Below are 284,961 nucleotides of genomic sequence, written 5' to 3'. Positions count from 1 at the left end.
AGTTTCTAATCCTACACCCATCTCCCCCACTCCAAACCTGCCACACAACCCACTTCAAGGTCCCATCCATTCCTACTCCTGTGGCCTTTGGATCATCCCATGGGTCACCTTCTGGTAGTGAGCTGAGTGAGGGAGGGGAGGTGGAGGAACTATTTTTGGTCTGACAGGTGGCTAGGGAAAGAGAAATACTAGCTTCTGATCTCCCAGGGCGGCTGGTCACATCAGAAGTTAATTTTTATTGAAAGCTTATTCCACACCAGGCATTTTCTAAACTCTACCTATCAATTCATCTTCCCAACAACACTAAAAGACAAATGCTATTGTTATCCCTTGTTATTAGTGCTGTTATTAGAGATGGGGAAACAAACTCAAAGAGGATAAAAAATTTGCTCAGGGCTAACAATCTCTAAGTGGTTAGGCCAGGATTCAAAACAGGGGTGAGCGAGGCATGGTGGAGCACACCTGTAATCCCAATGGCTCCTGAGGCTGAGGCAGGAGAATCACAAGTTCAAAGCCAGCCTCAGCAACAGCGAGATGCTAAGAAACTCATTAAGGTTCTATCTCCAAATAAAATACAAAATAGGGCTGGGGAGGTGGCTCTTAGTGGTAGAATGCCCCTGAGTTCAATCCCTGGTACTCCACCACCACCAAAACAAAACAAAAAACAACAACAACAGCAAAATAAACAAACAAACAAAAAAGAACAGGAGTGAATATTGCAGGATTCTATGCTCTGAAACACTATGCTGTGATTCCTCTGGGATTCCCACTGAAGTTCACAACACCAGCGTCCTCCCAGTTTCTCCAAATGTGAGCATTGCCTCTGCCCTGCCCACCCATCACCACCCATAATTCAGAGAGCAACCATTTTGTACCTATTCTCCTTCCATCCCAGGTTCCAGCATAAATGCCTTAATTCAGACCTTTGTTACTTCCCACCAGGGTTCTTTCTCTTTTATGGTTAGTATTTGTTGTTATAAAGGTAGCTTGAGTACATTAGAGGAAATCTGAAAAATAAAGAGAAAAAAATCTACCTAGGATTCAAAAATTCTTTTTTTGTTTGGCGGTGGGGGTGGTGGGCAGCTCTGGGGAAGAAGAATCCAGTCATCTTGTTACAAACATCCTTTTTTCCCACCTATTTTTTCTGAGCATAGATTCTTTAACATAATTGCAGTCATTTTACATGATGCTTTTTCTTTCTTTTTTTCCTCCAAATTTCTGTTTTTATTGTTTGTTATTATTATTTCAACTTTGGGTTTTCATTTCCCAGAAGAAAAAGAGGCATAGTGGAAGAAAAAGAGGTTTGATCCTGTGGAAGAGTCTCTGGGGCTCACTCGTTCTATTCTGTTTTTTCCTTGAGGATGGTTTGAGCCCCTCACTGAGGGGACAGACTGACGGATATGTCCTCCAGCAGGTTTGACAGACTTGTCATGTCGTGCCCCCATTGTTTGAAGAAGGAAGGAGGGCCCAATGCCCCTTGTGTGGAGGACTGACTTTCGACAGATCTAACCAGATAGCTGCTCTGCTACGTTTGAAACTCCCACCCAGAAGCAGGTAGTCTATGAATGGTTTAGCGCCAGGTTCCCGGCAAACGTGAGTTGCGTGAGTTGCGGGGTTGGCGAGAGGGCGACCCTCTTTGCAGTCGCACCCGGTTTCCCAGGACCAAGTGCTCTCCGCACCCAACCCCAGTCCGGGTGCGCTGCGGGACAGTTCCGCGTGCGAACTCAGACTGCCAGCTGGTGGGGACAGCGCGGGACCGCCTTGCCAGGGCCAACCGAGGCTCTTACATGATACTTTTTCTCTTATTTTTTTAGTTAATATTTATCATAAGTCCCCCCCCCCCCCCCCCATGTTCTGTTTTTCTCTTTTCCTTTTGTGGTACTGGGTATTGAACCCCAAGGACATTTTATCATTGAGCTACATCCTCAGGGTTTTTGTTTGTTTGCTTGCTTGCTTTGGTGGTTTTTTGTTGTTTTATTGTATTTGTTATTGTTTTTTGCATTTTTTATTTTGAGAAAAGGTCTCTCTAAATTGCCTAAGCAAGGATCGAATTTGAGATATTCCTGCCTCAGCCTCTTGAGTCACTGGAAAGACATGCCTGCACCACTGTGTCTGGCTTCAATATGTATTTATTTTTCCCCATTAATGCCAATTTATCTATTGGCAGCACACAGAACAAATATTAATTAGATCAAAATTACGTCTGTGTATAAGTGGGCATTTGTGCCATTCTATGGGAACTGTGTGCATTTAATCATCATGTTTTAGATGTTTGATCTTCCTATGCGGTTCAATTTCTTTCTGCAGATGTTCAGTCTCCTTATGATGAACCATCTTATCTTCATGGTGTTTCTTCAAGGCTGCTAGTTGTTCTCTAGTCTTCTCTGGAAAGTATCATTCCTCTTCAGCCTGTTCTTTCTTTCTGAAAGCCACACAGGATTCCTGGAGGGAATCCAGATTCTGCAACTGGTCCTAGCCAAGCCTGAAAACCTATGGTTTGCATGACCCTAACTCCCCAGATACTGAGCCCAACACTATGCCTGTCAGTTGTGCTGCCATCCCCCACCTCAGGCTTTCGTAATATTTTCCCCCTGGTACTGGGGATTGAATCCAGGGGCACTCTACAACTGAGCTATATCCCCAGTCCTTTTTCTTTTTCTTTTTCTTTTTTCAGCTGTAGTTAGATGATACCTTTTTTTTTTTTTTTTTTTTTTTTTTTTTAATGTGGTGCTGAGGATGGAACCCAGTGCCTCACAACGTGCTAGGCAAGTGCTCTACCACTGAACCACAACTCTAGCCCCTTTACTTTTTATTTTGAGATAGGGTCTCTCTAAATTGCTGAGGCTGGTCTCCAACTTGTGATCTTCCTGCCTCAGCTGTAATTATAGACGTTCCACCATGCTCTGTTCCATATTCTTTTTTTTAAATTATTTAAAAAACTTTTTTTAGTTGTTGATGGACCTTTATTTTCATTCATTTATATGTGGTTCTGAGAATTGAACCCAGTGCCTCACACATGCTAGACAAATGCTCTACCACTGAGCTACAGCCCCAGCCCCACAACCCCATTTCGATAGCTGGGTAACATTCCATTTTTAGGATATCCTATAGCTTACCAAACCATTCCCCTACTCATCTCTTTGTGGGGTTTCCAAACATTCTATAAGTAATGCTTATAATATGTAATAGTTAAGTAAAGCTGAGATTCCCAGAAATGGAATTACTGGGTCCAAAATTGTATGTATTGCAGGGTACCAAGGCACACACCTGTGTAATCCCAGTGACTTGGGAGGCTGAGTCAGGAGGATTGTGAGTTCAAAGCTAGCCTCAGCAACAGTGAGATGCTAAGCAACTCAGTGAGACCGTGTCTCTAAATAAAATACAAAATAGGTCTGGGGATGTGGCTCAGTGGTTGAGTGCCTCTGAGTTTAATCCCTGGTACCTGCCCCCCAAAAATTGTATGCATTAATATAAATTGTTTTTCTGAGACATTAGTTTATTAAAAATTGATGAAATTCCAATTTCTTTGTATCCTTTCAGCATTGGATAGTATCTACCTGTTTAGTGTGATTCCACTTACATACTTTAAAAACAGGTAAAACTGCTGGCACACCTATAATCCCACCTACTCTGGAAGCTGAGGCAGGAGGGTCACAAATTTGAGGTCAGTCTTGGCAATTTAGCAAGAGCCTGTCTCAAAATAAAAAATGAAAGGGGCTGGGAATGTAGCTCAATGGTAAAGGGACCCTAGGTTTGATATCCAGTAATGAAAAACAAAAACAAAAAACCCACCAGGCAAAACCAATCATGGGCAGGGCATTGTGGCACATGCCTGCCCCAGCACTTGGGAGGCTGATGCAGGAAGATTGCAAGTTTAAGGCCAGCCTCAGCAATTTAGCAAGGCCCTAGGCAACTTAGACCCTGTCTTAAAATAAAAAATTAAAAAATGCTTGGGATGTGTCTCAGTGGTAAACAACTCTGGGATCAATTCACAGTACAAATAAACAAACAAACAAAAAACCCAAAATCAATTATGGTATTAAAAAAAGTGGTTACCCTTGGAGAGGAAAAGTAATGGGGAAGGATCATGAGAAGGATTTCTGGGGTATTGAGAATGTTCTGCTTTGTGATTTGGTGCTGGTTACAGAGTGTGTACAGTGTGAGAAAATTTGTCAAGTAACACATTTATTTAGTTTGTTTTTTTTTTTTCCCCAGTACTTGGAATCAAACCCAGGGACAGGATTGGGACTGTAGCTCAGTGGTAGAGTGCTTGTGAGGCACTGGCTTCCATCCTCAGCACCACATTAAAAAGTAATAATAAAAAATATAAGGGCTGGGGATATAGCTCAGTTTGTAGAGTGCTCCAAAAACTTTTGAAAAAAAAAAAAAAAAAACAATGCAAGGACACTTTACCACTGAGCTACACCCCACACCTTTATATTTTTTATTGAGACACGGTATTGCTAAGTTGCTGAGGCTGGCCTCAAACTTGTGATACTCCTGTCAGCCTCCCAATTACAGGGATTACAGCTGTGCCCTGAAGTACCCAGCAAGTTATACACTTATGACATATATGTACCTTTTGTGTTATATTTCAAGAAAAAGTTTACTAAATACACTAAAAGCACAAGCAACCAAAGAAAAAATAGGGAAATTTAGATCCCATCAATATTAAAAACATTTGTGTTTAAAAGGACCCAATCAAGAGTTGAGCACCATAACCAGGTGTGGTGGCACCCACCTTTGGTTCCTGTGACTCAGGAGGCTGAGGCAGGAGTATCACAAGTTCAAGGACAACCTCAGCAATTTAAGGAGACCCTGTTTCAAAATGGAAAAATAAAAAAATAAAAAGGATTGGGGATGTAGCTCATTGGTAAAGTGCCCTTGGGTTCAATCCCCAGTACCACAATAAATTAAATAAATAAGGGCTGGGTTGTAATTAGTGGTAGAGCATCCCTGGGTTTCATCCCCAGTACCAAAAAAAAAAAAAAAAAAAAAAAAAAAAGCGGGTCTGGGGGACTAATTGGAATAGACATTTCACTAAGAGGATACAGAAATGGCCAGTAAGCTCGAAATATTTAGTCATTAAGGAAATGCAAATCAAAACCACAATGAAATACCACTTCATATACTATTGGACAGCTATAATCAAAAAGATGGACAATAAAAATGTTAGCAAGATATAGATAAATTAGAGCCTTCATACATGGCTGATGGGAATATAAAATGGTGCAGCTGCTTTGGAAAGCAGTCTGCCAGTTTCTCAGAAGGGTAAACATAAAGTTACCATATGACCTAGCAATTCCACAACTAAGTACATACCAGCAGGGTGGGGGATGGGGGTGCAGTGGCCATTGCCTGTAATCCCAGTGTCTCTGGATCCTGAGGCAAGAGGATCACAACCAAGAACTATTTTAGATCCTTCAGTCACAGCCCATTACATTTGGATGAAATTAAAAATCCTTGTTGGTTCTGTGACCATAGACAAGTTGCTTAATTTTTCTGACTCTATGTTTCTTTGTATAAATAAAATGGGAGATAACAGTATCTACAACAGGCTATTAAAAAAAAAAAAAATAGGCAGCTGGGCAGCGGTGTTGCTTGCCTGCAACCACAGTGTCTTAGGAGGCTGAGACAAGAGGATTGCAAGTTCAAGACCAGCCTCAGCAATTTAGTGAGGCCCTAAGCAATTTAGGGAGACTGTCTTAAAACAAAAAAATAAAAAGGAGCTGGGGATGTGACTCAGTTGTTAAGAGCCCCTAGGTTCAATCTCTAGTACCAAAAACTAAGTAAATAGTAATATAGGAAAAAATTGGTCAGCTTTTAGTGAGATAATTGATGTAAAGGGTTCTTATGAACTTAGAACATAATGAATGTTAATTGCTATCATTATCATTATCACCATTAACACAATAGCATTGTCCAATCTGGTCCCAACTTCTCCCTCCTGCCACTATTTGACCTTGTTCTACTTAGGTTCAGAACTCCCCAGGTTTTCTTCAGTTCTTTCAACACCAGGAACTATTTCTGCTCTCTGAAATCCTCTACTCCATACTTTTTCCTGGTTGTGGTCCTCATTCTTCAAGTCTTAGATGAAACATCACTTTCTCAGAGAGACTTTCCTTAATACACCATTTAAGGTCTGCTGGATGTGGTGGTCCATTTCTATAATCTTGGCTCAGGAGACTGAGACAGGAGGATCACAAGTTCAAAACCAGTCTCAGCAACTTAACAACTAGGCCCTAAGCAACTTGGTGAAACCCTGTCTCAAAAAAAAAAAAAAGGGTGGGGATATAGCTCAGTGATAAAGTACCCCTGGATTCAATCCCTTAGTACCAAGAAATAAAATAAAATCTCCTTATTACATGCTTATCCCACACCATTTAGTTATGCCATAAATTGTTTGCACATATGTATATGGGATCATTTAATATGTTTCCCTGCCCAACTGTATTGCAATGGCATTTTGTTCCCTGTCCTGTCTCTAGCTCCGAGCCTATTGTTGTAGAAAGTCATGAATGTGACTTGATTAGTTGAATGAACTAATGGTCCAAGTACAGTCTATGAGGCAGGTACCCAATACATGTTTGCAGTTTAATTAAAGTTAACCCTAGATCTTCTAACCTATAAAGCTCGTGGACATGGACTTCAGAGGTGGGAATGTGAGTTTCCAGAGAACACACCTAAATATATAACCAAGCACAGTTCTTCATGTGTTCAATGGGAAATAGGAAGAAAGTTCATAGAAGTGCTCCTCATAGCTGGGCAGGGTGGCTCAGCACACACCTGTAATCCCAGCAGCTCAGGAGGCTGAGGCAGGAGGATCTCAAGTTCAAAGCCAGCCTCAGCAACTTAGTGAGACCTTGTTTCAAAATGAAAAATAAAAAAGGACTGGGGATGTGGCTCAATGGCTGAGTACTCATGGGTTCAAAACTGGGTACAAAACGAAAGAAAAGTAAAAAGAAAGTACTCCCCATGATGTAAAAATACAAACAACCCAATGTCTAGTGACAAGAGAATGAGTAATAGTGGTAGAGGTACAAAATGAAATATTAAAAAGTCCTCAAGGGCTGGGTTGTGGCTCATAGTAGAGCACTGCCTAGCATGTGTGAGACACTGGGTTCAATTCTCAGCACCACATATAAATAAAGGTCCATCGACAACTAAAAATATGTGTATTAAAAAAAACTGTTAACTTTACCCCCTCACCCTCACTTATATCCCAACCCCTGTATGTCAAATAAATCTGTAAAAGTACAAAAAGTCCTCAAAAAAGAGTGGGTTGCAAGCAATATGTAACAATATGAATCTTAATTATACAATATTAAGCAAAATTAGTAAACCACCAAAAATTACATGCAGCAATATTTCCTTATAAGGTTTAAAATAACTAGAATTGTCCCAGGACTGCAAAAAGAAAAAAAAAAAAAAAAAAACAACTAGAATTTTAAAAATTCTTATAAGTTTTTAGATACAGATAGCTAAGATAAATATATCAAAGGAAAATAAGAGCTGGGTGTGGTGGCATATGCTTGTTATTCCAGCTACTTGGAAGACTGAGGCAGGAGGATTGCAAGTTTGAGGCCAACCTGGATAACTTAGTGAGACTTTGTCTATAAACAAACAAACAAACAAACAAACAACAAAGGCTAGGGATGTAGCTCAGTGGTAGAGTGCCCTTAGGCTCAATCTCCAGTATCACAAAAAAAAAAAAAAAAAAGAAAGAAAGAAAGAAAAAAAAAGAAAGAAAGAAAGAAAAAAAGAAAAAGAAAAACAAGAACGAGAAAATGATGGATATCTTGGGAGCTCTCTTCCCTGAGGGGGGAATGGACCACATTAACAGATTTAGTTATTGCCAAGGTCCTAGCTTTCATAGTAATGATGATGAGTTGTTGTGACAGTATTATAAGTAAACAAATGTGTGCTGTGTGTGGGTGCAATGACAAAAGTGTATCATGAACCGGGGTTATGATTAATGTAGTTCTGTGTACCTGAGGCCAATTAAAGACAGGGAAAGAAATTATGCCTGCCTATAAGTATGCTGCTCCATAAACCTTACTTGAGGGTGATGGGGAAAAGATTCTTCTCTTCATTCCCTCTGGACTCTTTTCCAAGAGAGCCAACTTGGTGACATAGAACTGGGGCAACAGGGAGGGAAGTAATTGAAGATTTAGCTACCTCAGAAAAAGGGTTCTGGAATCTGTGGGAAAATGGCCCCATCCAGAGGCTGGAAAAGGAACATGGTGGTGTGCGTTAGCTTCTATTCCCACTTATCTTCCCCCACTCTTTTAAGAATTGCAGGGTGCAAAATCTCCAACCCATTTCCTGTGCTTGATTCAGGGTGGGGTTGGGAGGAACCTCAGAGGTGTGTCCTGAGAAAATGGAACTGTGGCCACATGGATAACAGTTGTAGACAACTGTAAACAGGGAAACTAGGAAACCAGGGCAAAACAGCAAGGGTAAAACCAACATCTTTGAAATCTGGTCTGGAACTAGGCCCCTGACTCAAAACTCAATTTTTGCATTGTCTTCCTTTCAGCCTGCCCCAGAGTACACCTGGGCCACCCTCAGAATCTCTGCCCCCTGTATCCCTGCCTTTCCCCTCTTCCAGGCTATAGTTCCAAATCCTACCTTCTCATCTACTTCTACCAATCCCCAAGATAAGGCCCTACTTATGTGAAAGAGGGCTAGGGTTTGGGGGAGATCCTGGGAGGCTGCTTAGTTTTTCATCTTAGGAAAAGTAAGTTGAGGAAGGGGCAGACTGGAATCTTTCCTTTGAAGAAGTGTTAGAAGTCGGGTTGGGCTGGGTTAAAACCATCAAGAGCTGGAGGTTATGCTGGACTAGATGAGAATACTAGGAAAGTGGGTGGAGGTCAGGCTGTATGGACTAGACCAGGAAACATAGGAAAGGAGCTGGGGTCAGGCTGAGCTGGACATCCCGTAGAAGCCAGAGAAATTTGGAGTTGGGTTCAGGGCCAAGACTTTTAGGCTTCAGGGGCCCTGGCTGGGGTATACAGTCAGGCTGAGACAAGTTTTTCAGTGGCATGCTGGGGCCTGACTGGGACTGGGCGCAGGCCTGCATCTGGAAATAGAGGGTATGAGGGCGTTGGAGGGTTTCTCCCTTCCTTTACCCCAGCAATTACTCTTCACCAGGGGCCTTCCCCAGAGGCCCCACTGGGAGAAAATGAGGAGGAGCCAGATCTGGAGTTCAGAGGAAGTTGCTGGCCACTGTGTTTCCTGAGTTTAAAAAATAGTGGGTTCCCCTCTGTCTCTGGCCAACTCTCCTCCCTCAAACAAGGCAGGGTCTGGGCTTGGCAATCTACCTTTTCCCATGACCACCCCCCATAAACACACATACAGGATGTGAACCTGGAAATGCCCAGCTAAGTCACACAACTACTGCTCCAGCAGCCAATAACCCAACACAGCCTGACTGCCAAACAATGCGTTAAACAATGCATCCTCTTGTAGTTATGGCCTTCACTCACCACCCAGCAGTCATATTTTCTCTTCCTGTGTTCAATATTATATCCCCAGCATCTAGAATTAGGCCTGGTATATGTACAGAGAGCTTAATGAACACTGATTGAATAAATTCAACAGCTACATAAACATACATAGGCATGCCCATGTATACTTTTTTTTTTTTTTTTTTTTTTTGGTGTTGGGGATTGAACCCACAGCCTTGTGCTTGCAAAGCAAGCATTCTACCAACTGAGTTATATCCCCAGTCCTACATAAACATTTTCACATGCATACCCCTCCCTTACGTGAGAGCAGGCCCTCTCCCAGCTCAGTAGTTATGTACATACATACAGTGGCACACATTCAGGCCAAAAGTCCAGATGTGCTCCCAATGTCAGACATGGACCCACTGCAGTGTTACCTGGCACTCTTGGGGTGAGTTGGTGGTAGCAGTTGGCTGATCAATGTCATTGTCAGGCCAGGTTTACAAAGGAGGATGAATGTAAAAATGTAGTTCTTTGGGTTTGGATGCACTGAGGCTATGAGAAGGTGGGCTAGCTGCTGGATAGGACCAAGTTAACTGTACAGATTAGAGGGTGGAGGGATAGCCAGGCAGTCGTTTCCTCTAGTGTGCTCCCACCAGATGGGGATGTGAGGTGGAGGTGCAGATCTATCAGGATCTACTTCAGATCCAGAGACCTTAGCGATAGAATGGTCTAAAGCCTCAGCCACCTGCCTGGGATGAAAATGAGGGATACTGGATAGGGGACTTAATGGATGCTAGGATACTAAGATTCTATCTCTAACCTACTATAGGGTCCCCCTATCTTGGCAATGCTTTTTTTTTTTTTTTTTTTTCCAGCACTAGGGACCCACATTTTTATTTTCTTGAGATAGTCTACTAAGTTGCCCAGGCAAGTCTAGACATTCCTATCCTCCTACTTTAGCCTCCAGAGTAGCTGGGATTACAGGCATGCACCACCATGCCTAGCCTTAATGGTCTTTAAGGATGGAGAGAGGGGAGTTGGAGAGTAGCCACCTGCTGGAGTCTGAAAAGGGATCTATTTCTCCCACCATCTAGGTATCCTCCTCCCTCAGCACCCCATTCAAAATTAGCGTAGCAAACAATCCTGTCCCTCTTAATCTCCTATCCAGGGACCTCAGCACCAGGGTACTAGTTTAGATCTCAGATTGACTGCTAGGCTGGAGGGTGGGTAGGGATAGAAAAATCTCAGAGAAAATAGGAAGGCAACTTCCAGGCACAATAATCACTCCAAGATCTTCCAACAAGGAAAACAATCTTCTAGGCAAGGATCACTTCCCCCACCCTTCCCTCAACAGTCTAACCCTGGGTTCTATCCCAGGAACTCTGCTTCAGGAAGTCCACCTGTCTGGCAACCTCTTGACGGCTATGGTAAGGGACAACAGTTGGGAGGGCAGGAGTGAAGTTAGCTTCTGAGGAAGATGGGGCCAAGCTGGGATACCTGGGGACAAATTTGGGTTTGGGGTAAAGGATAGGCATGACTCAGGGAAACAACTCCAGAAGATTGAGGGAAAATGTGAGAAGGGAGAGAGGGAAAATGAATCCTGTTCATACCCTTTCTCTCAATAACTGGTCTTAGGAACTGCAAGGATAGGAAAGACTATTTTGAAGTAAGTCATTAATAGGCATCAATGATCAACCAGGACACTCTCAAACCAAAAAGTCTGTTTATTGATTGGTACCATACATGACTCAAATGGCCCAAAAAAAAAAAAAAAAAAAAAAAGAAAAAAAAGAAAAAAAAAAAAAAAAAAAAAGGCATTACAGTTGGGGTGGGACATCCACCTTCCTCACCCCTTCCCCCTCAGCTCCTGACACGGTACCCTCCCCAAAGTGGCAGTTGAAGTGGAGGAAACAGGACATGGGAACTCTACGACTCAGAGGGTAAGAGTGGGGAAGAGAGGTGGTGCTGAAACTTCCTAGACTGGCCACGGGAAAAGGCAGCAAAGCCAGGAGCTGAGCCTAGCTTCTTGGGACTCTTGCCCTTCTCCTCCACATGTCCAAGTGTGAATTGGAGCCGAGGATCCTGGCCACCCCCTCCTTCCTTCTATGAGGAAGGAGGAGGAGGAAGAGAAGGTGTTGGGAGATGAAGACCCTCTACCTCAGCTGGGGAACAGCCGAGGTTCTCCTTGGTGGGTTTTGAGCTGGGATATCCTTAATGGCTCCTTCCCCTCTGAGGGGAGGCTAGAATGAGATATGCAGTTTGAGAGATAAGGGGAAGAGAAGAGGGTTCTGGTGGAGAGTGCATGAAACCCCTATCCCATCCCTGGCTGCCCAACTGAGACAAAACAAAAAATACAGTGACAAACAAGGCTGCTCCCTTCCCTCCATACTCCCTGAGGGAGGGGGCCTCCCCCCTCCCCATCCAAATCAGCTGCTCTAGTGGAATATACACACCATGGGATGGGGGTGGGGTGGGACAGAGGGAGGCATAAGCACTGGAGGGCAGGCTAGAGTCTTGGAGGATGGGGAGACAGATAACAGCAGGGGGTTGTCGCAAATGATGATGTGGCCATCAATGCCCCACCCCCACCCATGGCATGCCTTCCCCAACTCCAGACACCCCAGAGGAAAAGGGATGAGAGATGGCAAAGTGTCTCCTTGGTCTGAAGCTCTTGAACTATATAAAATGGTACGCATACCTCCACTCCCACTCTCACCCCCACCTAGGCCCTAGGGTCTCCCATCTACCAGGAGGGAGGTAGCTGGACTTTAATAAGGGGAAGAGGGGGAAAATGAGTGATTTTTTTTTAAAACTTATTTTTAATAATATTATTTTTTAAAAAACTTGGAGCTGGGATAAGTGGCAGAAGGGACAAGGAGCCCAGAGCTTTACCCCTCTAATACCAGCCACCTAGGGGAAGGGGCATTCAACCAAGCCCCATGACCTTAACCCCTAAGGGCTGTGGGTACGAACAACCCCAGGCTTGAAGGAAATTAAGCCAGGAGAATGGAGAACCCAGAACTTGGGGTGAAGATGGAGGCCAATGCCCTGGGGGGGATGGTCAAGACATTCCTCAGAGGTCCAGGGTCCACGTAGGCATCCACATGAGTAACCCCTTCCCCCAAAAGGCTCTGCAGGGGCCAGGCCCAGCCCAGGGTCACTGCGGGGCACATCTTGGCACCTGCCCCCAGCGAGTCCAGTTCCTCCCTGAAGTGGGTGGATGGAGGCTGCCCATTTTAGATGCTCAGTCTCTTCTGTCTTCTGCTCCCTGGGGCTATGAGGGGTGGGGCAGGCAGGCAGAGCACTGGGTGACCATGGCAGAGCCTTTATTGGGAGGCCTGTGACGTGGGGTTCTCCGATTTGCTTTCTTGGCTGGACGGAGGCTTGCTGTTCCAAGGGCTGTTGGCGCCCAGTGCAGGGGAGTTGTTAAAGCTGTCCTCGTCGTCAATGCCGTTGGCCGCGTCAAACTGGGTGTTCTCCAGCCGGGTGATGAGCCTCTCGTCCTCGTCCCCGAACTCCCCGCCCATCAGGGTGGGCTCCCCCACCACCATCACATCCTGAGAGTGGCGGAGGTCCCCAAACATAATCGGGGCAGGGGCTCGCCCGACCCAGGGCAGCAGATACCCCCAGAACCCCCATGCCCACCCTGGAAGTTCAACACGCCCCACCCCCTCCTCAAACCCAAGTTTAAAATCCCAACTCCTCTGACACCCTCAGCTCCTGGAATCCTTCCCACTGAAGGACACCAGAGCATCAAAGCCTTCAGCCCATATCCATTAGATTCCGGAAGAAACATCAATCCCCTAGCTTCCTAATTCATCTCCCCCAGAATTTAAGGGGGCTTCTAAACTTTTGTCAACATGTAAGAGGAAGCAGATCAAAAACATGAGGGAGGGAAATGTGTGTGTACATGTGCATATGTATTTTAGATCTGCAAACATTCAAGTCTGTGTATCCCTCTATCAGTGTGAGTGTGTGCATTTCTGATGGTATGTGTCCCAAGTTGTCTGCCCTGAATGTCCACATTTTCAAGGCTGTCTCCATTCCTTTATGTTCTATGTGCCTGTCTGTGGCTGAGTCTGTGTGATCACCATCATGCATGTGCCTGCAAGGATTTTCTCATCAGTGAAAGGAGTCAGCTCATGCTGGCAGAATACATGGTAAAAATATCTTTGCCTCTATGCCTGCTAGTGAGCTCAAGCTTGGACAGGGGTCAAGGGTGAGTGGTGGGGCAGCCCAGAAGAGAGAAGAAAGCCGAGATGCTTACAGGTACCTGGCTGGAGAGGGCGAAGGTGCTGGCTGGGCTCTTCTTCTTACTGTTGCTGTTGTTGGTGTTGCCACCCCCCGAACTCATAGTGCTGCCCCCTGACATCTTCCTTTTCCGCCGTTTGCTGGGCTGCTGCCGTGCAGGCTCCGCTGTGTCAGGGAAAGGAGACTCAGGTGGGAGAGGGCTCCTGGGGGGCCTCTGTCCTCTGTTCTGGCTACTCAGGAGACTGAGCCAACACTATTCCCATTCTTGTAGACTCAAGAGCAAGGAAGGACCAGAGGGAACTTCATAAAGAGATAAAGATAGTCTTAGGGACTTGTGTCAGGTCCTGGTAAGAGCAGGTACAAGCTACTCACCAGGGGGTGCTACCATGCGCTGCCACTTCTGGAAAAGGCAGGTCTTGAGGCAGTCTCGGGGGCTGAGGCTGTAAGTCTTGTGGCGGGACATGAGCTCCTGCATGGGCTCAAGTATCACACAGAGCTGGGAGCAGACCAGAAAGTAGCTCATCAGGGAAAAAAAGACATAGAACCCAGATCAAATGGATGAGGCAGAAATAGGATGATCAGAGACTCACTCGGAGGTAGTTGAGAGTGGAATTGGATAACCCACACCGGGTGATATTTTTAGAGAGCTGATCCAACATCTGGGGGTCCTGGGCCTAGAGGGGAGAAAGACAAGAATACTGGTTTTGGGGCTGCATCTGCTCACTGGTTCTATCATCTGGGTATTGTGACACTCCTGAGAGAAAAGAGGGGCTAGTATTAAACACATTTTCTTAAGGTAAAAAAACTCTCACCCTCTAAGGCCACAGCCAGGACATGGCAGACCCTGTTCCACCCTTCCTGTTGCCTACTCTCCCCCTTGCATCTCGTCCTGCCCATAACTCACATGCATGGCAAGGATGCTCCGGGGGATGAGCTCTCGGTGCTGCCGAATGCTGAAGTGCCACGTCTTTATCCGCATCATGTCATCAAACATGAATTCCAGGTACAACCGGCCCTCCACACACACCTGGGGACAGGTTTGTCACAACCTTGTCCCATCCCCATATACAAGAAAATGTGCCTGTTACAGTTCTCCTGTTTGTTCACAACTCTCCCATTATATACACTTCTGTTACCTCCATAAATCTGGGTGCATAACTGTCACAGCACCCCCATCCCATATACATACCACACCTGGCCTTCACGTATACACACACACACAATCACACAGTAAGAAAGCATAACAGATCCTCATCCCACACAGCCAGTGATGTACCCATCTACTACAAGCTCTATGAGGGCAGGCTTTTATTCACTGTTTAACTTTGGGGCCCCCAAAAATGTCATAAGCATAGCAGATAAATGTTTGTTGTTGGATCCTGCAGCATGCCTGCATTCCCTTCTTATTTTTGCCATTTCCATTATGCCTCCCTAGGGAATAGCTGTGAGTACATGTTGGAAAAGAGGAAATCAAACCCAAATACCCCAGTGTCCCACATCCTACTGGTTGCTGACCTGGGTAAACATGGGTTTGCCGTGCTGGGTCACCATGCTGCCCTGGTCACAGTCGAGAGACACAAAGTTGCTGTGGAATGCCTCCTTGGGGTGCTTAAGCACATAATACAGCTCCGTAGCACCCCCCTCAAAAATGCTGCGGAAGTAGCGTGGGATCAAGGTCCGGCCAATGGCTGTAGAGATGGGACAAACTTCAGGACTGAGGGACCTCAAAAAAGATCAGGAAGATGCCTCCCCTGCCAAGATAGACTCCTTGGCATTTCCCGACCTTAGAACTACATAGGAGATAAACATTCTTACAGCAAGACCCCCAGACAACCACTCACTGTATCTCTTTGGTCCATCCTCCAGGCAGAAAGTGATGGTCAACATGGCATCATCCTCAAAGAACTCAGTCGTGAAAGCATCCCACCAGAGATTGTCACACTCCTAGGGAGCACAGGGAGGGGTGTGTGTGTATGTGTCATAAGATATTCCAGGGGTGCCCAGATGGACCTTCCACTCTAAGTCTCTCTTCCCTTTGTCATACCTCTGTCCAGTTCTGAAGCCGTTTGTTAAGCTCAAATATTCTGTAGTCGGTTTGGTTACCATATGGTGTGTGCCTCCTGGGGAAGTGAAGGGAAATCAATAGGAGCAGAGCCATTCTATCCCCCACTGCTCCCTTCCTGTTAAACTCTACTTACCCAATCCCAGGCTCCAGGTATGTAGGTGGGTACATGGGAGTTGGGCTGTGTAAGGGAAGAGGCTATGAGAATGGGGGTGGAAGACAGGAATTACTGAGTGGGGGGTATCCACTCCCTCCCCTTTCTAGGCAGGCTCCCATCTGAAGAAGGGTTAGGAATTTGGCAAGGGACTCACCCCACATCCCGATCCAGCATGGTGCCGGGATGAAAGGGAGGGAAGGCGTTGCCGTTCGGGGGCTCCTTCGGTGAGTACAGCTTGAATGACTTTGAGGAACAACCTAAGAGAGAGAAAAGAAGAGTCCCTTGAACTACTTCTGGGAGATGTCCTGGAAGTCTGCTGGACCATATGGACAGGGACTGTTTTTTGGGGCTCCCCGGCCAGGTTACCACGAATAGTGAACTGGTGTAGGGATTACTCTAGGGAGCATCTATCATGTTAATCTGGCTCCAGCCTTGTTTAATTAAGAAACGGGGAGGCTGGGGTATAGCTCACTGGTAGAGTGTTTGCCTAGCGTACAAGATGACCTGGGTTCAGCCTGGCACCATGGCAGATGTCTGTAGTCCTAGTAACTTAGGAAGCTGAGGGAGGAGGATCCCAAGTTCAAGGCCAGCCTCAGCAACTTAGCAGGTCCTGTCTAAAATAAAAAATAAAAAAAGGCCTGGGGATGTAGATAGTGATAAAGCACCCCTGGGTTTAATCTCAGTACAAAAAGAAAAGGAAAAACAAGAAGGCCCTAAAATAAAGAAACTGGGTGTATTCGGCCCTAATCCCAGCCCATGCTCAGGACACCATTTCTTCATTTGGCTAACACCTGAACAGCAGAAGAGGAACTGAAGCTGGGAAGAAATGTCAATATCAGAATAAGAAAATATCTACATATTAAATTCCAGATTAAATCAAATTTGAGGCAAGCCTATGCAATTTAGTGACACTGTCTTAAAATAAAAAATAAGGGTTAGGGAAGTAGCTCAATAGCAAAGCCCTGAGTTCAATCCTCCACTATTGGGGGGGGGAAAAAAAAAAAAAAACAGTAGAATTTAATTTTGATAACTCCCTTTTTATCTGCATCGTTTCATCCAATCATCACAACACCCTATCGAGGTCGTAGGGATAACAGTAACATTCCCATTCTACAGATGAGGCAACTGAAGGCTCAAAGGTACTTGCCAAGATCATAAGGACAGTAATGAGCTAGGACGTGAGCCCAGACATTCTGATTTCCATATCCTATGCTATTTCTATGATCTGATCCCTTTATTACCCTCTAGAGACCAAGACTGAGGGGAGAATGGACTTTTGGGAACTCTGCCCCTCCTCCACCCCCAGGATCTCAGGAGGGCAGGGAATAGAAAGATAAGGGGGGGAGTGCCTGTTCAGTGCTACCCACCAGATAATCAGTTGGGCCTTCTGCCTCCCCCCAACAGCCACTCCTTATCAGCCCAGCCCCCACACCCACACCCACCATGGGTAGTATACTGTCTACTAAGAAGACACCCAAAGCCTCAACTCCTTTTCTCTTGAGACTTGCAGTCGGGGAGGGAGGCAGATGAGCCTCCACACTACTTAGGAATGGAATACAGGAGACCAGGGAAGGAGCCTGGGTTCCAGAAGGCTCAGTGTAGGAGTAAATGATAACTAGAAAAAAAGAGGTCTCTTGTATATCTGGGCATGTACACATGGTAGCCACTCTTCTACCTCATCTAGCAGCATTAACAGTTCCTGGCATTACTATTTTCTGACTTTAAGTGTTAAATTTGTAGTTGGGCAGGAGCCAGGTAACCATGCAACTCTGTTCTTCCCCTCCTCATTAAAAGTGAAACTGAGGCATAGCCCCAAAGATTCTAGCCCTGGTCATATTCACTATCTTAGGTCCTCAAAACTTGATGACACTTGGAAAGGTAGCTGTATTGACTGAATCTAAGACCCCTCCCCAATTTAAATACAAAACTTTTGTTCCTTAGGGGGAAGAGACAAAGAAAGATCCTGTGCCAACATGTGTCATTTAATTCTTTCCCCAGGGACCCCTCCTCACAATGTGGGCAAAGGAGGGTCCCAGAGGGGCCCAGGATGCACAGTCCCTGAAAGTGCCAAGAGTCAGAACCTGTGTGTGCCTTCACACACATGTGCCTTCATCCTGCCTAGCAGGCTTCCACCCTCAACTCGCCCCAACATGCCTACCAAGGCTGGAACCCAGCAGCCCCAGGGAGGATCAGGGTGCCCACAACAGGCCCTCATCCCATGAGAGCTCTCATGGGCCACATCCACATGATACAAATATAGCACACACTGCCTCTGCATGCCAGTGTTGCACAAAGTCCATGTTTCCAGAAGAGTCCCTACCCAGCCCCCAAGACTTAACTCCACAGCCAGGTAAACTAAGACCACATAGGAAGACTAGGCTCATGAAACCACCAGATACCAGGGCCTGGACAATGAACCCAAGAGTCTAAATTCTCAGGACTGCCCCTCATCTCCTAACTAGGTCATCCTTTCCTCAAAAGCGGAATTACCCCTGCCCCCTTAGTTTCAGTACGACATGAAATGCATCAGTTCAAGAACCTGCAGAGAAGGGGAGCAGAACACCTGGGTTCCACTCAAATTTCAAAAAAACCTCAGAGCCTTAGTTTCTCTCTCTCTAGAGAAAGAACAGGCATTGTCTGGAGTTGGGTAATAGTCTGAGGAGCTAAAGCTCATTACTCTGGAGCCTCTATTTACACCTCCAGTGAATGGACACAACAAATTCAGCACCTCTCCAGAGCCCCAACAACTCCCAGTAGACCCAGCACAAGGGGATGGGAGTGAGAGAAGGGGAGGGACCATCGCCCAGACCATCTGTCTCTGTTGCTGCCTGTCCCCAGCAGCAGGGGTAGAGGGAGAAAGGTGGGGGTGAAGGGAATGTGTCATCCGGCCCTGAACTCTGATACCCAACTCCCAGCAAACTGGGAGCCTTTAGGAAGGAGGAGAGGATAAGAGTCCAGAACTAGCAAAGTTTTCTCAGAATGGAAGTCGCATCCTGGGGCTGTAAGGGTACCTCCAGCGGGGCATTCCCATGGAAACCAGTATGACCCGAGAGCAGGCCCCCTCCCTTTGGGGGCTGACCGCAGGTCAGCAGGCCAGCAGCCCTGGCCTCTCTGAGCTGGGGCACCTCTCCCCCTGCCAGCATACCAGGCCTGGGCCAGACAGAGGGCCTTGCGCCCACCCCCAACAAGCTCGCAGGGTGCCCACACTTACCTGGGAGAACTGAGGGGGCCAGGAGAGGTGCGGGGAGCGTCTGGAAGCCCAGAGGGTCCCAGGCAGGGGTGAGGACTGAGGTGGGACCAACTTCAGCCGCTCATGTCCCGAGTGGGACAGGCGGGCCTGGCTGGGAGCTCCACTCCGCCGGCCGCACAAAGACGCGCACGCACAGCCTTTGCCAGCCCCGTGGCGGCCACAGCCCCGGGGGAAAGTTACAATGGCCACTGGGCCAGGGGCCGGGGGCCAGGGGGCCGGCCTGGGGGGCGGGGGGCCGCAGGGAGTCCGGAGCCTTCTTTGTTTGCAAGGTTTCCCTCAACAATGGCTGCTCCGCTCTTTCCTCTCTCCTCCTCCTCCTCCTCGGCTTTCCCCGCCGCCGCCTCTCGCTGCCTCTGCCTCCAAGCAGCCCGCCCGCCCTCCCCGGGTCACCCAGCCCCTCTGCTGGGGGAAGCAGGAGAGGCAGAGCCCGGCACTCACACTCACTCACACTCGCACACTCAGACACACGCAGCGCCCGCCGGATCCTTCCTTTCTCCCTTTCTCTCTCTCCCTCCTCCTCCCTCCTCCCCGCTCGCTCTCCGAGCCTCTCTCCGAATGAGGCCCCAGGGCGGGCGGAGGGTGGAGCTGCCCCGCCGGCCCCGCCCCCTCCCTGAGAGCGAGGAGGAAGAGAGAGGAGGGAGGGAGGAGGGACTGCTGAGAAAAACAAAAGAGAGACGGAGATCGGGAGACTGGGGACGGAACCGACCCGGCCGGGAAAGACTTGGATGGAGGGGAGGCCTGGGGGGCCAGCAGCAAAATGCACCCCACCAGCCCAGGCGTGGTTCTCAGGAGTGGGCAGGGATGCCAAGGCTTCAGACATGGATGGAGGATGCTGGCCTCTCTACAGACTTTCAATATTTTCAACCTGCCTGCCAAACCTCCCCCAAATCTCTCTTGCTCGCCCCTGTGATCTCTCAGATTGAAGACTGACCTGGGCTTCCACCCTGGGCTCCTAGGGTGAAATCCCCGAGCAGCTGGGGGAGGCCCCAGGGGGTTATTTTTGACAGAGACACATTCTGACTTCAGCCTGTACACACTGATTGGAGGAAGCAGGACACTTCTAGGCTTCCCTGCACCCAACCCAGATAAGTTCCAAGCCCTGGCTTAGATCCCTTAACAGGAAGCCCCCTTCCCCACATGGGTGCTAGAGAAAGAGGCATTGTCAGGAGCTAGGGAAGGCAAATTTGCTCATCTAAGTGTCTCCAGAAGAGGTTGCTGAATCCTCCCCACCATCCCAGATTAAAAAAGGTATGTGTTTAGTGGGGGTAGACCCTGTTTTCTAGTTCTACAGGAGGTATCCTAAGGAAGGAGATACTTCTGAAACTTGGGTAGCCATTTGGCCCTACTACCTAGACAGATAGGATTAGGAAAAAGTCACTCTCTCTCTCTTTCTTTCTCTCTCTCTCTCTCTCTCTCTCTCTCTCTCTCTCACACACACACACACACACACACACACACACACACACACATTCAGTGAGAGAGGGGGAGATCCTACTTTCATACTTTGCAATTTGAATGTCTTCTCTACTTCCCATTTTCCCCAACTACATTCACACATAATCTCAAGGACAGGATTTCTCATGACATACACACTGGTTGACTGCAGTAATATTTTACCTGGCTCTGTGAACATCCTCCACACATAAATAACATTTCCCACTTTCACATAAATCAGTACCTGATACACACTGACAGGTTAAAGTGTGTATGACAGGTTAAATACACCTTAAACCCTAAATATACCAAAACCCTGGACACAGATATGCAGATACATATATAGTCTGACTCCAATATACACACCAAAACTGTGTTATACCCCTTAAACCTGTGACTATCACATACACAGCAGCTGGCACGTGTTGGGGGAGGGGGCTTCAGGGTTGTGTTTTTTTTGTTTTTTTTTTTGTTTTTTTTTTTTTTTGAGGGGCGGGTACTGGGGATTGAATCTAAGGGCACTTAATCACTAAGCCACATCCCCAGCCCTTTTTTTATATTATTTTAGAGATAGGGTCTCACTGAGTTACTTAGGGCCTCACTAAGTTGCTGAGGCTGGCTTTGAACTCCCAATCCTCCTGCCTCAGCCTCCCAAGCTGCTGGGATCACAGGCGTGTAACACTGTACCCATTTTAATGATCATTTGTCATGCAGGCACTTACATCATAAACGGGTTCTCTGAAATCTGCACACCATTCCCTATTGTAGCCTGGTCATATGATATGCTCTAGCTTTCACAAACATAAAATCTATTAACATTTGGTCAGACCCTTTGACATACAGCCTACCACCTGAACTTAAGACATCCCTGCTGACTTCCAATCCTATTCTAGAGTAGCCACATTCCTCCCTTACTGACAGGACAATTCCTGTCATTAGTATCCTGCCTTATTTATTTATTTATTTATTTATTTGGTACCAGAGACTGAACCCAGGGTCTCTTAACCACTGAGCCACATCCACAGCCCTTTTATTTTGTGACAGGGTCTCACTAAGTTGATGAGGCTGGCTTTGAATTTGGGATCCTCCTGCCTAATCCTCCTGAGTGGCTGGGATTTCAGGTGTGTGCCATTGTTTCCTTCCTTTAAACTTCCAAAATGCTCTGACAGGCAGTACCTAGAGCGATCCTTACAGCACACATGCACACACTATCAAAATCCTAACTTGAAGGGCTGGGGAGATAGCTCAGCTGGTAGAGTGCTTACCTGGTAAGCACAAGGCCCTGAGTTCGATCCCCAGTACCGCCAAAAAAAAAAAAAAAAAAATCCTAACTTGAATAAACCACAGTGAGATAGGAAGGCCTAACTTGGAACCCTGGACTTCTAACCCCACTTGAAACAAGCTGAGCCTTGGGGCATTGCAGCCATTCCTACTCCCTTCCCCCTCCAGGCCTCAAATGACTGTCCACATGGGGAAAGGGAAGGGGTAAGTGCTCTAGCTTCTGTGCCCAGTCCATAGATCAGAACCCACACCCAGAATGTCTCCTCAGAAAGCAGCCACTTGGGTCTCCCCTCTCACTGTGGGGAAGGGCCCATAAATGCTAAGACACATCAAGACTATGGCATATCGTTCAAAACAGGCTCTGTCTTAGTTCCCCTTCTCTAGCAAGTCTGCTCCTGTTCTGCCACTACCCCCTACCCTTACCCCCACGCACAGGGCAGAAGAGGTCCAAGAGGTCCAGCTAAAGGGAGCAAGTCTGAGTTAAAAGGCTCTAAAATTGGTGGTGGGGGGAGCAGTAAAGAATGACAAAGGTGATGATGAAGAGAAGCTGGGTAGTATTCCTCTTGGAGGGGGACTCAAAAGGACAGGAGCCAGGCCCCAGCCCACAGGATGAGAGGTACCAGCACTGCCCCCTGCCCAGGCCCCTGACCCAGGCCTCCAATGTGTCTGCCCCCCTTCCTTTGTCTGTGCCCGGCCTCCCGTTGGCCTGGCGCTCTGCCATCCTCCTCTCCTGGCTCCCAGCCGCCACCACTGCTGCCTCCTCCCCTCCCCCTATTCCTCCCTGCCTTAACCCTTCTGAGCCACATGCTGCCCCAGACAGGCCTGGCTGCCTCAGCATCCTGCCCAGGGAGATGCCCTTTAGCAGGGCTTGTCCCTGCTTCTGGCTATTTCAGTCCCAGAAGCTGTTCCCTACTCCAACAGTACTAAGGGAACTGGAGTGTGTATACGTGTGTATCTTGTGGTGTTTCCGCATGTGCATATGTGTGGGTCTGCGTGCTCTGGCTTCCTTCAGTCACATGTGTGGGGCATGTGCTGTCTCTGCTGGGCTGGAGGAGGAGGAGGAGCCCGGAGACAGCAGAGCACAAAGGAGAGACTCAGACAGACAGGGAGGCAGGCAGCAGGAAGCCTGCCAGGGCGCCTGGGCCCTCACCCCAGGGCTGCTTAAGGTGGTGGTGGGGGTCTTTGGGCCTGAACTGCCTCCTGCTGCCAGGATGCTCCTGTGTTGAAGGATGTGCTCTCCCATCCACCCATGCAAGCTTAGTTCCCTCTCTCACCCCAATTCCTACCATTCTCCATCTCCAGGTCACTCTCAAGCCCCTCCCCACATGGTTCTCCTTGAAGTCTAACCTCCATCCACATTCACAAATAGGAAGAAGACTCCCTCCTGTCAGCCATGTTTTGCCCCACTCCATCTACTGTCAGCCATGTTTTGCCCTACTCCATCGGCCAGGCCACCAGACACACAAAAGGAACTTGCCTTTTGGGGCACTGACTGAAGTTGACTTCTCCCTTTGTACCTCCCCCAAACCCCTGCCAGGCATGGGACTTTTCCTGTCCCCCTGCTACTCACAAAGACCAAGGGGGAAACTTTCTCCTTCCACTGGACTCAGGCACTCTTCCCCAACTTCAGGCCTCCTATCTACCTCCTGTCTGACAACCCCACCACACACATTTCCTACCTTACTACTTGTACTAACAAAGAATCAAAATTTAAGACTCAACCCTTTAGCTTGTTTGTTCAGAACCTTAGTTTCTGCTCTGCTTTTGTGTGTTGAAGGAGGGTCACAGCCCTGGGGTGGGCCTGGAGCATGGATGGATCTGAACTGGGGTACCCAGTACAGGGAGAAAACACAAATACAAACATGCACACCAAGCTGGTAGGAGGAAGGATGATGGCTCCAGGCAGGATTCCAGTTTGGCAAGGTCTTCCCTTTCCTCCTCTCCCCCACCCTCTGCAGGAGCCAAGAGTTCCCATAATCAGATATTCCACAATCCTCAGTCTCTCCTAGTTCTTCCAGTGCGTCCCATTCCCCTTAAATGTCAACCTTAGCGGGCACTTTAGGTGTGTACCAAACCCAACTCAGTTTGGCCCGGGTCACATCATTTCCAAGGAAACTTCTGCACTGGCAGCTCCTCTTGTGGGGGGAGTGTGTGTGTGTGTGTGTTTGTGCTTGGGGGTGGGGGTCGTCCAGTTGTAAAGTGTGGATCTCCCAGAGAACAAGGCAAAGGGTCCAAACCATGCTAGATTCAGTGGCACTGACTTCCAGGAAAAAGCTGACTCCAGCTTGAGACAGGAGGGCCAATTTGAAGACCCAGAGTCCTGGGGATGGAGATAGTGTTCTAAGGCCCTGTGTAGACTACTTCTCCAGTCACATGGCTCTTCTTTTTCCTCCTGGCAGTTGAGGCTGTGCCTACCCCTACACCCCCAGGAAAAAACAGACACAGGCTGTCCCTGGCAAGAGCTGACGTGTGTTTTGGGGAGGTAGTGATCTGAGTTGAGCCTTGGTCCTCTATCAAGTTCTCACTTTAGGGGTTAAGAATTACTCCCCCAAACTCAACTCTATGCAAATCACTCTATTTTCCTAGCTTTCCTGGGACTGCCACATTCTCCCTTCCACTAAGGCAAAGATACCAGACCCAAGAGTCTAATTATCCGGCACCCACTAGGAGTACCTCCTGTCCCTCAGGAGCATCAACCTTCCCTGGCAACAGGCAAGAAAAGTTGGAGGGGGGCAAGATAGGCCCCAATCAATCCCTCCCCTCAAACAGCACCCTCAGAAACAGCTAAGGGGTGGGTGTCATAGGATATGTAAAAGGAAATAGGCAGCAAAGAAGGGGGGGGCAACCCAAAACAGCCAATCATAACTCTATGATGACCTGAGGGGGGTCAAAAGTCCAGAGTCACTTCTGATTGGCTAACACCCTGGAATTCTGGGAATTTCAGTCCCCCCCAGCCCCTCCCCAATTAGCTTTCTCCCCCAAAACCCAAAAACCACACACAGAAGCTAACCCCAGCGCCCCCTCCCCGCGCCTCTGGGCTGCTGCGCATTTACACAGCTGAGAAAGCCTTTTCCCGGCCTGAGGCCCCGCTTACCCCTTAACAGCTCCCGACACCCCCATGTCTTCGATGGCCCCCACGCAAGTTCTCCCCAAACAAGGGGTAAGGGGCCCACAGGGAAGGTAAGGAAGGGAGGGGCCAGGCGGCCGCGTAACCCACTCACCAGGACAGGCACAGCCCACTGACATCTTCACATCGCCCGCCGCTGGGGGCCCAGCCGAGTCACGGTGCCCGCCCCTCGCAGGGACAGGCCGGGCATGAGCCGCTGCCGCCGCCCGCGGCCCCCGCTGCCCTCGCAGCCGGCCCGGCCCGGCCTCGGCCCGGCCTCGGCCCGGTGCGGGCGGCCCCTGGCTGCAGCAAGGGGCCTGTCAGGCGCCAAGCAGACAGGAAGGAAGCCAGGCAGGAAGGCGAGCTGCCTCTGCGTGTGTGCGCGCGGGTGTGCGTCCCCGGAGTGTGTGTCGGTGTGTGCGCGTGTGCGTGTGCGTGTCTGTGCGCTCCCGCCGCCGCCGCCGCTCGCCCCCCTCGCCCTCGCGCTCGCGCTCTGCCTCTCGCAGGCGCCGGCTCTCCAGCCCCAGCCTGGCTGGGCCGGGCTTTATTAATATGCTAATTGTCCTGCTAGTGGGAGGGGAGAGCCGTGTCAAAGTGACCTAGGCGAACGCGGAGCGAGCGACGACGTGCGTGCGCCGCGCGGCGGGCGGGCTGCTAAGGCCCGGGAGCGTTCAAGGGATCTTGCATGTGACGCAGCTTTTAAAAAAAGGAGACGGAGGCAGACACCCCAGAAAGGGAGGGCGAGGGGGAGCGGTAGGAGGCGAAGCCTCGCACTTGGTGTCGGTCCTCCGGGTACCGCCGGGTTGGGAGTGGAGCTGAGCCGGAGCGGGAGCCTAGACTGGGGAAGGCGGAGCCAGGGTGGGCTGTGAGGTGTAGCTTTCTTTCCACCCGGGGCCGCGCTCCGAGAGAGGAAAGGGACTGCTGACCCCCGCCGGTGTGAGACCCCTTGTTGCGTGCCCACCCCAACCTGCTTGGGAAAAGTACTATCCTAATTTTTGTAGCAACCTCTCAATTCACCCCCTCTGCAAATTAACCCTCCCTAGCCTGCTAAACCAGTTGGGACTAGAACTGAAAGGGTTAATTAAGTGGGTTCTCCGCCCTTCCTCGCCTGAGGGTCTGGGATTCATGTTTTACTGGGGGAGGGGGCTGCGGGATGACCACTAGGTTGGACCGGGGAGGGGTGACACGCAGGCCATCTTTCCCCTCTTTGGAGGCTCTGACGCACCAGTCAAGACTTCCCTTCCCCCTTTCTCTATCCAGCCTCGGCGCCTTCTCTCCCCGCCCTCCGCCCCCTGCGTGAAAGCTGCTCTCTTTCGAGGGCTTCAGAGACTGGGAACAGGAAGCTGACCCCTCCAGTGCCACCTACCCATAGGGGCAGAGTCTCTGTGTGTTTCAATGTAAAATACTTTTCTAGGGAGGAGTCTCCCAACCTTAAAGGACTCCTCAAGGACTCCCCTACCCAACCCTGCTAGGGGAGGGGTTCCATCTTCATCCCTTCCCCAAAAGCCCAGCCCTAGCTGCCTCATAAACAGGAAATACCTTTTAACCAGGAGAAGAGAGGGGAAAGGAGCTCTCTGGAGGAGAGAGTTCCTGGGGGTCCCTAGCTGCTAGCTTCAGGGTGGGTTCCAAGGGTAGACGCTGGGGACCTGGGCTAGTGTCTCCTCCTTAGGGCATTTGGCCCAGACTGGGGAAGAAGGTCCCCTCTTTTGTTACTTAGAGAGGGATTGTTTGAGAAGGCTGTTTGGTTTCCTTACTCTGGCTCAGAATCTGTACCGCTGACTTGACTGACTTCGGGGAGGGTTACAGATGTGGAGGCTGAAGAGTTTATGATATATTTTCTCTCCACCTTAGATTTTTGCTGAGAGGGCACAAACTGATGGAAGGATGCAGAGGTTAGGGGTTGAAAATAGGGCCTGTTTAGGAATAGGGACACCCTGCTCCTTGTGATTAGGAAGGGGGAAGCTCCACTTTGTGGATTATCTCACCTTCAGCTCCACTCCAACCCCCCAGGGAGGGCATGAAGGGACATTACTGAAGCCATCCACACTCAAAAGTATTTCCTTGGGTCAAGCAGGGTGACACTCAACTGTAATCCCAGGGACTGGGGATCTCTAGCTGAATTGACTTGAGACACCTGACTCTAAGCCCCACTCTAAACTCCAGAGATGCCCTCTGTAATTGGTACCTGCAGCTTGATAAGACTAAAACGAGATGATGTCTACCCAGTCATAGTATGAGAGAACCTCATATAGTCACTACTCAATAGACATTAGTGCCTTTCTGATTTTTTTGAGGTTGTTATTCCAAGAATGTCAGGAAGAGGCTGGATTGGTTTGATGATGTTGGGTGGTACAGAGGAAGACAAATACCTCCCTTGACATTCTTTTCTCTCTTCTGTCCATGAATTTACCTTTTCTCAATTTCTGTAACCACTTAACCCTAAGGTCATTTGTCTCAAACAACTAGCTTGGCCAAATTCCATGGTGATCACTATCTCTTGGGTAGACAGTGAACATTACAGTCTACCCTATAGAGGTCTTGCGTCCTCTGAATCTGAAGTTCCCTTCTAGATTATACATATGGAAGGTGGAAAGCAAGGGAGAAAGAAAAAAAATCACAGTTGAGGATGTACAATGTGCAGTCACTGTACTAGGTGAGTCACACCTGTGGTCTCCTTCATGAAGATCTTTGGAAGAAAGTGGTTTTTTTTTTTTTCTTTTTAATAGTTTTAGTTGTAGATGGACACAATACCTTTATTTTGTTTATTTAGTTTTATGTGGTGCCGAGAATTGAACCCAGTGACTCACATGTGCTAGGCAAGCACTCTACCACTGAGCCACACCCCCAGCCCCAGGAAGGTGATTTTTTTGTTTTGCAGTTTTAGAGATTGAACCCAGACCCTTGCACATAGCTAGGTGAGCACCCTACCATTGAGCTATATCCCCAGTCTTTTTTTTTTTTTTTTTTAATTATTTCAAAACAGGGGCTCTCTGAGTTGCTCAGGCTGGCTTTGAACTTTGGATCCTCCTTCCTCTTGAATAGCTGGGATTACAGGCATGCCCCATTGCACCTGGCTCAGCTTTGGGAATTGTACTGGCAAAAATGGAAAGGGAGGTCACAGATGCCGGGCAGATATACTTGGGTTGTGGAGGCAGAGGGGTTGAGTATAAGTGGAAGGTCTTTAACTTAATGACAATGTCCCCAAGGACAGGAGACTTAGCCGATTTGAATAAATAGATACAAACACCCAGTGTTCTTTTGTATGGGTGAGATGAAATTCACCTAAGATTAATGCTTTAAAAAAAATGGAATCTTGATAGGATTTGTTTTCCCTTGCCTCTACACAATTATTCCTCTCTCCATTTGTCATCATCATCGCTATCACCATTTACCACCAACATTCCTTTCTCTGCCAAAGCAGTCTCAAAATTTAAAAAAAAAATTTTGGGGGAGATACTGGGGATTGAATTTAGGGGCACTCTACCATTGGAGCTATATTCCCGGCTCTTTTTATTTTTCATTTTGAGACGGAGTCTTGCTAGGTTGCTAAGGCTGGCCTTGAATGTGAGATCCTCCCACCTCAGCCTCCTGAGTAGCTGGGATTACAGGTGTGTGCCACCATGCCTTGCCCTTTTTTTTTTTTTTTTTTTTTTTTTGAGACAGTCTATTTATTTTTGGTACTTCCACATCCCCAACCTTCTTTTAAAATTTTTGAGACAGGGTATTGCTAAATTGCTTAGGGCCTTGTTAAATTGCTGAGGCTGGCCTTGAATTTATCCTACTGCCTCATGCCTCCCAAGTCACCACCATGCCAGGCCATTCTCACTATGTTGCCCAGCTGGCCTCTAACTCCTGAGCTCAACTGATCCTCCTGCTTCAGCCTCCTGAGTAGCTGGGACTACAGACACATACCACTGTGTCTTGCAAGAGCATTTTTTAGAGAATGTTTTTCCTCAGAGAATATATTGTGCCCTCTTGTATTGTTTTTACTGGTTTCTCATGAGCAGTTTATTTCCTAGTTTATTGGAACTAAACTTTATTGTTGCCCCTCATCTGACTATAGAGAAAGAAATTCTGAATTTGTGGCTTCTAAAGTTTATTTTGGAACATAAAACTAACTCACCTGAAAGATTAAGAAATAACTAAAAGGAAAAGGAAGTTCTCTCTTCTCATGAACTTTCATTGGGAATATATATTGTTACAACATTCCAAAAAGGCAATTTGGCATTACCCACTGAAATTCAAGTGGCTACATCTTTTAACTCAGCAATTTAAGTATTATTTTGTTTTTTTTCTTCTGAAACTATTATTCTATTTTTTTTTTTTTTTTTGGTACCAGGGATCGAACCCAGGGGCACTCAGACATTGAGTTTTTTTGTATTTCATTTAGAGATAGGGTCTTGCTCAGTTGCTTTGGGCCTTGCTAAATTGCTGAAGCTGGGCTTGAACTCCTGATCCTCCTGCCTCAGCCTCCTGAGCTGCTGGGATTACTGGTATGTGCCACCACACCCAGCTAATTATTATTATTATTATTATTTTGGTACTGGAGATTGAACCCAGGAGCAGTTTGCTACTGAGCTACATTCCTTGATCTTTTTATTTTATTTTGTATTTTGAGACAGGGTCTCACTAAATTGCTGAAGCTGTCTGGTCTTGAACTTGTAGTTCTCTGCCTCAGCCTCCTCAGTCTCTGAGATTATAAGGTGTATGTCACCAGGCACAGCTTCCCCAGGCCTTTTTTTTTTTTTTTTTTAATTGAGGCTGCCATATGCTGTAACAAGCAACCATAAACTTGGTGTGTTTTTTTGCGGGGGAGGGAGGGGGATTGAACTAGGAGGGCACATGACCACTGAGCCACATCCCCAGCCCTTTTTTGTGTTTTATTTATGGACAGGGTTTTGGTTTCACACTGAGTTGCTGCTTAGCGCCTAGCTTTTGCTGAGGCTGGCTTTGAACTCAGGATCCTTTTGTTTCAGCCTCCCCAGTGGCTGGGGTTACAGTGTTTTATTTATTTATTTATTTGGTGCTGAGGATCAAACCCAGTGCCTCACATGTGCCAGGCAAGTGCTCTACCACTAAGCCACAACCCTTGCCCAAACATGGTGATTTTAAGCCCCCCCCCCAAAAAAAAAATTAAATTCAGACAGGGTCTTCTAAGTTGTTGTCCAGGCTGACTTTGAACTTGTGATCCTTCTATATCAGCCTCCCAATATATTTATTTATTTTTAATATTTTTTAGTTGTAGATGGACAAAATACCTTTATTTTTATGTGGTGCTGAGGATTGAACCCAGTGCTTTACATGTGCTAGGCAAGTGTCCTACCACCAAGTCACAACCCCAGTCCCCAATATATTTATATAATGGAACTGTTACTCAGAGCTGAGGAAGTGTTTGGTCAGTAATAATAAACTAACATGAAAGAAGCAAGTTGTAGAACCACACATAGAGAATGATCCTTTTATTTTTATTTATTTATTTCTGTACTAGGGATTGAATGCGAGGCACTGAGCTACATACCCAACTCTTATTTTGAGTCAGGGTCTCCTTATGATGCCCAGATTGGCCTAGAGCTCTCAAGTAGCTGGGAATACTGGCCTGAGTCAACACTCCGGGCTACATCTTTATATCCAAGAAAAGTGTGTACATGAATACACAGTAAAGGTAACAAGGGCTAAATCTGGGAAGAACTGGAATTTGCAGGTCAAGTACACACACACACACACTTATTTATTGTATTGGTGATTGAGCCCAGGGGTGCTTTCTCTATACTGAGGTACACCTCCAGCCTTTTATTTTTTTATTTTGAGACAGGGCCTGCTAAATTGCTGAGACTGTCCTCAAACTTGCCACCCTTCTGCCTCAGCCTCCAGAGCTACTGGGATTACAGGCATGTGTCTGGCTGCCAGCATATATTTTTGTACTATTTGAACCAATTGTTAAGTTTTTGTAAACAAACACACACCCAGGAAAACAATATAAAGAGGTCGATAGGTGGAAAATGAGTGAATAGTAGAGACAGCAATGGACTGTAAAAAGAGAGATAACGTTTTGCTTTTGGGATAATCAAAAAGGCTTTCCTAGATTAAATTGGTATGAAGATGTTTTGAGTTTTGAGTATTCCAGGTGGAAAAACAAAGGTAGGACACTTTTTTTTTGTCTTTGGAGGACAGAAAGCTCTGGAGTAGTGGGAAACAAACCTGGCAATGGGAACCCAACCTAGGTTTCTGAGTAACAGTTGAGAAAGAGCAAAAGAGCGGAGAATGCGGTATTTGAAGAGTAAATTTGCCGTACTGCCTCAGTATGAGATTAGGTGGGGGTTAGTTCCTAGAGGTCGGATGTCCACCAGGAGGTGCTATTTCAAAACAGGCCCAACTTGCACTCAGGTGAAAGGAACCCACAGCAGGTAGAACGACAAAGACGGCGCTCCAACAGTTGGACGAATTAACGAATATAAAGTGATACGCAAGCAAATATTAATTATCTCCCTTATTACTGCGCGCTCCCCAACGTGGTCTCCCCGAGTAACACAAATCTAAGCACTAGAACCCGTGCCAGCCGGCCTTAGTTCAAAGCGACTACTACTCCCAGGAACCCTCGCGCGAGGCCAGGGCCTTCTTCCCGAGTGCGAGTCGGTCTTGCCTAACGGCCTTCTGGGATTCGTAGTCTTGCAGTGTCCTTCGGGACTTGTAGTTCCCTTCCCACAATCGGCTGGGCGAGGCGGCGCCGGCGATCAGAGCAGCGCTGGGTGGTTAGGGGCCAAGATGGCGGCGCGCCGGGGACGGAGAGACGGAGTCGCGCCGTCCCCGACTGGGGGCCCTGGTCCTGACCCCGGCGGTGGAGTCCGCGGCGGCGGTTGGGGGAGTCGGAACCAAGCGCCGTATGGGACCGTGGGCACCATGAGCTGTGGGGAGCAGGTGAGAGGCTGGCGGGCGGCCGGCGCCTGGCAGCAAAGCGGCGTGTGCCGGGCGGTGACACGTGGACGCCACAGGAAAGGGAGGAAGCGCTTGGGAGTCGATGCCGGGTGGCAGAGCCGGGCCGGGCCGAGGGAACCTAAGCTATTGCTGGGGGTCCGCCGGCAGAGGTAGAGTACATACGTCTATTCCTGGGAACGCCGGAGTGGCAGAGCCGGGTGTCGGAAACCTGGCCTGCGGTTGGGGAGGTCAGGGATTCGGAATTGAAGTCCGAATGCTAAGACCTCTTATGAGGATGCCGAGGAGGGCTCCGAGAGCCGGGCGCCGCCGTTCCCTTTTTGGAACACGTGGGGTGGGGGGGGCTATTTTCCCGGGAGAACTTGTCTGTCTCCCCTCCCCCTCTAGGCGGCTCGGGCACCCACGTGGGTTGGTTGGGCTTCGGAGGTGAGGGGGGGGCGCGGGTCCTCGTGGGGGCGGGGAAGGGTTGTCCACGTGGCTCGCGTCCGGGGCTGTCCGGCATCTAGTAACCGCGCTGGAGCCGCACTGCTGGGAACTGGGTGTGTCTTAACTGGTCCCGCCATCCCCGGCCGGGGCTGGGGGCTACTGGCCAGAAAGGAAGGCAGAGGTTGCTAGGTACAACTTTTCAGGAACTTTGGAGTTTTTCCCCTGTTGCATTGGTCTGTAGCGCCTTTCGACAGCGGATGGTGGACTTTCCAGATGTTCGGGTAGTCTTCCCTGCAGATGGCAATGTGATGGGGAGGGTAGAAGATTGTGGAGGAGTGAGCTTGTGGAGGCTTCTGTCTGACCCGCTTGGGGTGGATTGTGAGTCACTGGCACTGGCGTTTTGGTGGCCTTCATTCCTCCCCCATTCGTGACTTGGGACAAACTTTAAAAAAGGGAGAAGGAATCCTCTCCCCCTCACTTTTACCTCTAGCATCTGTTTTGAGGAAGTAGTTAAGGCCTGCCCTGTGAACTGACAAACTGGGGGTGGTTTGTTTATATCCATATTTAACGCTTTCTGGAATTTGGCTGGGATTGGGAAAAATTGGAGGTAGTTTGAGAGCTATTCAGTATTTAACACTAATTGAACATTTATTGGATGAGGGAGAGTTTTTCTGATCAGATTATATTTGACCTTGAGTTCTCCACACTTAAAAAGTGTTATTGTCTAACTTTTAAGTAGAGGGCTTCTTAAAAGTTACCACCTAGAGTGGCAATGGGTGGGAATTAGTTTAAACTGTTATCTCTCTTCTGCAAGGAAGTCAAGTCCTTGACAGAATTTTTCTCCTACTAGGCAGGAGTTGGGCTTCATGGTGCCTGGTAATGCCAGGTCCAGCAGATAAATCCAGGTCCTTCCCTGGGAGAATGGCTTCTGGGTCATGAATTTGGGAGCAGCTCACCCCTTCTCCCTCATCTTTTCAGATCATAGCTTCTGTGGGTGATGGTGCCCACCCTCAGAAGGAGAGAGAAGAGAGATCCAACTGTAATACAAGTTAGATGATTATTTGGGGTTGGCCAGAGTCTCATGGAGAGAGCACCTCCTCTCAACAAAAGAGGTGTATGTGAGGTAGTCAGTCAACCATCTAGTTACTGAGATGCCATTATGTTCAGGCACAGGGGATAGAGATAAACTCCACAAATGTGATCCGTGTTCTCCAGGATCTTTTGTTTAGTCAGGATGGACAGATAATAAATGATGGTGTGTGGGACAAAAGGAAAATGAGGGATGTTTGGAATTATATAATTAGCTATAATAATCTACTTTGTAGGGTCTGGGAAGTGTCATGTTAAACTGAGACCCCAAGATTATATGTGTATACAAAACTTTCATAGAGGGAATAATATGTGAGAGGTCTTGAGAGGAGTGAACATGGTTTATTGGAGGAACTGAGATACCTATATGGTGGAAGAGTGGGTGAGGACAAGCTGAAGGAAAAGAGTGTACTCAGGAAGACTACATCTCTGTAAGCCACATTAAGGAGTTTAAACCTAACACTAAGAGCAGTAAGATGCCATTGAAGATTTACAGGAAGTAATTGTGCATTTTAAAGTTTCTGGCCAACTTTGAACTCTGGAAGAACAAGATTCTCTCAGTCGTAAGGTCATTGAAGTTGAAAGTGCTGGTGACTGGCACACTTTTAGCCTGGGCTTAGTAGCCCTTGGATGATCTTGGTTCAATGGGAACCATGCAGTTTGGGAATCAAGAGATGGGTGAGGTTATGTAAGGGGAGGTGTCTGTGACCAGGTCTCCTGTACCTGGCTAATGGAGGTGGAGATTAATAGTTTGTAGAGCTAGGCATCATCTTGAGATTCTGGCCTGACGACTGGGGCTCTGGTAGGGAGGTGGCAGGGCAAGCAAAGATGCAGGTTCTTTGCTCACCAAGGACTGTTTGCTGAGCCAGCTGCTATTCACAGATGCTGGTTGTAATTACAGTATTGTAAAGGCCTGGGAGGGGTTAGTGCCTAAAACCTGCTACCTCTGAACCTGGCCTCCTAAAGTATCCCTAAGCAGCCCTTCCTTTCCCTGGGCCCTGGAACTCCAGCTTTTTAAAGAGGTTGTGTGTGTGGGAGGGTTATAGTCATACCTGTTGCTTTTTTCTTTTGGAAGTGAAGTGCCCAAGTTTCTCTTTGCTGGAAGGGGAGGGAGGTCTGCCTTGTCTGTGTTTGATCCTGTTCTTAGGCCTTTGCACCGTGTTTCTAATAGTAGAGATAGTTGGGACTCTGTTCTCAGTCCTCACCAGTCCCATTCCACCCACTTTGGCTCTGCCCACACCCACTCTCTTGACAGGTTTGGGCGGGCAGCTTCCTGCCTCCTACCAAGGCAGAAGATGTTGTTAGCTCTCAGAGGACTATGGGGTGGGGCCTCTTCATTTGCAAAATCAAGCTTTCCCCTTTTTGGCTCTCACCTGGAAGAAAGAGGTGGGAAAGAGACTCTGCCCTTGGAACTACCTTGAGAGACTGGATGACACACTTGGGGCTGGGGATGTAACTCAGTAGTAGTGTGTGTGCTCAGCATGTGCAATGCCCTGGGTTCAATCCTGAACATGGTGGGGGCATGTTCAGTGGGGTAGAACATGTATAAGGTATTGTTGGATATCATGGGTAACTAGGAAGTACAAGCACTTTTAATTTCTGGGAGGGAAGAAGAATATAAGGTAATAGAATATGGAGTTATTTGCCTCAAAAGAACTTGGAATCCATTTTGAGATGGGGAGGAATATCATGGAGTTGGGGGCCAGAATGTGATTGTTAGAAAAGTGCATGCCTCAGAAAAATGTGTGAATTGATGTGAGGAGAGATCAGTGTAGGCTGGGAAAGGTATCTTCTTCAAGAAGATAGATTTGAACTTAGCAGAGAACTGAGACCTACGTGGAATCTGAATTGGGCCAGGTTGTTGTAGCTCAACTGTTTCCTTACTACTTTTCCTCTGGTGTACCCTCTCAGACTGACATCCTACCCACTGCTAGCAGATGAATTCTGAACAATATTGATTTTTTTGATATTTTTATTTACCAGTTTAATAATCCTCTGTTGCTCTACTTGTTTGTTGGGAGTCCAGACTCTCTTCTGCCCAGAATACTGTCATCCTGATTAGCGCTTTTGCTCAAGGATTGTGCTTTTCTGCTTAATTAGCCCAAAGGTTAGGTGATGGTGGGTCTGCTGCTGAGTTTGGGTTCATTGATGGGGGACTGGATAGCTGATTTATGGAGCATATCCTTCAGTTGCCCCCAGAGGGCCTATACCCTTGTGACCCTCCCCTCTTTTGCTTCAGGTGCTGCTACACGAAGAGGGGGATGATTCTGGCTTTGTCAATCTGTCTCGGCTGGGCCCATCACTGAGGGACAAAGATCTGGAAATGGAGGAGTTGATGCTACAGGATGAGACACTACTGGGGACCATGCAGAGCTACATGGATGCCTCCCTTATTTCCCTCATTGAGGATTTTGGGAGCCTCGGAGAGGTGAGCTAGAGCTGGACTTAGCTTTGTTTGGGAGGCTCTACCCCAGATCCTTGGAGTTGTTTTAGGCATGGCTCAGCTGTCTCAGGTCCTTGGCTTCTACATGTTAACCTGAGTTCTTGAGGTGTTTTTTGTCTCTAGGTAGGAGTTAGGTTGTAGACTACCATATGAGGATGGGATGTTAGGATGCCCTGGCTAGCTTAGATTATAGTCCAAGGCCTTTCCCTTTATCTGGGCCCTTGATCTCTGTTTTTGTTCCCTTTATCTGGGCCCTTGATCTCTGTTTTTGAGCCCAGATGCTCGTTTGCTGAGCATCCTATATCTTACCTGAAAATGGGGAGTATGTAAAACCCAAGCTTAAGACTCAAGTCTAACAGGTCTCTGTTGGCACCAGGGAGGTGGTGGATTGTAAATGAGATTGGAACCCTTGCCTCCTGGTATTCACATCCTTCTTGCTGGCAGATTGAGCTGCAGTGATCCTAAGAGACTAATTTTCTTGGCATTCAGTCCTTCTAAGTGGTCCGGTAGGTCATTAGAGATGTTGGTGGGAACTTTCTGTTTTCTTTTTGGAGCAGAGCAGGTTATCTCTGGAGGAACAGAATGAAGTGTCGCTGCTCACAGCTCTGACAGAGATCTTGGACAATGCAGATTCTGAGAACCTGTCTCCATTTGACAGCATTCCTGACTCGGAGCTGCTTGTCTCACCTCGGGAGGGCTCTTCTGTGAGTGAGGGACTAGGGAGGGGAATATGTGGCTGTTGAAAAGGTTACAGCTGCATCTATGGGCCTGTTTACATAACTCTGGAGCACTAACTGATCTCAGGTTTTTCTCTTCTCTTAGCTGCACAAGCTGCTCAGTCTCTCTCGGACACCCCCAGAACGTGACCTTATCACCCCAATTGACCCATTGGGGCCCAGCACAGGCAGTAGTAGAGTAAGTGGGGTAAGCCTGGTCTTGGGTCCCTCAGGAACTTGCAGGTGGGTGTGGACAGTATGTGAGGACAAGTCTGGGAAAAAACTGTCCTAAAGAAAACTCCTGCTGAGACTTGTCTTCTCTCCTATAGGTTGAGATGTCTCTTGCAGATCCCTCCTGGGACTTCTCCCCACCTTCTTTCTTGGAGACCTCTTCTCCCAAGCTGCCCAGCTGGAGACCCCCAAGATCAAGGCCACGCTGGGGCCAATCCCCTCCTCCCCAGCAGCGCAGTGATGGAGAAGAAGAGGAAGAGGCAGCCACTTTAAGTGGCCAGATGCTTGCTGGGGAGCTTGACAACTCTGTGAGCACCATCCCAGACTTTCCCATGCACCTGGCTTGCCCTGAGGAAGAAGATAAGACAACAGCAGCAGAGGTGGCAGTGCCAGCAGCTGGTGATGAGAGCATCTCTTCCTTGAGTGAGCTAGTACGGGCCATGCACCCCTACTGCTTGCCCAACCTCACCCACATGGCATCACTTGAGGATGAACTTCAGGAACAGCCAGATGATTTGACACTGCCTGAGGGTTGTGTGGTGCTGGAGATTGTGGGTCAGGCAGCCACAACTGGTGATGACCTGGAGATTCCAGTTGTAGTCCGGCAGATTCCTACTGGACCCCAGTCTGTGCTCCTCAATGACTCACTAGAGGATAGTCCTGCCTTGCACCTGCTCATGCCCACACTTGAATCAGAAACAGAGACTGCCATACCCAGGATAGCCCCCTGCCCTGAGAAAGAGGGGTTGTCATTGGACTCAGCATGCTTATTGGAGCCGAAGGAAGTCTTGGAGCCACTGATGTCCAAGGAGCTAAGGAACTCACCTGTCAATGCAGTGCTGGGTTCCCAGAGAGCTCGAAAGGGCAGGAGAAAGAAGAGCAAGGAGCAGCAAGCAGCCTGTGTGGAAGGTTATGCCAGGAGGCTGAGGTCATCCTCTCGTGGTCAATCTCTTGTGGCTACAGAAATGACCTCTCCAGCAAGCAACTTGCAGAAACTGCCTCAGGAGGAACTTCAGAGAGAGGGTGGGCTTTCCCAGGGTAGGGGGAAGCCACAGGCTTGGGCTCGGGCCTGGGCAACTGCCTTGGAGAAGCCTAGCTCTGGGAACTTAGAGAGAAGTGCTGGACAAGGTAGTCCTACTAAAGAAGGGTCTCTAGATCTGTACTCCAAGCTGGTTGACACTGTCCAAGCCAACCCTGTTTCACCCCATCTCTCATTGGTTAACTCTCCTCAAGCCAACCCCATGCCATTTGACTCTGTTGAAGCTAATACTACTGCAGTTGACCCTGCTCTGACCCACCCTGTTCCTGTTAACCTGGCTTCATTGAGCTCAGAGCTGGTTGACCCTCTCCCAGCTGACCCAGTGTTGACTGAACCAGCCCTGGCTGACTCGGCATTAGTTGACCCTGCAGTAGTTGTACCCATCTCAGATAACTTGTCATCAGTTGATGCTGTCCCAGCTGACCCTGTGCCAGTTGACTCTGTTCCCAGTGACCTGGCTCCAGTTGATTCTGTGCTGGTTAAGTCCAGACCAACAGACCCCAGGCGTGGTGCAACATCATCAGTCCAGGGAAGTTCAGCTTCCCAACTCCTGGATTCAGAGTCCTCAGAGCCCCCAAAGGCCATCATCACCCCTGAAGCCAAGGAGGTTGTAGGTCCTTTGAAGGTGGAAAGTGGTACTAATGCCACGGCCCAGGAAGCCAGACCACGGCCACTCAGCCTTTCGGAATACCGACGACGAAGGCAGCAACGGCAAGCAGAGGCAGAAGAGAAGAGTTCCCAGCCTCCAGCTGGGAAGTGGCCCAGCCTTCCAGAGACCCCCACGGGGCTGGCAGACATCCCTTGTCTTGTCATCCCACCAGCCCCATCCAAGAAGACAACTCCGCAGAGAAGTCCTGAAGCTCCTCCTGAGGCTTACTTTGTGCCTGTGGGTCCCAGCCCTGCTTCTCCTAGTCCTGAGCCATCTGCAAACAAGTCTATGGTCATAACACCCAACGAACAGGTGGTGCCATCCCAAGAGATGCCACTGCCGGCAAGACCTCCCCCTCCTGTGCAGTCCATGTCTCCTGCTGGGCCCATGCCTCACACAGTGCCCACTCCTTTGCCTTTCCCCCCAGGTGGGCTGGCCATGCCCCCCATACTGCCTCCTCCTGCAAATGGACAAAGGGTCCCCAGTCTTCCCCTACCTCCTTTGCCACCTCCTGGTCTTCCAGTGTCTGTGGGACCAGTGCCACCTGATCCCTATACTCACTATGCCCCTGTACCACCCTGGCCTTGCTATCCCCCTGTGTCCCCTTCTGGGTATCCTTGCTTGCCTCCCCCACCAACGGTGCCCCTAGTGTCTGGTACTCCTGGCACCTATGCTGTGCCTCCCGCTTGCAATGTGCCTTGGGTACCTCATCCTGCTCCTGTCTCACCTTACAACTCCAATTGTACTTATGGGCCCATGGGATGGGGCCCAGGGCTACAACACCCTCCATTCTGGTCTGCTGTACCCCCACCTCCTTTGCCTTCAGCCTCTGTTGGGGGAGCTGTTCTCCAACCTAAGGTGGAGCCCAATAGCATTCCAGCTGGTCCTCCTGAAAATGTACTTCCTGCGCCTATGGCTCCTTCCCTTAGTCTTGGGCCAGCTGGCCATGGAACTCCACAAATAGAGACCACCAAGGTGGAGGTTAAGCCAGTGCCTGCATCTCCCCATCTGAAACACAAGGTGTCCTCCCTGGTGCAGAGCCCCAGGATTAAGGCTCCACCATGTCTGTCTCCTGAGGTTGTGGCTATTGAGGAGCCTGCATCAGAGAGGCTAAAACCTGAGACCCAGGAGACCAGGCCTAGGGAGAAGTCCCTGTCTCCTGCTATTAAGGCTGTTCCCTTACCAAGGCAGAGCATTGTCCCCAAGCTGCCTGCTGTCCACCCAGCCCGTCTAAGGAAGCTATCCTTCCTGCCCACCCCACGTACCCAGGGTCCTGAGGATGTGGTACAGGCTTTCATCAGTGAGATTGGTGAGTGGCACGCAGTGCAGTTGGTATGAAAGGGTACAGGGGTTGCCTGGGAGTGTTCTTCATAGAACAGGATAAACCATCTTGATGAGGTAGCTTTGTTGGTTTCTTTGGAGGGTTCTTAAGAAGCAGAGCTCTGGGTTGGTTTGACTTATTCAAGCTTTGTGCTGTTTCCTTGGATCACTTAGTTTGGTGGCCAAGGGGCATGTAAAGGGAGAAGTGAAGTGATTGGGGTCTTCTTGGGACTTGAATTTATAGGAGCTGCTTTTAATTCTTGATTGTGTGCCTCCACAGGAATTGAGGCATCAGACTTGTCCAGTCTATTGGAGCAGTTTGAAAAATCAGAAGGTGAGGGAACCTGGATAGGTTGGTTCTTATCCTTTTTTGTTATTGCTTCCTTTGTGCTCAGCCTTGTAGTTGCTTCAGCTAGGTTGGAGGGGAGTAGTAGTCTCAGCCACTGTGGTTGCCCCCTAATTAGAATGGAGCAATAAGATTCAACTATGATAGTAATCTAAGCCAGGGATAATGGTGGTACAGCATGGCATATACTAGAGTAGATGGAGGGGTTGGGGTGTAGCTCAGTGGTAATAGTCACTTGGCGTGCCCTGAGTTTGCTCCCTAGCACCACAAAACAAGATAAAAAAAGGCCAGATGGGGAGTTCCAGGTTGGTTGGGATTGTTTGGGGATATACTTCTAGAGGGAAGTAGCTCCCGAGCTGAGCCTTGAAAGATAGAATTTCATAGACTACATGTGGTGAATAAAGGCAGGGAGAGGAGATATAAGGATTTCTATATGGTGTGTGTTTGTGTTTTGGTACCAGGAATTGAATCCACAGGCATTTTACCACTGAGCTACACTTCTTTTTATTTTTTATTTTTCAAGACAAGGTTGCTAAGTTGTGTAGGGCCTTGCTAAAATTGTTGAGGCTGGCCTCAAACTTGTGATCCTCCTGCCTGAGGCTCCCAATTCACTATGATTATATGCATGTGCCACCATACCCAGCTGTACGGTGTATTTGGAAGGCAATGAATAGTTTTTTCTAGATAAGGCATGGTCTAGGTGCTGTGGAGCTTCCTGTTTGCAAGGAGGTTATAGTCTGATTAGGGAGAAAGGTCTGCAGATATGACTACTCAGTTAGTATTAGTACCAAATACCTATAGTACAAAGCAAAATAGAAAATACAAGTGTGGGACAAGAGTAGACTATGAGCTAGGGATGTAGTTTAGTTGGAGAACATGTGCTTAGCACACACAAGGCCCTGGGTTTAATCCCCACCACCACCCACACATAAAATACTCTGCTGCTAGGAAGTTAACTAGGCAGGTAATGCAGAACCTTCAGTGGTAAGCTTATAAATTTGGACTCAATTTCTCAGCTTCAATGGGGACTGTGTTTTGTTTTATTTTATTTTAATTTTTTTGTGTGTGTGGTGCTGAGGATTAAACCCAGGTCCTTATGCATGCAAGGTGAGCACTCTATCAACTGAGCTATATCCCCAGCCTGAGACTGTATTTCTTTTCCTTTTTCTTTTTTTTGTTTGTTTGTTTGTTTGTTTGGTACGGGGGTTAAACCCAGGGGCACTTAACCACTGAGCCACATCCCCATCCCTTTTTATTTTTTTATTTTGAGACAGGGTCTTGCTAAGTTGCTTATAGCCTCACTAAGTTGCTGAGGCTGGCTTTGAACTTAACCATCCTCCCTCAGCCTCCTGAGTGAGTTGCTGGGATTATAGGTGTGTGTCACTGCACTGGTGGGAGTGTATATTTCTGAGTGGAGAACAGGTGATTCAACATAATATCTGGGCACCTACTAGAGGAGACTGAATCTCTGCAGAGAGCCCAACAGGGAGTAGACAAAGTGGCTTACTTTCTTTGGGTCTCAGAATAAGCCCTTCTGTGCCACCTCAGTCTGGAACAGCTGGTTGGGCTTTTAACTAGTTTGGTTTCTTTGCAGCCAAAAAGGAGTGTCCTCCTCCAGTTCCTGCTGACAGCTTGGCTGTAGGAAACTCAGGGTAAGTATGGAGACATGTCAATTAACCCTATAGTTGTTGGTCAGCAGCCCCTCCAGGACCGTCGGCTGGATGCCTCTATTGCAGGGACATTCAATCAGCTCTAGCCTCTTCCCTGTTTCTCTACCCACTGCTCTGCCTTTTGTGACCAGCACTATCCTGGGTAGTATTGAGTGGGAGGGTGTGTATGTCCACCAGCTGGTTCAAGTCAGAAATTCCAGGTGCCTTTGTCATCTTCTGGCAAGTTATGCCTTTGGGATTTCTTTCTTTCATATAACAGACTTTTTAAGTGTGCTCAGTGCTGGTGATGGAATGATTTAAAGTAGGGGAAGATGTTAATGACTTGGGCTTCCCTGATACCTTGGAGAATATGGGCACACTGAACTACCTCACTCCCCAGTCTTCCAGCAACGAGAGGCCTTTTTTCATTTTTCATGTACATGGTATACCATCCTGTTTTGCCAAGCATGTTCCCCTCTGTGTTGGTTTTAGGTTGGTTTGAACTGGGTAGGCAAGGCTCCTGATTTGAAGGAGATGGGGGGTATTCAAAGTTATAGTCAGCCTGCATCCTGTAATTGGGCAGAGCTGAGTTGAGATTCAATCTATAGTTCAGTCACTAAGCTCCCTTTTGTGTTGGAAGAGGATGAATGGGGGCAGTTTGTGCATCCTGTTCTTCTCTGCACGCACCCTCTCCCATTGCTTTGTGAGGAAAGCAGATGTACAAAATATTGAGGAGGCAATGAACCAGGCTCTCCCTTTTCCCCCCTGCCAGCAGCGTTGACACTCCCCAGGAGAAGAGACCCCTAGACCGGTTACAAGCCCCAGAACTGGCCAACGTGGCAGGTGGGTTCAGGTTGGGGAACTCTACCTATGATTAGTTTGTGTGGCAAATGTGCAGTGCCCACTCTGCATCAAGTGTATATAGGCATGGAGGATACAGAGATGTGATCTCCATCTTTGAGGTTCTCATAGTCTAGGGGGTAGATTTGTAAGCAAATGAGCATGTTGAGTATCTAAGGTGATATGCGAAAGAAGCTCGTGGTTTTCAGTGAGATCTGAAGAGGGCAGTCAGGGAAGGGTTATATAGAAGGTTATCTCCTAAGCTGATACTTGAGGAAATCATTGCTATCAATCAAGTGGTAGATTTAGGGGACGGGGCTATCTAAGCAAATGTAGTAGCTGGAGTGAATTGAAGAATCAGAACTAGCCTGCCATGCTTTGGGAAATTGAGTAGCTCAGTTTCACTTGAATCATAATGGATGATCAGGGTAGTGGGTAGAGCAAAAGCAGGAGACGAAGCTGAACTGGTAAATAGGAGATTGATTATGGGAATTTTGAATGCCATGTTAAGTTGTTTGGACTTTATCCTGTGTATTGAAGAAATAATTGATATGACATTGGTTTTTGGATGGTATATCTAACAGGATTGTAGAAGTGTGGGCAGGTATGAGGCTGGAAGCAGGAGAATAAGGTTATTTCATGAATCCAAGCAAGATGCAGCCTAGAAGTCAGGCAGTGCTGGGTGGAGGAGGTAGATCTAAGGATGGAGAGGCAGATCAGATAAAACCTGCTCACCAGTTAGATTTGGGTAGATTTGGGTAGGAATTTAATTTAGGAAGACCCTAGCTGGATGGGTTTTTAATTGCCAGTTCCCAAGATGGGGAACATGGGGGAATGAACAGTTGAAATAATGGGAGAAGTTGGGCTGTTGACTATTCCTTGCGTACTTTTGTGAGAAGTGGGGTCTCTGGAGCCTAGAGGTGGTATTTGGAAGTGTAGAATCGGATCTCACCTTGCTATCTCCATCCTCCCTCCCCCCCACAGGGCTCACCCCTCCTGCTACCCCTCCCCATCAGTTATGGAAGCCCTTGGCTGCTGTCTCACTGCTGGCCAAAGCCAAATCTCCTAAGTCCACCGCCCAGGAGGGAACCCTGAAGCCTGAAGGAGTTACAGAGGCCAAACATCCAGCTGCAGCCTGCCTCCAAGATGGGGTCCATGGCCCTAGTCCAGTCCATGTGGGCTCTGGGGACCATGACTATTGTGTCCGGAGTAGGACACCCCCCAAAAAGATGCCTGCCCTAGTCATTCCAGAGGTGGGCTCCCGATGGAATGTCAAACGACATCAGGACATCACCATCAAACCTGTCTTGTCCCTGGGCCCAGTTGCTCCCCTATTCCCATGCATAACCACCTCCCAGGAGCCACTTGATCACAGGACTAGCAATGAGCAGGCAGATCCCTCAGCACCTTGCCTTGCCCCATCTGCTTTGCTGTCTCCTGAGGCCTCACCCTGCCGGAATGACATGAACACTAGGACTCCCCCTGAGCCCGCAACCAAGCAGCGGTCATTGCGCTGTTACCGAAAAGCCTGCAGGTCAGCCAGTCCCCCAAACCGGGGTTGGCAGGGCCGTCGCGGCCGCAGCAGCCGTTCTGTCAGCTCTGGGTCCAACCGGACCAGTGAAGCATCTTCCTCATCGTCGTCTTCCTCATCCCGATCCCGGTCCAGGTCCCTCTCCCCCCCACACAAGAGGTGGCGAAGGTGAGCTCTGATGGCCTGTTAGGTCCTCTCCATTTAGGAAGTTCATGCACTCTCTTCTCTGGTTTACTTTGAAAGCTTTTACACATTGGCTTGGGTACTTTCAGGCACAAAGTCTTCTATTTCTGTCTTTGGCCTTTGTCTTCTCTCCTTTCGTGGGTTGAAAGAGGTAAGCTATGAGACTATAGCTTCTATTCCCTGTTGGAGTTTGGGGTATTCCTCAGTCTCCTATTTCCTTGAGACATGCCTTAGGAGACTTAGGGTTTGATCTTGACTATATCTTTCTTCACATACTGTTATCAGTCCTCATTTATGGTATGTTCTTGGTGGTATGTGGGATAATGGTATAATTGTTAATGGGGAACAGTTCTTCATTTAATCACCTGTTGAGGAAAGTGTCTGGGACAGTTCCTTAGTTTGTCACTGTGGCCTCATTTATTTCCTGGTAGTATCTTTTTTTCCTCAGCAACAGACCCAAGTTTTCTACTTACTCAATTAAGAATTCTTGGGTTTTGACAGTGATCATATCTCCAGAAATGGCCCCTACTGTAAGTCTAACACAGTCATCGCCCTTTATGTCATGGTCACAATATTCTTGAGACATGGTTGGGAAGCACTTATTACCCAGAGATCCTGTACAGGGTCCAACACCACAGATAAAGCTGGTAATGAGAACTAAGGCCCATCCCTTTATCTTTCCTAGTCTCCATTATTTTCCTTGCTCTTTCTGGTTTGCTAAATGTATTTCAGTTTTCAATTGTATTGTTAAGAATAAACATGTCTGCCAGAACACACTCAAACATTCCAGATCATGTAAAATTCCATGAAGGGCCTGTTTTTTCATCTATTATCTAGACTCCTCTGCTATGCTTTATCTTTGTTCCTGAGCTTCCTGACAGAGGCAGGGCTGGGGCCTGGCTGAGGTAAGTGGACTATACTTGTACCACCCCAGCATTTCCATGTGCCTTTTAATTCTCTAGGTCCAGCTGCAGTTCCTCTGGGCGTTCCAGAAGATGCTCTTCCTCTTCTTCTTCATCATCTTCTTCGTCGTCTTCCTCATCCTCATCATCTAGTTCCCGAAGCCGTTCTCGCTCCCCATCCCCCCGCCGGAGAAGTGACAGGAGGCGGCGGTGAGCATGTTTCCTGAGGCAGTGACTCTGGGATGCAGATGCCCAAGAGTTCTGAGTCTTGAGTTGTCTTGTGTTTGGAGGGCTGATGACATCTTCTCTTGTTAGGTACGGCTCTTACCGTTCACATGACCATTACCAAAGGCAGAGAGTGCTGCAGAAGGAGCGTGCAATAGTGAGTAGAGGAGCAGGTCATGGGAGGAGAGGACTTGTCCTGAGCCAGGAGCTCAGAGAACCATCCGTAGCTGCACCTCTGGCTCAGTCTGTTACTTTCCTTGATACCCAATACAGGAAGAGAGAAGGGTAGTCTTCATTGGGAAGATACCTGGCCGCATGACTCGGTCTGAGCTGAAACAGAGGTTTTCTGTTTTTGGAGAGATTGAGGAGTGCACCATCCACTTCCGAGTCCAAGGGTAAGTTTGGGTCTGTGGTCAGGATATCTTTTTTGTCCCATTTGTCTACCTTAATGTTTCTTTCCTTTTTTTTTTTTTTTTTTTTTTTTTGGGTGCTGGGGGATCGAACCCAGGCAAGCACTCTACCAACTGAGCTATCTCCCCAGCCCCCTTAATGTTTCTTTATCTTACTTCTTTGTTCTGGTGTGCTGGGCAGTATGGGGCTCCCTTATTTCTACTGTCAGGACTGGCTACTAGGGAATGAGAACCACCTCTGTACCTTGGGGTACTATGTCTTTTTCATGTGCCTAAATGGCTGTCCCTTCTCACTAGTGATAACTACGGCTTCGTCACTTATCGATATGCTGAGGAGGCATTTGCAGCCATTGAGAGTGGCCATAAGCTGCGGCAAGCAGACGAGCAGCCCTTTGATCTTTGTTTTGGGGGCCGCAGGCAGTTCTGCAAGAGGAGCTATTCTGATCTTGGTGAGTGGAGGAAGGGCCTGAGGTTTTGGCATACTATATCTGTTCCCCAGAAGGGTTCCCAGCCTTGGGAGTGGACCTAGGCAGACTTCTCATCTGACATATAAAGAACCTAAGGGGTGGATGAAGGGAGAAGTGGGGACTCTCCTGTATCTCTTTGATTTAAAATTGGGGCCATTTTAGCTCCATTCACTATGTGGATAGGTGATGGCTGGCCATTGAGAACCCTGTGGTTGGGAAGTATGTTCAGAGACTTTGATCTTCATCTCTGTCTACCTTTGTAGATTCCAATCGGGAAGACTTTGACCCTGCTCCTGTAAAGAGTAAATTTGACTCTCTTGACTTTGACACATTGTTGAAACAGGCCCAGAAGAACCTCCGGAGGTAACCCTGGGCTCTCCCCCACCCCCCTTTCCTTTTTCTCTGGAGGTGTCCAACCTCCTCCACCCACCTCCCCACTCTAGGGGAGAGAGCTGCTAGTGAGGAGATGACTGTTTTATAAAGAAATGGAAAAAAGTGAAATAAAAAAATGTGTTAAATCAGATTTTTTAAAGGGGTATTTTTTTTTATAACAGGTGTTGAAACAAGTTAATTGCATTCCTATGTAAGATGGTTGGAACTGAGGGGTTCCCCAGGTGTTTGGAACATCTAAGTCACTATGCAGACTAATAAACACAAACTACAGAGAACTCCCAAGTGTTATTGTACTTCTTTCTATGGTGCTAGGGTGCCACATGTGTTCACTTTTCCTCTGTGAACACAATCAGATCCGCTTACCTCCATTGAGTTCCTAGGATCTCTGGTGAGGTGCAAAATCCCACTGGATTTGAAACTTGGCTCCTCAGGTGTATTGTCTGAGAAATAAGTCAGGGCAGTGCTTCTCCAACTTGAAAAGACATTTAAAATAAAAAAGGCTGGGGATGTGGCTCAGTGTTTAAGTGCCTCTGGGTCAATCACTGACCATAGTGATCTTTCCTTTTTAAATATTTTTTTTTAGTTATAGGTAAACACAATGCCTTTATTTTATTTATTTATTTTTATGTGGTGCTGAGGATCGAACCCAGGGCCTCATTCTGCTAGGGGAGCGCACTACCACTGAGCCACAACCCCAGCCCACATTGTGATCTTTTTAGAATGCAGATTCTGATTTCTTGGGTGGGTCTTGAGATTCTGCATTTCAGTCAGTTTTCTGGGCACACACCTATATAATCCCAGTTACTCAGGAGGCTGAGGCAGGAAGATTATAAATTCCTGGCCAGCTTGGGCAATTTATTAGAACCCTCTCAAAAAATAAAAAGGGTTGGGAATGTAGTTCAATGGCAAAGTGCCCCTGAGTTCAATCCCTAGTGCACCCACCGCCTCCCCCACCCAAAAAAAAAAAAAAAGATTCTGTGTTCAAACCAGGTATGATAGTAGTCCATGAAGGGATTTTTTTTTTTTCCCTCTCAATCAGGGATTGACCCAGAGGCACTTAACCACTGAGCCACATCCCCAGCCTTTTTTATTTTTTATTTTTAGGGCCTTGTTAAGTTGCTGGGGCTGGCTTTCAACTTGCAATCCTCCTGCCTTAGCCTTCCAAGCTGCTGGGATTACAGGCATGTGCCACTACACCGGGCCACAAAGGGATTTTTTTTTTTTTTTTTTTAATTTTATTGTAAACAAATGGGATACATGTTGCTTCTCTGTTTGTACATGGCGTAAAGGCATACCATTTGTGTAATCATAAATTTACATAGAGTAATGTTGTTTGATTCATTCTGTTATTTTTTCCCTTCCTCCCACCCCTCCCACCCCTCTTTTCCCTCTATACACTGCTTCCTTCCTCCATACTTGCCCCCCTCCCTAACCCTAACACTAACCCTTCCCTCCTCCCATTATGTGTCATCATCCACTTATTAGCGATATCATTCGTCCTTTGGCTTTTTGAGATTGGCTTCTCTCACTTAGCATAATATTCTCCAATTTCATCCATTTGCCTGCAAATGCCATAATTTTATCATTCTTTATGGCTGAGTAATATTCCATTATATACCACAGTTTCTTTATCCACTCATCAATTGAAGGGCATCTAGGTTGGTTCCACAATCTGGCTATTGTGAATTGAGCAGCTATGAACATTGATGTGACTGTATCTCTGTAGTATGCTGATTTTAAGTCCTTTAGGTATAAGCCAAGGAGTGGGATAGCTGGGTCAAATGGAGGGTCCATTCCAAGTTTTCTAAGGAATCTCCACACTGCTTTCCAGAGTGGCTGCTTTCCATTGCAGCCCCACCAGCAATGTATGAGTGTACCTTTCTCCCCACATCCTCGCCAACACCTGTTGTTGCTCATATTCTTGATAATCGCCATTCTAATTGGGGTGAGATGTTATCAGGGTGGTTTTGATTTGCATTTCTCTTATTATTAGAGATGTTGAACATTTTTCCATGTTTGTTGATTGCTTGTAGATCATCTTCTGTGAAGTGTCTATTCATTTCCTTGGCCCATTTGTCAACTGGATTATTTGAATTCTTGGAGTAGAGTTTTTTGAGTTCTTTATAGATTCTGGAGATTAGTGCTCTATCTGAAGTATGATTGGCAAAGATATTCTCCCACTCTGTAGGCTCTTTCTTCGCATTGCTGATAGTTTCCTTTGCTGAGAGAAAGCTTTTTAGTTTGAATCTATCCCAGTGGTCACAAAGGGATTTTGATAGCAAGTATTTAGAGGAAGTTCACACACTAGGTGCAAATAAAGACTTTCTAAATGGGCTTGTGTGGCCATTTCACCATTTCAGTTGAGTTCACAGTAAAGCTTGAGCATAATGCTGGGCACACAGCAGGTACTTGAATGTGTTGTTATTTTTTATGGTACTGGGGCTCAAACCAGGCCTTGTTTGTACTAGGTAAACACTGTTCACTGAGCTATGTTTTCAGTACTTTTTATATTTTTAGTTGTAGATGGACACAGTGCCTTTATTTATGTGGTGCTGAGAATTGAACCCAGTGCTTCACACGGGCCAAGTAAGTGCTCTGCTGGGCATGTCTGAGCCAAGCCCTAAGCAATTTAGCAAGACTCTGTCTCTAAATTCAAAAAGCTTTGGGGATGTAGCTCAGTGGCATGGTGCCTCTGGGTTCAAACCCTGGTACCTGGGCTGGGACTGTATCTCAGTGGTGGAGTGCTTGCCTTACACGAATGAGATATTGGGTTTGATCCTAAGCACCATGTAAAAACAAATAAAGGTATTGTGTCCATATACAGCTAAAAATATTAAAACAACAACAATAAAAAGGGATCAAAAAACAACAAAAGCGACAAGTTCTCATAAAGTTGCCCAGGCTGCCCCAGAATTTGCCATCCTCCTGTCTCAGCTGCTTTAGTAGCTGAAATTGCAGGCATGCACTACTGTGCCCAACCAAAATCACTCATAAATAAAACAGTGAATGTGTTAACTCTGGATTCAAGGGTGTATTTTATTTTGATCATCAACAAGATCACCTTTGGCCCAGGTTTGGTGGCATAGGTCTGTAATCCCAGCAACTCAGGAGACTGAGGCAGGAGGATCACAAGTTCAAAGCCAGTCTTAGCAATTTAGGCCCTAAGCCACTTACTGATACCCTGTCTCAAGAACTGGGGATGTGGCTCAGTGGTTAAATGCACCTGAGTTCAATCTCCAGTACCAAAAAAAACAAAAAGCCTTCAGGGAAATTAGTGTAAGATCATTAAAGTGCTGCTTAGCTTTTTTATTTTTATTTATTTTTTTCTTTTTTAAATTTTATTTTTGATACTGGAGTGGAACCCAGCTCTGCTTTTGCCACTGAATACATCGCCAGTCCTTTTGATTTTTATTTCCAGAAGGGCCTAAATTCCTGTTGACCTCATGAAGTTGTTGAGGCTTGCAATCCTGGTTCAAACCTCCAGAGTGACAGGGATTACAGGCCTGTATCACTATGCCCATCTTGCTTGAATGTGTTTTTTTTTTTTTAATGTGTTGATAGGCTTTAATTTATTGATTTACTTATATGTGGTATTGAGAATTGAATCCAGTGCCTCACGTGCTAGGCAAGTGCTCTACCACTGAGCCATAACCCCAGTCATGTTTGAATGTTTTAAAGAATACATGTGGTTAAAATTTTTGTCAGGGAATTGGGAGATGTAGGAATTCTCTCCTGGAGAGGGGAGGTCCTGTTTGGAGAAAGGCAAAGAAGGGTGTCTCATGAGGAAATGGATCCTTATCCTTCCTGAGGAACATTAATGGGAAGTACAATAAGATTGAACTGGTTGTTGACTGCTGATGTGACCTGAAAAATGGCCGATAATGGACACTTATCCATGAAAGAGAGGTCTGTGAACTCTGATCCACAAGGGAGTTAGACTGAAGGAATTATTATGTAATTAAAGTTTTGTGCGTGACCCCTCTGCCTTCTGGGTTCTGAATTAAGGATGAATAAATGGAGGAGGATAGGGTTGTCTTAAAGGTAAGTCATGACTGAGGGAGGAGCGGTTTTGGCAATCAAACTTTGCCGTAACTTAATGCTCCTCTGCAGCAGAGGTAGGAGTCTGGAAGCCGGGATGGTATCTCAAAAAGGGTCTCCTAGGTGGGAGCGCCAATGAAAGCGGTTAGGCGACATTGTGACCACAGGAGAGGCGAAGGATGGCTGGAGCCCGCGGACCGTTAATTACTGCCAGCCGGTCATGATGGCCCTAGCCTGTAATCCCAGCGACTCAGGTTGAAGCTGGAGGATCGCAAGTTCAAGACCGGCCTGGGTAATCTTGCGAAACTGTCAAAAAAAGGGCTGGAGATGGAGCTCAAGTGATTCAATTCCCAGTATCGGGGAAAAAAAAAAAAAAGTACTTTGAGCAAAGAACGCGCGGGAAGTCCGGAGTTTTCCCGCCACGGCGGGAGCATGATCAGTGACGTCAGAGCTCCGCCTCCACGAAGAGGCGGCCGGTGGGATCCGCCCTTACCAACATGGCGACAGGCTTGGTACCGGAAAAGAGCTTATAGCTTTCGCCGCGACTCTACTTCCGGGGCGGAGGCGGGGCTGCCCTGTGGAGCCCTACCTCTTCCGTAGTGCGTTCGCGCGGCACAGAGAAGTAACTAGTCTCGGTTCCGCCCCTCTTTCCCCTGTCTAGTTCCTGAGTTCCTGAAGCGTGCTGCGTCGGCAACGGTAGTGACGCGCATTGCCGGGAGAATGGCGGACTCCGGCATGCGCCGCGTGATTCCTAGCGACCTGTATCCCTTAGTGCTCGGCTTTTTGCGTGATAACCAACTCTCGGAGGTGGCAAATAAGTTCGCCAAAGCTACAGGCGCTGTGAGTTCTTGGCTTCGGGCGCGGTCTGGGGTGGGATGACCCCAAGACTCCAGGCCCTGACATGCTTTAGGTTTTGGGGGAGGTCGGTGGGATCCGCCAGTCCTTTTCTCTACGAGACTTTTGTGTCGACCTATCCTGAGTCACGGAAGAAAACCGAGAGCTTCGGCGCTTTCTCTTCCAAGAGGTGTCTTTGGACTACGCCGAGTCCTATTGCTTTTTTCTAGTGAGCCAGGAAGCGGCGGCAGCGTGGGACCCGCGTGGCCTAGGTCACATGGCTGGCAGAGTGCGGAGAGTAGCTAGCCCCGCGTCCCATCGCGGGCATTGATGGCGCCTGGTCCCTTGGGGGGACTTTGTGTTGGTCCAAGCAAAACGTGGTTTGACCTTACCTTCGATCTCACTTACCTGGGACTTGGAAGTAAAATGAAATTGCTTCAAAAACGAAGGCTAGGATTTTGGTTCATGAGTAGGGACAACGTTCTGCTTCCAGTTATAGATAGCCCTACCAAACCAGAGTGGCAGTGGGCTTGAACCTTTGGGTAATGGAATCAAATAAATTTAGGTTTGGGACCAGGATCTGTCACTTTTTAGATTATAATCCTGGCAACTCGCTTATCCTTTCTTAGTCCGTTTCTTTTCTACAGCGATGTCATCCACTTTATAATATTTTTGCAAATTTCAGTAAGATAAATATACAAAGTAACAACCCCAACTCTGGGTCACAGGAAGTATGGGATGAGTGACAACTGGTATCATAGTTATGGCAATTTATGGTACTCCAAACACCTGTGAGAACAAGATGATCAGGAATATGAAAGATTTGTAATCTACATGTCAAGAAAATGAGTTATGCCTGCATGGGGAACACACCTTGAGAGAGGAGAGAGTAGAATTCCTTGGATGATAGCATAACTAAAAAAGTAGGTTCAGGGCTGGGGTTGTAACAAAGTAGTAGAGCGCTTGCCTAGCATGTGTGAGGCACTGGGTTTGATCCTCAGCCCCACATAAAAACAAAAGTTATCATGTCCATCTAAAATTAAAAGCAGTTTTTTTTGTTTGTTTGTTTGTTTGTTTTAAAGCAGGCTTGTCCTTTTGTAACAAAACCAGACCCAGAAGTAGAGGATCAAATGAGTGTATAAAGGACTACCTTAACTCGGTGTCCCTGCCATGTAATTTAGCTGTTTTCTTATTGGTACTCTTCTGACTATTAGAGAGTGTGCAAGGAATTGAGCATTTTGGAGTTAGTATCCTTTGGTTGTATCTAATCTAAAAACTAATCTTTATGAAGGGCTTACTAAAAGCCCTATTCTGGATGCTATTTCTGGATGCTGAGTCCTTTCTGTGCATTATTGCTTATTCTCCCAACAATTTAATGGGATGTGTAGTATTATCTCCTTTTTATAGAGAAGAAAACAATCTGAGAGATTAAATAATTTGCTGAGAGTAATACAGTAATAACTACATAGGTGAGTTTACTTATCTGACTCTAAACCTGTACTTTTTCTTTTTTCTTTGTGTGTGTGGTGTTGGGTATTGAATTGAGGCAGTTACACACACTAAACACACTATATACCACTGGCTTATATCCCTAACCTATGAGCTTTTACATATGTGCATACTCTTAAAGCATTGCCATTTTTTACATCAGTTAAAGCTCCAAATCAGTTTAATTAATAGCTGAATAAAATTTTTTGTTTTAGCAGTATTGGGGATTGAATCCAGGGCATCCCACATGCTGCGTAAGCACTCTACCACTAACCTACATCCCCAGACTTTTTAAATTTTATTTTGGGACAGAATCTCGTTAAATTGCATAGACTGACCTCTAGTGATCCTGCTGTCTCAGCCTCCTGAGTAGTTGGAATTATAGGTGTGTGATACCATGACCAGCTTTGAATGCAGTTCTTTACTGAGTATGTCACAGTTATCAGTCTTCTCTGGGAGGCTTGTTTCCAGTGATCTGGTGTAGGTAATCTACATTATACCAGATACCACCTTGTATTAGTGTTTATGCCCTTGTTTCAGTGTAAGATTAAATTCTTAGATGAAAATATACTAGAGTAAAAGAAATGAACTTTTTGAAAAACTTTGATAATGCCAGGTGTGGTGGCACACTCCTTTAATCCCATCAACTTTGGGGGCTGAGACAGGATCAAAAGTTTGAGGCCAGCCTCAGCAATTTAGACTGTCTCAAAACCAAGGCCCCAAAGCGGAAGTTACAGACAAATGGACCAGTGACTAAGAAGGCTAAGAAGAACAGCTCATCCAGTGACAGTAGTGAGGACAGCAGTGAGGAGGAAGAGAAGAAGGTTCAAGGGCCTCCAGCTAAGAGGGCTGGTAAGGGAGTTGCATGGTGGCTCCAGGAAGACAGTTTGCCCCTTGCCTGAACCACATGACTGATTCTTCTGTTTTCTAACAGAAGGGAGTTAAACTCTAAGCCAAGGCAGCCAGAGCTCCTCCTAAGAAGGCCAACAGCTCTGATTCTGATTCTGACTCAAGCTCAGAGAATGAGGCACCGAAGAACCAGGGAATGTAGCTTAGTGGTAAAGCATCCCTGGGTTTAATTTCCAGTACCAAAAAAAAAAAAAAAAAAGACATAAAGATGGATTGGCAGACAGTGGGTAGGTGGTTTCCACAAACTACAGAAATAACCCAAGTTTTTGGTGCCAGAACTTGGGAGATCATAAGTAGAATATTTTTCTCCTAATATGTGCAAGTGGGAAAAGTTTTGTGAAGATTTAATATTTCAAGGTGAATGGATACATAACAGGTCACAAGTAATGAAAGTATAACACAAAATCTGACTTCTCTTGAGTAACTAGGATAATGTTTTCTTACCCAGCTCTCTCTTTTCTACAGACGCAGCAGGATTCCAATGCCTCTTCCCTCTTGGACATCTATAGCTTCTGGCTGAAGTAAGCCTTCCCTGTTCCAGTTGGGCTGTTTTTTCCCCCTGAGGTGGGATGGGCTGTGTTCCTTGGTTTGAGAAGGTCCTGATCCCCCAGAAGTTAGCCTAATCTACCTCAGCAGGTCAACCAAGGCCCCAAAGCGGAAGTTACAGACAAATGGACCAGTGATTAAGAAGGCTAAGAAGAGCTCATCCAGTGACAGTAGTGAGGACAGCAGTGAGGAGGAAGAGAAGAAGGTTCAAGGGCCTCCAGCTAAGAGGGCTGGTAAGGGAGTTGCATGGTGGCTCCAGGAAGACAGTTTGCCCCTTGCCTGAACCACATGACTGATTCTTACTGGGACCTGTACTTTCATCCAGCTGTACCTGGCAGGAGGGCCAGTCTGCCTCAGCATCCTGGAAAGACTGTGGCCAAAGCTTCAGAGAGCAGCAGCAGTGAAGAATCCAGTGATGATGAGGAGGAAGAAGAGGAGAATAAAAAGAAAAAGGCTCCCCAGGTTTGTAGCTTTGAGAAAAGGCAGTTGCTTAAAGGTTTGAAAAGGGAGGAACCTAAAATTGGCCTGTCATTTGTGACTAGCCAAGGGGTGATGATGGCTGTTTAGTAGGTGATTATGGGGAAGAAAACATGAGGGTTTTCATGGAGATTTGAAAGTCTGAAAAGAATGTGTGAAGTTGAAGTAGGACTTTGAATCTAGAGGAAATTCAACTCTGAGTGGTTTGGGTTCTTTTGGGACACTGTTTAGGTTTCCAAGAATAAGAATGTATTTTGTTAGGAGTTGTTAGCAGGCTATAGCATGGACAAAGCCAGTATATCAAATGGCCAAACTTTCTTGTTTCTTTTATTAAGTGTTTATCCTTGCCATATTCTGCCCTGTTTGGACTTCTCTCATCTGTAGTGTTCCATTGGGTCCCTAAAAAATTAAAGGAACCTGGGATGTCCTTAGAGCACCCAGAAACTCTTACTGATTCTTCTGTTTTCTAACAGAAGGGAGTTAAACTCCAAGCCAAGGCAGCCAGAGCTCCTCCTAAGAAGGCCAACAGCTCTGAGTCTGATTCTGACTCAAGCTCAGAGGATGAGGCACCGAAGAACCAGAAGCCAAAGACAACACCTATGGCAGTGAAAGCTCAGGCAAAAGCCCCAGCCAAACCAGGTACTGTTTTTGTTCCTCAAATGGGCCAGGGGCTGGGTGCAGGTAGTAATACCTGTAATAATCCCAGTGACTTAGGAGGCTGAGGCAAGAGGCTCATGAGTTCAAAGCCAGCTTCATTAATTTAGTGAGGCCCTAAGCAACTTGGTAAGACCCTGTCTCAAAATGAAAAATAAAAAGAACTAGAAATGTGGCTCAGTGGTTAAGAACCCCTGGGTTTAATCCCCATTACAAAAAAAAAAAAAGGATAGACTGGGAACCACAGTGCCCTGGGGACTGGTATTAAAATTGCTCTTTAGGCACCAGATTGAAATGGTATTGGATGTTGAATATCACCACAGGTATTGATCATGATTGGTGTTTTGTTTTTGTTTTGTTTTTTAAAGAAAGCTTCTGTAGCGTTCTTTGTGATAAAGGTTGGGTTAGGATTTATAAGAGCTTTTCTGAATAGTGGCTGAAATGAAAGAATTCAGAGGATATATTTAAATGATTCTTCTCAGGTATACCAGCTCGAGCAGCACCTAAAGTAACCAATGGCAAAGCAGCCAGCAGCAGCAGCAGCAGCAGCAGCAGCAGCAGTAGCAGTGATGACTCAGAAGAGGAGAAGGCAGCAGTCATCACCAAGAAGGTCTGGGCTATAACTTCTCTCAGAGAAGAAGTGGCTCTGGGAGGAGGGGGTGTGTTCATTCTCAGAATTGTTTGGGTCAGTATTTTCCTCTGATAATCAGTTTTTCTCTCTGATGCAGACTGTACTTAAAAAGCAAGTTGTAGCCAAAGTCCCAGTGAAAGCAGCTGTCACCCCTACACAAAAGAGCTCTAGCAGTGAAGACACCTCCAGTGAGGAAGAAGAGGAGCAGAAAAAACCCATGAAGAAAAAACCAGGTGATTGAACTTGGGAAGTCAAGCTATATGACTGGCCAGTACTTAGTTGCAGTTACCACATGGACCGTTCCATAGAGCTACTTGAGTGCCTTCATAACATGACAGCTAGCTTCTCCCAGAGCTAGGAATCTAAGAATGCAAGGAAGAAGCCACAGTGCTTTTGTATACCTAGACTCAGGATTGAGCTAAGGTCCTTGTGCATGCTAGGCAAGTGCCGTGCCTCTTGAGTCAGCACTTGTATACATAATTTTTTAAACAGGTCCCTACAGTTCAGTCCCCCCGCCTTCTGCTCCACCACTGAAGAAATCCCTGGGAACCCAACCTCCCAAGAAAGCTGTGGAGATGGTACAGCCTGTGGAAAGCAGTGAAGACAGTAGCGATGAGTCTGGTGAGTCAGAGATGCTGCATCTTCCTTAAAGTGAGTCTGGAGAGGTTATAAGAATTAGGAAAGTAGAAATCTCTTGACCTTTCGGGCTGGAGTGATAGCTCAGTTGGTAAAGTGCTTGCCTTATAAGCAAGCACAGGACCCTGGGTTCGATCCCCAGCACCGCAAAAAAAAAAAAAAAAAAAAAAAAAAAAAAAAAAAAAAAGAAGAAGAAGAAGAAAGAAATCTCTTGACCTTTCATTGTTTTTGACTAAAACAGGACCAAGGCATGGTGTGTTTTCTCATTGTTTCTGTTGCTCTTCTGGTTGGATTGGAACTCTGCGCCCAGCATAATATGTATTTCTTCCCAGATTCAAGTTCTGAAGAAGAGAAGAAACCCCCAGCCAAGGCAGTCATCTCCAAAGCTACCACAAAACCAGACCCAGCAAAGAAGGCAGAAGAGAGCTCTTCAGACAGCTCTGGTAAGGGTACAGAGGCCCTTAGGGCAGCTGCTATAGGGCTCCCCGCATCCAATTTGGGGAGCTCTTCATTCTCTTTTCCTTTGTCTAGACACTGACAGCTCTGAGGATGAAGCTCCTGCCAAGCCAGCTAGTTGCACCAAGAATTCCATAAGTAAGCCAGCTGCCACTCCCAAGCCACCTGTGGCTAAGTCAGCCATAAATACTAAGCAACCTGCATGCAGTGGCCAGAAGCCTCTGACTAGAAAGGCTGATAGTAGCTCCAGTGAGGAGGAAAGCAGTTCCAGTGAGGAGGACAAGAAAAAGAAGACTGTGGCCACCCCTAAGTCCAAGGTGACTGCCAAAACAGCACCATCTCTTCTTGCCAAACAGGCTCCTCAGAGTGGTGGGGACAGCAGCTCTGATTCAGACAGTTCTAGCAGTGAGGAGGAAGAGGAGAAGACATCCAAATCCCCAGTTAAGAAGAAGCCCCAGAAAGCAGCAGGGGCTGTAGCCCCTTTTAAAACAGCCTCTGTAAAGAAGGTAAAGGCCGAGGGTAGCAGCAGCTCCTCCTCTGATGATTCCAGTGAAGAGGAGGAGGGGAAAAAACCCAAGAGCAAGGGCACTCCAAAACCACATGCCCTCAAGGCCAATGGCACCTCAGCATTGACTGCCCAGAATGGAAAAGCAGGCAAGGACAGTGAGGAAGAAGAGGAGGAAGAGAAGAAAAAGGGTGCAGTGGCAGTAACCAAGCAAGGTCTGTATCCAGAGAACCTGTCCATGGTTTTGTTCCCCAAGTCTAATGGGATACACTTTTGGGTGTTGGGCAGTGAGAGAATGCCCAGCAACTTCTTGGTTTGGACCTTCTGTGGGAACCTGAGGGGAAGAATAGGAAACTGCTTGAGTCTGGCTTTTTGTTTTATAGGTTCAGGAAAGAAACGGAAGCAGAATGAGGCAGCGACTCCTCAAGCAAAGAAGATTAAGCTTCAAACTCCTAACACATTTCCAAAAAGGAAGAAAGTAAGTTGTCTTTTTTATTCTCAGAATCCAGTCTTTTAAAACTAAAAGGAAAATCTGCTATCATCTTTACAGTTTGGCCTGACCCTGCACCATTCAGGAGAGCCAGATGTGGTCATCTTTAATTTCCTACTTAATTCTTTAGGGAGAAAAAAGGGCATCTTCCCCATTCCGAAGGGTCAGAGAGGAGGAAATTGAAGTGGATTCACGAGTGGCAGACAACTCCTTTGATGCCAAGGTGAGAGGAGAGGGCGTTCACCATTCTTGGGAAAGGGGGGAGGCTCAAGGAAGCATTTGAAGCCCTCCAGGTTCAGGTTGCCTTGAACAGGGAGTAAAAAGAGAAGACACCAGGGCCCTGGCATTGTCCTGTGTGTGTTAATTGCCTCTCTCTCCTTACCAGCGAGGTGCAGTTGGAGACTGGGGGGAGCGAGCCAATCAGGTTCTGAAGTTCACCAAAGGCAAATCCTTCCGGCATGAGAAAACCAAGAAGAAACGGGGCAGCTACCGGGGAGGCTCTATCTCTGTCCAGGTCAATTCTGTCAAGTTTGACAGTGAGTGACCTGGGGCTACCCTTGGCAAAACAAGGGTGATGATGGGAGGCCGCTCATCTCCAATGGACCTGGAAACCCTCAGCACTGTTAGGGCAGGGTTTTGGTGAGGACAGAAGTTTAGAGTAGGTCCTAAGACATTGCAACATAATGTCCTCTCTGGTCCTTTTCTTTGTTTCTAGTTTTGTACAGATTTGTTTTTGAGTGTTGAGTATCAGGGACAATGCAAGAGGAATGTTGTTTTTTTAAGAAAATCATTTTAGTTGTTCCTGTCTTCCTGTTCTGTGGAAGTCCTCATACTGAAAAATTTGTACATTTTATATTAAATCATTTCTTATTGATTTTTGTTGTGATTTTCAGAGGTGATTTCCCACAGGTAAAATCTTAATTATTGCTCAAGACATGGTAAAGGGTCACATAAATTTTTATAATTGAAGACTTCTGCCCATGTAAGCGCACATGGCCACATTCATCCCCACTTCTCGTGGAGCCCTGGTAAGGGGCATCGAAAGAATGGTTAATGTGTATGTATGTTTGTTAAGCATGCATTCTAGTTCATCCTCATTCATTGTGTCTTGAGACTGAAGCTTTCAACCAGCATGGACCTAACCAACTTTTTGGGATAAAATTCACTGTTCTGTTATAGGCAAAATTCTAGTTAGTGTGGTGTGAATGCCATGGGTCAATTTAAAATATTGTTTTCTGTAATTTTGTCATTATTACATAATGTTTGCAATACATTTAGTTTTAATTTGAAAGCAAACTTTTGTATGGTTGGAAGTATTTTTCAACAACTTGACCTTTACTGGTGTTGTGCAAAGTGGAAGACTACATCTTCTCTTGCTTTTACATTGTTGAGAACAAAATCACATTAATTTTATGTGAAAAGTACATTGTACTTGGTATTTCTGCCTTGGTAGCAGTGGTGACCCAGAATCAATTTTACTATTTTCTACATGGTTGGGAATTACTTACTGATCAAGAATATAATTCTTATAAGAAAAAACAACTGTGATTAAAAATCTCAGTCCTCAGTACAACTAGGTTACATTAGGTGAATCTAGAGGTAACTTTCATTTGTGTGCTCACAGGTAGAAAAGAACCTTTGCAAAACAGATGATCTGATAAAATTTAAGTAGAGTGGGATTGGTAGAGCATCCTAATAGGATTATTGTGTCTTCAGGTTGGTACATTGGAGCAAGTTTCTATTCAGAAACTTAACATTGAGTTAATTTAAAAAAACCAGTGAGCAGAGCTTGGGGTGTACCTCAGTGGTATAGCACTTGCCTAGTATGTGTGAGGTCCTGAGTTCAATCCCCAGCACTACGAAAAATAACTAGTGAACAGAGACATGATTCCTAGACGAAGAAAGCTGATTGTAAGACTGTCTGAGGTGACCTTTGGGGATACTCAGCCAGAGAATGGGGAGGAGAGAATCACTGAGCTTTCTGGAGTCTGGGCTGTCCCTTTGAGAACATGTGCCCCAAGCTTTCACTGATGCAATTTAGGTCTTAAGCGTAGCTTTCCCTTGTTTGAATTTCATACTCACTAAATAACCTGATAAAATCTGGTTTAGCATAACTGCTCTAAGAAGAAACACACTGATCATGCTGACATAGGTATTTCAGTCTGCATGGCAAAAGTTCTACATCTTACTACAATATAATAAACTAACTGGTTTATAATGTGTCTTGGGAGTCCTGTTATTGTGAGCCCGAATCATCCTGCTCAAACCAGAGCAACTTGGGTGCAAAGTGGAGCCAGGGTCCACACCTGTGAGTTCACTGCAGTGGCTCCTTGGCAGCATCTCTCTTGGCTACACCTGGTCTCCTAGGGCTTTTTCTAGGTTTTATTTCAGCTTGCATACAGTCTAAACTAGGGGTTGGTGAAATGACATGGCCAATTTCAGCCATGCCTTTTTTTTTAAAAATAGTACCTAAAAATGTTTTTATATTACCTAGGTTTTTACCTTTTTAAAGGCATTTTTTAAAATGTGGGGCCGGGTGCAGTGACTAGAGGCTGAGGCAGGAGGATTGCAAGTTCAAAGCCAGCTTCAACGTAGACCTTAAGCAACTCTGAGACCCTGTCAAAATAAGATATAAAAAAGACCTGAAGAGTTAAGTGCCCCTGTGTTCAGTTCCCGGTACCAAAGGGAAAAAAATTAAAAAAGCACAGACTTGTGAATGGTCCACAAAACCTAATTTTTTTTTTTTTTTTTTTTTTTTTTTTGTGCCCCTTTCAGTATTGGGCATTGAACCCAGGCCTTTGTGTAAGAGGTGAACTCTCTTATCATTGAGCTACATACTCAGCCCTTTTTAATTATTTTTTTGGGGGGATACCAGGAATTGAACCCAGGGGCACTTAGCTTCTTAGTTCTGTTCTTTGCCTGTTTTATTTCACTGAATTGTTCAGGGCCCTCGACAAGTTGCTGGGGCTGGCTTTGAACTTGGGATCCTCCTGCCTTAGCCACCAGTAGCTGGGATTGTAGGCATATGCCATCATGCCTGGAAGCCTAAAATATTCCAATGTAGCCCATTTCAGAACTGATTTTTCCAACTCCAGGCAGGCCAAAATCTGCTTCATGACACCAACTGAGCATGAGAATTATCTGGGTGCTTAAAAATTAATGATACCCAGGTACCCATCCCCAGATCTGTTGAGTCAGACCCTGGTGCTCCTTTGTGGGGGGAGGGGCATGGTAGCTAGAAATTGATAAATCTCCCTGGTGAGTCCAATAAGCACGCAGAATTGAGAACCACTCATCTAAGAATATTTGAAAATGAATGAGCTGGTTTTGGTGCATTCTTGTAATCTCAGCCACTAGGGAGGCTGCTGAGTCTGAAAGATTACAAATGACAGGCCAGCCTCAGCAACTTGGTGAGACCCTGTCTCAAAAAAAGGATGTAGCTCAGTGGTAAAGTGCTCTTGTGTTCAATTTCTAGTACAAAAGAAAAAAATTTGGAGGGTTGGGGGTGTAGCTCAGTGGTTGAGCACTTGCCTAGCATGCGTGATTCCCTGTGTTCCAGAACAGGAAAAAATAAATCTCCCCAACCCCACATTTATATTTTCAAATATACTTGTTAAAATCTAATATAAAAACGAAGGTGGGCATGATGGTAGCATACCTGTAATCTCAGCAACTTCAGAGGCTAAGGCAGAAAGATGGCAAATTTGAGGCCAACCTCAGCAATTTAGTGAAAGCCTGTCTCAAAAATAATGAGATGTAGCTCAGTGGTAGAGTGCCCCTGGGTTCAATCCCCAATACCACAAAAAAGACTTAAAAAATTTTTCCTGGAACCTGCTTTCTTATGTCTCCTAGAGTATAGCCATCCCCCATTATCTAAGAGAGATGAGTTCCAGGACTCCTAAACTTGATCCTTGCAAATACTAAAATCTGCAATGCTCAAGTTCCATATATAAATGGCTCAGTATTTTTTATATACCTACATAAATACAAATTTAAATAATCTTTACACTATTATAATAACTTGTACATGCCAGTTCAGAGGATATGTGTATTTAACATTGTTTTTTGTTTGCAGCGCTGGCCATTGAACCTAGAGTCTCAGGAATATTTGGCAAGGTTCTACCCTCAAGCTGCACCAGTTCTACATTTAACATGTTAATCAGTATTGCCCATAAAACCATCCTAATTCCAGCAACAATTTATAAAAGTGCCTCTGCTTGCCTTCTAGCCAACACTATTTACCAAATTGATAACTGCTTACTTGGATAAATGAGAATACTATCATGTTATTGGTTTGGTTATAGCTTTTTGTTTTGTGGTAACATTAAATTTATCCTCTTAGCCTTTTTTTTTTTTTTTTTTTTTTTTGTGGTACCAGGGATTGAACCCAGGGACACTTAACCACTGAGTCACATCCAAAGCCCTTTTTGTATATTATTTAAAGATAGGATCTCACTGAGTTATTTAGGGCCTTGCTAAATTGCTGAGGCTTTGAACTCTCATTCCTCCTGCCTCAGCTTCCCAAGCCACTGGGATTACAGGTGTGTGCCACAGAACCTGGCCATCTTAATGGTTTTTAAGTGTTAGAGTTATCAAGTATATTCACATTGTGCAGAAATCTCTAGAACTTTTTCATTTTGTAAAACTGAAACTATATCCATCAAACTCTTAATCCTCCCCCCAACCTTGGTAACCATTCTACTTTGATTTTATGATTTTTGACTACTTTAGATACTTGATATGAGTGGATATTTGTGATATGGGTAGTATTGTCTTTCTTGTGACTGGCTTATTTAACTTAGCCTAATATCCTCTATGTCTATGTTGTAGCAGGTGACAGGACTTCCTTTTTAAAATTGCATAATATTCCATTGTATGTACCTACCACATTTGTTTATTCATGTCATTGCTGTTTGTACATGTACAAATGGACTGGTTGTACATTTCTCATACACATTTAATCATTTGTATTTCTTTTCTGTCTAGTGTAGCCAACCCTGTACCTTATTTCAATGGATTTATTCTTTTTCTTAATGATTTGTGCTTTTGATATATTAAGCAGACTAGCCATCAGTCATAGATTACAATATTTGGTTTTCTGGTATTTGCATTTTAAAATTGAACATAATGTACACCTATCAATTTTCTCCTCAGATGAGTCATTTATGATACTGCTTTTTTAAGTTCATAGCTTACCTTATTTTCCTGTTTTTTTTTTTTTTTTTTTTTTTAAGGTTAGGATTGAACCAGGGGGACATATTACCACTGAACAACATCCCCATCCTTTTTATTTTTCAGTTTGGGAAAGGTCTCACTAAGTTGCTGAGGCTGTCCTCCAACTTGGAATCCTGCCTCAGCCTCCTGAGTTGCTGCAATTACAGGCATGTACCACCATGCCCAGCTCTTAGGTGGTTTTTTTGTTTTGTTTTGTTTTGTTTTTGAGATGGGGTCTGTTATCCAGACTGACCTCAAATTTGTAATCCTCTCAGCCTAATGAGCTGAGATTACAGGTGTAAACCACCATGTCCAGCTACTTGCTTTCCTTTTGCATTTTGTGAACATACCTGGAAACTTCCCATCTTGTTTGCTTTTTTCTTTATTTGCTGCACTGCGGATGGAACCCATCCATGGCTTTGTGCATGCTAGGCAAGCTCTCCACCACTGAGTCACACCGTAGCCCTGTGTGTGTGTTGTGTGTGTGGGTTTGCATGTTTTTTTAGGGCAGACTTTCTTTCCTTTAGACCTTGCAAAACTGAACCTACTCATTGTCTTCAGTTGATGTATTTCACAAATGAGGCAGTTTAGCAAATTTTCTAACAACATTCACTAGGAAGGTAACCCTAACCCTAACCCTAACCTCTCTCTTCTATTTTGTCATATGTAAAATGAGAGTACTCTCTGATTTCAGAGGATGGTTATTGTAAGGACTAAGAATTTGTCTAATGCACTTAGCATAGTCCCTGGCATTGTAAGTCCTGCATCACTGCCACTTGCTCAATAAGCTTTTTTTTTTTTTTTCCCTCTCTTAGTAGCCTTGGGTTCAATTGCCACTGACTGAGATTTCAGTGGCAATGACCTTTTACACTTGTCAGGAATTAGTATTTTATTTTGTCCGCCTATATCAGAGAACTGTCCTACATGTTGTAAGATGTGTACTAAACACCATAGTTTCCCCTAGTTGTCACAACCAAAAGTGACTCTAGACATTGCCTAGTACCCCTTGAAATGCAAAGTTGTCCCTAGTTGAGAACCACTGGGGAAAGCCCAGAGAGTTTCAAAGGATTTGCCTAAGATTGATAAAATTGCAACTAAGCACATGGGATACAATGTCTCTGACAATGGCTGAAAACTGAGCTGTCTAAATTCAATATGTTTTGAGTGTACCAGTCATAGAACTTGAGAGCTGAATGTCTAGTGAGGGAAGGCACGCATGGAACAGTTTCTGTACACCATGCTGAGTCTTATTCCAAACCTAGAACCAGAGTAGTACGTCTAAGGGGATAAGCAAGAAAAGATTTAGCTGACCTTGGCCTAGGATTCTAAAGACAGTAACAGTTTCCTGGGTTGGGAAAAGCACAAACCATGCAAGGAAGATGAAATATTTTTCAGCAGGTAGAGTGCCTGTAGGATGAATCAAGTGGATTATGTGGCAAGGTGGGCCAGGTAATGCCAACTCTGACTGAGGGTTCAACAGCAATAACCCTTTATACCCATATCAAAAGTTAGTGCTTTATTTTACCCCCCTGAGTATGTTAGGAGATTGTAGTCCAATGCTAATATGTCTGCCTGGAAAACAACATTTCTAGCTGATCACTAAATTTTCAGATCCCTCTTGGCACCCTCCAGAGCTTGCTTAAACTGTCTGCAGTTACTGAGGTAGCCAGTAGGTGGGGCTCTTGCCCACTGCATAGGGAGCTCAAGAACACTAGTTGAAGACAGCCCTTAACACAATTTCCATTCAAAAACTCCCCAAGTCACAGCAAGCTATCTACCCTATAACAATTTTACCCACACCCCATACTCCATGACAACATAATGACAAAACCCTGAGGAAGCGGGGAATCTGATTTCCAGAGTTACATTATTAGTTTCGAATGTCCGGGTCTTTTTTTTTTTTTTTTCCCCTGGTACTGGGGATTAAATCCAGTGCTGGAATTAAAACAAAAAGGGTACTGGATTCAATTCCCAATACTGTGAAACAAAAACAAAAACAAACTTCATCCCCAGTTCTAATTTGTAAGTTATTATTATCATTGTCATTGTGGTATTGGGGGAGCTCTACTACTATTTGTTTATTTGTTTTGGTTTGAGATAGACTCACTAAGTCACTGAGGCTGACCTTGAACTTGTGATCCTCCTGCCTCAGTCTTCCAAGTAGCTTAGATTACAGGCAGATGCCCCCATGCCTGGCTTCAAATGTCTAGTTTTCAGCAAAAAGATTATAAGTCAGACAAAGAAACAGGAAAGTAAAGTCTGTTCAAAGGAAAAATAATAAATATCCAGAGACTGTCCCTGAAAAAGACCTGATGGCAGATCTATTTAGACAAAGACTTTAAAATGACTGTTTTAAAGACAACTCAAAGAACTAAAGGAAGATGTAGAGTAAGTCATACTTATGTATGAACAAAGTGGACATATCAACTAAGTAATATAAAACCTAAAAAAACTGATTGTATTGAAAGGAACAATAACTGAACCAAAAATTTCACCAGAGGAATACAAAGACAGATTAAGCAGGCTGAAGAAAGAACAATGGTGTGGGATACCATCCTTATTAAGCAGAATCAGACTAGGTGGAGCCATGGGACACAGAGGCCTGGCTTCTAGGAACTGCCAGGAAGTATGTGGTGCTGCATGGGAGTAGTTTTCTGTCTCCTTCTGGAATATTCCCCCTTAAGGGAATGGCTCCCCTAACTCCACCCTATTCTGTCCATCACAGAAGCTCCTCCTGGTCCTTGCCCCCTTTTTCTGTATATTATAAATAAAAGAGTTGGGTGAGTTGTTGTAAGAGGCCAGAGTTGGTATGACCAGATTCCTCATGCCCCCTCTCATTTAAAAAATGTATTGGCTCTTGTGTGTTTATTGAGCAGGTAAGTGTTTGGGTACTTGAGTTATATACCACCAACATCCTCCTCCTGCTTTTAATCCTTTTCTCATCCATGCGGGATGTGGCAGAAGAACCCCCACACGATGAAATTTATTAGGTCTGAGGAACATAAAGAAAAAGGATTGAAGAAGAGAGAGAAAGTCAGAGTATTTAAAGAAGTAATGGCTGAAAACTACCCATGCTAGGTAATGCTGTACTGCTGGCCTCATCCCTAGCCCACATGCATAATCTCTCATAATCTGTTTTGTTTCTTCCTTTCTTGTGCTTTTTATGTGCTTGTCAAGTCTTACTGTGCAGGCTAGGATCTCCCAATAAAAAACTGATTGGAGGTGGTTAAGCTACTCTCTTTTTTCCTTGTTGATACTGAAGATCTAATCCAGGACCTTATGCATGTTAGGCAAGCCCTCTACCACTGAACTATACCCCAGCCATAGGTACCTATTCTCAAAAGGTAAACTTTGAGAATTTCATCAGTGTAGTGTTGGCATAGTGTTTTTGTATATCTATAAAAACTTTATTGGAGTTCATTCATAGTTTACTGCAAATTCCTTCTCTTTTTCCTTCCTCCTTTTTTTTTTTTTTTTTTTTTTTTTTTGGTGGTACTGACTGGGGAATTGAACCCAGGGGCACTTTATCCATGAGCTACATCCCCAGGCTCTCCCTTTTTTTCTTTTAATTGTGAGACAAGTCCTTGTTAAGTTGCTTAGGGCTGCTGTAAGTTTCTGAGGCTATGCTCAAACTTCTAATCCTCCTGCCTCAGTCTCCTGATTTGCTGGGATAACAGGTATGTGCCACCATTTCTGGCCAAATTGATTTATATTTTGACTGTTATCTCTTCCTTCTGATCATTTATTTTATTTATTTTTCTGGTGGAATCCAAGGCTTTGAGCATGCTGGACAAGTGCTCTATTGATGAGTCACATCCCCAGCCCGAACATGTAGATTTTATTCTTTATCAAATGAATATGGCATATTACATTAGTTTTTTTTTTTTGGTTGCTAAATTTAAATTTATTGCAAAGCAAATAAGTATTATACTAAAGATAATTTAGCACATCTAATTTTGAAGGGAAGTAAACCCAAATTAGAGTCAAGGTAAAGTCCCATCCTTTACATCTTAAATTATTCTTACTTCTCTAATGCTACCATGGTGTTCAGGATATGAGTAATGAGGGTTTTAAAACTCCTTTTAGGAAACTACAACAGGGTATCAGTTCATTAGCCCACATGAACAATAAATTCTCACTTAAGTTAGTAATATATCAGTTCACCTAAAGTCTCTTTTAAACTACACAATTTGGTCTTGCATGAAAATTGCCCCCAAAGAAATTCCAAACATTAGAACCTGAGATAAAAGCTCATACCACATCTAGTGAACTAAAAATTCAACCCAGGCAAAATGCTAGAAGAGTCAGGTACATGGCATGTATATCAGTCACTATTAAGACAGCAAAAGGTTAAGGTATCTTTGGTGTAACATAAAACCTTTAAAGTTTTGAGATATACTTCTAAACAATGAAAGAGGTTGAAATAACTGGTATGACTGTCAGGTTTGATGTAGTGAGTTGTTAGTCCACTCAGTATCATTCATTCCTTCATATTACATAAAGGTGACAATATAATTGTTGTTAGGCAGTTTTCAATCTTGCAGCAATTGCATATAAGATTTATTTTTATCATAGATCTGCTACCATTAAGTAAATCATTCCAGATGCAAAAAGGTAGAGGCATAATTCTCTTCAATTGCTTTAAAACGTTCTTGTTATAAATGGCCTCTTAGGCAGATAGGTGCTTTGCATGTTTTTCTCAATTGGATGATGAAAGATTATTTTCCCAGGCTGAGTAAGAAAGTCAATTCCATCTATGCTCCTTTTTTCCATTCTTCCATCTGGCTGCTTCTTGGCATTAAAAGCACTACCTTTAGCTTCCCAAATGCACTACATTTTTCTTCTGGTAAGTTCCATATGTCAATAATGTATGTGTTGCTAATACGAGATTCAGGCACTGTAGGTCTATTAATTCATGAATTTTGTGTGTTGATCACAGTTGGACCCCAGATGCTAAGACACAGCCTACAACCCAACTTACAAAAAGGGGGCTCCCTCTGTCCATGATTGCTACTCGATGGCCAAGGTGCTGAGCTTTGGAGCTCCAAGGTTCTTTGCTTAGCTACAGAATCTTGGACAAGTTGCTTAAGCTCTGGAGGATTCCCTGAGTGGTGGTGCTGTCTGGAAGATTCAGTGGACGCTCAGTGCGGGGCAGGGAAGAGCATTCCTTCTTCCCCTGGTTCAAAAGGTAAGCCCACATGACAAGACACTTCTAGCCTAATGGCTCCAGCGGAAGTCCATTAGTCAGTTTTTATATGTTAAACTAACCTTGCATTCCTAGGATGAATCCCACTTGATTGTGATTTATAATCCTTTTTAAACATTGCTGGATGCTATTTGCTATCACTTTCTTAGGAATTTTTGCATCTGTATTGATTAAAGTTTATTTGTAATTTTCTTGTGGTATCCTTGGTTTTGGTATCAGGGTGATACTATTTTAATAGAATGAATTGGCAACTTCTCCCTCCTATTTTCTTTTTTAAGTTTGTGAAGGATTGGCCTTAATTCTTATTTAAATATCCGGTGAATTCACCTGTGAAACCATCTGGGTCTGGGCTTTTCTTTGTGGAAAGTTTTAAGATTACCAATTTATTCTCTCTACTTGTAATACTTCCATTCAATTTTTTAAAAATTATTTTTCTTATTTTATATTTACTTTTTTTAATTGTAGGTGGTCACATTCCTTTTATTTTATTTTTATGTGGTTATAAGGATTGATCGAACCCAGGGCTTCATGTGTGCTGGGCGAGCACTCTACCACTGAGCCACAACCCAGTCTCCCATTCTAATTTATATTTAATTTGGAGTCAGTTTCAGTAATGTGAGTCCTTTTAGGATTTATTTTTTTCATCTAAGTTATCTGATTTTTTTTTTTTTTTGGCATACAATTGTTCATAGTATTAAAATTAGTAATGGGTTAAGGGTGGAAGTACATGTCTCTAATCCCAGGGACTCTGTAGGCTGAGGCAGGAACACTGAAAGTTCAAGGCCCGTCTCATCAATTTAGTGAGACCCTATCTCAAAATGAAATATAAAAAGGGGTGGGGATGTAGCTCCATGGTAAAGTGCCCCGTTGTCAATTCCTAGAACCAAAATAATAATGATAGTAGGAGGAGGAGGAAGAAGCAGAAGACTGGTAATGATGTCCCCTATTTTTGCTTTCTTACCCTGTTTACTTATTTATTTATGGTGCTGAGGAATAGCTGGGATTTTGCTGATCACAAACCTTTCCATTTTAGCCATATTCGTGTGTGTATGTGGTGCTGGGGTTTGAACTCAGGGCCCATGCCAGACAATACTCACACTAGTTTTCACCCCCAGGGCCAGCCCTAATTTTTAAGTGCATAATTCAGTGGCATTCATTACATTCACAATGTTCACCATAACTACTAATTCCAAAACTTTTTCTTCTCCCAAAAGGAAACTCTGTATACCTTAATCTACAATTACCCATTGTGCTTTTTCTCCCACTCCTGATAACCTCTAATCCATTTTCTGTGCCTATGAATTTGCCTGTATTAGATATTTCATTATTAGTCTTACAATATTCATCCTTTTATTTCTCTCTTTTTTTCACTTTGCACCTTAATGTTTTCAAGGTTTATCCCTGTTGTGCATGTATCAGAACTTCATTCCTCTGTGAGCCTGATAATATTGTATGTATATACCACATTTTGTTTATCTACTCACAGTTGACAAACGTGTTAGTTATTTCTACTTTTCGGCTCGTGTGAATAATACCACAATGAACATGATGTATAAGTGTCTGTTTGAGTTCGTGTTTTCACTTCTTTTGGCTATATGTCTATGGGTGGACTTATTGAATCATATGGTAATTCTATGCTTAACTTTTTTTAAATTTATTTTCATTGTAAACAAATGGGGTACATGTTGTTTCTGTTTGTACATGGAGTAACAGCATACCATTTGCGTAATCATACATTTACACAGGGTAATGATGTTTGATTCATTCTGTTATTTTTTCCTTCCCCCTCAACCCTCCCACCCCTCTTTTCCCTCTATACAGTACCTCCTTCCTCCATTCCTGCCCCCCCTCTTCCCCCATTGTGTGTCATCATCCGCTTATCAGCGAGATCATTCTTCCTTTGGTTTTTTGAGATTGGCTTATCTCACTTAGCATGATATTCTCCAATTTCATCCATTTGCCTGCAAATGCCTTAATTTCATTATTCTTTATAGCTGAGTAATATTCCATTATATATATATATATCACAGTTTCTTTATCCATTCATCAATTGAAGGACATCTAGGTTGGTTCCTCAGTCTGGCTATTGTGAATTGAGCAGCTATGAACATTGATGTGGCTATATCTCTGTAGTATGCTGATTTTAAGTCCTTTGGGTATAGGCCAAGCAGTGGGATAGCTGGGTCAAATGGTGGGTCCATTCCAAGTTTTCTAAGGAATCTCCACACTGCTTTCCAGAGTGGCTGCACTAATTTGCAGCCCCACCAGCAACGTACAAGTGTACCTTTTTCCCCACATCCTCTCCAACACCTATTGTTGCTTGTATTCTTGATAATCGCCATTCTAATTGGGGTGAGATGGAATCTTAGTGTAGTTTTGATTTGCATTTCTCGTGTTACTAAAGATGGTGAACATTTTTTCATATGTTTGTTGATTGCTTGTAGATCTTCTTCTGTGAAGTGTCTGTTCATATCCTTAGCCCATTTGTTGATTGGGTTATTTGTATTCTGCATGTAGAGTTCTTTGAGTTCTTTATATATTCTGGAAATTAGTGCTCTATCTGAAGTATGAGTGGCAAAGATATTCTCCCACTCTGTAGGCTCTCTCTTCGCATTGCTGATAGTTTCCTTTGTTGAGAGAAAGCTATTTAGTTTGAATCTATCCCAGTTGTTGATTCTTGCTTTTATTTCTTATGCTATGGGAGTCCTGTTAAGGAAGTCTGATCCTAAGCCAACAAGGTGAAGATTTGGACCTACTTTTTCTTCTATAAGATGCAGGGACTCTGGTCTGATTTCAAGGTCCTTGATCCATTGTGAGTTATGTTTTGTGCAGGGTGAGAGATAGGGGTTTAGTTTCATTCTGTTGCATATGGATTTCCAGTTTTCCCAGCACCATTTGTTGAAGAGGCTATCTTTTCTCCATTGCATATTTTTGGCACCTTTGTCTAGTATGAGAAAATTGTATTTATCTGGGTTTGTGTCCGTGTCCTCTATTCTGTACCGTTGATCTACCTGTCTATTTTGGTGCCAGTACCATGCCATTTTTGTTAGTATAACAAACTAACAAAATTAGTATAGTTAAAGATCTGGTATTGCGATACCCCCTGTTTCATTCTTCCTGCTAAGGATTGTTTTAGCTATTCTGTGTTTCTTATTCTTCCAGATGGAATTTCATGATTGCTTGCTCTATTTCTGTAAGGTACATCATTGGGATTTTAATTGGGATTGCATTGAATCTGTATAGCACTTTTGGTAGTATGGCCATTTTGACAATATTAATTCTGCCTATCCAAGAACATGGGAGATCTTGCCAACTTCTAAGGTCTTCCTCAATTTCGTTCTTCAATGTTTTGTAGTTTTCATTGTAGAGATCTTTTACCTCTTTGGTTAGATTGATGCCCAAGTATTTTTTTTTTTTTTTGAGGCTATTGCAAATGGAGTTGTTTTCCTCATTTCCTTTTCAGATGTTTCGTCGCTTGCGTATAAAAATGCTTTAGATTTATGCGTGTTGATTTTATAGTCTGCTGTTTTGCTGAATTCATTGATGAGATCTAAAAGTTTCCTGGAGGAGTTTTTTGGATCCTCTAAATATAGAATCATGTCATCAGCAAATAGTGACAGCTTAAGTTCCTCTTTTCCTATTCGTATCCCTTTAATTTCTTTAGTCTGCCTAATTGCTCTGGCTAGAGTTTCGAGGACAATGTTGGAACATCCCTGTCTTGCTCCCATTTTTAAAGGGAATGGTTTCAGTTTTTCTCCATTAAGAATGATGTTGGCCATGGGCTTAGCATAAATAGCCTTTACAATGTTCAGGTATGTTCCTACTATCCCTATTTTTTCTAGTGTTTTGAGCATGAAGGGGTTTTGTATTTTGTGGAACGCTTTTTCTGCGTCAATTGAAATAACCATATGATTCTTATCCTTAAATCTTTTGACATGATGGATTATGTTTATTGATTTACGGATGTTAAACCATCTTGCATTCCAGGGATGAACCTCACTTGATCGTGGTGCACGATTTTCTTAATATGTTTTCGGATATGGTTTGCCAATATTTTATTAAGGATCGTTGCATCTATATTCATCTAGGATATTGGTCCAAAATTTTCTTTTCTTGATGCATCTTTGCCTGGTTTGGGTATGAGGGTGATATTAGCTTCATAGAATGAGTTTGGTAGGGTACCCTCTTTTTCTATTTCCTGGAATACTTTGAGAAGTATTGAAATGTGATCTTCTTTGAAGGTCTTGTAGAACTCGGCTAAGAATCCGTCTGGTCCTGGGCTTTTCTTGGATGGTAGGTTTTTAATGGCTTCTTCTATTTCATTGCTTGATATTCATCTGTTTAAATTGTGTATGTCCTCCTGGTTCAGTGTGGGAGGAGCGTATGTCTCTAGAAATTTGTCAATGTCTTCAGTAGTTTCTATTTTGTTGGAATACAGATTTTCGAAGTAGCTTCTAATTATGTTATGTATCTTAGTGGTGTCTGTCGTGATATTTCCTTTTTCATCACAAATTTTAGTAATTTGAGTTTTCTCTCTCCTTCTCTTTGTTAGTGTGGCTAAGGGTTTGTCTATTTTGTTTACTTTCTCAAAGAACCAACTTTTTGTTTTGTCAATTTTTTGAATTGTTTCTTTTGTTTCAATTTCATAGATTTCAGCTCTGATTTTAATTATTTCCTGTCTTCTACTACTTTTGCTGTTATTCTGTTCTTCTTTTTCTAGGGCTTTGAGCTGTAATGTTAGGTCATTTAGTTGTTGACTTTTCATTCTTTTCTGGAATGCGCTCCATGCAATGAATTTTCCTCTTAGTACTGCTTTCATAGAGTCCCAGAGATTTTGATATGTTGTATTGTCATTCTCATTGACCTCTAAGAATTTTTTTTATCTCCTCCCTGATGTTTTCTGTTATCCATGTTTCATTCAATAGCATATTATTTGGTCTCCAGGTGTTGGAGTAATTTCTGTTTTTTATTTTGTCATTGATTTCTACTCTCAGTCCATTATGATCTGACAGAACACCAGGCAGTATCTCTATTTTTTTGCATTTCCTAAGGGCCGCTTTGTGGCATAACATATGGTCTATTTTCGAGAAGGTTCCACGTGCTGCTGAGAAGAAAGCGAATCCGCTCGTTGATGGAATATTCTATATATGTCTATTAAGTCTAGGTTATTGATTGTGTTATTGAGTTCTATGGCTTCTTTGGTTGGTTTTTGTTTAGAAGATCTATCTAGTGGTGACAGCGGTGCATTAAAGTCACCCAGAATTATTGTGTTGTGGTCTATGTGATTCCTGAAATTGAGAAGGATTTGTTTGATGTACAGGGATGCACCATTGTTTGGGGCATAAATATTTAGTATCGCTATGTCTTCCTGATTTATGGTTCCCTTAAGCAATATGAAATGTCCTTCCTTATCCCTTCTGACTAACTTTGGCTTGAAGTCCACTTTATCTGACATAAGGCTGGAAACCCCCGCTTTTTTACTGAGTCCACGTGTGTGGTAGGTTTTTTCCCGTCCTTTCACCTGTAGTCTGTGGACGTCTTTTTCTGCAAGAGATGAGTCTCTTGCAGGCAGCATATTATTGGGTCTTTCTTTTTAATCCATTCTGCCAGTCTATGTGTTTTGATTGATGAGTTTAGGCCATTAACGTTCAGGGTTATTATTGAGATATGATTTGCATTCCCAGTCATTTGGCTTATTTTTGGTTTTCAAGTTGGCTTGGTTTCTCCTTTGAGTGGTTTTTCTCTAAGGTAGTTCCTCCCTTTGCTGACCTCCATTGTTGTTTTTCATTTCCTCCTCATGGAATATTTTGTTGAGAACATTCTGTAGCGCAGGCTTTCTATTTGTAAATTCTTTTAACTTTTGTTTATCATGGAAGGATTTTATTTCATCTTCAAATCTGAAGGTTAGTTTTGCTGGGTATAGGATTCTTGGTTGGCAACCATGTGCTTTCAGAGCTTGAAATATGTTGTTCCAGGCCCTTCTATCTTTTAGAGTCTGGGTTGAGAAGTCGGCTGCTATCCATATTGGTTTCCCCCTATATGTAATCTGATGCTTTTCTCTCGCAGCCTTCAAAATCCTATCTTTATTTTGAATGTTAGGCATTTTCATTATAATGTGCCTTGGTGTGGATCTGTTGTGATTCTGTGCATTTGGTGTTCTGTAAGCCTCTTGTATTTGATTTTCCATTTCATTCTTCAGGTTTGGGAAATTTTCTGATATTATTTCATTGAATAGGTAGGTTGTTCATTCCTTTGGTTTGTATCTCTGTGCCTTCCTCAATCCCAATAATTCTTAAATTTGGTCTTTTCGTGATGTCGCATAGTTCATGGAGATTCTGTTCATGATTTCTTACCATCTTCTCTGTTTGGGCAACTTTATTTTCAAGATTAAATATTTTGTCTTCATTGTCTGAGGTTCTGTCTTCCAAGTGGTCTAGTCTTTTGGTGATGCTTTCCATTGAGTTTTTTTTTTTTTTTTTTTTTTTGGTGGTGTTGGGGATTGAACCCAGGGCCTTGTGCTTAAGAGGCAAGCACTGTACCAACTGAGCTATCTCCCCAGCCCTTCCATTGAGTTTTTTATTTGGTTTATTGTTTCCTTCATTTCAAGGATTTCCGTTTGTTTGTTTGTTTGTTTGTTTGTTTTGAGAATCTCTATCTCTTTGTTGAAATGATCTTTTGCTTCCTGCAGGTGCTCTTTCAGCTTAGTGGTATTATCATTCATTGCCTGCATTTGCTCTCTTATCTCATCCTTTGCTTCACGAATCATCTTAATCATGTATAATCTGAAGTCCTTTTCTGACATTTCTTCTAACATACTGTCATTGGATTCTGTTAATATAGAATCTAGATTTGTTTGGATCATTTTCTTCCCTTGTTTTCTCATGTTGTTCATGTATCTTCCCCTCTAGCAGTGCAGATCTGGGATATTGCAGATTTCCCCCTATAGGCTTACAGTGGCCCTATAGGTTTCCAAAACCCTTTCTTTAAGGGGAGATCAATATTAGCAGTGCCCAATTCAGACACTATGCAATCCTACACCAAATAGCCCCTATGAGGACAATAACAAAATTGTCATAATAAACAGAATGAGTTCAAATACTATCTTCAGTAAAAGAAACAGATTTGCAATAAGGTTTGCAGTTTCAAATGGAGGACCAAGAGGATGCAGAGGGATGTAGAATGTGGCTGTTAATGGGATAAGAAAAGAATATACAGAAGTTCTAGATAATAGAAAGGGTGAGAGTGTAATCAAAAGAAATTGAATGTTAGCATGCAAAAAAGGGAGAAAGAGACTCTGAGGGAACAGGTAAACAGAAGGAAAAGAGAGCAAGAAAAGTAAAGAAATAAAAACTTAAAATTTTTCAATAAGGAAAAGAAAGAAAATCTACAGTATAACAGTCATATAGTAATGAAACCTCCCAGTGTTCAGTAGCCTGATACATGAGAGATACCTGACAATGAGTTTCAAGTCTCCAGCAGGCATCTCAGGATGGGATTTGCCCCACATAAAGATTGAAGCTATGGCTTCCAGCATTATGCAAGATGGCCTCTCTGGCTTTGAAATGTGTTGGCAAGTGGGGAGCTGCAGCTCAGGGTGTGGACGTGGTCAGCTGGAGGTCCTGGAGGTAGGGTGCAGTTGGTCATGCAGGGGTCCTGGAAGTCTGGTGTGTTTGGTGTGGTTGTGGGATCCTGGAGGCCGGGTGCAATCAGTCGGTCTGGGGTCCCGGTGATAGGGCACAGTCAGTTGGTCTGGGGGTCCTGGCGGCAGGGTACAGTCAGTCGATGTGAGGTCCCCAGAGGCAGGGAGTGATCGGTCGGGCTGAGGGATCCTGGAGACGGGGCTCAGTCAGTCCGGCCGGGGGTCCTATGGGGCCTGGCTGTTGTCTCAAAATGGCAGCAGCCACATGTAATCAAACCTGCAGGTACTGTGACAGCGAACTTCCAGGCAACAGCAGGTAGCTGGTGCTCCACTGGCGGTCGGCGATCAGTTTGCTGACTGTTGTTGGACGATCGGGGAGGTGAACCTCGTGCGTTGGGTGATGGATAGGTGTAAGGCAGGCGATGGACCGGCCAGAGGCAGGCAAATGGCGGATGATAGGCGCCTGACAGTGAGCAATCTGCACTGAAAAAAGGCGTCGATATGCTGGCAGACTGCAGGTGATCACAGCAGACAAATGGGGTAAACGGCAGGGGATCGATAACCTGCAAAAACTGCCTCACCAAGAAACAGATATCCTCTGCTTGAACCCCTCTAGTCCGCCATCTTGGATCCCCCTATGCTTAACTTTTTGAGGAACTATGCCTTTATTTTTTAATATAATTTTGCCAGGTAAATAATTTTATGTCAACTTTTTTTTTTTTTGCCAGTATTCTAAAGATATTTTTCCTCTCTCTTCTGGTTTGCATAGTTTTTGATAGAGTCTATTGTCATTCTTATATTTATCTTCTCTAAGTAATGTGTCCTTTTAAAACAAATTTAGATGTTGATAGACCTTTATTTTATCATTTATTTAATGTGGTGCTGAGAATTGAACCCAGTGCCTCACACATGCTGGGCAAATGCTCTACCTCTGAGCCACAACCCCAGCCCAGTAATATGTCTTATTTCTCTGATTGCTTTAAATATTTTCTTTTTATCACTGATTTCAGCAATTTCATTCTGAAAAGACTTGGTGTGAGTTTCTTTTGATTTATCTGTTTTGGATTTACTAAGCTTCCCAAATCTGTGGATTTATAACTTTCAGCAAATTTAAACATTTTGACCATTTCTTTTCTTTAAATATTTTTAAAATATATTTTTTCTAAACCTCTTTCCAACCATCTTCTTTTCTTCTAGGATCCTGTTTTACATATATCAGTTTTGCTTTCTGTTCCATCTGTAAATGGTGTGTTGACATTTTTGTTCTATTCATTTTTTTTCTCATCATGCTTCATATTGATCAATTTTTTTTTTCTTTGTAATACTGGTAGTGGAACCCAGGGACACTTTACCACTAAGTTATGTCCCTACACCTTTAATTTTTTTTTTTTTTTTTAATTTTTGAGATAGGGTTTCACTAAGTTGCCAAGGCTAGTCTTGAACTTGTGATCCTCTTGTCTCATTCTCCAGAGTAGGTAGAATTATAGGCATGAATGACCATGCTTGGCTCTATTGTTTACTTTAAAAGTTCACTGATTTTTATCTTTAGCATCTGCTTCTGTCTCATCTAGTGTTCTTTCCATTTCAGCTACTGTATTTTTCATATCTAGAAGTTTCATTTGGTCATTCATACATCTTCCATTTCTCTCATTATCATAGTCATATATTCCTCTACTTTTGTGAATGGCATATTTTTATTAACTTTTGTTGTCTTTGTTAGTTCCATCATAATTATAATTATAGACTTGTTCCTATTAATTAATCCCCCCTTTATTGATAAAAACGATTGAAACCAGGGGTGCTTAACCACTGAGCCACATCCCCAGTCCACTTTATTTTTTATTTTGAGACAGGGTCTCACTAAATTGATTAGGACCTCACTAAGTTGATGAGGCTGACTTTGAACTCATGATCCTCCTAACCCAGGCTTCTGAGCCTCTTGAATTAGAGGTAGACACCACTGTGCCTGACTGTATTGTATACATTGAAATCTCCATATATATAACATTTTATGGATTTTACCATCTGGATTCATGGGAGATAGTAATCCAAAATTTTCTTTGTAATGTCATTATCTGGTTTTGGTCTCAGAGTTATATTGGCTTAATAAAACTGGTTGAGAATTCCTGCCTCCACATTCTGAAAGAACATCTATAAAACTGGCACTTTTTCTTAATAATAAGGAAATTATTAACATTTTTCTTTAATAATAATAATAAATGTTATAATGGGGGGAGGGAGGGGTTAGTGTTAGGGTTAGAGTTAGGATTAGGGAGTGGGGCAAGAATGGAGGAAGGAAGGACTGTATAGAGGGAAAAGAGGGGTGGGGAGGGGTGGAGGGAAGGGAAAAATAACAGAATGAATCAAACAACATTACCCTATGTAAATCTATGATTACACAAATGGTATGCCTTTACACCATGTACAAACAGAGAAACAACATGTATCCCATTTGTTTACAATAAAAAAAAAAAGAAAAAAAATAAATGTTTTATAGAATTCACCTGTGAAACTCCCTGGTGAATTCTTTATAGGAATTTACCCAGGCCTAGTGTGTTCTTTATGGGAAGATTTTTCAGAATGAATTCAATTTCTTCTTTTCTTTTCCCCTGGAACTGGGAAATTGAACCCAGGGGTATTCTACCACTGTGCTATATCCTCAGTCCTTCTTATTTTGAGACAGGTCTCTCTCACTAATTTGCTGAGGCTGACCTTGAACTTGCAGTCCCCCTGCCTCAACCTCTTGAGTTATTGGGATTATAGGTGTGTGCCATTGCTTGTAAGGATTAGAATAACACACACACACACACACACACACACACACACACAGCCAAAAACAAAAAGACAAATTATTATAATGATTCCTTATAATAAAATACCTAGAATAAGCAAATCCAAAAACCAAGTAGAGATTACCAAGGTGATAGCTGGAAGGGTCAGTGGGCAGTTGTTGCTTAATGGGTATTGTTTTTGTTAGGGTGATGAAAAGCTTTTGGAAATAGTAGTGATGGTTACAAAACTCTATGAGTGTGGGCTGGTGATGTAACTCTGTGGTAGAATGCTTGCCTAGCATTCTCGAGGCTCTGGGTTCAATGCCTGCCCTGTAAAACAAATCACTATGAATGTAATTAATGCCACTGAGTTAACCACTTAAAAATGGCTAAAGGGGGAAAAAAAAAAAAGAAGTTTCAGGAAGCATCAAGAAATTAAAGTGGAAAAAAAAAAGTGGCTAAAGGGGAAAATTTTGTTTTGTGTTTTTTATAACATATTTGTTAAAAAAGAGACTAGGTTGGCAGTTATAAATAACCCATTCTATCAGTTAAGTTTACTGAAGTAATGCAGGTTAAACATCATCTTCTGTTTGCTTTCCAGGTGCACTTCTCCACCCTGCACTGTGCACCTGCTGACCTGTATTAACTGACTAACGGACTCCTAGGCCCTGTGACTTCTGGTTGAATTTGGTCAATGTCACAAATAATCAGAGGCTGAGAGAAGAGTGAGATCAGCATATTTCCCTTGCTCCCAATCTTTGTAGGCTGCTGTATCCCTTAACCAAAAGTCACAGCTCCTGTAAGGTAGCCCTCTCCACTAAATTCTTCCTTTCTCTCCCTTTCCCCACTCCTCTCAAGGCAAAGTGGCCCCCTTCTGAATTGCATTTGTTTTCCCCTACACTAATTTATTTGTTTAATAATTAAGGTTTTGAATGTGCTATGAATACCCTGCCTTAGACCACGGTGATCATACTGGAGAGCAGTGAATATCTTTGGTGGTATAGTCTTGAGGTTTAAATAGATTGGATATTGTGGCAGACATGGGCCCTGGATCTGAGAAAAGTTCTTATTTATATCTATATCTCTCTATCGTCTATATTTGTATTTTCAGATGTGTTCTTGCTATATTGTTCAGGCTGGCCTTAAACTACAGGGCTCAAGTGATCCTTCTGCTTCAGCCTCCCAAGTAGCTGAGGCTACAGGTATGCACTACCATGCTGGCTTCAGAAAATTTCTTATAAATTGGGAAAGACAAGACATACAACCCAGAAAAAAAAAATAAAAACAAAAACAAAAAAACACAAGATTGAGACTCATACCAACTAATACGGCTGGGGATATAGCTCAGTTGGTAGAGTGCTTGCCTTGCAAGCACGAGGCCCTGGGTTCAATCCCCAGCACCGCAAAAAAAAAAAAAAAAAAAAAAAAGAACTGGTTTAAACATACCAACTAATAGCAAAGCCCAGCTATAAACTTGAGGTCCAAAAGTGGGAAACAGGAACCAGGTGAAGTGGCATATGCCTGTAATCCCAGGAGCTTGGGAGGCTGAGGCAGGAGGATCACAAGTTCAAAGCCAGCCTCAGCAAAAGCAAGGTGCTAAGCAACTCAGTGAGACCCTGTCTCTAAATAAAACCCAAAAAAGGGTTGTGGGGTGTGGCTCAGTGGTTAAGTGACCATGAGTTCAACAGTTCAACCCCTGGTACAAAAAAAAAAAAAAAAAAAAAAAAAAAAAAAAAGGTTGGAAACAGGTATCTACTCCATGTACAAATCCAACTATTTCCATATCTTGGGGACATAATATACTCTTCTCCAAATTCTCAGACATGCAGGAGGGAGGTTGGAGGGAATTAACTGATTTCTACAGAGCAAACCAGAAAACAGGTATCTCAAGGAAGCAGTAGAAATAGAGGTTCTTGGAAATGATCCCTGAAGACAGGTGTAACTGATTGGGTGAAATATCAGTATCTATACAGTGAGATGCAATGACTCAGCCTCTCAACCAGTGATCCAGAAATAAATGAGAACAGGAGGTCATGCAGGCATTTATGACCTCAGGGTTTATGAAGCAACACCCTGTTACATTATTAGCCGCTGTCCTCCTGTACCCATTGGCTCCCTGAAGCCATATGCAGAGTGAAAAAGGGAAGATTTCTCCATCATGTATCCCCCAACAATTTCCACACTTTCCCTTGTTATCCTGAAGGCTTCTTTCCTTCCCTGGCTTTCCTAGTTGTTAAAAGTCACACATCAAACTTACACCCCTGGCAGGAGGCAGAATATGTGGTGGAGGTATTACCACATTTCCTGGGTCACACTGGAAACCTTTGTGGCCTGCCAGGCTTATTTCCCTTTGTTTCAACCCAGGAAACTGATTAGGATGTAACTCCTACAATGTGATCCTTAGGTCTTGGGTCACTGGATTCTTCTCTGGGGCCTGTTAGTTGCTTCAGTTCAGACTTTCAGACTAAGGCCCCTTGAATGAGTGTGACCAATATAATAGTATATTTTCTCTTGTCACACTGACTTTATTCCCACAAGAGGCACTTATCTGCTCCATCTTATTTTCTTCCATGCTGGAAGGATCCAGGTACGCTTTAGACTGTCACAGCTTCCAGCTAGCTATATGGATAACCAAAATTTTGTGTGCTTTGTTATTATCAAGTTCTTAGACAATGCCAGGCACATATCCAAACTCAGTAAATGTTAAATATTACTATTATTATATTAGATTTTAAAAGTACCAATGTGTGGGGCATGATCCATTTCACCAAATTTAAGTCTAAAAAAATGGTCACATTTCTCTTTTTCTTTTTAACATTCCAAGTAAAAATTCATTTTATTTATTTATTTATTTATTTATTTATTTATTTATTTATTTATTTATTTATTTTAGCAGTGCTGGAGATTGGATCCGTGCATGTTCTACCACTGAGCTAAAGCACCAGTTCTTTTATTTTTTATTTTGAAACAGGATCTTGCTAAGTTCCCCAGAATGGACTTGAACTTGGGATCCTCCTGCCTCAGTATCCTGAGTACCTGGGATTACAGGTGTGTGCCATTGCACCCAGCTTCAGTTTATCTTTATATCAGTTTTATTCTATCTTAGTCATTTAACCTTAAATAGGTGATATGGACACCCATAAAAATTCTAAGAAAATTAAAAGACCCACCATGTTTCTCTCTGCATGGCCAGCCTTCTTCCCAATTACTTTCATGAACTTCAAGAGATAATCTAGGCAAGTATAGATACTGACAGGTTTTTTTTCTTATATAAAAAAATAATTGTAGTAATATATCTTAGAGAGCATTTAAAGTCAGTCCTTTACAGTTGCCTAATTCTTCCATTTATTTATTTATTTATGTTTTTTTTTTTTTTTTTATATTGGGGGTTGAACCTAGGGACCACTGAGCTACATTACCATCCATTTTCATTTTTTATTTTGAGAGAGGGTCTTGCTAAATTGCTGTGGCTGACCTCTTAACTTGTGATCCTCCTGCCTCAGTCTCCCCAGTTCTACTGGGATTATAGGCTTGCACCACCACAGCTGGCAGTTCTTCCTTTATAAAAAAAAGAATTTCCCCTAAATCTATTTAGGTATAATTTTCATAAAATAAAATTCATTCATTTGGTAGTTGTATAATGCCACATAACCCTCACCACATTAAAATATAAAATATTTACGTCATCCTTAAAAGTTTCCTTTTGTCCCATTTTCTCACACTAATTTCCAAAAAAAGTACTTGACTTTAGAAAATATGACATACCATGAATACAGTGAAAAAATAGTGTGTTCAAGGTAACTAAGCACCTTTATCACCTAGCTCTAGGTAACCAATGACCTGCTTTCTGCCACTTTGGTTTTGCTTTTTCTAGAATTTCATATAAATATAATCATATAATATGTTCAATATGTTATCTTTTTTGTTTGACTTCTTTCACTTAACATAATGTTTTTGAGTTTCGTTCATGTTGTTGCAAGAAAAACATCTCATTATTATTTAGTAGTACAGTGTGATAACCCATTGTAAAGGAATTGTTCTTTCATTTTCAGTTGCAGGATATTCTGGTTTATTTACACTTTGGGCTTATAATAAATAATGCTGTCATAAAAATGTCCATATTAGTCTTTGTGTGGGCATATGTTATAATAATGCTGTTATGAAAGTATGCATGTTAGTCCTTGTGTTGGTGTATGTTATAATAATGCTGTCATAAAAAATGTGCATAATTGTCTTTGTGTGGGCATATGATCTCATTTGTTCTTGGGTAAATATGTAAGAGTGAGATTCCTGGGTCATATGCTAAATGTATGTTTACATTGATTTATAAGACATTACCAAAATGTTTCCCGAGTGTTTATACCATATTGTAATCTCACCTACAATGTATTGGTGTTCCAGTTTTCCTTATTCTTTTTCCCCCATTTATTCTCTTCAACAGCTAGAATATAATTACTGGTAAAAAAGAGTAATTAGAGGATCCAAGATGGCGGACTAGAGGGAGGCTGTGTTTCTTGTCGCTCCATAACTCCGGTTTCAAGCAGAGGATATCTGTTTCTTGGTGAGGCAGTTTTTGCAGGTTATCGATCCCCTGCCGTTTACCCCATTTGTCTGCTGTGATCACCTGCAGTCTGCCAGCATATCGACGCCTTTTTTCAGTGCAGATTGCTCACTGTCAGGCGCCTATCATCTGCCATTTGCCTGCCTCTGGCCGGTCCATCGCCTGCCTTACACCTATCCATCACCCAACGCACGAGGTTCACCTCCCCGATCGTCCAACAACAGTCAGCAAACTGATCGCCGACCGCCAGTGGAGCACCAGCTACCTGCTGTTGCCTGGAAGTTCGCTGTCACAGTACCTGCAGGTTTGATTACATGTGGCTGCTGCCATTTTGAGACAACAGCCAGGCCCCATAGGACCCCCGGCCGGACTGACTGAGCCCCGTCTCCAGGATCCCTCAGCCCGACCGATCACTCCCTGCCTCTGGGGACCTCACATCGACTGACTGTACCCTGCCGCCAGGACCCCCAGACCAACTGACTGTGCCCTATCACCGGGACCCCAGACCGACTGATTGCACCCGGCCTCCAGGATCCCACAACCACACCAAACACACCAGACTTCCAGGACCCCTGCATGACCAACTGCACCCTACCTCCAGGACCTCCAGCTGACCACGTCCACACCCTGAGCTGCAGCTCCCCACTTGCCAACACATTTCAAAGCCAGAGAGGCCATCTTGCATAATGCTGGAAGCCATAGCTTCAATCTTTATGTGGGGCAAATCCCATCCTGAGATGCCTGCTGGAGACTTGAAACTCATTGTCAGGTATCTCTCATGTATCAGGCTACTGAACACTGGGAGGTTTCATTACTATATGACTGTTATACTGTAGATTTTCTTTCTTTTCCTTATTGAAAAATTTTAAGTTTTTATTTCTTTACTTTTCTTGCTCTCTTTTCCTTCTGTTTACCTGTTCCCTCAGAGTCTCTTTCTCCCTTTTTTGCATGCTAACATTCAATTTCTTTTGATTACACTCTCACCCTTTCTATTATCTAGAACTTCTGTATATTCTTTTCTTATCCCATTAACAGCCACATTCTACATCCCTCTGCATCCTCTTGGTCCTCCATTTGAAACTGCAAACCTTATTGCAAATCTGTTTCTTTTACTGAAGATAGTATTTGAACTCATTCTGTTTATTATGACAATTTTGTTATTGTCCTCATAGGAGCTATTTGGTGTAGGATTGCATAGTGTCTGAATTGGGCACTGCTAATATTGATCTCCCCTTAAAGAAAGGGTTTTGGAAACCTATAGGGCCACTGTAAGCCTATAGGGGGAAATCTGCAATATCCCAGATCTGCACTGCTAGAGGGGAAGATACATGAACAACATGAGAAAACAAGGGAAGAAAATGATCCAAACAAATCTAGATTCTATATTAACAGAATCCAATGACAGTATGTTAGAAGAAATGTCAGAAAAGGACTTCAGATTATACATGATTAAGATGATTCGTGAAGCAAAGGATGAGATAAGAGAGCAAATGCAGGCAATGAATGATAATACCACTAAGCTGAAAGAGCACCTGCAGGAAGCAAAAGATCATTTCAACAAAGAGATAGAGATTCTCAAAACAAACAAACAAACAAACAAACAAACGGAAATCCTTGAAATGAAGGAAACAATAAACCAAATAAAAAACTCAATGGAAGGGCTGGGGAGATAGCTCAGTTGGTACAGTGCTTGCCTCTTAAGCACAAGGCCCTGGGTTCAATCCCCAACACCACCAAAAAAAAAAAAAAAAAAAAAAAAAACTCAATGGAAAGCATCACCAAAAGACTAGACCACTTGGAAGACAGAACCTCAGACAATGAAGACAAAATATTTAATCTTGAAAATAAAGTTGCCCAAACAGAGAAGATGGTAAGAAATCATGAACAGAATCTCCATGAACTATGCGACATCACGAAAAGACCAAATTTAAGAATTATTGGGATTGAGGAAGGCACAGAGATACAAACCAAAGGAATGAACAACCTACCTATTCAATGAAATAATATCAGAAAATTTCCCAAACCTGAAGAATGAAATGGAAAATCAAATACAAGAGGCTTACAGAACACCAAATGCACAGAATCACAACAGATCCACACCAAGGCACATTATAATGAAAATGCCTAACATTCAAAATAAAGATAGGATTTTGAAGGCTGCGAGAGAAAAGCATCAGATTACATATAGGGGGAAACCAATATGGATAGCAGCCGACTTCTCAACCCAGACTCTAAAAGATAGAAGGGCCTGGAACAACATATTTCAAGCTCTGAAAGCACATGGTTGCCAACCAAGAATCCTATACCCAGCAAAACTAACCTTCAGATTTGAAGATGAAATAAAATCCTTCCATGATAAACAAAAGTTAAAAGAATTTACAAATAGAAAGCCTGCGCTACAGAATGTTCTCAACAAAATATTCCATGAGGAGGAAATGAAAAACAACAATGGAGGTCAGCAAAGGGAGGAACTACCTTAGAGAAAAACCACTCAAAGGAGAAACCAAGCCAACTTGAAAACCAAAAATAAGCCAAATGACTGGGAATGCAAATCATATCTCAATAATAACCCTGAACGTTAATGGCCTAAACTCATCAATCAAAACACATAGACTGGCAGAATGGATTAAAAAGAAAGACCCAATAATATGCTGCCTGCAAGAGACTCATCTCTTGCAGAAAAAGACGTCCACAGACTACAGGTGAAAGGACGGGAAAAAACCTACCACACACGTGGACTCAGTAAAAAAGCGGGGGTTTCCAGCCTTATGTCAGATAAAGTGGACTTCAAGCCAAAGTTAGTCAGAAGGGATAAGGAAGGACATTTCATATTGCTTAAGGGAACCATAAATCAGGAAGACATAGCGATACTAAATATTTATGCCCCAAACAATGGTGCATCCCTGTACATCAAACAAATCCTTCTCAATTTCAGGAATCACATAGACCACAACACAATAATTCTGGGTGACTTTAATGCACCGCTGTCACCACTAGATAGATCTTCTAAACAAAAACCAACCAAAGAAGCCATAGAACTCAATAACACAATCAATAACCTAGACTTAATAGACATATATAGAATATTCCATCAACGAGCGGATTCGCTTTCTTCTCAGCAGCACGTGGAACCTTCTCGAAAATAGACCATATGTTATGCCACAAAGCGGCCCTTAGGAAATGCAAAAAAATAGAGATACTGCCTGGTGTTCTGTCAGATCATAATGGACTGAGAGTAGAAATCAATGACAAAATAAAAAACAGAAATTACTCCAACACCTGGAGACCAAATAATATGCTATTGAATGAAACATGGATAACAGAAAACATCAGGGAGGAGATAAAAAAAATTCTTAGAGGTCAATGAGAATGACAATACAACATATCAAAATCTCTGGGACTCTATGAAAGCAGTACTAAGAGGAAAATTCATTGCATGGAGCGCATTCCAGAAAAGAATGAAAAGTCAACAACTAAATGACCTAACATTACAGCTCAAAGCCCTAGAAAAAGAAGAACAGAATAACAGCAAAAGTAGTAGAAGACAGGAAATAATTAAAATCAGAGCTGAAATCTATGAAATTGAAACAAAAGAAACAATTCAAAAAATTGACAAAACAAAAAGTTGGTTCTTTGAGAAAGTAAACAAAATAGACAAACCCTTAGCCACACTAACAAAGAGAAGGAGAGAGAAAACTCAAATTACTAAAATTTGTGATGAAAAAGGAAATATCACGACAGACACCACTAAGATACATAACATAATTAGAAGCTACTTCGAAAATCTGTATTCCAACAAAATAGAAACTACTGAAGACATTGACAAATTTCTAGAGACATACGCTCCTCCCACACTGAACCAGGAGGACATACACAATTTAAACAGATGAATATCAAGCAATGAAATAGAAGAAGCCATTAAAAACCTACCATCCAAGAAAAGCCCAGGACCAGACGGATTCTTAGCCGAGTTCTACAAGACCTTCAAAGAAGATCACATTTCAATACTTCTCAAAGTATTCCAGGAAATAGAAAAAGAGGGTACCCTACCAAACTCATTCTATGAAGCTAATATCACCCTCATACCCAAACCAGGCAAAGATGCATCAAGAAAAGAAAATTTTGGACCAATATCCTAGATGAATATAGATGCAACGATCCTTAATAAAATATTGGCAAACCATATCCGAAAACATATTAAGAAAATCGTGCACCACGATCAAGTGAGGTTCATCCCTGGAATGCAAGATGGTTTAACATCCGTAAATCAATAAACATAATCCATCATGTCAAAAGATTTAAGGATAAGAATCATATGGTTATTTCAATTGACGCAGAAAAAGCGTTCCACAAAATACAAAACCCCTTCATGCTCAAAACACTAGAAAAAATAGGGATAGTAGGAACATACCTGAACATTGTAAAGGCTATTTATGCTAAGCCCATGGCCAACATCATTCTTAATGGAGAAAAACTGAAACCATTCCCTTTAAAAACGGGAGCAAGACAGGGATGTTCCAACATTGTCCTCGAAACTCTAGCCAGAGCAATTAGGCAGACTAAAGAAATTAAAGGGATACGAATAGGAAAAGAGGAACTTAAGCTGTCACTATTTGCTGATGACATGATTCTATATTTAGAGGATCCAAAAAACTCCTCCAGGAAACTTTTAGATCTCATCAATGAATTCAGCAAAACAGCAGACTATAAAATCAACACGCATAAATCTAAAGCATTTTTATACGCAAGCGACGAAACATCTGAAAAGGAAATGAGGAAAACAACTCCATTTGCAATAGCCTCAAAAAAAAAAAAATACTTGGGCATCAATCTAACCAAAGAGGTAAAAGATCTCTACAATGAAAACTACAAAACATTGAAGAACGAAATTGAGGAAGACCTTAGAAGTTGGCAAGATCTCCCATGTTCTTGGATAGGCAGAATTAATATTGTCAAAATGGCCATACTACCAAAAGTGCTATACAGATTCAATGCAATCCCAATTAAAATCCCAATGATGTACCTTACAGAAATAGAGCAAGCAATCATGAAATTCCATCTGGAAGAATAAGAAACACAGAATAGCTAAAACAATCCTTAGCAGGAAGAATGAAACAGGGGGTATCGCAATACCAGATCTTTAACTATACTAATTTTGTTAGTTTGTTATACTAACAAAAATGGCATGGTACTGGCACCAAAATAGACAGGTAGATCAACGGTACAGAATAGAGGACACGGACACAAACCCAGATAAATACAATTTTCTCATACTAGACAAAGGTGCCAAAAATATGCAATGGAGAAAAGATAGCCTCTTCAACAAATGGTGCTGGGAAAACTGGAAATCCATATGCAACAGAATGAAACTAAACCCCTATCTCTCACCCTGCACAAAACATAACTCACAATGGATCAAGGACCTTGAAATCAGACCAGAGTCCCTGCATCTTATAGAAGAAAAAGTAGGTCCAAATCTTCACCTTGTTGGCTTAGGATCAGACTTCCTTAACAGGACTCCCATAGCATAAGAAATAAAAGCAAGAATCAACAACTGGGATAGATTCAAACTAAATAGCTTTCTCTCAACAAAGGAAACTATCAGCAATGCGAAGAGAGAGCCTACAGAGTGGGAGAATATCTTTGCCACTCATACTTCAGATAGAGCACTAATTTCCAGAATATATAAAGAACTCAAAGAACTCTACATGCAGAATACAAATAACCCAATCAACAAATGGGCTAAGGATATGAACAGACACTTCACAGAAGAAGATCTACAAGCAATCAACAAACATATGAAAAAATGTTCACCATCTTTAGTAACACGAGAAATGCAAATCAAAACTACACTAAGATTCCATCTCACCCCAATTAGAATGGCGATTATCAAGAATACAAGCAACAATAGGTGTTGGAGAGGATGTGGGGAAAAAGGTACACTTGTACGTTGCTGGTGGGGCTGCAAATTAGTGCAGCCACTCTGGAAAGCAGTGTGGAGATTCCTTAGAAAACTTGGAATGGACCCACCATTTGACCCAGCTATCCCACTGCTTGGCCTATACCCAAAGGACTTAAAATCAGCATACTACAGAGATATAGCCACATCAATGTTCATAGCTGCTCAATTCACAATAGCCAGACTGAGGAACCAACCTAGATGTCCTTCAATTGATGAATGGATAAAGAAACCATGATATATATATATCATGGCCATACTACCAGAAGTGCTATACAGATTCAATATATATAATGATATATATATATATATATAATGGAATATTACTCAGCTATAAAGAATAATGAAATTAAGGCATTTGCAGGCAAATGGATGAAATTGGAGAATATCATGCTAAGTGAGATAAGCCATTCTCAAAAAACCAAAGGAAGAATGATCTCGCTTATAAGCAGATGACGACACACAATGGGGGGGAAGGGGAGAAGAATGGAGGAAGGAGGGACTGTATAGTGGGAAAAGAGGGGTGGGAGGGTTTGAGGGGAAGGAAAAATTAACATCATTACCCTATGTAAATGTATGATTATGCAAATGGTATACTGTTACTCCATGTACAAACAGAAAAAACGTGTCACATTTTTTACAATAAAAATAAATTAAAATTAAAAAAAGAGCCATTAAGCAAATATGTCAAATGTTGACAATTGATGATGTGGATAAAGAATAATGATGTTCATTTTACTATTATTTTCATGAACTGGTATGGTAGAGTGTACCCATACTCCAAGGTACTCAGGAGGCTCAAGTCAGGAGTTCAAGGTCAGCCTGGGCAACACTGATAATAACATGTTATACTATTATTTCCCTTTTTGTGTTGTTTGTTTGTTTGTTTGTTTGCAGCACTGGGGATTGAACCCAGGGTCTTGTGCATTTTAGGCAAGCACTTGACCACTGAGCTACAGCCATAGCCCTCCATTTTTCTTTAAGTTAAAACTTTTTCAAAATAAAAGACTGGGAGAAAAACTAAGTAGCGGATTATAGGTTGAATATCCCTTATCCAAAATGCTTGAGACCGGAAGTTGTGGGGAGTCATCCATTTCTAGCAGAATCAGACTTGGTTGAGCCATGGGACACAGAGCCCTGACTCCCAGGAACTGGTAGCCATAGAGACTGTTCCAGATAGCTGCTGGGTAGGTGGCCCTGTGTGGGAGTGGTTTGCTGTCTGGGGATATGCTATTTTCCCTGAGCAAATGGCTCCCCTGACTTAACCCTATCCTGTTCATCACAGAAGCCCCTCCTGGTCTTGGCCCCCTTTACCTGTGCTACTATAAAATAAAGGAGAGGTGGGCTACTCCATCTTGTTAGAGGCCAGAACTGGTATGGTCATGTCCCTTTCCATTTCAGAAATGTATTGGCTCTTGTATGTTTATTGATTAGATATGTTTATGGGTAATTAATTGATTTATTGCCTGCATGCAGTCCTCTGGCAGTTAACCCTTCCCTCATCCACATGGGATGTGGCTGAAACCCCTGAAAGAAGTGTTTTGAGTTTCAGATTTTTTTTTTAAATGGAAATACTTACATATACATCAGATATCTTGTGGATGGGAGGGACCCAAGTCTAAATTTTGTGTTTCATATGTATCTTATACATATAGCCTGAAGGTAATTTTATACAATATAATGATTGTGTGCATGAAACAAAGTCTATGTATAATGAACCATCAGAAAGTAAAGGGGGAAAAAAGAAAGCAAAGGTATGCACCATCTCAGCTATCTATGGGATGGTCTGTGGTGGTTTGACATCATCATCATTCCTGACTCTGAACTTATAAGCTGTCAACAAGCAATCATTTTCTCAAAAAAAGTATTTGACTTTAAAAAATGTGACATACCATGAATATAGTGGAAAAAATAATGTGTTCAGGGTAATGAAGCAGCACAGTCTCATACATAGTGGTTGTAGGACACCTACTACCACACAGTAACATCAAATAATAACAGTATTCATTTTCCATTTATAATGTTGTGTTTTGATAAAAAGGTTGATATACACTGACTGCATTATTTTTAGGTGAAAAGGAACACAAGAAGCCGTTGAGACATCAAGAAGTAGGTTCTCTGGGGATGAGGAGTCTTTTTTCGCATGTGTGTGTGCCAGGATTTAACCCAGGGGTACTTAACCACTGAGCCATATCCCCAGTTCTATTTATTTATTTATTTATTTAATTTTTTGAAAAGCATATAAAATTTTATTGGCAATAGAAACAAGAATCATGCATCTCTTAATTTCAACAATGTCCTAATTTGTGAATAATGAAAATTGTCATATATTCATAAAATATAGACAAAAATAAAACAGGGGCTGGGGAGATAGTTCAGTTTGTAGAGTGCTTGCCTTGCAAGCACAAGGCCCTGGGTTCGATCCCCAGCACCAAAAAATATAAAATACAATAAAATAATAATAATTATAATAATAATAAAACAGTATTATGTGAAGTGAGGAAACCTCTTTTACAACATGAAAAGTACTCTATAAAATGAAAGAATAAAGGAAAGGAAAATTTAACCAATAATTTATATATAACCATAGATATATTATTTACAAATGCTTTCATATAACTACAATTTGCAACTATCACTACATACCATAAAAGAGCATTTATTGCAAATCTTGACTTTCATTTCACAGAAATGTATTTATACATTTTATACAAGTATTTATAAAGAGCACATGTAAGTGAATTTTAATGAATAAATATATGAATAATATTAAACTGCTTTAGGATATTAATTTATTAAAATGTTTTGACCTAAAATTCTCCAAAAATGTTCATATATTACCTGGAGACCCATAAATAACAGAAGGGAGTTTGGATGGTTAATTTAAATGAACTGGGACATCACTGTAGACAAACAGAAGATTTTAAAGAATTTGAAAACATGACAAACATAGGGCAGTACATATTCAATGACAACGGGAGAAATAAACTTAAGCTTCTGAAAAATCTTTTCTGCTAGGTAACTTCTCTATCAACATTTTGAAGTTTGACTTCCTCCTTGAACTTTGAGCCTCTCAACTATGTCTTCTTATATGTGTAGGCCACAATATTTTATATCACTGAATTACTCTCAGTATCACTTTTCTAAATTGAAGGATATATAACATACCAAGAAAGGGAGAGATTGAAGACTAAAAGGAATGTCATTAACATTTTATTTATAACAAAAATGCCCTGTTTTTCTTAAAAGCACAAATCTGAAACACATTCTTACAGAGAAATTCCCAGAAAATATTCATCAAGGGAAGAAAATTAAATAATCATAATTAATTAAAAATTGTGAAGGGAAGTTATGCATAGCCAGGAAGACCAAATTTCTGTAGTTCTCTAACATCACATCTCTATATAAGTCTTGTTGAACTGGTTGAAGGCATTTCCACTCCTCTTCAGTGGAATCTATGGCCACATCCCTGAATGTCAACAGTTCTTGTAAGACAGTGTAGCCATCTTGGATTATTCCAGAAGCAGAAGCTCCCATCTTTAGGTGGGGCAAATCCCATCCTGAGATGCCTGCTGAAGACAGGAATCTCATGCATCTCATTGTCATGTACCTCTCATGCATCAGGCTACTGAAGACTGCGAGCTCTGGAAGCTTTCTGCTTAAAGCTCCCTGCTTTCATTCAGGGCAATGTCTCTCCAGTTTTTTGGACCTGATTGTTTATGGGGCTCCTTTTCTAGGACCTGGGAAAATCTTGGTTCAGTTTATAACAAGGAATGACACCAGCCAGAAGTAATCCGAACTCTCCATTTCTGGGTGTTCAAGAGCAAGTCCTTCTCCCAGGGATCTTCACAGCAGAGCAACCTGGGGCTCCGAAGCAGGAGAGTGAAACCTAGAGCTGAATGTCTTTTTATTTTTTGAGATAGGGTCTCACTAAATTGCCAAGGTTGACCTTGAATTTGTGATCATCCTGCTCAACCTTCTGGGTCTCTGGGATTATAGGTGTGTGTCACTGTACCCAGCTGGATGGCTCTTTTGAATGTTTCCTCTAGAGTCATTGGCTTCATTAAAAATGTTTTTTGTCTTTCAAGTCTCTCTTTGATTTTTATAAACTGACGTGAATGCGTGCTGTTCTAATCATTCCGTAAGCCATCACACATTTTCACCATGAACTGTAGGCATTTTTTCTGTAGTGTTAACAATGTCAGCTTCATTATCACCATTATCAAGATCACCTTGAGTCATAACTATTTGGGCTAATTCACCATTGGTCAATGAATGAATAACAGGATCCTCATTATCATGTGAGAAACTTGTTTGATATCTACTTCTTCTAGCTAACAGATGAACTCTGCAGGTATATTTTTTGCATATGTGAGGTTAGAAATCATTTTTCTCACTTAACATATAGAATCCTTCAAAGTCACCATCTTATTCATCATTATCACTGAATATAGTCACAGGTCAGAGATAGTATCAGGCATGCACAATTGTCTTTACTATCTCAACTATGCTGCCAAAGGTTGACCCCCAACAGGATCAAAGTCACCTGAGGTGCATCAGTGACAAAGTCAGTGCCACCTCTTCTCTGGTCCCCAAGATTGATTCCATTTGTCTGTCTCCAAAGAGGTTGGTGATGACCTTGCCAAGGTAACCAATAACTAGAGGAGTCTGAAGATGACAGTAAAGCTGACCATTCAGAATAAATAGGTTCAGAGGGAGGTGATACCTCTGTGTCTTCCTTGATCTTCAAAGATTGCTAGGAACTATCAAGAGAAAGAAAGAAAAGCATTAGACAGAGTGGAAATGTCATTTTCAATGATATTGTGTACATTGCTGGACAGATGCTGCCCAATCTTTAGCCAGAGAATTATGAAGCCATTAAAGATATCTTGGGGACTGCCCAGACTACAGGTGGCAATGTTTATAGATACCTCCTTATGATATCTTAAATGACATCAACCATGGTGTAGTGTAATATTCAGCTGGTTGAGAAGAACAAAGGAAAGTATTTCAAAAAGGGAACATCTGACAACCAATAAATAAATTAATAAAGCAGATTTCAACACAGCAAACTTATAGCTAGGTGTGCCTGCTGCATTAGCATGTTCCAGCATGGTTATTCTGTCCTTGGCACCCTTAATTTCAGTAGGTGCTGTTTTATCAGCAGTATTCTGTCTTTCTGGGGCAATAATGCAAAAACAGTGATATTTCTTCAGTTATTTAAAAAAAATTTATAGTTGTAGATGGGAAGCATATCATTATTTTATTTGTCTATTTTTATGTGGTGCTATGGATTGAACCCAGTGCCTCACACATGCTAGACAAGTGCTCTGCCACTGAACTACAGCCCCAGCTCCTGTTTCTTCAGTTCTATTGACTTGTTTCAGAATCAGATTTTCATCAGTATTGATCCTGGCAAACTCTTCACTGAATTCCTCTGCTGCTTCATGATCAGCAGATACTTTAATGCCCCAAATATTTTAAAACATGATGTTGTGTCTTAAATTTCTGCAACCTGCCTGTTGAATATTTACCATTTTCAGTTCACAGTGTTAGATCTTTGCTTGTTTTGTGGTCAGTATACCAGTAAGTGATTTACATTCATTGGGATGCTGATGGGTCCACACTTTCAATAGACAACTAAAATCTTCATTTTTAGATTTATGCTTCTTTCTTTTTTTCTGTTTTTTGTTTGTTTTTCATCACTGCTAACTGTAGGACTATCTGCATGCCTTTTGGAATTTTAGTCATATCTTTACAAGGCAGAGCAAAGAATAAGCAAAAATATCACAGTGAATAGTTCATGTAGATATTGGTTGCATGTGGGGCAGCTTAGGAAACCTGTCATTGATGTGTCTATCCTCCGTGTATGCCATTACCCTGCATGTGGGCATGCTTGTGCCGGGGAACCTGGTCGTTCACAGAAAAGATATATTGCAGCTGAAGGTGTAACAGTGGTCCACTTCACCTTTTGAATATAGCCCTCATTGCTCTGAAGCTTATTTTTTAAAGGACATTTTTTTTCTCTCTTCTCTCCTCTCCCCCTTCCTACTAAGATTAGAGAGACAGTGTTATCTTTTCTTCCCTTAGTTTAATTGGCCTTGAAAACACCCACTACAGGAGGAGCTACCTGCCAGAGGATATGAGAAGCGAATATCTAATACATCATCAGGGCTCCCTGGGACTCCCTACCAGAGCACACCTGGAATGCAACCCTTAAAGAGTTTCTTTAAAATCCCCTTATTCCTCCCAATGGGTAGAATCACAACCTCAGGGACAAGAGTCCCCTGTGTTTCTCCTTTGTTAGCAAAGCAATAAAACTGATTTTTTCTTTTTCTCCAAACCATCCCCTCATTATTAAATTGGCATGAATTGGCATTGGGAACAAGGACTAAACTTTCAGTAACAAAATTGGTACCCCAGGTGGGACCCAAGAGGAGTCCCCACTCCAGCTTTCTTGGGCAGGCCTGGCACTCCAAGCAACTGCACTTTGGCACTGAGAACTTTTTGAGAACTGACTGCTGGAAAGTTAGGAGGTGGGCAAGTGTGCCTTGGGTTGAACCTGGGGAGCTATTCCTGTGGGTAAAGGGAGGGACTAAGGGGTTGTCCCAGCAGCTACCGAAGAAGCCCCTTTACTTTGGGGAACTCCCACCTTCCTTCCCTGCACTGTAAGAACTGCTACATCTTGGTCTACTTTGAGAAAAAGGAAACTGAACACAGTAAAGTCTGACACCGTGGCCACCCGGTAAGTTCCTCTGGTGTGCACATTGAGATCTTTGATTCTACACATCTGATTTCCCTTTGTGGGAACATCTGGTCCCTCTTTGTGGGGCTGTCTGTGGCACCACTGGTGTAGAAGTCATGGTTAAGTGGGAGTTGGGAACTTGGGAGGATTTTCCCCCATGTGATCTGTCTGTTTTAAAGGTTCCTGTCTATCAGTCAAGGTTTGGGGAATCCTCTCTGACTATCTCTATGTTTTTTTGTTTGTATCTGTTTTTGGCCTTTTAAGATGGGCAATTCTGGTGTTGATCCTGTAGATTGTTTCTTGGGAAAGATCCTGGCAGAATGGGCCATCTGTGAATATAAGAAAAAAATGATGTTTTATTGTAACAATCTGGTCTTTGAATGGTTTTCTGAATAAGTGTACAATCTTGCAGTTGGAGTTGATCTGTCAGAGATAAAAATAAGTGAAAGATTCTGTATGTACAGGCATGTATGTAGTTACATAATAAGGAGCCTTTTAAAAAAATATTTATTTACTTATTTATTTATTTTTATGTGGTGCTGAGGATCGAGCCCAGTGCCTCACACATGCCAGGCTAGTGCTCTACCACTGGCCCAGCCTCAATAAGGAGTCTTAACAGAGAAAAACTAAGTTGGATGTAAAAAGGTGCTGCCTCTAATGTGTGAGTATAGCAGGACACCAAAAGAGGATTTAAAAAAAAATTTTTTTTTAATTCTTTCAACCCAATGCTGACGGTCCAAGTACTGCAAATCATCCTGCTGTGGATCAGAGATACCAGTCTTGGGATAAAGGAAAAGGAAAAAAAAAAAAATAAATCCCAAGAAAGCTTCCTGGTCTATAGAGAAATGAGCAAAAAGGACCTGGTCTCTAACCTGCTTTCCAGTCACTTTTTGCCCATAGGAAAAAAATTGGAGTTTGAGATCAGAGCTCAATTTGTCGCTTGTGAGGCTATAGGCCTCACTGATTTTCTTTCTGGGTTCTTGTCTCATGAGTTCAAAGAATGAAATTCATGGATGGTGGCAGAAGACAAAAAGTAAAAGAAATAAAATTAGTTTTGAATGAGATGAAATAAGATGGAACTCCCTATGATGTGAAGGGGGAAACTGGCAGAAAGCTTTCCACTTGAGTATACTAGTCTGGGGACTTAAGGCTGCTGGATAAAGGCATTGATCAGAGTCCATGCTGAACAGACATTAAAAAGTGTTGGGGCTAATTGTTGGAATCTATGCTGTATAGATGTTGGGAAGGTACTAAGGCTATTTGATTTATGACTTTCTATTTGGCTGTTTGCTTTTAGTACTTAAGTCTGAATTTTTTGTAACCTCCATTTGAGTTCACCCCTATTTCCATTTCTCACTCCCTGGGACAAAGGAGTGGACTGGAATGCTTAACCTCACAGGGTTGCTTTTTTATTTGAAAAAAACCTTATCTGGGGCCCATTACACTCATTGTCATAGATTAACTAGCCTATTTTAATGGGGGTGGAAGATGAAAGCTGCCAGTCACAAGAAATGGGGCAATGGGTTACTGTACTATTAAATAGTACTGGGGACAAAATAGTCTCACCTTTTAAGATTTGACAGGATCCCCTATTTGTCCAGGGGACACTTTTGGTGCAACCCTGCCTATCGCCCACAGAGCTAAAATACAAGGGTCTCCCCAGTTCCCCCTGTATGCAAACACCTATGTCTTGACCCTGCTGATTTCTGCAGAGAGAGGTCCCTAATAATCTCTGTATGATTGATGTGACTTCCATTGGATAGAGTGCCCTAGCTACATAAGTATAAAAGAGAGAGTCTCTGGATACAATTGGTAGTGGGGAACTCCCTTAAAGTTGATGGCATGATGATGATGGTAAGGGAGACTGGTCATACAATACCCTGTGCTCCAACCCCTCAGGCATAAATTAGGAGGGAAATGACTTAAGGCACCTTTTTAAAAAATATGTCAGATTGTCTGATCCCTCTCCTGGGATAAAATTTGTTGTGTAAATTAAATGTACAGACAACATTCTCACCCAAAAAGCAATGACTTCATTTGCAAGTGCCTCCCAGGAAAAGAAAACAGCCTTCTCTGCTAGAGGTCTACTAGAATTGAGTAAGGCCTTTAGGCCAAAGGGACCCTGAGAAAGGTGATCAAAGTTATCTTAACCAAGACTTGTTTTTTTTTTTGTGGTGCTGGTGCTGGGGATTGAAACCAGGGCCTTGTGCTTGCAAGGCAAGCTCTCTGCCAACTGAGCTATCTCCTAGGAGGAAATAAATAACTTGCTGGAGGGGTGGGAAATAATCCCTTAAGAAAGAGGCATTCATTCTCTTCTGGACACTTGTTTAAAATGTAAATTGAGTCATCCTTGCCAGATATCCTACTCTGCTTATTCTGCCTGTTAAAAAAACTCACACTGATGAGTACCAATTTGTGCAAGACTTTAGAGCTATAAAATATTAAAGTGTGATGACCATTGCTTTTAGGATTTTTCTTTGTCAGAAAAATGGATGACTTAAAAGTTACTTGATTTTAATGAATAACCTAAATATATGTAACTAGAAACATGTATACATCTGAAACTAAATATGTTTGAGCCTTATCTAAATGTTCTGTAAAAGTTTATAAAATAAAACTTCATATAGGTTTAACCAGTAAGTACTATTCTTTTATATGTTGCATCTGGCATAAAAGGGCCACACTGTCATTTGAAAAACTGGCTTATATCTGTCTGCTTTGACTAAGTCTAGTTCTGATAATTAACACTGTTTCCTAAATGTATAAAAGATTTAAGGCTATCCTTGATTTTTTCTAGTACTGCTAAGCTCTGCAAACCTGTAATTATCTGTGGATTCTGGCTTTTACTGTGAAAATGAAACCTAATGAATATAAAGGACATCTGTGTAATTGTGACACTGTTAGTTCTTCTTTGATATTAAATATATGAAAGAAGATGTTCTTCTAATATACATGTTTTAAAATATAAAGCTTAGGAGAGCACTTTACCAATCTGGTGTTCTCCAAACTAAAATTGTCTGAAATGGTAAAATTTTAAACTCATATAAACCACAAATTTAATTGGAGATTTATTTATATCATTTAATATTCTGTAACTGGACCTATTATCCATAAGATCTATGTAAAATTATGTGTTACTATTTACACTGGGGTGGAAATTTAAATATATTTTTGAAAGACAATGAGAGCCTCATATGTTTAAAGGTTAATATTGTGAAACATGAAAACATTTTGCCACTTTCCCACAAAAAGGGATTAAAAGCAATAGCTTTTGTTTGATTCATATTTTAGATGTAATGTTGCATTATGTTAACTAACATTCATATAGACTCAATAAACTGTATCTAAAATTTTTGTAAGATGATATTTAAGAAATAGGCAAGTATCAGCTTCAGAGATAAAACACTTTCCCTAAGATTTGTTGAACCCCACCTCACCTTAAGTTTTAAGACTCTGCCTCTCACCTTACTCCCTGTTAGGATGATTCCAAAGTAGGCTAGACTTAAGCTTATTTAAAGTTATATTTGAAGGATTATGGAAAATAATATTCCTACAAGACAACCCCCAGGAAAGATGGTATGGTTTGGGAGGAGGGAGAGGAAATTAGCCAAACATTAAACTTCTCCCAGTAGTAAATCCTTAACCAGTAATAATGGGCCCTAAGGGAAAAAACAAACTTTCATCCCTTCCTGAGTTTATCCCCAACATCCCCACCAAAAGCAAACATTTACCCCTTCCCAACCACACTGAGTCCTGAAGGGAGGAGGAGGATACTGAATTCTGGGCCTGGATTTTACCCTTTCCCAATGCAGATGAGTCCTAGAAGGAAAAAAGCAAATAGTGAATTTCTGAGTAACAAGGGGTCCCAGAGAAAGAAGATAAGCAGTGAACACCAAGTTGTGAGCTTTTCCCAGTGGCAATGAATTTCAAACTTTTTAATAACTGTCTTCCTGAATTAAAATTTTAACCCACACAAATTGGTCCCTTACTATCTGAACAGGATATCCATAGTCTACAATGATTAATTCACCCTCATTGTAAACTATAAAACCCAGACTCCTGTAACCTGCAGACCATTTCTGTACCCAGAAAATGAGCCCTCCCATACCTAACTGACTGTGCTATGGAATAAAGAAAAGCTTGTTGATCCATTTGAGGTCTTCTTCTGTCCCAGTTATTCATATTTTCATTATGGTGCCAAAACCGTGTTGACTACTTTTGCTGACAGTGTTCAAAGGATACATTTTTGTTGTAAAGATTACGTGATCTCAAAATAAACAGGTGATAAAATATATAATTAAGATTTGAGGGCTGGGGAGATAGCTCAGTTGGTAGAGTGCTTGCCTTGCAAGCACAAGGCCCTAGGTTCAATCCCCAGCGCCTCAAAAAAAAAAAAAAAAAAAAAAAAAAGATTTGGGAGATTTGGGATTATGGAAATTGTATTTCTTGGCTCATAGCTATTATACAAACTCAATATGTTTTTGCTCTTAATTTCATTTGTAGTTTCCTTGTGAACCTGTTATCTGTTAGTGCCTTACAGAGGCACTATAAATATATAACTATATTTACTATATTACTACAAATATATAATAACCTGAGCTGAGATAATTTGAGATATTAAGATATCTGAGATAATAAGCTATCACCTATAGACACAGAGGATGTAAGACTAACTCCCAGTACTAATGCAGACCCAAATTAAATAAAAGGGGTAAATGACTGTAAAGTTATAGACATTAAAGTTAAAATCCAGTACTCTTTGACTGGGGTTGTGGCTCAGTGGTAGAGCACTTGCCTAGCACATGTGAGGCATTTGGTTCGATCCTCAGCACCACATAAAAAATAAATAAATAAAAATAAAGGTATTGAACACCCTGTACTCTTACTTTAAGACTGATAAAACTGGCTTGCTGGATGTTTAAGACCAAAACTTGGAGACTAAAGTTAAGGAAGTAAAAGGGTTAAGAAAGAAAGTAGCCAATATTTGGCACTTGCTCTCTGAGTCATCTTGAACTCATGGAATAAAGGGACTTCTCTAAGGGATTTGCAACTCTAGGTTATATGACCTCCCATCAGGGGGATCATGGAGACCCTGGAGAAAAGAAAACTGACCAGTGCACATGCTGCAAAAACGAGTATCATTGGAAAAGGGAGACATTCCTGATACTTCCAAGGGAAGCCCCATGGTCAGCAAGACTCTGGACCCATCCTGGCAAATGGCACTAAAGGAACTAAGAGGCTGCTCTCAAGTTCTCCAAGAGTGACCCCTGAGGGGTCACTCATAACAATAGATAGGAACAAGGTCAATTTGATCAGCTTGATTAAACACCCAACAAAAACAGTTATAGCCAAAGCACAGTCATTTCTGGACATAAAATAAAGACAATAGTTATTTTAATGTAATTTAAGATGTACACTTGTGTTAGCCCCACCAAGAGTAAGTAAAGTTGGAGGCTGTAAAGGAAGGGTTCTTGTAGGAGTGCCTTTATACTTAACTATCACAAAGGACTCTAGAGACACAAGCTGTCCTGTGTTTCAGAGACTGGCTGAAATAATAATTGCTTTTGCATTAATTGTTTACAAAATGTAATGCTTTGTTGTCTTGTTTATTGTTGTCCTAGCATGAATCTTGCCCTATGTATACCTTGTTCAGTCACATGCCAACTGCCAAAATGGACCTCTGCACTGCTATGATGCTAAATACCCCTAACTGTCCATACCCCACTTAAGAGAAAACAAGGACTTAGAGTCACTTGCCCCCAACTTTGCCCTCTCTCAGCAGGAAGCAGCTCAGAGATATCATCACTCATTTTTCCATAGAAATGGAACATAGAATTGACAATGGGGAAATGTAACAATGGTCTGCTTCACCTTTTGAATATAGCCCTCATTGCTCTGAAGCTTATTTTTTAAAGGACATATTTTTTTCTCTCTTTTCTCTCTCCCCCTTCCTACTAAGATTAGGGAGATAGTGTTATCTCTTCTTCCTTAGTTTAATTGACCTTGAATACACACACCACAGGAAGGAGCTACCTGCCAGAGGATTTAAGAAGTAAATATCTAACACATCATCAGGGCACCCTGGGACACCCTACCAGAGCACACCTGGCATGCAACCCTTAGGTTTCCTCCCTCCCGCCAGCCCCCCTGCTCCGCCGGCCGCTCCGGGCCCTCGGCATAGCCGCCGGGGCTGCTCTAACGGGACCCCGTGGCCGCCACGCGGTGCCGCCCCAGCCTCAGCCTCCGGTGCTCCGGGCCCCGCTGCCACCCTGCTGGCGAGGGCGGCGATGCGGGCGGATTCCCCCTCGGCTGCCCGGCAGCGGCGGCACCTCAGCTCCCAGCAGCGGCGGCGGCCATGTTGGCCATCCATGCAACCCTTAAAGAGTTTCTTTACCCCCTGCTCCTCCTGATGGGTAGAATCACAACCTCAGGGACAGGAGTCCCCTGTGTTTTTCCTTTGTTAGCAAAGCAATAAAACTGATTTTTCCTTTTTCTCCAAACCATCCCCTCATTATTAAATTGGCATGAATTGGGACAAGGACCAAGCTTTCAGTAACAAAATTGGTACCCCAGTGGGACCCAAGAGCAGTCCTCACTCGGGCTTTCTTGGGCAGGCCTGGCACTCCAAGGAACTGCACTTTGGCACTGAAGACTTTTTGAGAGCTGACTGCTGGAAAGTTAGGAAATGGGCTTGCATTTTGACTGTCACCCATCACATGAGATCAGGTGTGGAATTTTCCACTAGTAATATGTTGGTGATCAAAAAATTTTAGCTTTTGGAGCATTTCAAATTTTGGATTTTTGAATTTAGTGTGCTCAACCTGTAAGTGGAAGTGGATTGATTCTAATGTTTATTTGGTAGGGTGAATTTGTAATAATGAAGGAAATTTAAAAAAAAACACACACACACAATGGGAGAAATAGGTATAAAAACAACCTCCAAAGCTATAGTAATTTAAATGTATTTTATTGTCAACACACAAAAATCACCCATGTAAATCATACAGAGTCCAAGAAAAATTCATGTAGCTGTGGATATGTAGTTTACAAAAAAGAGCCAGGCATTATGATGTACACCTGTAATCAGCTACTCAGGAGGCTGAGACAAGAAGATTGTAAACCTGAGGTCATCCTGAACATCCTTAGAAAGACCTTGTCTCAAAATTTAAAAATAAATAAATAAAAAGGGCTACAGAAGTAGCTCAGTGGTAGAGTGGTTGTCTATTACGTGCAAGGTCTAGTACTGAAAAATTAAAAAAATAAATATCAGAATAGGTGATCAAATGATGAAACAATTGACTACTTATAAATTTCTAGAGCCTGTAATCCCAGGGGCTCCTCAGGAGGCTGAAGCAGTTCAAAAGATTGGAAGTTCAAAGCCAGCCTCAGCAACTTAGTGAGGTCCTAAGCAACTCAGCAAGACCCTGTATCTATATAAAAAAATATAAAAAAGGGCTGAGGATGTTGCTTTTAGTGGTTAAGTGCCCCTAGGTTCAATCCCTGATACCAAATAATAATTTGAGTCTTATTCCATCCCATTTACAAATATGAATTCTTAAAATACTAGAAATATAAATATATTAAATAGTTATACATGACTTTTTATAAATCTGGGAGGGTCATGACATTCTCAAGAAGCAAATCCAAAAGCAATAGAAGAAAATACTGATATATTTTTTTTTACATGAAAATTTTAAGATTTGAATTAAAAGTAACAAACAAGCCAGGCATGGTGGTGCAGGCCTGTGATACTAGTCATTCAGGAGGCTAACACAGAAGGATCACAAGTTTGAGGCCAACCTGGGTCACTTTGTAAGACTGACTCAAAAAAATAAAAAAAATTTTAAAAGTAAATAAAAGGTCTGGGAATGTAGCTCAGTGGTAGAGTATGTGCTTAGCATGTGTGAGGCACTGGGTTAAATCCTCAGTACCCACTTCCCACACACACACACACAAAAAAACCCCACCAATATATCATATGTGTGTGTTCTCAGTCATTTGTCTTACAGAGTGTCCTGTAGCATATACTTTACTGATTGCATCCATGGTATTATTTAACATGTTTATCTTTCCCTTGTATTTGCTTTAAATTGATAGTTATGTGTAAAGTCTTCATTCAATTCAGGTTGATCTTTTTTAAAAGCAGAACTACTTTGAGAAATCAAGATGTGAATTAAAGGAAAGATGAATTTTCAGTTACTCTGTGACGCAGAATTTCAGCAGCAGGATTACTGCTTCTCACTGAAATTCAATATTGGACAGTCAGAGTCTCTTAAAGACTCAGAAATTTGGGTACATTGAACAAAGAACAAGTTCATTGGAACCAAATCATTATGGCAGTGGCAGCAGTACTGGTTCACTACACAGGGGAGGGGTAACACAAACAGAAGTACCACCAATAAATTTGGCATGGAAAAACCTGGAGATTACAAAAGCAGCCTGAACTTACCTGATCTAGAGGCTACACAGCAAACTGATATTTAAAAAGTGCTCTGTTTCTCAACTGTCAAGGTGAGAGCTGAGGCAGGTGCCATCTTGAGGAGGCCAAGCTACAGCTTGTTGCTACAAAAGCCTGGGAGGTCACAGCAAATATTGCTATACTGTCCCAGCAAGGGCCTATCATGTGGCCTGGGGTGTACCTCGCAGAACATTAGTGAAACAGACACAGAGAAGATTGCACCCAGAGAGAGTCAAGTCAGAGATATGAAAGGGAGTGCAGCAGGCTTTCTCTTTGAGTCTGGTAGCTCATGTGACTAGATGAAAACAGTCAGGAAACTGAACAGGCAGGTGTGAGTACACTCAGAGATTAAGCCTGGGAGGGCGCGTTCATAGGCAGCAGAGTGTGTGAGACCTACAGAGGATTGCCTCCCCTGCCCCAAGAGTGAAATTCTTGGGAGACTCCTGAGATCCAGACTCCCAGCAGAGATCAGCATCAGCTTAGCCCTATGAGTGTATTGGTCTAATCTCCCCAGAGTAGATACCACCCAACAAAGTCCCTAAGGCCTGATTAGACCTAAGCCCCAGCTGCTGGAACTCCTCTGCAGCAGTCCCACCATGGGAGTGCATCAATCTGGTCTTCCTGGACAAAACTCTGATTGACAGGACTTCCTATTCTGTCCTATCCCACACTGGTGTGAAGGAAAGCTAAGAAGTATTTCAACCAGCTTCAGTTTAAGGTCACTCCAGGTAGCAGCTCAATGAGCAACACAGAAAAAGGAAGTGGTTAACAATCACCAGCCCTTCTCTCTCTCCATAGCCCAAGAAGAAATGGAAAGAAGGATAGTTGGGCACAGGCAGTGATCATCCATCCTCATCAATAGTTTTGAAACAGTTTTGACCACCTTAGTGACAATTCTTTTATTTTTCATTAAGAAACTTTTTTCCTTTTTTTTTTTTTTTTTGCGTGTGTGTTCTTGCTGTGCAGATTGGCTCATGGACACACACAAGCACATACTTGTTTCCTTTTTCTCATTTTTAGCATTTTGTATGATAGTTACTTTTCCTTATCTTTTGAGGGTTAGGAATTTTTAAATTTTGTTTTGTTTTGTTTTTGTGTTTCTTTCCCTTACTTCTTCTTCTCTCCTTTCTCTTCCCAATAACAACCAAATTCTCTTGTTCTCTCTCTTTACTTTGCTTTTTTTCTACTTATTTTTTCTCCTCCTTTATAATCACCACCACTTGCTATAACTCTTCTGAATTCTCTCTGTTCACATTTTGAATATTTTAAACTTCTTTTAGCTTCCTATCACATTTCTTCTCTTTTAATAAATTGCGTTCTTGCCATCTTTTAGAACTGTTTAGTATATAATTCTATTTATATTGTTGCAGTTATTAGTGCTATGGATGGCATAGTTGACACCCACTGTTTACTGCCAGGTCTAGTTAATGACTGTTTATTGCTTTGTAGTTGGCAATTGCAGACCACACCATTCCTGTTTTTGTGATAATTAGTGTTGTAGATGTCATAGTAGGCACAGGGTATTTATTTTAATGCTGCATATTGGCTGTATTGCTTGTTGCTACTGTTTGTTTTTCCCTTTTCTCTGTGGTGCTGACAATCTACAGGAATACTACAGGGTAGAGACCCTGTTGCTGATCTAAACCCAACCAAGTGACAGCTCACTTTGCTCCACACACAAATTAATCACACTCTTTCTCAGCAAAACTTTAATGTAAAGTATAGAAAAGAAAAATCCCATGGCAGGTAAGACTGTGCCCTAAAAAGGGCCACATAGAAGAGTGGAAGAAAAATCTATCCCAATAGATGCACAAAACCCAACACAGGAATACAAGAAATATGAAAAAACAAGATAACATACACCTCCTAAAGTTCATAATTCACCAGTAACTGACTCCAAAAATAATCAAGTGGATGAAATATCAAATAAATAATTTAAAAGAATGATTATAAATCAATTATTTCAGAAGAACACAGAAAAACAGCTAAATGAATTAAGAAAGTCAATACAGGATATGAATGAGAAATTCAATAAGGAAATAGATACTGAAAAAGAACCAAACAGAAATCTTGAAAATGGGAGACAAAAGAATAAAATAAAATGTTCACTGAAATTCTAATAGACCATGGTAAAGACAGAATCTCAGAACCAGAAGACAAAGTGACTGACTTGGAACATTCACACGATATTAAAGAATAGAAAATAAGTAACCATGACCAGAATATACAAGAATTTTGGGACATTAAGAGACATTGGAATTGAAGAGGGCTGAGAGAGGCAGGCTAATGGCATTGATACCTCTTCAGGGAATAATAACAGAAAATTTTCTGTACCGTGAGAATGCAATAGATGGGATGCATTTAGACCCCCAAATAGACAAGATCCAAAAAGATCATCTTCACAACACATTACCATTAAAATGTCTAGCCTGGGCACAGTGGTGCATGCCTGTAATCCCAGAAGCTCAGGAGGCTGAGGCAAGAGGATCACAAGTTCAAAGCCAGTCCCAGCAATGGTAAGGCATTAAGTAACTCAGTGAGACCCTGTCTCTAAATAAAATATAAAATAGGGCTGGGGATGTGGCTCAGTGGTTGAGTGCCCTTGAGTTCAATCCCTGGTACCCACCTCCCTCAAAAAAGAAATTAACAAAAATGGCAGGAGGTAATAAATATCTCTCTATAATATTACATGTAAATGGTCTCCAGCTTCCAGTTAAAAAACACAGGCTGACAGAATGGATTTAAAAAGCAAGACTCAACTGTATGTTGTTTGAAAGAGACTCACCTTACAGGTAAAGATGGCCATAGGCTGAAAGCTAAAGGATGGAAATTGATATTCCATGCAAATTGAGCCTGAAAACAAGCAGGAGTCACTACTCTCAGATCCAACAAAGTGGACTTCAAACCAAAATTAATCAGAAGAGACAAAGAAGGTCACATCATACTGATAAAGGGAACAATTCAACAAGAAAATATAATCATAGTAAATATTTATGCTCCAAACATTGGTGGACCTAATTGCATAAGACAGAAACTACTTTATTTAAAGTCTCAGATAGACCGCCGAACAATAATACTGGGTGATTTAAACACCTCTCTCACCAATAGATAGGTCATCTAGACATAAACTCAGTAAAGACTCTTCAGACCCAAAAATATTGTTAATCAAATGACCTTAACAGACATCTATAAAATATTTCATCCACCAACAGCCAAGTATAATTTCTTCTCTTTTGTTTATGGAACCTTCTCCAAAATGGATCATATTTTAGGCCACCAAGCAACTCTTAGTAAATACAAAAATATTTATATAATTCATTGCATCTTATCTGATCATAATGGAATGAAATTAGAAATTAACAATTAAAAAACCTACAGAAATTACACAAACACATGGGGATTGAACAATACGTTTAAAAAAATTTTTTTAGTTGTCAATGGATATGTATTTATTTATTTATTTATTTAGTTAGTTAGTTAGTTAGTTAGTTTTAGTACCACGAATTGAACTCAGGGTCAACCACTGAGCCACATCCCCAGCCCTATTTTGTAATTTATTTAGAGACAGGGTCTCTCTGAGTTGCTTAGTGCCTCACTGTTGCTGAGGCTGGCTTTGAATTCTTAGACTTCCTGTCTCAGCCTCCCAGGCTCCTGGGATTACAGGAATGTGCTATCATGTCCAGGTTGACATTTACTTTTATTTTAACTTATATGTAATGCTGAGAATTGAACTCAGAGCCTCACACATGCTAGACACCCTACCACTGAGGTACAACCCCAGCCCCATGAACAATTTTTAAATGACAAATGGGTAATAGAAAAATTCAGGGTAGAAATTTTAAATTCTTAAGATTAAAAAAGAACAGTGATACAACCTTCCAGAACCTCTGGAACACTAGGCCATTCTAAGAGGAAAGTTTATATCTATGAGTTCCTCCATAATAAAATTAAATAGATCTCAAATAAACCTAATGATACTTCTCAAGGCCCTTGAAGAACAAAAACAAATTCCAAAACCAGTATAAGGAAATAAATAATTAATATCACAACTGAAATCAGTGAGAGAATAAAAAAATCCAAAGGTTCAATGAAACTAAATAGTTGGTTCTTTGAAAAAAATAAGAAGTTTGATAAGCCCTTAGCCAAACTAATAAAAATAAAAAGAGAGAAGACTCATATTAATAAAATTGAGATGAAGAGGAGAAATCATCACAGACATCACAGAAATCCAGAGAATCATTAGGGACTATTTTGAAAACATGTATTCCAATAAATTGGAAAACCTATAAGAAATAGATCTATTTCTAGATACATATGAACTGCCAAAATTGAACTAAGAGGACATTAAACACCTAAGCAGACAAATAACTAGCGATGAGATGGGAGCATAATAAAAAAATCATCCAACAAGAAAAATCCAGAATCATATGGATTCTAGGCTGATTTTTTTTTTTTTCAGTGTGGGGATTGAACCTAGGGCCTTGGGTTTAGAAAGCAAGCACTCTACCAACTGAGCTATCTCTCTGGCCCCTCTAGGCTGAATTCTACCAGCCCTTTATAGAAGAACTAACACTAATACTCCTCAAAATATTCCATGAAATACAAAGGAATAGAATACATTCAAATTCATTCAATGAAGCCAGTATCACACTCATACCAAAGCCAGATATGAACACATCAAGGAAAGAAAATTGCAGATTCATATCCCTGATGAACTTAGATGCAAAAATCCTTAATAAAATGTTAGCAAATGGTATTCAGCAACATATTAAGAAGAAGTGTACATCGTGACCAAGCTGATTTTATCCCAGGGATGCAAGGATGGCTTAATATATGCAAATTAATAAATGTAATTCACCACATAAGTAGAATTAAGGACAAAAATTACATAGTCACCTCAATAGATGCAGTCAAAGTCTTTACAAAATCCAGTACCCATTAATGATAAAAACACTGAAGAAATTAGGAATAGAAGAAATTTACCACAACATCATGAAGGCTATATATGACAAATCCAAAATCAACCTCATACTAAATGTGGAAAAACTGAAAACATTTTTTTAAAAAATCCTGAACAAGACAAGGAGGTCTACTTTTACCACTCCTATTCAATATGGTACTAGAAGTTCTATCCAGAGCAATTAGGTAAGAGAAAAAAATTAAATGGATAAAAATAGGATAGGAAAGGAAGAAGTCAAATTATCACTGCCATTGATATGATACCATATTTATAAAATCAGAAAAACTCCCCTGGAAGCTGGAAAGCTAATAAATTCAGCAAAATAGCAGGTTACAAAATCAACATAAATATCAATAACTTTCCTATACACCAATAACGAATCTGCTGAGAAAAAATCAGAAAAACGAATCCCATTCACAATAGCCTCAAAAATAAAAATAAAAACAAAAACAAAACTAAGAATAAATCTAACCAAGGAGGTGAAAGACCTCTACAATGAAAACTACAGAAAATTGAAGAAAGAAATTGAAGAAGACACAGATATTAAGATCTCCCATGTTCATGGATAGGCAGAATTAGTATTGTTAAAATGGCGATATAACTAAAAGCAATATGCAGATTCCACGCAATTCCCATCAAAACTCCAATGACATTCTTCACAGAACTATAAAAAACAGTCCTAAAATTCATTTGGAAGTATAAAAAGACCCAAAATAACCAAAGAAATTCTAAACAAAAAAGCAATACTGAAGGCATCAAAATACCTGTCTTCAAAGTATACTATAAAGCTATAGTAGCAAAACCTGTATGGCATTGGCCTAAAAACAGACACATAGACCAATGATAAAAAATAAAATACACAGAAACAAACCCACACAGATAGTCACCTGATCCTTAACAAAGGTGCCAAAAACATAATTGGAGAAAAGACAGCCTTTTTAACAAATGGTACTGGGTAATCTGTGTAGAAGAATGACACTAGACCCTTATTTCTCAGCCTGTACAAGAGTCAACTCAAAATGGATAAACAACCCAGGAATTAGACCAGAAACTATGCAACTTCTAGAAGGAAACACAGCATCAATACTCCAACATATAGGCACAGGCAGTAACTTTCTCCATAGGACCCCTAAAGCTTAAGATATAATGCCAAGAGTTAATAAATAGGATGGCATCAAATTAAAAGCTTCTTCAAAGCAAGGGAAACAATTAAGAATGTGAAGAGAGAACCTATAAAATGGGAGAAATTCTTTGCTACTCTTCCGACAGAGGATTAATATCCAGAATAGATAAAGAACTCAAAAAACTTAAAACACACACACATATACACACACACACATACATAATAATAATAGTAACCCAAAAATAACAAGAGGAGAACTTTCCTGTTCATATCCCACATAGTCGAGGGAGTGGGTACCTGCCAGAGGAATGGGCTGGCTTCAAAATAAAAGCTATGAAAGTAATACAACTGGAAATAAAGACAAAAAGGCAAGAATTGTATATTTCCAAAGCAGGGGTATGACTGGTTAGCTGACCAGAGAGGTCTGACTTCTATCAAAGAAAAAGTCCGGGTTTGCTTTATTTATAGCAATACAGATCAAAGGGGATCAGTAGGTATAAGGTTTCAGTGTAGTAGGGGATCTTGGGTAAACAGGTTGCTTGGTGGTAGGCAAGTTACAACCATCTCTGGGAGGCTGTTTTTGAACTTGGAGCTGGGGGCTAGGTCAGAGTGCCAGCATGATTTGGGCTTTCTCAAACAGGGGAATTTCACTCAGGAATTCCCAAAAGAGCAACTTCCCTGCCTTAATGGCTGGAACATTGCCCAGTTCACATATGGCTCCCAACATAGCTTAATCAGTGGAAAAGCACAGGCTCAGTCTGTGTGAAGTCCTGGGTTCAATCCCCAGCACCAACAACCAAGATTAAACAAAGAAAATACCGTGGGCTGGGGATGTAACTCAGTTGGTAGAGTGCTTGCCGCACATGCACAAGGCCCTGGGTTCAATCCCCCACCCCCCCCCTCCCGCCCCCAGACACACACACACACACACACACACATAAAGGAAATACTGTAAGTTTTCAGAATCCCAGTGAATCAAGAGGCCGAGAGAGAAGAAACACAAGTTCAAGGCCAGCCTCAGCAACTTTGCAATCTCCTGTCTCAAAATAAAAGATAAAAGGGTTGAGGATGTAGTTCAGTAGTACCGTGCCCCTGGGTCTAATCCCCAGTGGGAGGGGGGATAAAAAAGTAACCCAATTAATTAATGGGCAAATGAATTAAACAGACAGTTATCAAAAGAAGAAATACGAATGACCAACAAATAGATGAAAAAAAATGTTCAACATAATTAGTAATTAGAGAAGAAATATGAATGATCAACAAATAGATGAAAAAAATGTTCAACATAATTAGTAATTAGAGAAGAAATACAAATGACCAACAGAGAGATGAAAAAAATGTTCAACATAATTAGTAATTAGGGAAATGTAAATCAAAACTACATTGAGATTTCATCCCACTCTATAGGGGACGCACCCTAATGGCGTCTGCACCCTCGTGGCAACCTCGTGGCAACCTCTTCCTCATACGTGGCACTGCCTGATCCACCAACAGTTTACCTGGACTTCTTTGTACTGCCACTCTCCCCTGGAAACTGAAAAATGTGTTCTTACCCAGCAACTCCCTGATTGGCTGCTCATCTCCACCCCCCTACTGTCAGGGATTGGTTAGTAGAAGTCTTGAACGTGATCAGCTGGTGCTTGCCATTTAGTCCTATGGGACTCTCCCCTGCGTGATTCCCCTGTGCCTTGCTGACCTTTAAGCTAATTGGTTCCCATCTAGCCCCCACCCTACATAAAAGCTGTGTAACTTCCTCAATAAGCGAGTTCCTGCTGTGCTTCCTTCGCTGACAGACCTCCTGGCTCTGGTGGGTTTCTATTGCCGCTGATATTCATCCTGCTGGGCCTGTATTCTCCTCAGGCGGGCCCTGAGGAGATACATCGGACCTTGTTGCTGACAGGGAGCAACACCACTCCTATTAGAATGGTTATCAAAAATACAAACAGTGGGCTGGGGAGTTAGCTCAGTCGGTAGAGTGCTTGCCTTGCAAGCACAAGGCCCTGGGTTCAAAACCCAGCACTGCAGAAAAAAAAAAAAAAAAAAAAAAAAACTGGAGAAGTTGTGGAGGAAAAGGACCACTTTTGCACTGCTGGTGGGACAATATATGAATACAACCACTATGGAAATCAAAACGGAGTTTTCTGTGAAAAGACTAACAATGAACCACCATATGACTTGACTATATCACTCCTCAGTGTCTATCCTAAAGAATTAGTCAGGTATACTACAGCCAATACATACATACCCATGATTAAAGCAACGCAATTCACAATAGGGGAAGGTCTTCACAACAGGCCTAGGTGTCCATTAATGGATAAAGATATATATATATATATATATATATATATACACATACACACACACACACATATATATATACTTTATATATACTTTATATATATATATAAAGTATATATATATATATATACTTTAGTTAACTTTTTGCTCCTCTGACCAAAAGACCTGACCAGAACAATTTTAGAGGAGGAAAAGTTATTTGGTGCTCACAGTTTCAGAGGTCTCAGTCCAATTCCATTGCTCTGGACCCCAGGTGAGGCAGAATATCATATAGAAAAGGTATGGAGGAGGAAAGCAGCAGGAGACATGGCAATCAGGAAGCAGAAAGGGAGTTGTGCTCACCAGGGACAAAATATAAACCCCAAAGGCACGCCCCCAGTGACCTACCTCCTCCAACCACACCCCACCTTCCTACAGTTACCACACAGGTAATACATATCAAGGGATTAATCCCTGATTAGGTAAAGGCTCCCATAACCCAATTATTTCACCTCTTAAAGTTTTTGCATTGCCTAACACATGAGCTTTTGGGGAACACGTTATATCTAAACCAGAACAATGCACAATGGAGTTTTATTCAGTCATAAAAAATGAAATTATGTAATTTTCAGGGGATTAGGTGGAACTTGAGAATATTATGTTAAGCTAAATAAACCAAATTCAGAGTCAAGGATCATAGTTTTCTCTCATATGTGGAAGCTAGAGAGGAAAAAGGAAATGAAAGATGGGGGAATCTTATAAAAATGGAAGATTAGTAGAGGAAAGAGACCAAGGAAAAGGAAAGGAGGAAAAGGGGAAATACAGGGAATGATATTGTCCAAATTATATTGTAATGTATATATGTGCAAATATGTAATAACAAACCTCAGTATTATGTACAGCTATAATGTACCAATAAAAATATGGAAAAAATAAAAGCAGGACTACTTTATCAATGACATTGCATATTGCATACCTTGTTTTCCCAGGCTGGGGAGATAGCTCAGTTGGTAAAGTGCTTGCCTTGCAAGCACAGGGCCCTGTGTTTGATCCCAAGCACTGCAAAAAAAAAAAAAAAAAAAAGGATACCCCATCTCAAAAATAAAAACAAAGTAAAATTAAAAATAGAAGTGTTAGTTCTTGAATGCCTAGTATTTCAAAATGTTATGACATCAACAAAAAAAAACGTCATGAAAGGGGCTGGGGTGGTAGCTCAGTGGTACAATGCTTGCCTAGCACTGTGAGCACATGTGAGGCACTGGGTTTGATACTCAGCACCACATAAATAAATAAAATAAAATTATTGTGTGTCCACCTACAATTCAATATATATATAAAAGAACATCATGAAAGAAAATTTAAAGTACTTTAAAACATCATGAAAGAAAATTTAAAGTACTTTGAAGTTTTGGCATATATCTTACGCACCTCATCAAATCATTTCACATTTTAGAACTTATTTTCAACTTTAATCTTTCAGGACATCATAACTTTTAGAAAATTGAGGTAATATAGTATATACAGTTTTTTTTTTTTTTTGTTTTTTTTTTTTTTTTTGATGCAAACCGCAAGAGGTGTTTATTCCAGCGCGCTGGGACCCAACTCATGACTCACGCAGGAGTCCAGGAGTCGAGTCCCTAGCAGAAAATCTTGCAGGTTTATAAAGGCAGAGACCACACATCGGGAGGGGTCGCACATGAAAGGGAAAAGGGGAACAAAGCTTACAGTTTTGAATATTGGTTTTCTTTCATATTATTTTATAAATATGGTTTCCTCTTTCTATATATTCTGGTGGATATAAAGTATTTTGTGATATTAGTATTAAATAATTTAATCATTCATTAGTGGATTGATTCCAGATCTTTATTATTTTAAGTTCCACTGGCATAGGTATTTTAATACATATAAATTCTCTCTCTCTCTCTCTCTTCTTTTTTTTTTTACTTCACTGAGTTAAAACCAGTTGGGTTCTGCTAAGTATTACTTAAATGTGTTTTCAGAAGGATTGTGTCAATTTACCTGGCCACTAGCCAGGTTTTAATATATCTGTTCCCCAATGCTTTGAACAGCGTTAGGTATTTAACTTTTGTTTCATTTAATAGCTGTTAATCAGGAGCATACTATATGTAGTCTTTAATTTGCATTTCCTTAATTACTAAGGAAGTTAAGTCTTTTTCTCTCTCAATGCTGGGGACATGAAGTTATGTGTTTCAGGTGGATCTTTCTGGCAGCAAATAAGTGGTAGATTTGAAGGCACTGGAGCACATAAAATGAGCCTGTTTGTGTCCTTAGTCATTTATCAAAGGTTATAGATAAGACTATAAATAAGCTTTTTGTGTAATATGCACATTTAACTCATTATCTTTCCTATTTTAAAACTATACACTTATTTTGTGACTCTCCTTTAAAATATTTTTTAAATTGTAGTTGTAGGTATATAACATAACATTTACCATCTTAACATTTTTTTTTTTTCCTGGTACTGGGGATTGAACTCAAGGGCACTCTACCATTGAACTATGACCCCAGCCCTTATTTATTTATTTTGTGGTGCTGGGGATTTGAACCCAGGGCCTTGTGCTCGTGAGGAAAGAACTCTACCAACTGAGCCATATCCCCAGCCCTTATTTGTTATTTTGAAACAGGGTCTCACTTAGTTGCCAAGGCTGTCCTCAAACTTGCCATCTTTCTGCTTCAGCCTCCAGAGTAGTTGGGATTATAGGCTGCACCACCACCCCCAGATGAAATAGAGACATCCTGGTGACTAGACAACTTCTAGAAGAAATGCTAGGACTTTGTGTCATGTGGAAGAATAAAACATAATTTCTAACCTGGGAGTCTAGATAAATGGAAGCTGGGAAGAACAACCTATCTCGAACGGAGGTAATAAGTACAATTTGGCATGTGTTTTGCTGAGAATACTAACAAAATATACTGGTGGAGATGTCAAATTGGCATTTTTCTTTTCTTTTTTGTGGTGCTGGGGATCAAATGGAGGGCCTCACATATGCCAGGCAAGCACTCTACAGCTGAACCACACTCCCAACCCTCAAATAAATACATGTTTGAAAATGGGGAAAGAAGTTGGACTGAAAATGCGTAGACATGGTAGGCAGCTACTTAGTATCACCTAATATAAGTGACTAATATTATGTAAACTTCCAAAGCCCCACCCTGAGTTGTCCATCTTGCTCGCACCATAATATGGTTACCACTTCTTCTTCTTCTCTCCTGAGTCTTTCAGGAGGGCTAACTGTCAGCACAAAAGATGGACTTGGAATTTTTATCCTGGAGAAATAAAGAGTATCACCTAGGTTTTCAGAGTGAGGATTTCATCCACGTAGTCTCTCTTTTTGAGGCAGGGTATCATTAAGTTGCTTAGGGCCTTGCTAAATTGCTGAGGCTGGCCTTGAACTTGAATCCTCCTGTCTCAGCCTCCTGAGTTTCTGGGATTACAGGAGTGAACTACTGCACTTGGCACAACAAATATTTCTTGAGTAAACACTATGTGCCTAGTGTTAGGAGATTGAGTTAAGCAAATACAGAATTCCATTCGTGAATCTCAAGGACTAGTGAAGATAACAGGCATTGATCAAGAAATTACAAAAACAACCATGTAATTGTAAATTCTCATCGAAGGAAAGAAATACCATGCTATGAGAACAGTAATAGAGGTACCAGACCAAAGGTTAGGGAAGGTTTCCCCTAGGAAATACATTCTGGAAATTTTCCTTCTTTCCCACTTCCACACACACCTCCCCCAAGCCTCATCATTAAATTTCACAAGGAAAGGTAAAATAGTTTAATTTGAGAGAAATATAAGATGGAGTACCCTTTTTCTATGCATTCGGAAACTTCCAACTTACATGTGTCTAGTCTATAATATCTTGTCACTGACATTACCTGAATTGGGAACCGATCCCAACCTTGATAGGCAGTCAAGTATAACTATTTGCATTTTGCTGTTGAACAATGTTGAATCTGAGAGGTTAGGTAACTTGCCAAAAATCACATGGCTAGTAGTTAATGGTGGGACTGGGACCTGAACTCGGATTTCATAACAGACTGTTGCTATGGTTTGAATATTGTTTGAGTGTAAAGATACATTTGCTAGGAGCATGGTACTTCATGTAATGGTATTGAAGTGGTAGGGTCTTTAATAGATGATTATATCATGGGGCATCTAATCCTACCCTTGGAAGGAATTAATGTAGTTCTTGTAGAGCTTGGTTAGTTCCCACAAGAGTGAATTGTTATAAAAGAGTAAGCCTGGCCCCTCCCTGTTCTCTTTCTTCTTCTCCCACCATATGATCTCTCTCAGATATGCTCCCGAAATAAGATGCATTCCACCATATCATAGTGCAGCTAGAATAGGCTAAAAAGGGGTATGACTGCCAGATCTTGGATATTTTTCATTTATCCAGTAACCAGCCTCAGGCATTTTGCTATAGCAACACAAAACAACTAAGACAATAGTTTTATTCTTATACTATTTATCCTTTTCATTCATCAAAACCATGTTGATTACCCTGAGTGTCAATCCACATATGAAGCAATCAGGAGCCACTGAAGGATTTTACACAGGAAAGCAGCATGATTTAACTTAGGCTTTATCAACCATTTTCTAGGTAATAGGACAGAAAGTGTTGGTTTTCAAAGTATTGTCTGGGATTATCTATGGAGTCAGAATCTCTTGAGTTGGGGCTCAGGAATCTGGCAATCAGATGGGTCTGTGAACTTTTTTTTTTCTGATTCCAGTGTAATAAAAAGAGAAGCACTGTATTAAAGAAGGCAGTGGTACAGCCAGTTAACATGACTACAATGGTGGTTGCAATAACCAGATGAAAGGTGAGGAGGTGCAGAGAGAAAGGAATGCACATCTGGGTCATTCAGATGGCATGGACAGGATTTTTCTACTCCGCCCTTCCATAGACAGGGGCTAAGGTTAAGGAAGTGGAATTGAATCCTACCTGGATTCCTCTGATTCCAGAGCATTTGGGCTTTTCTGCACCTAGTTTCTTATTTACATATCTTGATTTAAAATATTTTTATTTATTTTTCTTAGCACTTTCCATCTTATCTCTAACTGCCCTCCAGTCTTGTAGTTCTCCTTTGCTTTCATAAAGTGTAGGAGAGAAATAAGGAAGAATTAGGTAAGGTCTTAAAAGTTTTAAAACATTTCTTTTTTTTTTTTTGGACTGAATACACAGGGGGAAAAGAATTAGATTTTATTAACAAGCACAGACTGAAGAGAGAAAACAGCAGGCCTCGGGGAGATGCACTGGATCTCTGGTTCCTTGAACCCTAGGAGGCCTTTGGGAAACCCAAAGACAATAATTTCAGAAGCCCAGGGGGTGACCCCATTTCCTCTGCAAGGTTATTACTGGGTGTCAGACAGGAACAGTTCAGGAATTCAGGAAACTGTAAAGAAACCACAACAGCTTCAACAACAGCCTCCTCAAACATCAACATCAACAACCTCAATAATGAAATTGATTAGAGTCCATCTCCCTCCACCCACAACCACATATCCAAAGCTAGCAGGCGGAAGGGATTACAAGAGCTCTTCGTTGTTCAGTTTGGTTTTTTCTCATCCCACGCCTATTTTTCCCAGAATCTCAAGGATACTGGAAACTGCCGCCCCCATCTCTGGGTGAGGGGACCGAGGCCAAGGACACCTCCACTTTATTCTCACTGCCAAGAAGGTTAGGATTAAAGCAAGCTGAGGCAAAGGTTACGGTCGGCGGAGCCAAGAGAAGACTGGTCGGTCTGGGTTCTCTGCGAGGTCATGGAGGACGAACCAAACAGGTGCTGGTGGAGGTGCTGGTGGAGAAAAGGGTGGGAAAGTGGGCGGGGCCAGGGTCTACTAAGGGATTCGGGGCCCGGCGGGATGGGCGCCTAGGGGCGGTGCCCTTGGGGATGATGGATCAGAGGGAAGGGTGCGGCCCAGAGGCGGGACAAGAGCGTATCTCGGTCAAGATTGGATAACGGCCGAGCGCGGGGAGGGGGCCGAGCGCAGCCAGGCCTGCAGCTCAGCAATTCGCGTTATATACCCCGGTGGCGTCGGCGGCGGCGCGAGCCCCTGGACTGTGGCTCACACCTGTTCCAAGCTCCTCGTGCCTAGCCCAGGAGTTCTTTCTGTCCTGGCTGCGTTCCGTCCCGCCCTGAGGTTCATTCTGCCCTCGGCCCCGCAGCCTCTTTCCAGCCCTCCAAGCTCTGGACCTGGACGCCTGCAGAACGGGATGGTCACAGCTATGAATATTTCACGCGAAGTGGAGCAAATGTTCCAGCCCTATAACTTCGAGATGTTCCCGGACTTAAGGCCCTTTTTAGAGGAATACTGGTGAGACCTGATGGGGAAGGACCATGTGGGGGGCCCCCCGATGTTTGGTGGGGGTGAGGCGTGGGGGATTAGGGGTAGGCAGAAGGCCAGCAATGATTTTCTTGAAGAGCAAAGTTAGAGGATTTCCCATACTAGCTCCAACTCATCATTGTCCAGGCAGGTAGGGTGGCACATTGAAGAGATTAGAACTGGAAGAAAGGATGCAGAAATGAGGATGGGGAGAGGGGTGTGGGAGGAGACAGAAGCCGAAGAAAGAATGTAGAGAGAACCGGTAGCTGAGAAATGAGGTTGACTAGAACCCCTCTTAGATAACTCTCCCGTGTCCTTTGGCTGTGTGCCAGGAACAGCCTGCTCTACTCCTTAATCATGCTCCCTAAACGCCCCAGCGTCTTTGCTGTGGCGAAGGAAGCAAATTCAGGGAGTGTTTCCAAGCTTTCACCTGGCTCGCTGGCTTAGCCCTAAAGCTCCCCGGAGGTGTCTGTGGGCTGACTTTGTGCTCAATTTGTCACAACCCACCAATGCAGAAGCTATTGCCACATTCTTACATCACAACCCTGGGTCATGTCTAAGCATGAGCCAATGGTTATCAGTTCCCAGCTGGAAAAGAAAGCAATAATCACAGAGACTTTAGATATAACCCCTACCCTGTGTTATTATAACATGGTCAGGAGAGGACCCCCACCATCTTTACAAATAAGAAAACCAAAATCTCACATAGCTAGTAAGCAGCAGACAGAGCTGGAACTCTAACCTGGACATTAACCTGGATAGATGAGTGGGCATTCCTCTGACTAACAGCCACCCATGAGCCCATCTCCTCTGCCTTCTGCCTGCCAGGGCAGCCTCATTCCTCATAGTTCTGATCTACCTGCTGCTCATTGTTGTGGGGCAGAACTACATGAAGGCACGGAAAGGCTTCAACCTGCAGGGACCTCTCATCCTCTGGTCCTTCTGCCTTGCAATCTTCAGGTAAGGTAGTCCCTCCTCTCACCTGCTTCTTAGACCTCCATTTCATCCCTTAAAGCTTTCCAGAAACCTTAGTTTCATTGACTCCCAACTTCTACCCTCTTCTGTATTGCCCTCTTTTCCTTCTTTCCTAAACTCCAACCTGGTAATCCCTGTTCCATCCCTTTTGCACTCATGGAGTCTGTACTTCCTCAGCCAGGCATGGTGGCACATGCCTGTAATCCCAATGACTCAGGAGGGGAGGCAAATAATCACAAGTTCAAAACCAGCCTCAGTAACTTAGCTAGGCCCTAAGCAACTTTGCAAGATTCTCTCTCAATGTAAAAAATAAAAAGGTCTGGGGATGTGTCTCAGTGGCTAAGCACCCCTTGGTTCAATTACCTGTTTAAAAAAAGAAAACCCTCCTCTAATATTCTCAGCAACTAACGCTAACACCCTTTTCCAAAACTGTCCCACCTTTCCTTCCCATGCTTCCTTCCCCCAAATCCTTTGATTTTCCCCAGATTGCTACTCACTTCTCAGGCTCCCAATCCTAAAAACACTAAGTCTCAACTCCCTTCACATTCCGTGGTCTTTTCCAATCCTCATTTCCTGTGGAATACTGAATGAATCTACCAAATTGGCTCCAGGATCTCAGAATCTGATCTATCCCCCTGAGAGGGTAAGGAGGTGAAGGAACTTGAGACTTGGTAACCTTGTCAAGCCAGGGGAAAGGGTGGATTGATGCCTTTCTTTCTCTGTTCCATTTCAGTATCCTGGGGACAGTGAGGACATGGAGCTATATGAGTACTGTGCTACTAAAGTGGGGCCTACAGCAAACTGTGTGCTTCAAAAACTACATTGAAAATGACTTAGTCAGATTCTGGTCCTGTGTCTTTCTTCTCAGCAAGATCATTGAACTCGGTGAGTGGCAAGGCTGTGTCTCTCTGGTATTCAGTGAACTGTACCCTTCCTTGGAACCCTCACCTCCCATCATATGGAGAATCCCTTCCCCACTCCTGGGTTCTAACAACACATGTCACCTAAGACCTTCTTCAGATTGTCTGCCACAAAGACTCTCCTCCCCACCTTGAAAATTCCTCCTGGGTCCCCACACCCACTGTAGAGGGTGGTCCTAGCACTGGGTGGTTTGCCAGCTATAACTTCTTATCTCCCAGGAGACACAGCCTTCATCATCCTGCGTAAGCGACCACTCATCTTCATTCACTGGTACCACCACAGCACAGTGCTACTATTCACAAGCTTTGGATACAAGAACAAAGTACCTTCAGGTGGTTGGTTCATGACCATGAACTTCAGTGTGCATGCCATTATGTACACCTACTACACTCTGAAGGCTGCCAAAGTAAAGTGCCCCAGCATGCTTGCAATGCTCATCACCAGCCTGCAGATCCTGCAGATGTTTATGGGAGCTATCCTTGGCATCCTGACTTTCCTCTGGAGGCAGGAACAAGGATGCTACACCACAGTGGGAGACTCCTTCTGGTCCTTTGTCTTGTATGGGTCCTATTTCATCCTCTTTGCCCACTTCTTCCGTCAAACCTACTTCAGGCCCAAGGTCAAAGCCATGACCAAAAGTCAGTGAAGAACTGGAGAGAAAGAGCCTCAGATTCCCTCTTCCAAAAGGGCACTGAGGGTCTGGGCTTAGGTTTGGGAGTGATTAGGGAGCCTTCCCTGGATGATTCCCCCCACTCCGGAAGGTGTACCCCAAGGTGGCGGGAAGTTATAACAGACAAGAGGTGTCACCTCTGGGGTAAGGGTGTGGCCTAGTACTTCGATGAATAAGGGAAGACCACGGAAGCCCTGGGAAGGAGATAGGACTAGGTGGGCTCCCAGAGCTGAGTTATTTGTATTTCTATCCAGAAATCTTTCTTCTTTTTGTTCTGTTTTAAAATTAAACATGCCAAACCAGATGGGAGATGGAGCTCAGGGATTTGGAGGAAGAAGTGGGCTCCTGTGATGGGAGAAGGCTGCTGGCAATATGGTGATCTGCAGGTGGGAGGCTTGAGGGGTGTGAGGAAGGATGAGGCACACACAGACACTCAATAAGAATCCTAGGCCTGTAGGCACTTAGTAAATGTCTGTTACAGACCATAATTTTATTGCTGTTAGAGGCCCAAGCCCCTCATAGGAACAGTGAGAAACAGGTGCAGAAAGGCGGAGTTATCTATAAGTCGTAGGCTTCCTAAGTTGCAGAATTGATCCTTGCAAGCGTTGGAGACCAGACCTACCAGCTGTTCTCCCTGAGACCACAAGGTGGCGAAGCAGCACCAGCTTTGACCGATGCCAGCCAAGTGACTGGTTCACCAATTCCACGCACGCGTGCACCCCTTTGCTCCAGGAGTCCTGGCTTCCCCATTCTTGAGGGGAGTGAATAGGACTGAAGCCCCAGAAGCCTGGACCTTCACCTCCTTCCTCTGCATCCGGATCTCCTTTAGACAATGGGGGAGGTTGAAGGGATGAGGGCTCAACGGCAACTTTGAATCATCAGACCTTTGACAGTCCGCGTACATTTATTTCATTTATCTTTGAAAACGGGGTAGAGGGAGTCTGGAGAAGGCGGGATGGACCAAGGGTGAGTTGGCCCGGGAGGGCTGGTCCCTATTCCAGGACTTAGTCCCGGGGTCGTGATCTGCATGTAGGGCCCAGTCCGCCCTTTAGAGCCGGGAGGGGGAAGGACCGATCCTGAGCTAGCCGCCTCTCAGCTGCCTATGAACCCCTCTCAGACACTGGGGCGGGGGCAAACCAGTCTAGAGGACCCCAGTGCCGGGAAGCTGTGAATTATTGACCCCGCCCTCAGGGATGATCCACCCGCCCGCCGCTCATACGGGTCGTTCCACGGCGTACTGGCATGGACTAAGGTTGGCAGCCGGGGGTGGCCCGGGCACAGCGGGGTAGCTGAAAGAGGCGTGTTGTTTGGCTTTGAGCCGCAGGCTGGCCAGGCTCGAGTTACACGGGTCCCGATATACGTAGGGAGAAGAGGCGGCTGCAGCTGCGGCTGCGGCGGCCGAGGCGTAAGGACAGGACACTGCCCCGGAGGACACGGCGCCCGGAGCCAGCCCGGGAGGGGCCCCGCCCAGGCCCTGTAGGGCCCCGGGGCCTGGTACAGTGCCCGGGGCAGCAGCGGCTGAGGGCACCATGGAGGCGGCGATGGAGCTGGGTGGCGAGAAAACGGGCTGCGATGTCAGAGGCCCCACGTTGACTGAGTTGAAGGCGAACGGGAAGGTCTTGGCGGCGAGCGGCGGGGCGAGCGCCTTGGGTGGCCAGTTGCCATACGAGTAGCCGGGGTACACTTCCTCATAGGGCGGCACCAGACCCCCGAGCGGCGCTGCAAAGCCGCCCTTGCACAGCTCTGCCTGCTGGCTGCGCTCGCGCTTCCTCCACTTGGCGCGCCGGTTCTTGAACCATACCTGCGGGTGTGGGAGAAAAACTATTAGGCTCAGGGTGGGATGGGGCTGGGGGCCAGCTAAGTGGTTGGTAAGTGGGGCACCCAGACGGGGATTGGGGCCCCAGCCCGGGCCGTGCGGAGGATAAATGAAACGAGGTGGCTGGTGTCGGAGGGTGGGGGTGGGGGACAGGTTGAAAGCGCATAGGGCCAGGCGCCTGAGAACCGAAACCGTGAATGGAAGAACAGCGTCAGTAGCCTCAGGGTCTGGGGGGACAGTAGGATGGATTAAAGAAGGGTCAGGAAAGAAACAAGAGACTGGTTCGGGGACGAAGCAACACGCAGTCGCGAGAGGTAGAGAGCCATAAAAGCAGAGACTGAAGATTGGAGCACAGCAGCAGGGAGGTGTCCCGACTCGGGACATGGGGTGTCAGATGTTGGGCCCAAGGTGGGGCAGGCAAGACTTCAGAACCACAAGCTGCAGGGGATACCACAGGAGGGAGGCCCGGGTGGGAGAGGGTTAAGGGTCAGGAAGGCAGTACCCGCACGCGGGCCTCGGTGAGGTTGGTCCACACTGCGATCTCTTCGCGTGTGCTCATGTCAGGGTAGCGGTTCCTCTGGAAGGTCGCTTCCAGCTCCTGCAGCTGCTGGCTGGTGAAGTGCGTGCGCTGCCGTCGCTGCTTCTTCTTCAGTGAGCCGTCTTCGGGGGAGCCACTGGGGAGCGAGACAGAGGCCTTCTCCGAGTCTGGAGATGGCGGGGGAGAGTAAGGTCACAAGGAGTCCAGGCCTGAGTGGATTCTCAGGTTTTGGAACCTCCTCAACCGCCAGCTTGCTTCCACCCAGGCGACCACGCCTGGTCACACCCGATTAGGGGCTGAGTTGTTACGTCCTCCATCCCCAGAAGGGGGCGTGCTCACCGCTGTGCTCTTGGCCCTTGCAGCCGTGCTCTGGGAGCGGAGGGTGGGGAGTGCCGGCGTCTGACAGCGACAGGGCAGGGCTCCGGGCCTCCGCTTCGCTGAGCAGCCCGAACTCCATGGAGCCAGGGCTCTGGAGAGAAGACACACATCAAGTTAATGGGAATAAAATCACGGGATTAGCCGGTTCCTTGCAGGGTTCCCCACAAATTTCCTGGCCCTTTCTCGGTCACTGACAAAGAGCCACCCCTGACTTGGGTGCCTAGGATAAAGCAGGGAAACAGGACCCAAAGAGAAGAGTGCATACTGAGAGGTTTTATGCACACATACACATTGTACTTTGTTAACTGCTGAGCACATATAACTGTGCCTGGTGCACATTTGGCGTTTGTTATTTATATTCAAAATGCAATGCATGCTGTGACACACCACTTCCCCTATACTGCATCCTCCAAAGGTCACTTCCTGACTGTTCCATATCTCCATATGGTCATACGGGTCCCTCAGCCATCCACACTAGGGCACAACCTGAACCTCTGTTATTCACCTTCCTTAGGACAGATGTTATTCTGAACCAGGTCTGATATTTCATCCATAAGAATAATCACTGCTATCATTTATGGGTACTTAACTGTCTCTCCCCTCACAAGAATACATCAAGATTAAGTAGTTAATACAGGTCAAGTATCCCTTATCCGGAATGCTTGGGAACAGAGGTGTTTCAGATTTCACAGTTTTGTTTTTTTGACTTTGGAATATTTGCTTAGCTTTATCAGTTTAACATGTCCTTATCCAAAACTCAGAAATCTGAAATGTACCATAATTTCAGAGCACTCCAGATTTAAAACTTTTAGATTAGGGATGCCCACCCCCTGTCATCCTGATTCCGGATGAGGAAACTGAAACTTGAAGTAACTTAAGGTCAAAGAGCTTGTAAGCAGTGGAACTAGGATCTGAACCAGGTCTTTGGGACTCCTGAACTAACAATTTTTCTTCATTTGCTTTTTAAAATTGTGTTCTTTGGAGCCCTCAGGAATTCAGCTAGAACTCAATCCTGGCCATGCTTGAGTCAGCTTCAACTAGGGAAGCTCTGCCTTTGTCTGTTTCATTTATAATTTCTGAAGAGATTTAATTTGAACAAAGGATTCCAAGATCAAAAATGAGTTTGGAGGGGCTCAGTCGGTAGAGTGCTTGCCTTGTAAGCACAAGGCCCTGGGTTCGATCCCCAGCACGCCCCCCAAAAAATATGAGTTTGGAAACAACAGGACACTTGTGCCGTGTCTGCTCTTTTACATGCTCAAACACATCTCACATAGCACCAGTCATATCTCTGTCTCATGCTTAGCTTTTACTAAGCCCACTCCAAGTAGTGGACATGGTTTCTTTAAGTCTCCTTCCTTTTGGCATTTCCTATCCTAAATCTAGCCTGACATTGCCCAGGAAGCTGTCTCTTTAGGTTTCCCTTGCAGGGTCCCTTTCTTGCGAGTTTTCCTTAGGACCCTTATAGTGGGAAAGGGGTACTAGCGGGGCTCAACACTCTGGATGCTTCTTGGTCAGAGGAGAACAGAGGGAGACTAGGGATAGAAGGAAGGATAGAATAGAGATCTGGGTGGGAGGGGCCTTTCTGTTCCCAACACCATTAACACCTTCATGGGTGGCATTAATGTGATGGATTAGTCCAGATTGAGAAGTGTGTCACTTGCTTCTGAATTTATTAGGAGCCTTTCTCAAGGAGGTGCAGATGGGTAGCAGCCTGTATTTGCACATGGTAATGCCCCTTCAACCAACTCCAAGATCGCAGCTGTGCCCCACCCAAGCTAGTGACAGAGGTCAAAGGAAGAGGTTGAGAAACAGTTCCTGTTCTTTCTACAGTCAGATGGGTCTAGACCTTGGACCTTTCACTGAGGCTGGAGAGGCAGAGCAGAGGGAACCCAGGAAAGAAGAACAGAGTCAGGTCAGGAGTGGAGGCATGTTCAGCTCACTTCCCTTTCCAATTTTGAGGTCAGAAACCAGAGACCTGGAGCTGGAAAACGTGGACCCAACAGTTCTCCACTGGAAGGGAGATGCTCTTGGGAGGGATCTATGGCAATCTTGACCAGTAGCTTTTCCCAAATAGCTGGGAAGATGAGAGAAAAAGGTTTAAAACTGAGAGCTGGAAAGTGGGGGGTGGGGTGGGGGGGTTGTGCTCTGAAGTCTGTTCTTCCTGCAGAGCCAAGATGACCTTGAAATGCAAACATGTCCCTCACTTTTCCAGGAGTTATGGAATAACAGGACTGAGAAAAAAGGGAAAGTGTGTTTTACCTATAGAAAAAACTAAGTTCCACCACTGCCATGTATACTTCCAGTTTGCTTTGGCTCCAGACTTTTAGTTTTCCAAACTCCCCTGCCCCCCAGCATTCCATACCTTGGTCTTGATTTCATTCTCTATTTCAGCAGAGGGAGGCAGGGTGAGGAGGGATAAGGGCCAGAGTAAAAGATGAGGCTGAGAAAGCAGAGTTCAGGCTGTGTGTTCTCAGAGACAGACAGACACATGTGCAGACACACACAGGCCCCCACTCAGACATAATAAGCACTTGAACTTGGAGGGGGGCGCACACACCCTCCCACACGTGCGCTCCCACATTCAGGAAGACAGATACACAAAGTCATACAGTCTCCTCTCTCTGTGACAGGGACAGCTGCCTGGACTGTTTTGGACCTAGTCATTACCCTTCCCCCTCCTCTCCCTGGCCCCTCTGAACCTCAGCTCTGAGTCCTAGGAACTAAGGACTGTGTGGGGGAGGAGGAAGTCAAGGGGGCCAGGGAACATTTTACTTTCAGTGGTTGCTGGGAAAAGCCTGCTTGGCTGAGTGAGGAGAAGGCATGAGAATGTAGGAGCTAGGGGATGGGGTGGTGATGGAGGACAGAAAGTTTCCAGGCCTCTCTTAAGAAGGTAATATGGTATAGGGCAAAGGAATTCGGTTTGGGGTTAAATGTCCTAAGTTCATATCCTTGCTCCCCAACATACTGGGTGTCCTTGGTCCATTACTTTACTTCTCTGGACATACTTCTTAATAATCCCTTCCCCACTGTCTTCAGTATTGTTACAAGGTTCAGATAACATGTAAAAATGGATAGAAATAAAATTCTAACTGAGAATTTTTTTTTCTCATTTTTTGAACAAATATTTATTTAGTACCTTCCAGGAGCTAAACATTGAATTAGGCACTGAGGGTAGAGTGGGGACTAAGAGCTCACCTTTGCCCCTGCCTTCGCTTGCGTGGTTCACCTCCCCAGACTCTGTATCTTCCAGTGAAGAATTTCTCTGGTGAATAAAGGTGAGTATACTGCATTTCAGAGAGGGATGCAACACTGTCCTGAACATAGAGGGCCCAGACAATAATACAACAGCAAAACAGGCACAGTAACCCAAGCTGGAAGTCACTTTGAAGAGCAGGGACTTGAAAAGAATGAAATCTTCAGGCTCTTGAATGGGTTATTAGGAGAGAGAGGGGCCAAGGCTGAGAAGGGCCCTGACTGTGAAACTGCAGAGAGAAGAAAAGAACACTAAAGTCAGGTGGACAGTGGAGAGATGTAAGCGTCAGGGGCATAGCCTCCTGCTGCCTCTTGTCTAGGTGCGCTGGTCGAGCAAAGGCTGGAGGCACCAAACTGTGATCTGAGCTGGAGATAGGTTGGTGTGGGATTAAGTTCCCCAAATTACTGGCAGTCAAGAAGCTGGGGAGTTGGGACTGAGACCAGGAACATTGCCTCACTCAGTGGTTAGGAAGGGACAAATAATAGGTGTGGAAGTTACAGGATTGGTTGATGCTGGTAGGAAATACCAGGCAGGGCCAGAGAGAGTCAAGAGATAACAATGGTGGCAAGTCCTTCTCTGAGAAGAGGCTGTTTCCACCATCCCCAACCTTTCTGATACATACTCCTGGATGCATAGCCCAGGTTCCACTGGTATGATGGTGGCCAACCCAAACCTAGGGAGAATAAAGGTCCTGCAGGTGTGCTCTGATTCTGAAGTACAGGCTGAATTACAGGAAGTCTGTTGTAGGGTAATAAGAAGAAAATATCCAGGATACATTAAGGTGGAGAGCAAATCATAGGCCAGGGAAGCCACTGTAGGGAGGCCAGAGTTTTCAAGAAACACAGTCTCATGGCAAAAACGCATGGGGCCCCCCTGAAGTCCTGAAGCCAAAGAGGTCAACCAAGGTCTCAGTGAATGAGCCCATGATAAACTGCAATAACAACACCTGAGGCAGGAGGTAGAACATGGAACTTAAATGGGAAAAAAAACCCTTCCTTTTGCAGGGACTGAATGGAGAGGAGGATATAAGACTAGTGATGCTGTGGCTCAGCTCAGCCAGCAGCAAAATGGGGAACTTAATGGGGAATCATATTAAGTTGAAACTGAAGTGAGACCCTTAAGTGGATTTAGGCTTCCATTTCTTAGGGAAGCTGAGCATTCAGACTCTACTCAAATGGCAGCATATGGAGACACCTTGGTTCACCGCCCTAGGATGAAACCTCAAGACTCAGATGGAGTCAGCAAGGATTTGATGTACTCATGTTACCAAGGGGTGAAAAGGGGATCAGAGAAATGGTCCTACACTCTTCTCAGGGTCCCTCCCTTTCTTCTTTCCTTTGGAAAGTGATAGATCCTAAGAGGGATCCCCAAGAGTGGTAAGGCACAAATTCTAAATTGCCTACAATCTAGGGAGGCAAATTGTGCATAGAAAAATGGAGTGCACAATTCTTACTCTTATACTGTAGGAGATCAGAAAGGTGAAAGCCCCCATAAGGTGGAATCAAGTGTCAGAGGCTCAGAGAATATAGTGAGATCTGGGCACTTTGGTGCACATATGTAATCCTGGCAGCTCACAAGACTGAGGCAGGAGGATTGCAAGTTCAAAGCCAGCCTCAGCAACTTAGTGAGGCCCTAAGAAACTTAATGAGACCCTGTCTCAAAATAAAAATTAAAAAGGGCTGGGGATGTGGCTCAGTAGTTAAGTGCCCTTGGGTTCAATCTCTGGTACCAAAAATAAAATAAAATAAATATAAAAAATGATCAAGTGAGAGTTGAGGCAGAGAAGGGTCAGGGCCTTCTAAAGAATACAGCAGTGTCAGGAATAAGCTGGTAGATTCAGAGGACAACAGGAAACTTTGCTTGGTCAGAGTCTCAGTGTAGGCACTGAAAGATCAGCAGAGAAAAATTGTTCAGGTTGAGGGGTCCTCTGAAGAGAGACAGGGAGTGCTGATTCATATTTGGTTCTACAGATTGAATCTAGGGGTGCTTTACCACTGAACTACATCTCCAGTCCTTTTTTTCCTTTTTTGAGACAGGGCCTTGTTAAGTTGCTGAGGCTAGCCTTGAACTTCCCATTCTCCTGCCTCAGTCTCCGAGAGGCTGGGATTACCGGCATGTGCAGCCGTGCCTAACTGCTGTTTCATAGTTTATATAGTCTAGACTACAGTATTTCTAACTTTTCCATCAAAAAGTTCCGAAGACTAGTAAAAGAAAACTAGAAGCATGACTGAAATGGCTGTTACTCGTAAGAAATTTCTTTGCAATCTAACTTGGTTTTAAAAATTCAAGCAAATTTTGAGTTCTATTTCATATTTTAGCCATGTCAACTTTAATATAAAAGTAAAGGACATATATCCTCAGTCTTTAAAATTTTTTTTTTTTTTTTTTTTTTTTTTTTTTTTGTAGTTGTAGAGGGACAGCATGCCTTTATTTTACTTGTTTATTTTTATGTGGTGCTAAGGACTGAACCCAGTGCCTCACACATGGAGCCATAGCCCCAGCCCTATATCCTCAGTCTTTAAGTAATATAACCACATCAGGAAGATGGGCCCTGTTCATCCTACTGGGCCATGCCCCTCCCACTCCTGTACTGCTGCCCCCCACCCCAGTAGCATTGATCTAACCTTTGGGAATCTCTTAAGGCTTGTAGGTAGGGAAGTGACATAAAAAATCAGCATCTTTGTGACCCTTATTTGGCAATGATGATCAGAACGAATGGGGCGGGGGAGAGATAGGAAAGCAGAAACTACAAACCGGGAGGTGTAAAGAAGGCCCTGGGGAAGGAAAATGGGAAAGGAGAGAGTTTTGCAAACCATTTCTTTCTGTCTTTATATAGCTCTCGTTCACTCCATTATCTTCTTTTCTCTTTCTCCCATCACTCTTATCATGAGTCCCTGTTGATGACCATGGACACTCCAACCACCCCAAAGCTCAGAACCTAATGGTTCCTTTAGGTTAACTACTATCTCCCCACATTCTGACAGGATCATCGAAAGTGAATAGAGAAGAAAAGAGTCCACCTGGCACCATCCCTCTTTCACCATAACTCAGCTCCAATCTGTCACCCTTCCCTTCCCTTCCTGGATCTGGGTCCTGGACCCATATTCATAATCTTGAGTAGGAGGTGGGCAGAAATAATCAGATTAGAATATTTGACCTGATAGAGAAACTAAACATTTGGGGAGCTTCTCAGGATGTTAGAGAGGGGCAGGGTAATGATTGGTATCTAAAGCTTGGGGGAGGTGACATATTCATCTTTAAGGACCTTCTTGTGACTGAATCAGGGATGTGATGGGGCTTCTCTAACAATCAAGAGTCCACCCTTCCAAACAAAGATTCTGCAATTTATAGGAGACCTGCAGATTGGGCAGAATAATAGCAGTAAGGCTTCTCCTGGTGCTTCTCCATTTGCAAAGGACTTTCCTCCACATGATTTCATTTAACTCTCACAACCACCCCACATGGCAGGAATGCCTGTCCCAGCTTTATCTCCAAGGGCAGGCAGTCATCCATGGTTACATAGAAAGAAGAGATTCAACCCCAGTTCCGCTCTCTGCATGCATCATCCCCTCCACCCTGCAGTCTTTTGTGACCGTAACATACACTGACTCTCCCAAGCCCTGAAGCATTCCATTTCTACTTCCTGCCTCTACCATCTCTCTGGAAATGAACTCTGGAAGTTGGATGCCCACTGTGTGCTAGGGGCTGGGAATCCAGTTCAGCTGGTAAAGTGCTTGCCTAGCATGTATAAGGCCCTGGGTTCAAGCCCCAGCACTACTGCGAAAGAAAGTTTTCTACTCATCCTAAGCTTGCATCACTCCAGTTCTAAGAAGTTCTAAGAAGACCCCCTCATCTTCAGTTTCAGGATTTAGGGAGTAAACAAGTCCTCTGCTTATCTCGGAGTTTCATTATGTTGTAGATTTCCATCCTGTCTCACCTTCCAGAGGCCTCAACTTTGAAATTTTCTCTCTCTAGCAACCCTTGTCTCCCCATTCTGCCAAACATCTTCTGAACCTTAACATTCTCCCTAAGGGCCAGAGTCCAGATATGCACTCAGCTACATGGTTGTATGCAAGACTGGGAGAAGATTCTGTCTTTTGTTTCCCATCGTCTTTGTTACAATGCCTTCTCTTTTTGGCTTTTTTGCCAAAATCAGAAATTTGGGTCGAAGTCTTCATGAAATCATGTGTAGTGCCGTCCCTATTCCTTTCCTGACTCAGAACCCTTCATTTCAGCTAGTTATAATTTCAGTGAGTTTTCAAAAGCAATAATAGGAGCACAAGTCCCTAAAAAGTATATCAGGATGTGATAATGGCAATTAGTGTATGACTCCATATTTATTAAATGAGAGCAAGGGACAAAAAAGGGTTGAGAGACAAAGTGCTAGCTGGTTTCTAAGCAAACTTAAGAACTGAGGAGTGCTAAACAAAAAGCCTTGCACTTGTCCTTATGAAAACACAGTCCCCAGCTGGATTGCCTTCCTTATTCAATAGATTTGGAGAGTTCTTTCTATTCTGTCCTTTCTAGCTTAACTGGACTCTGATTAGAGCCAAGCAAGGTCATTTTATAGGAGTCAGGGCCCACTCCCATCCACAGGGAAAACAAACAGGCTAGTTGAGATGTCCTTCCCAACCAGACTTACAGGCATATATGGGCCCCATGCTGGACCAGAGTCTGGATTCTATGTTTCCTTCTCACTTTCAGCCACCAAATTGGTATTAGGACTGGTGGGGCTGAAGAAGAAAAAGAATAACAGGACCGTAGAGTTTAATCTGTTAAGGGATTGCAGCTTTTCCTTCCGGCATGGGTTTCTGCATCCTTGCAGAGAAGGACTCTTGAGATGGCTAATACCCAGGCAAGGAGTCTGGGGGTGTATGGTCAGCTGTATTGGAATTAGGGGTTGACTCTGAGTTTGTTAGGAAATTGGACTGTTAGAACTTGTGCTGGGCTCCTCACTGTGCTCCTATTGCTCTTGTGGCTCATTCTTTGTTTTTCTGGTCTGGATTCACTAGCAGTTCCATTATCAGCCGTCTCTTCTCAAATTTGAATTCTGGAAGTCCAGGGTGATGCTCTGATCTATTCTGAGATGGAGGGAGGATGCCTCCCAGTTTCACCCTGTCCCAAGGTCAGGCTGCATGCATCCTTTACTCTCTCTGATCCAGGCCCCACTGCCTGGAGGAGCAGAAACAAGTTTGCAAAGTGTAAGCTGGGATTTCAGGTGACCCACCACTGCCGACTCCATCGCACACGTAGCAGCTGGGCAGGCGCTGCCGAGTAGATGGACATGCCACCCGGCCAGGGACATTCTGTCCACCACTGTCCGACAGAGCGCCTGCTCCGGAGAGACCCACTTTGCCACCCTGGACATTCTGTTCGCTTTGAGCTCCACGCGCCACGGACATTCCGTCCGATTCTGAGGAGGCGCGGGGTCTAGGCCCATCTAGACCCCGACACCCCAAGCTCGACCCTCCACTCCTGCCCCTTGATTACTAGGGCTTCCAGCCTCGGTCCTGCGGCTCTAAGAACCGCCACCTGACCCAGTTCCTACCGCGCTCTCATAACACGGCTCCTATTCCAACTGCGGAGCAGCTGGGAAGAGAAGTGTGTGCGACCAGGCGCACCCCTGTTCCCAGTCCCTAGAGTCTGCCTGAGCCTGGGCTGAGGGGTGTAGGGCTCCGCCAACTGCCCGCAGGTTGGGCGGCCGCGGGCGGCTTCTCAACTGGCTAGGGCCTCTGCAACCCGTTTCACTCTCAGGCGATCTGCCCTGTGCTCCCGGATTCTAGGGCGCTTTCTGGGAATGGTTTTGACTCCCTACTCCTTGCTTCGCGGAGCCCCTGTCCTGGCTTCATGTCTCCGGCTCCACACCGGAATCCCCTGAGTCTACCCCTGCAGTTCCCCTGGTCCTTACTCTGAGTTTTCCTATTCCCAAATCCTGGAACCTGTTCTGCACTATTCCCTCCCAGTCCCGACCTGTTCCTCAGGTACTGGAGTTCTACCGCCCAGGTCCCATTTCTGGGGTCCCGGGATCCGCCAAGGCCCCTTAAGCTCCTGTCCCCCATATGGTCAAGAACTCACAGTACGTCCCGCAGCAGGAAGACTCGGGATAGCGGCGGCGGCGGTGACGGTCTGGAGGGCAGGCAGGGGCCAGGGGCCAGGCACCCAGGCGGGGTGGGGGCCGCCCCCCTGCTCCGGGGCGGCCGCTTGGCTCTGGCGCTCCCAGACTCGCGGAGGGAGAGTGAGCCTCACCGCAGACTGCCACCCCCCGCCAAAGCCCATTCACTTTATTGCAGCATAGGGCGCCCCCAGCCCGCGGCGGCGAGCTGTGCGCCTCCGGACCCGCCCCTTTCCAGCTGCGCCGCCCGGGCTCCACCCTTTCCAGCTGTGAATCTTCAGGCCCCGCCTTTGAGGGAGGGGTCCGTTCGGCGGGCCGCCAAGAACCCCACCCCTCGACCAATCAGAAAAGCGACCCAACAACTAGGCCACGCCCCTCCCACGTGGCCGAGACCCATTCCAGCTAGCATGCTTTTGCGGAGAACCTTGCGGGCTAAAGGCGAGGGGTCCGCCTACCCCGGGAAGCTAACCCTCGGCAGGATAGGCCCCACCGCTATCTGGAGCAAAGTGGAATAGTGCCGGGGGAGAGGGCTACTGGGGTGCCAGGTGGAAAGGCGCACGAGGCCGCTTGGTCTCAGCGCTTAGACTTCTCTGCTGCTCAAGTTTCGCCGATTTTCTCCACTTGTTGCTGTCCGTCTCTCCGCCCTTTTGTCTCTGTTCCAGTCCTCCCACGTCTCGCTTATCTTTCCTCTTCTCTACCGCTTCGTTCCTGTTGTTAGACCCTTTCCTTCCTCCTCTGTCACTTGGAAAGTCTAACTTCTTTCTCTGTGACTTTTCTTCACATCTTCTCTCTTCTCAGCTATCCGCCCCGCTCGCCCCATTTTTTAATTTCCTATTCTCCAAGGAAGGTGACTTCATGGAAAACGGAGGGTTTGGAATGAGACAAACCAAAGTGTTTTCCAACCCTACCACTAACAGTACCCTCGTGGAGTTGCATTGGACAAGTAACTTAACTATTATTGCTTCCCTAAAATTAAAAGGGGGCTCCTGTTGGCTCTTTGGGCTCGTGTTGGGTACTCTTCTAATGCATGGACCTTTCGCCTCTATCGTTGCACTTTAGGTTTGCTGGTGTTGTGCTTTCCCAGCTTTTGGAGGACTGGTGTCCCCATGGTGGTACCAGATTCAGTCTTGGACACAAGGTGTGGCCTTGGTACTTGCTGGTTAGGAATTTGGATGTCCAAGGAATATGTGAAGTTAGGCTGGCTTGCTTGTGTGCCTTAAGAATGGGACCAGTGCACACAATATGCTCCTAAGGCAAACATGACCAACCTTCAATGGCTCCTGATTGTCCTCAGGATAAAAATCAAGCTCCATAGTCTGACAGTATATAATACACTTTATAGTACACTTTAGGTCCTCACCTTGTCTTTTTTTCTTTTTTCTTTCTCCCCTGCCCCCCCCCCAGGGTCACTTAAGCCACATCCCCAGTCCTTTTTTATATTTTATTTAGAGATAGTATCTCGCTGAATTGCTTAGGACCTTGCTAAGTCACTGAGGCTGGCTTTGAACTTGTGATCCTCTTGCCCCAGCTTCAGGAGCCCCTGGGATTAGAGATGTGAGCCACCGTGCCTGACTGACCTTGTCTTTATTTCCAATCTCCAAGTGGTTTCCTGCATATCCTGGCCTTTTCTGACAGTAACTAGTCCTTACCTTGCCAACTTTTTTCATTCTAAGCTCCCCTCTGGGAAGCCTTTTTCTGTCTCTTGCTCCCATGACCTTCCTTGTGCATACATTGTTACCTCCACCCACCATATTGAAGGGATTAGTTTATGTGTTGTCCCCTATAAGATAGATTTAGGAAAGCAAGATCTGTGTCTTTTTCATCCTTCTGTTTCCAGGCACAATGTAGAAACTCAATAAACATGTCATACTGAAATCTAAGAGGAAGATGTCTTACCTGAATAGTTAGGAGGGGCTAGGGAATTGTCATCTCTCTCTTCCCCATCTTTAATGCACAATCACATGTTTTATTGATAATGAATTTCTGGAGGTACATGGAAGTAGAGGTGGGACAGTAAGGAATTTGGGCTACTTAGAGAATTTTCAAATTGGTTCTCTAAGACCTCTCAGTCTGAGACAGGTACAGGAAGCCAGCTTCCAGTTTTCAAAAGAAGAGAAAAATAACTCAAAAGAAAGAGGTGCTGGGGAGGTGTATCCTCTTTCCCTGACTCGTTTTGGGTGAGGAAGGCAAGATCTTGAACTGGTCTCAGAGATCAGAATCCTAATGCAGGGAGCTGTTGAGGGATTCTTTAGGTGAGATGTCAGGTACGCAGGGTTCTTCAAATTGGATGATCATAATACATAAATAGTATTTGAATGCCTTGTTTTGAGGCCACATTCCTATAGAGTTAGGTATAGAGCTTCCCTGAACTTGAATTATCTATAAGTGGGAGGTAGTGTGGAGAGAGTTGGCATCTTATTTTCACTGCCTTCCAGAAGCCTCTCCAAGTCTGCAGGAACACCTAAGTTCTATTCAGCAATAGATAGGAATAGGAATTCCACCATTCAATCTGCAAGAAGAAAACCCATCCTCTGTTCTCTTCCCACCCTCACTCACTTCTGGACAATTCTAAATATCTTAGCAACCTCTGTCATCTTTTGTGGAGGGGATGAGGCAGCTAGCCATGACAGCAGAGTGGAAAAATGCATGGACACCCAGCCCTCAGCCCTCTTAGCATTTCCAAGGCAAAGAGGAAAGGTAAACCTGTCAATGGTGATGCGGACTAAACTGTGGGTTTAGCTTTCTACCCTGGTTGGTGAGATATGTCCAATGTTTGATATGACAGAGCTGAAAGTTACAGTCAGACTAAAGCATAAGAGGTAGCAAGGAGCAGTGAAAAAGAGCTGGACTAGTGGGGGTGGTGAAGATACCTGGATTTGTCTCTCTTCTCTGCCATTAACCAGCTATGTGAATATGGGGCCAGCTTTCCACTTTGGGACTTAGTTTCCTGCTCTGTAAAATAAGGAGCTATCCAAGGTTTCTGCCATCTCGTATTTTCTCTTTTTCTGGATGCTAAGTATGGGGCAGAAGACGCAGAAAGAGAGCTGGGACGGGACAGCCACCTATGCGAAGTCAGATCGAGCCGGCAGACGGGGAAGGTTGCGGGGGAGGGGGGCCGAGTGTGGAATAGGTCGCCGGACTAGTCTTAGGATGAAGGGGCCACAGACTGCCTCGAGAAGGAATGATCACTCAAGGAGGATAGTATTGGTTCAGAAGACTTTCTTAGGATGCAGCCGCGGGAGCAAGGAGTGCCCGCTCAAGCTCTCAAAACGGGCCCCGCCTCCTTTCCAGCAAATCGTAACCTTCCTCCCCATAATGCCAAGCGGCCACTGCCAAACTGTGCACTGCAACCGAACTCTACCTAACTCCACCTCTCCAACCGCTCGGAGCAATTCCCTATTTTTACTGGCTTTTATAATTGTCACTCAGAGAATCCTCGTATCCGTTGGTTGTCCCTTACCAACCCTTTTCTTTCCTTTATAATCTCGCCTCTTTAGGCACTACCCGCCTCCTGGAGCCAGTTTCTTTTCTTCGATTGGATAGCTGGAACGCCACTTCTTACTGTGCCAAGCTATGATTGGCTATAAACGGCAGGGATCTCGCAGTTACCAGGCAGCGGGCTAGACTGAGGCTAGTTACCACGTCAGTGAGCTGACAGGGAAGGTAGCCGGCTCCTCCGCTCGTCCCGGCCTACTTGTTCTGGCCAACTGTGCGGTCCCACCTTGACTTCAACCTTAACTTCCCCAGAAAACAGGCGCCCTCCCTTCTACCACCTGCCACCCGAGTCGGGAGAGCTGCTGGGAGCGACGCCTCCGGGACCCAGGCTGGACATGAGCAGCCGCTGCCGGTCCTGGGACTAGGCCCCGCCATTTTGGATCCGCTGACAGGTCAGCAAAGTCTCTTCTTAGAGCTCCAGCGTTATGAAGGCCGCCCTGACAACGCTATAGGGAATAAGGGAGAAGAGTCCTTAAATCGGACGCGCGGGGGTGGATTAAGGACTCAGGGCTCAGGAATTAAACGAGTGAGGGATTGTTGTGGGAGGGAATTGGGAGGCGTGCAGGGGGCAAAGGTCAGGCCTCTACTGCAGGAGGGGAGATTTCAGTTCTGAATTGTGATCTCTGTGGGTTCTTCAGTTCTTCTTCCTGTTTTCCCAGGTTTAATGTAGCCCTCAGCTCCTCTCTTCCAGGGCTTTCTGCATCCTAAAGAGTTCAGTCCTCAAAAGCTCAAAGTAAAAGCTAAGGAGCATTGTTAAATAAGAGTTGGTTTTTTCGGACCTTGGATATAAGCCTCTCTGGATTTTGTAGAGTTTCAACGTCTATGTGATTCCTTCGTCAGTGCAACTGAAATTGCTTCATTAATACTGAATGATGAACCAGTGCGACCCAGACTCAGGTAGCCAGAAGAGTTGAGGCAAGCAGCCTGGAGAATTGGGCTATATCTCGTGTAGGGCAACTCTGCCACCACTCTGAGTCTGTACGTAAACACTGGACTTCTGGGCCTGTGTCTTCCTTTATACAACATTTTACAGGCATTCTCTTCTGGTATGTGTTTTGGGTTGACATTTTCCCCAGGTCTTCTCTTCATTTGGCCTAAGGGGTTAAGATTTAATCACAAGAAAGTCATTCTGACCCATTTAACCGAGAGCAGAGAGGAATTTGAATACTGGTAAAATTTGATATTGTCTTATTATTTCTGTTGGACAAAAAGAGTCATGAGAAATGTTTGACCACTTTGGTAGAGTCAGGACAGCTGTGAATGATTGGGCATAACCCCAAAGAGTGTAGTTTATGGTACAGTGATGACCTTTGATAAACTGCTATGTTGTAAAGCTGTAAAAGTTCACCAAAGTTGAAGAGTACTTTTACAGATGAGGGACGGTGTGGATAATATTTCTTAATGTACAAAATAGAAATTTGTATGCCTTTATATCAGGTATATAAGGCAGTCCTTTAGGTCCTGTGAAAGATAAAGATGGAAAGATCTGCTTTGGGATGCTCATTTATCCACTTAAAAGTAGAAGCATATATGTGCAACACCTCAGCTAGGATCAGCCTAATGCCTTTCAGCAGGTCATGGGCACTTGACTGTTATCTGTACCTGTGATTAGTTTGATTAAAGGCATCAAACTAATCAGGCTGTGATCAGGCTTTGTGGCCTAGTTCTGTCCCTGGCAGACAGGAACACTGCACTTTTGCATGGTAAGGTAGTATCAAGGAGGTTGGGAAGGATATTGTCTAGGATGATAAAGTAATTGAACTCAGTTTCTCCTACCTAATTCCCTTTGCCCTCCTGAAGTGTGTGTGTGTTGGGGAAAGAAGGAATAGTATTTAGAGTTTACATTTATTGATTTGAAAATAAGTGGGATGGAAATAGTACAAAGAACTATTTACATTTTAACTTGCTGGTCAAAGTTGTAGAATTTCCAAAAAGAGTAGTTGAAAAATGGCAAATGAAATGACATAGTCAGTCCAGGAAGTGCCCAGGTTTGATGAGCCTGCTTTACTCATCTGGGCCCTACTGAGTTATATACTTTGCATAATAGGCAATCTGGTCTCTGGGTAATGTGATCAATTCATCATCTTTTCAGTTGGGCCTGAGGGTAACTCTAGAGGTGTCAAAAGTTTTTCTTTTTCTTTCTTTAAAAAGTCATTTTCAGGGCTGGGGTGTAGCTCAGTGGTAGAACATCTGCCTAGCCTGTACAGGGCCCTGAGTTCAATCCATATCACTGAAGAAAATAACAGGGATTTTCTAGATTGAATACTTTTCTATAGAGAAATAATTTCCACGCATCCATGAATCAGAAAATTTGCCTTTCATTCAACACTTGTATTTGAGCTTCTTTTTATTTTTGGGTGCAGTACTGGGGATTGAACCCAGGCTTGCACTTCATAGGCAAGCCTCCTATTTCTTTCTTTCTTTAAAAAAATTTTTTTTTAGCTGTAGATGGACACAGTGCCTTTATTTTAGTTCTTTTTATGTGGTGCTGAGAATTGAACCCAGTGCCTCACACATGCTAGGCAAGCACCCTACCACTAAGCTACAATTGCAGCCCTCAAGTTCCTTTTTATGGTGGCTATAGACAGACAATACACTACAGTTTTATAGTCTTGACAGTTGGCACTGTGGAACTCAGGTTGTAAACACATCAGTATCTGGGCATCAGTCCTAGTTTTTGCTTATATTTGTCAAGAGTTCCACTATTTTACTTTCCTGTGTTCCAGAAGTCAGGATGACAGACACTTCTAAATAATAACCTCACTGATAGAGTGAGTACATTAGACTGGCTACTGTGGGCAGCTTGTGAGGAAGAAGACACAGCTCCTGCTTTTGAGGAGACACAGGGTAATCACTGGAAAGATCATGCTAGCCTTCATATTCCACTTCTAATTGATTGGTCATTCTCTATCCCTGTGGTTCGGTATGACTGATTAGAATGATTCTGTTGAGTTCCTGGAGGAGTTGAGTTGAAAGAAGAAAATATTTATTTACCTTCACCTGGAAGAGCTATATAAATGTGATAGGTTGCTTTTATTATTCCTCTTTTATCTTTTTTTATATTTTGTTTTTCTTTTATATTGTTCCTCTTTTTCTTTATTTCAGTATTGTCAACTACACTCGTTTAATTAAATGGAAATGTAATAGTGTGCTACTTTGGAGTGGTAGAGGAAGTAATCATGGAAGTGATGATTTTTCCCAAAAGTATTGGAAGTGATCATAGTAACAATAGTGGTATAAATAGTTAAGGTAGTATGATGAAAGATCATATAAACAGGTTATAAATCCAAAGGCACAAGTCTCAGGCAGGTGATGTAAGTAAGTAAAGTTAGGTGGGAATGTGTTAGGATGTAGTGGAAACTTTAGTATACTACAGAATTCATGCTCTTATTTAAAGAAAGCATCTGCTATTTATTCATTTAAATGTAAGCAGTGTGACCAATCTTCCTATTTTTCAGGGGAAGCTGGGAATCCTGATCATTGTGTTTTCTAATTGTTAGCAACTGGTTACAAATGTTAAAAACCTTCGGTATAAACAAAATATGTCTGTGGACTAGATTCTACCCAGTGACCACTGGATGATGACCTGTGATAAAGAATATGGGCAGACTTTATAAGACTTAAGTCACTACAGTTCTCTATGCATAATCATAGCAAATAACTTATTCTTTGTCCTTCTCTACTACCTGTCACTCTTGAGTGTTTAAAAGATGAGTGAGAAGCTTTGTTACATTTTTCATGTCCAGGCTGGTAAAAGGGATAGTTTTTGACATATCAGTGGCTTACAGTGCATATAGTTCTGGAGATAGTCAGAGAGAGAGAGAGAGAGAGAGAGAAATGACATAGCAAAGCTGAGGTACACTGTTCACCTGATTAACAGGTTTGGGAGGATTTTCCAGTTGTGCCTTGTCATGGCACCAGCTTTTTTCCTGGTTTGATTCTCTTACCTCTACCCTTTGAGTAAATTTCTTGAGCCCAGTAAATTGTTTACTAATTAGTAATTTCTTAGACACTCTCAGTAATGCACAAAACTACTGAGTATTTTTTGGTCAACTCAAATGTTATAAGTTCTTCATCTTTAGTGTTTCTCTGGACCATTCAAGGGATTGAGTGAAAAAAAATTATTTTTTCATACTGGGGATTGAACTCAGAGGATCTTAACCATTGAGCCACACCCCCAGACCTTTTTTATATTTCATTTAGAGATGGATCTCGCTGAGTTGCTTAGGGCCTCACTAAGTTGTTATAGCCTCCTGAGCTGCTAGGATTACAGGTGTGTGCCACCACACCCTGCAAGACTGAGTGAATTTAAACCTTGGAAGGGCCTATTGAAGGCCAATCAGCTCCCTGGTTCCATCCACTCTCAGAAAATCCATCAGAGCAACTCTGTGCAGCTCTGTACTAGATACCAAAGAATTATGAAAAGGAAAAAAATCTTGGGTCTTTACCTTTGGAGAATCTATTTGCTAATTGGATAAGGACAACTTTTAAGAGTGACTTGGAAAAAAAAAAGGTGTACTAATAACAACCTATTTAGAATGAAAGAAAATAATATGCATAATATGAAGAATTGTCAGTTACATAAAGAATTATATATTTCACAGAATATATGTTAATATTCAAAGAATATTTCAGGAGATAACAAGAAGATGTGAAAATAGAAGCATAATTTGGTTGGTGGATATATAGTTTTTGTTTTGTTTTTTTTTTTGTCTGTATGTTGGCCTGTGTGGAAGGTTTATAACTTCTTTGTAGAGAAACACGTAGGAGATACAGAAAGGTTTGTCTGCCTAGCTCAGAGTTGTTGTTTTCTATGAAGTCATTGTTCTCACTACACCACTGTTGACCAGTCAGTCTTGATGTTAATTCATTTGTGCACTCAATATTTATTAATAATTTTTCTTAGTATGTTTTCAGGTATTGGGAATAAAAAGTGAATGAATCATGGTTTCTTCCCCTGAGATGTTCATATTTTTATGGTAGAGATAGGTTAAATAAATAAATAAAAATCAGTCTAAGATGTGTTTAAATAGAGGTATGTACGAAGTCTTATGGGTTGACAGAAAAGGGGTGCTGATACTGTCTGGGAAAAGGAGTTAGCTAAGGAAGATGTCACAGAGCAAGCATTATCATAAAAATATAGCATTTATTAGGTTTTTAATATCTCAGGTCCTGTGCTAGGCACTTTACAGACTTACTATTATTATTATTATTATTATTATTATTTATTTATTTATTTGTTTTTTTGCAGTGCTGGGGATCGAACCCAGGGCCCTGTGCTTGCAAGGCAAGCACTTTACCAACTGAGCTATCTCCCCAGCCCCAGACTTATTATTTAGACCTCACTGCAAACTGATGAAGAGGTATTACACAATGTAGAACTATAAACTGAGATTAGAGAGGTTAAGAAACTTAGCTCAGGAGGTATACCTCATCAGTAGCTTGGGGGAGGCCCTGGATTCAATCCTCACCTCTCAAAAAAAAAAGAAACAAATAAACTTGTCTAAGATCATAATATAGGTAATCATAGTCAGGACTAGAACTCAAGTATGTTTTTACTCTGAAACCTGTTCTTGTAACCAGTGTGGCATTGTGACTCCCTCATTGACTTCTAGGTGGAATAAGTAAGGATTTACCAGGTGGATAAGAATGGGGAAAAAAAAAAGTCTAGACAGAAAGGGAACAGCACGCACAAAGACAAAGAGACAACAAAAACCATGACTTCAAAATGAAAGAAATACTTATGGTCTGTTTTATACATATAAAGAATATAGGGACTAGGGTTGTGGCTCAGTGGTAGAGTGCTCGCCTACCATGCGAGCACTACCCATGAGGCCCTGGGTTCGATCCTCAGCACCACATAAAAATAAAGGTATTGTGTACACCTACAACCAACAAATATATCTAAAAAAATATATTTTTATAAAATATATTTTATATAAAATATATATATATCATATATGAGGCATCATTGCCTCCCATGAAGCTTAAAAATCAGAATGTCACCAAAACTGATGCTGCATGGACATATGCAGGACCCTATTAGTTCCCCTGCCATTACTAGAGTTTTTATGTGTTTCTCTGGAGTCTAGTTCTAGAGATGGGATTGCTGAGATATAGGATATGAAGTTCTTTAACTTTATAAAACAATGCCAAATTGTTATCCAAATTGGCTGTATCAAATTAGGTACTTGCTAACTACTTGGTCTGCATTTTTACCAACTCTTTAGTATAATCAGTTATAATTTTGTTTCTATTCTGGGGTGTAAAATGATCTCATTATAATCTTTCTGATCATTACTGAAACTAATAATCTTTTTGTGTATTTATTTGCTGTTTATATTTCCTGTTCTGTGAACTGCCTGTTCCTACAAGTCTCATGCTAATTTGGGGGATGGATTATGTATCTATTTCTTTTAGTTTTGTAGCAGTTATTATATATTTGGAGTATTTCTCCTTTATATATGATACAAATCTTTTCTCAGGTTATGACATCATTTTCCTCTTTTTATTTTTAATTTTTTTGGTACTGTGGATTGAACCCAGGGTTATTAATCACAGAGCCACATCTCCAGCTCATTTTATTTTTTTGAGACAGGTTTCACTAAGTTGCATAGGGCCTCAGCAAGTTGCTTGGGCTGACTTTGTACTTGGGATCTTCCTTCCTCAGCCTTCAAAGTTGCTGTGCCCAGCTCATTTTCCTCTTTTCTCTGTTATCTTCTGAATAAATGAGTTTAATTCTAATGTGTTTGAATTTGCTGTTTTCTTAAGGTTGTACTTTTTGTTTCCTGTCTAGGTACTTCTCCCCTGAGCTGGGTTTATAAAAATATATATTATAAAAGTTCTCAACTTTTGCTTTTTCACCTTTAAATCTAATTAATTTGAAGGAAAATTTTTAGTATTCCATAGAGTAAGGATCCAACTTATTTTTGTTTCTACTGCTTTTGGTTTCAGGGATTCCTTCTCTTTGAATTCATTGGGGTAACTGGAATGCCTCAAAGCACTAGGGGATTGCTAGACCCAGCTTTAAGCAGATATTGTTTTCAAAGGATACATTTTGCTCAGAGTATCTGGGCCAGTGGTTTAGGGATATGTATTTGGTTGTTCCTTCTCATATTATTTCTGACATGATATAAACTTTAAATTCTTTTTTACCATACTGATATGAGGTCTCTGCAGGCCTTTTGTGACTTTGTAATGAGGGATTCTCAGCCATTGGCTGCTAGGTAACAAGTCAGCTTCCCATTTGAAGCCTGAAGGAGGCTTCCATTAGGAGATTCCCTGGGTGAGGAGATATTAGGCAAAACTTCATAGTCCTTGAAGATGTTCCTTTCTTACTAAGAAGCTTTAAACAGTGTTTTTTGGGCTAGATCTTTGCTCTCTTAGGAAGTTGACAGCTTTTGGTACCTAATGAATTTTGATCAAATGTTGGGTTGATTACCTTCAGGTGGGTTCCCAGTTCAAAATTTATTCCTCCAGGAAGCCTTCCAAGCAGCACATAGATCCTATTAGATGTCAACTGGACCCACTGACACTTTTGTTAAAATTTGTGGTGTAGTGTTGTTTTGTTGCTTTCAATTGGGAATGTTTTCTCTTCTGTGAAAGAAAAATTATGTTTTCTTATTTAGCTTCTTACTGGTGTCTCTCCTAGGGCCTTCACATTTTTTTTTTTTTTTTTTCACAGTGATGGGTGTTCAGTCTATAGACTATAGACTATATAGACTATAACTATACATTCAAGATGCTTTATGATATGTCCCTTGCTTGCTTTTTTAGCTTTACCTTCCATTACTTCCCTAGGAGTAATGTTCCAAACTATCTGGAATAAGCATGATCCCCTAAATACATATTGAATTTTCCCACTATAAGCCTTCACTTTTACCATTTCTTCCTTACATTTTTGACTGTTTGAATTCTGTTTTTTAGTTGCCTTTCTGTGATCCTCCCCCAGAAGTTATTTTCTTGACTTCACTGCTATAATACTGTATACTATTTTTTTAAAAATCATTTTTAGTTGTAAATGAACACAATACCTTTATTTTATTTTTTAAAAATTTATATATTTTTTTAGTTGTCAATGAACCTTTATTTTACTTATTCATTTATTTATATGTGGTGCTGAGGATTGAACCCAGGACCTCATGCATGCCAAGCAAGTGCTCTACAAATGAGCCACAACCTCAGCCCCCACAATACCTTTATTTCATTAACTTTTTTGTGGTGGAGGATTGAACCCAGGACCTTCACACATACTAGGCAAGTGCTCTATATCTGAGCTACACCTCTAGCCCCTGTATACCACTATTATTGGAGATACATGTGTTTCTGTGCATATGTATATTTTTTTATTACCTAATCCTAACTAGATTATAAATTCCTTTTGGAATATCTAGTGAGTGGATAGGGACAATTCTGTATTATTTTGCCTTCTTCACTTAATGTGTACTAAGTATTATCTGATTGACTGAAGTAAAATTTAGTTTTGATTACTGCTTTAAATCTTTGGCATATGGAATAATACAACTACTTAGCTTATTAATTTAAAAAATCAGTTAATTAAAATTTAAAAATAAGTAATATGTTTGTGGCAAAAAATTCAAAAGATACAAAAGAATATACAGAGAAAAGTCAACCTTCCTCTCACTCTTGTCTTCAGTTAACCAGTCCCCAGTCACTGGATTCATTTCCCTGGAGATAATCCTGTGTTGGTAGATTCTTGCAAATCATTCTAGAGAACTATTCCATATTCACATAATTAGGAAGGAGACACACTGTGAAAGAGTTCTTTCCTCATTCTTTACATTTGTTTCTATTTTATTTCTTGGTTCTTCTCCTCAGAAGAGAACACTGTTGTACATTCTCTTTATGGAGCATTCTTGGAAGAGAACATTATTGAGTTCCTAGCGTTTTTGGAAAGCAAATAGTCTTTAGGGCCTAACCAAGTCCTTTCTTAAAATTGTCATTAACACAAATGTTGTCTGTGTTGGAGTCTCTTGTAGATTGGGGGAGATGTAGGCCTGGAAAAAAATTTATGCCAATTTTTTTTTCTTTATATGGTGGTTTTCATACTTTTCACTTTCTAGAGGCCCCATCTTATAAAAAACATGCAAATTGAGCTGCTTTTAGGGTGCGTTTTTTCCTCAATTTCTTTGGCTATACCTCAGTTTTATTTCAGACTCCACTAAACTCTATAAAATACCTCAAGGATAGAAATAATAATTTATCTCTTATCATTATTAATGTTTAATTATATAGATGATACAGTATTTTCCTTGTAAAATTAAAACATTCCAGATAAAGCTAAAATATTCTACGTTTATATACTCTTATTTCACAGTACCTTCTCTAGAGATAACTGTGATCTATGAGTTTAGGTATATCTGCCCAGACTCTCTATCCTGTATTTATATATCTATATATGTACCTGTGAAATAAATAACTAAACTTATCAAATGGTGACTCAGAAACATAATATTTTAGGGGAAAAGGGCTTATAGAAGAAAAACCCTAGGAACTCAATAATGTTCTCTTCCAAGAATGTTCCATTAGGAGAATGTACAACAGTGTTCTCTTCTGAGGAGAAGAACCAAGAAATAAAATAGAAACAAATTTAAAGAATGAGAAAAGAACTCTTTCATAGTGTGTCTCCTTCCTAATTATGTGAATATGGAATAGTTCTCTGGAATGATTTGTAAGAATCTGCCAACACAGGATTATCTCCAGTTGAATATAAAAGCATACAGAGCTGGGCACAGTGGCTCACGCCTATAATTCCAGTATCTTGGGAGGTTGAGGCAGGAGGATCACTAGTTCAAGGCCAGCCTCAACAATTTAGCAAGGACCTAAACAACTTAGCACAGGACCTTGTCTTGTTGCAAAAAACTAAAAAGGGATTGGGATGTAGCTCAGTGGTGAACTGTCCATGGATTCAATTCTTAGTAACAGAAATAAGAAATAAAAATAAAAGCATTCAGAATAATACTAAATATTATTTAAAGCCTTGTATCTGTGAAGCAAAAGTATAAAACATTGTAAGGATTTAATAACATCAGATTTATGGCAAAAGAGGCTACAATTAGGGAGAATAACAGAAACTTTAGTTGTACAGTTAACCCTGGGTACTGGCTGTTTTATTACCTTTTTTTTTTTTGGTACCAGCAATTGAACCCATCGGTGCTTAACCACTGAGCCACATCCCTAGCCCTTTTTTGATTTTATTTAAAGACAGAGTCTCGCTGATTTGCTTAGTGCCTCACAGTTGCTGAGACTGGCTTTGAACTTGAGATTCTCCTGCCTCAGCCTCCCAGTCCACTGGGATTACAGGTGAGCGCCACTGTGCCCAGCTATATCTTTATCTTATTGTGTATTAAGTATTACATATTTAAAAAAATAAAAATATATTTTGTGTATGGTAGGTTGGTTGGTTTTTACATACAAGGCAACATAGAGTCATATAATTTTTTTTTCACTTTGCAATATGTCTGAACTCTTTCCATGTCTTTTTTGCTTTTTATCTTTACACTCTGAAAGTTGCTTTATGCATAGTAGGTGGACTTTCTTTTTTTCCACACCCAATAAATAGCCTTATTGTTTTTACCTCTTTGAGCTTGTTTGTCTAACTGTATCTCTCCCTATCTTTTTCCCTCTTTTCTGTTTTATTAAGTTTTGTCTTTCTGGGGAGGGTTTCTAAATAATGAAAAGTGGAAAGGTTGGTGTTACATACTCCTAGGATTTTCTCTATGCTAAGAAGAAATTCTGTGTTTTAATATTTGTATCTGGGAAAACAAATATCTTTTCTAAGTATTATTCCAGGCAGCAAAGAAAACCCTTAAGTATTTCACTTGGGAGTACTTAAAATACTGAAATAGTATTTCAGCTTCATTTCAGAGATTGATATAAAGCAGTTTTTAAAAGCATTTACTTTCAGTCTCATTAGAGATTTCCTGCTGTAAGTACGTGAACCTGAGTTCTTAGGACTTTTCAAAGGTCATGTCACTATCACTGTCCAGTTTTCTGGAACTTACTTATCAGAATGGATGCAGTCTTTAAGCTGACATTGTACCTATGCTTCCAGGACTGGCAGTGTTGCTCAGTGGTAGAGTGCTAGCCTAGCATTCATGAGGCCCTGAATTTGATTCCCAATACCACAAAGAAAAAACAGAACAGAACAAACAGCTGTGGTTCCAAATCAAGGTTATCCTTAACAACTTTAATTCTTTTCTTATAACCTGAATCTTCATTGTTACTTTATTGAGTAGATTTTAAAAAGAGAACAAAAGAAAGTTTTGAAATATTATTATTGTTATTGTTATTATTTGGTACTAGGGATTGAATTTAGTGGCACTTGACCACTGAGCCACATCCCTAGCCCTATTTTGTATTTTAGTAAGAGACAGGGTCTCACTGAGTTGTTTAGTGCCTCACTATCACTGAGGCTAGCTTTGAACTTGAGATCCTCCTGCCTCAGCCTCCCGAGTCACTGGGATTACTGGCATGTGTCACCGTGCCTGGCTGAAATATTATTTTTAACAAGTTATTATCACAATTGTACCTGCTTACTTAAAAGACATCATAGAACTTTAGGAACAATTGACTTTGAAGAATCTGATGTGCTTGCTAAAGAGTGTTAAGTTGCCTTTGAGAAATTTTTTAGATTGATGACTTTTTTGGGTTGTTATCTTAAACATCTCTGAACTTACAGAGACCTCTGAGAGAGCCCAGGTAGTAGGATTCAAAACATAAGATAGACTTCATTCATCTTAGTATTACAGGTAGAAAATCTTGGTACTGAAAAGTTAAATCACATTTCTAATAACCTGATATGCTTACTGATTTATATGTAGATATGCTCTGGGTAACCAAAAAATTATTTTTTTTCCTTTGCATAACTGGGACTTGAACCCAGGGCCTCACACATTCTAGACAAGTGCTCTACCACTGAGCTGCCTCCCCAGCCCTTTCTATTTTATTTTTTAATTTATTGTTTTGGGGTACTGGGGATTGAGCTCAGGGGCACTCAACCACTGAGCCACATCTCCAACCCTGTTTTGTATTTTATATAGAGACAGGGTCTCATTGAGTTGTTTAGTGCCTTGCTTTTTGCTGAGGCTGACTTTGAACTCGCAATCCTCCTGCCTCAGCCTCCTGAGCTGCTGGGATTACAGGCATGTGCCACCATGCCCCGCTCTATTTTATTTTATTTTTTGGCACCAGGGATTGAACCCAGGGGTGCTTTACCATTGCCAGCTCTATTTTCTTTTGAGATGCCCAGGCTGTTCTTAGACTTATGAACCTCTTGGCTTTGTCTCCAAAATAGCTGTACACTACCATACCTAGCTGGGTAATCAAATATTAACTAGGCATTTCTCTTAACTATCTTGCTAGGTTTGCCAGGATGGTGGATAAGAATATTTACATCATTCAAGGGGAAATTAACATTGTGGTTGGGGCCATCAAACGAAATGCCCGATGGAGCACCCATACACCACTGGTAAGTGGGGAATGGGCAAGAGAGTCTGGTTACTGATTTGTGGGGAATCTGGCCCTTGGTTAAAAAAAAAGTAATCAAGTTCCTAGTCATAATAAGAGTAATAGAAATTCAGAGTCATTCTTGGTTTAAAGGATATATGTTTTATTCAACCAACATCAAATTTATAGACTCTTTTTTTCTATTGAACTTTAAAGGTAATACCATTCTTCTTCAAGTTATTTTTATAAATGACCTAAGGTGGTACTTGGGACTGCTTTAATATGTCTAAAAATGTCAGAAAGATTCCTATCTTCTAATTCTCAAGGATTATAGTTAGGTATCTTATTCATATAAATTAGTTTAATTATTGATACATAGAGTATGACTTGCTGATGATGCTCTTTACAGGGCATTCAGCAAACATCTGAGTAAAAGCAGGCCATACTTTGCCCATCAGATGAGTAAAAAGTTACCTGTTATAAGGTTCACTATTTGGTTATATATGTATAAAGATTTTTTTTCGTAGTGTTGTGTAAGCAATTTTTGGCACAGTTATAGAAACAAATTTAGAACTTTTCAACTTGGTAAATGTGTATAAACACTTGGTAAGTGTGTTTGAAATTTTCTCATGTTCATTTACAAAAACAAACTGTCTTAGAAGTGAAAATGGAATCAAGAATGTCTTTGAAATGAATATGTGTAATCACATAATGAGTATGCAGGAGAGGAGGCTGGGTGCCTGTAATCCCAGTGACTCTGGAGGCTGAGGCAGGAGGATCTCAAGTTTGAGGCCAGCCTTAGCAACTTAGCAATTTAGCGAGACCCTGTCTTGAAAAATAAAAGGGGCTAGAGATGTGGCTTTGTGGTTAAGCATCCCCGGGTCCAATCCCTGGTCCCTTGATCTATCCTTTATTTTATTTTTCTTCCTTTGGCCCAATAATGATTTTTTTTCTTGATCTTTGTAATCTACAGGATGAAGAACGGGATCCTCTGCTGCATAGTTTTAGTCACCTAAAGGAAGTTTTAAACAATATAATAGGTAAGTCTCAACACCTAGTTAAGATTAATTATACTGGGATAGATAAAACTTTTTCTATAAAGTTTTATACCATATAAAGGATCATATGGTAAGTATTTTAGGCTTTATGGGCCATATGTAACTGTGCATCTACTCAACCTGCCTTTGTACCTCAAAAGCAGCCATAGGTAATACATAAATGAATGAGCGATATATCTTTTTTTTTTTTTTTTAATTGGTAGGCCTTTATTTTATTTATTTATATGTGGTGCTGAGAATCCACCCAGTGCTTTGCACGTGCTAGGAAAGGGCTCTGCCACTGAGCCATAACCCTAGCCCCATAATAAAAAAATCTGCAAGTCAGATTTAGCCCTTGGGTGTAGTTGCCAATCCCTGGTTTATTGCATTACTTTCTTCCTTCATGGTCTTTCAGTCTTCCTATGTTCCCAGAGTCTTTTGCCCTTTTGTTTTCGTCCTCTTTTCCTAATCATAATAAATTTTATGTAATATTCATGTTAAGTGTTTTCAAAGTCACTTTCACATTTATTACCCTTATTGAACTTTTACACAAATCTGTGAGGGAGGCATGGTAGATGCCCCCCTATTATAAAAGAAAGTGAAGCCCAGAGAGGTTTAAAGTGATTTAGTTAATCCTTAGAAGTGGAATTAAAACTAGCATCCAGGCTCTGACACTGATTTAGTGTTCATTCCTGTTCTGCATTGTTTCTGTATTTATAATTAGAGGAAAATGTATACGTGAAGTGTCTTACAGTGTTTGTGTTTGAGTATGGGACGAGACAGAGAGTCTGAATACTTATGCATTTCTCGAGGTGGTAGGGCTCCTGTGATGTAACCCTGGAATGCTGCTATCTAGTGGCACATCTCACCATGGTGTTTAGACTTCTACAAATTAAACAAACAATAAACAAGAATTTTCCTTTCATGAAAAACTTGGGAGAAGATCTGGAGAAAATTTCTTTTTACTTTCCTGAACATGGTCTGAAGTTATCTAAGGTTTCTTTAAATGTTTTCTGTAAAGGAAAAAATTTCACTGACAGCTTGAAAAAGCTTTGGAAGCCAGTCTCAGTAACAGTGAGGCACTAAGCAACTCAGAGACCATGTTTCTAAGTAAAATACAAAAAAGGACTGAGGAGGGCTGGGGCTGGGACTCAGTGGCAGAGGGCTTACCTTGTGTATGTGAAGCACTGGGTTCAATCCTTAGCACAAGATAAAAATAAAGGCATTCTGTCCATTTACAACTACAAAAATTAAAAAAAAAAGTTGGTGGGGGCGCTGAGGATGTGGCTCAGTGGTTGGGTGCCCCTGAGTTCAATCCTCAGTACCCCCCCCAAAAAAGAGAAATCTTTGGAAAGGTTAGTCAAGGACTAAAAGAGAAAATGATTATTAGCTAGTTAGCAGGGTTGATGCTGCTATTGGGGACATGTTCTTATTTTATGATTTGTATTGTAAATGACTTGGCTGCTTTAAAAGTTTGGCTATTTGCATACTTCTAAAAGAATTTTACAGATAAAACTTACATATCCCAATTAGAAAGAAAATATAGTGAGTGGAGACTTGTAATTCTTTTCAGTTGGCTAGAATTAAGAGCGCTATCTTTCTAATAGCTATTAAGAGGGTTAAACAATTTAATGTAATTGGAATCACTTGTAATTATCTTATACATAGTAAAAGGTTCTATTATAAGAGACCATACTTGTGGTGAGTAGACCATCCATGGTCTCTACACCATTTAAAAGCTATTATAGTTGAGTCTGCTGCCTAACTTTCTTATGTCCTTGGGTTAGAAATCCAGATTATCTGCTGCTTGGAACTAATGAATCAGAATGTGTTGATGAGTCAGTTCTGTCAGTGGTACTAGGAGCATAACTGTGTGTTTCGAAGCTTTCCCCTAAAGTGAGAAGGAAGATGGTAGGGGTTGGGCTCGGGAGATAGCTCAGCTGGTAGAGTGCTTGCCTTGCAAGCACAAGGCCCTAAGTTCGATCCCCAGTACTGAAAAAAAAAAAAAAAAGAAGATGGTAGGGTTTTCCAAGGCCAACAGCTGTGACAGATATTGAGCTGGTGTCTGCCAACCTTGCCCCCTAGTTCCTGGGTTTTAGCATATTACCTACTTGAGAAAATGACAGAGTAGACCCAAAATAGAGCATTTCATGGTTTTCAGATTAGGTCTGACCTCACCCCCCCAACACACACAGTTTTGGCTCCCAGGAGCAGGTTCATGGGTCAGCTGTCCCTGTGGTCCACAGTCCATGACCAATTTTTTGTTTCTTTTGCAGAAACAAACAGATTTTTCTGATTGGCAGTGTCAGGAGGATAGCTTTCCTGGAAGCTTGTTAATGGTAGAAGGCTGGGAAATGGTTTTGAACTTGGAGAGAGAAACAGAAGGAATTGGGCCTGTCTTATGTGCCTGGTTATAGTTTACCATTTAGATTGGAGGAGGGATGGCAGGAATTCTAGGACTTCTGCCTAGTTTAACTCATGAAACTGACTTGGACTTGGTCCCTTTTTTGCAAAACCTTTCTAGGCTGTCTGCTGGTAAAAATATTGTTGGAAATAGGTGGTTCATTGGATGTTATCAGATTTGTTTTCCTTATAAACCAGCAGAGAGAATTTGTGTGTGTGTGTGTGTGTGTGTGTGTGTGTGTGTGTGTGTGTGCGCGCGCGCGCGCGCTGGGGATCTAACCCAGGGCCTTGCATATGCTAGGCAAACACTCTATCAATGGTTATACCCCTAAACCCATTGTCAGAGGATCTTTAAGTACATAGCTACTTTCTACTTTTTTTTTTTTTTTTTAAATGGACACAATACCTTTATTTATTTTTATGTGGTGCTAAGGATTGAACCCAATGCCTAACACTCGTGCTAGGCAAGTGCTCCACCACTGAGCTACAATCCCAGCCCCTACTTTCTACTCCTTTAGGTATGTTATTTGATGATTGTGAAGGACATAAGTCCATTGTTTCCAGTAAGGTTGCTAAATCCATATCAATTATTCATTGTCACAGATACGTGTCTTTGGACCGCACTTGCAGTCATTATTTGTCCAAACTCCATGAAGACTTCATGCTTTGTACTATTTAGAGTAGTAGAATAGTCTCATACCAAATCTGAAAAGAAGGTTGGGAGAAAAAAGCTGTCAAAGAGCAAAGTTTGTATATCATTATTTTGGATAAGACCCTAGCTTACCACCAGTGAGAGAGACTGAATTACTCCCCTTTGTTTGGTCTTTAAGTTCTCTTATGAATCCTTTTAGGAGGTTATTCTGAAAGAGTCAAAGCAGATGTGTGGTTGCTAGGGCTGTGAGGGGTACAGAATTCTTTTGGGGTAACGAAATTAGAATCTGGTATTATAGCATTAGATAGTAGTGATGGTGGTACAACTTTGTTAAAATACAAGAAACCATTGCGTTGTATAATTTATAAGGGTAATTTTAAGGTATATGAGTTACAGTTTATTTTTAAAAAATTTTTATTAATTTTTTATACCTTTACTTTTATTTATTTATTTATTTGTTTTTTTATGTTATGCTGAAGGTAAAACCCCGTGCCTCACACGTGCTAGGCAAGTGCTTTACCACTGAGCTACAACCCCAATCTCAGTTTATTTTATTTTATTTTTTTAAAAAGACAGGTCTTTCACTATATTGTCCTCGAATTTTTGGGCTACCATGATCCTCCTGTCTTAGCCCCTTGAGTAGCTGGGATTACAAGCATGCATTACCATACCCCGCTTTATAGTTCAGTGTTTAAAACTACAAATGTAGGCTGCAAAGGCAATGGATTCACAGTTCTTTCTCATGTGTCTGAACTCTGGTGGGAAGGCTTTGAGTGTAGATGCTGCTGTGCTTTGGACCCATTGCCCAGCAAAGGCAGCATAAGGCTCTGTTCAGCCTCCTGGCCCAGTTTGTCCTTTTATGTCTCTCTCATTAACTCAAGGAAGCACATGGCTTTTATATTTAAATTTATTCAAGCTGTAATCTTTGACATTTGAGTTAGCTTTTAGTACAGTTTTGCATTTATAGTAATATATATTATGTATTTTCTCTATCCCCAAAGAATCCGTTTTAATCTTTTCCGGATGCAAATTTCAGACTGTCTTGTCCCATCTCCCCTCTCTTGCTCTCTTTCCCCTCCCCCCACGGAGTGTGTTTGATCAGGTGTGGCAGGAATATCCACTGTCAAGCTGCGCCCTTTATATTAGTCAATATTATCCTTCTCCCCCCTCCCTGTCTGTCTGCCCCTTTGGGCTTTCCCAGTTGATTTATAATTTTGGAATTCTCATCGGAGTCTGTAATACAGTTTGTTCATTATTTAACCAAAACCTGTTTAATGAGCAGAGAGAGGCAATGTAAATGTTAGGCATGTTGCAGTGATGTACCTTTGTGCTTCTCAGAGCGGGTGGGTAGTTAACTCTGTGCTGCCTGTAGGGCTAGGGTGACCTGCACTTAGGGGTGGAAGGGCCACTGCTTCTTTCTTATATCTGCCCAAGCCCTCCTGTGGGTAGATTCCAAAGATACATTTCCTTTTAGTCTTCTAGCAATGTTGTGGAACTCTTGCATATTAGAGTTATGTTCAGTTGTACAGTTAGACCATGTGGTAAGATCTGTAGCATGGAATAGGGACATGGAAAGTAAAGTAAAATATCTGCATATTTGATACTGTTCTTGGTTTTAGGTCTGAGAGGAGCAGACAGTTTAGAAGAATGGTTCTGACTGACACAGACTGTGGTCTTTGGTCAGTTTGTTCTCAGACTAGATAAGTCCTTGCAAGCATTAGTATATTTTATCCAGTGTTTATGGTGTGTTTTGTGGTGGTGTCTGTGGTCATTTGTTTCCAGATTTAGACTGTCTTTGTCCTTGGTCTTTGAACTTAGATCTCTACAGAGATTCTTTTCTAGAAAATTTGATTTGCAGCAGGAAGAGAACATTCTAAAAGTATCACAACCAAAATTTTCTCTTATGGAATTACCTCTTAATGATATTAAAACCTTCAGAGCCAGGCTTGAGGAAGATTTCTTAGTGGCATTTGTGTGTCCATGTGTATGTGTGTGTCAGGGTCAGTGGACAGTTAAGGAGTTTGCCTTTTTAGTGCTAAGAACTTAATGTGAAGTTTCATTTGTCAAGATTGGGGATACTCAGTGTAAGATTAAGCTCTAAAGGCCCATTATAAGCACTCATTTTATCTTCTAACTTTTTGAAACCTTTTCTCTGGGATTCCCCAAGATTTGAATTCCTTCAGGGCCTGCATTATTGAGTTGCTTCTAACCAATACTTATTGAATATCTGCTACATACCCAGCATTTTTTTTTAGGCATTTAGGCATTGAGTCTGTAATGGTCAAAAGAAAACAACAGTCAAATTTCTAGCCTCATATTTTACAAGAGTGTTGACTGTCTCACCATTCCAAATCTAACCTTTGTGGACTCCACTGTATGCTCAGTGATCCCTATCAGGTATGAAATGAATGACAGGGGTAAGAGCAATCTATGGCCATCTTTTCTTATTCCTGCATAACAAGTTGAGTAAACGACTTATAATGATAACTTAAATGTTTTTTTATTTGACTTTCTTACATTAAACTCTTATGGCCAGAATTTAGATATCCCCAGAGACATTAGTGGGTTGTATAGAGTGATTCTGAGGTATAGATATTTCTTTACTGTGCTTATTGGGACAGCAAGAAATGATGTACTTGAGTTTTAGAGGAGCAGGTGCTCGGAGAAAGTGAATGTGTTAGGAATTTATTTAAATATAGTTTATCCTGGACAAACACACCTGTAGGGTTCAGTGTGTCTCACGCTTTGTGAGTTCAGAATCTGAACTGTGAGGTTTGAGTCCATCTAACCTCCAGAGGTTTTCAGAGAACATTTAAACAGAGTCTGGAAGTCAGCCTGGGAGGAACTATGACTTAACACCTGTCTGGCCTAGGCCTTTTAGAGATAACCACCTAAGTAGAAATGAAACTGTTTAAGAACGCCTCAGACCTCAGGTTTCATTTGGAAGATGGGAAAGTGTAGGGAAAAGAGATTTTTAGGGTCACTCTCAGGAAAAAGATTAAGAGTACATTATATGGGCTGGGGTTGTGGCTCAGTGGTAGAGAGCTTGCCTAGCGATTGAATGCAGTTTCATTTTTTTTCTACAGGGGTCTATAGTTTGCAGATTAGAGTAATACATATGTGTGTGTGTGTGTGTGTGTGTGCGTGTGTGTGTGATCATCATTAATCATCATGCTTAAAAGATTGAATGAATTATTGGCTTGTCCCACTTGAAATTGAACCTGTGTATTATTCAAGTCCTAAGAGGAGACTGAAAGAATCAAGTATGATAAAATTTGGTAGACAAATTTATGTAAAGAGCTGAATGCTGGGGGAGGTAAGGATGGGCAAAGTTATAAAAGTATCTGTTTCCTATGCTCTTCTTTTACTCTTTTGGTTTGTAGTAGAAGACTATATTTGTTTGGAGACCATTGGCATGTTAGAGTATGATTTGATAACTGGGCACAGTGGTATGCACCTGTAGTCCCAGCTACTCGGGAGGCTGAGGCAGGAGGATCAATTGAGGATAGCTGAGCAACATAGCAAGACCATGCCCCCCTCTCCTCCTCTCTCTCCAAAAAAGAGTGACTAGACTCTCCCTAATGTTCCAACTTGGACATTGTTCTAATGTGGACATTTCAGCACAGTTAGAGAGAATAAAGGTATGATTCCTTTTGTTTTTTATTTTGAGACATGGTCTTGCTGAGTTACTTAGGGTCTCATTAAGTTGCTGAGTTGGCCTCAAACTTGTAATCCTGCCTTAGCCTCCCAAGTCACTGGGATTACAAGCATGTGCCACGGTGCCTGGCTTTGATTCCTTTTTTCCTTAGTGAATATTCATATCAATAAGGTGGTTCTAAGAGGCCAGTATTTTGATGATTTTTACTTTGTTATTTCTTTTTGCTTGGACCTTCCCCAAATGACCTCTAAACCTTCTTCATTTGATACTTGTAAACCAAAAAAATTTCCCAAACATTTGTCTCATACTCAGGATTAGAAATGATGGCACCTAGTCTGACTTCTCATGAGTCCAGCTTTCTCTTTTTCTCTCCCTAATACCCAGTCACACTTAGCCATCAAAACTAGTCTGTTGGACACATTTTATACTACATCTATCAGAAATGGAGTTGTGAAAAAAAGGGGAAAGAACATTCTTAACAACTTAGCTCTCAAAAACAGGCAAAGAAACCTGATTTCTTTATAGCAGATTAGTGGGTAGTGTAGCAGTGTGGTCTGTGGTGGGGGTCAAGAATTGCTGGTGTTGCTGTCATTGCCTTTGTCTTCTTTTGCCTGAGGCCTGAAACTTCTCTCTGGGTATATGGCCAGCTAGCCATGACAGCAGTCAGTTAAGGAAAAAGAGAGAAAGCCAGCTGCTGTTTTTGTTTCTAACAAGGAGGCAGGCAGAGTCCCCTTCTTTTCCACCCACTCAAATTCAGAGCAGATGCCAGAAGGGTTTTGGAAGCCAAATGTTTGAAATTCAGTGTGCAGTCTTGTGTGTGTGTGTGTGTGTGTGTGTGTGTGTGTTGGGGGGATGGGTGTGTATGGGACGTTGAATCCAGGGCCTCACACTTCCTAAGCAAGTGTTCTACCACTGAGCTACATCCTGACCTTTTTATTTTATTTTATTTTATTTTATTTTATTTTATTTTATTTTATTTTAAGATAGGCTCTTGCTAAATTGTTCAGGTCGTACTTGAACTTGCCATCTTCCTGCCTTAGCTTCCCAAGTAGCTGGGATTATAGGCATGCACCATCATGCCTGGCCAAAGTATAGTATTGATTAAAAGAGAGAGTGAACAGTTTTGTTTCAGCCTTGCCCCACCTATAACCACCTTCCTATGCTCATGGATACGTAATCGATCACCTAATTTTCTGAAGTGATATTGAATATGTTTATGGAAACGATGAGTACTTTTTTTTCTCTCCTGGCATTCATTAGGAGATAAAATCAGGTATAATACAAAATGTAGATTAGATTATTTCAGCACAGATAATGTTATTAAGAGAGTGGTAAACACCTAGGCGTGGTGGCACATGCCTATAATCCCAGCTACTTGGGAGGCTGAGGCAGGAGGATCTCAAGTTCATAGCCAGCCTTAGCAACTTATTGAGGCCCTAAGCAACTTAGTGAGACCCTGTCTCAAAATAAATGTGGCTCGATGGTTAAGTGCTCCTCGATTCAACCTCCAGTACCAAAAAAAAAAAAAAAAAAAAAAGTGATAAATGGAAAGCAGTGACTGCTTTATACTGTGTTTTGCTTCAGGGTGCTCCTTAGTAATTTTTGGGACTTTGTTCCTTTCCTTTGTTCTTTGTGGACCCTGCAGGACTTAGATGGACAAGCACTCCTGGCTGCCTGTTGGCTGGCTTCTCATTGAGTGTCTTTTCTGTAACACCGGCCTTCTGTTACCACTGTAGGTTGAATTATGAAGGGCTGCCACATGTGCACAGATCACAACTGACTTTTCCTTGTTCCACGCTTATTGAGCAATTACTTGCCAGTTTGTGAAACTCGTATTATTGCCTTGAGTTTCTGGCCCAGTGTGAAGTGGGGGCATCCAGGAAGTGGCCTGATAGCCTGTACATCAGAGGGCAATAATTGGCATTTGATTTGGTGGAAAGGCAGGGCCAGATGTACTGTGGGAGCAAGAGTTTTCTGTAGTTTGCCAGGCAGCTTGCTTCCAGGTGTCCTGGAAAGCAACTTGAAAACTGGAGGCTAAGGATATTTAGGGACATTAATTGGGGAGGAAAAACATCAGAAGGACTCCAGTGTTATCTCAGATGGGTCCTGGACTAGGAAAAATCCTCTAAGTAGGAACAAATGAGATTTCTCCAAAATGGTGGGAATTTTTTTCACTGATTATTTTTTGTTTTCAAGTAAAGTAAGTAATTGGCAGAAAATAAAAATAAAACATGAGGTTTTTTTTTTAATTGGTGTATTTATTTCTACAGGTTGGATTCATTATATTTGTTTATACACATAACGTAATTTTATCAGTCTCATTCCCCTTTACTTTCTTTCCCAACCCTCCTTCCTATTCTTGATCCTCTTGCTCTACTCTACTGATCTTTCTTCCATTATTGTCATTGTTGTTATTGATACTGTTATTTTGAGATAGGGTCTTGCTAAGTTGCTCAAACTGCCAGACTTAGAATCCTCCTGCCTCAACCTCCCAAATAACTGGGATTACAGGCACATGTCTATGCACCTGACAGAGTTCAATTATTAACAAGTAGCCATATTTGCTTTATCCGTTATTTTTTCATGAGTCATTTGAAAATAAGTGGAGACATATTGACATTTTACTCCTAAATATTTAGCATTCATCCTAAATTAATTACATCAAAGAAACTTGACAGCAACCTGCCAATATTAGCTAATATCCAGTCATATAAAATTCTTCCATTTGTCCTGAAACTGTCTTTTGTAGCTCTACTTGGTTTTATAAATCAGAACCCAAGCAAAATTCTCATTGCATTAGATAGTTATGTCTGTTTACACTTTTAAAATCTTATCACATTCTTTCACCATCCTTTTTTTCCCTCTTGGCATTGACTTTTTAAAAATTTATTATTATTTAAAATTTTTTTTTTAGTTGTAGATGGACACATACCTTTATTTAATTAATTAGTTTTTTTTTTTTAAGTGGTGCTAAGCTTTGAACCCAGTGCCTCACACATGCTAGGCAAGTGCTCTACCACTGAGCCACAACCCCAGCCCTGGCATTGACTTTTCGAAGAAACCAAGCCATTTATCTTTAGAAATTTGTACATTCTGGGTTTATTTTGTGTCATTAACTTATTCCTCTATCCCATATATTTTCTATATACTAGGATTAGGGTCTTAATTAGATCAGGTTAAACATTTTGGGCAAGAACCTCATAGGTGATACTATGTATTTCACATATTGTTGTCATTTTTGTACTGGGGATTGAACTCAGGGGCATTTTACAGTGAGCTACATCCCCCGATTTTTTTTTTTTTTTTTTTTTCCGGTGGTGCTGGGGATTGAACCAAGGGCTTAAGCAAGTAATCTACCACTGAGCCACATCCCTAGCCCCTGTGTTTTGTTTTTTGAGATGGGGATCTCACTGTGTAGCCCAGGCTGGTCTTGAACTTGTGGGCTCAAGTGATCCTTCTTTCTCAGCCTCCTGAGAAGCTGAGAGTACAGGGTTATGCACCAAGCCCAGCTGTGTACTTTTATATTATATCACTATAAGAGACACATTCTACCAGGTTGTCCTGCTATTAATGATTTTAAGTTTCATTGCTTGCTTCTGGTGGTGCTGCTGTATCTACTCATTATAAAATATACTAATTTTTCTCTTTGCATTAGTAAGTAATCCATGAAATAATATGAATCTCCTAATGGTCACCCATTGAAAAGTCTTTGCCTGAATTATTTATTTTATTGGGTGACTCAATGATGATTTTTTGTTGTTCATTCTGTATTTACTAGCTGACATTCTTGCTAAAGAACTACTTTCTCTCTTCATTTGGAAGATAAACCATTTTCTCCTAAAAAGGCGGGATAAATGCTTATTTCCCTTTGATTGTAAATTTTCAGAGTAGGAAGTTGATGTAAATAATGATATTAGTGGGGCCAGGGTTGTAGCTCAGTAGTAGAGTGCTTGCCTAGCACTGGTGAGGCACTGGGTTCAATCCTCAGCACCACATAAAAATAAATAAATAAAATAAAGGTATTGTGTCCATCTACAACTACATTTACATATATATAAATGACCAGTGAGAGCAAATGTTGGACCCCCCCATTGTTTACTTATGAATAGTTAATTATTTGAGGTTTTACAATTAATTATAATCAGTATTATTTTATAAATTGTTCGAAGTGTGACCAGAGAACCCCCCTTCAAACTGGTTCCTTTGTTCTTTTTTTTTTTTTTGGAATGCCTTTATTTGTTTATTTTTAATGTGGTGATAAGGATCGAACTCAGTGCCTTATACATGATAGGCAAGCGCACTGCCACTGAGTTACAGCCCCAGCCCTTCCTTTGTTCTTTTGACATGACCACTTAGTAATTCATTGCTTTCTGGTATAGGCAGCCAGCATTAAGCAAGGGATGGGGGAACAGGAAAAAAATGAAAGTTATTAGTGCATCACTTATAATAAGAATAATTATTGTTTTGTGAATCTTGTGTTTCAGTTAAAAATGTGTATATTCTGGGTTACGATGTAAACTGTCATTGTGTTGGTTATGGTCAAAAAAGTCTGAAAGCCTGTTAAAAAGTGCTTGTAATTTATTCCTGTTCCAGCACTGGTTTGACTTTGTCTCTCTGCAATATTATTTCTTGGGCAAGGAGACAGAGTGTTGAATTAGGGCGCCTTTCCTCCCATTTTTTTGGCATTCTGTGAAGGACTCTGTGAGGTGTCATATATAGCCCCTTGACTTTTGGGAACTAGTGGACTACTAAATCTGAGTTTCATCCCTATCAGCTTCAGTCTCAGTTTCAATAAAATAATTTTATTTAGATGGTTGTTTCTGGATAACTCAGCTTTTGCTAGACAGAGAATAATTTGAGCCCCATTTGAGTCATTACAGCCCTGGAGGTTGTTAGAATAAATATTCTTCCCCAAGGAAATAGGGATTGTAGATTTAATTATGACTGACAAGTCACTTTGTATCTTGTACCTTATTCCTTTTTTGTGATGTTAAACTGGGTGTTCAGACATATCATCTTTTTGAGTACTTTGGGTAGGTCAAGAAGGGAGTCATTTGTACTGGAAAGACTGTCAAACAACATGTCCTCTGGGAACTTTTCTCGTAGCAGAAATTCATACACACACACACACACATGTGTATATATTAAGTCAACAAAAAATCTTCTTTCTCTCTCTCTCTCTGTACTAGAAATTGAACCCAGGGGCCTTTTACCACTGAACAACATCATCTCCAATCCTTTTTATTTTTTATTTTGAAATAGGGTGTTTCTCATTTACTGAGGATCTCACTAAGTTGCTAAGGCTGGTCTTCAACATGTGATCCTCCTGCCTCAGCCTCCTGAGTCACTGGGGTTACAGGTGTACACTACCCAGCCTGGCTAACAAAGAGTTCTTGAGCACTGGCTCTATGCCAGAAACTGAACTAGGTAGTTTTGAAGGGAACTGAGACAGTTTCTATTCTCATAAAGTTTATGGTCTAGTGTGCTGGTGATTTGAGAAGCTCTGGAATTTGAGTGGACGACTGGGCACTGGTTTAAAGTCTGCCCAGCTTCCTCATGAGGCATCAGGAAATTATTACATACCCTGGTTTATGGAAAGAGGTTCTAGGATGATCAGAAGAATAACAGTGGTGTTGTCTACATTGTATATCCCATCCTCACCCTATATCCCAGCCCTGACTGCTTAGCAGTGACCATGGAAATACTATTTGTACGGGTCTTGAATGTCTTAGGACTGATTAGTCCATTTATATTGGCCTTTGATTAATAAGTCTGTGCATCTCAGAACTGAACTGAATACAGTGGGTAAGGTAACCAGGGCTGATTATCTTTTTTAATTTTTTAGTTATAGATGGATACAAAACCTTTATTTTATTTATTTTTATGTGGTACTAGTGATCTAACCCAGTGCCTCACACGTGCTAGGCAAATGCTCTACCACTGAGTACCAGCCCCAGCCCCATGACTGATTATCTTTAATTGTTTTGGTACTGGGGATTGAACCTGGGGGTGCTTAATCACTAATCCACATGCCCAGCCCCCCTTTTTTATTTTTTTATTTTGAAACAGAATCTCGCTAGATTGGTTAGGGCCTTGCTAAATGGCTGAGGTTGGCCTTGAACTTGAGATCCTCCTTCCTCAGCCTCTCATGTTGCTGGAATTGCAGGCATACGCCACTGTGCCCTGTCAATTATCTTTTCTAAAAATAAAATTCAACTTCGCATTTTGAGTCCTCTCAGCCTTGGACTTATGACATAGTTGTCAGGATTTTAAAATCTAGGACACAAAATAAAGATTTGAGGAGCTATTTAGCTAAGGTGCTAAAAGAATGAGGAAAGCTGTTTTTTCCAACTAAAGTCTAATAGTTTTGAAATAATGTTGTGTTTTTAGTAGCAACCTAATGTCTCTAGCCGAGAGGTTTCACATAGGAAAGTAGCAGCAAGACCTTTATAATATTGACTCCATAATCAGTAAAACTTCTTATCATATATTTCTCCCTGAATTCCAGAGAAAGGACATGGAAGTAGCCCTTGGGAACCTTGGGATCTCAGAGTGTCCTCTTCCTTAGGAAAAGTATTCCTAGGGTTTTCAAGGGCAGAAGGAGGTAGTGAGGTAGTAAAGTGGTTAAACAATGGTTAAGGTCTTCCTAAAAGAGAAAGTTGAAATTGGATATTAGAGTATAATTGTATTCCTGAGAAAGACCTGTGACCTGTCATTTGCTTGATAGTTTATTGTGTTCTGAACTTAAAGTGCAGGTTTTTTTTTTCCCTTGCTGCTTTTTTTCTGGTGAGTATATATCCAAGGTATATTGTTAATAACTATTAGAGCCAAATACTTTTTTTTTTTTTATGGTACTGGGATTAAACCCAGGGGGACTCTACCACTGAACTTACATCCTGTGCCCTTTGTATTTTTTTTTAATTAAATTTTTTTTTTTTATTTTTTTATTTTTTTTATTTTGAGATGGAGTTTCATTAAGTCTCCAAGGTTGGCCTTGAACTTAGAGTCCTCCTGCCTTAGCCTCCCCAGTTGCTGGGATTATAGGTGTGTACCACTGTGCCTGACTTGCAGCCAAATACTTTTTGTGACAAGGACCTGGTCTTTTTGTGACTTTGGTCGAGGATACTAGTTTTTGGTACAGCCTACCTAGAAAGCATTGTAGGGAAAGTAGTCAAGGGAAAATGGACTTCTGTTATTAGAATCCAAATAGGACTCATTAATCCTCCCAAGTGAGCCCAAGATTAGCATCTTAATCAGTCTCATTTCAAGGGTTTTAAAAACTCCTTCTCTAGGTTTTATAAGGGAGAAAATAAGCAGTAGCTGCCCTTGGTAGAACTGTTTTGTATTTAGGAAATGGGTGATTCTACCAGGTTCTTAAGTGATCCTAGATAAGCCACAGGCTCAGTTGTCAACAAAAGTGGATTGTGTGAATTCAATAAAGGAAAATAGAGAATGGGAAATACTTATGTTGGTAATAGTCTTCCTCCAGAAGCTCTAAAGTGAAGGAAAAGTTGACTTACTTCCCTACCAGAGGTTGTTTTATTGCTGTCTAGAGTGTGAGTTCTTTCCCATTTCCCCATTTACCTAATTGGTGTCAGGACATTTCATTAGATCAACTGATAGTGAATATTTTTAAATTTTTATTTGGAAGTAATTTCAAGCTTACAAAAAAGTCTCCCATATGTCCTTTTGCTATTCTTTTTTAAGTTAAAAATGGCCATACCTTTTATTTGAAATTTGATGTATAAAATATTATTGCTTTGGTATTTCTAATTAATAAGCATAGTTTTGCATAATAAAGGAAATAAATTTTAATAACACTTATTCTAATCCTTATATTAGCAAGGTTGCTATTTGTTTTTATTTTTCTCATGATACACAATGTATGTATATATCTAAAATTATTTTTTCTAAATCATTTGAGAGTGTGTTATATATGTCATGGCCTTTTATTCCTTAATATATCACTGTATATTTTCTTTTTCTTTTTTTTGCGGTGCTGGGAATCGAACCCAGGGCCTTGTGCTTGCAAGGCAAGCATTCTACCGACTGAGCTATCTCCCCAGCCTGCTCACTGTATATTTTCTAAGGACAAGGACATTCTTTTACTTAATCTAAGTATAGTTATCAAGAAATTCAACATTAATCCAATAATTTACTATTCATACTCTGATTTTATCAGTTGTCCAATAATAAAAGTTTTAGTGTTTTTTTCTCCCCAAGGATCACCATTTAATTATTATGTTTCTTTAGTCTACTTTAATCTGGAGTAGTTCTTCAGTCTTTCTTTGTCCTTTATGACATTGACATTTTTTTATAACTATAGGTCATTCTGGTCCATCATTATGTTCCCTTGTTTCCTCCTTCCATCCCTCCCTCCATCCCTGCCAGCCTCTCTCTTTCTCTGTCTTTCTGTCTCTGTTTTTTATTTCTAGTTTGCCTTGTGTTTCTTCATGATTAAATTCAGGTTATGTGTGTCTGGCATGAATGTACATTCCACTACTGATATTGTGTCTTTCTCAAGGTATCACATCCATTGATCACCCAGTCAAGTGTTAGCTGGTTTCTTTAAAGATATTTTCCTGTTGAAACTAATAAGCCATTTATGGGGAAATATGTGAAGACCATATTCCTCATTACCCACCCCCATCCTGTTTATCTTCCATTGTTGAGTCTCGCCTGAAAGAATTTCAGCTTGCAGCGATGGTGAATTTTGAATGGTTGCTTAAAAATTTAGTGTGTATGTTGCTGAGGATAAAACCCAGGGCCTGGAACATAGTAGGCCAGTGTTGTATCACTGAGCTGCATCCCCAACCCCAAAATATTTGTTCTTAAATGATTACTTTTTAGGTGTGGACACAAACTGTCTTCCTAGCTTGCTTGTGTTAGTTTCTCTTCCTATGACAAACAATTGCATGTCCTAAATGTCTATATTTTATGGCTTTGGTGATGCCAGTTTTTTTTTTTTTTTTTTTTTTTTTTTTTTTTTTTAATGTAGTAACTAAAAAGAGTTTTGAAAATTGGAAAAGAACTGGTTCCATGTGTCTTAATTGGGGCTTGATAATTATGGCAGCATCACCAAGTGGAATTTGTTCTCCACTCAACAAACAGCATAAATGCTTTCATCTAACCTACATTAACAACAGCCATGTGGAATTGACTCCCTTTTTTCTCCCCACCTCTGTTTTTTGATGGTGCTGGAGATTGAACCCAAGGTCTCTTGCATGCTAAGCACATGCTTTACCACTGAGCTATACCATAAGCCCTTCCCCTACTCTTTTTGGAACCTGGGATTGAACCCAGGAGTGCTTAACCACTGAGCAACATCCCCAACCCTTTTTTATATTTTATTTAGAGTCAGGGTCTCACTGCGTTGTTTAGTGCTTCGCTAATTTGCTGAGGCTGGCTTTTTTTGTTTGTTTGTTTTATTTTGGTTTTCATTTTATTTTGATTATGTATTACATAACACACTGCATGCTACATAATGTATCCAATAACGGCAGGGGTAGATGACCATACTGAGTTTTTTCCATCAATCAGGAAAATGTTTCCTTAATCAATGTTCTCCAAACCCTTTGATTTATAGTAACTATTAACTCCGGATATGCATCTATCTCTTTCCATCAAACTCCACTGGTAAGGAAAATGAGCAATTCTTTTTTCCTTGCCCCGTTGGTGAACCTGTGGATGTAGGCAGTGACCACTCCCGGGATAACCAAGCACACGCCCAGTATACCGAGACCTGGAAGAATTTCGAACCAAATCCCTACCCCTTAGGCTCCTTAGAGGTGACCCGGTTAGGTTCCTTTCGCAGTAAACCCCGAGGCTGGCTTTTGATCCTCCTGCCTTAGCCTCCAGTGCTGCTGGAATTATAGGTATGTGCTACCGTGCCTGGCTCCTCCCCCTACTTTTAATAAGTGGGATTGGCTATAAATTTATGATCCTATTTCACATTTTATTCCCAAATCATTTTAAAAGCTTGATTGGACTCATTAAGAATTTCTACTTAAGCTTTTAAAAATCTGTGAGGTTTGGAAATACCCATTGTATAGGATTTTTAAGAAAGAAGAAGGTTAGAAAAACATTTCCTCTTGTCACCCTTTTCTATCTTTCCCCCTTGTTTCTCTACATTTTTCCTATCATTCTTTTGAAGGATTTGATTAATATGCATGACTGAATCTCCTTTGAAAAGAAAGAAAAAGAAATATTGTTCTTCAGGCTCAGGTTCTTTGCTCTTATTTCTGTGGAGAGTAGACTAATGATATGACCATTACTAATGAAAACCTTATCAGTTATCAATTATATTTTATTAAGGGAATCTTGCTTACATTTTTTTTTTTAAATAATCACTTTATTTATTTTTATGTGGTGCTAAGGATCGAGCCCAGTGCCTCACACATGCTAGGCAAGTGCTCTGCCACTGAGCTATAGCCCCAGCCTTCTCATAATTTAAAAACAGAGAGAAATGTAGGGAAAGAAAAGTAAAGAACTAGAGAGGTAGAAGGTAAGGAAGAATGAACCACAAGGGATAAAAGAAAAGAACTTGGAATGTTGGGGGCAAGGGTGGAGAGAAGGACGAAGAATACAGACCTGCTAAAATAGGAAAATGGAAGTTACCCTAGCATTTACCTTTACTCTGTCCAGTGTTGGGGCTTTCTCCATTTCATGAGAGTGTGCTAGGAAGTAGGAAGAAGTGGGGTGAATGAAATAGTCATATCCTTGAATCTTCGGATCCATCTACTAAGAACCGAAGTGTTCACCCTGTAATAAGGTGACTTGATAGCCTGATCCTAGTGGGTTAGGGTGGAAGAGGCTATTAAGTGATGTTTTTTGGATGGCTAGCATTAACAGAGTTATTTTTAACCTCCTGTTCAATCTCTTCATTGTTCAGGTTCCTCTACTGGCTACCATGAGAGCAGTCAAAATTAGCAACTATATGAAATGAAGTACCTCTTGTCTCCCCAGTCACTTCCAAAATAAACAGGGAGTAATACTCTTCGTATTTTGTCTCGCTTTACTCTGAAGGCTAGCAGTAGAGGAAGCATGGATTAGAGTGTAGTGATTTCTAGGCTCTACCCTCTGGACAGATTCCCCTCTGAGTGCTCCAGCTGAGTGACAGGACCATGTGGCAAAAGTGCAGCTGGAAGTATATCATCAGCAGATTTGGGTTGGGTAAATATAGCAGGGGCAGGATGTCAGTGTGGGAGATGGATTGTTCTGGGAAAGGAAGTGTTGTCTTTCGTCTGAGAAACAATTTCCTGTACTTCTGGGACTTTTGCTTTCTTCTTCTTTTTTTTCAGGGCAGAACAGGAGTTGGCAGGGGTTGGGTACACTTGTTGAATTCTATCTCTGAGTATCTGTCTATTCCTACATTTGAAGTTGGGAGTAGAAATCAGATTTATTAGAACCACTTAGGAACTATATCTGATAAATACCCATACCTTAAACATTTCACTTTTTGCAGTCTTAAAGAACCTGCCATCATAGAACCTCTTTTTAAAAAGTATCTCTTCTTTGGGTTAAATAGACAAGGTGAAAGGCAAAAATAATTATACAAAGAAAACCAGCTCTATTGAAAGTCAGACATGAGGCACCAACTGGCAGGAAACAGCTGTGGTGTTTCTGGGGGCTAGATTCTTCCACCCGAGAACTTAACTCTTCAAGCTCTCCCTATTATCTGAGCTACTTAAGATGGTTGAGTATGTACTAACACTACATAAAAGACTAAACTTTTAAATTATTTAATATTTTATAGTTGACTAGAACTTTACAATTTATAGATATGTATTTTAAACATCCTTTTAAATAGTCTTTTGTTTCAGAATACATTTAGATTTACAGAAAAGTTGTAAAGAAGTTTTCATATACCCTATATCCAGTTTCCCCTCTTATTAACATCTTATATTAGTATGATACATTTAATGAAACAATATTGATATATTATTATTTTTTAGAATTTAACCTTTATTTTTATTTATTTGTTTTTTATGTACTGAGGATTGAGTCCACTGCTCACCTGTGCTACGCAAGCACTCTACCACTTAGCAACAACCCCGGGCCTGATATATTACTATTAATTAAAGTTCACATTTGATTCCTGTTTTCTTGGTTTTTAACCCAATGGCCTTTTTCTGTTCTAGGAGATCATATTACATTTAGTTCTCATGTCTTTTTGGGCTTCTCTGGGCTATGACAGTTTGCCTGTGTTTTTATCATTTAAGTTTCATAGTATCTACAAAATAGACTATGCTTTTTTAGCATTTTCCCTTTATAGATAAAACTCAGGCTCCAGGGAGGTTAAATAGCATGTTCAGTAAAATGTTCTATTACAATGTGATTATGACTTAGGAAAAAGCGATGAGGTAACTTACTTATTTGCTTTGTGTGTTGATGAGGACAGAATTAGCATTAACCTTTAAGAGAGCCATATACAGAAGAAGAACAAGAGACATGTCAATATAGCTTCTTCCTGGATCCTTTTATTACTTGGTGCAAATTAACAATATTAATCAAAAATCTAGCAGATATCCCTTTTTCTTGTTGATTCTGCTATGTCTAACAGGAGGTGATCTCAGAGAATCCTAGACTGGTTACCCAGAAAACCTGTTCTCTGGCAGCAGAGTTCAGGCTGCCTTTTGGTCCCTGGTGTTGTGTACCCGACTGAATAGGAAGGTCTGCTAAGAGCATGACATATACATTAACACAAGCAGGTTGTTCCAGCATGTGTGGAAGTCACTAACTGGGAATAAGGAACATGCAGTTTTCAGTTCCAGTGTCTAATTGGGAAGGCTGAAGTTCTAGCTTGGGGTTAGGAGATTCACAGAACTGCAGTGCTGAGAGAAAGAATGAGTAAAAATCCAGCAAGACCTGGCAAATACTGGCCCAGAGTGTCCCATGTAGAGGGATAAGTGAGGGGGAGAAGAGAGGGGAGGTAAGGTTGTAAGGTTGTAACGATCCTACTGTTAAATGATTATCTCAGGGTGATGGAAACTGTGGCAGTACAAACCATCAGATCTTTTTTTATTTAACTTTCATTACAAAATAATTTATTACAACACAGCATCAGCACGACACCTATGTACAAGCACACAGCACTCCTGACTATCCTACCAAGGGGCCCTTTTTTTTCCCTTGCTTTGTGAACCTCTTCTATCAAATCTTTCAGATGCTGGATCTCCTTGGCCAGAGAATCTGCCTTCTCTTTCAGAGTCTTGTTCTTCTTTTCCAACTCTTTACACTTATCAGTGAGAGCCTCCTGTTCTTCCCTCTTCTTCTGGTGGTACCTGATGGCTGCTGTCTTATTTTGCTCCAGTTTTTGCAACTTTTTATCCAGCTTCTTGCTTTTTACTTTTGGTACTACCATCTTATCCTCAGAAGGGTCATAAGGTTTGGGGCGGTTAGAGTCACAAGGGACACCTGGAGATGACAGGCTGACATTAGGAGAGCCCCTTGAGGTAGAAGGTCTATGTTGGAGAGAACCCAGGTTGGATTCTGGACTCATAGAGATGCCACTGTCATTATGTGAGGGGGCATCTTCCTCTACATACTGAGGGATCATGGTACTGTAGGCAGTAGAGCGGCGCTTCCTCTCTCCTTCAGAGATATCCACTTCACTGCCTAGCTCTAAGCTAAAGGAATGATCTTGAATAGAGGAAAGGATCCCCTGGGGAAAGGGAAAGAGTTTGCAAGAATGTGAAGGGAGCAACCTGGTCTGTTTTTGTTAAACTCTCTGGGAAATGGCCAATTAGGTTCACTGTCTTGGGGGTGCTCCTTATTAATCTCCTGGACTAGGAGGGCAAAGAGATCATGTGTCATTTAGTGTGGCCAAAAGTTCATCTGGCATAAACCAGATGATCTTTTGTGTTTGTTTTTGTGGTGCTGGGGATTGAACCTAGGGCCTTGGGCATGCAAGGCATGCACTCTACCAACTGAGCTATATCCCCAGCCCAAATATCAGATCCAAAGGGAGGGAACAGAACATGTTGACTAGAGATGTAAAGATTGTACCTGGATCCTGATAGGTAAAATGCTGTAACTTAGGCTGATGGAGAGTAAGCATTTATTGATAACATTAACAATCACTTTTTATTAGAGCAGTTTATTTTTTAAGTTAATGAGAAAGCGGGTGGTTCTCATTTTATTCTTTTATTGTATAGAATTGTGAGCATAGAGGTAGGTTTGGAACCCTTTGGTAGTGACTGTTGCTTCCTTTGGTTAACCGGGACTGGGAAAGGCCTCACTTTTTTTTTTTTTCCAAAAGGAAGCTGTAGAAATATCAATATATAAAACAGTGAGAAAGAGTTTGAGGAGATTTGTGTATGTTGTGTATATTCATGGCATCATGGAGTGGGATGGGGATGGGGAGGAATTATAAATCACCAATTATAGGAGTCTTAAGGCACAGGTAACTGAGACCTGCTAGAATGTTACTGAGGAGTGTTACTGTGCAAAAGTGTTAACACCTGTGGTATTAAATGCCACAGAATGAACCTCAAACTCTGAAAATGTTTTTGCCTCAACAATTTGAAAGAGAAAAATGTGAAAGTCAAAGAGACAGTATATAGAAGGAGTATTCAGAGTGCCTCTATGAGAAAATCATGCCCATGGGCATTTAAGCTGCCCATTGGTGAGATTTAAGCTGTCCTTGTGTAAAAGGAATGCCTGGGAGAGAATCTCTTGTTCAGTGCAAGACAGGAGACAGTGGAAGTACCTGTTTCTCCAGAGAACTCTGAATTGAGCTGTGATGGAGGAGTGGGAAATTCCTTACTGTGGTTTTGTATCATGAGAAATCTTCATGAAGTATCAGTAGATGCAAGAGTCTCCAAGCAGGAGTTTGTTGCAGGCTTAAGAAGCTAAGGTTCAGTAAGCCTCTAGCCAGAGTACAGACAGAAGCCCCACTGACATTCCTTGCGGCGACCAATTTGTTGAGTAGAAGACTACCAGGTATATTTCACTTTTGTAAGAATTCAAAGTGACTATACCAGAGACTGAGGTGACTGCTTATTTCTATAAAAACTACAGAGGGAACACCATGGGCTTTAACTAGAACTTGCTCATGATTTCCCAGAAGGAAAGCTTATATCCCATTAAAGTACTTTAGAAAAATAAAATCAAATTAGAGGTAAGAGAATTTTTAATTTTCAAAAGCTTTTTAAAAAAACTGAGGTGAAATTTATATAAGATTAACCATTTAAAAGTGAACAACTGGAGATATAACTCAGTTGGTAGAGTGCTTGCCTTGCATGCACAAGGCCCTGGGTTCAATCCCCAGCACTGCAAAAAAAAAAAAAAAAAAAGTGAACAACTTAGTATCATTTAATACATTGACAAAGTTGTACAACTATCACCTTTATCTGGTTCCAAAACTTTTTCATTATCCCAAAAAGAAATTCTGTACCCAATAAGCTCCTGGGTTTCCCTTGTACCCAATGGCTAATAACAACATCTGCATTTCTTCTCTATTGATTGACCTGTTCTGGATATTTCATGTCAGTGTAACCACTTTTTGTGTTTGACTTCTTTCACTTCACTTTTTGAGGTTTATCCATGCTGAAACATGAATAAGTCTGTCATTTTTTTTATGGCTGAATAATATTCCATTGTATGTGTTATCAAAATTTGTTTATCCATTCATCCACTGAGGGACATTTAGACTGCTTCCATCTTTTGACTACAAATGTGTGTGCATATGTGTATATATCAGTTCTTTTGAATGTGTACCTAGGAATGAAATTCCTGGGTCATATGGTAATTCCGCGTTTAACTTTTTGAGGAACTGTGAAATGGGTTTCCTTGGCAGCTGAACCATTTTCTATTTCCATCACCAATGCGCAGGTGTTCCCATTTTTCCCATTTTTCATCAATACTTGTTGTTTTTCTTTTTGTTTGTTTGTTTTTTTTTGTTTTTTAAAACTCCAGAAGTTTTTGAGACTTCTTAGGACTTTGTTTTGTTTGTTTGTTTTTGGTACAGGGGATTTAACCCAGTGATATTTAACCACTGAGCTACATCCTCAGCCTTTTTGAAAACTTTTTTAAAAATTTTGAGACAGAGTCTCACTAAGTTGTTGAGGCTGGCCTTGAACTTGCAATCCTCCTATCTTAGCCTCTCGAGCAGATGAGATTACAGGTATGCGACACTGTGCCCAGCTTCCTTCTATTTCTTATGCATTTCCTGGCATGCTTCTCTCTTGAGGTAATTGGATGGTTCTTCTGGGCTAAATAAGCTTCTGTGCTAAATATTGACTTTCTTCCAAAAATTGCCTCAAACATAGTGAAAATAACTTATTCTGGGTGCCTAGACAGGGTTGAAATATGACTTAACAACAACAACAAAAGAGTTACACTTTGGATCTTGGGAGCAGATGGCATTTCTGTATTCATCTGCCATCATAATCCTGAACCAGGCAATGGGCTGGGTCTTGCTGACTATACAGGAGGCTGTTTGCTTACAGATTGCCAGTTTACCCACCTGCTTGCAGAATACCCTTCTGAAGAGGGGATAGCTCTAATTTCTGATAAGTGACTGGTTCTTTTTAAGGTTCTATATATATTTCAGTAGTTATTCCACTCCTTACTTATTTTGTTTCAGAAATTGAATCCAGGGCCTCATTCATACAATATACATGCTCTACCACTGAGCTATACCCCCAGCCCATCCTTCTCTATTTTAGTTCACTAATTTCTGCTTCTTGTATCTTTATATTTTGTGATTTGTCTAATAGTAGTCACTATGATTAATGTTTTGGTGTGTCTTCTCTAAATTTATTTTTCTTTTGTGAAAATTATTTTGTTCTTGTGGAAGGAGAAAGCTGAAGCAGGAATCTTGGATATTGAAATTTCTAGTCCTCTCAGTTTTCTCAGAAATCTAACTTTCCTTTTTTCTTCTCGACACTGTTTTCTCCAGTTTATATATTGAGTAATTTTTCCAACTTTTAGAAAAATTGCTTTTTTGCTATTTAATGTGTTTGCTGTGTTTTTTCCTTGAAATATTTTAAATCAGAATACATTTCTGTGTTTATTGCTACTGTTGACTACCTTTTTAAAAAATGTTTAAGCCAGTTTCAAAGTAAACAAAAAATTGTAGTCTTACTGTACCCCTCCACCCACTGATACATACTGGTGTTGGGTTGGCAAATGCGTCCTAACCATTGATCAAACAAAGTCAGACTTTGAATAAGGCTTTATTGTCAGGTGTGATGAATGACAGGTATGTCTGGATTTGGTCTTAAGAGATTTGGGGATGTAAAAGCATGAGGTTTTTTTTTTGTGTGTGTGTGTGTGTGTGTTTTTTTTCCCCCTCTTCCCATAGCGTACTATGGTCTATAATAGGTTGAGTTGTAACATTCATTAAACCACTCCTCACATTCCCTGTTTTCAAAGCTTATCGGGATGACTTTGATTTAGTTATTTGGAACCAAAAAGGCAGTTTGTGGAGGATGGTCCAGAGTTATGTAGCAGTAATATATCAGAGATCAGACTTAGGTCCCAGTGGGATTATTCCCCAGGATTTATTTGCCTGGAAATACACATAGGAGCCAACTGGTATGTATGGAAAGCTTTGCTGGAATGCAAATTGGACACATTTTGTTGGGACCTGTAGGGGATTTTCACTGCTTCATAATTTTTCAAAGGTTTGTTATACATCAGACAGTCACTGCCTCTTCTTTAAATCTTTAAATCCCCCCTCTTTTTCCTGTTGTAAAGGTCAGATTTTTTTTGACAACTGTGTGCAGGAACAAGATTTGCTAAATCCCTTCATTTTTATTCATACAAATATCGGAATTCAGTGAGCATCAGTTATCCCAGCATTTAGAGGTAAGGAAAACTCAAGGAGAATCTTGTGAATCTCAGCTTAGTGCCAGACATATATCTCTGGGGATAAATTTGCTGCTTCAACTTTAACCCTTTATGTCTCTGAGACAACACCCTCACAGTGGCTTCCTTAAATAGGAAACCTACCTTTAACCGCACATGTAGGCTGTAAGACAGGTAATAAAACTACTGAAAGGGGACTGTGTTGGACTTTCCTGATGGGGCCATTTTAACTGTAACAATCCTTAGATTAGCATTGGAAGAGATGGACATTTTATTCCTTCCAGTGAAAAGTCTTCTTATCCTTCTTTAGCTTTTAGTAGTATCTTAGGCAATAGACCACTTTTAATTTGATGATGATTCTTTCTTACCCAGCAGATGAAATCATGGTATTATCTTTTATATATATATATATATATATATATATATATATATATATTATATATATATAAAATTATATATTATATATATATAATTTTTTTTTTAAGTTTTAGGTGGACATAATACCTTTATTTTATTTTTATGTGGTGCTGAGGATTGAACCCAGGGCCTCAGGCATGCTAGGCAAGCACTCACCGTGAACTGAGCCACAACCCCAGCCCTATGATATTATAAATAGTTTCTCCAACAGACTTTCTTAGTCTGATATTATGTTATGTTATCTGTGCTGTATAACAAATTATCACAAAATGTGGGAGCCTAAAAAATTTTTTTTAATGTTTCACAGTTTCTGATGGTCATGAATCTGGGTGCTGATTAGCTAGTGGTTTTGGCTTAATGTTTCTCAAAGTATCATCCAGGGATTTAGTTATTTGAATGTTTGACTGGACTGGAAGATCCATTTCCAAGTTCACTCACATGGCTTTTGGTCAGAAACCTCAGTCCTTACAACATGGGCCTTTCAATAGAGCTGCTGACAACATCAATGCTGATGTTCTCTGAGGCAAATAATCTGAGAGAGAGAGAGAGAGAGAGAGAGAGAGCAGAAGCCAAACTTTTTCTTTTATCTTTTGTGATGCTGGGTATCAAACCCAGTGCCTCACATATGCTAAGCACACACACTACACTGAGCTATATCTTGAACCCAGAAGCTGTACTTTCTTGTCCAACCCAGCCTCAGAAGTAACATATGGCCCCTTGTGCCATACAATATTGGTCACCAAACCAACCCTGATACAGTCTATGAGGTGATTACACAAAGTTATTGGAAGTCATCTTTGGAGGCTGACCTTGCAGGAAGTTAAAGGAAAAATTTCGAATGTTGACTGAGATATTAAAGATTTTTTTTGGAGGTGGGGTACTCGGGATTAAACCCAGGGGCACTGTGCCTCTGAGCTATATCCCTAGTCCTGTTTATTGTTTATTTTGAGAGAGGGTGTCACTAAGTTGCTTAGGACCTTGCTAAGTTGCTAAGGCTAGCCTTTAACTTGTGATCTTCCTGCCTTAGTCTCCTGAATCGCTATAATTACAGGTGAGTCACTGTTCATGGCCATTTTTTTTTTTTAAATCTGGAAAGTTCTGTTCTCCCCACTCACTTCCTGCCTTCTCCCAAACTCTTTGTCTCTGAAATTATCCAGAGTGTATATAGCAAATATTTGTGTGAATAATACTTCAACATGTTAGTCTCTTATTTCTTTCTTGATATCTCAAACTTGAGCACTAATAAAAACACTTTTGTTTTCTAAAACAAGCCCAGTAAGGATAATCCATTCATCTCCCATCTCCCCTCTTTTGCTGGGACATTCATATCAAGTGGTCAAAGTATCCTTTTGTTCATGAGAGCCCTTCAATTGGATTCAGATAATCCTTTGTGGACCCTCAATTTGTGTACCACTGAGCCTTTAGAATTTGGTATAGATGAACTATACCATACATTATGGGGCCACTGTGATTCTTTCAGACTAAAATATATAGGACCTGATTTCTTTTTGTATTCTGTCCAGGAGCTGTGAAATGGAGATAAAGGCCTAATGTTTGGGAGATATTTAAAAACCAAATTACTGGGTTGGGGCTGTGGCTCAGTGGTAGAACGCTTACCTAGCACATGTGAGGCCCTGGGTTTGATCCTCAGCACCACATAAAAATAAATAAGTAATATAAAGGTACTGTGTCCATCTACAAAAAAAAATTACTTGTCTGTCACTTGACAGATTCATCTGGTTTATGTATACTAGTAAATAAGAACCTGAGGAGTTTTGTGCTATTCACCTTTCTAGGACTAGCAGGTCTATAGTCACATTGATTAGGCATGCACGAGGAGTTGCTGAAACGAAGTGGGGATTCTGTCGTGCCTCTGTGTTTGGTAACCATTTCAGCTGTGCGCGGTTATATTGATGTCTTCCCCTTCTTTTCCCTACCTTGGCATATGCCCGCCTCCATACTTGATTGTGTTAATGAACTTGTTCAGTTCTTGAGGGGGATAAAATGGAGAATCAACTTATTTTCTCAAAAATTTCAGAGGACCTTTGGCTTCCTAGAAAGTTGCCTGTGGCTACAAATGAACTTCAGGTCTCATATTCCTGTTGCCAGTGACGGTCCAAGTAGAAAATTCCATGCCTGAGAAAACCCACTGGGTGTTTTTGGTTGTTTTTTCACTTAGGCTGCACAGAACCAGAGAGGATCCAAAATTGTGTTTAACTCTATAGAATATAAGTAACACTAATACTGTAACTATAAATAAAATAACAGCTGGGGATGATAGCACACTCCTGTAATCCCAGATACTTGGGAGACTGAGGAAGGATTGCAAATTTGAGGCCAGTGTCAGCAACTTAGTGAGATCTTGTCTCAAAAGTAAAATTTTAAAAAGGGGTAGGGGTGTAGCTCAGTGCTAGAGGGTTTACCTAGCATATGTAAGGCCCTGGGTTCAATTCTCAGGACTGCAAAAAAATGAGTTAAAAAAAGTAAATAAGTGAATAAATAAAAGTAATAAAGCAGACAAACAAGAACAAAAACATTTTTACCATAAAATCACTATTTACTTCCTCTAATCCTTATCATTATATAAATATAATTTAATAGTTTAATCAATATGCCATATTTTTTATTCATTTAACATGATTTCATGCATGTACTGATATTTATCATCTTTAATGATAATATAGAATATATTGAATTACAATGCCATATGTTGGCTATTTTTTAATTTTTATTTTGTTCTGTATAGTATAGCTATCTTTGTATTTATCACATTGTTTTTATTTTAATTGTTTTTATTAATAATTGTACCATTAGTAGGGTGACTACATTTTATAGCTCTGCTACTACTTGTATTGGATTTTCTAATGTATTATCTTTGCTAATTTAATTGACTGTAATTTGTTTTACTTTAGTTACTAGCATTTTCTCAAGTGTTTTACTGTTTGGGCCTTTCATTATCTGTTCTTTTTTGCTACTTATTTGACAGAAACTGGATTATTCTTTCAGGTTTTATCAAATCCTTTTATATTTCAATAATGCTTTTTGTCTTTTCATATTTGTTGCCAGTATCTTTGGGCTGGTTCTACCTTACATATTTTTGGTCCTCACAGAAAGTTGCTCATGCATCAACTAGTTTATTGGTGCTTGAAGGGTAGAAATAAGAATTCCTGAATGAGCCTTTGGCTCAGGGTGTGCTTGGGAGCAGCAATGTGTGTGGAGAGAAGGAATTTAAGATGTAAGGAGGGGAGATGAGGACAAGGGTGACACCAGATCTATAAATACCCTAAGATCTAGCTTTGTACTTTGAAATAGGAATTAGATCACTTTCATTGTCTTCTCCAAGTTATTTTCTGGTTGACTGTGAAGAAGAGGCATTAGGAATTTGGGAGAAAATGTTACTCTTTCAGCCCTCAGGAAAGTGAAAAAATCTGATACTGATCAATTCAGTCTCTTGTTATTTCTGTTAGGTAGACAGTCTGGGTGTGAGAACTTGTTTTAACTAGGGAAAAAAATTAACTAGAAATAATTTCTTAGATTTCTAAATGAGAAAGTAGAATTCTAAACAGTGAAAGGCCTTATCTTTATTCCTTTACCGTGGTACCATTGCTGAGTGTGGACTTTACCACATAAAAGAGGAGCTGGTGACCTAATATTTGTCATTCTCACCATTGACAAAGATCCCATTTTATCTCTATTATAGGCTGCCATGGTTATTATCACTGGACTCTGCAGTTATATACCCATATTCTTAGAACTTTTTCTAAGGCCCTAGTTCCTAATATTGTCCTCTCTGGGCTTTCTGGTTTTGTTTTTGCTAAAATAAGAAAATTGGACCAAAAGATCTCTAAAGTCTCTGAAGTCCTAAAATTGATTGGTTATGTTGTCCTCTCACACAAGTTTGAAAATATTTTCAGCTGGAGTCTGTTCCATATGAATTGTCACTATAATTTACTTGTAATGAAAATTCAATGTTGGTATATTACAGAATATAAAGAGAAGAATATACACAATATTTGCTTCTGTGCCTTTTAAGATAGACTAACTTTACAATTCCCTTTGTCTTTATATAGTCCAGTTAAGCCAGTTTTTGAATAAACTCTGCTTTGAACTTATAGTCTTGTAATGGTCATTTACTTTCAAGTGAATAATGCCAAGATCTTTAGATCTCTTAAAATTTTTAGTAATTCTTAAAATGGATTAATTTTGCATAAATGTTAAGTGGACCTCATCTATTTTGATATAATTTTTTTATGACATTATCTTATAGCTGGGCACAGTGGCCTATGGTCCTAGAGACTTAGGAAACTGAGGCAGGAGGATCTCAAGTTCAAGGCTAGCCTCAGCAACTTAGGTCCTGTGCAACTTAGGGAGACCTTTTTTCAAAATAAAAACTGGGGAATGTCACTCAGTGGTAAAGTATCCCTCAGTTTAATCCCCAGTACCAAAGAAAGCCAAAAAAGCAAACCAAAAATCCTTATATTTTATGCATTAATATATCTGAAGAAGCATTAATGTATATCAGTTAAGCCTCAAAACAGTCTTGAGAGACAAGTTTAAGAATGTGGAATAGCAGTCCCCAACACCTACCTTTTCTGTCATCCTACTCCTAAGGGGAAACACCTTTCATCATTAAAAAAAAAACAAAACAAAACAAAAAAAAACCCAATTATTTTAGTTGTAGATGGACACAGTGCCTTTATTTTATTTATTTATTTTTTTATGTGGTGCTGAGAATCCAACCCAGTGCCTCACCCATGCTGGGCAAACTCTACCACTGAGCCACAACCCCAGCCCCACCTTTCATCTTTTAATATATTCTTTTGGAATTTATTACTATATTTCTAATTAACAAGCTTATATTTCTACTTCTATGTTTTTTCCTCTTAAACAGGATCTAGTCATTTTTTTTTTTCTGTTTCTCTGTTAATGTTTATAAGAATCAAATTATTTTAGGACTGGAAGAGACTTCAGGTTAGCTCTGAGTTGCTAATTGTTGATTGAGGTTGGGTTTAGGGTACATGGGAGTTTGTTAGTCTATTTACTTTTATATAATTTTTAAAATTTTCATAATAATTATTTTTAAAAAAGAATTATAGCTGGGCATGGTGGTACACACCTATAATCCTAACAGTTCAGGAGGCTGAGGCAGGAGATTACAAGTTCAAGGTCATTCTCAGCAACTTGGGAGACCCTGTCTCAACATAAAAAATAAAAAGGACTGGGGATTCCTGGATTCATTTCTCTATACCCCTATCAATCAGTCAAAGAATTGTATGGTTGAAAACCTTGTCTCCTTGGAGATGAGTTTTAAAATAAGGAAAGAAAGAATCCAGATTAGGCTAGAACAAAGGCAGTTAGTTGTATTAGCTACACTGATTAAGGGTTGTCACTAGAGCCTTAATACTATATTCACTTTAATAAATATGTATTTGTTATCATAAATATTTATTAGCTTAGTGTACTCTGTCAAGTTTATTGACATAGTCAGTTAAATACATATTTAAATATTCTTTTGTGTGTATGTGTAGTGCTGGGGATTATATCTAGGGCCTTGTACATGCTGGACAAGCACTCTACCACTGAGCTATATGCCCAGACCTTTCTGTTTTATTTTGAGACAGAGTCTCACTCAGTTGCTCAGGTTGGCCTCAAACTTAGAATCCTTCTGCCTCAGTCTACGGAGTACTTAGGATTATAGGCGTACCCCTCTGTGCCCAGCATAAATATTTATATTAAGTAGTGGATATAAGTTAAGCATCCTTAATGAGAATCTGAAATCCAAAATGCTCAAAAATCCAAAACTTTTTGAGCCACGTGATATCACAAGTAGGAAATTCCATACCTGACCACATGTGATAGGTTGCCATCAAAACTCACAAAATTACTAAAAAATATTGTATGAAATTACCTTTTGTATTTCATACAAAAATATTGTATGAAATTACATATTACAAGGTATATATGAAACATAAATTAATTTTTAGACTTGGGTTCCATCCTCATGATGTCTCAGCACATAATGTGCAAATATCCCAAAATCTGAAAAAATCTAAAACACTTCTGGTTCTAAGGGATACTCATCCTATAGTGATTCATTTAAAAATATGTGTTTCAGTTATAAAGCACATCTTTGGACCAGCACAAGCTTTTAGGCTGACCTTCAGTTTGTGATTCATGAGTCTGTTCTAGCTAGTTTGTCTTACAAAATAAAGTAAAACCAGGTCATGATTTCACCAAGGTCACATAGCTTTATTAGTTGAACATGCTAGAACTTAGGACTCCTGGTTTCCTATTCATTGCTGCGGCTTATGAGAAAATTGCCCAACTAACTCAAATGAGAAAAAGAGGTATAGTTTTGCTGGCAGTTTTCTTCTGTTTTCTAACCTTAGCTATTTGTTTTTTAGAATGTTAGCTAGATTTGACTTCTCCCTTTCGGTAAGGTGATAGGGATAAGAGGTTCAGCCTTAAAGTCTGGTAGAAATCCAGGCCTACAGATGGTTGTATTTCTTCGGATGGGAAGGAATTATAGAGCTTAGGTAAGTTATAAGCATAAAACTTAAGCTGAAGAAGGACTGGAAAAATGAACCCTGTGGTTCTATTTGGTCCCTAAGTGATATTTCACTGCCACTATTTTGTGTGTGGACTTTAACCTTTATTTTAAAGTTTGAACTCTTTTTCTCCAAGTCCAAGTACTAAGTGAACAGCATAGATGTACAGACTTGCCAACTGTAAAGAATGGTTGCTAAGTAGTTAGAACAGAGCCTTGGTAAGATGCTTTGCTCTTCAGCCATTACTAGGTTTTGCTCCCAGGTCAAATCAGGAAGTAAGAATTTGGACAGTCTCATGTATGTTTTATTTGCATGCTTACTTTAAAAACCTAATAAACCTGAGCTGGATTTCAAAGAGTTATTTCTGTACTGGCAAAGATTCATATAGTAAACATCAGTTGAAGGGAGAAGATTTATAGAAAACACCAGAAGAAAGTAGCATGACTCTTACAGATAGATTTGAATAGTCTTTTTACCTTTCCAACTTATTCTCTTTTACCTTCCTTCCCTACTCAGAACAAACAGGTAGGAGGGAAAGAAATGACCTTACTGGATTCCTTTGGGCAGAGACCTTGAGTTCTTTTGGACTTTCATAACCTTTTGAAGTATACCCTGTTTTCTTACAGAACCCCAAAATTTTATAACACGAAGTGGCACAGAGGTCAGTTTTCTTATGTGTGTTTTTCCCTCTCAGGTATCAAAATTACTAAAACATTTGATTTAATTATCAAATATTATTAAAACATTTATTTTAATAATCTTGAAATTGAGGTAGGTACCTGGAATGAATAATTGAAACCAGTAGTTTAAAAAATACATTTTTGTTGTATATGGTGGCACGCACGTATAAATGCAGTGACTTGGGAGGTTGAGTCAGGAGGATTACTGAGGCCAGCCACAGCCACAGTGAGGCCCTATCTCAAAATAAAAAATAAAAAGGGCTGGGAATATGGCTCAGTGGTTAAGTGCCCCTGGGTTTAATTCCCAGAATTCCCCCACAAAAAAATTTAGTTTTGAAGTTGACTAGTAAAGGCTTTGTCCTTATTTGTGCTAAAGAAATGTTCTAGACGAGAAGATGGGTGGGTTTTACAACTGAATCTTGATTTATTTATTAATTTATTTTTTTCATACAAGGGATTGAACCTTGGGGTGCTTACCCACTGAGCCATAGCCCTTTTTTAATTTTTAATTTTGAGATAGGGTTTTGCTAAGTTGCTGAGACTGGCTTTGAACTTATGAGCCTCCTCACTTAGCCTCCTGAACTGCTGGGGTTACAAGCATATACCACCATACACTTTGATTTTGTTTTTTTTAAAATATTAAGTAGAGAGAGCTCTTAGGAACCAACAGCTTGGGCGCGGGCTGGTACCTGGGGACTGTGGTTTGCAGGGTCCACCGTGGAGCCAGAGCAGATGGTGGAAGGACAGATGCAGGTTGCAGAAAATCCTCACTCTGAGTATGGTCTGATGGACAATGTCGAGAGGAATAGTAGAAAACGAGAAGGTGAATGCAGAAAAGTCATCAAAACAGAAGGTGGATCTACAGTCTTTGCCAACTTGTGCCTACCTGGATCAGACAGTTGTGCCTATCTTATTATAGGGACTTGCTGTGCTTGCAAAGGAAGACCACCAAATCCCATTGAATTTCTAGCATCCTATCTTTTAAACAACAAGGCACAATTTGAAGATCGAAACTGACTCATTGGGAAGAACAGAAAAATTTGGTTGCTACTGTAGATTTACATGATTAAGCAATTAATGATTAATTGCTGCCGTGATTTTTCCCTTTTTTGGAAGTAGAAGAATCTTCAAGACAACAGAACTTATTTCCACAGTTACAAAAGAGAGCATATTTTCATTATTTTGATTTAATCACATACTTATTTAATGAGTGTATTCTGTGCAATTTTTTCTCAGATTGTCTTTAACTTTGTTTTTAAAATGACCTTCAAAATAAACTGTCATAATGCCATTAAAAAAAATTAAATAGAAAGTTAAAGCTAATGACTAAAAGTAGTTGTGAGTTTATATTTTATTTATGGATCTAGCCATACAGTTTAGCACCATATTATATAATAGCATTGATTTTATTTTTAGGAAAGGGTGTGTCTTTTAGCTAAAATATTCCCTTGTAGGAAGGGACTTGTACCTTGTAACATCTTTTATATCTTCATAAATACTGATTTGCATATTTTGTAGGTATTTTGTTTGGCAAGAATTTTGGTTTTATTCAGAATGTTAATAGGTGGTAATAATATTGTGTGTGAGTAACTTTATATCATCTTATTTCATCCTTCCAAGAATATTTCAAGATAATACCAACATTTTAAAGAAGAGGAAACAGAAGTTTCACTGAAGAACTTGTGTAAGGTCACATTCTTAATAAGTGGCAGTACTAAATTCTAGATGCAGGCCATTTCACTGTTTATAGTTCCTGTTCTTCTATATCATCCTTCCTTTAAGAGTTTGAAATCATTGCTGGAAATCTTGACAAATATTTCTCGTCTTATTTTTGGTAAACACAAAATTCATTTGCACTGTTGTTCCAGAAGATTCCTTGATGTTTCAATCAGAATCATAGATCGCTGTTTTTCTCTTCTGAGATTTTAGGCTAATGTGGCATTGTGGTTAAGAATATAGGTTCTAGAGCCATGCAGAGCCTGGTTTTGAATGTTGGCTCATCTTGGTGGCCTCAAGCAGGTTACTTAACATTTCTGAGCCTTGGGTACTTCATTTATAAAACAGGAATAGTGTGGAATACTACTTATCAATAAGAAGGAATGAATTATTGATACATCTACCAGCTTGAATGGATTTCAAAGTCATTATACTGAATGAATGATTTCAGTCATATGATATTCTGGAAAAGACAAAACTATATAGAGAAGGAAGAGAGCATGATTGCTATGGATTAGAGGTGGGGAAAGGGCATGAATACTATGGATCAGGGTGAGGTGATTTTGAGGTGATGAAACTATTCTTTATCTTCATTGTGGTAGTGGTTACATGATACTACATGTATTAAAACTCGGAAAGGCTGGAGTTGTGGCTCAGTGGTAGAGTGCTTGCTGGTACGTGTGAAGCACTGGGTTTGAGTCTCAGCACCACATATAAATATGTAAATAAATAAAGGTCAAAAAAAAAAAAAAAAAACCTCATGGAATACACATCCCATCCTCCCCCAAATCAATTTGCTATATGTAATTTTAAAAATAAATGTAAAAGGGCAGGGACAGTAATAAAACCTTTCTTATAAGGTCATTGTGAAAATTAAAAATAAGAATGCAAGTAGAGTGTTTATCACAGAACCTACCTAGTATATGTAGTACATAATGACTAAATGATTATTGTTCTTTTTAACTTAATTAAGAGTATGGCTTTTAATATAGTGACATTCATTGAAAGGAAGATGGAATAAACTTTCACACCATCTGATGGGTACAGTCAGTAAACAGTGAGAAAAATGAGTAATCATGAGTCAGATGGAGTATGTTTTCACATGTCTTGGCAGGAACCTTGAGGTCTTCTGGAAGGTAGGGGAAGATTAGGTTTAGTATTTCTGGAGTATCTTGCTGCTGGCTTCTTGTCTGACTGGACAATTCCCTTGATAGTATTCTTCAACAAAATAGCTTTGGTCTCTGAAGCTGCAGCTTCTTTGACTGGCTTCAGATTTTATCTGCAATTTGGATTCAGCAAACTGATTAAAGAAGGAGCTGGAAGTAGTTCTCATACTTGGAAGATGGTAGCTAGTCTATATAACAGCTGTGGCTTCCAGAACTATTTCTTCCTGCCAGCCACAGTCTCTGGATTAGATAGTGACAGCAGTAGGGCAAGCCTTATTCAGGAGCTAAAAAAAAAAGTTAAGGTTACAGTGGCATTGTAGTTGTACTCACAATGAAAAAGAGACTCTAAATTAAAACCGTTGCATTTCTGTCAAGTCAGATGGTTGTCTTGTTTAGGATCTCAAAACATGAATCAAAACAAGTTGAATTAATGGTAAAAAAGATTCTGACCTTACAATGCCTGCTATTGCTAAGTTGTCACCAGCCTGTGACTATTTTCATTTTGGATAATGACACTGGAATTCAGGAAGCAGGGGAGAAAAGGAGTGTTTAGGGTTCCTGGTACAGGGCCAGGAACTTTTATTTTATTTTTATTTTACTTTTATTTTTTGAAATTTCTTTACAGCAATGACACTAGATTTCAAGCAAATCTCACTCAGTTTGCTTCTTTCATAGCTTGTCTTACTTTAAGTATAAGGGATTGATAAATTGATAGCTATGAGGAGCATCACAATGCCAAAGAGACTAACCTGCTGTTTGACTTTGGCTTTAGTTTTTAGATCCCTGTTATTTAGGCTCCGAGTAATTACCTAGGACAGTGGTTTAAAATATAAGAGGACCAGAATTTTTAACAGTCATAATACTTGGTTGTACAAATCTGAATATACTGAAAAATATTGAATTGTACACTTCAAAGGAGTGAATTTTTTGGTATGTGCATTGTATCTCAGTAAAGTTGTTAACAAAAAATGTCATACTAAAAATAATGGAAGAAGTTGGACTAAATACTTTTCAAAATGGGGTTATTTGCACTTAGGGTTTGAGATCATTCCAAAAATGATGGATTATGGAATATTTAATATTTCTGAAGAGTTCTTAAAATGTATTTGCTTACTAAGCAAATAACTACTCATGTAGTTGTGATGTAGACATTGGTAATTTTGGAAAAGAGGAGGTTAAGCAGCATTACTTTAAAACTGAATCTAAACTGGATGATTTCCCCGAGAGGCAACCTGGCAATATTTGGAGACATTTTTGATTGCCATAAGTTAGGAAAAAAGGCATAATGCTGATATCTAGTAGGTGGAAACCAGGAGGGATTCTGCTAAATACTTTGCAGTGCACAGCACAGCTCACAAAACGAAGAATTATCTGACTTAATCAATTGTTAGTTCCAAGGTTGAAAAACCCTGGTATAAAATTTGGACCTGTTTTCTTTTATGAGTTTTATAGTATTAGCTTTTACTTTTGTTGTTGTTTCATGATACATTTTACTATACAAAATAAGTACTCTTTCAGTACTTAACCTTCTCAAAAATTCCTTAGTTTTTCTTATTTAAAGGTTTTAGACACTTTTTTTTTTTTTTGTACTGGGGATTGAACTCAGGGGCACTTGAACACTGAGCCACCTCCCCAGCCCTATTTTGTATTTTATTTAGACACAGTATCACTGAGTTGCTTAGCACCTCTCTTTTGCTGAGGCTAACTTTGAACTTGTGATCCTCCTGCCTCAGCCTCCTGAGCTGCTGGGATTACAGGTGTGCACCACTGCCTCTGATTAGACACCTTTGAGGTAGGGGAGTTTTTCTTATTTTACAGATGCAAAAACTAAGGCTTGGAGAAGTTTATTTGCTATGATTACACCAGAACTGGGATTTGAATCTAGGTCTTTTTTGACTACCATTAGAGAGCACACACAAGGTTCCCATTGTGACATGTAATTGAGGTTTTCTAATAGGAATAAAATTATTGCAAAATGTATCCAAACAGAAAAATGATCCATGAGGTTCAAGTTTAAGCCAATATATACTTAGAGATAATAATCAAGATTCATTGACCTTTCATAGTTTATATTCTGACCTAGAAAAGAATATAGACTGTTCTCAAGCTTTTTATTTGCTTTATAGCTAAAGAGGTTCCCACAGTCATGGTCCTCATCCTATAGGACTTTTGAAGACAAAATTATAGCATGTCAAGACCTATTATATGTGATTCTGGTTGTAACCAGAACCCGTTAGTGTTTTTGTTTTACAACCTGAGAAATTTTAGGGCTAGGACTGTGGCTCAGTAGCAGAGTGGTAGAGCACTTGCCTAGCATGCATGAGGCCCTAGGTTCAAACTCCACACTGCCAAACACACACACACACACACCCCTGAAAAATTTTCAGAGAAGAGTAAAATAAAATAAAGAACTTAAAATTCTTGGAATATAGAATATTAGAGTTCAGGAACATAATCCTAATATTGGAATTAGGTATGAAAAAAGGTTCTTCCTTATGTGGTTGTAAGTAAATTTATAAAATTTTATACAAGAAGTTGGTTCAAGAAGGATTGAGATCAAGCATTTTGATCTGGGATCCAGGAATGGGCTTTAGGAGATTAGTGAATCCCCAGAAATTATATGCAGAATTATGTTTGTATGTATTTATGTGTTTCACTTTTAAAATGATGAAGCTATTCTCTGATCTGTAGTTTCCTTCTAACCTTGATGTTAAGACTTCCATTTATGAATTGACATTCTTGTTTCCTCATGCTTGAGCAAGTGTTTGCTTTATACTTGGTCACCTCAGTGAAATAATATTAAGAGATACCACTCTAATTCTGGTCAGATCTTTCTCCTAGCTATAGAAATAGTAGTCTTTTCAGCCGTTTCTCTCTGGTCATTTAACACGTCAGATATTTTTGGTGTTTTGCAGAATACAATCGTATTTAATGAGTGCTGTACTATTCTGGATAGGTAAAAGATAAAAATAGAGCATCTCTTTCAAAAGGATGGAGGTGGGACAGACAAACTAGGGTTTGGGGAAGAGCAAGGAATACAGTGGGAGAGAAGTGTAAATAGATAGGTTGGATTCATGTTGTGGAGGGCCTTAAATACTGAAGAGGGTCACCAGGTGTAATTCAAAGACACTGAACAAGACATCTAAAGAATTGAGATATAGGCTTTCTCATAATGAGGTGCGTTACCTTGGATGAGTTAACATGTTAATGTCTCTGTTTTTGTGGGTGGGGGGTGGTAACCAGGGATTGAATTCAGGGGGACTCAAGCACTGAGCCACATCCCCTGTCCTGTTTTGTATTTTATTTAGAGACAGTGTCTCACTGAGTTGTTTAGCACCTATTTCTTGCTGAGGCTGGCTTTGAACTCATGATCCTTGTGCCTCAGCCTCCCAAGCCACTGGGATTACAGGCGTGCACCTCCTCGCCCAGCTGAGTTAACTTCTCTTGACCCCAGTTTCAGTATATTTTATACATGCTCACACATATATTCACACACAAATGGGATGAGAAATGGCCTGTATGAGTATGTGTTTCCTTACAACTCTAAATTTTATTATTCACCTTAATTCAGATAGAAGTGGGAAATTATTAAAGATTTCTGAGCATGGGAATTTTTGACACAGAACTGCTGCTATTCCTCTGCTGGTGGATGCTTTCATTGATTAACTGCTACTTCTGCACTTGTGCAGTTGGTCTGGAGGTACTGTCCATTTAGAGATCCTAATGTGGCCAAGAAGTTGGCCTTTATTATTATTATTAATTTAAATTATCAAGAACATGGGGACTGTCATGTGTCTAGTCTTGAATTAGATCTGAAACTGTTCTTATTTCCTCATGTTATAAGTCACTGGACCACGTGTCCAGAGTGTGGGCAGCAGGTAAGTGCTGACATTTTGATGGCCACATCATATTTCAGGGATCTGTGAGAAGACCTATAATGACCATGGAAAACCAGCCAGAAATCTCCTTCCCATGGTCAAATGGGAGAAGTTACTAAATTTAGCTGACATTAAGCTGTAAATTATTTGAAAGGTGGAAAAGGATTCTATTCAGAGGCTATCTAGAATTTCCATTTACTAATCAGGCTTATGCGCTATTAGGGCTTTTTGTCAAAGGGAAAAGTATTGTGTTCTCTCTTCTTTCCCCACACTTTTGTTTCTGTTATGTTGGGAAGATGATTTTCACCTCTTATTGGGGCCTGGACTTCAGTGTTTCTTGCTAGTCTTAGATGCAAAGGGCCTCAGGATGACAGAATCAGAAGTTGGAACTACAGTATATCCCTAGCCGTTCCCCCTTTTTAATGTGTTGTTCTGGGGATTGGACCCAGGGCCTTGTGCATGATAGGTAGGCGCTCTACCACTGAGCTATGCCACAGCTCCTAAACTTTGGGTTTTTTGTTTCGTTTTTTGAGAAAAAGGAAAAAGAAACTTTACTGATTTGCTGGCAAAGGAGAAATGTAGAGACTACTGTCCCAGAGGCTGTGACTCTATCTGCTGGGGAAATAGTGGACTTTTAAAAGAGAAATATAAGGAGGGAAAGAGGAAATACTGGGGAAAGAGATTGGCCAAATTATGTTTGTGTGCATGCTTAAATATGTAACAACAAATCCCACCATTATGTACAATGCACCATTGTAATGGTGTACCATTAAAATATGAAAAAAGTTTTTAAATTCTTATTTAAATAAAAGAAGAGGGATACAGGGACTAAGATCCCAATATTATCATTATACACTTTTGATGTTTTTTTGTGTGTGGTGCTGGGTATTGAACCTAGGGCCTTATGCATGCAAGGCAAGTACTCTACCAACTGAGCTTTCTCCCCAGCCCCTAAACTTTTGATTTTTTTTTTTTTTTTTTTTTTTTCAGTGCTGGGAATTGAACCCAGGGCCTTGTGCTTGCAAGGCGAGCACTCTACCAACTGAGCTATCTCCCCAGCCCAAAAACTTTTGATTTTTTGAGAGAAATTGTTTTAGTGATATTCATAAATCGCCAAACTTGGCAAATGGAAGTCCCTGTAAAAACTTGTATACATCAATAAGAAAAAAGCAGATTTCCCAAAAGAAAAATGGGCAAAAGACTTGAACAGATACCTCACAATAGAGGGTATCTGAAAAATCAGTAAATATAAGAAAAGGTACTGAACTTCATTCCATTCAAAACCACAGTGGAATATTACTACACATAGGGAAGACTGGCTAAAACGAAAAGGACAACCAATACAAAGTTATAGAACAATGTGGAACAGCTAAAACTCTCATGCCCTGAGGGTGAGTTTATAAATTGGAAAACTGGCTGCTTCTGAATAAGTGATGATATGCCTATTCCCTATAAACCAGCAATTCTGTTCCTAGGGATATGCCAATATGAATTGATACATCGGAGTTCACCAAAAGATGTATGAGAAAGTTTATATAGTGCTATTCATAGAAGTTAAAAAAAAAAGGAAATACTCAAATGACATCAGAAAGAAGGTGGATAAGTAAAATATATATATTCTCACAATGGAATACTATACAATAATGAGAATTACAACATCTTGCAATATAGATGAATTTTTCCAATGAAATAGAGTAAAAGAATTCAAATATAAAGAAATCTAAACTGTGTGATACCATTTATATTAGTTTAGTCAAAACAAGCAAATCAATGTTATTGGAAGCCAGAAGAGTGGTTCTTGGAGGAAGAACTGGAAAGAAGTCACTGGAAGAAGTCACTATTGGGACTTCTTGGTCTTGGTAATTCTGTCTTAATCTGGGTGCTGGGTACTTGAGTAGTTAAATTTGTGAAAATGCATTGAGTCATACGGTTACAATGTTATATATTTCAACTTAGTTTCCTGAAAAAGAGGAGGGAGGGCTTAAATTTGCAGATGCTGAGCAGTTATCTTAACTCCTACAATTAGACAGACTCATGTCTTAGAAAAGTTATTATGAATTCATCTTGGGTTTTCAGAATCACTTTTTTTTTTTTTTTTTTTTTACAGTACTGGAGATTGAATTTAGGACCTCAAATGTGCTCAACAAGTACTCTACTACTAAGCTATATCCCCAGCCCTTTTTTCAAATTTTATTTTGAGTCAGGCTGAGTTGCCTAGGTTGATCTCACGCTTGCAATCCTCCTGCCTCAGCCTCCTGAGACCCTGGGATTATAGGTATATGCCACGTATCAGGCGCAGAATCATTCTTAAATACTTGAAATAGCAAATGTTAAATCTGTGGGTTCAGGACTGTATATTGTTTTGTCACCAACACTAATAAGATGGCCTTTGAGTATGAGATCGTTAAAGTGTTTTAGGGAAAAGGTCTACTATTTCCCCTGATAATACTGATTTGTCCCTGTTAGTGCAGGCCCCATAGATTGTAAATGTGAAGTTTGTTCTTTCTTTTTTGTACTAGTGGCTTTTCTTAGCTTTTGACCTAATTGTCTACTGCCCATAACTGATGAGAAGATCTTATGTATTATATTCATTTAGATGTTGGTTTTCTTTTCATATATTTGTTTTGTATTTTTTAAAATATGGGGTCTTCCTACTTAAAATTTTTGTGTGCTCTTGTTTGTGGATCTGGAACTTAATTCATTGTTAGTTGTGGAGTTTCAGATTTCATTTATCTATTCTCCTGAATTTTCTCTCTATTTTAGATCTGCTGTCACAAAATTTTAGTCAGAGGCTAATTTAGTGATGCTAAATTAATCCTAGAAATGTTAGTTTAATTTATTCTGCATTTCTAGGTTATAGAAAAATCTCATATTTTGGTTCTTGTTTTATATTTGTATGACTTGGGCAAAATATGACCAACCTATTTTATGTACATATAGGCCTCATCCTTTCTATTGGTTTGAAGAGTTGGTGCTAAATATTATGGAACTAGAAAAAGACTATGTGGATAGTTAGGGATTTAGATGTATTTGTAGTTGGTAGGGTGAATTAGAAAGGTGGTAGGATATGTGTGTTTCTCATTCAAGTCGTCTATTTTTACTGCTTGATGTCAGAGTGAAATGTATCAGTAGCTAGAAAAGGCTAAGAATCTTGACAGAGTGGAAAAAGTTGTACTTCATACATTCTGTTGATCAAGAGATTATATCAAACTAGCTTTCTGGGATGAAATTAAAATTGTACATTTGTTTTGCTTATTCTTCTCAGTTCTCATTTTTGTTTTCCAGATCTTTCTAGTGAATATAACAAGCTGTATTAGTATTGTATATTTGCTGTTCCATATTGACTGAGGTCCCTATTAATTTGCATTAGAATTCTCTATTAGGTCATTTTTGGCATTTCCTGAAATGGAGGCATGTAGGCACATTTGGATTCCAGTGAGTTCAACACTATGGATATTCTTGGGACTGTCAGAAAACCTTGAGTAACATTAACCTAGGAGAGACTTGGTATTTGCATATAACTGTGGGTGGTGGGTGTTGTTCAATTTCTGGCTTCTACATCAAGACTGTTCTTTACCACCCCAAGCCACATTTGCAGCAGGGATTGAGGAAAGGGTTGATTTGTATTTATTAGAGGTGACATGAGCAGTGGGCAGTGGCAAAGAGGCCATGTTGCTCTTGCTAAATATACATCCCTGACAGTTGGATAATAGGTTCCAGGAAGTTCAGTGGAAAATTAAAACAAAGCAACATTTATAGCTGATTGAACTTGAAAAGCCATTTTGGTGTTGAATGGCAAATATGTGGACTTCAGCATTCCTGGAGCCTGATGCATCCCGCTGGATAGCCCTGTCCTGTGTACATGATGGCCTGGGGACTCAGCAGTGTGCAGAGTGTTCTCCTTTAGAGGATGCTTGAGAGAAAGAAAGTTTGCTGCCAGAAGTCCCCTTCCCATGGAGTTATGTAACAAGTTCCCTGTGTCCAGGGAGCATCTTTCCTCTAATGGTTTCAGGACTTATTTATTAGAAGGACAGGAATGTCTGGCAAGAGACAGAGGAACTCTTAGGTACTATAAATACTCCTAGTCACTCTGTATTGGGGCTGAAACTTCAAGCAGATTGTGTGGTGTATATACATGATCTTAGCATAGTAACACTTTTGATTAATGTCTCAAGTTGTCCTGGGGCCACTGGCTTGAGCCTTAAGTTAGGTGTGATGTGGCTATGAGTAAGAGATTTGGGACTGTACATGTTTGGTAGTTAATTTCCTTAGATCCAGGAAAGAAGCTGCAGGGGATGGGAAGGTGAAAGAATGGTTATAGAAAAGATAGGAAGAGAGAGAGTATTGAGCCTTTTGCTCTTCTCAAGAAAAGGTGCTGCATGTTCCCATCTTTTTCTCCAGAATGATCTTATGCTACTGTTTCTATGTATTTGTCTTGTGGGGAATGAGGTCAGATGTCTAATGGCATCTTAGGGCCTTGATTTGGTAGGGTGATGAAAAAGCCCCTCTTAACCCATCAGTCCCTTCTGGGATTTCATGCAAATAGGCCTGGCTGTCAGGAAAACATGAAGTATGGCTAATGGCCTAATTGCTTCTATTACCATTCAAGTGAACTGCCTTTGTTAGCTGTAGAATCAACCATTATTTTTGGGGGGATATCAGGGTATTGAACCCAGGGGTGTTTAACCTCTGAGCCACATCTCCAGCCTTTTATATTTTTTATTTTGAGACAGGGTCTCATAATTGGCTTTGAACTTGCAATCCTTCTGCCTCAACTTCCTGAGGCACTGGAATTACAGTCATGTGCCACCATACCCAGCTAGAATCAAACATTCTTTTCTTTTTCTTTTTCTTTTTTTTTAAAAGCAGTGCTGAGGATTGAAACCAGGGCCTTAGCTTGTGAAGCAAGCACTCTACCAACGGAGCTATATCCCCAGCCCAAGAATCAACCATTTTCCTAAAGTTGAACTATTCCAGTGCAACTGAGGGTTTACAGGTTCTCTGAATTCTCACATGTTGTCCCCCAACAAATACGAGTTTTTCTTCCCTTGCATCTTAATTGAAAGAACAAAGATCCAACCTTAACATTTCCCTCAGCTCTTCCACTGCTTCATGAAGAACTTGAATGGGCCCCAATTTTTGACATCCCTCCTGTAAGTATGGTGGAATGTTTAAAAACTAAGAAAATATTAAATCAACCCCACTTTTCAGTGGAGTTGAGTTAATGGGTCCCTTTTCTCTGCTCCCTTTTTTTCTAGCCATGGCAGCTGCATGCTTAGTTTGCTTGGCAAGCATTTATAAACTTTGGATAACCTGGCACCATGTTTTTGGTTCACTTATATTTTGATGCTTTCAGTTCAGAAGCTTTTGTTAGTAGGAGCCTCGCTATTCTAGTTGGCAGTTACATCCATTACGAGGGAATCTTCATGACTGATCTGCTGTGGTCTGCGCAGGTTGGTGGGTCTTAGTTCAAATAAACCCATACGTTAGGTGGTCCCGGACTATGAAATGGATGCTACAAGTAGAAATAGGTGTCTCAGTGTGGTTTCTCCAGCAGGTATAACTTTGCCCATGCAGCCTTCTCCTGGTATTTTTCTCAGGTGCGGGTAGAGTTACTGAGGAAGAAACAGTCTTCCAGTGAATTGGGTTTAGTGATGGCCTGTTGCTCTCTCTGTCTGCATATCATACTGGCATCATGACTTGCTTCTGAGCCAGTTAAATCCAAGCTGTACCTTGTCCTCTAGAGATCTCAGGCTTGCCTGGGCTCATGTGGGTAGTATCTAGATGGTGAAAATAGGTCCAAAGTCTGAGGAAAGACTGGTTCTTGTGTATCTGGTAGATACAGTTCTTCCTAGTGTGCTCACTTTGGGACCAAAAAAAGTAGTTCTGACTAAGAATTACAGAGACCCAGTGCTGACCTAGTATCTTGTGGGTGCTAATGAAAAGGAATTGTGCAGCAAGCAAAGGAAAGATTTCCTGACTTGAAAGCATGTTCCATGCATTGTGGAGGCCAGGTTATTTTCCCATCTTCAGGGAAGTGACATTATAAGAAGTTTCATTTTTTTCTGAGGACACACAGGTCCGTCCTGCAGTTAGAACTCTTCTTTTCCCGAAATAAGAAAGTGATTTACGAGGTGTGGGCCCTTACGTGAAAGAAAACAAAACCGGTTGCTGTGTGGGCCTGTAAAATTCCTGTGCTGTCCCTGTGGTGTGGGTTACAGGAGGAGAAGATAGAGCGGGCTAGTTGGCCCTCTCTTACTGGGGCTCAGCTGCCCCAAATACTTGTGATATTGCAGGTTATTTATGGGTTCATCTGGACTGAGAAGCACTACACTACACCCTGGTAGGTGAAGATTTGCAGTCAGGATGTAGAAGCCCTCATTAATCTTCCTGGTCTTGTTGAGGATTTCTTGCCGAACAGAGCTTCTGTTGGAGAATGGATTGGCCTTTTCCACTGAACTGCAATGACTCAGATTAATATTAATCCCTTTAATGCTGCAGTTCATGATATAGTCATTAGGTGACTTGGAACTAATCCTATCCACCTAACTAGTGTGATTTATTAAATACACATGGAGATTGAGTCTGAATACAGCTAGGCAGAATCAGCAGCAAATAAATACCTCCGTGTATCTGTATTAATGCTGGTTGATTGGGACACAATTGCAGGCTGGCTGGGGAGAAACAAGAGCAAAAGGAGCTCTCTTAACAGTATTTGCCCACCCCAACCCTTTAATTTAGGTAGCAGAAACTCTAAAACTCTTCAGAAACACAGATTATAGATCATTCAATTCTGTGCATGCAAAGTCAAAGAAGAGGAAAAACTACATGAGTAATTGAAAAATTTTAAAGGTATAGGCTTCAACTAAGGAGGAAGAAATCCCCTAAACATTTTATTCGAATGACTTTCTTCTTATACTTTTTCTTCAAGTTTTATAAGAGCAACTACTTAGATGAACTTTCCCTAGCTTCCCCCACCCCCCCCAACTTTCTTAAGAAAGTTTCCTTGAAGTTCTTAGTCAGTAGACACCCTGGTCACTGGTCGCATTGGTCTATCTAGTCTATCCTTTTCTGACTTAAAGGCTTAATTTCTCTTTTTGAAAGTGATAAGAAGGTAGAACAGCCAGGCCTGCCATATAACGGTTCTCTTCTCTGATATCCTTGCCCAAGCTAGCAGAAGCATAATTTCTTTTGTAAATAATTGAGGTTTATCGTTTTCCTTTCTCAAACCTCCCTTTCTTCCCTCTCTTTGCTCTTTCAGCAGAGATGATATTAATATGGAAAACATCTACCTAGCTAGCTTCGTTTAATCAGGCAAGTCTGACATTTGTGAAACCTCTCATTAACATTTTCCCCAAAGAGCACAAAATGGCCTCCCCTCCAAATACAGCCACCTCAGTGTTTAGGCTGCTTTCCATCACCATTGGCAGACTGCTTCAGAGATGTTACTTCTCTAAACTGTCATTCCTGGCCAACAGCCACTGGTCACATATGGGGGGACCTTCTGTTCAGGTGTTGCCCTATTCCTTGTAAACATCTCTTTTACCAGTTTTCCCTAGACATGACAAGAAATCTCATTAGGAAAATCAGGCTGTAGATTTCTTCAGTACTTCCATATGACCTTTTTCAACTAATTCAAAAACATTAGTTAAGCACTACTGTGTTCATGACCCTCTACTAGACACTGTACCTACGTAACAAACGTAAAGAATCCTTATCCCCTCTACTTTTTTTGTGGGGAGGGTGTTCCAGGGTTTGAACTCAGAGGCACTCGACTTCTGAGCCACATCCCCAGCCCTGTTTTGTATTTTATTTAGACACAGGGTCTCACTGAGTTGCTTAGCACTTCACTTTGGCTGAAGCTGACCTCCAATTTGTGATCCTTCTGCCTCAGCTTCTTGAGCTGCTGGGATTACAGGAGTACCCCACCGCACCCAGCCTTGCCCCCTCTACTTTCTAGGTGCTTACATACCATAATGAGGTATAAACTAGAATATGCTATACTAAAGCAATAGCAGCACACCATGGAAATACCAAGAAAGAATAATTCTGGTAGCAAGAAATCATAGATAGGGACTGGGGTTGTGGCTCAGTGGTTGAGCACTTGCCTAGCATGTATGAGGCACTGTGTTCAATTCTCAGCACCACATATAAATAAATTAATATAGGTCCATCAACCACTGAAATAATATTAAAAAAAAAAAAAAAGAAAGAAAGAAATCATGGGTAGCTGGCTATGGTGGTGCGCTCCTGTAATCCCAGTGATTTGGGAGGCTGAGGCAGAAGGATTGTAAATTCAAAGCCAGCCTCAGCAATTTAGTGAGGCCCTAAGCAATTTAACAAAATCTTATCACAAAATAAAAAATAAATAAGGGTAGGGGATTGCTCAGTCATGAAGAACCCTGGGTTCAATCCCTGGTATGAAAAAAAAAAAAAAAAAATCAAGTGTGGCTCTTTGTTGAAATTAAAAAAGTGAGCAATGGGAAAGCCATACTTATGCTCTAGGGAAGGTATTGGTTTTGTTATTACCATCAAAGCAGTGAACCAGTGGATAATAACTAATCTAGAAGAGGAATGTTAACACATCATAGTGGCAATGGTGCCTCCACCTTAACTGCGAGGTGAGCAATGGTAATCTTTGTCCCCCTTATTTTAAAATGGTACTAATTTATATTAAGATGAGGATCAGCTGGGTGTGCTGGCACATGCCTGTAATCCCAGCAACTCGGGAGAATAAGGCTGGAGAATCACAAATTCAAGGCCAGCTTTAGCAATTTAGCAAGTCCCTAAACAACTTAGCGAGACCCTTTTTCAAAATAAAAAATAAAAAGGGTAGGGATGTGGCTCAGTGTTAAAATGCCTCTGGGTTCAATCCCCAGTACCAAAAAAAAAAAAAAAAAAAGACAAGGGCAATAGTTTCCTGTCACTTTGGTGTTTACGTCATATGCTTAAGATTAAATTCACCATTTTTCTTCCCTATGATGTTTCTCCCCTCTAGTTTTTTAGTACAGTTTAGGTAAGGACATGGACTGCTTATACTTGTAATTTAATTTGTTCTCTTTCTCTTACCCTTTTCTCATACCGTATATCACCATATTAGTGACTTTTCAACAAGCATCAGCAACACAACCACCATTTACATATCGTATGTGAGCCACAGATTTAAACAGTAGGGCTGAGGATGTAGGTCAGTGGTAGAACAAGTGGGATGAACCTCCAGCACAAAAAAAGAAAAAAAGAAAAGGAAGAAAAAAGTGAAGTAAAACAAACAAAAAACAATAGTAAAGTAGCTGGGCACAGTAGCACACGCCTATATTCCCAATGACTCAGGAGACTGAGGCAATAGGATCACAAGTTTGAGGCCGGCCTCAGTAATTTAGCAAAACCCTGAGCAACTTAAAATAAAAATAAAATAAAAAAGGGCTGAGAACTTAGCTCAGTGGTAAAGCACCCCAAGGTTTAATTCCCAGTACCACCACCACCGCTCACCCCCCAAAAAAAGGAAAGGAAAAGAAAGAAACCTCCTACAAAACTTAACAGTTTTAACTTTTCTGGTGGCATACACCCATAGTCCCAGCTAGTCAGGAGGCTGAGGCAGAAGGAGTAGTTGAACTCAGGAGTTCAGGACCAGCCTGGCCAACACAGTGAGAACCCATTGTTAAAACAAAACAGTGCACCAGTTAATTAGTGGGAACACTTGACTTGCCTAGCAATCAGAAATCATAGTCATTGTTGGATAGATGGCTCACCCCCCAGCTGTTTGGGAGGCTGAGGCAAGAGGATTCCAAGTTTGAGGCCAGCTTAGGCAACTTAGTGAGATCCTTAAAATAAAAATAAAAATAAAAAGGGCTGGGGATGCAGCTCAGTGGTAGAGCCCCAGGTTTAATCCCTAGTATCAGATACACACACACACACACAGACACAGAGAGAGAGAAAAACCCTAGGCATTGAATTTCATAGCTGTATAGTTAGTTCTAGTACTATCCTCTTAGATAGATAAATTAAGACCAAGAAAATTTGAAGTTTAGCCATCGTCATTCAAGCTCATATAGCTTAGTCTGTAAGCAGACTGTGGGTGATTCATCTTTGTATCTCTAATGGCTAGCATAATTCCATGCCCACTGGAAGTACAAAGCAATACAAAGTTGTTGAAGGAGAGGCTGAGGAATTTGAATCCAGAAAGACCATTATTGCTTCAGTGATCATTTAAAATGATATTTCAAATTTTCTAATAATATAAAATTATTCTTAGCTATTCATGTATAAGAAAATAAATATTTATGTTGCTTTGGAAAGTGAGTTTTACTGAGACAGTGACAATATTTTATCAGATTCTGATTTAGACTCTTTTTCTAACTAGCCTATAAAAATATGAAAATTTGATGAAAAAATATAATAATTTCAACAATATAATACTTTATGTAGAAAATTTAGAAGAATATAGAAGAATATGAAGAGGTGGAAATAAAAACCACCCATAGTTTGATCACCTAGAGATAACTATTTTTTCTCATTTTATGCATACAAACATACACCCTTTAGCAAAATGGGGGTTATAGCCTGCACATTTTTGCCTCTTGCTTGTTTCTTTTATTTTTGGTACTGTGGATTGAACTAGGGGTCTTTTATCACTAAGGTACAACCCTGTCCTTTTATTTTTTTTTATTTTTGAGAGAGAGTCTGGCTGAGGTTCTTAGGGCCTCTCTAAATTGCTGAGGCTGGCCCTGCCTTGAACTTGCAATCCTCCTGCCTCAGCCTACTGAGGGGCCAGGATTACAAGCCTGATTGCTTATTTCTTTCTTTCTTTTTTTTTTTTTTTTTTTTTGTACTAGGGATTGAACCCAGGGGCACTTGGTCACTGAGCTGTAACACAGCCCTTTTTATTTATTGAGACAGGGCCTAACTAAGTTGCTTTTTTCTTTTATGTAAGTTTTTTTTTTTTTTTTTTTCCATTGCTTTTTTAAAAATTATGGGTATTTTCCTACATCATTATACACTCTAAGTAAACAAGATCTAGGCCAGGCTTGGTGTAATCCCAGTGGCTTCGGAGGCTGAGGCAGGAGGATCACAAGTTCAAAGCCAGCCTCAGCAAATGAGCGAGGCCCTCAGCAATTTATTGAGACCCTGTCTCTAAATAAAATACAGAAAAGGACTGGGAATATGGTTCAGTGGTTAAGTGCCCTTGGGTTCAATCCCTAGTACAAAAAAAAAAAAAAAAAAAAAAAAAAAAGAAAGAAAGAAAAAAAAGAAAGAAAGAAAGAAAACAAGATCTAGTGATACTACTCATTGAATTTTGTTTTAAAATGTATTTGGATCAATCTCACAAAAGAGGTGAAAGACCTCTACAATGAGAACTACAGAACACTAAAGAAAGAAATTAAAGAAAACCTTAGAAGATGGAAAGATCTCCCATGTTCATGGATAGGAAGAGTTAATATTGTCAAAAAGGCCATACTACCAAAAGTGCTATACAGATTCAATGCAATTCCAATTAAAATCCCAATGATGTACCTTACAGAAATAGAGCAAGCAATTATGAAATTCATCTGGAAGAATAAGAAACCAAGAATAGCTAAAGCAATCCTCAGTAGAAAGAGCGAAGCAGGGGGTATCACAATACCAGATCTTCAACTCTATTACAAAGCAATAGTAACAAAAACGGCATGGTATTGGTACCAAAATAGACAGGTGGATCAATGGTACAGAATAGAGGACATGGACACAAATCCAAATAAATACAATTTTCTCATACTAGACAAAGGTGCCAAAAATATGCAATGGAGAAAAGATAGCCTCTTCAACAAATGGTGCTGGGAAAACTGGAAAACCATATGCAACAGAATGAAATTAAACCCCTATCTCTCACCCTACACAAAACTCAACTCAAAATGGATCAAGGACCTTGGAATCAGACCAGAGACCCTGCATCTTATAAAAGAAAAAGTAGGTCCAAACCTTCAACTTGTTGACTTAGGATCAGACTTCCTTAACAGGACTCCCATAGCATAAGAAATAAAAGCAAGAATCAACAACTGGGATAGATTCAAACTAAAAAGCTTTCTCTCAGCAAAGGAAACTATCAGTAATGTGAAGAGAGAGCCTACAGAGTGGAAGAATATCTTTGCCACTCATACTTCAGATAGAGCGCTAATTTCCAGACTCTATAAAGAACTCAAAAAACTCTACACCAAGAATACAAATAATCCAATCAACAAATGGGCTAAGGAAATGAACAGACACTTCACAGAAGATCTACAAACAATCAACAAACATATGAAAAAATGTTCACCATCTTTAGTAATAAGAGAAATGCAAATCAAAACTACACTAAGATTCCATCTCACCCCAATTAGAATGGCGATTATCAAGAACACAAGCAACAATAGGTGTTAGAGGATGTGGGGAAAAAGGTACACTCATACATTGCTGGTGGGACTGCAAATTAGTGCAGCCACTCTGGAAAGCAGTGTGGAGATTCCTTAGAAAACTTGGAATGGACCTACCATTTGACCCAGCTATCCCACTCCTCGGCCTATACCCAAAGGACTTAAAATCAGCACACTAACAGAGATATAGCCACATCAATGTTCATAGCTGCTCAATTCACAATAGCCAGACTATGGAACCAACCTAGATGCCCTTCAATTGATGAATGGATAAAGAAACTGTGGTATATATATATACAATGGAATATTACTCCGCCAGGAAGAATGATAAAATTATGGCATTTGCAGGCAAATGGATGAAATTGGAGGATATCATGCTAAGTGAGATAAGCCAATCTCAAAAAACTAAAGGACGAATGATCTTGCTGATAAGCGGATGAGGACATATAATGGGGGGTACGAGGGGTTAGCATTAGGGTTAGGGTTAGGTTTAGGGTTAGGGATAAGGAGGGTGGTAAGAATGGAGGAAGGAAGGACTGTATAGAGGGAAAGAGGGGTGGGAGGGGTGGGGGGAAGGGAAAAAAATAACAGAATGAATCAAACAACATTGACCTATGTAAATTTATGATTTTTAATAAAAAAATGGAAAAAAGAAAAAAATTAAATTAAAAAAATTAAATAAAATTTTATTTTTTTATTTGGGGGCTGGGGAGATAGCTCAGTCAGTAGAGTGCTTGCCTTGCAAGCACAAGGCCCTGGGTTCGATCCCCAGCACCCAAAAAAAAAAAAAAAAAAATGTATTTGGTTTCCTATATCATTGATCATTTGGATTATTTCCAGTTTTTTTAATATTATAGCAAAGTAAAATAAACATCTTTGCACATAATTCTTTGAATAGATTTATTTTTATAATTTCTATTTTTGTAATTCATGTACTTAATTTTAAAAAGTCAAACAACACTGTGAATCATATGTCCACCCTGCCCACCAACTTTATGGTCTCCTTTCCAAATTATTGTTTGTTTCTTTGCAATGTTGGTAATTAAATACAGAAAGACATCATGCCTACTAGGTGAGCACTCTACCACTGAGCTATCTCCCCAGCCCCAACAGTGGTTTTTAAAACTCTCTGAATACTATTTTTCCACATGGTCAAATACACAATTCTTCTATTCCGTTTTTATCTCTTCCTCCTTAGAGTGTCCAGTCCGCCTCTTCAGTTCTACTTTGTTTTTCAATCTAGACCACACGCAACTGCCATTCTAGAACTTCCTTCACTTTTCTCTGGATCTCTTTTTTCATGGTTTCCATGTCAATTTCTTGATTTACTCTCTTGTTTCACTTAAAAAAAAAAAAAATACTGGTATAGGACATTTGGGATGTAAATATTTTTAGACCCTGCATATGTGAACTCTTATTCTGATACTTGATTGAAGGTTTGACAAGATAATAGAATTCTGGTTTAGAATCATTTTCTTTCCAAGTTTAATGGTTTCACTTCTTTGTCTTCTCATGTCCACTATTGATCTTGAGTAGTCTGATGCCATATTGAATCTCAGACCTTTGCATTTGAATTAGAAGTTTTTACAGTCTCCTTATTTCTACTGTTCTAAAACATTTAGAGTGGGTCTCTCTTTTTAGTCATTGTGCTGGATTCTTAGGGTCCGTTTGACCTGGTTAAAAAAATTACATAGTTTGGGGAAATGACCTTATTTTAGTTCTTCAATAATTTCCCCTTGCTCCATTATTTTTTTCCTCCTGTTTTCTCAACTGGTCCAGTCTATTTTCTGTTTCATGCTTTATCCTCTACCTGATGCCTACATTTTAAGCTTAGTTCTCCATTGGTATTTCCCTGTAAAAGCAGTTGGTATGCAACCTTTTCAGCCTTTTCACCTCTGCTTAATTTCCCTTTCTTCTTGTAAGAATCTATTGATAAACCTTATTCACTATTTCCTCTTCCCCCAGGATCACTTTATTTTACTTATATGTTTAGGTTTTTGTACTGAACTCTTGAACACTCTTAGCACTTTGCATTTCTCTTTCATAACATTTGATTGTAGTTATGATTGTAGTTAGTGAATTACTTATGTTTTCCCTTGCTAATTAGTGTCTTTCTCTCCCACTACATAGCATACTCCATAAGGGAAGGGATTTTGTTGCATCATTTACCACCATATTTCTGTTATCTAGCCTAGTGATTGGCATAAAGTCAGTACTGTAAATATTTAATGAGTGAATCATCACCTTCCTTTTATCAAATTGAGTTTATACATTTATTTATTTTGGGTACCAGGGATTGAACCCAGGGACATTTATCCACTGAGTCACATCCCAACCCTTTTTATTTTTTTTATTTTGAGACAGTCTCTCCCTAAGTTGCCTAGGGCCTCACTAAGTTCTGAGGCTAACTTTGAACTTGAGATCCTCCTGCCTCAGCCTCTGGAGCTGCTAGGATTACAGGCATGCATCACCATGCCAGGCTCAGGTAGAATTAGAATGAAATACAAATTTAGCTTTTCCCCCTCATAATTAACCCATTTATTGAATATTTGTTATTGTATATCATATATTACATATTGTCTACCTATTCTCTTGCTAATACTATACTAGTTTATTTGTTATAACTTTATTAGATGTTTTTAAATGGTACTGTATAATTTTGTCATTACTTTTAAAAAATATTCCTGCTATCCTCATCTGGTTATTCTTTCAGATGAAGTACAGTGTCACTTAGTCGAGTTCTTTTTGAAAGTCTGAATGGGATTTTTTTGGGGAGGGGGGCAGTATCAGGGATTGAACCCAATGGTGCTTAACCAGTGAGCTACATCCCCAGCCCTTTTTAATATTTTTAAATTTAGAGACAGGGCTCATTGAGTTGTTCTAGGGCCTTGCTAAGTTATCGAGGCTGGCTTTGAACTCACAATCCTCCTGCCTCAACCTCCTGAGCAGCTGGGATTATAGGTGTGCGTCCCTGCACCTAGCCTGAGAGGATTTTAACTTAAAAGAGAAAAAAAAATTAATCTGAAGAGGAGAATTAACATCTTTCTAATGTAATTGATATCTTTATATTTGGTCTCCTAGTCCAGGAACATGTCCTGACTTCTTTATTTAATCAAGACTTTTTTAATGATATTGATAAAGTTTGTAAATTCTTCTTTCCCCTATTTATATCCATTTCTTCTCTCTCTTTCTCCCTCCCTCCCTCTCTCTCTCTCTCTCTCTCTCTCTCTCTCTCTCTCTCGTACTGGGGATTTAGCCCAGAGGTTCTTTCACCGATCTTTTATTTTTTAAAAATTTGTTGGGCTAGGGAGATAGCTCAACTGGTAGAGTGCTTGCCTTGCAAGCACAAGGCCCTGAGTTCAATCCCCAGTACCGCAAAAAAAAAAAAAAAAAAATTTGTTTATTTATTTTAGTTGTAGATGAACACAATACTTTTATTTTATTTATTTTTATGGGTGCCAAACATCGAACCCAATGCCTCATCATGCTAGGCAAGCACTTTAACACTGAGCTACACCCCCGGCCCTTTTATTTTGTTTTGAAACAGGGTCTTGCAAAGTTGCTTAGTGCCTCACTATATTGCTGAGTCTGACCTTGAACTTGAGATCTTCCTGCCTCAGCCTCCAGCATCACCGAATTATAGGCACGTACTACTGAGCTGGCTATGTATATATATATATATATTTTTTTTTTTTTTGGATGCATTCAAATATTTATTGAGCAGCTAAGGAGATACAAAGGTTTTTTTTTTTTTTTTTTGGTGGTACTGGGGATCGAACTCAGGACCTTGGCTTGCGAGGCAAGCACTCTACCAGCTGAGCTATCTCCCCAGCTCCTACAAAGGTTTCTTATTAAATCTCTTGTTAAAATTTTTTTAAGGCTAATGGAAATGGGATTTCTTTCATTATGAGTTCCTTCCTTTTCTCTCTCTCTCTCTTTTTGTTTGCTTTGAGATGGGGTCTTGCTACGTTGCCCATCCTGGCCTCAAACTCCTGGGTTCCTGCCTCAACTTCTTGAGTAGTTGAAACTATGGGCATGGACCACTGCCACCCTATCAGATTCCTTTAATTTTAATTAAAACTGGGTAGCCAGGTGTGATGGCACATGCCTGTAATCCCAGTGACTCTGGAGACTGAGGCAGGAGGATGGCAAGTTGAAGGCCAGTTTCAGTAATTTAGCAAGGCCCTCAGCAACTTAGGGAGACCCTGTCTCAAAATTTAAAAGTGGCTAGGAATATTGCTTAGTGGTTAAGCACTCCCATGTTCAGTCACAGGTACCAAAAAATAAAATAAAATAAAACAAAACTGGGGTAGATTCACCCATGTTTCTACAATATCATTTATTATATACCATAGAGAAAGAACTACCATCTTTGACTTAGTTTTCAATAAAAGCTAGCTGTTTCGGTTATCTGTTGCTGTGTAACACCATTCCAAAACTCTGTGGCTTAAAACAACCACCATTTTATTATATCTTTTATCTATGGGTTAGTAGCAGTCAGCTGGGCAGTTCTTCTAATGGTCTCATTTGAGGTCTCTCTTGTGATAACAATCAGTTGTGATTGTGGTTTGGATGTCTGATAACATGTGCCTTCTTTTGATGTGATGCCTCAATCCTCTAGGGCTTTTCCTTATGCCTTCCTTCTGCTGCAGGACACCTCAGACTTTGTTCATGGAAATTCACATCTCCAAAAAGGAAGAACAGAAGCTTCAAGGCCTTTTTAATGCCTGGAAATGGAAATTCCAGATTGTCATTTCCTCTATATGTTATCTATCAAAAGAGTCACAGACCCTATTCAAGGGGAGGAGACATAAGCTCCACTTCTTTATTCAAGGGGTGGCGTTGTTTGGTAGTTATTTGTTAATTTTTCTTTGCTGCCTTTTTTTTTCTTTTTCCTTTTAGTCTAGGTAGCTACCCTAGACTCTATAACATAGACTAGGTTCCTGCAAGCATCTTCTGTCCAGTTGATTTCCAGTACCAAATAGTTGTATTCATTGTCATGAGCAGGAATGTGGTTGAAAAGCGTTTCAAGGAGGGAAAAAAAAATTTAATGTTTCCATCTTCCCATTTTCTGTTCTGGGGAAGACATAATTCTTAGGGACAGAAATACAGAGTTCTCTTGAGCATAAAATACCAGACAAGGAGACAGGTGTAAATGGGGCTTGTTCTGAATTCTGCCTACTCTTCAGGAAGGACTGCCTCCCCCTCTCCTCCCCAGCAGAAATCCATCCCCTTTCTATGATTTATCATAAGAGCTCCCCACTATACTGGGGCTCTTATTCAGTTAGCAATGAGAGAGTATTATTCCTTTACTTTTTTCACATAGTACTTCTTCCTATTTTGGGTTTGCTAACCTCCAGCTTAAATATACAGTAAGGAAAGATATATATACAGTCTTCCCTTCCTTTCCTTCAGCTTAGTGTGAAGGAAGGCAGCAGGTGATAAAATACATAAAGGATGGGGGGTGGGAGGCTAGAGAGGGAAGGAGTCTTTTCTCACACACTATGGATACTGCTTAACCAAAGGAGTGTGAAATTTAGTCAGAGCCACAGCATGTGTTTCAATTTTCCAGGGAATTTCCTCTTCCTAACTGTAGGTTTAACCCTTTCTTCTGCGTAATGCCAGGGGCTGCCTAAGAACATAAAATGAGTTAAATGTAAGGAGAAAATGCTAGGATTTCATAGGGCCCCTTGGGATTTAGGATCTCACGTTATTTCCTGCAAAATAGTTGCAGAAAGAAGCATAGACTTTGGTGTGCAGTAGACCTGGGTTCAGATTCAGCCTCTAGCATTGAGTGATCTTGGGCAGTTTCTTGATCTTTTTGAACCTCTTTTTTTCCATCTGTAAATGGAGGTAAAGCTGAACATAGTGGCATATACCTGTAATCCTGATTCAGTAAGCTGAGTCAGGAAAGATCACAAATTTCAAGCCAGCCTGGGTAACTTAGACCCTGTGTCAAAATTTTTAAAAATAAATAAATAGAACCGGGGAGGTAACTCAGTGGTAGAGCACCCCCAAGTTCAAACCACAGTATCAAAAAAATTAAAATAAAAATTGGGAGTAAAAAATTGACTTAAACAGAGTTTTTGTGAGGATTAAATGAGATAATGTGTACAAGATGATATCTACTCTTTCATTCCATGCCATGTTGGATTTGCCATGTTAGCAACTTTTCACATCTTAAATTTGTTGCTTTTCTCCCTCAGTCTTAACTCTGTGTGTTAGAGGAAGGGAATTATTCTAGATGATATGCAGAATCCCTCTGGAGGTCTCATTAACTAAAAAATAGGTAAATTTCTGTATAAATGCTCAGGTAAAACAGAAGGCCTGCTTTTCCTCTCTGATCCTGGAGGTCACATGAACTTATAAGAGTTTTAGAATCCTACAGTGTTAAAACTGAGATAAAAGTTCATTTTAAAGTTCATTTTATAGGGAAAGAACTGTGGCCCACAGAAAGTCATTTCTTGTACAAGACCTCATGACAGAGCAGTGGCAGCTCTGGAACAATGCTCTGACTTATCTATTGTTATGGTTATAATTTTTTTTTTCTTTTGGGCCTATGTATTGTTTTATGTGAACTTTCTTCTAAATTGGAACCTGGATCATACTTAAGCAATGGGGAAGTAAACACTGTTGAACAGGTTTCAATATTACTTCTTTGGGAAGCAACTGGGCCCCATTGAGGGTATTGTAAATTACCTCCTGAAAATCTCTTCTTTCCCCAAAGTTTGCCCAAAGGGCACTGAAATGGCAACTTAGGTAGCTGTTGAGCCTCTGTCCCAACATGGTAAGCTGATAGACAAATTTATTTCTTCTCTTTTATTTTATTGTAATGACAAGCAGGGAGGCTCACCCCAATCCCCTGTAGTATTTGTGTGTGTGTGTGGGGGGGGGGTGTTGGGGATCAAACTCAGGTCTTCACAAATGCTAGACAAGTGTGCTCTGCCACTGAGCTATACCCCCAGCCTTCTTTGTTTTTCTTGAAGTATAATTAACATACAATAAAACATATAGAACTTAGGTGTTCAGTTGATAAGCTTGGGTAAACCATATAACCACTATTAAAAAAAAAAAAAAAAAAAAAAAGGAAGATACAGATCATTTTCATCACCCCAGATAGTTCCCTCATTCCTCCTTTAATTCCTACCACACACACACATACACAAAACTCATTTTCTGAGTTCTAGCACCATAGATTAGTTTGGGGATTTCATATAAATGGAATCATAAAGGATATACTCTTTCGTATCTAGCTCTTTTAGCTTAGCATGTTTTTGGAATTCATCCATGTTGACATATGCATTGGTATTTTTTTCTGTTTTATTTTTTCTGAGTGGTATTTTGTTGTATGGCCATACTAAAAGAAAATATAGGGCTGGGGAGATAGCTCAGTCGGTAGAGTGCTTGCCTTGCAAACACAAGGCCCTGGGTTTGATCCCCAGCACTGCCAAAAAAAAAAAAAAATATATATATATATATATATATATATATATATATATATTTATTTATTTATTTATTCTCTTATTGAAAGACATTTGGATTGCTTCCAGATTGGGGTTATTATTGCTGTTGTTTCTCTTGGATAAATACCTGAGGGTAAAATTGCTGTGTCATAGGAGAGATGTGTGTTAAATTTAAAAGAACAGTTCTTCATCTTAGTTATACACCCCCAGCTCTATCTTTTCTTCCCCTGAGAATCTAGGCTCTTTAAGTTGAGGATTTGGCAAGAGAGAAGCAGCCACATCATTAGGATCCCTGCTGCCAGAGCACAGTGGCCTGAATTGGACACTTAAAAAACTGAAACAGGTGTTTGAAACCCTACTCCATTCTTTCTATCTGGTGCCAGCTCCCCGAGAGACTGAGGCTTGGCCAGCAGAATTGGGGGTTAGTCAAATGGATGCTAGATTATAGGACATAGCTACATAATAATGTATATGCTATGACCTATCATGTTCGAAGCAGGAAAATGAATATATTCATGTAGGAGGGCTCTTTGGTGGCCCAAATACTTCTTGAGTGAGGGATAGTTAGTTAGACTATGTGCCAGATGAAAAATCCTTCCCCATCCCTCCTGTATCTACTTTTTCTCCACAAAGCTGTAAACAGTGGAGTCAGCACTTTCTTTAGTAAAGTTAATAGTGTATTTCCAAGGGCCTTTAACCAGGTAGGATTTGATATCTTGTATGTCAAATATGGGAGATAAATTATGCCCTGGTAAATTCTTTCTCTATTTTTTAAAAAATAACACTATGTTACCTAGGTCTTGGGGAACTAATTCTCATGTGCCAAAGATTAAAGCAGGAAACTGAAAGTTAGGATATGAGCTCCCAACACCAAATGACTTAACAAAACAAATCGGTGGTTTCTGTAGTCATGTTCAATGAAGTTGAAATTAAAGGACTATTTCAACTGAAGAGTTTGAAAGAACAGGTTCTAATTCCAAATATTTTCTGATATTATGATACCTGTGCCGGGTAAGCCTTTCCACAAACCCTTGAGGGGAAAGGGCATTCTGAATTCAGCTTCACCTTCATAGGTGACCATTACCTTAAATCTACTCTGGATATCTTCAGACTTCAGTCTCAGGAAGCAGGGCATGGTATTGGGCTACATAATGTGGATGCCATCCATGATAGGAACTAGACTTAGATTGAAAGGCTAAGATTATGTCAATTAGCTATTACTACTTTGTATTTGCACCAGAAATGAGAATTCTAGTTTCTCTACATCCTCCCAATCCTTGGGATTTTCAGAGTTTTTATATAAACCATTCAAGTAGGTAGATAGTGGTATCTCCACATGGTTGAAATTTTCATTTCCATAATAGCTAATGATGTGTATCTGCCATCCACATATCTTTTTGTCATCCATATATTAGTCTGTTCAAGTCTTTTGTCTCCCTCTCTCTTTTTTTTTTTTTTTTTTTTGGCAGTGCCAGAGATTAAACCCAGGGCTTTGTGCATGCTAGGCAAGTGCTCTACCACTGAGCAATGTCATCTCTGGCCCTTTAAAATTTTATTTTGAAACATGATCTTGCTTGTTTGCTGAAGTTAGCCTTGAACTTGAGATGCTCCTGCCTCAGCCATCTGAGTAACTGGGATTATAGGTATGCATTACCATGTCCATCTTTTGCCTCTTTTCTAATTGAAGTTTTTACCTCTGTATCTATTCTGCATTCAAGTCCTTAACTGGTAACACAATTATGTGAAGATAATTTTCTACCAGTATGTGAATCTTGTCTTTTCATTCTCTTAACTGTGTGTGTGTGTGTGTGTGTGTGTGTGTGTCAGGGGGTGGGAGGGCACACAGGCTGGTGATCAAACCCAGTACCTCACACATGCTAGGCAATCATTCTACCTCTAAGCCATATCCCCAGCCTTCTATTTCAATTTTAATTGATAACCTTGTCTATATTTATAAGTAATCTTATTGGGAGTTTGAAAGGAATTGCATTGATTCTATGGATCAGTTTGCAGAGAAATGGCATCTTTGTTATGTTGTGCCTGCCAGTCCATGAACATGGTATTTATTTAGATCTTCTTAATTTCTTTTTTTTTTTTGGTGGTGCTGGGGATTGAACCCAGGGCCTTTTGCTTGTGAGGTGAGCACTCTACCAGCTAAGCTATCTCCCCAGCCTGATCTTCTTAATTTCTTTTATCAGCATATTGTTTTTTATTAATAGAGTCAACATGCATGATATTACTCTGTCAGGTTGTTAAATATATTCATGTTACCAACAGAGACAGATTTATTTATTCTTTTCTAATTTACATGCTTTCTATTTTCGTTTCTTGTCTCATTATACTGGTCAGGACTATTAGTTCTATGAAGTGGATATTTTATCTTGTTCCCAATTTTAGGGTGGATACATTCAGTGTTTTACTCTAAAGTGTGATATTAGCCATCAGTTTTTTGTAGATTTTTATCATCATGAATGGATGTTATATTTTGTCAAATATCTTGTCTTCATCAATTGATATGATCATGCAGTTTTTCTTCTTTGGAATATTAATGTGTGAAGTTGGGCATGGTGGCACATTCCTGTAATCACAGTGACTCACAGAGGCTGAGGCAGGAGGATCACAAGTTCAAGGCCAGCCTCAGCAACTTAGTGAGATCCTCAGCAACTTGGCAAGACCCTGTGTCAAAATTTTAAAAAATAAAAAGGAATGGGAGTAGCTCAGTGGTAAAGTGTCCCTGGGTTCAATCCCCAGAACTCCCCCTCTAAAAGAATGTCAATGTGTTAGATTGATTGATTTTCAGATATTGAATCCTTGCAGTCCTAGGATAATCCTCGCTTAGTCCTGGTATATTATTCTTTTTACATATTGCTGGATTTGATTTGCTAATCTGTCTCTTAAGTGAAAGAGCTCAATATGGTATTGAAAAGTTTGGCAAAAGCAGGAGTGATACCTTACAGACTTGGACAAAGTCCCATGGAGAACTCTCTGGATGCTCTGGACATAGCCCTCACACAGTATACAATTCAGTCAGTGAATTGAGGATGCGAGATCAGTAGTCTCACTCCTATCAGTAGCCAGGCATATGATACTGAAGCCTCTCATCTGTCAAATTTGGTAGGTGGAATCTTTGGATGTTCAGATACATTAATTTCAGAAACAAAGGATGGGGTACTGTGGCAGAATACTTGCCAAGCACACATGAGGCCCTGGTTTGATTCTTAGCACCAGGGTGGATAAAAAAACATTCATTCTAGCATTTTCATCCTCTCAGTCAATGCTTTTTAGAAACTTACTGATGGAAAACTCTGAGGGTTGGTTGGTGGTTGTGGTTGTATTGAGGATTGAACCCAGGGACATTTTACCACTAAGCTACATCCCCAGCCCATTTTTTATTTAGAGACAGGGTCTGGCTAAGCTGTTGAGGCTGGCCTCAAGTTTGTGATCCTCCTGCTTCAGACTCTTGAGTTGCTGGGATTAAAGGTGTCTGCCACCACACCCAGCTAAGGGTTAGATTTTTTTAATAAGCCCACCAGGAGTCTTCACTGTCCTCCTCACTTGCTAACTCATCCCCAGGAAAGTAATCATGGTCTATACAGTTAGCTTTCCCAAGAGAGTTTCATCTAGGCAGAAATGGAAGTTTGCTCTTTAGGTTCGACCTCTGATTGCTTTTCTGAGCAGAAGAGCTCTAATAGGTGTAACTCCTATAGCTGCAGGCTGTGCTTCTAGCAGGGCACTAGTAAAGATGTTTCTGATTTAGGGGGTACTTCTTTGTAAACATGCAATTAGAAAACAAACTGGAATTTTAATTCATACTCCTGGTGAGATGTTCAGATGGATCTCTAAAATAATGCATCTCAAACTATCTGTGGTGCAAGGCCAGTTTTACTTTTCTTTGTTGATTCATTGCAGATCCATAGTCTTATAAAATTCCATAAAATGATTTACTAGAAAAAATGAATTTTTTTTTTAATTTAATAATGTATTTTTTTTATTGTAAACAAATGGGATACATATTGTTTCTCTGTACATGGCGTAAAGGCATACCATTTGTGTAATCATAAATTTATGTACAGTAATGTTGTTTGATTCATTCTGTTATTTTTTCCCTTCCCCCCACCCCTCCCACCCCTCCCACCCCTCCCACCCCTCCCACCCCTCTTTCCCTCTACACAGTCCTTCCTTCCTCCATACTTGCCCCCCTCCCTAACCCTAACTCTAACCCTAACACTAACCCTCCCCTCCCCCCATTATATGTCATCATCCACTTATTAGCGATATCATTCGTCCTTTGTCTTTTTGAGATTGGCTTATCTCACTTAGCATGATATTCTCCAATTTCATCCATTTGCCTGCAAATGCCATAATTTTATCATTCTTTATGGCTGAGTAATATTCCATTGTATATATATACCACAGTTTCTTTATCCATTCATCAATTGAAGGACATCTAGGTTGATTCCACAGTCTGGCTATTGTGAATTGAGCAGCTATGAACATTGATGTGGCTGTATCTCTGTTAGTGTGCTGATTTTAAGTCCTTTGGGTATAGGCCAAGGAGTGGGATAGCTGGGTCAAATGGTGGTTCCATTCCAAGTTTTCTAAGGAATCTCCACACTGCTTTCCAGAGTGGCTGCACTAATTTGCAGCCCCACCAGCAATGTATGAGTGTACCTTTCTCCCCACATCCTCACCAACACCTGTTGTTGCTTGTATTCTTGATAATCGCCATTCTTAGAGTTTTTTTGAGTTCTTTATAGATTCTGGAGATTAGCGCTCTATCTGAAGTATGATTGGCAAAGATATTCTCCCACTCTGTAGGCTCCTTCTTCGCATTGCTGATAGTTTCCTTTGCTGAGAGAAAGCTTTTTAGTTTGAATCTATCCCAGTTATTGATTCTTGCTTTTATTTCTTGTGCTACGGGAGTCCTGTTAAGGAAGTCTGGTCCTAAGCCGACATGTTGAAGATCTGGACCTACTTTTTCTTCTATAATCTGCAGGGTCTCTGGTCTGATTCCGAGATCCTTAATCCATTTTGAGTTTAGTTTCGTGCATGGTGAGAGATATGGGTTTAGTTTCATTCTGTTGCATATGGATTTCCAATTCTCCCAGCACCATTTGTTGAAGAGGCTATCTTTTCTCCATTGCATATTTTTGGCCCCCTTTGTCTAGTATGAGAAAATTGTATTTATTTGGGTTTGTGTCCATGTCCTCTATTCTGTACCATTGATCTACCTTTCTATTTTGGTACCAATACCATGCCGTTTTTGTTACTATTGCTTTGTAGTAGAGTTGAAGATCTGGTATTGCAATACCCCCTGTTTCACTCTTCCTGCTAAGGATTGCTTTAGCTATTCTTGGTTTCTTATTCTTCCAGATGAATTTCATAATTGCTTGCTCTATTTCTGTAAGGTACATCATTGGGATTTTAATTGGAATTGCATTGAATTTATATAGCACTTTTGGTAGTATGGCCATTTTGACAATATTAATTCTTCCTACCCAAGAACATGGAAGATCTTTCCATCTTCTAAGGTGTTCTTTAATTTCTTTCTTTAGTGTTCTGTAGTTCTCATTGTAGAGGTCTTTCACCTCTTTTGTGAGATTGATTCCCAAGTATTTTATTTTTTTCGAGGCTATTGTGAATGGGATATTTTTCCTAATTTCTCTTTCTGATGATTCATCACTTATGTATAAAAATGCGTTGGATTTATGAGCATTGATCTTGTAACCTGCTACTTAAAAAATAAATAAATAAACTTTTTTCTTTTTCTTTTTTGGGGGTGTTAGGAATTGAACCCAGGGTTTTGTGTATGCTAGGTAAGCACTTTACCATTCAACTACATCCCCAGCCCTTTTTATTTTTTATTTTGAGACAGAATCTTACTAAATTATCCATTCTGGCTTTGAGTTGTGATTCTCCTTTCTTAGTCTCAAGTACCTGGGATAACAATCACACCTGAATAAACTGCCATTTTTTATAACTATACATGATGTTACTCTCAAATTGTTGATGCTTTCTCTCAATTTCCATATATATATATATGGAATATATATATATATATATCATTGTTTATCAATTAGTAGCTGGACTGCACTACTTTACAGATTATATTTTGAGCCATAGTACTGTAAAAAAAATAATGCATGATTTTTTTATTGACCATTCCAGAAAATACTCCAAATCCTAGGCTATTATAGCTAAAATTGGCCCTAAAAATAATTTGCAAATGAAGTAACTGAGATTTAGGAAGATCAAATTATTTGTACAATGACACCAAGCCAGTTAATGTTGGTATTAAGACTAGAATTTGAGGGCACTAGATAAAATCATGGGCTTTAGAGTACTATTTAAATCCTAGTTCTGCAACTTAGTAGCTGTGTCACTTGTTACTTATCTTCTCTAATCCTCTATTTTATCACCTATAAAATGGCTGTTAGAGAATTAAAATAAACTATATTTAAAATAATAACAGCAGCTAACATTTATTAAAACATATACTAGTTGGACACAGTGGCACATACCTGTAATCCCAGTCATTTGGGAGGCTGAGGCAAAAGGATTGCAAGTTTGAGGCCAGTCTGAGCAACTTAGACCTTGTCTCAAAATAAAAACATTAGAAGTGCTGGGAATGTAGCTCAGTAGTGCACCCCTGGGTTCAATCCCCAATACCACAATAAATAAAACCATATACTCTCTATCAGGCACTGTTAATCAATTTATATGTGTTATCTCATTTATTTCAATTAAACAGTTGTTTACAATGCATGAAATAAAGTGTGCAATAAATACAACTAAGATAATATTCTAATTTTTAGGCTCTAGAGTCCCAGTCCAATGTTTTTATACTTTATAACTATTTATTTATTATTCATTATTTATTTGTTTGTTTGTTTTGGTACTGGGGATTGAACCTAGGGATGTTTAACCACTGAGCTATATCCCTAGCCCTTTTTATATTTTATGTTGAGACAGGGTCTCACTAAATTGCTGAAGCTGGCCTTGAACTTTTGATCCTCCTGTTTTAGCCTCCCGAGTCACTGGAGTGCCACTGCACTGGTATAGTAGTTTATTACTTAAGATAAATGTGAAAAAAATTTTAAAAGTAGGCCTTCTACCTTTGACTCCTAAACCTTAAAAGGAACATATTAAAGATAAATACTACCAAGATAACTGGTGGTCGTTATTTATGGTGCAATTCAGGAGAGCTCTTTTAATTTCTATGTATCCCAAGATATACATAGTATTAGAGAAAGAAAACAGGTTTTCCTGTTTCCTGTTCTGGATCAGTAGTCCTGTGAGATTACTAATCCCCTCATCCATTGACTGAATTATTTTGTATGAGGACTGTATCCAGAGCCTCCAAAGAATCCTCCATGGGACCCTCTTGATTGAAATATTCCTCTTCCTTTTAGAAAAAATAAAGATAATAACTATAGTAGCTACCATTTATTACCATGCCATACACTAATAAGCACCTTAGGTATCTTTTCTCTTTATATAATAGTCTCCATATGGGAGACAAAAGAGACTTAGAAAGGAAAAGTAGATGCACATACCAGTTAAAATCATACAAATAGCTAGTGGTAGAAATGGGAATCAAATTCAGGTCTCTCTGACCCTAAAAGCTGTACTCCTAGTTATTCAACATTACTGCTCCCTACAAGCCTAGAACAGAAAGAAAGGTTTCTAGTGTTCTACCTCACATCTTGGCCTGCCTGGGGACTGGATTCAATGGTCTGGATCTTCTTTAGAAGAGTGAGGAAAGATACCTGAGTCCTTTAGGAAAAAAAAATGTCATGATGCTGCTCATAGTAAGAAGTCTAATTTCATAACCAAGGAGACATCTGACACTCCAGCCAAGCAGCCAAAATTCCCACCCTGGAAGGCTGTCAACCTCAAGGCACAAACAGTCCAGTAAACAAAGAGTGCAGATTAGGTAGAGGGGTGCTCTGAAGGTGACTGGTTAGTGTTCTAGGATGGGTGTTTGTGAAGGGGACAGGTACAAGAAGGGGAAATCCAACCCCCATTGGAGAAACAACCCTTGGGGTGCTCCTAAGTCAAATCCAGGTCCAATTTCTGGTCAGTCAGTGCCAAATTTACAGCATGAATTACTAAACTATTTCTGGAAAAGCTCAAAGGCTACTTCAACCCAAAGCAGGGTGAAGCCCTTTGGAAGTGTCTTGGTGGTGGGTGTTCTGATCATATTTTGCTTAAAGGAGAAGTTCTAAATTGACCCAATGTTAATCTGAGAATCTACCAATGACCCCCAATTTTCCTGTCTTCTCAAATGAGTGACCTGACCAAAAGGGGGATGAATCCTGACACTGTTTTCTCTTCACATCAGAACTGCCACCCTTTCTAATTATGTATGTCAAAGGCCTAACATATGGCCTCAGGCACTGCCTTTGGACAAAAGAGAACAAACACTCTCTTAACCCACAGGGAGCAGCCACCATCCTCCCAGGAGAACGAGTTCTCCAGCCTGCAGCAGCCTTTTCTCATTTGGCCAGCATTGGGCTGGCACATTCCTGAGCCAAAATGCACACATAAGCTGCTTTCCCTGGTAGCATAGCTCTTCACTCCTGAGTGACTCTTATCAGGGGCAGTTGGGCATTCTCAATTGGATTACGCTGACAAGGAAAAAGGCCTGTGGTATATTATTTCAACACCATTTGGCTCCAGAAATGCCTGTCTCGACCCTTTTGCCCTCAGAGTCTACTTCTCCCTTCTTGCTTTCTACAGGGTCACCAGACTGCTCTGTCCTAGCTCTTCATCCTTCAAATATTGGCCCAATTCCTGGAGACAGAATATCATCATTCACAAGATAGATTACATAGAACAAAGTAACAAATAAGAGCATGATAAAAACAGAAGTACAGTTCATTTACCCTTCTTGACATTTCTGTAACCAAAGGAATAGGACAAAATTATTTAAACACAAAAGCTTTAAGTTGGTATTTCTGTCTATGCTGGCACCTTCTATTTTAGGATAAAGTGTTAGGTCTTCATATTCTACTCTGACTATGCTCTATACCCATGAATATATTTCTTGAAAAAGTCAGAGATTAAGAATAAGAATGATCTGCAAATGGAATTCTGAAATACTGTAAATTTAGTCGAAAGGAACTGTGTCCTTTTTGGTCACAAAGGGAACATAAAGACATAGTCCAGGGGCTGGAGTTGTAGCTCAGTGGTAGATTGCTTGCCTAGCACATGTGAGGCACTGGTTCGATCCTCAGCACCACATAAAAATAAAGTAAAGGCATTGTGTCCAACTAAAATAACAAATATTTTTTAAAAATGCAAAACACTTTAAAAAATAATCCATAAAAATAATCCATTTGGATTATTTCATAATCCAAATGAAAAGACACATTGCCATCAGTATAGAGGCCCCATCCATACACTCAGGAATAAACACTCAGATGATTATAGGATCACCACAATTAAAAAAACAAAAAACAAAAAACCAACTTGAACTGGAAAAACAGAATTTAAAGAAATAAAAGTGACTTGGAGGAAATACCCTTTGTAGAAAGACTAAAATGTCAAATAAACTACCTCTGCTATGTTCAAAAGATTAGACAATCTATACTACATGAGGAGTAAGAATAGAATACTATTGAAAAAACAAGAAGGAGAAGAAAGAGTAAGGAGGAGAGGGAAGAAAAGAGAAGGAAAAAGAAGCAAGAGGATTTAAAAAGAGATACTGTAAAATATAACAAGACTTCTTTAGTGGTCTTTCAAAAACAATAATAGTCCAATAGATGAGTAAAACTAAAACTCTGGCAAACCTAGATGCCTTTGGAATATCAGCTACACTTCTCGTATCTTGGTTTATCAGCTTCAAAGTTTTCTGGGGCTAAGGATGGCCAGGTGGGGATTTAAACTTGGTTTCAGGAACTGATTCCAGAGAAAACTACCAAAGGTAGCTCCCACAGAGCTATACTTCCTAGCCTGCAATTAAGTCTCAAACCCAGACAGGCCTTTGCAACCCTGCCCTGTACAAAAGGAGAAATGAAATAAAGAAATGTAGTAGGCCCAGTTCTGGTTCTGTCTCTGTGTAACCTTGAGCAGAAATACCTCACATTGCTGGGTGTGATAACACATGCATTTAATCCCAGCAGCTCAGGAGGATTGCAAGTTCAAAGCCAGCCTCAACAATTTAGTGAGGCCTTAAGCAATTTAGCAAATAAAAAATAAAAAATAAAAAGTGGGGCTGTCTCAAAATAAAAAATAAAAAGTGGGGCTGGGATCGTAGCTCAGTGGTAGAGCGCTTGCCTAGCATATGTGAAGCACTAGGTTCAATCCTTAGCACCACATAAAAATAGATACATTGTGTTCATCTACAACGAAAAATATTTTTTTAGTTCTCAATGGACCTTTATTTTATTTATATGCAGAATGAGATAGAACCCAGTGCCTCACACATGAGACACTCCACCAATGAGCCATAACCCCAGCCCCTGTTCCTCTTTTTTCAACAATTTCCCAGGATTTCATTTTGTTTTTAAATGAATAGTTTCTCAAGGTGCTTCTACACTTAGGAGGGTAGATTTTCTTTGATAAGAAAGTATGATAATGACTTAATCACTGCTGCATCCAAGTAGAAGGTGGGTCCATGGGCCCACCTAGAGCCAGCAGTAGAGAATAATGGAACCAACCACTTATTTTTGTTTGTTTGTTTGGTGGTGGTGCTGGGGATTGAACCCAGGGCCTTGTGCTTATGAGGCAAGCACTCTACCAACTGAGCTATCTCCCCAGCCCATACCCACTTACTTTAAGACAATTTATTTCTACACTGAATCCTTTAACAACTCTTTGGAAAATATTCACTGTTCAGGCTGATCTATTCCCTCAAAGTCTAGAGTTTTGTCATTCTAGGTTTGTTTTGCCTTTTTTTTTTGAGGGGGGGCGGTGGCGTGGGTGTGTGTGTAGTACTGGGGATTGAACCCAGTGACACTCTTAACACCGATCTTCATCACCAGCCCTTTTTATTTAATTAGTTATTTTGAGACAGGGTCTTGCCCAGGCTGACCTCATACTCAAAATCCTCCTTCCTTAGCCTCCTGAGTAGCTGGGTTTACAGGCATCAGCCACCATGCCCAACTCCAACATATCCTTTATGAATCAAAAAACCAAACCTTACACATGAGCAGTTCCTGAACTTACACACTTTGGGGTTAAACTTTAAGTCTAAAAACCCTAGGGATTAAAAGTCATAATTTATACTTTCCCCTCAATTGTCATTGATGCATAATTATTTGTAGAAAGTTATGTTCATGAGGTGCTAGCCTTAGCCAGAAATGATATAAGGACTCATCCTCCCTAGATAACTGGCACAGAAAGATTCAAGATGACCAAAAAAGAAAACGATTTTTAGCATTTATATGTGCTCTCTGGTTTGAATATGTGCTTCTCAGGACATTGGCCACCTCTCTGTCCACAATAGCTTGACCTCTTCTTAGGAAAGTAGAAGAGGAGGATGTATATCCCTAGGGATAAAATCCTTGACAGCATGTAGAACCAATTACAACTGGCTTTCAGTAAATTTCTTCTCTTGAAATACTCATTTCTATTATATTCCCTTTATTCACCGTGGTTGGCCTGAGGTTAGATTGCACCTTCCCTATTAAAAAAAAAGAATTGGTCACAGTCATGCACACCTGTAATCCCAGTGACTTGGGGAAACCAAGGCAGGAGCATTGCAAGTTCAAAGCCAATCTCAGCAACTTAGTGAAGTCCTCAGCAATTTAGTGAGACCTTATCTCAAAATAAAAAAATTACAAAGGGCTGGGAATGTGACCCAATGGTTAAGCACACATGGGTTTAATCCCTGGTACAACAACAACAACAAAAAAGTATACTTTATTGCATGATTTTGTCCAGTATGATGCATGAATCCTGACTGAAATAGAAATGAGTTTTCCATCTTGGGCAATCCCACTAAATAACCAGGTTAATTTGCTGCTAGGAGGTGCCATCTATCACCTTTGTAAGAATTGCATTCCATTGCCCAGGACAAACCTTAATTTGCCTCAGATATCAGCAGTAGCCACATAAATTATTGAACATGATATTAAGATATTAGACCCTGTCTCAAAAAAAAACCCAAAATATAATTATCATATACAGATTATTTTATTCTTCCAATAACTTTGAGAAATAGCATTATTGTCTCCAGTTCTTACAAATAAGGAAACCAAGGCTATAAGAGGTTAAATGATTTACCTAAGTTCACACAGTAAGTGGGAGACAATTTGAACCCAGGTTTTGTTGACCCCAAAGCCATTGCTCTTAAACAATGCATTATACTCTTAAATATTATACCATGCATTGCTGTAGGTTTTACTAATTGCATGACTAAAATAGCAAATACAAACTTTGAATTCAACTATCCTAGAATTAAAGTTTCTTCTGTTTCTTTCCTCTTCCTAACCAGTGACTAAACACTATAAGCTATTGATTGTAGGACTGCCACATAAATTGTTAGGTTTGTCTAGGTTCATTCCTAATCCAAGAAGAGAGAGTGAGGCTCCCTTTAACAAGGCCAGCACGAGGCTAAATGAGGCCCACAGGGACTGGCCTCAAACATACTCAGAGGCCTAAGGACAACTGATCCATCTGTCTTATCGAGAGCACAAGTTTGATGCGTATCAACTCTAAACAGTAGTTCTCTTCCTTCTAGAGGAAATTGGCACATATTGAAAGGAAAGCAATTAGGTTGTAACATACAGGCAAACCAGAGCTGCTGTAGCCCTTCAGTCTGCTGTGCTGTTTTCTGCATGCACTGTACACTACCAAGTCCAAACTTAAGCAGGCAATTTGAAAGCCCAGGAGAAATTAAAAACTTCCATTGCTCTACTTTACAACAGAGCAATTCAACCCAGCTTTATGCACCCATTACACTTGAAGCAGCTTTTTCAATCCAAATTCTTCTCAGTCTCATAAAAACTTTTGTTGTCAGCTCAGCAAAAATTAAGTAATATAGTTGTTCAGTGGCAGCAAGAAGACAATTGTAAGTTTATTATTAATTACTGTCATGTCAGGTCTTCTCTAGGAGCTATGAAAGAAAAAGGAAATAAAAAATAAAACTGCAAATTGACATTAGCAAATCTATAGATAATAAAGCCCTAAAAGCTAATAACCAAAGCTACTGAAGAAGACTCAGAGGATCCCCAAACAGTTTCTGTTATAACACTGCTAAGCAACTTAAACATACACAACACAACCTGTCTCCAGTAATGGTCACTTTAGCAGCATATCATAAATTCTTAGTGACAGCAAGACTGAGGAGTCTTATTCTCCTTTAGCTACCTCAAGCCAAAGGGGTCAAGAACTTGACCATAAGGGACATTTCCCATTTTATTTATTTTTATGGGACTGGGGATTAAACCCAGGGCTTCATGCATGTGAGCCAAGCACTCTACCACTGAGCCACATCCCCAGGCCATTTCCCATTTTATTGATAGGAAAAACAAAGGCATCAAAAATCTTAACAGATGAGGCTAATACAAGTACTAAAATCGCTTGCCATTGCTGCCTCTAAATACATGTCTGTGTGGTAGAAAGTAAACAAAGTTCATGGGAGCATCATTACTCTGAAAAGTCACACCTTACTTTACTCTGAAAGATGCCCAGAGAAACTCTCAAGACTGCTGAATTTGGATGAACAATCCTAAAAGAATTGAGAGACAGCGCCACCAAACAAAGACTAGAAACTGGGCCCAGCCAACACCTGTTCTCTTAACAATATCTGTCTATCTTTTTGACTGTTATTTTATCCCAACTTAATATAAAAGCTGCATTATTCTGCTAAAGTTGCATTCCAGCCTAGAGTGCAGAGTTAATGTTTTTTATAGCCACATGCCTCCTTGTGATGGATGGCGACTTTATAAAAAATACTTTATGCTCAATCAACTTTCAAAATGGATGTTCCATTATATAGCATTTAAACAATAAGGAGTGGTTCCTAGAAAGAAGAGAGACCAAGAAAGAATCCTCCATAACTCCTTTAAAAGGTACAGTTCTAAGGAGAATTTGGTATCTAAAAAAGCAGGCAGGTGTGGAAGTGCACAGTGGTGCATGTCTGCATCCAAGCTACTCGGGAAGTTGAGGCAAGAAAATCTCAAGTTCAAGGCCAACCTGGAAACTTAAAGGGATCCTTTCTCAAAATGAAAAATAAAATGGGTTGGGGATGTAACTCATGGTAGAACACTTGCTAACATATACCAGACCCTGGTTCAATCCTCAGTACTGTAAAAAAAGAAAGAAAAAAATGATTTTAACATGGTATTGGAATAATTGAATGTCCACATGCAAACAAATGAACCTTAACCTCACACTTACCCAAAAATTAACTAAAAATTGATCACAGATCTAAATGGAAAATGTAAAACTATAATACTTCTAGAAGAAAACACATTGACCTGGAGTTAGACAGAGGGAATTTAGACATTACACCAAAATACATCAAATAAATATTGATAAATTGGAGTTTTTCTAAAGATAAAATGTCTGCTCTGTGGAAGATACTATTAAGAGAACAAAAAGATAAGATTCAGACTGGGGGGAAATGTATGTAAGTAATTGTTTCACCAGTAAATTATTTGAATGCAGAAATCTCTAAACTTAACAGTAAGAAAATAACCATTCAGTGTAAAAGTGGGCAAATGACTTGAACAGACACATCACCCAAAAAGATATGTGGATGGCAGATAAACACATCGAAAGATGTTCAACATCATTAGCCGTTAGGGAAATGCCAATTTAAGCCAGGTGGCGATACTACTATCTAACTACTTGAATGTCTTGTATAAAAATACTGAAAATCCCAAGAACTGAGGGTATAATGTACAAAACTGCTCTCCCCGTCCTTTCTGTTGCAGCCATTTTCCGGCCTCCCAACCACTTGTCAGTCTGTGAACATCCTGGCTAGCTATTGGTTCATCAGTCAGCTTGCAAGTATCCTTCTCCAATATTGGTCCCTTTTTAGCCCTGCGGAATTCAACTGTTTACTATAGCTTCCCCACCATCTTTTCTCATTCTTCTGTCTCTCCTCCTCACTTTCTCTATCCTCCTGGCTTTCATACTCTCTGTAGCACGCACCCTTTCTCTTTCCTTTCTCTTTTCCTCTCATTTTCTCTCTTACCCTGTAGGGAGACACTCTGTTTGCTTAATAAACTCCCTTTATGTGATTTCTCATGTCCCACGTGGTTTCTGGGGGATCCCTTACAGGGGGGATGAAGGGAAGCTAAAATTCTCATTTCTGGTAGGAATGCAAGACTCTTATGGTGACTTCTAAAAATAATTTGACTGTAAAACTAAACACACACTTATCTTTGACCCCAAAATTCCACTCCTGGGTACTTCCACTAGAAATATGAAAACCTGTGTTCACATAAAAACCTAAAGCAAATGTTTATTTGATTATTTGGGCTCCACTCATATTGCCCCAAACTGGAGAACCCAAATGCCTTTCCAGCCAGTGAATGAATGAAGTAATGGTGCTTCGAACATATAATGGAATACTACTCTGCAGTAAAAAACAAACTACTGATATATGTAGCAGCTTGGACATATCTCAAAGGCATCCTGTTCAGTGAAAGAAGTTAATTTCAAAAGTTTACATGCTGTGTGGTACTTTCCTTATGAGCTTATTTATTCATTCATTCATTCATGCTGGGGATTGAACCCAGAGCCTTATGCTTGGAATGCAAGTACTCTACTAACTGAGCTACATCCCCAGCTCCTGAACTTCTTGATAAACCTATGGTGAAAGAGAATAGAGCAGCAGTTGTCAGAGGCTGGCGGGTAAGGAAGGTGTGACTACAAAGAGAGGGCAGAGGGAGTTTTCTGGGGTGATGAAATTATTATATATTCCTGTTTTTGGTGGTAGTTACACAAAACTAAATATGTAAATTCATTGAACTTTATGAATCACTCATAAAGAGAGTGAGTCTTACCAAATTAACAAACAATAAAAAGAGGCAAAATGTTATAACCCTAAAAGTGTGGACCCCATGATTGGGGCTGTAGCCCAGTGGTAGAGGGCTTGCCTTGCACCTGTGAGGCACTGAGTTCGATCCTTAGCACCACATAAAAATAAAGATGTTGTGTCCATCTACAACTTAAAAAAATTTTTAAAAAGTGTGGACCCCAGCTGAAAACCTGTCCTACTCTTTCACATGAAGCCAGGAAACAAGTATATAGTTATAGCAACTGAATGAAAATAGAAAATCTGTTCCCTTTCCCCACTCTCAAAGACTTTTTTTCTGGACTTTGTAACTCAAATAAACCAACCATGACCATTTTTTAAATGACAGATCAAATCGTACATAAGGCATTTGTGTTCCTAAAGCAAGACTAGATGACTTTAATTTTTAAATGTGATTTTAGATCGGTTTCCCAAAATATATTCCTTACATCTCAGTCCTCCACTACCACACCACAGCATCCCACACACAGGTTTTTCTCTCTTTTTTTTTTCCCCCTACAAAGTGTACATCTCTAGGTGGACATAGTAGTAGATGAGAAGCAGGTTTTATACAGCTGACGTGATCACTCACTGTACAGATAAGCTTGGGAAATGCTACCCAATCTGCCAATTAATTAAAGCATTAATCTGAAGAGCAGCCGAGGCCCAGGGAATGTTTACCCAGAGAGGGATGGTGGTAGGAATTGAGTGGGAACCTACCTACATTTGCATGAAAATGAAGGTGCTTAGGAAACCCAGCTTCCTTTTGTCTGAAAAGGTAGGATAGCCCGAGTTACTTCTCTAAATGTTTTTAGGCCTCTTTAGGAAGGAAGCCTTTTAGGGAACTGGCTCTTAAAGGTGAAAGCATAGTGAGTTTAGAAAAACAAATTAAACCCTAGACAGAGTAGAGAGCAAGTCCAGTGTAATATGGTTCCTTTGACCTAGCATGAGATATTCTAAATTCAGGATTGTGATGGCAGTTAAATAGGATAGATGTAGTGATTTTATAAGTTTTAAAGCCTTATAAACTGGGTTCAAGCCCCATCTCAGTTTAATAGTTGTGTCATTTGAAGCCAGTCATGTATCTTATCTGAGCCTTATTTTTCTTATTGTAAAATAAAGACTATGATGCCCCTTCATCTCAGGGAAGGTAGCTCTCTGCTTACTCCAGGCAGGAAGAAAACAGAGTAGTAAGGACTTTCCAAGATTGCAGAATGCCTCCATGACAAAGGGAGTGCTCAGCCTTTTGTTCATTTTAGGCTTATTTTTCAACAAAGATAAACAAGGTTTTCCCTCACTTTTCTGGGTTGTGCTATACTCTTTAAGTGATGTAACCTTGACCATAACAGTAAAGGACATAAAGACTGGAGCTCACCCTGGGATTTCTTTGGCTATGTTGTCTATACGTCAGATAAAGTTTACCTATATATCACTGTGGTGGGGGGGGCGGGGTGTGAAATGGACATGGAAAATTGACTTGCAATATTTGATGAAATTAAAGAACTATTGTTAATTTTTTAAAAATTATTATAAAATATACATAACAAAATTTACCACTTTAACAATTTTACTGTTAATTTCTAAAAATATTTGTGCTTTCAAAAATTATTAATCCTTTAGAGCTATGTCCTAGGGATTGAAACCAGGGACACTTTACCACTCAGCTACATCCATGGTCCTTTTTATTTTTTATTTTGAGACAGGGTTGCTGAGGTTGGCCTCAAACTGGCAATACTCTTACCTCAGCCTCCTGAGTTGCTAGGATTACAGTGTGCACCACTGCTCCCTACAAACCAAAAATTTTACAGATAAAATGGTATGGTATCTGGGACTTGATTTAAGGTAATTCAGGGGAGGTGCATTGACCCCAGCAATGAAGACCTCTAGCCTCATGGCACAGGCAAGAAGGGCCTTTTTCCAGGGATTTGCTTTTTTCCTAGGGTTTAGCCTTTTTTTTTTTTTCTTTGTAAGATGTTCATTTGTTTCTTTCTATCTTTCTCTCTTTGTTTTTTCTTCATAGAACTCTCAGAAATTGAGCCCAATGTATTCCTTCGTCCATTTCTGGAAGTGATTCGTTCAGAAGATACCACTGGCCCTATCACTGGACTGGCTCTTACTTCTGTCAACAAGTTCCTGTCCTATGCACTTATAGGTAAGAGCTTATACTTTGTTGGATGACTGCAGCACTTCATTTCTTGCCTCTCTTGGGTTACTGAGGCCTTAGTCAATGAGCGAGTGATATTGGGAAATGTTTCCCAGCCATCTCTTTCCTTATAGAAAAGAAATAGGATAATTTATTTATTTGTGTGTGTGTGTGTGTGTGTTGCTAAGGATTGAACCCAGGGCCTCACACATCCTAGGCAAGCACTTTACCACTGAACCATACCCAACCCTAAAGTTCTATTTTCAAATATAATGCATTCTTATTTTAAGAAGACAGATAATAAAGAGGTGTCTGAAAAAAAAGTTAATTGTCTCTCTTTTTTCTCAATGCTCCAACCCTTTCCTTAGGTAAACAGTGTCTGAATCTTTCTGTAAGTAAATAGGTGAATAATGGCTTTAATCTTTCTTCCCCCCCCCCCCCCACCCTGTACTGGGGTTTTGCCAGGATGCTTAACTACTGAGCCATATCCCCAGCCCATTTTTTTGAAACAAGGTTTCACGATGTTGCTTAGGGCCTCACTAAGTTACTGAAGCTGGCCTGGAACTACAGTCCTCCTGCCTGAGCCTCCCAAGTCACTAGGATTACAGGCATGCATCACCACACCCACTTGGTTTGAATCTTTGTGTACCTTCTATACCTACTTCTGCATGTATATAAATATGAAGCACTGCCCCTTTTTAAAAAGAAAAAGGATTATGTGCTATATATTTTCTTTGTTGTTAACTTAAATGTACATGATAAAATTATCCATCTGATTTCTTTTTTTTAAATATTTTTTAGTTGTAGAATGATACAGTGCCTTTATTTTACTTATTTATTTTTATGTGGTGCTCAGGATCAAACCCAGTGCCTCACACATGCTAGGTGAGCACATTACCACTTACTGAGCCACAACCCCAGCCCCTGATTTATCCTTTTCTATTGTAGTAAATTATACATAAAATTTGTCTTTTTTAATCATTTTAAGTATATAATTCAATGGCATTAATTATATCCACAGTGTTGTACAAACATTTTCACCACCTATTTCCCAAACTTTTCATCACCCCAAATACAAACTCTAATGATTAAGCAATAATTCCCCATTTCTTCCTCCCCCTTAGCCTCTGATACAGTTATTTTCTTTTTAGTAGCTATATAAGTCCCATACTACAACAATTCATTGACTCATTCTGTTATTAATATTTAGATTATTTCCTTTTTGGAGCCATTATAAATAATACTGAAATAAACATCCTTGTTTATGTGTCCTTATTTACTAATTTTACTTTTGTACAAAATATTTCTGAACTTAGAATTTCTGGTTTAAAGGCTATGTTCATATTATATTTATATAGGTACTACCAGGTTGCTTTTCCTACAGGTTGCAGCCTTTATACTTCCCCCAATCAATATTTGAGAGTTTCCATTTCTCTACTCTGTTATCAGCACTGAACCTTGTCAGTTTTCTTTTTGTGTGCCACTTTGGTGGGTTTTAAAAAACAAAAACAAAAAACTGGTATTTTGTCATATTCGTTTCCTTGAGGTTGAATGTTAGTTTCCTCTCCTTTGCCTCTTATTTCATTGAGTTGTTTTGGTTTTTCTTATCAATATGTTGAAGCTGTTTGTATAGTAGGGATATTAACCCATTATCTATCACAGTATTACAAGTCTTTGCTCCCAGTCTAGGCCAATCATTTCATCCAGTCTGTAGTTGCTCTCTGAATTTGTTTATGGTGCCTTTTTTTTTTTTTTTTAAATTCTTTTTTTAGTTGGTCTTGTCACTCAAAATCCTAAATATCTTTTCCTGTATTACCAAACCATGTGCAAGGATGAGAAAATTAAAAAAAAAAAAAAAAAAAAAAAAAAAAGGCAGCTGTCCTTGTTTCTAAGAAGGGAGACAAAGAAAATATGAGGTTCAGGCTATAGCTAGGTAGAAAAGCAAATGACCTTCAGTTCAGGGCAAGAAAGCCCTTTATCTTTTCTAGAAAGTTGAATTTGCTTAGCTAAAGCATTCAGGATCCTAAGCAGGAGTCTTGGGTACCAGCCAGGTTCTGAATAGGTACATCAGCCTTTCAGGGCACCCTAGTCCCAGGTTCATACTTCCTAAACAAAATTAGGCACAGCCACTTTCCAGCCTTGCCCTGAGCACCACCTGCAGGTCATGTCTCTTCACAGCGTCCAGCGGCTGCCCTTCAATGCCTTTCCCTCTGATCTCTTGGTGTTGCTCTCTCCCCTTCCTGGACTTGGCAGACAGGCTAGTCATTGGAGAACTTAGGCCAGCTGGTCATTGGAGTTTCCTGTGGTGGGAAAGGAGAATGCTGGAGGTGGTGATTGCAGTGGTATGAGAATAGGAGCAGGAAGGAGTGTATGAAAGCCAGATGAGGTTGGCGAATTTCCCTGAAGCTGGCCCCAGAGCAGCCAGAAAAGGACATTCTGAGGATAAGGTCTAGGGGAGGACAAGCTCTGTTAAATGGTATCAAGCCAAACAATTATTTTTTGAGGCTTCCCTCCTAGAAGAAACCCCCCACACCTCTGAATCCTGTGGTTCAAGGCTTCTGGAATTCTTTTTAGGTGCTACTCCAAGTACTGGCTTTTGATTTGGCCACACATAGCAGCTAGACCAAGATTTGTGCCACTCTGCCCAGCTTGCAAAAGCACTTTTACTTGCCTTTTTAGAAAATAAACTTCGCTGCTTTGTTCAAGCTCAAAGATAAGAATACAAAGAGATCAGTAAAGCATAAGCCACCTTAACAAGAGAATACTGAAAGAACAGAAAAAATGAACCCCCAGAAGCCTTATGAGATGAAAGCAAGACTGCCATTCACTGAGCCCTGACATGCCACTCAACACTGAGAAGGACCTGGCTTTCCTGTGTGGGCACTGGAGGCCTGAAGAAGGACTATGAGAGAAGGCTTGGACAAGGGCCTGAGAGTATAAAATTTTCTCTGCTGATTGGGAAAAATGAGAGAAAATAGGGTGATAGCAGCAGGAGCTGGGTTACCCTGTTGTACTATGTATCATGAAACGCTTCCTTCTGCATAACCAGGTAGCCACTCCTGTGCTCAATGGAGGTATGCTATAAGTAAAACAGTCTTTGATACAGTGTCAGAGACTGCATGAAGAAGAAAAAGAAAAGAAAAAAAAAAAAAAAAAAAACACAAGTTACTTCTAAACTACTGATAATCTTCTAGTTCATCCTTGCAAGAGAAATACTTGGGTTTCTCAGCATCTCCATTCTCTTCAGGAACTCCATTAACTTCAGGTACCAAGAAAGGGAAAATGGCAAGAATGTCTTCCAACTCCTTCCACTTCAGACTAGGAAGTGCTTCCTGCATTACACCATGCCACCTTGGGAGCATCTTTCTCTGTCACTTATAGAGCTTTATGATGTGCCTGCCCCTCTCCCCTACTTATGCTCCCCTTTCAGGACAGAACATTAGTGGAAAGGATTCTTCAGAACAGATCTGGGGCTGAAGCCAGCAATCCAAGCAGTTCTGTAGGAACCCCATAGGTCTAAATGGAGGCAACTTCTTGGCCTACTTCTTGTGTCTATTTAACATAGGAGTAAGAGCAGAGTTCCCCCCTTGGCAGCATTTGTGTTCACTTCCAGCCTGGTGCTGGTTGTCTGACCTCCAGCTTCTCCCCTCTTCTTATTTATAGCTGAAATTCCTCCTACTCCTCAACTGGTCAGCCTCCAGTCCCGTTTAGTTTGTTCTTTCCTAATACCTGACTGGTTAAGCTGCCAGTAAGATTCTTGCTCAGTGTCATATTGTTTTAAATAAGAATGAAACAAGAGCTGGGCACAGTGGTACATGTCTATAATCTCAGGTACTTAGGAGACTGAGGCAGGAGGATTACAAGTTCCAGGCCAGCCTGGACAACTTAACAAGACCCTGTCTCCAAATATAAGATAAAAAGTGGATATAGATGTAGCGCCCCCATTGGTAGATTACCACTAGGTTTAATCCCCAGTAGTGGGGAGGGGCGGCGGGAGGGGGGATAAAACAAACAAACAAGGAAAGAAAAAAATTGAAAGACCTCTGATCTACTGTCATATGGCACCCAGTACCCAGATACGAATATTTGGTGTCAGTGACCGACCATTCATTTCCTCCCCCTTCTCCTCCACCTCAGTTGTGCCTGAACACACAACTCCAAAAAGCACCAGAGAGAGAGAAGCTATATTAAAGATGAAAAGAGAAAGGCTATAATTTTGACATTCAAAGCTCTGGCCATAATTGGTGCTTTCTCTGGACCCAAAACTCATTATTTCCTACCTCTATGAATTGAGTAGGTTAATGCCAATGATTCCCAACATATAGTCCCCTGACCAGCAGTATTAACTTTTCCTGGGATCTTGCTTGACATGTAGATTCTTAGGCCCCACTCTAGACCTACAAAATCAAAAACTGTCCAAGTGGGTCAGTAATTTGCATGTTTAATAAGTACTGCAAGGTAATTCTCACACATACCTAAGTTTAAGAAGTACTGTTTTACCTAATGTAGTTCTGCTGAGGAACTTGCTAAAGCCAATTTGAGGCAAAAATTCTCAGGTAACTAACTCAAGGAACCACAGGTTTGGGAACCAGAGAGGAGAAAATCAGTCTCTTAAAGCAATGCATAGATAGGTTATCTTCCTTTTCTCTCTTCTCCATAACATTTACTCTGTCCTTTTTTTTCATTTTCTTTCTTTTTTTTTTTTTTTTTAACTCCTCTGGAGCAGATCCTACACATGAGGGAACAGCAGAGGGCATGGAAAACATGGCAGATGCTGTCACCCATGCCCGTTTTGTGGGCACAGATCCTGCCAGTGATGAAGTTGTCCTGATGAAAATCCTTCAGGTAAGTGGGAGGGGGAAAACAATTAGGGTAATGACCAGGGGCTGGTGCCACCAGCTCTTTTTACCTAAGGCAGCCAGTAGCATGGAGCAATGTTTTGACTCTCCTGGAGCTTAGGGACCAACTTTATTTCCAAACAAGCAGCTCAGATACCCAAAGTAAAAGCTCTTTCGAAGGAAAATAGTTAAAAGCTTTAAATGAATTAATATCAAATACTGGAAGTCCTTAATACTCTTGTACCTCTGGCAGACTGTATTTGTGCCATCCATCTGTTTGGCTTGTGGTCTAGAGTTGGAATTACTCTCAATTATGTTAGGATAGTGCAGAGGGAAGAAACAGTTCCCAAGCCAAGCTTCTGGGATACTTTCTTATCAGGCTGAAGTGAGGTCAGCACTCTTGCTAATCTTTTTTAAACTCACTCCTGGACTAGGAATTTAGCTCAGTGGTAGAGCACTACCTAGTATGCATGAGTCCCCAGATGCTGCAAAATAATAACAGTTTTTAAAATAATAAAAACTTGCCCTTCAGTATTTCACTAGGAGAATGGATGGTCACTAGGCAGCTTTTCTTCCCACAGGTAAACCTCTTTTCATCTGCATCTCCTCTTCTTGGCAGGTTCTACGGACTCTCTTGCTAACCCCAGTGGGTGCCCACCTAACCAATGAATCTGTGTGTGAGATTATGCAGTCTTGCTTCCGGATCTGCTTTGAAATGAGACTCAGTGGTAGGTACTTTAATACTGGCTCTTCACCATTTCTGGGGCAAGTTATTGGGTGTACATATAGGATACTGTCTCTGAACCCCAAAGAGAGAGAGAACTCAGGACTTTTCTATCATCTACCCCATGGAACCATAGAGATCTAGAAATCTCTAGTTGACAGTTGTGAAAGCTGAAATAGAGACCTCAACCCATTATGCCAAGATAGGAGTAGGGATGGATCCCAGACTGACTCAGCCCCAGCACCAAATCTCCCTCCTTGGGGATTCTGGGATTGACACCAGCCTGCCAACACCAGAGAACACTTCTATGGTAACCCCCCTCCTTTTTTTCCTAACTCAGTAGTGCCACCTAGTGTACCAGTGAAGTTGTGCCCACTAGGCTGCGCTGGAGCTGGTTTTAATAAGTTTGGCATAATCCTTGGTAAACAAGGTTTGGAGGGGAGTCTGCTCTGAGAAGCCTCCTGATAATAGCACAGCAAGTAATGACACCTGTGTTATTTGTTTTTGCCTGTGCAGAGTTATTGAGAAAATCCGCAGAGCACACTCTTGTAGACATGGTGCAGCTGCTCTTCACAAGGTAAACCTGCTGCTGTTTGCTTCAGCCCTGCTGCCCAGGCCTCTTGAGTCTGCCTGCTTCCACACAGCCACTTCAGGGACCTGTCCAACTCTACAGCCACATCCGAGGCCACTGGGATTATGGATAGGGGTCATTGTCTGGGCCCAGGGTTAGTGAGCAAGGGAGAAAGAATAGGGAGCTGACTTAGCCTCAGGAGGAGGAGGCAGAGAGTTATTTAATCTAGGCTGATAGACCTAGTTCTGCTTCCTAAACTTGTGTCTGTTTCTCTTTTGGTATCAGCTAGGAAAGGGAACCCTGAAAAGAAGTCAAACTTAAGGGAGTATGGAGCTGGTTACTGATTTCTGTGGGAGAAGGCTAAGGCTAGGGCTACCACCAGTCATGAGAGCTGATATGCTATCCCTCATCTCCATTTGCCCAGGACTGTCCTGATTTTAGGAAAGTTCAACAGCCTGGCAAATCCCTCAGTCCTAGGCAAACCAGTATGGTTGATTTCCCCAGTTAAGACCTCAGTCTAAGGCCTTTTCCTACTAGACCTAACTGCCTATTTCCTGTACCTCCTTTCAGTAGACTTGCTTTGAGAGGAGCTGAAAACCTCCCTCTGGAATTTCTTTTCATTCTCAGGGCTATAGATAATAATCCTTATTATCTAGACTAAACTAGACTGCCCCTGGACCTTGATACCAGGAGTTTGTTATTCCTTAGGCTCAAATTTACTGGCTTCAAAACTTCAACCTGCTTTTTACTTCCTGCTCTATGCCTAGTCCCCTGGGATTTTGATAGTTTGCCCTCTTCCCATCTCTTTGCTTTAAGCAATACTTTCCAAAGATAAAAAGAGTCTCACACTCCAGGGGTACTTAGTCACCTTACCCTAGTTACTGCCTTCTTTATCCATGTCATATGTTCTCCAATTCCTTTGACTCTCTGATGAAACTCTAAAAAGAGTGAAATTAGCCTGCTTCTCTAACTAGCTTTTACTAAGAGACAGGGATGCTCTAGTCTAGAGCACTTTTGGCTGTGGCTGGCATGGAGGAAGTCATTTATCATTACCCCCAATAATAGTCTATGGGATTCTCTATCTTGTAGGTTACCTCAGTTTAAAGAAGAACCCAAGAGCTATGTGGGGACCAATATGAAGAAGGTAGGATCTGCAAGCTAATATGCTCTCCCTTGTCCAAACCTTAATCTCCCAACTTCAGTGCTATGGCCCTTGCTTAGCAAAGAAATGCTTTTGCCTAGACAGTTCTGCTTGGAATGTAGCTCTCCTTTATTGAGAAATCTGTTCTGTCCCAGATACTTCTCCTTCCCAAACTTTTCCTTTCTGGCATTGTTTGATCCACCACATAAACTGATGAGCCAGTCCTTTCTGGAAACGGAGTAAGATCCTTCAGACTGGCTAAAAATGTATGTTGACAAAGATAAAAGTCCAGCCATCCCCTCAGGGCTCAGCCTTGTCAGCAGGTAGGTGTCCTAGAGAAGCTATGCCCCAAATCCTACCCTGGATTAGACAGGCCTCATGCCTGCTATAGTCTCTGTTGAAGAGATAAATAAAGGCAGACTCCAGGTCAAAGGATTCTCAAACTACTAAAAGAATAGTGGTCAGAAGGATGGCCTCTTTGGCCAAGGATTCTGCTCGCAGCCCTAAGAGGTTCTACCCGTGGAGATAACCCTTGGCTGATCAGTGCATGCACCTGACCTTCCCCTGTCCCCTGCCATCCATTCCTATACCTGCCCTGTGCCCTGTTGGCGTGTGTCTAAGTTTATTTCACTCTGTTTAAATCGTGCATTTGCCTGTCTTTCACAGATTTCTCCATGTCTCCTCAACAAACTGGAGCTAAGTAGTGGGGAGCAGACCAAAGCCCTGAACCAGTTAGAGAGGGTACTACTCTTTAAGAACCTCAAGGTCTCTCTCCCTCTCCCTCTCCTTTCCCCTTTATTTATTTATTTAAATGTTTATTTTTATATGTAACACCTGGGTCCCATTTCTGTTGTGTAGAGCACAACTTACCCTTCCCTGGTAACACAGCTTGGCTTTGGAAGAGTTGCATGTGTTTGTAGCTTTGCAGTATTGGGAATTCTGCTGGGGCCTCTGATTGCCTGGAGGCAGAAGGAAGCCTTGAGCATCATATAATGAGCCTATAGAGGCTGGGTCCTGCTCTCATCTTGTGGGGAAGCTGAAGAAACACCATTTATAGGGGAACTATAGGGACCTCCAAGCAAGACCCTTTCCTCTTCTACCCTCTCCCTGTCTCACAGCTGGCATAAAGAGCTTAAACACCAGTCCCCAAGTCAGTTGGGATACCTGGACTGGGTTTGTAGGGAAAAGGTAGTTCATCTAGTGGGGTACTTTTTATTTCTTAGTTACCATTAAAGGAATTATTCTGAAATTTAGATCTGTAGATTAAAAAAAAAAAAAAAAAATCTGATGCCAGGATAGCCCAGAACATTAGGTATACCTTGGGATCTGTAAAGATGCCCTCTGTCCTTTCAAAGTCAAGACACAGGGGAGCTTAGGGATAAAGATTATCCCAATCAATATACCATTGCCTTAGGAAGAAGAGGGGAAATAGGTAGGTAGGAGTTATCTACCACAAAAATATGCATGCTAGAGGTGTGGATGGGGACATCCCAGTCATGAAGATAAAAATCACTGTGTGTGTTTGTGTGTGTGTGTGTGTCCATCCCTACCTAGGTAGTCCATAAGCCTGTGTCCTCTTTGAATGCATTGTCTCAAGTTTCCTTTGTGTGCTTGCATAGTCTCAAGTTGTAGCTGTCTTCAGTGGCTACCCAGCATGTTGCCATGATTATTAACCTAGGACCTGCTCTTTTTTCATAAAGATTTTGCTGTCCTTTTTAATCCTTCTTTTTAAAAATATATATATTTTTAGTTGTAGGTGGACACAATGCCTTTATTTTATTTTTATGTGGTGCTGAGGATCAAACCCAGGGCCTCACATGTGCTAGGCAATCTCTCTACCATTGAACCACAACCCCGGCCCCTTTAATACAGTTTTGTACAGATAAGGTAGGGTAGACTTTCATGAACACCTACTGCCTAACCGGCACCTTATGACAGGAAACATCGCTATACTTTTAAAAAGTTGAGGTATTTATGAGAACTGATAGCCTTTTGGCACCTATTCCAGTCAGAAGATCAAGAGCACTTACTAAAATGACCAGGTTGGAGCTAGCTTTGCAGACAATAGAGAGGGAATCAAAAACTGATCCTAGTGTGGAAAAAATATCAATGACTTGACAGTCATTCTTAGTGGAAATAGGACAGAAATGGGGGAGCCTCCTGGAGAGAAGAACTATTTCATAAAAGTGGATATAATTGTTAGAACTTTTTCACGCTTAGTAACAATTACCAGTAAAGCCAGGAGGTCCTCATTTTCCCTCATTGATCTCGAGCTTATTGTTTTTCTACTTGCTTGGCTCACTGTTCTCTCAGAACATTTTTACCATGAACTTGATCTAGCTGAGTTCCAATGGTTCCTGGAAAGAGCATTCTTCTGTTTTCTGTTAGTTATAGTGCTCAGAACACTTGAAGCTCATTTCTAGGAATATGACTGTAGGCATTTTGGAGATGGAGTGACCACGAATGTAAATCTAATGTGAGGCTGTTGCTGTTACTAAGAGCTGGGGGAAAGGCTCAGCTTTTGGGAGTCTCTCCTTTACTGAAAGGAGTATTGGTAGGGAAAGAAGAACTATATGATTCTAAGCTAGGAGTCTGGGGGAGCTTGAGGAAGGGAGCCTGTTCCCAAATATCAGAAGGGATTGAACAAATTTCTTAAAATTGCATATAGAAAGACCAACAGTGAAAAGGACAGGAGATCCCGTTGCTACCAAAATTGGGAGCAGCAGAGAACAAGGTAGCAGCATAATATGACTCTATATTCTTAACTCCACAAATAACCTGCAATGCCACTCCTTTCCCTTCTCTAAGGAAATTAGTCTTTGACCAATTTGATGCAGAAATTCCAGAGAGTAAAAGATGTGTTTATGGTCTAGTTCTAGTCCACAGACCAATAAAAAAGCTACAAGTCTAGACAGAAAAGAGTATCCTCTCATAGTAGGTAAGAACTGCTTTGTAGAGTAGTTGAGGAAGAAAGCCGAGGAGTCCATAAGCCTATAGATCTGAGGGGGGTAGCAAAAGAGTACCTGTCCTTACCCTTCCTGCAAGAGAGTCATGCATCATCTACAGGATTCAGATAGCCTGGTTAATGTAATACACAGGACCCAGGGAAGCAAGTGATAATTGTGACAACTAGCCCTATCAATTTCCAGCTCAGAAGCAAAATGTCACTTCCACTCACAGGCTGCCATACCACCCTGAAATGGCAAATGTAAAAGCCAGGTTAGAGGAATAGGAAGATAAACTGATGATCTAGATTCTTAACTCCAGTACAAGTGTACGGTTATAGGCTGTTTTCTAGAGGCCTGAAGGACTAAATGAAGAGAGATTTCTAGGGATAGAGTCTTAGTTTGAGTACTCTTAATTTGATTCCTAATGAAGTGTGATATTTCCAGCTGAAAATGAGAGCAGGAGGCATGAGTGATTCATCCAAATGGAAGAAACAGAAGAGATCCCCCCGGCCTCCCCGTCATATGACCAAAGTCACACCAGGTACAGAGCTGCCTGCCCCCACTGGAACCACCTTATCCTCAAACCTCACAGGTGAGTGTTCTGGGCTACTTCCTCTAGATTAGAACAGGTAGAAGAAAAACTTCTTTCTCTCTTAGGGATTTTGAAATGGAAGACAAACCAGTTGAGGGACTTTGGACTTTTTGCTAGTAGCAAAAAGGGAAACTCCAAGTCAAAGCAGACTGTGACCATTGAGCAGCTGCCCATTGTCTTAAGGTTGCTTTCAGAGGGACTCTGACTGCTCTGGGTACAAGCACGTTCAGAGATGAGCATGCAGGGCCCCAGTACCATGGAGGGTATGTATTGCCACACAGTCTCTCTTATTCAAGCTTCACTTACTCTTCTTGGCAGGTGGCATGCCCTTCATTGAGGTGCCCACACCGATCTCCTCTGCAAGTTCAGAAACTGCCTCAGCAGTGGTCAGTCCCTCTACAGACAGTGGCCTGGAATTCTCCTCCCAGACTACCTCCAAAGAGGACCTCACTGACCTGGAGCAACCTGGCTCTCCAGGGTACAGTACAGCTGCAGAGCCTGGGAGCAATGAGCTAGGGGTTCCTGAACAGCCTGACTCCCAGGTATTGCTTTGATTTCTAAAGGCCCCTCTTCTACTGTAGGAATTGGCTTGATCCTTTGGATTCTGTATGCAGACCTTGGCTAAAGAGGAGGTTAGGGGAGGGGTTCTTCCATTTCCCAGAAATAGTCATGCTGCCCAGAAGACCTACATCATGACTTACTATGAAGGAAAGCTGATAGGTTTTATGAAGTTATATATATAGGTAGTACCTGGGCCAAAGGGAGGGAGCCGGCCATAATTTTTTTTTTTTTCAGTGCTGGGGTTTGAACCCAGGGCCTTGTGCTTGCAAGGCAAACACTCTACCAACTGAGCTATGTCCCCAGCCCATGATTTTTTTAAATATTTTTAACTTATAGATGGACAACACTTTATTTATTTATTTATTTATTTATTTATTTATTTATTTTTATGTGGTACTGAGGATCAAACCCAGTGCCTCACACATACTAGGCAAGCACTTTCTACCACGGAGCTACAACTCTAGCCCCTGAACATGACTTTTTCTGGAAGGTAGTTATCCAAATTCTAAGCCTATGAGAGCATTTACGCTCCTAGGGTTCTAGTCATAGTAGGTCAGTGGTGCCTCAGGAGATGTTTTCCAAGTCTTTCATCATACTCGTGCCTTGAGCCATCTTGTATTGATTATTAAACACTGAGCTGGTCCTGTCCCTGCAGTCCACCAGAGATCACTTCAAGGACAGGTACTTCAGGGGAGTAAGTTCTTGCTTCATTCCTCTTCCTGTATCTGCTTGCAACTGGTCATAGCAGGAAGGGACCCATGTGGAAAAGGCCCAGTCAGCATCAGTGGAATCCATTCCTGAAGTGTTAGAGGACTGCACATCCCCTACTGACCATTCTGACTCTGCCTCTGTCCATGACATGGATTACGTCAATCCCCGAGGTGTGCGCTTTACACAGTCTTCTCAGAAAGAAGGTGGGTACTCTGGCAGGTTCTGCTCATCCACCTCCCCCATCCTACCTGCTAAGCCACATGAATCTAGAGCAGTTTGGATCAAGGTACTGCTGGTCCTAGTTCTTGGCCATTTTTTAGGCAGAAAATGGAATCAAGCCATAGAACTGTTGGCATGGATGGACCTCTTCCCTAAGTTACACGGAGAGGAAGACTGGTGGATGATAGAAAGTGAGAGGGAAGTCCTTCTAGAAAGCAAGGATCTGATTCCCTCCATTAAATGAGACTAGTCCTCTCACTTCCTGGGGCTGGGGGATGGAGAGTGTCCTTATCCTTAAAGATAATCACTTACCTGATATTGCCTTGTATAATGCAGAGCAGGCTAGATTGAACCTATAGGCTAGCTGCTTCTTGGTAGAAACTCTTCTACTTAACCTTCCCAGGCACAGCTCTGGTTCCCTATGGTCTTCCCTGCATCCGCGAGCTCTTTCGCTTCCTTATCTCCCTCACCAATCCACACGACCGCCACAACTCAGAAGTTATGATCCACATGGGACTTCATTTGCTGACAGTGGCCCTTGAGTCAGCCCCTGTAGCACAGTGCCAGACCCTCTTGAGCCTCATCAAGGATGAGATGTGTCGCCACTTATTCCAGGTAAGACCAGATTACTGGGCTCCTGGTTATTTTTTCAGAACCTCTCAAGGACCAGGGGAGCACAAGGAGGTTTGAATGATTATGTAGAGAGTAGGTCGTCCCAGGAAAGCACCTCTCTCCCAATTGGCCAGTAGTCATAGTTAAAGGGTTCCAGTAATTCTCCAAGAATTCTGAGAAATACAGGAATGGCTTGATACAGAGTTGAGAGAAATTCTCTAGTTGAGGGAAATACAGGAATAGCTAGATACAGAGTTCCTTCAGAGTACAGGACCTCAGTGGCAATTTTACCTAGTTTGCTTTCCTGCCTCTCTTTTGGTTGAGCCATAGTCAGCTTCAGAAACCTCATGACCTACCCTCCTCTGATCTCCAGCTACTCAGCGTAGAACGGCTGAACTTGTACGCAGCTTCCCTACGAGTATGCTTCCTGCTATTTGAGAGCATGCGGGAGCACCTTAAGTTCCAATTGGAGGTAAGTTTCTTGACCTTGGAAGAACAATAAAGCAGGGAGATGTATGACATCATTAGTGGGGCCAGCTGCAGGCATGGGATATAAACGTAAGAGGATGCTTTTAGCCTCCATAGTTTGGTTGATTGACTGGCCTCTGTGTGGAATAGTTCAAAGGAACCCAGAGAAAACTGGCTGACATAAAATGGAAAAACCCAAATATGAGGACTGACAGGTAAGGTAACCTCACCATGAATGGAAACAGCTTTTCTGCTCAGTAGTTCCAGTACAAGTCAAGCCAGCACTGGCCCCTAAATTAGAAAGGGGAGTTCTAAATAGGGCCAGGGTCGGACTCACATAGAGAATACAAAAATGGCAATAGACAACTTCTTTGGGATTAGGCATAAGGATGAGAACCAGACCTTATACTCCAACATGGAAACCAGAGGGAGATGTATTTGGGAGTAGGATACCTTTAGGTGTCTCTTAATACATACCTCCTGACTGGGCTTCTGCTTGCTCTTTACTGATGTTCCTGTCCAATTTTCTCTTCCTATCCTGAATCCTTTCCCCACTCAAATGGTTGTTGCCAGATGTACATCAAAAAGCTCATGGAGATCATCACTGTGGAAAACCCCAAGATGCCTTATGAGATGAAGGAAATGGCACTGGAGGCCACTGTGCAGCTCTGGCGCATCCCCAGTTTTGTCACTGAGCTCTATATCAACTATGATTGTGATTACTACTGTTCCAATCTCTTTGAGGACCTCACTAAGCTGCTGTCCAAGGTGCTGAACATGATTACTGGTCTCTAGACTGAATGTTTCATTAAGGAAATTCTGGTGGTAGTGAAGATGCTACCTATAAGGATGGGAGCACTTCAGAGATGGAAATGGGAAGAATAAAGGCATTTTCTAAGAGCAATGAAGAAGTCATAGGTTTCGGGATTTGGGGGAAAATAATAAGTTAAAGTAGAACTTTAACTTGGGTGTGGTGGTGCACACATGTAATCCCAGAGGCTCGGGAGGCTGAAGCAGAAAGATCACAAGTTCAAAGCCAGCCTCAGCAAAAGTGAGGTACTAAGCAACTCAGTGAGAACCTATCTCTAAATAAAATACAAAATAGGGCTGGAGGTGTGGCTCAGTGGTCAAGTACTCCTGAGTTCAATCCCTGGTACCAAAAAAAAAAGTGTTAAAGTATAAAGTATTTTTCTAACCTCAAGTCTATTGAATCTATATTTTCTTTCCAGAATGCCTTTCCTGTATCTGGTCAGCTCTACACAACACATCTCCTGTCTCTTGATGCCCTATTGACAGTGATTGACAGCACTGAGGCCCACTGCCAGGCCAAAGTCCTCAACAACCTGACCCAGCAGGAGAAGAAAGAAACAGCCAGACCCAGCCAAGAGGCAGTAGATGGCACCAAAGAAGCTAGCAGTAGTAAGAGACATTTCTCTCTCTTTATTATGGTATTAGGGATTGAACTACATTTCATTCTTTGATGAGCCCAGGGTTTTGTGCTTATCCTGTCTCTACTGATGAGTCTTTCTGCTGTTTTTATCACTTTCCCTAGAGTACACCCATTTCTGTGTTTGCAGAGTTTGCTGATTTGAGTCACAGGCCAAGCAGACAAGTTAGCAAGACTCATGAACTTCTTCCTTTCTTCTCCTCCCCACTTTGATGTTTTTATAGAATTATTATTTCCTTTTGGCATGAGAAGAGGACAGAAATTAAAACTTATAAGACTTCTATCCCTGAAAGCTCCAGGCCCTGCTCTTTCCCATCCCCAGTACCCATCTGCACTCTTAACCTTCTCCATCTCCTCCTTAAGACTGAGGAGGTTGAACATCAGGGAAAATGACTGGATATTCTCTTTGTTAAATTGAAGAATCCAATTCTTGGCCAACATGAAACAATGACTGCTTACTTTGTCTTGAATTTGTCCTGTCAATGCTCGCACCCTGTAGAGGAACATGCAGATTATGGTATCTTGGAATTCCATCTCTCCTGCAGCCCTCCTTGGTTTCCCATCCTTAAGTCTTCATATTATCTTTTTTCTCTTAACAGCCGAGAGAGCAGCCATCGATGGGAAAGCAATAAACATGGCTCCAGAGGTCCCAGGCCTACAACAGCTGTTGACAGAACATGGGAAGCAAGGATGCAGTGATTTGGAAGACACTGGTGACTCTGGGAGTGAGTACTGAGTGTCCATGACCCAACTGAAAGGTGTGGTAAGGAATTAAGGGAGTGGGGCAGAGTGACCTAGGGCATTATTAAAGCAAGCCTTGGAAACTCACTGTGGTTTGCTGTGGCTTCCAGCTCAAGAGAGAGAAAACATTTGGAGCCCCCAAAGGTAGGATTTCTAGGGGTAGGAGACTAATGAAAACAAAAAAATTTCTGAGGTTCTCCTTTTCTTAGGGAATGTATCAGAGACCTTCCAAAAGTTATTATTCTGATTAAGGTCTTATGGGTTTTTTTCCTCTCTTCCTCCAATTCTTAGCTGACAAAAAGTTTACCCAGAAGCCACCTCGATTTTCCTGTTTGCTGCCAGATCCACGGGAACTAATTGAAATTAAAAACAAAAAGAAGGTATATCTGTTCATGCATATATTCCCCAGAGTCAGCCTTACCTATCTCTGTCTTGATAACCTTTGTAGGGTTTCTGTCCCAGAGGATGAGGATGAAAGAGACTCTAATAGCTCATTGTACAGCTTCCTGAGACTGGTCTTTAGGCATTTGAGGACTTAAGCAATCTCCTAGTCTCCTCTAAATGCCTTCCCTTACTCCTAAGCCATGTAGTTGAGTGATGCTATTGTTTGCCTAGCCAAATGCTAATCCAGCCCAAAGGTACTGGTAGTGATGACAGGAGCTCTAGGAGCAGCTGTCATGTGGCTCACCAAAGGCTATCAGTCATCCAGCTCTGGTGTAGTGACTGGCAATAAAAAGGAATTGACATTTCTTCTGGTGCTTTAGTAAAGTTCAAAAAACTTTTTACTTTTGGTTTTGTTTACACAAAAAGTAAACCTTTTATTTAACCCTTTCTTCCTCTTATTGCCAACCTAAATGACTTTGTCTTGTGTGTGCCCTTGCTTACAGGAACATAGGGAGCAGTCAACATGACAGTTAGTCCACCTTGACCTTCAAAGCCAGGGCCTTAAGAACTAAGCAACCAGGGCTGGAGTTGTGGCTTAGTGGTAGAGCGCTTGCCTGGCATGTGTGAAGCACTGGGTTCGATTCTCAGCACCACATATAAATAAATAAAAAATAAAGGTCCATCAACAATAAGTTAAAAAAAAAAAAAAAAAGAACTAAGCAACCAAAGAAAGAAGGGGAATCTAAGCCAAGCTATAAACAAGATGCTGGCTGTCAACCGATGCCAGGGATGGATATAAAACTAACGGAAGCCAGATGCTTTGGCACGCACCTATAATCCCAGTGATTCAGTAGGTTGAGGCAAGTTGAACTCAGCGAGACCTCTGCAACTTAGTGAGACCTTGCTCCCAAATAAAAAATTTTAAAAGGGGGGTTCAGAGGATGTTGCTCAGTGCCGCCTCTACCTCTGTCAAGTGCCTGAGTTCGACCCCCAGTACTGCAACAAAACAAAACTCAAAAAACACTAAAGAATTCTCTGGTCTCTTTCTTCTACTTTTTTCCTGATTCCCAAAATGGAGGAGGCTGTTCCATGCATCTTGAGCACTCAGAAAAGGAGTGGCAAGGAGCTCTTCAGCCACTTTTTTTTTTTTGGTACCTGGGTTTAACCCAGGGGTGCTTTACCACTAAGCCACATCTTCAGCCCTTTTTATTTTTGAGACAGGGTCTTGCTAAATTGCTTTGAGCCTCACTAAGTTTGAGGCTGGCCTCAACCTTGTGATCCTCTTTCCTTAGCCTTCGAAGTCACCGAGATTACAGGCATGTACCACCAACCCTAGCTCTTTAGCCGCTTTTAATGAAACAAGAGGATGGAGGATGGGGAGAAGTTAGGGAGAAAGCAGGGCCAATTTGACTCAGTCTTAGTTGTAGAGTCACCAAGAACCATGTCCTAGGAGCCCATTAGATAGCCAGCTGTGGGCTGTAGTGGAATCTGGCCTGACCTTGTCTGATTTAGGGGCAGAACAACTTCTGACACTTGTACTCTTTCTCTTCTAGCTGCTAATCACTGGCACAGAGCAGTTCAACCAAAAACCAAAGAAAGGCATCCAGTTTCTTCAGGAGAAAGGCCTCCTCACCATCCCAATAGATAACACAGAGGTAGCCCAGTGGCTCCGAGAGAACCCTCGATTGGACAAGAAAATGATTGGAGAATTTGTGAGTGACCGCAAAAACATTGACCTGCTGGAGAGTTTTGTGAGGTGAGGAAACTATAAGATGTGTGAAGGCTGGGGGTATAACTCAATGGTAGAATGCTCACCTAGCATGCCCTGGGCCCTAGAGTTCAATCCCTAACTCCATAAAAACAGAAAGAAAGAAATGAGAAACTAGTTGGGTGTTTAGTCTTGGAGGACAGGGCATCTCCCTCAAAGCAGTCTTAGTTCCTGCTGATGACTAGGTCACATACTCTTCCCATTATATTTGTTGAGCCAAAAAGTGACTCTAATAAGATAGTTCAGGAAGCCCCTCCATTCTGCATCGAAAGCATTACAAAGATATGAAGCAGGTTCCAGGGGCACAGGTTTCTCAGCAAGTCTGTTTGTGACAAATGCTAAAATTAGGAATTTTGTTAGGTATGACCAGGAGATTCTGTCCTTTGTCAGATCCCGTAGCCTCCTCTGTTCTATTAAGAGAAAATTAGGAGAACTGTGGCTAACAGAGCCCAATATGTGCAGTTTCCATATGCCCAGCCTCTTCATTCTGCTTCCTTTCCCTATAGCACCTTCAGCTTTCAGGGTCTGCGACTTGATGAAGCTCTCCGCCTCTATCTGGAAGCCTTCCGTTTGCCTGGGGAGGCACCAGTCATCCATAGGTTGCTGGAAGCATTCACAGAGCATTGGAGGGTGAGTCTGAATGACAAGGGTTAAGCCCAGATCAGTTTGACGACTTCTCTGACCCCCAACTAAAAATCCCAGCTCCTCTCTCCTAAGAAGCCTGAGAGTAACATCAGTGAACTTTCCATGGAAGGACCAGTTTCTTTTAAGGAGTTGGCAAAAGGTTGACCACTTTCTGGGTGGTACCAACACTGACCAATGGGTTGTAGTGAAAGGTTAACTGGCCAGAGAAGGGCATTGACACAAGCGGGGTCTTTGCTTTTTCAGAATTGTAATGGCTCCCCATTTGCCAATAGCGATGCCTGCTTTGCCCTGGCCTATTCTGTCATCATGCTTAACACAGACCAGCATAACCACAATGTTCGCAAACAGAATGCACCCATGACCCTGGAGGTAAGCTTAGGTCCCAACTCGGGCAATAGAACATCTGTCATAGCTTTGGGTATAGCAAGAAAAATATGGGATTTCCAGTGAGCATGGTGGGCAGGGTTCTATCCAGGAGAATCAGGAAAGGCTGACCAATCCAGAAGAGGAACTGGGGTGGGGAGGTGGGTTCTTTCACTTACTATTTCCTAAGTCCTATTTATCACAGACCCAGGAGTTCCTTGGGTGGGGCTTCAGCACTTGCACAAGTGGGGAAAAGCTTACTGGCCTGTCTCTAGGAGTTTCGCAAAAACCTAAAAGGTGTGAATGGAGGCAAGGACTTTGAGCAAGACATCCTGGAGGACATGTACCATGCCATCAAGTGAGTATATATGTAGAATAGGGTAGCATCTCTGTTAAGGAAAACACATTGCTTCTTTTCCCATTTTTCAGACTACAATGACCCACATGCCCTGGGACTTGAGGTGGGCAGTCCACTCTCTGCCAACTAATTTCTTCCTTAAAGAAGACTAAACAATATTGGGACTCTAGTACTATAAGCCATGGTCCAAACTGTTCCTCTGGTTTTTTCCCTCTTTTCCAGTACTAGGGATTGAACTCAGGGATGTTTTATCCCCATCCCTTTCACTCTATTATTTTTTTATTTCCTTTGGTACTGGGAATTATACTCTGGGCCACTTTACCACTGAGCTACAGCCCCAGAATTTTTTTTTTAGTTGTATATGAACACAGTACCTTTATTTTATTTATTTGTGTGTGGTGCTGAGGATCGAATCCAGTGCCTCACATGTGCTAGGCAAGCACTGTACCACTGAGCTACAACTCCAGCCCCCCAGCACTTTTTTGGTTTTTTTGTTTTATTTTGAGAAAGAATCTCACTTAGTTGCTCATGCTGGCCTTGAATATACAACCCTCCTGCCTCAGCCTCCCAAGTCTTAATGTTTTGAGTGTATTGCTAAGGTTCATATCTGAGGCCTCCCACAAGTTAAACATGTGCTGTATCACTGAACTACATTCCCAGCCCACACTGCCCCTCTTAAGTGGGGTATCATACCCCATTTCCTGAACCTAAAGCAGCTGGGTTTTCCCATTTAGCATGCAAGCTATATTCATTCTCTGACTAGTAGATAGTTCAGGATGGGCACTGGAGGGTGAGGCTTGGGTCAGAAGTCAGAGTCAGAGATGGGACACTTAGTTCTTTACTGTAAATCAGAAAAGTAGAGAGAATCATTTATCCTTTCACACCCAGAAAAAATATGAGATCTTACTACAGAACTGAAGGCCCCGCTTAAAGACAGGCCCTTGTCCTAGTTTGGTCCAATCAGGTTCACAGCAGTACCCTTACTACTCCTTACCTTATCTCCTGACAGGAATGAAGAAATTGTGATGCCTGAGGAGCAGACAGGTTTAGTTCGAGAGAACTATGTGTGGAATGTGCTGCTTCATCGAGGAGCCACCCCTGAGGGCATATTCCTACATGTGCCTCCTGGCAGCTACGACCTTGACCTCTTCACCATGACCTGGGGCCCTACTATTGCTGCTCTCTCTTATGTCTTTGACAAAAGCCTTGAAGAGACAATTATTCAGAAAGCCATCTCAGGTTTCAGGTAACCCAGCTTTGGCCTTCATCTTCACCTCCTCTTACTTCTCCAAGTGAACATGTAGCCTCCAAGCCTCTTTGACTCCTGATCTTACTTTCCTTAGAATGAGGTTCCTCCTGAGTTTGTGAAGGCAGGCTGAAGCTTAGAAAAACTCAGTCTTAAACAGACTCAAAGTTTTTTTTTTTTTTCTGGGACTGATTGGGGAAGGGCTGCCTGCTCTTACAGTGACTCTGTTTCTGGGATGTGTGACATTACAGGAAATGTGCCATGATCTCCGCCCACTATGGACTCAGTGATGTGTTTGACAATCTTATCATCTCCCTCTGCAAATTCACAGCTCTCAGCAATGAGGTGAGTAGGGGCAGAAACTGTACTTGGATTTTCAAGGAGGCCATGGGTCTACCCTTTTTTGCTTATCTACACCTATCACTCAACCACACCAGAATTTAGACCATTTTTGTTTTGCATATTCTGGAATAAGAATAGTGTCACCTCATGTAATAGGATGGAAGAGGAGATGCAAAAGTGGTTCCAGGTTAGCCATTATCCCCAGTATTACAGGTGGGAAGCAGAAGGACCCTGGGAACCATAGGCCTAAGAGAACCTCCTTTTGAGACATTAGCCTCTTCTCATCCTGTTTTCCAGTCTATTGAGAACCTGCCCAGTGTATTTGGAAGCAACCCTAAAGCTCATATTGCAGCCAAGACAGTATTCCATTTGGCCCATCGTCATGGTGATATCCTGCGGGAGGGATGGAAGAATATCATGGAGGCCATGCTGCAGCTCTTCCGAGCCCAACTGCTACCCAAGGCTATGGTGGAGGTAATTCTTGGTAGACTCGTCAACAGTAACAAAGAAAGAGCCTCAGCATTCTATGCTGTTCATATATATTGAACTGGTTGAGAGTAGCACTGGGCCTGATACCTGCCAAAGCTCCTTAGCAACATCTCAAATGTAATACCACAGATCTTGGGGGCAGCTATAAAGGAAGACTGGTAGAAGCCATTGCCAGTCACCACTTGGAAGGGGTACAATAGTGTAGGGGCAGAGGGCTAAAGGAAGAAAGCTAGAGAACTTTACTCAGAGGGCAATAAATATAAAGAACATACGGAAAGAAATTATTCCTAACCCGCTTTCCCAGGTAGAAGATTTTGTGGATCCCAATGGCAAGATCTCTTTACAGCGGGAGGAGACACCATCAAACCGGTAAGAGAAGACCAGAGATTGAGGACTTACAGAGGGAGGATCAGAACTTTGGGACTTACCAGGACATGTACTCCTTTTCCTACAGAGGAGAGTCAACAGTACTGAGCTTTGTGAGCTGGCTGACATTGAGTGGTCCTGAGCAGTCCAGCATGCGGGGCCCATCCACTGAGAACCAAGAAGCCAAGAGAGTTGCCTTGGACTGTATCAAGGTAACTTCCTGCTCATTCCTAGTGAGAAAGCCTAAGCCCTTCCCTACTGGATAAATGTGGCCCTGTGAATGGGAGAATAGAAACATTCAGGACTTGTGACCAGGGTGACTCTACCCTGTCTCACTGGCTCTTAAGAAACATTTTCCTTCCTTTAAGACCTTTGTTACACACCCCACTCTCTCTTGCATTCCCTCTAGCAATGTGACCCAGAAAAGATGATCACAGAAAGCAAGTTCCTCCAGCTGGAGTCACTGCAGGAACTCATGAAGGTAAGAAGGAAGAAAAGAAAGAGATGGAAGGACTGGCTGGGTCTGGAAGGTGTGACAGGGCAGTGGTATATGCTTTATTTTCTGCTGGGGGAGAGCCAGTGGTGGCCCTCTCCACCATGTGTACTTTCCTGCTATTGTTCCCCTCCAGGCTCTGGTGTCAGTAACACCAGATGAAGAGACATATGATGAAGAAGATTCTGCTTTCTGTCTAGAGATGCTACTAAGGATCGTATTAGAGAACAGGTAGGAGAAGGCAGGTGAGAGCAGTCTTTAGGCAGACCTTGGGTTCATGGGATGGAAGCCATCTTGCTGAGTGGGCTCTGGAGACAATAAGCAGTAGGGGGATGTTTGCTCACCATAGCTATCTGCTTACGGTATGATACCAATAAGCCATGAAAGACTTAGGAGACTTATTGCCCAGTGGCTCCTCCAACTGAGATGATCCTCATCCCTTATGTTCTCTGCAGGGACCGTGTAGGCTGTGTTTGGCAGACTGTTAGAGACCATCTATACCACCTCTGTGTCCAGGCACAAGATTTCTGCTCCTTGTGGAACGGGCAGTGGTTGGGTTGCTGCGCCTGGCTATTCGGCTATTACGGAGAGAAGAGATCAGTGGCCAGGTAAATAGTACATCTGGGAGGGTGGGTAGTTACACAAGGGACTGAGGCCACAGTATCAATTTTGAATACAGACAAAGTAGTCTATGACAGAGTATAAATGAGCCCAGTGACTAATCATAGGGCTGGTGCAGACTAACAAGTAGTACTGGAAGTAAGCCTGGAGTGGCCTTTGGCATGAAGCTAGTGTCCTGTACCTCTGTAGGCTCCTCTGAGTCTTCTTTTGCAGAATTGGACTGCTGCTACTTTGTAATGTTCCTAGCCCTGTACTTGGTTTTCTGACCTTGCTGATTTCTTGACTGAACTACAAAAACAAAACAACAACAACAACAAAAAATGCATAGAACCAGTGAGTTTAAACACAACACAAAAGTTAATTATATTTCCACATGAACATATAGAAGGTAACATTTTAAAATTCAATACCTCTCATAAGTGCTGTAAATAATGTGATATACTTAGATGTACATCTAATAAAACATGTATAGGATTTGTATGCTGAAAATTACAAAATGCTAATCAAAGAAGACCTAAATAAATGAAGAGGCTATACCATGTTCATGGATTAGAAGACTTAACATAGTGAAGCTCTCAGTTCTTCCCAAATCAGTAAGTCTGATGCAGCTCCTATAAAAATCCCAGCAAGGTTTTTTTGTAGACATAGACAAGCTTATCAAAAATTTAGATGGAAAGCCCTAGAATAAAATGAAAGGAATCATTCTTATCTGATACTAAGAATTTATTCTATAGCTATGATAGTCAAGAATATGTAATATGGTAGAGGAATAGATACATAGATCAATGGAACAGAAAAGAAAACCCAGAAATAAACACAAATATGTTCAACTGATTTTCTTACCAAGATATAACAATTCAGGGCTGAGTTATAACTCAGTGGTAGAGCTCTTGCCTAGGATGTGTGAGGCACTGGGTTCGATCCTCAGCACCACATATAAATAAATGAATTAAAAGTTCATCAATAACTAATAAAATTTAAAATAAAAATAACTAAGGGCTGAGGATATAGCTCAGTTGGTAGAGTGCTTGCCTTGCATGCACAAGACACTGGGTTCAATCCCCAGTACCACAAAAAAAAAAAAAAAAAAAAGACAACTAAAAATTAAAAAAAAAAAAAAAAATATAATAATTCAATGGAGGAAGGATAGCCTTTTCAACAAATAGTGCTGAAGTGACTGAAATCCATGGGAGAAAAAAAAACAAATGAACCCAACCTCTTACTTTGCAGAAAAGTTAACTAAAATCAATCATAGATTTAAATACATAATGTAAAACTATAAAAGCTTTGAAAACATAAGGAAAATCTTCAGGATCTACACTAAAGAGTTTTTACACTTGACACTAGAAGCACAGTCTATAGGAGGAAAAATTGATAATTAAATTTCATCAATATTAAAAACTTTTGCCGTAGGAGAGCCTGTGTGAAGAGGATGAAAAGTTACAAACCATTAGCAATATTTGTAAATCATATATTTAAAAAATAGCTGGTATGTAGGGATGGGGCTGTAGCTCAGTGGCAGAATGCTTGCCTAGCATGTGTGAGGCACTGATTCCATCCTTGGCACAGCATGAAAGTAAATAAATATATAAAATAATTGGAAAATAAGATTGTTCCTCTTAAAAAGAAAAAAAGGCTAGTATCTAAAACATAGAATCTCCCAAAACAACAGTGACAAACCAATTCAGCCAGAAAATGGGCTAAAGATAGGACCAGACATTTCACTGAAGAAGATATACAGATGGCAAATAAAAACACATTAGCCATCAGGGAAATGCAGTTAAAACCAAAACAAGACAAAACTACATACTTATCAGAACAGTTGAAGTAAAAAACAGTAACAATACCAAATGCTGACAAGAATGCCAAGGAACTGGATAATTCATACATGGCTGGTATAGATGTAAAGTAGTATAGCTACTCTGTTGGCAGTTTCTTATAAAACCAAATGTGCAGTTATCATACAACCCAGTCATTGCATTCTTGAGCATTTATCCCAGAAAAATGAAAGCTTATTTTCTCATAAAAACATGTACATGAGTGTTCATGAAAGTTTTATTTATAATAGCCAAAAACTGGAATCAGCCTAGATGATTTTCAAAATAAACTGTGGTACACACATACCATGGAATACTGTTGAGCAATTTAAAGCAACAGACTATTGAGTGATACATGCAGTAACTTGAATGATCTCCAGGGAATTAAACTGAGTGAAAAGCCAAAAGGTTATATACTGGGGCTGGGATTGTAGCTCAGTGGTAGAGCACTTGCCTAGCATGTGTGAGACCCTGGCTTTGATCCTCAGCACCACATAAGTAAATAAAGGTATTGTGTCCTTCTACAACTGGAAAAAAAAAGGTTATATACTAACCTAGTGTGTGGTACACACCTGTAATCCCAGAGATTCAGGAGGCTGAGGCAGGAGGATGGTAATTTCAAGGACAACCTCAGCAACCTAGTGAGACTTTGTCTCACAATAAAATAAAAAGAGCTGGGGATGTAGCTCAATGGTAAAGTGTCCCTGCGTTCAATCCCTAGTGCAAAAAAAAAAAAAAAAAAGCAATATGCTATATAAATCCATTTGTATAATATTTGGATTTACAGAATTTTTAGAAGTTAAGTACAGATTACTAGAAGTTAAGAATGATAGAGGGGCTGGGGCTGTAGCACAGTGGTAGAGCACTTGCCTAACGTGTGAGGCACTAGGTTCAATCCTTAGCACCACATAAAAATAAATGAATAAAATAAAGGTATTGTGTTCATCTATAACTTAAAAAAAGAAAAAAGAATGAGGCTAGGAATAAGAGGAGATGTATAAAAGCACCACATGAGGGATCTCCTGGTATAGAAACTGTTTAGCATAGCTTGACATTGGTGGATACACAAAACTATACAGGTAGTAGCTGGGTGCAGTGGTGCATACCCATAATCCAGCATCTTAGAAGGCTGAGACAGGATGATGGCAAGTTCAAGACCAGCCTCAGCAACTTAGCAAGGCCTAAGCAATTTAGTGAGACTCGGTCTCAAAATGGGTTGTGGATATGTCTTAGTAGTAAAGTGCGCCTGGGTTCAGTCCTCATTACAGGTGGTAGAATCTGATATACACACACATACATATGAATACAAGAAAACTAGGGAAGTACAAATAAGATCAGTGGGTTGTATCAATATCAGGATCCTAGCTGTGATAGAAGAGAAGACCAGCAGCAGTGCCTCAAGTTGGGTCCTAGCTAATCTCCTCATTGGCCTAAAAAGGCTGATGGGGAAGGAAACTAGACAGGAAGCAATGTGCCCCCTCCTCATTTCCTACTTCCTACCCTCATCCCAGGTGCTGCTCTCCCTGCGCATCTTGTTACTGATGAAGCCCAGTGTGCTGTCCAGAGTCAGTCACCAGGTTGCATATGGGCTCCATGAACTTCTTAAGACCAACGCAGCCAACATCCACTCCAGTGATGACTGGGCCACCCTCTTTACACTGCTGGAATGCATCGGCTCAGGAGTGAAGCCTCCAGCAGCTCTGCAGGCCACAGCCAGGACTGATGCACCTGATGCGGGTAAGCTCTTTCCCAGAGAGCTACTTCCTGATGCATAAACAGCTATAGCCCCAGGAGTTGGGACAGGAAAATAAAACACAGGTTATTGCCATTACAAATTAAACATGCCTGGCTTCTGCCATCTGCTTCCAGAATTTCCAGTGCCCACTTGGCCAGTACCCACAAGTTGAATCACATGGAGGCAAGCAGACCAGCCAAAAGTCTATGAAGCAGGCTTCCTATTATCCTGAGGACCATTTTCCCAGAAACTATTCTCACCACCATCCACTTTCCCTGACAGCTGTTACTAGATGTCATCAGAAGCCCAAATTAGCCTGTTCCCCTATATGGTCAAGAGAGAAGCTGTCCAGGCCTTTGCCCTCTGATGACATGGCTGAAAATGAGCCAGGCCAGAGAGAGGGAAGGCCAGACCCTGAAACCTTTCTTCTGAGAGTCTAAATTATCCTTTGTCCCAGTGTCCCATTTCTACTTTATCTCTGCCCTTCTCTCTGCCTGGCTTAGGGGCCCAGTCAGACAGCGAGCTCCCATCCTACCATCAAAATGATGTGAGCCTGGACCGAGGGTACACTTCTGACTCAGAGGTCTACACAGATCATGGCAGACCTGGCAAGATACACCGATCAGCCACAGATGCTGATGTAGTCAACAGCGGTTGGTTGGTGGTGAGTGAAGAGGGTATGGGCAGCGGCTGAGTCTTCCCTCCCAGTCCTGTGAGAAAGATTCCTGGTCCTCTGAGAGGGCATCTAGGGGTGAGTAGAGGTCAAGTCTGTATCCCCAGTTTGTACCCTATGTACTTTGCAGGTGGGAAAGGATGACATTGATAACTCCAAGCCAGGATCAGGGCCCAGTCAACCAGGCCCTTCACCCCTGGTCAATCAGTATAGCCTAACAGTGGGTCTGGACCTGGGGCCACATGACACTAAGTCTCTGCTTAAGTGTGTGGAATCACTATCCTTCATTGTGCGTGACGCTGCCCACATCACCCCTGACAACTTTGAGCTGTGCATCAAGACTCTCCGCATCTTTGTGGAAGCCAGTCTGAATGGCGGTGGGTCACCTGGTGAATGGGCAGTGGGGATGGCCGTGCAAATATACAGGGGAAAAGGGCAGAAAATCTCTGCCTGTAACTATGGAAATTGATCTAGGTCTGACTCTGTTCAGGGTGCAAGTCCCAGGAGAAACGTGGCAAGAGTCACAAATATGACAGCAAAGGGAACCGCTTCAAGAAGAAATCTAAGGAGGGTTCAGTGCTTCGGCGGCCTCGAACCTCCAGCCAACATGCCACTCGGGGCGGGCACAGTGATGATGAGGAGGATGAAGGCGTGCCTGCCAGTTACCATACTGTGTCTTTACAGGTCAGTCAGGACGTAAGTATGGCACCCTTTCTTCCTCTCCTCCCATGCACCTGAGACTGGGAGACTGGTAGGGGCCAGGGAAAGCCAGAGCTGAGAGGAATGGTCTCTGTATCTGCCCAGGCCCTCAATTACCACCTCCACAATATTCCTCTTGTCCAACACCCCCTGTACACCTTTGCTTGCTTATTTTTAAATTAAGGTTTTATTTATTTTTTGAATAGGTAATATATGCACATGGTACAAAATTCAAAAGGTATAAAAGGGTAAACTGATAAAAGTAAGTTGCCATTCCATTCCTGACCCTAGCCACCAAATTCCCCTCACTAGAGGCAGCCATGGCACCAGTTTCTTGTCTGTTCTTCCAGTTATTCTGTGTCTATTCAACTCTTCTGAGTTGACTTTATGTCACTAAATAAATGGAGAAACAATTGCCTTAACTAGAATAACTAGAAAAGTGATGAAAATGCCCCAGCACTGCCAAAAAGAACACAGAAAAGAGTGATGAAAATAAAAATTATTAAATTTGGCCACACATTGTTGCCCAATGAAAGCCTCTGAGCCAGAGTTTGCTTTATTTTTAAAATGAGATTAACAAAAACAAGGCTTTCTGAGTCATTGGAAAGTGTAAATAGAATTGAAACAAAAATAACCTTTCTTGCTGTGATTCCATGTTGTTAAACCTTAGTCTACACGTCTCCTAAAGTCTGTTCTACCCTGAGTAACTCCTGACTCTAAGAAACAACGAGGACTGGAGCAGCAGCCCTTCAAGTTGAGGCAAAGGGAGTAGCAAAAAGGGCTGGAGTATGGCATAACTGGTGCTAGGGGCCCCTTGAGGACTCAGTCAGGGACAGGGGTTGGGGGAGGGGGGTCCACCAGACCTAACCCCACTCATATCCTGCCCTCTCCTGTGATCCCAGTTGCTAGACCTGATGCACACTCTGCACACACGGGCAGCCTCTATCTACAGCTCATGGGCAGAAGAGCAGCGCCACCTGGAGACAGGTGGCCGGAAGATCGAAGCTGATTCAAGGACTCTCTGGGCCCACTGCTGGTGCCCTTTACTGCAGGGTAATCCTGGGGGAGCAGGCAGGGTAGGGCAGAGATGATGCTGGAGCTTGGGGAGCACAATACCAACAGCCTGAAGGATCCTGACCCTGCTCTTGCTCTCAGGCATTGCCTGCCTGTGCTGTGATGCCCGGCGCCAGGTGCGGATGCAGGCACTGACCTATCTACAGCGAGCACTACTGGTACATGACCTGCAAAAGCTAGATGCCCTGGAATGGGAATCCTGTTTTAACAAGGTAGGACTTCTTACCGTTCTTAAAATTCAAATTGTAAGGCAAGAAGAACTATGTAACCTGAAGATCCCATACTATGTATACTCAGCCTATGTTGTACCTTCTTTGCTGTTCTGTGCCCATCCACCCAGTGCTGGTTTTCCTTGAGCAGACCTGCCAACTGACCTGGCTATGGTGACATCAGATATTTACTCTCCAGGTACTATTTCCTCTACTGACCAAGCTCCTGGAGAACATCAGCCCAGCAGATGTGGGCGGGATGGAGGAGACCCGAATGAGGGCTTCCACGCTGCTTTCAAAGGTACTGTTCACTACCCAATACCTTCTACTCTCCCCACACCTGCATTTTTCCCAGGGGGGAAGCCAGGGCTTTTGGTAGGACTTGGTACCCAGGAGCCCCAATATGGAGACTCAGCAGGACCCAGGGATTCAGGATGATTCTGAATTTCACAGCAATGTCTAATCTAGGATTCCTATGCAAGATGGGGCAGGTCCACCTCCCAGCCTTGGAGAGGGGTGCAGAGGGCTCCTACACTACCCTTGGCTGAAGGGGCTGGTGGACCATAGGTCTTTCTGCAGCACCTATCTCCACTGCTGTCACTCTCCACCTTTGCGGCCCTCTGGCTCACCATTCTAGACTTCATGGACAAGTACATGCACGCAGGCTCCAGTGATTTACTGGTATGTTCTACCCTAGCTCAACTCCCATTGCCCTCTTCCTTTCCCACCTGCTGGGAAGTCTTGCTGTCACCTCTTTGGCAGCTGCCTCCCCATGCCTCTTTCCTATTCTCATGATCCCGCTGCTGCCTGCAGTCAGAGGCCATCCCTGAATCTCTAAAGAACATGCTTCTGGTGATGGACACAGCGGAGATTTTCCACAGTGCAGATACACGAGGAGGCAGCCCCTCTGCCCTCTGGGAGATCACCTGGGAGCGCATCGACTGCTTTCTGCCACACCTACGTGATGAGCTCTTCAAGCAGACTGTCATTCAAGGTAGGGGCCCCAGCCCAGCCTTACTAGAGAGTCCTCAAAGCTGAATTCATTCTCTGTGCCCTGGGAAGACTGATAGTAGACAGGCCTCTGCTAGAAGAAAAGCACTAAGAGTGACCATATATATTCTCGGCCTACCCCAGACCCCATGCCCACAGAACCTCATGGTCCCAAATCTCTGGCCTCAGCCCACCTGACTCCTGCTGCTGCTGGTGACCCGAGGACACCTGGACATCCACCTCCCCCAGAAATACCCTCAGAGCTGGGGGCATATGGTGAGTCCCTCAGGGCTAGTCTATTGAGGGTTGGACAAGAAGCAGGAGACCTAAGAGGAGGCCCAGTGTGGCTTGGGATTGCTCTTAAGCACTGACTGGGAGCCAGACAAAGGAAGTAACCCAAGAATCCTGTTTCCCTGCTCTTGCTCTGAGAAATGGCAGGACCAAATAAGCCATGCTTAGCTGGCTGCTTCAGATGATGAGGTTTAGAGGAGAGGGCTAGGTCAGTGGGCTGAAATGAATAAGCAAAGGCTGCCTTTCAGGGATTCTAGTAAAGATCAGACCAAAATTAACCTGATGAGAGCTACAGCAAAGGAGGCAAAGGGTAGATATAAGGTAGCCAAATACTGGAATAAGTTTTGAGGAAAGACTTCTAACTTTTTAGACTGGGAGGCAATTTGGAGGAACCCAGCTGGTTTGGTAAGCCAGCTAGGGAATGTGAGAGTTGTCCCTTGCCAATAAGAGTCTAACTGCAGCCATCTTGATTTTTTTCATAGACTTGGAGAAGCCAGAGGGCCCCCGAGCCACCAGCAGCAGCTCCCCTGGATCACCAGTGTCCTCTAGTCCCAGCAGGCTTAGCCCTACCCCAGATGGGCCTCCCTCTCTGGCTCAGCCCCCACTGATCCTGCAGCCCTTGGCCTCCCCACTGCAGGTGGGCGTGCCACCCATGACTCTGCCCATTATCCTCAACCCTGCACTTATAGAGGCCACCTCTCCGGTTCCTCTCCTGGCTACACCACGCCCCACAGACCCTATACCCACCTCCGAGGTCAATTAAATAAAGCAGGTCCCTCAGAGATCAGAACCAGTACATCCCACCAGACTACTCCCAGCCCTGCTTCCAGCTGTCTCGGGGCCATAAACTTTTCAGGCCCAATCCAAGTTGCTGTTGCTACCACTTGGATTGGGAAATTAACTTTTATAGCCTTTGCTGGGACCCCCATCAGACTACGGGACCTTCTTCCTCTTCTGCTTTCCCTTCCTGAGGGTCCAACCTGAGAGTACACTCAGGTATCACCTGTAGTCTCTGTCTCCAGCCGGGCAGCTCAGAGTAGGCACTGTTATATCAACCCCACAGTGCCCACCTTGTGCCCCTCCTGCCCAGGTCAGCCATTGAGAGCCAAGCCCAACCACTCTGCACTTTGTTTCCCTCTCCCAGCCCATTCCCATCAGCCCGGGGCCACCTCTTCCAATTCTTCCTCTTTTATTAATTGGTGGATCAGTTTGAAGAGTTGATTGGTACCATGGAAGGTGGGCAGGTGGGGCTGGATGAGAGGACTGCCCACAGGAGCATGTACATATGGAAAACAATGACAACAAATGGACTTTTTATGATGTAATAAATGTCTTAGTACCAACACTACTGCCTTCCCCTCCAGTTTCTTTCTTGAGCTTGTGGGTCAGGGCACCATGTTATTGTGATGTGCAGGGCTTGGGCCTTGGTGAACAGAGGTAAAGTGAGGCTAAGCCTACCAGTAATCTGGCCCACCTGATCAGACATCAGTCAGATGCCAGAACTGGGGTCAGGATTCCTTCACCACTATTGCTGCCCACTACCACTGCCACAGCACTGTGCTCTTAGCAGAGGTGCCAGGGGCATGGGCAGTTCTACATCTTCTCCAAGAGATTTTGGAGCCGTTCAGATTTCAAGATTAAGGGATGCTCAGGTTATGCAAATATTCCAAAATCAAAAAACCTCCCAAAATCTGAAACACTTCTGTTCTCAAGCATTTTGGATAAGGGATACCCAATCTGCATATTTTCATCCTAGGGTTGTTGGGAGGGAAGAATAAGAACTTATACTAATATACTCTTAACATTTCATTTGCTAGCAAGAGGAAGAGGAAGAAAAGTCATAGGAAATGAAGAGCCCAAATCAAGAACCATAATATTTTCTCTTTGTACTAATACAAGTCAGTAAATTGCATCCTTAAGAAGGTTAGAGATCGCCAGGCTATCTCTACCACTCTTAAGGTGGTAGCCTGTTTCTCTGGCTGGTCAACCTCATATATCTCACTAGAAGCTACAGAGAACCAGGTGAGGTGAGGTGGCACCCACCTATAATCCCAGTGGCTTGGGAGGCTGAGGCAGAAGGATCACGAATTCAAAGCCAGCCTCAGCAAAAGTGAGGTGCTAAGCAACTCATTGAGACACTGTCTTTAAATGCAATACAAAATAGGACTGGGGAGGTGGCTCAGTGTTCAAGTGCCCCTGAGTTCAATCCCCAGTACCCTCCCCTGCGCAAAAAAAAAAAAAAAAAAAAAGGTCAGAGATATGTTGCAGGAGTCAGGGACGTTGCAAGAGGGCCCAGAAATGGTCTGTATTCCACTACAAGTCTAAGAGGACCAACTCCTCCTCCTCCTCTTCTAGAAATGAAGATAACGTAAGGCACCTCCTAAAGAGAAACACTTCAACCAGAGAGGTCCTACCCCTGAGTCGGGCTTGGTGAATTCCTGTCCTTATCTTTTTGCTGCTAGACGTGTTCAAGTAAAAGTTACAAAGTATACAAGAGGTCATTTCCTACATCAGAGAAAGACTGAACTATTTAGATTTGGGATTATCTTTTCAATTCTAATATTCTTGACCTCTGTGATGGATGAAAGAGGCCTAAATGTCCCAGGTAAAAACGTCCTTTCCCCTTCCCCAGCACAGAGTTCCAGAAGTCAGGTCAGTGTGAAAACCTGGCCCGCTATGAACCTGCCACGTAGATTAAGTTTGGGGCCCAGTCCCTTCTTAGGACTGAGAAGAGAGTACAAGAGGAGGAGCCTTTCGGGGCCTGTACTAAATCTCCTAGTAACTCGAGAGAGGCCGCCAGATGGCGCCCTGGGACTGACCACAGGTCAACTTCCTTCCTCCTTCCCTAACTTCCCAGCAGTCCGCCTGGCTTGGGGCGCGGACCGGAGTGCTGGAGTCGGCCGGCTTCCCCTCGGGGTTCCCTAGCTTTGGAGGTAGCCATGCGTTAGGAGTAGCAAAAGCCAAGTAGCAGCGGGAACTCTCAGCCGTGTAGGGCAAGCCTGGGAGGATGAAGAGAACCAAGCCGCGGCCCTTGGCTGGGAGAGGTGCTGGTCACAGCTCGCGCCAGGTGCACCGTCACCCCGAATCCCGCCCAGCACAAACCTTTCTCCTCTGAGAAGCGTGCCTGGGTCGCTTTTGGTTGGCTGCTCGAGTCCTGGAGTTGAACTTCCAGCCAATGAAAAAGGGCATGAGACGTGACGCACGGAAACGTCACGGGAATTCCCCCCCTCCCGGGGGCGGAAAAGGGGCTTTCCCCGCTGGAGTCCGGGTAACAGGAGCGGTGTCTCCACCCGTCCGAAGCGGGTCGGACGCGGAGAGTAACCGGAACCAGAGCCGTCGCCACGGTGAGTGGCCGGGTTAAGACCCCTGGGTGGTTAGGATAGCAAGGTGGCAGGGAGGGGCATTAGGTCACCGAGTCCCAGATCCGGAGAGCAGCAAACGCACACATTCAGAAAGAGTGGACACGAACAAAACTCACAGGTACACGTCGACAACCTTGTTCAAAGATACGCGGACCGGCACCTATTCTTATATTTATGTAGGCATGAATACAGCAGTGTCCATACAGTCAGACTCGCACACACATGCACAGGTAGACATGCTCACCTGTGCACCAGTTCCTGGACACACACCCTTCATTCACAAGCTCCTAAACATGCCCATTCGTGTCTTACACATCTAGCCATGCACTGACATTTACCCACACCGAGAAACTCGGGAACTCACCTATTTAGATTGCTCACTTGCACACGCATGTTGACACCCTGCACACAACATGCATCTGAGCGCTTGGACCGAAATACACTTGTATACCTGTGATGGAGACACATACATGTAGTACATTCGGCTGTGACTGGGGTCGGGGGTGTGCAAGGATCGGCCTGGACACCAGGAGCAGGTGAAGCTTGGGAATCCAGGCAACTGAGACATTCGGGGAGAGGGAGAGGAACCTATCCCAAGGAGACGCCTTTCCCACACCCCGCCACCCAGTCACATACTCGGGGCAGCACCCTAGGGCCCCCCCACTGGGAAGAACCCCCGCCTACAGGTCATTCGAAGAGGAGGCCTTTCGACAGCAGGAATGTCCCCCCAAAAGCCCCTGGGGTGAATCAGCCGTGGCCTCCCTCTTGTCAGAAAATCCCAAGGTTACTCCAAGCCAGAGGAGCGCGGGGACGGGGAGGGGCGGACCTGGACCCAGATTGAGCCTCTCGGGCCCCTAAAGACCTCCTGTCCGCGGCGCCTGCCCTGGAAGGAGGAAGAGGCCTAACCCTCACCCGGGCTTGCCTGGTTCTTGGTGCCCTTTGCGGGTGGACAGGCAACCGGCGCCCACAGCCTGTGAGAACCTCCCGCCCCTCCCGCCTCGGGGGCGGGACCAGTGGCGTCATTTCCAGGCCCGCCCCCTCCGGCCCCGCCTCCTCTGGTATTTTCGGGACTTTCCTAAACTGCTCTAACTTTCTGCCCCTTCCCCGGCCCTGCCCAGCTCCGGATCTCGCTCTCCACTGGATCTTACCCGCCACACCCGGACGGGCGACCGGAGGAGATCGGACCCTCCCCCAAATCTGGACACCCCTTTTCCGCCCACCCCATCCTGATTTGTTCCCTACCCACCCCCCTCCACACACACCTTAGGCGGGAGCCTAAAACTCTGAGAAGCAGAACCAGGGGCTGAAGCCAACAGACAGAGCCGGGCCTAGCCCAGAGACATGGACAGTTGCTACGACCCAGTGAGTCACGCTGCCTGGCCTTTAAGGCAGCCGGTGCCCCCTGTATCTGTCTTTCTGCCTGAGCCGCTCTGTTCCTTTATACCAGTATGTCCTCAGATTATCTCAGCCCGCCTGTCAGTCTGATCCTCTATCTGCAAGCTGCTTGGGTTTGGAGCTGAGAGGTGGAGGGTTGTAGGGTGGCCCAAAATCAGCCACCTTTAACCTGTCTCCAAACCAGGGTCTGGATGGCATTGCTGAATATGATGATTTCAAATTCAGTCCCTCCATTGTGGAACCCAAGGAGCCGGTCCCTGAGACAGGTCAGTAAGTCACCTGACCCCCCCTTGTGTTGGAGAAGGAAGAGCATGTTCCCTCTGCCTGGAGAACATGCTAGGAGATCCTAGTTTAACAAGGTCCCTCTGTCCCCAGCTAATGGCCCCTACCTGGTGATTGTGGAACAGCCTAAGCAAGTGAGTAGCAAAAAGGATGGTATGGGATGGCTTCAGCTTTGGGGGCAAGTGGGGTAGTTGTAGGTGGATGACCATGGGACCCAAGGGTCAGTGTCTAAGAAGGCCACTGTAGTTTGGATGGTGGTTGCTGCTGATCACAGTGGAATGATTCTGGTTCAGGGTAGAGAAAACTGATCATTGTGGTCACTGCTGGCCAGAGGTATGGCTACTTGGGGTGTTCTCTCCTGATCACAATGTCACTCTGCCCTCGGACTTTCAGCGAGGCTTCCGATTTCGATATGGCTGTGAAGGTCCCTCCCACGGAGGCCTGCCAGGTGCCTCCAGTGAGAAGGGTCGGAAAACCTATCCCACTGTCAAGGTAAGCCAGGATGATGCTGGAGGGTGGGCTAAGAGATAGCATGTCCAGGGGCATTACTGACAGCTCTCTTCCCTGCTCAGATCTGTAACTACGAGGGCCCTGCCAAGATTGAGGTGGACCTGGTAACACACAGTGACCCACCTCGTGCTCATGCCCACAGCCTGGTGGGCAAGCAGTGCTCAGAGCTGGGGGTCTGTGCCGTCTCTGTGGGGCCCAAGGACATGACTGCCCAGTAAGTGTCCCCTAGCCCTGGCCCACACTGAGATGTCCTCTCAATGCCTGCCAATCCTAGGCCCCAGCCCACTTCTGCTGCTTAGCATCTGACAAAGGGGAGAGGCTTAGGTTGGCCCCAGAACCAGAAGGCCCAAGTATTAAATAGAATAACTTCCTTGAGGAAGTAGGGCTATGTTGAGCCTGGCAGTGAGGAGACTGCCTCAGAAGCAGGCATGGGCAAAGGCCTCGGACTCCTCCTCCCCAGATTCAATAACCTGGGTGTGCTGCATGTGACCAAGAAGAATATGATGGAGATTATGATACAAAAACTTCAGAGGCAAAGGCTCCGCTCCAGGCCCCATGGTCTTACAGGTATGGGTGCAGTGAGAATCATGGAAGGTGCTCATAGAAGGAAGAGGGAAGAGAAGGAGTGTAGGGATTAAATGTGTGCTCCTTCCTCAGAGGCCGAGCGGCGGGAGCTGGAGCAGGAGGCCAAAGAGCTGAAGAAAGTGATGGATCTGAGTATTGTGCGTCTGCGCTTCTCTGCCTTCCTTCGAGCCAGCGATGGCTCCTTTTCCCTGGCCCTGAAGCCAGTTATCTCCCAGCCCATCCACGACAGTAGTGAGTGTCCTAACTGCCAAGGGTGTCAGCCTGGGTGCCAGAGGGACCATGAGGGGCATCCTCAAACTGTGGAGTCAAACAGGCCTTGGTTTGAACCTGGTCCTGCCACGTGCTGAATGACCTTGAGCAAGTCATTTCCCCTTCTGAGTGTTGCTTCCATCTTTGGTAAATGAGAGGACACTAGTAATTCCTGCACTTCCTGGGTTGTCAAGATAATAACCATAAAGCCCCTGGCTCCATCGGTGTGGCATTATGTCAACTAATCTATTTCCCACCTCATAGAGTCTCCAGGAGCCTCAAACCTGAAGATTTCTCGAATGGACAAGACAGCAGGCTCTGTACGGGGTGGAGATGAAGTTTATCTGCTTTGTGACAAGGTGCAGAAAGGTGAGGCTGGAGCCCAAACTGGGAGTTTGGGACATTGCGTTTTAGACTGGGGATCAGGGTAGGTCCAGGATAAATGGCTGTGAAGATTACCCAGGAACTGTGGCCAAGCTTCACTTCTCCCTGTAGATGACATTGAAGTTCGGTTCTATGAGGATGATGAAAACGGATGGCAGGCCTTTGGGGACTTCTCTCCTACAGATGTTCATAAACAGGTACTCAGGGACCAGGGCCTGGGCTGGAGGATGAACTAGGCAAAGGCCTCACTGACACCCTGTGTTGTCCCCCACCCCCTCAGTATGCCATTGTGTTCCGGACACCCCCCTATCACAAGATGAAGATTGAGCGGCCTGTAACCGTGTTCCTACAACTGAAACGCAAGCGAGGAGGGGATGTCTCTGACTCCAAACAGTTCACCTATTATCCTCTGGTGGAAGGTGGAACTGGGCTTGAGGATCCCATAGGGCTGGGCTGGGCTGGAGGTTTCCCAGGAGGTGATTTCTAGGAGCCAGTCTGAGGACTTTGGAAAGAAGAGACCCCAGTTATGACCCATGAACCAGAAATTTAACATTCGTTTCCCTCTGCCCCCAGACAAGGAGGAGGTGCAGCGGAAGCGGAGGAAGGCCTTGCCTACCTTTTCCCAGCCCTTTGGAGGTGGCTCGCATATGGGAGGAGGCTCTGGGGGCTCTGCTGGGGGTTATGGAGGAGCTGGAGGAGGAGGTGAGGGGTAGTGGTGGCGAAGGGGTGTGGTGCGGGAAAGGGTAAGGGCAAGAGAAGTGATGGGGGAAGAAACTGGGGAGTCCTGGCTGGTGTCCGCTCCCCACAGCCCTGCCTGTACCCACAGGTGGCAGCCTCGGCTTTTTCCCCTCCTCCTTGGCCTACAGCCCCTACCAGTCCGGCGCGGCACCAATGGGCTGCTACCCGGGCGGCGGGGGCGGAGCGCAGATGGCCTCCTCGGCGCCCGGCATGGATGCTGGGGAGGAAGCAGCAGAGCCCAGCGCGTCCCCCGGGAACCCCAAGGGCGAACCACAGGCTCCCGAGGCGCTGCATCGAGGTATGGCTCCGAAATGTGAACGGTCGGGGCGCCGGGGCTGGAGACTATTCCGCATCCACGTCCCCTGTCGCCCCCAGCTCGGGAGTACAACGCGCGCCTGTTCGGCCTGACGCAGCGCAGCGCCCGAGCCTTGCTAGACTACGGCGTCACGGCAGACGCGCGCGCGCTTCTGGCGGGACAGCGCCACCTGCTGACGGCTCAGGACGAGAACGGAGACACGTAAGCGGGTAGAGGGCGGGTGGAGGCCGGGCTTCCTAGGGTTGGGGGCGGATATACCACGCCTGATGCACGGTCACGGTGTGGGAGCAGGAAAGGGATCTGCAAAGAGCCGGTCCCTGGAGTTTAAAAGACCAGGATTCAGCTTCTACCTTACTATTTACTAGTTCTGCTCAAGGTACTTATCTTTTCCAAACTTCAGTTTTGTCAACTGAGGAAGGGACACAATAATAGCCATTATCAACCTAAAAAGGTGCAGGGAAGAATTAAGTTCAAGTACATCGATGTCTTTGGAGATGTTCTGGGTTTAACAAGCCCCAGCTAGGGAGATTAAGAAAGAAGTGGTGGGGTTTTGAGAGCACAGGATCCGAAGTGGCTGGGCTTACTAGGCCAGAGTCGCTCCTCAACCCCCAGGCCGCTGCACCTGGCCATCATCCACGGGCAGACCAGTGTCATTGAGCAGATAGCCCATGTCATCTACCATGCCCAGCACCTCGGTGTTGTCAACCTCACCAACCACCTGCACCAGGTGAGGGGGCACCTACTGGTGAGGGAGTAGCAGTTGGAAAGCAAGTGGGTCTAAGCTAGGGTGTGCCTGGCTCACCCTGCCTTCTTCCTCAGACACCCCTGCACCTGGCAGTGATAACTGGACAGACAAGGGTGGTGAGCTTTCTGCTGCAGGTGGGTGCAGACCCTGCAATGCTGGATCGGCATGGAGACTCGGCCATGCACCTGGCACTGCGGGCAGGTGCTGGAGCCCCAAACCTGTTGCATGCACTGCTGCAAAGTGGAGCTCCCACTGTGTCCCAGCTGTTACATATGCCTGACTTTGAGGGTAAGTTTCCCCACCAACTCCTGACCAGCAAGGTAAAGGTGAAGACCAATGAGGATGTCTGACAAGTGGATATGAGGTGCTGAAATTGGCTGGTCAGGACTGATCTAGGGGCCACTTCAGAATCACAGCCATGGACTGAGTATCCTGCATTCCTAGGCCTGTACCCTGTACACCTGGCAGTTCGTGCCCGAAGCCCTGAGTGCCTGGATCTGCTGGTGGACAGTGGAGCAGAAGTGGAAGCTGCAGAGCGGCAGGGGGGCCGAACAGCACTGCATCTAGCCACAGAGATGGAGGAGTTGGGGCTGGTTACACATCTGGTCACCAAGGTGGGAATGAGGACTCTGGAAGGGGTGGAGCCAAGATTGTGAGAGGAATTGAGAATGATATTAAGGTGTGTAGGAATGGTCAGCCAATTGGACCATGCTGGGTCACCCACTTTCTTGTACCCCACAGCTCCATGCCAATGTGAACGCCCGCACCTTTGCCGGAAACACACCTCTACACCTGGCAGCTGGACTAGGATCCCCAACCCTTACCCGCCTCCTTCTAAAGGCTGGTCAGTCTCACCCATAGAGGCATATCAACAGGGCAAGGGGAGGAAAAGGGTGCCTCCCAGTCCCCCCACTTTATAGTCCTTAAGGTGGGGCCCCATCTTCCCTCTGGATGACTGCCTTCCTCCCTCAGGTGCTGACATCCACGCAGAGAATGAGGAGCCTCTGTGCCCACTGCCCTCACCTCCCACCTCTGGGAGTGACTCAGATTCCGAGGGGCCTGAGAGGGACAGGCAGAGCAACTTCCAGGGCCACAAGCCTCTTGACCTCACTCGCAGCACCAAGGTAAGGCTAGCCGGGCACTGGAAGTAACAAAGCACCAGACACCTCTCAGGCTTGGGAACGGGACCCAGAGTATGGACTTCAGGATAGCTGGGCTTAAGGACAGGGGTGGGAGGTAGTCAAAGCTGTCTCCCCAGGTGAAGACCTTGCTGCTAAATGCTGCTCAGAACACCATGGAGCCCCCCCTGACTCCTCCCAGCCCTGCAGGTAAGGTCTTCCCAGGCATTCTCAGGCCCCAGAGCCATCTTAACAGAGGTCTTCTCCTTCAGGACCTGGGAAGGAGGGCTCCCCTTTTCCACTCCCATCTTCCAGTGGCCTTGACTGTTAGGTTTCCAGGGGGAAAAACGGTGTCCAGGTATTTGTCTCTGCCCATCTCTGGAGGTAACTGACATGTTTATACCTGTGCCCCCCTCAGGGCCAGGGCTGTCACTCGGAGAGACAACCTTGCAGAATCTGGAGCAGCTGCTAGATGGGCCAGAAGCCCAGGGTAGCTGGGCAGAGCTGGCAGAGCGGCTAGGGCTGCGCAGTCTAGTGGACACATACCGGAAGACAGCTTCACCCAGCGGCAGCCTCCTGCGCAGTTACAAGGTGGGGCAACCTGTACCAACCCAAGCACCCAACTGCTTTCCCCACCTCTGAACCCAGAAGATTCCTTGGCCCCTGAGCTCCGCACCCTAATACCCTAAGCATAATTCAGATCTCCTGTCTCTTCCTTCTCTTCAGCTGGCTGGTGGAGACTTGTCAGGTCTGTTGGAAGCCCTGTCTGACATGGGTCTAGATGAAGGAGTGCGACTGCTGCGAGGTCCTGAGACCCGAGACAAGCTGCCCAGCACAGGTAAAGGGGGCCACCTTGGAACATGGATCTGGGCCTGGACGTTGGGAGGCCCAAGGCCTTGACTTGCTCCTGTTCCTTTCCCTGTGTACCTCCAGCAGAAGTGAAGGAAGACAGTGCATATGGGAGCCAGTCAGTGGAACAGGAGGCAGAGAAACTGGGCCCACCCCCTGAGCCACCAGGAGGGCTCTGCCATGGGCACCCCCAGCCTCAGGTGCACTGAACTGCTACCTACCCTCCAGCCCTCTTCCTGAACTTCTCTGTACAGCATCCCTATCTAGTCCAAATCTTATTTAACACCCCATGCCCACAACCCAGTTGGAGCAAATAAAAGATTCTCTGGGAGGACCCTCTTCCCAACTTATGGCAGTTCCCAGTGTGACTCTAGTCCCTGGAACCAGCTTCCTAACCTGGCTCCAGGTCAACAAGAAGAGGAGACCCAGCCAGCAATTCAGAGCAGTTTTAATGGGGCAGAGGCTGTACAAAGGGCCAGGCCCACTGAGGGAGGGAAAGCAGGCTGTGCTAACCTGGTCTGTGGATGGGGCCTAAATGTAGATGCCCTTCCTCTACCTCTGGAAAGAGAGAGGTGAGCCCTCAGGGAAAAGGAGTGGAAACCAGCTTAGCCTCAACTCTGGGCCTCTGTCTGAGCCAGGCCCCAGGCTGGAGAGTGACTGCTGGTGTCAGGGTGAGGATGATCTTGGCAGAAAGCAGAAATATTGTCAGGCCTCCCCCACAAAAAAAAAAAAGAACCCCATCAAAAGTTCCAGGGCACTGGCCCCTCCCACCCCCACCCACCCTGTACGAAAAAAGTGCAAAACATTATCACAAAAGGATCTTAGAGGCGCCCTTAGCCTAGGCTCCTGAGGCCCATGCCCAGCCCTGCCCTGCCCCGGACAACCGCCGTCCGCGCGGTCGGGCCCTGGGCCAGGAGGCCCTCATGGGTGGCCCGAGGCCGGCCCGGGCTTAGGCAGGGCCATGTCATCATGCAGGTGCCTAGTAGGCACCATCCCCCACACTCCCACTCTCTGCTCAGGGCTTTCGCCTTGCGCTGCCTGCCCCGGACCGAGGCTCTGAGCCTGGATGCTGAGTACGGGTCTGGCTGCTGGGGTTCGGCTGAAGGGAGGGACTGGAGTGAGGCAGAGGGAGTCCATCCTCTGTGCTCCCAGCCTGGGCCAGCGCTGCCTCTATGGCATCTAGCTCTTCACTGGCTGCCTTCAGCTTGACCCGAAGCAGTGCTGCGTAGGTGCCGTAGCGGGATTTCTGAGGCAGAGGGCCAGAAGCCATGAGCTCCTGTTGTCCTCTCCCAGCCTATCCCACACCCATGACCAGCTAGAAAACAGAGTGTCCCACCCACCTCTACGCCCCAAAAGACCCCAGCAGGCCAGATGATCCTCTGGCAGGTTGATGACTTCCTCTGGGCTCTCAGAACTACCTGTGGAAACAGCTAACATTCTTTGAGCTTTGACCAGAGCCAGGAAACACTTGACAGACCTCTTACCTCCTGACCCTAGTGAGTGTGGAGTGTTAGCCTTGTTCCCAAGAGAAAACTGACACTCAGAGAGATTAAGCCGTTGGCCAAGATCACCCTGCTCACTCAACTCTTAAGAGCCACACCTAGCCTGAGCATGTGTGGGGAACACGGTGCCAAGCAGGGAGGCTCACCTCAAACTCCAGGTAGGCCTCCTTCTGCCGCTGCTCCTCAGCCTCCTTTCCTCGGGCCTTCTTTCCCAGCTGTGTGGCCCGGTGCTCACGCAACTCACTTGCCATGGCCTTCAGTTTGGCCTCATGGGTCCGCATCTGCTCCTCCTAGCAGCCAGAGGAGAACAGTCAGGATGACTCTAGTCTATACGCTGCCTTTGGGCAAATTTTAACAAGGTGCCTCTTTGGACAAGCAAAGCACCGTGGCTGGCTTTCCAGCTTAGCAAGCAGTGTAGAGGCTGAACTTCTGCCTCAGCTTGCCTACCGGGACTGTCACAGGGACGCATACACAGCAATCTGAGTGCACCCAGCCTGGGCCTGCCCCACACCATCCCACTTGCAGCAGGTGGACCAAGTACACTGAGGCTACCTGGGAGAGGCGGGTGGCAGCACTGGGCAGCAGAGGGCGGCTGAACCTCTTATGGGAACTAACAGCAGCTGGGAAGGGGGGTGCAGAAAACATGGCGGCAACTACATTGATGCGAGTGATCCAGGACTGCATCTGCTCCAGGCTCCTGGGGAGACAGCACAGTCCCTTGGGATCTGGGCCAAGGGATGCCTGTCCTGGCTTAGGATGTGACCTGAGAAGAAATGAGGCAATCCAGGGACAAAGAAAGGGGTCTGGGATGGACAGGAAAAGGACACTCACGGAGCCTGGAAGAGGAAGACCCGCCAGTCAGCAGTGCGCAGGTAGAAGACATGGGGCCTCTTACTGTAGTCACTGGCGCGGGTGGCCAAAGCATGGTGGATGCTGATGGCATTCTTGAGCTCTGCCTCCGAGAGTGCCTTCCCAGGTTGATACTCCTCCTGCAGAGGTAACCATCTTGTCCTGGCCCCAGTCTGGCCTGGCCTAGCCCAGGCCACCCACTATCCCCCGCAAGTCAGCATAGATAGCCCCCACGAACGGCCTAGCCCCGCACCTTCTGCAGGTAGAGAATCATGCCCTTGAGGATCCCGTGGAAGCTCTTCCAACCCCGCTTGCCCCGAGGTGCTGCGGGGGAAGGAAGGCAGGTCAATGGGGCCTGGGACAGGCCCACTCCCATCCATCCCCCAGACCCCTCCGCCCGGCCACGTACTCTTCCTGCAGTCAGGGTCTGCGTGCACCTTTCGCACCAGGGCCCCGTGCTTGTAGACGGCAGCCCCAGGCTCAGGAGTCAGGTCCAGGAAAGGGCTGGAGCCGCTGCCACTGCCCCCGCTGACCCTCTTGATGACCTTGGGGTTGGGGTCGGCCAACTCAGACAGAGAGCGCCTCAGCTCCTCCTCGTCTCTGCAGGTGTGATGGCCTCAGAGGGGAGCTGGTCATGGAGCCATACCCCTCTTCAGCCCTGGCTCCTGCCCACCCTGGAAAGCTCCTCCAGTGTGTACAGAGCTGCAGGGGGGTCCCCTCAACCTGAGGCTCCTGCCACGGGGTTTCCCCCCTCAAAGCAGGGCTCCTCAAGGCAGCATGTCTCCTCCCCAAAACTAGACATCCCCAGAGTAGAGTGACAGCTGTCCTTTTCCTCCCCTCGTGTGTAACCATTCCATCCTCTCTGTTTCTGGATACACACCTAACCCTCACACCCTTCTCTACCACAACTGACACATGTCAGACTCAACTATCTCAACCATACCTAACCTGAACTATGAGGCTTTGCTTATAGTTCATTGGCTAAATGGTGGAAAGGACAGCTTCCTAGTCCCCCAACCCCCCAAAAAAAATCTTGGTCTGCAGGTTCTATAAGATTAAAAAATCAGATTCTATCTTGTCACTCCCTTGTTCCAGAATCTGCAGTAGGTCCCTGTTGCTTCTCACACGTAACTGTATCTCCCCAATACTCTTTTTCTCCTTCCACTCTCCATTCCAGTCAGGCCTGCCTCCTTGTGGTCTCCCCATTCCACACTCGTTTCAGCCACACCTTTGCCTCCCAAATACTTTCCCTAGGGAAGCCTCAGTCCCAATCCTCTAAAAAGCATTCCCTGAGTTCCCTCTGTTCCCTAATTCTGAGCTCTACCTCCTCTGAGGTCTCTCCTAAAGACTGGAAGCTCCTAGCCAAACTGAGCAGTGACAGTTCTCAGTAGATAGCAGCAAATACAAATGAATTGACTGTTAGGTGAGGGCTCTGCCCTCAGACTGGGGGCCCCAAGGCCAAAACTGGACCTTCTCCCTCATACTGGACCTTCCAAGACTTTCTTTGAATCTGTTTCTATTTGGTGCTGCCAAGAGACAACATGGCCCCTTGTTCTGGGACACCTGGGCTCCCTAAGACCTAAGGGGGGCCTTTTGTGTTACTGGTCAATACTATCCTTCCTGAGGCCTTTGCTTTCCTGCTAGGCTACCAGGAGACCTTCCTTTTATGTCTCAGCACATGTCCTCCCACCCCAACTCAGCTTGTCATAACAACCCCGCTGGAGACAAGACAGACCCCAAGTCTAAGCAGCCATCTCCAAAGAAGGAAGTGAGGCAGCCACCCTGTGTCTCACCCCCCTCCTTGGACCCACAGCCCCAGGACTCCATAACCCAGGCAGCTCTTCCTTGTGCCCCGTCCCTAAACCACCACATGGCCCTGGGACTCACATGGCCCACTGCAACTTTTCATTCTTGATGGAGCTGTACAAGGCCTGCAGAGGAACAAATCAGGGAGTATGGGTCAATCCTGGGGGGAAGCATACTAGGCACCCCAATGTCACAGCTCAGAGCCCTTCCTCCAACTTGGGAGAAGAGCCAGATCTAAGCGGGAGGGGGCAGCAGTGTATAATGACCATAAGCACAGGGTCTGGAATACTGTACCAATACCCAGGCCCAGCTCTGCCACTTTCGCTCTATGACTTTGGGCAGGTATCCATGGGGAAGAACAAACATAGCAACATGTGGGGGCAAGCAGTTAGCGCAGGGAATCCTGGCACATGGCTGATGCACAATAAATGTAGCTACTATTATTATCTTTATTGTTATTAAGGGGCACTCCTGCTTTGATCCCGATGTGAGAAACATAGCCCTAAGGAAATGGGAAAGAGCAGCCCAAGAAACCCTCCTTCCCCCAGTCATGTGTCCTGGTCTGTTCCCACAGAATAAACCCACACATAGCATATGGAGAACCTGAGGTCCCACAATAGGGGGTTCACTCCCCCAGCTCCTTCCTTAGCTCAGGACAAGCTGAGACTTTCCCTGATCCAAACAGCATCATCAAGCCAAATGCCAGTGGCCCAGCCCTCTAGCCACCTGCATACTTCATGTAACTGAGAAGTGAACACTAGTCTGAAACAGTAGTTTAGCTTCCAAAGTCTATCCACCCCAAACTGTAAGCCCCTGAACCACTCTCTTCCTCTGTCTCTTCCTCTTCTCTCCTCTGTACAGTTGGCCTGGGGATACCTGGGGGCTCTGGGGTGGTCAGGAAAGAGAATGGCCTCCAGGAGTGGCACAGAGGGCCCCTCTTTGGGCAGTAGCCTGAAATATGGGTCCATGCCATCTCCTCCAACTGTGGGGGTGCTTCCGCCAGCCTGTGTGAGTGGGTGTGTCCCTAGCATGTGTGTGTTTTGCTATGTGTGGCATGTGATGCTGCCTGCGTGTGAGCTGGGTGCAGTGGTGACGTCGGCGCCTTCCCCGTGATGGGACACAGGCCCCTCCAAACCCCCCAACACACCACAGTCTCTGACTCTCACTGCCACAGGCTACCCAGGCATCCCACACCTGCACTACCTGCCCCAGAGTGGGGGCACCCACAGCACATGCCAAGCTAATCAACACATAGCCCTCCTAACATACACCGGCCCAAACCCAGCCATGCCTCAGACCCTGAACCCTGACTCCCAACTGACCAGAAGGGTGAAGCAACCTTCAAGATCCAATCTGCAATCCTTGTCTCCAGTCTTCCAGTACATCCCCTGCCAACTCTCAAGACACCCCCGCTGCTTTTGCGTGCAGCGCCACACCTTCCTTCAAAGGTCCTGAACCCCATCAGCAAGTCCCAAGTCACGCTCCCACAGAGAAAACCTTTTTTCACCAAAGACTCCGATTTGTGAGCGCCACCTTGCCATACCCCCTCCGCAAGTTCATACCCACCTCCGGCTGCCCACAAGCTCTGTCCCTATTGGGCTCCCCCCCTTCCTACAGCTCCATCCATGTCCTCCTCGGCTCGGCCGCCCTGGGTGCCTCCCTCAAGCCGCCTCCTCGATCGCCCCCCAGCCTGGCGTGGGCCGCAGCCCCCACGCTCTCACCGCCTTTTTCTTCTTGCGGCTCTGCAGGCGGCTGACCACCAGATCGGTGTAGAGCACGGGCTTGAGACTGCGTGAGCGCTGCGGCCAGCCGTAGCACAGGGTCTCCGCGCCGCGGTGGGTGCGCCCGTAGCGCACTGAGCACAGCGAGCGCGAGCGCAGCCGCCCGGCGCTGCTGTGGATGCTGTTAACGCCGATCATGCTGGCCCGGCCGGCGCGCCGCGGCCCCCGGCCATGCCCCCGCCCGCCCTCGGCACCGGACTCCCCGGCCGGCCCGCGGACGGCTCCCCCGACAGCCGGCGCGAGCGCGCGGCCAGAGCCCGGCCGGCTCCCACCGACGCACCGAGCGCGCGGCGGCGGCGGCGGCGGCGCGGTCTGCTCCGCAGCTCCGCGAGAGGGAGGGGTCGCCGACAGGGAGGGGAGTGGAGAGGAAGAGGGGGCTGGGGGCGGGGACGCCGCAAAATGGAGGCGCCGGAGCGCCAGGGGGCCCCCGCGCCGCCGCGGGGACAGCCGGGGGAGGCCGGCGGGGGGCGCATGCGTGGGGTCTGCCCGGGTACGCTAGCCCCCAGCGCTGTGGGCGCCCAGCACCGAGCTGTGGAGGCGGGCTGCGGAAAGGGTCTGGAACTCCGCCCCGGCTCCTCAGGGTTGGAGGTGGTGGTGAGGGGAGAGGTCTGAAGTCCTCCCCTCCGCCCTTTTTCACTTTAAGACTGGAGGGATAGCCATGGAAGAGTCCCGGACTCATCCAGACCACTCGCAGATACCCCAGACGCCCATGTGTGCATCGCAACTCACACCACAGTTCATCAATTCACGTTCCCCCCGACTCACACAGACCCTAACATTCAGTTGTACACGTCAAAATTTACCATCTTTAACTTAAAAACACACACTCTACTCACAGACGTTTGTCATAAATCAGTCAATTCAAAAACGCATACCTAACGTATAAGGCACTCAGCATACCCTTGAAGAACACACGTCACACACCCCTTGATTCAAATGCACCCTGCCATACATACACTACTCAAAGCACACACCCCAACTGACACCTCAACTCACAATGGATGCCCCCACTTAGATGCATCCCAAAACTCAAGCCCAACACACCCCAAGTCCAGATATATCCTAGGACGCGTCGTGTGCTGTCACGTGTGTGTTATGGCCCAGAGATCCCTTATTCCCACCCTGGGGGTTCCTCAAACTAAGTCCAGGTCTCCCTGGATAAAACACCACCTGATCAGGGAAAGGAGTGAACCCATGGGATGGGAATGTCCCCTTTTCCCACCACCATCAGCTCCTGTCTTCCTGACTCCTCAAGCGCTGGCGCTTGGGCGTGTGGTCCGCACCTACAGGAGGGCATTTCTAGTCCCAGCTTTGCGCCCTAGCGTCGAGACCTTGGAAAAGCTTTTGTCTGGCCCAGGCCCCTCTACCTCCGAAGAGGTTACCTGAAAGGTCTTTGTAGATGTACACACTAGGGAGCCGTGTGCCTGTGTCCCCTCTCCTGCCCCACCCGAGACCCCCACCTCGCCTTCCACCCTCAGTGCACTTTATTAGAGGGGGAACTGTTGAAGGTAAATGCAGCGTTCAGGGCTGCCTGCTCACGTGTTTTCCAAAGTCGGCTCCCCTCCCCCGCCACGCGCAGCAGCTACTGCACGCGTGTGCGCATGTTCCGGGAGAGCCTGCGTGTGGGGGCTGGGCGAGGGGGCGGGCCCCAGGCTGAGTCATGAGAGCCTGGGCTCTTGTGGCAGGAGCAGGGGCCGGCGAGCCCCTATCCACTTCCCTCAGACTTGGCCACAGGATGATGTCCTTCCCCTCCAGCAGGTTCTACCCTGCCCTGCCCCGCCCCACCCCACCCCACCCCCACCTTGAGCAGCTCCCTGGGGAAGTCGCCGCCATCGTTGAGACCCTCCAGGTTCCCGATGAAGTCCCCGCAGGTCATGCGCTTCCCAATGTTCTAAGGGAGGAAACAGAAACCTATGAACTTGGGAGATTGTGGGCCTCCCATGCCTTGAAGTCTCAAGACAGGGTCCTGTTTTCGGGTTTCCACCTTCCCACCCCCAACTCACGTGGCCGTGGAGATCTGTGTTGAGTAGCATGAGGGCACATGTCAGTGTGTGGGCTCCGTCTAGGGAAGAATTGACCATCAGCCTTGGCCCCCTCCCACGGACTCTTTACAACTGGCCTCCCTAACTATTCAGGTCATCCTGCCCCTTTTCAGGACCCGCTTTAGCCCACAACCACATCTTCCTTAGACTGGCCCCGTTAGTGAACTTTCCCTATCACTGTCTTCCAGCAGATCCTTCAGCATGGACCTCCCCCTTTACAGGTGTCCCTAGTTCCCAAAAGTGCTAGGGATTGCTCCCTGTTTGCCCCCAACACTCACATGCTTCTGTGCACCAAGCACAAGCAAGTCCACCCCACACTGTTATGCAGACCATGCACATCCCCACTCCAGCCAAAAACGGTCCTGCTCATGTATATTCACAATGGCATGCAAACACAACTGCCACCTCCTCTACACAACACTCTGGATCCTAGCAATATGCCTGCCTGTATACATGTAACCATGCTAGCACTATCTGCACACATGCATGTTCACATGCATACAAGCATGTACATTCATTCCCTCCTGCACACACACATGCAGAAGTGTCCCACCCTTCTGCCTCAGTGGTCAGTTGGGACAGTCCTGATCCCAGCCTCCTCACCCTCTGAGGACAGGGCTTCTGGATTGCACTGGAAATACCGCTGGGAGAAGTGGGCCAGCACACGTTCTCGCTCCTGGGTCTCACCCATTAAGGCTAGTTCCTTCAGAAACACCCTGAGGAGGGGGGATGTTGGAAGATATCATCCTCACCCAAAGTCCCCTTACCAGGCAGCCATGCCCAATCAGCTTGGGAAAGACCACTTAGGGGAGACATAAGGGTCAAAGGAGGCATCGCTGGGGCCCTTCACACCAACCCTGACTGTAGACACAGACCTCCAAGGGCTCAACACCCACCTGAGAGCTTGGTCCAGAGTCATGCCTGTGAAGACAAAGAACTTGAGGTACTCGCCAGCCACCAGTTTGCTGAAGTCATTGCTGTGGACAGGGCAGAGAGACAGGTGGGGTCTCAAGGGGAAGTGTCAAGGGGTCAGCTGGGGGTTACCTAGAGACCTGGGGGCATTAGATGGAGAGGATGGAGATGCTGCCCCCAGGATCATTCCCTCCACCCCCATCCTCAGTTCCAGCCCAGTGGCTTTACTTCTTGCCCAGGTGCCGGGCCACATCAGCCTTCCTGAAGCCGTCTAGTCGGTACAGCCTTTTAGCTAGGCGCTGTGCGGCCTCCAGATCCGCTTTCTGTCCATTGGACAAGGTATCTGTGCTTCCCAAGGCCAGCCGCTCTGTGCTGTCCAGCTCTGAGTCTGAGTCGGACACCAGCTGGCTCAGGGGTGGTTCACTGCCAGGGTAGAATACCAGCTCAGGGCTGGGGCAGGGTCATTTGGGATCACCCAGACCCTCCCTCTGCCTCCAGACCCAGAGATGGAGAAGGGGAGAAGAGAACATGGGAAATCTATTTGTCTTTTCTTCAGGGAAGAAGACTGGATAGGTTCTGTCCATCAAGCTACTCCATCATTACTAACTGTCTGGAAGTCTTGCCCCAAGTCTAACCTTCATCTATCTTACTGCTATAGAAGTTCTGGCTGCTTCCCCAAAGCTCCCAGGGTTTGCTATTAGATACAGATTCCCCATTAACCACACAGGCCCTCCTCAGAACATGGGCCTGTGGCCTGAGATATGGACAAAAATGGGATAGATCCGCTGCCAGGGAGGAATAGTGGAGGGTCAGGCAAAGATTTGAGGACAGTAGGGACACCATTTTGTTCACAAATGTTTCTTCCTCCCACATTTTGGGGTGAGGAGACTCCTTGGTGCTTTCCTTCTGCCCACAGAGAAGTAGGCTCTGGGGTTAGGGGCACTGGAGGTCAGGGTGCACCCCCCACACCCCCTTTTACTCCCTCCCTTTCCCTTCCCACCCCAGCTGCTCTACTCGAAAAGCCACCTGTCACCCCAGAGACAGAGGCCGGAAACTCCTGGTTGCTAGGCAACCCCATCTCCCTGCCCACCCCCTCCTGTTGCCATGGCTTCCATGACTGAGAGGGTAGCTGGCAAAGGGGAGAGCAGAAAGGTTAAGCTGTGAAAGGACTTTCCAGGATGAGAGACACCTGACTGGGCAGGGGACCTAGGAGGGAGGAAATGGGAGGGGCTGCTTGACTGGGTTTTAGAGACGCCTTCAGGCTAGGTGCGGATGAGAGACTCCACCTGGGAAGGAAAGGGCCTTCCAGGAGAGAAAAGGGATGTTCTCTGGGGATCCTCCAGTCCTAAATTATGGTTTCTCCAATCACTGGATCTGAGCCCAGGGGGGAGTTACAAGAGGTCAATGGTAGTAGCCCTCCAAATGGGAAAAGAGACATCTGTTAACCATCCCACTTGGGTCAGGAGTACAAACTACATCCTCACACTTCAGATCTGTCCCTTAAACCAGCTGGTTCTCGGGCACTGGAGGTCTCAGGGCTGAGAAAACCAAAGGAATTGCTTACCTGCCAAGGGGTGCCACTCCTAGCCCAAGGCTGTCTTCGGAGTGACTGGGACTAGGGGGCTCCCTCCCTGGGGCCAGCTTGGTTCTGGCCTCTGTCTCCTCCTCCTCCCCTCTCTGTGTCCAAGGCCCATCAGCAGCAGAGCTGGTACCAGAATCCGGTTCAAGAGGAGCAAGTGGGGCAGGAACAGGTGGGTCAGGCCGGGGAGCAGGGGGTTGGGGAGGCAGCTCGAAGGTGAAGAAAGGACTCTGGGTTGGGCCAGGTGAGGCCAGGGCCTCCAGAGAGGCAAGGCTGGTATAGGAGGTGCCCTTGGCCCGATGCGACTCCAGGATGGCTTCAAACACACAACTGAAAGAGTCAGGCCCATCAGCTGAGGAGCTGATCCCAGGAAGGAAGGGCACAGGTGACTTGAGAGGACCGGAGTGAGGCATCTGGCTACCTGGCCTGCAAGGGCAAGGAGAGGTCTGATCAGGGACCCAGAGCACAGTTTTGGGGCATGATTTTATAGAGCTCTCACCACTGACTTTGTTAGGGGGATTATGATCCCCTTTCACAGGTTCAAACCCCCCCCTAAAAAAAAGAGTCAGCTGAGTAGAAATTTGGTGCCTCTGCAGCCCATCCCCAGCACCCAATCCCCCTCTCCCTCCCTCCCTTCCCGCTAATCTCCCTTTCTCCTCCTTTCCCCTGATCCGCTTCCCTCCTGCCATCCCATTTCTATTTCTGGCAACATCTTAGGAGAAGATGAGGCTCCAAGCTGCAATGGGGTGTGAGACAGAAAGGAAAGCCCCCACACTCCCCACTCTCCTGCCAGGACCCAGGATCTAGACTGATGCTCCCATGTCCCCAGGCTGAATTCTGACCTCTGGCCTCTCATTCTTGCCTCTGATCCTCTAGAACCTCTGTCTCCTGGTTTCTTGCTGATGCTCCCACATCCCCAATGCACTGCCAGGCCTCAGGCCTCTGCCTGAAATCTACACTCCACACTGCCCTGTCAGAACCATCAGCTTGGTCCTGACCCTCCCACCCGGCTCTTATCTTTATCCCCATCCCTATGACCCTGCTTTATCTCTGAGCCAGTGGGAAGGAGCAAGCCATTTTCTTTCCCAGTTCCCCACTCACCGGACCCCCTCTGAGGCCTCAAACACCTCATCATCCACATCCTCTTCCCCACCTGCCTCATCCTCGTCCTCATTTCCACTGCCCAGGCTGGAATGAGGGCCAGGGCATGGGCCAGGACGTGGGGCAGGTGGGCGGGCAGTGCCAGGTGGGCCCTCAGAGCTGGGCTGACTCTCGATGGCTGAGTCAGCCTCTTCCCGCTCAGCCAGCACCTCATCGATGTCAGTCTCTCGGTAGCACCTCAGGGGCACTGTGTCCAGGTCCGTCTCGGAGTATTTGGTTGCTTGCCCCACAGCTACCCCAGAGCCTTGCCCTGAGCCCATCCCGGGTGGTGATGGGGAGGCCTGCTCTGGGGGTTTAGCACCTGTAGTATGCATAGGCATCCAGGTCAGGAGGTTATCCATGTCATCCCCTGTCCCAGTCCTATTCTGCACCTCCCCCATGCTCTCATATTGGCAGGAAGTTCTTTCACTGTCTAGTCACCATTCCTCCTGCCACAAATTTTGCTTATCCTTGTGCCAGTAAAGTTCATTTCAAACTAAGTCAATGTCAACTTTGAGGAGCCCAAAGGAGATCAGCCTCTTTTCTACTCCCAGGAATGACCTTGATATCCTGCTGTCCCCTCCATGGCTGAACTTCCTTCAGGTGCCCAGTCCAGGCCTGTCCAGTCCCCATCAGGACACAGCTGGGAAGACTGAGGCTGGGAAAGGCTTTGGCTAACTCAGGAGCCCAGGAAAGGATTGGGGCAGATTTGAAGGAAGCCTCCCTATCGTCCTCAGCTGCTGTGAGGAGGCCCTCTCCCCTTCCCCTGGCTCAGTCCCAGGCCTTACCTGAGCTGGGGGTGTCCAAGGAGCCATAGAAGAATTCCCATTTGGCTCGAGCAATTCTCTGGGCATGAGAGGAGACTTCCCGGGGAGAGGCCCAGGTGTCCCCCTGAACCAAGGAGGGAGAGACAGATGCAGCACCCAGAGATAAAGCCAGATATACAAGGACACAATATGGGACAGAAACAAATATAAGAACAGTGACAGAGATGGAGGTGCAGAGACACAAGGACAAACACAGAAGGCAAGAAAGAGACAGATTTAGGACATTGAAGGATTCAGAGTGAACAGCAGACAGGCCAAAGTCTGACAGGGGACCAAGCCTTGCCCTTTCACTGGGGCACTAGGGCTTCAGGAAACCCAAAGTAGGTTACATACCTGGTTCAGGGATCCAGTGTCAGCAGGTCCTCGGAATAGTGTAGCCAGGTGCTCAGGGGGGCCCCCCAGACCATTGGGAAGAGAAGAGTAAAGACCATCTGCTCCAACCTGGGGTGGGACTGGTGGCCCACGTAAGGGGTCCCTGCTGCCGGGAAGGGCAGAGCCTCCTCCAGCTGGGAGTGGATCTGATGTGGATGCCTCCAGCCGCAACTTCCGGTTGGAGCCAGGCCCAAGGGCTGGGGTAGGCCTGGGAGGAGAAACTCCACCCAGGTCCCAGCTCCGACTCAAGCCTCCAGGAGCAGGTAACCCATTCAGCGGCCTCACACTGGCCTTCTCCACAAAGCGAAAGATGACCACGGAGCTCTGGGCCCCTGGTGGGGGCTGCCCAGTGGGTGAAGAGGGTGCCCAGGGTGAGGGTACAACACGGGGAGAGGGAGGGCCACGCAGAGGCGTACAGGGTGCTGTCACACGTCCCAGTTCCCGGCCTCGGGGACCTGGACCTGCCACTCGCCGCAGCAGGGAGCCTGTGCTGCCATACATGCTGGCTGGGGGGCTCTGGGGCACTGGGCCCTCGGGGAGCCAGCGGCGAGGGCATCGTGGTGGGGAGATGGCACAGTCACCTTCTGAGCAGAAGCGCATGGCACTCTGGGCCATGCTGGGGCCGGGGGTCAGGCTGGGGGGGCAGGGATGGCGAGGCCAGGTGGGGAGTGAGAGGGCTGCATGCTCTTCAGACAGGCCTGCAAGAGAGGAGCGGGAGCAGGGGTGCAGTGCCAGTGGTTAGATGGGCAGGTCAGCAGAGAAAAGGAAAGGAAAGTTGGCTGGGGTCTCTGAGCTCCAGGGACCTAGCCCAACCTGGAAATATGGGGTCATTGATCCCATTCCTGGGGTACTTCCATGGAGGCCTGAGAAGAAAAAAATCATCCACCCGAGAAGAGCCTGGCTTCTTTCCTCCTACCTGGGGGCCCTGAGCATCACCCTGGGAGGAGTTAGGAAGCTATCTCAGAAGTTGAGTGAGCTGAGTCCCTGTGGCAATTTGGTGCTACTTCTGATGTGGGGGAGGCTGGCATCCCAACCTCTGGATCAGGAGTGTCAGTCAGCCATCACCATTACTCAGCCCTGGCCCCCTATAGTCCCTCTTATGGGAGCCCCTCACTCAGGGAGGGAGAACTCAGGTCTCCTGGAAGGAAAGGAAGAACAGGGGTTACATAGGGACGATGAAGGGGAGAGGCATAGGATGGAGGAGAGCAGAGGTCTGAACAGAGACCTCTATTTTTGATACATAGATATTGTATGCTGAATGGGAAAGATACTTTTTTTTCCTCCATACGGGTATAAATGCACATGCAAGCACACACATACACACACACATACACACACACACAGATACATAAGGACAAATATATCAGTACACAAACACATTCATAGGCAACACCCTCCGGCACACACACAGATGCACACGCATACTGCTCAAAGACACACCCTCATACACTCTCACAGTCACAACAAATATGTGTGTAATGAAAGGCACATGCTTGTTTTACACACACACCATCATCAAACAAGAACACACAAAGAGGTACCCAAATGTACACACAGGCTTTCATTCTCCAAAGCACACACACAGGTGTATTGAATGCAGTGACCTACTGGTCACAATCATACAAATACAGATGCACATTTACACATATATTCAAGCTGGGACACACACTGTCCCCTCCCCCTCAACAGTCACGGGATCTCTGGGGGGTAAGACTGCACCACATCCCTCTCCTTCCCTCCTCCCTTCAGGGTTATGACAGATCTTGCCTAGCCCAGGAGGGGCCATAAAGGGATAAGGGGGCTCTGGCAGCAATGCGGAGTAGAGGCAGAGGCCAGGAGCAGCACCCCTGCCAGGTAGGTCTTGGAGCTCAACAGGGCCCTCGTGTGTGCCCCTGTGCAGCCCCTACTCAGAGCTACCTCAGTACTCACCGCTGCTCTTCCAGAGCTGGGACCGAAGAGAGGCAGAGGAGAGGCTGGGCCCTGCTCAGCTGTGAAGACAGCGCGGCTCCCGCTTGCTTGCTCCAGGCCCGCCCGCCTCTCAGTCCCTCCTCCAACCCCCCCCCCCACGCGCCGCTCAGCAGCGTTAATCCCCCCACCACCTCCTCTCCTAGGGCCCCCGAGTCCCTGAGGCTGCCAATCCTCCTGGTCGCTAGGTCCCCACTGGGCTCTCCCGCCAACCTAGGACCCGCCCCAGACCAGGGGAAGAGCATAGGGAACCCCCAGTTCTGTTCGCCAGACCCTCACATGCCCCACCACACTCGTGTCCAGGTCCCTCTTGCCCGCTGCCTCCTGAGCCACACGTAGGGCCCAGCTGCACACGCGTGTCCCGCTCCAGACCCCACGCGTGTCCCTAGGAGGTTGCCACATGACCTGTTACATGCCACACGCGCTCCCGCCCCCACGAGCACGCGGCCGAGCAAAGCACACGGTATGGGTGTACACTGGACCCGCCCCTTAAATCCAGGAGACCAACTATGGAAGGGCGATGAAGATTACAGGTCTTGAACCCTTCGCCGTTCTCAGACCCAGGAAACCCAATCCTGACAACCCACCCAGAATGCGGGAGGGGCGTTAAGTCAGACTTCAAGAGGAACTTCCTTACTGCCTGAGTTAGTTGTCCTGCCTTCCCAGGGGTAGGAGGTTAGATGGGATGACCTCGAGACTGGAGGAAGTGGGTGGAGGACAGGCAACACTTGTGCCCTTGGCCAGAGTAGAAGCGGGGTCTGGCTATTTTAAGAAAGCGCCACACGAGTTACTATGGCAACTACTCTTCTCGGTTAGGTCAGGGAGAGCAGGTGATGACCTCGAAAGGAAGAAGGGGTCGGTTTGGGCAGTCAGGGGGAGCGAGGACGTGCGAAGCAGGGGCGCGCGGGGCTCACCGCGGGGAGGGGTGGCGCGGGTTCCGCGTGGTGCTGAAGGGGACAGCGCCAGATTTGTTGTACTGCGCAGGCGCAGAGGTGCGAACAAAGCGGGGAGGGGGAGGAGGCGCGCGGCCGGAGGTGGTGCGCGCCCACACGGCTCTATCTTTGCAGAGATTGGTCCTCCCAGCTACCCCTTCCCTAAGGCTGAGGAAGAAAAGGAAGCAAGCCCATCACCCAACTTGACCCTCTTTTCGGTCCATTCCCGCTTCTGGCTTCTCCATTCTTGTTACATTGAGGAGTGATAGAGCGTGGAAGGGATCTGGGAAAACCAGGATGTCTGGGTTGTC

The 284,961-nt window shown here is 43.0% G+C and overlaps 8 protein-coding genes and 3 pseudogenes across 29 annotated transcripts; 6 read left to right on the top strand and 5 right to left on the bottom strand.

Moving 5' to 3' along the window:
• Positions 1 to 12,200: 12,200 nt before the first annotated feature.
• LDB1 (LIM domain binding 1) lies at positions 12,201 to 25,521 on the bottom strand. 5 transcript variants are annotated; one of them, XM_079137926.1, is made up of 11 exons: positions 25,109 to 25,521; positions 16,077 to 16,179; positions 15,902 to 15,946; positions 15,748 to 15,823; positions 15,545 to 15,647; positions 15,219 to 15,391; positions 14,608 to 14,730; positions 14,294 to 14,377; positions 14,076 to 14,199; positions 13,726 to 13,868; positions 12,201 to 13,009 (listed from the first exon to the last, which is right to left on the bottom strand). In XM_079137926.1, exons 1-11 carry the CDS (start codon positions 25,131 to 25,133, stop codon positions 12,779 to 12,781), a joined length of 1,230 nt encoding a protein of 409 aa, XP_078994052.1. In that variant the 5' UTR covers positions 25,134 to 25,521; the 3' UTR covers positions 12,201 to 12,778. The 5 variants fall into 5 exon arrangements, with proteins under 5 accessions (XP_078994052.1, XP_078994051.1, XP_078994054.1 ...); XM_079137925.1 differs by having other exon boundaries at positions 13,720 to 13,868; positions 25,109 to 25,520; XM_079137928.1 differs by having other exon boundaries at positions 13,720 to 13,868; positions 15,902 to 15,963; positions 25,109 to 25,134.
• Positions 25,522 to 30,802: 5,281 nt separating this feature from the next.
• Positions 30,803 to 46,912, top strand: PPRC1 (PPARG related coactivator 1). Of its 4 annotated transcripts, none has more exons than XM_079137932.1 (14): positions 30,803 to 31,908; positions 35,678 to 35,866; positions 36,439 to 36,585; positions 36,704 to 36,805; positions 36,927 to 39,825; positions 40,117 to 40,170; positions 41,777 to 41,834; positions 42,607 to 42,674; positions 43,656 to 44,370; positions 45,348 to 45,497; positions 45,603 to 45,669; positions 45,786 to 45,907; positions 46,220 to 46,371; positions 46,653 to 46,912. In XM_079137932.1, exons 1-14 carry the CDS (start codon positions 31,756 to 31,758, stop codon positions 46,754 to 46,756), a joined length of 4,980 nt encoding a protein of 1,659 aa, XP_078994058.1. In that variant the 5' UTR covers positions 30,803 to 31,755; the 3' UTR covers positions 46,757 to 46,912. The 4 variants fall into 4 exon arrangements, with proteins under 4 accessions (XP_078994058.1, XP_078994057.1, XP_078994060.1 ...); XM_079137931.1 differs by having other exon boundaries at positions 30,804 to 31,908; positions 42,604 to 42,674; XM_079137933.1 differs by having other exon boundaries at positions 30,805 to 31,908; positions 36,704 to 36,796; positions 42,604 to 42,674.
• Positions 46,913 to 51,458: 4,546 nt separating this feature from the next.
• On the top strand, positions 51,459 to 59,320 carry NOLC1 (nucleolar and coiled-body phosphoprotein 1). 2 transcript variants are annotated; one of them, XM_079137951.1, is made up of 13 exons: positions 51,459 to 51,660; positions 54,517 to 54,572; positions 54,688 to 54,830; positions 54,923 to 55,059; positions 55,548 to 55,713; positions 56,211 to 56,338; positions 56,457 to 56,592; positions 56,852 to 56,980; positions 57,328 to 57,438; positions 57,527 to 58,171; positions 58,340 to 58,434; positions 58,577 to 58,669; positions 58,832 to 59,320. In XM_079137951.1, the coding sequence occupies exons 1-13, from the start codon at positions 51,541 to 51,543 to the stop codon at positions 58,988 to 58,990; spliced, it is 2,118 nt and encodes a 705-aa protein (XP_078994077.1). In that variant the 5' UTR covers positions 51,459 to 51,540; the 3' UTR covers positions 58,991 to 59,320. The 2 variants fall into 2 exon arrangements, with proteins under 2 accessions (XP_078994077.1, XP_078994076.1); XM_079137950.1 differs by having other exon boundaries at positions 51,460 to 51,660; positions 54,685 to 54,830.
• Positions 59,321 to 119,436: 60,116 nt separating this feature from the next.
• On the top strand, positions 119,437 to 122,256 carry ELOVL3 (ELOVL fatty acid elongase 3). The gene is made up of 4 exons (XM_079136278.1): positions 119,437 to 119,702; positions 120,540 to 120,671; positions 121,420 to 121,571; positions 121,826 to 122,256. Exons 1-4 carry the CDS (start codon positions 119,602 to 119,604, stop codon positions 122,251 to 122,253), a joined length of 813 nt encoding a protein of 270 aa, XP_078992404.1. The 5' UTR covers positions 119,437 to 119,601; the 3' UTR covers positions 122,254 to 122,256.
• A 1,225-nt stretch (positions 122,257 to 123,481) lies between these two features.
• On the bottom strand, positions 123,482 to 134,521 carry PITX3 (paired like homeodomain 3). 3 transcript variants are annotated; one of them, XM_079136276.1, is made up of 4 exons: positions 134,338 to 134,521; positions 124,971 to 125,100; positions 124,596 to 124,798; positions 123,482 to 124,078 (listed from the first exon to the last, which is right to left on the bottom strand). In XM_079136276.1, exons 2-4 carry the CDS (start codon positions 125,086 to 125,088, stop codon positions 123,491 to 123,493), a joined length of 909 nt encoding a protein of 302 aa, XP_078992402.1. In that variant the 5' UTR covers positions 125,089 to 125,100; positions 134,338 to 134,521; the 3' UTR covers positions 123,482 to 123,490. The 3 variants fall into 3 exon arrangements, with proteins under 3 accessions (XP_078992402.1, XP_078992401.1, XP_078992403.1); XM_079136275.1 differs by lacking the exon at positions 134,338 to 134,521 and adding an exon at positions 128,205 to 128,400 and having other exon boundaries at positions 124,596 to 124,767; XM_079136277.1 differs by lacking the exon at positions 134,338 to 134,521 and adding an exon at positions 128,205 to 128,304.
• A 3,478-nt stretch (positions 134,522 to 137,999) lies between these two features.
• GBF1 (golgi brefeldin A resistant guanine nucleotide exchange factor 1) lies at positions 138,000 to 259,755 on the top strand. Its single transcript, XM_079137930.1, is given in 42 exon segments — positions 138,000 to 138,261; positions 150,254 to 150,359; positions 151,311 to 151,377; positions 228,152 to 228,283; positions 233,001 to 233,119; positions 233,732 to 233,840; positions 234,353 to 234,413; positions 235,497 to 235,551; positions 236,215 to 236,313; positions 238,941 to 239,088; positions 239,407 to 239,630; positions 240,398 to 240,563; positions 240,983 to 241,194; positions 241,565 to 241,663; positions 242,233 to 242,427; positions 242,889 to 243,078; positions 243,706 to 243,831; positions 244,139 to 244,227; positions 245,785 to 245,987; positions 246,506 to 246,629; positions 246,888 to 247,013; positions 247,283 to 247,365; positions 248,375 to 248,611; positions 248,863 to 248,956; positions 249,251 to 249,427; positions 249,747 to 249,811; positions 249,897 to 250,020; positions 250,218 to 250,289; positions 250,438 to 250,532; positions 250,757 to 250,830; positions 250,833 to 250,909; positions 254,251 to 254,476; positions 254,978 to 255,138; positions 255,278 to 255,524; positions 255,638 to 255,843; positions 256,749 to 256,899; positions 257,002 to 257,132; positions 257,329 to 257,430; positions 257,697 to 257,810; positions 257,943 to 258,123; positions 258,264 to 258,395; positions 258,893 to 259,755. Coding segments are annotated over 41 exon segments (5,670 nt in total). The 5' UTR covers positions 138,000 to 138,261; positions 150,254 to 150,263; the 3' UTR covers positions 259,174 to 259,755.
• Positions 167,520 to 168,132, bottom strand: LOC306660201 (NADH dehydrogenase [ubiquinone] 1 alpha subcomplex subunit 1-like; annotated as a pseudogene). The gene is made up of 2 exons: positions 168,129 to 168,132; positions 167,520 to 167,859 (listed from the first exon to the last, which is right to left on the bottom strand). The product of its transcript is annotated as an NADH dehydrogenase [ubiquinone] 1 alpha subcomplex subunit 1-like (transcript).
• Positions 171,103 to 173,009, bottom strand: LOC306658667 (cyclic AMP-dependent transcription factor ATF-4-like; annotated as a pseudogene). Its single transcript has one exon. The product of its transcript is annotated as a cyclic AMP-dependent transcription factor ATF-4-like (transcript).
• Positions 183,942 to 185,240, top strand: LOC306660199 (protein dpy-30 homolog; annotated as a pseudogene). Its single transcript has 2 exons — positions 183,942 to 183,945; positions 184,217 to 185,240. The product of its transcript is annotated as a protein dpy-30 homolog (transcript).
• A 1,309-nt stretch (positions 259,756 to 261,064) lies between the features above and the next one.
• On the top strand, positions 261,065 to 269,298 carry NFKB2 (nuclear factor kappa B subunit 2). Of its 5 annotated transcripts, none has more exons than XM_079137941.1 (23): positions 261,065 to 261,754; positions 263,040 to 263,134; positions 263,352 to 263,433; positions 263,543 to 263,583; positions 263,843 to 263,941; positions 264,022 to 264,173; positions 264,420 to 264,526; positions 264,617 to 264,775; positions 265,058 to 265,162; positions 265,289 to 265,374; positions 265,458 to 265,653; positions 265,751 to 265,879; positions 266,004 to 266,213; positions 266,291 to 266,432; positions 266,844 to 266,958; positions 267,051 to 267,264; positions 267,421 to 267,590; positions 267,718 to 267,820; positions 267,949 to 268,100; positions 268,235 to 268,304; positions 268,513 to 268,685; positions 268,821 to 268,932; positions 269,028 to 269,298. In XM_079137941.1, exons 2-23 carry the CDS (start codon positions 263,114 to 263,116, stop codon positions 269,150 to 269,152), a joined length of 2,763 nt encoding a protein of 920 aa, XP_078994067.1. In that variant the 5' UTR covers positions 261,065 to 261,754; positions 263,040 to 263,113; the 3' UTR covers positions 269,153 to 269,298. The 5 variants fall into 5 exon arrangements, with proteins under 5 accessions (XP_078994067.1, XP_078994066.1, XP_078994068.1 ...); XM_079137940.1 differs by having other exon boundaries at positions 261,066 to 261,754; positions 262,891 to 263,134; XM_079137942.1 differs by having other exon boundaries at positions 261,068 to 261,754; positions 262,891 to 263,134; positions 269,031 to 269,298.
• Positions 269,299 to 269,438: 140 nt separating this feature from the next.
• PSD (pleckstrin and Sec7 domain containing) lies at positions 269,439 to 284,667 on the bottom strand. 5 transcript variants are annotated; one of them, XM_079137936.1, is made up of 18 exons: positions 284,633 to 284,667; positions 283,683 to 283,741; positions 281,715 to 282,451; positions 281,343 to 281,445; positions 280,516 to 280,876; positions 279,400 to 279,840; positions 278,064 to 278,258; positions 277,820 to 277,900; positions 277,527 to 277,639; positions 276,885 to 276,943; positions 276,683 to 276,772; positions 273,182 to 273,225; positions 271,704 to 271,894; positions 271,548 to 271,618; positions 271,277 to 271,434; positions 270,998 to 271,142; positions 270,592 to 270,735; positions 269,439 to 270,189 (listed from the first exon to the last, which is right to left on the bottom strand). In XM_079137936.1, exons 3-18 carry the CDS (start codon positions 282,366 to 282,368, stop codon positions 269,959 to 269,961), a joined length of 3,081 nt encoding a protein of 1,026 aa, XP_078994062.1. In that variant the 5' UTR covers positions 282,369 to 282,451; positions 283,683 to 283,741; positions 284,633 to 284,667; the 3' UTR covers positions 269,439 to 269,958. The 5 variants fall into 5 exon arrangements, with proteins under 5 accessions (XP_078994062.1, XP_078994061.1, XP_078994063.1 ...); XM_079137935.1 differs by lacking the exon at positions 284,633 to 284,667 and adding an exon at positions 283,998 to 284,601; XM_079137937.1 differs by lacking the exon at positions 284,633 to 284,667 and adding an exon at positions 284,356 to 284,601.
• Between the last annotated feature and the right edge of the window lie 294 nt (positions 284,668 to 284,961).

Source organism: Sciurus vulgaris (genome assembly GCF_902686455.1).
Source record: "Sciurus vulgaris genome assembly, chromosome: 4".
Classification (NCBI taxonomy): domain Eukaryota; kingdom Metazoa; phylum Chordata; class Mammalia; order Rodentia; family Sciuridae; genus Sciurus; species Sciurus vulgaris.
Note: the sequence above shows the minus strand (reverse complement) of the source record. Positions and strands in the feature narration are given on the sequence as shown.

What these genes read in the sequence shown, in the direction of transcription:
- LDB1 (XM_079137925.1), bottom strand. Translation starts at nt 25,133, where the DNA reads ATGTCAGTGGGCTGTGCCTGTCCTG. An exon ending in AGTGGGCTGTGCCTGTCCTG is followed by an intron (nt 16,180 to 25,108) that starts GTGAGTGGGTTA and finishes TCTCTCTCTTAG; the next exon opens with GTTGTTCCTCAAAGTCATTC. An exon ending in CCCTCTCCAGCCAGGTACCT is followed by an intron (nt 13,010 to 13,719) that starts GTAAGCATCTCG and finishes CGCCACTCTCAG; the next exon opens with GATGTGATGGTGGTGGGGGA.
- PPRC1 (XM_079137931.1), top strand. Translation starts at nt 31,756, where the DNA reads ATGGCGGCGCGCCGGGGACGGAGAGACGGAGTCGCGCCGTCCCCGACT. An exon ending in AGAACTGGCCAACGTGGCAG is followed by an intron (nt 42,675 to 43,655) that starts GTGGGTTCAGGT and finishes TCCCCCCCACAG; the next exon opens with GGCTCACCCCTCCTGCTACC. An exon ending in ATCCACTTCCGAGTCCAAGG is followed by an intron (nt 45,908 to 46,219) that starts GTAAGTTTGGGT and finishes CCTTCTCACTAG; the next exon opens with TGATAACTACGGCTTCGTCA.
- NOLC1 (XM_079137950.1), top strand. Translation starts at nt 51,541, where the DNA reads ATGGCGGACTCCGGCATGCGCCGCGTGATTCCTAGCGACCTGTATCCC. An exon ending in ATCTATAGCTTCTGGCTGAA is followed by an intron (nt 54,573 to 54,684) that starts GTAAGCCTTCCC and finishes AATCTACCTCAG; the next exon opens with CAGGTCAACCAAGGCCCCAA. An exon ending in CAGCAGTCATCACCAAGAAG is followed by an intron (nt 56,339 to 56,456) that starts GTCTGGGCTATA and finishes TCTCTGATGCAG; the next exon opens with ACTGTACTTAAAAAGCAAGT.
- ELOVL3 (XM_079136278.1), top strand. Translation starts at nt 119,602, where the DNA reads ATGGTCACAGCTATGAATATTTCACGCGAAGTGGAGCAAATGTTCCAG. An exon ending in CCCTTTTTAGAGGAATACTG is followed by an intron (nt 119,703 to 120,539) that starts GTGAGACCTGAT and finishes TCTGCCTGCCAG; the next exon opens with GGCAGCCTCATTCCTCATAG. An exon ending in CAGCAAGATCATTGAACTCG is followed by an intron (nt 121,572 to 121,825) that starts GTGAGTGGCAAG and finishes CTTATCTCCCAG; the next exon opens with GAGACACAGCCTTCATCATC.
- PITX3 (XM_079136275.1), bottom strand. Translation starts at nt 128,331, where the DNA reads ATGTTCAGGACAGTGTTGCATCCCTCTCTGAAATGCAGTATACTCACC. An exon ending in CAAGGGCCAAGAGCACAGCG is followed by an intron (nt 124,768 to 124,970) that starts GTGAGCACGCCC and finishes CTCGCTCCCCAG; the next exon opens with TGGCTCCCCCGAAGACGGCT. An exon ending in TCACCGAGGCCCGCGTGCGG is followed by an intron (nt 124,079 to 124,595) that starts GTACTGCCTTCC and finishes CCACACCCGCAG; the next exon opens with GTATGGTTCAAGAACCGGCG.
- NFKB2 (XM_079137941.1), top strand. Translation starts at nt 263,114, where the DNA reads ATGGACAGTTGCTACGACCCA. An exon ending in AAACCTATCCCACTGTCAAG is followed by an intron (nt 263,942 to 264,021) that starts GTAAGCCAGGAT and finishes TTCCCTGCTCAG; the next exon opens with ATCTGTAACTACGAGGGCCC. An exon ending in ACCTCACTCGCAGCACCAAG is followed by an intron (nt 268,101 to 268,234) that starts GTAAGGCTAGCC and finishes CTGTCTCCCCAG; the next exon opens with GTGAAGACCTTGCTGCTAAA.
- PSD (XM_079137936.1), bottom strand. Translation starts at nt 282,368, where the DNA reads ATGGCCCAGAGTGCCATGCGCTTCTGCTCAGAAGGTGACTGTGCCATC. An exon ending in GCCCGGCACCTGGGCAAGAA is followed by an intron (nt 277,901 to 278,063) that starts GTAAAGCCACTG and finishes CCCTGTCCACAG; the next exon opens with CAATGACTTCAGCAAACTGG. An exon ending in TCCCCAGGGAGCTGCTCAAG is followed by an intron (nt 273,226 to 276,682) that starts GTGGGGGTGGGG and finishes GTTCCTCTGCAG; the next exon opens with GCCTTGTACAGCTCCATCAA.